The sequence below is a fragment of the Bos indicus genome, chromosome 1 (assembly GCF_029378745.1).
Source record: "Bos indicus isolate NIAB-ARS_2022 breed Sahiwal x Tharparkar chromosome 1, NIAB-ARS_B.indTharparkar_mat_pri_1.0, whole genome shotgun sequence".
NCBI lineage: Eukaryota > Metazoa > Chordata > Mammalia > Artiodactyla > Bovidae > Bos > Bos indicus.
In genome coordinates, this window is record NC_091760.1 from 152,539,877 (window position 1) to 152,826,793 (window position 286,917).

General features: G+C 47.7%; 5 protein-coding genes, 1 long non-coding RNA gene and 1 pseudogene across 26 annotated transcripts in view; 3 read left to right on the forward strand and 4 right to left on the reverse strand.

The window, feature by feature from the left end:
- Positions 1 to 876: 876 nt before the first annotated feature.
- On the reverse strand, positions 877 to 3,001 carry LOC139185201 (uncharacterized). The gene is made up of 2 exons (XR_011568744.1): positions 2,519 to 3,001; positions 877 to 2,420 (listed from the first exon to the last, which is right to left on the reverse strand). It is a non-coding gene; the product is annotated as an uncharacterized lncRNA (long non-coding RNA).
- A 91-nt stretch (positions 3,002 to 3,092) lies between these two features.
- On the forward strand, positions 3,093 to 54,914 carry CAPN7 (calpain 7). Of its 4 annotated transcripts, none has more exons than XR_011568740.1 (21): positions 3,093 to 3,348; positions 5,517 to 5,625; positions 14,435 to 14,592; positions 16,150 to 16,217; positions 19,473 to 19,673; positions 21,443 to 21,529; positions 26,013 to 26,139; positions 26,920 to 27,005; positions 28,240 to 28,333; positions 30,027 to 30,173; positions 31,485 to 31,591; positions 32,320 to 32,440; positions 44,048 to 44,192; positions 44,308 to 44,407; positions 45,026 to 45,161; positions 45,752 to 45,827; positions 48,940 to 49,085; positions 49,906 to 49,968; positions 50,508 to 50,638; positions 53,202 to 53,489; positions 53,563 to 53,655. XR_011568740.1 is itself a non-coding variant. In XM_019964330.2 (21 exons), the coding sequence occupies exons 1-21, from the start codon at positions 3,247 to 3,249 to the stop codon at positions 53,891 to 53,893; spliced, it is 2,442 nt and encodes an 813-aa protein (XP_019819889.2). In that variant the 5' UTR covers positions 3,100 to 3,246; the 3' UTR covers positions 53,894 to 54,914. The 4 variants fall into 4 exon arrangements, 3 of the variants coding, with proteins under 3 accessions (XP_070653115.1, XP_019819889.2, XP_019819903.2); XM_019964330.2 differs by lacking the exon at positions 53,202 to 53,489 and adding an exon at positions 53,749 to 54,914 and having other exon boundaries at positions 3,100 to 3,348; XM_019964344.2 differs by lacking the exons at positions 3,093 to 3,348; positions 53,202 to 53,489 and adding exons at positions 3,451 to 3,624; positions 53,749 to 54,914.
- Positions 54,915 to 55,701: 787 nt separating this feature from the next.
- On the reverse strand, positions 55,702 to 137,280 carry SH3BP5 (SH3 domain binding protein 5). The gene is made up of 9 exons (XM_019964358.2): positions 137,046 to 137,280; positions 135,296 to 135,358; positions 106,316 to 106,444; positions 70,146 to 70,310; positions 62,723 to 62,853; positions 61,237 to 61,279; positions 60,382 to 60,601; positions 57,511 to 57,771; positions 55,702 to 57,140 (listed from the first exon to the last, which is right to left on the reverse strand). The coding sequence occupies exons 1-9, from the start codon at positions 137,187 to 137,189 to the stop codon at positions 56,941 to 56,943; spliced, it is 1,356 nt and encodes a 451-aa protein (XP_019819917.1). The 5' UTR covers positions 137,190 to 137,280; the 3' UTR covers positions 55,702 to 56,940.
- Positions 137,281 to 183,804: 46,524 nt separating this feature from the next.
- LOC109561710 (ubiquitin-like protein 5 pseudogene) lies at positions 183,805 to 184,183 on the forward strand (annotated as a pseudogene).
- Positions 184,184 to 191,913: 7,730 nt separating this feature from the next.
- On the reverse strand, positions 191,914 to 223,116 carry METTL6 (methyltransferase 6, tRNA N3-cytidine). Of its 10 annotated transcripts, none has more exons than XM_019964403.2 (7): positions 222,502 to 223,116; positions 220,391 to 220,772; positions 219,533 to 219,667; positions 214,683 to 214,853; positions 208,161 to 208,302; positions 206,824 to 206,892; positions 205,385 to 205,695 (listed from the first exon to the last, which is right to left on the reverse strand). In XM_019964403.2, the coding sequence occupies exons 2-7, from the start codon at positions 220,613 to 220,615 to the stop codon at positions 205,514 to 205,516; spliced, it is 924 nt and encodes a 307-aa protein (XP_019819962.1). In that variant the 5' UTR covers positions 220,616 to 220,772; positions 222,502 to 223,116; the 3' UTR covers positions 205,385 to 205,513. The 10 variants fall into 10 exon arrangements, with proteins under 10 accessions (XP_019819987.1, XP_070653189.1, XP_019819962.1 ...); XM_019964383.2 differs by lacking the exon at positions 222,502 to 223,116 and adding an exon at positions 221,634 to 221,765; XM_019964392.2 differs by lacking the exon at positions 222,502 to 223,116 and adding an exon at positions 221,615 to 221,682.
- EAF1 (ELL associated factor 1) lies at positions 221,789 to 236,846 on the forward strand. The gene is made up of 6 exons (XM_070797040.1): positions 221,789 to 222,045; positions 224,001 to 224,095; positions 226,017 to 226,153; positions 229,046 to 229,233; positions 230,831 to 231,055; positions 233,529 to 236,846. Exons 1-6 carry the CDS (start codon positions 221,943 to 221,945, stop codon positions 233,573 to 233,575), a joined length of 795 nt encoding a protein of 264 aa, XP_070653141.1. The 5' UTR covers positions 221,789 to 221,942; the 3' UTR covers positions 233,576 to 236,846.
- Positions 236,847 to 252,766: 15,920 nt separating this feature from the next.
- The window catches only part of COLQ (collagen like tail subunit of asymmetric acetylcholinesterase), a 66,508-nt gene continuing 32,357 nt past the window's right edge, over positions 252,767 to 286,917 (reverse strand). For 4 of the 9 annotated variants that reach the window (XM_070797116.1, XM_070797111.1, XM_070797099.1 and 1 more), the window contains exons 3-17: positions 286,315 to 286,440; positions 281,786 to 281,830; positions 281,435 to 281,461; positions 279,629 to 279,700; positions 277,799 to 277,861; positions 277,223 to 277,291; positions 276,314 to 276,358; positions 275,390 to 275,425; positions 272,162 to 272,242; positions 267,560 to 267,665; positions 260,041 to 260,180; positions 258,936 to 259,055; positions 258,495 to 258,615; positions 256,661 to 256,763; positions 252,767 to 254,171 (exon numbers count right to left, since the gene is read on the reverse strand). In XM_070797116.1, coding sequence (XP_070653217.1) covers positions 254,102 to 254,171; positions 256,661 to 256,763; positions 258,495 to 258,615; positions 258,936 to 259,055; positions 260,041 to 260,180; positions 267,560 to 267,665; positions 272,162 to 272,242; positions 275,390 to 275,425; positions 276,314 to 276,358; positions 277,223 to 277,291; positions 277,799 to 277,861; positions 279,629 to 279,700; positions 281,435 to 281,461; positions 281,786 to 281,830; positions 286,315 to 286,440 — 1,224 coding nt within the window. In that variant the 3' untranslated portion in view covers positions 252,767 to 254,101. The remainder of the gene's footprint in view (positions 254,172 to 256,660; positions 256,764 to 258,494; positions 258,616 to 258,935; positions 259,056 to 260,040; positions 260,181 to 267,559; positions 267,666 to 272,161; positions 272,243 to 275,389; positions 275,426 to 276,313; positions 276,359 to 277,222; positions 277,292 to 277,798; positions 277,862 to 279,628; positions 279,701 to 281,434; positions 281,462 to 281,785; positions 281,831 to 286,314; positions 286,441 to 286,917) is intronic. The other 5 variants (XM_070797121.1, XM_070797104.1, XM_019964519.2 and 2 more) reach the window with 3 other exon arrangements.

A 286,917-nucleotide genomic window follows, 5' to 3' on the forward strand; every position in this document is an offset into this window, starting at 1 on the left:
AGCTTTATCTTACTCTCTCTGTCTTTGTCTCTTCAATGTGTCACTCCATGCCTGGCATCAAGCAGGTGTTCAATGTTCAGTGAATAAATCAACAAGGAATAAGGGAGTAAACGAGAGGGTACCAAGAGGGATCACAACTGCCTGAGAAAGCTAGAAAAGCCCCCTGCAAGGTGAGCTGGAGTTCCGTAAGCTGAGATGAGGGCAGGGGGGACTAGACACACTCCTCTATGAGCAGTTAAAACTGCATTCATCTGCTGTAACTTGGGCATCAGTTTCTACAAGACAGTGGCTGCAGATATCTTGGGAATTCACTCTGAGCTCCTGTTCTGAAGGACCCTCTATCCTGTGTTAGGGAATTTCTATATCGTTGTTCAAACTCAAGATGGGAAAGGGCACATTGAGTATATTCAGTAGGGGAGTTCATTCACTCAACATTTTGAAATACTTATTCAACACTTGCACCGGACAAAAGCTTGGACTTAATTCTGGGATAAAACTGGTGAAGACAGAAACCATCCCTGCTCAGTTATAAAACTGTTGTAGCCAATGATAGGAACCATCTTTGTGCCAAGCAGAGTCAAATTCTCCACCTGTGCTCTTTACAACAGTCCAATAAGATAGTTATTAACTTCAGTAAACATGAAGGGACAGCTAAAGCACACATTTAAAATGTACAGTGTGGTCGATTTTTAACAAATGGATATAACTTTTGACATCACCCACCAGTAAGACATAAAACATTCCCCTTATATCCAAAGTTTCCCTTATCCCTTCTCAATCACTGATGTGATTTTGTCACTGGAAGGGACCTCTTTGAGGGCCTGAGAGTGGGCCCTTGTCTAAGACTCAAATGAATTGTCCAAGGAGCTACAGTACTGACAAAGCAAAAGACTTTATTGAAAAGTGACGCTGGAGTGGAGAGCAACAGTGTAAGGGAGACTAGGAGAACTGCTCTGCCTTGTGGTTTGCAGTCTCAAGTTTTACGGTGGGTGGGGTTAGGTGAGTTGGGATTGTCTCTGGCCAGTCATCTTGCTCATGTCCTCATTCAGTCTGATGCAGGGCCCTTCCCGATGGCATGTGCATCGCTCAATCAAAATGATTTCCAGCATGAGAGAGTCTGGGAGGTTGGCAAGAGATTTAATGGACTGGTCTCTTCTCCCCTTCTTTGGAGGTGGAAATGGCAAACCACTCCGGTATTCTCGCCTGGAGAATCCATGGACAGAGGAGCCTGGCGGGCTACAGTCCAAGGGGTCACAAAGAGTCAGATGCAACTGAAGCGACTAACACACATTTCTCCCCTTCTTGGCCCCTCCTTGGTTTTCCCCAGGTTGGTTTTGGGCCCTTCTTTGGCTTTATGTTCTTTGAAGCATCCTGAGGTAGGAGACTTAAGGTGTTATCATGATGTCCAGTCAGGGCAGGCAGTGTTGGTCAACTGTTCCCTAACAACTTCTCACATTATTGGTAAGGTTTGTCTTTGCCGGTGTTCCTTGTAAACAAAGTAACACAGTCTGTTCTCTCACATCTTGCTTCTTTGACGTACGGTGAATTTTGAGTTTTGTTCACATCATGGTGTCTTTCGTTTTTGTTGTTGTTATGTATTTATTTGTTTTTTGGCCACGCTGCGTCTTCGTTGCTTGGCAAGAATTTCCTCTAGTTGCAGTGAGCAGGGACTTCTCTTCAGTTGCAGTGCTAGGGCTTCTCATTGCGGTGGCTCTCTTGCTGTGGAGTACAGGCTTTAGATACCAACTGGGTTTCAGTAGTTGTGGCACACCAGCTTAGTTTTTCCCCAGCATGTGGGGTCTTTCTCAACCAGTGTTACTGAAGGAGGAGAGGAACAGGCGGTGCTGACTCCATCTTGAAAAAGAAGGAAACTCCATCTTGCACTTTCAGTCAGCTTTGGACTATGTGCCTGGTAGCTATGGGCATAACATATACCTACGGCTGAACTGGCCTCCCGTACTGATAAACACCAGATTCCATACCAAGATTCCCCATCGCCAAAAAGAATGTAACAATCCCCTACCGTAGTCAATCACCTTTATAATCTTTATGGCACCCACTGGTGTAGGCTACAATGTATAACCAGCTGACCCTTCTGATTATGAATCATGGCTGTGACCTGATTGTATCTTCCTTTAACACTTTTCAGACTAGGTTTAAGGAATTTGGGGATGTGGGCTTGAGCCTAAGGTATATAAGGTTTTCACAAAAGTCAGTTGGGGTTCTTGGCTAAGAGGAGACTCTGCCTTGGGCCCCTCGGTGTAATAAACTGCACTCCACTATCTGCATTGTCCTTCTGGGTGAGTTTGTTTCCTGGAACGCGTGGCTACAATACATCCTGTGTCCCCTGCACTTGCTGGCAGATTCTTATCCACTCCGCCACATGGGAAGTTCCTTCATTAGTATTGCTGAAGTCAGAGCTTAAAGAGAGAAAGAAATTAATCAAATAATCACCTAATTGTGTCATGACGACAGCATTAAGTTAACCTAAGGATAAGAACACAAGAAAACGTATTACCTTGCTTGTCTACAATTCACTCAATACCATACACTTGGGGAGGTATACAGGATTAAGACTCACATGGTTAGAAACCTTATAAAAGTATCACATTAAGAACCCTTTGTCCTTACTTCACTTCCCTCATTTAAAAAAGTCAGCTCAGAAGAGGCCGGGAATGTGACGCTATGTCCTTACTTCATTTCCCTGATTTAAAAAAGTCAGCTCAGGTGACGGCGGGAAGCGCTGCTCATTGTCCCTGGATACTAAGTAGGGACCAGGCTCCCTGAGGCGCATGCGCGCCCGCTCCCAGTCTGGCCAGCAACAGCCCTCACTCGCACAACTCCGTCAAGAGGTCGGCGAAGCCCGCGGCCGTGCCGACGTGGCGCCGCTTGGGCCTGCCCAATCCCCGGAGCCCTGGTGGTCACGTGCACACGCGCGCCGCAACCGGGCCCCGCCCACCGCCCGCGCACTCCGCCGAGCCGGGGCCTCCCTCAGTCGCCTTGGCTCCCAGAACCCTTGCGCGGGCCCGGCTGCGCCTGCGCAGTGTGGCCGGTGGGCCGGTCGGGAGTGCGGCGGCCGCGGCGCGAGGGTGCCGGCGGGCTGGGAGCCTGGGGTGGGCTGTTGGCCGTCCTCCCTCAGTCGGCGGAAGTGAGCTCCGGCTCGCCTTCCTCGCGGCCCGGGACCTCTCGCGGCCCCTGGGCGCGCGGCGGTCGGCGACGCGAGAAGGGCTCCGGCGCGGGGCGACCATGGACTCGGCGGCTCTGGAGCGGGACGCGGTGCAGTTCGCGCGGCTAGCGGTGCAGCGCGACCAGGAGGGCCGCTACGCGGAGGCCGTGTTTTACTACAAGGTGGGCCGGGGGCGGGGCCGGGGACCGGGGGCGGGGCCGCTCTGGCCGGGGGCGGGGCTAAGGCGCCAGCCCGTCGGGGGCTCGGTCGCCGCGGCGGAGGTGATCCCCCGGCTCGACGCTCCTGAGGGCGGCGGTGGGGCAGGGCGCTCGGCTCCGCGGACGTGCGCTCACCGCCACAGACGGGCCGGAAGCACGCGGGAGAGCGCCGCGAGTCAGTGAAGAAGAAAGCATTGCGCGTCGTAGTGCTTGACTTCCGCACGTCGCCATCCCCCCAGTGTCAGTGTGTGTACACAACCTTTTTAAAAAAACAAACGGGTCCGATTGTCTATGCTGTTTTTAAACCTGTTCTTTTCTTTTGAACTTTTAAGAAAATTACGAATTTTTTAAAAGTTTAACGATATGACTGTTACCAGTAATAATATTAAGGGCTAGATGCATAGTATCCCATTATGCGGATATGCCCTCGTTTCTTTACAAAGTCTCCTGGCCATTTTAATGTGCGTTCTGTTTCTTCAGCATGATAATATCCTTGTAGCTAACGCTTTACACGTTTCTGTGATATTTCCTATGGATAAATTGCTGAGGCCAGAATTAGAGCCCGCCCCCTCCCCCCGGTCCACTGTCTGCTCACCAATTCTGAGGATTTGCAGACGCACACCTCTCCAGCTCCAGCCGTGGCCCATCCCCACTCCGGTGGAGGGAGCTGTATCCTCTAAAGACCGTCACCTTTTCTTTTAGGAAGAATGTCAGGCTTGAAAATAAAGTAGTCATTTTTCTTCCATAAACCTATATGCTATCAATGATGTGTAATTTTCTTTTCTCAGATTAATGTTTGATTGCCTTCATTTTACAACCTGTATTTAGAGACTTCGGTTGTGTTTCAGAGTCATTCTTTTTGAACTTTTTTTTCTTTACAATTTCATAATGGTGGTATTTCTTTAAAAGTAGGACTGTGTTTTATTAGTTTTGTGAAATAATGACAAATGTTCCTAAGTAAACGTAGTGCCATATGAAATAGCTTTTTCTAAAGTGAAAGGAAATCCTGTGCAGTGCCTTTTGTTTTGCTTAGAATTACATGCATGTTGTTATGAAGAGTTTCTTTTCCTTGAGAGAATCAGCAGAGTGGTGGTGTTTCTATTTATGTAAACTGTTTCAGATATTTAGTGTTTTCTGTCTTCATGCTGTTCTCTTTGGGATTCCTTGTTAATCACGTTGAAGTGTAAATGAAATGAGCAAAATAAAGTTGATACCAACAGTTAAAAAAACTGGCTACAGTATTTACATATACAATTATATTTTCCTCCCTTGAAATATCTGAACTGCAGGATCTGAGGAAAACGTATCTTTTCTACCCCCAACTTCCATTTGGATCAAAATTGTACTCTTCTTATTGATTTTGTAGGTTCAGAGAAATGATTCTTCCAGTAACTGGGTTCAAAAAGGGATGGCATCTTTGGATCCAGCTAATGAGGCCTAGGGTTCCTTGAAATGCATCCATTTAGATGGCTGCAGGGAAGGTGGTGGTGCTGGGGGGAGTCTCTCTGGTAGCTCTGGTCACCCTCCTGAAATGGTGATGGCGAGAACGGAGGCTTTTCCTCACTAGCACAGCCTGACTGGCTGAGGAGGTCATGGAATAACTGGAAAATGGATCCAGGTGTTCTTCATTAAAATAAGTTTCTTTCATTCAACTGAAACCTGCCTTAAAATGTGTCCCCCTTTGACAGTGGTTTCTTTGGAGAAAAAACTTTTCTTGCCATAGTGAGACAATTAACGTTTATAATCGTTTGTTGATATTTATGAGTATTGTCTGTTCTAATGCTCTCAGGACTCAGATCACCTTTTCACAGTAAGTAGTTTCGTCTGACCTACTGCACTGAGAAGAAGGAAAACAACGTAAATCACAGTTATTCTAAGAAAATGTTTAAAATCAACCCCTTCTATTTGACTTTGTAAAGTTTCAACAGTCTGAGAAAATTGAGAGCATTGAGAACTGAAAAAAGTTTAGTAAAGGACTATTATTCATTTATCTTATGAAAAAAATTTCTAGTATCTTAAAGACATTCTTGTTTTATCATTCATAGAAACCAACCATGAGTTAGAAAGTGGTATAGAAAATTCAAATTGTAATTCATCTGTTAGAGTCTTTTGAATTCTTTTTTTATTTTTAGGAAGCTGCACAAGCTTTAATTTATGCTGAGATGGCAGGATCAAGCCTAGAACATATTCAAGAAAAAATAAATGAGTATCTGGAAAGAGTGCAGGCCTTACATTCAGCAGGTAAAGACTACTAACCACGTCACTATTTTCTTTTCTTCTTTCCTATCCCATCTTACTTTTCCCTTATGTTTCTCTTTCCTTTTTGTTTTCATCTTTGATTCTTGATCTTCACTTGTTTGTCGCTTATTCCTCTTTTGGTAATCGCATCTTTGAACATCGTAATATGAAAATAAGTGATAGATCTGTGAAGAGGAACCTCAGAGGTCACATAATGTGATATCCTAATTTCCCAGAAATGGACATGAATTATCCACATTCAAACAGTGTGTCATTGGCAGAATCGGGATTAGAATCCTGTTAAAATCTGCCTTTAAATATCTGTCACATGCCCTCTCCTGCTATTAAAATTAAATGACTCTTTCTCTTCAGTGTCTAAAGACTTCAGCAGTGGGTTCACAGTCTTTACCGTATCAGTATCCTCAACCTGAAGACCTTAGCTAAACTCTCATTTTAGAGAGTTTGCCAACGGTATCTTGGGAAAGTGGCATGTAAGCAGAGACCTGGAACAACCTGTTTATTTTTGTAAGCCTCATGGCAAATGCTGTGACACAAGTTCCCAGGCTTAATGTTCATCGTTCCCTTAGAAGTAAGTGGGTTCTTGGCAAAATCTGTTGTTTACATGGTAGGAAAGAAAATGATCATCTGTTGATATTTTGTTTCAAGGATGTATTCATGTCACTGAGGACTCTTTTTCCACCCTGTTTTCCTTGTGGCTATCTAATAAAGCCGCAAACTTAGAGAGGTCTTATTCAGCATTCTGACAGACTTTGTGCTACTTTCTACCACTTATTCTGAACAGATAGTAGCAGTTACCAACCAGCTTATAGTTAAGATAAAGTAGATTTAATTGTTGGGTTTCTTGTTATGACAGTCTCCTTACAGACACAGTATTTCCTTGTAAGACAGTGCCCAGAAACTGCATGCGTTGACATGTTAACTGTTTGTGTGTCAAGCTCTCACTTGATACAAATTTATACTCATCCATATATTCAAAATACCATGGAATTCAGAGACACTTCATTTTCCTTGCTAAGTAAATGAAGTTTTTAAATTTATAAATGTGATGTTTATATGATACTCAGGCACAGAATGAGATAGCCCTAATCTCTTGACGAATGAAAACTTGTCAGTAAAACAGAAGTAAAGCTCAAAAAAGGATTTTTAGAGTGTAACATACCTTAAATGTTTTGCCAACTTTTGGACCCATTTTGTTCAGCAAGTGAAATGGGAATTAAATGATTTACTTAATTATCATTTCATGCAGAAGAGTTCTTTATCAAATAAAAATCTTGTTCAGAATCCCAGTTTTTAAAACAGATAGAGTCTGCTGACAGTCAAGAAACTTTGAGAGATGACATGACTTTGTGGGTGGGGAAGGTGACCCAGTTTGAAATTCACTACTGAAGTGTAAAAAACTCAAGACTTGGAATTAAAGATCTAAGTTGAGTCCCTGCCCTTCCACTTACAGCTGTGAAACCATAGACTAGATAGTCGTTCGAAACTAGAATCAATTTTGCCTCTCAGGAGACATTTTACATTGTCTGGAGAGATGTTTGTTGTCTATGTTAGGGGTCAGGGTGCAGTATGCTGCTAGCATCTGGTTGGCTGGAGGGCAGGCACAGTGCTACAGGGAAATTCTACAATGCATAGGACCATCCACAGCAAAGAATTATCCAGGTGAAAATATCAGTAGGGCCAAGGCTGAGAAACCTTGAGCTGAATATTTTAACATTCATTTAATAAATGGGATTAGTATAATACATGGTTTAGAGAGGTGTTACTGAGGATTATAGTTTTTTAAAAAGATCAAGCACAATTTTGAGACAAAATTTAAAGGTTTTTTAAACAGCATTTATTGAGATATAATTCACATACCATAAAATTCAGCTTTTTATAGTGTACAATTCAGTGGTTTTTAGTGTATTCCCAGAGTTGTGCAACCATCACCACTATCTAACTGCAGAACATTCTCATCACCCTAGAAGAAACCTCTTAGCCATTAGTAGTCACGCCCCATTCCTCCCATCCCCTGGTGTTGCTGCTCAGTTTGTCAGTTGTGTCTAGCTGTTTGCAACCCTATAGACTGCAGCATGCTAGGATTCCCTGTCTTTCACTATCTCCTAGGGTTTTCAAATTCATGTTTATTGAGTCAGTGATGCTACCTAACCATCTATCTCCCCCTAGGCCCTCAGTTCAGTTCAGTCGCTCAGTCGTGTCCGACTTTTTGCGACCCCATGAATTGCAGCACGCCAGGCCTCCCTGTCCATCACCAACTCCCGGAGGTCACTCAAACTCCTGTCCATCGAGTCAGTGATGCCATCCAGCCATCTCATCCTCTGTCGTCCCCTTCTCCTTCTGCCCCCAATCCCTCCCAGCATCAGAGTCTTTTCCAATGAGTCAACTCTTCACATGAGGTGGCCAAAGTACTGGAGTTTCAGCTTTAGCATCATTCCTTCCAAAGACCATGCAGGACTGATCTCCTTTAGAACGGACTGGTTGGATCTTGCAGTCCAAGGGACTCTCAAGAGTCTTCTCCAACACCACAGTTCAAAAGCATCAATTCTTTGTCACCCAGCTTTCTTCACAGTCCAACTCTCGCATCCATACATGACCACTGGAAAAACCATAGCCTTGACTAGACGGACCTTTGTTGACAAACTAATGTCTCTGCTTTTCAATATGCTATCTAGGTTGGTCATAACTTTCCTTCCAAGGAGTAAGCATCTTTTAATTTCATGGCTGCAGTCACCATCTGCAGTGATTTTGGAGCCCAAAAAATAAAGTCTGACACTGTTTCCACTGTTTCCCCATCTATCTGCCATGAAGTGATGGAACCAGATGCCATGATCTTAGTTTTCATGTTGAGCTTTAAGCCAACTAGTTCACTCTCCACTTTCACTTTCATCAAGAGGCTTTTTAGTTCCTCTTCACTTTCTGCCATAAGGGTGATGTCATCTGCATATCTGAGGTTATTGATATTTCTCCCAGCAATCTTGATTCCAGCTTGTGCTTCTTCCAGACCAGCGTTGCTCATGATGTACTCTACATAGATGTTAAATAAGCAGGGTGACAGTATACAGCCTTGACGTACTCCTTTTCCTATTTGGAACCAGTCTCTTGTTTCATGTCCAGTTCTAACTGTTACTTCCTGACTTGTATACAGGTTTCTCAAGAGGCAGATCAGGTGGTCTGGGATTCCCATCTCTTTCAGAATTTTCCACAGTTTATTGTGATCCACACAGTCAAAGGCTTTGGCATAGTCAATAAAGCAGAAATAGATGTTTTTCTGGAACTCTCTTGCTTTTTCCATGATCCAGCGGATGTTGGCAATTCTATCTCTGGTTCCTCTGCCTTTTCTAAAATCAGCTTGAACATCTGGAAGTTAACGGTTCACGTATTGCTGAAGCCTGGTGTGGAGAATTTCGAGCATTACTTTCCTAGCGTGTGAGATGAGTGCAATTGTGCGGTAGTCTGAGCATTGTTTGGCATTGCCTTTCTTTGGGATTGGAATGAAAACTGACCTTTTCCAGTCCTGTGGCCACTGCTGAGTTTTCCAAATTTGCTGGCATATTGAGATGAGCTCGATAAAGGACAGAAATGGTATGGACCTAACAGAAGCAGAAGATATTAAGAAGAGATGGCAAGAATACACAGAAGAACTGTACAAAAAAGATCTTCATGACCCAGATAATCACGATGGTGTGATCACTGACCTAGAGCCAGACATCCTGGAATGGGAAGTCAAGTGGGCCTTAGAAAGCATCACTATGAACAAAGCTAGTGGAGGTGATGGAATTCCAGTTGAGCTATTCCAAATCTTGAAAGATGATGCTGTGAAAGTGCTGCACTCAATATGCAAGCAAATTTGGAAAACTCAGCAGTGGCCACAGGACTGGAAAAGGTCAGTTTTCATTCCAATCCCAAAGAAAGACAATGCCAAAGAATGCTCAAACTGCCGCACAATTGCGCTCATCTCACACGCTAGTAAAGTAATGCTCAAAATTCTCCAAGCCAGGCTTCAGCAATATGTGAACCGTGAACTTCCTGATGTTCAAGCTGGTTTTAGAAAAGGCAGAGGAACCAGAGATCAAATTGCCAAGATCCACTAGATCATGGAAAAAGCAAGAGAGTTCCAGAAAAACATCTATTTCTGCTTTATTGACTATGCCAAAGCCTTTGACTGTGTGGATCACAATAAACTGTGGAAAATTCTGAAAGAGATGGGAATCCCAGACCACCTGATCTGCCTCTTGAGAAATTTGTGTCCAGGTCAGGAAGCAACAGTTAGAACTGGACATGGAACAAGAGACTGGTTCCAAATAGGAAAAGGAGTTCATCAAGGCTGTATATTGTCACCCTGTTTATTTAACTTATATGCAGAGTACATCATGAGAAACGCTGGACTGGAAGAAACACAAACTGGAATCAAGATTGCCGGGAGAAATATCAATAACTTCAGATATGCAGACACCACCCTTATGGCAGAAAGTGAAGAGGAACTAAAAAGCCTCTTGATGAAAGTGAAAGTGGAGAGTGAAAAAGTTGGCTTAAAGCTCAACATTCAGAAAACAAAGATCATGGCATCCGGTCCCACCACTTCATGGGAAAAAAATGGGGAAACAGTGGAAACAGTGTCAGACTTTGTTCTTCTGGGCTACAGAATCACTACAGATGGTGACTACAGCCATGAAATTAAAAGATGCTTACTCCTTGGTAGGAAAGTTATGACCAACCTAGATAGCATATTGAAAAGCAGAGACATTACTTTCCAACAAAGGTTCATCTAGTCAAGGCTATGGTTTTTCCTGTGGTAATGTATGGATGTGAGAGTTGGACTGTGAAGAAGGCTGTGTGCCAAAGAATTGATGCTTTTGAACCGTGGTGTTGGAGAAGACGCTTGAGAATCCCTTGGACTGCAAGGAGATTGAACCAGTCCATTCTGAAGGAGATCAGCCCTGGGATTTCTTTGGAAGGAATGATGCTAAAGCTGAAACTCCAGTACTTTGGCCACCTTATGCTAAGAGTTGACTCATTGGAAAAGACTCTGATGCTGGGAGGGATTGGGGGCGGGAGGAGAAGGGGACGACAGAGGATGAGATTTCTGGATGGCATCACTGACTCGATGAACGTGAGTCTCAGTGACCTCCGAGAGTTGGTGATGGACAGGGAGGCCTGGTGTGCTGCTGTTCATGGGGTCGCAAAGAGTCGGACACGACTGAGAGAATGATCTGATCTGAAATGAGTGCAGCACTTTCATAGCATCATCTTTCAGGATTTGAAATAGCTCAACTGGAATTCCATCACCTCCACTAGCTTTATTCATAGTGATGCTTTCTAAGGCCCACTTGACTTCACATTCCAGGATGTCTGGCTCTAGGTGAGTGATCACACCTTCATGATTATCTGGGTCGTGAAGATCTTTTTTGTACAGTTCTTCTGTGTATTCCTGCCACCTCTTCTTAATATCTTCTGCTTCTGTTAGGTCCATACCATTTCTGTCCTTTATCGAGCCCATCTTTGCATGAAATGTTCACTTGGTATCTCTGATTTTCTTGAAGAGACCTTCAGTCTTTCCCATTCTGTTGTTTTCCTCTATTTCTTTGCATTGATCTCTGAGGAAGGCTTTCTTATCTCTCCTTGCTATTCTTTGGAACTCTGCATTCAGATGCTTATATCTTTCCTTTTCTCCTTTGCTTTCCGCTTCTCTTCTTTTCACAGTTATTTATAAGGCCTCCTCAGACAGCCATTTTGCTTTTTTGCATTTCTTTTCCTTGGGGATGGTCTTGATCCCTGTCTCCTGTACAGTGTCACGAACCTCCGTCCATAGTTCTTCAGGCACTCTATCTATCAGATCTAGGCCCTTAAATCTATTTCTCACTTGCACTGTATAATCATAAGGGATTTGATTTAGGTCATACCTGAATGGTCTAGTGGTTTTCCCTACTTTCTTCAATTTAAGTCTGAATTTGGCAATAAGGAGTCCATGATCTGAGCCCCAGTCAGCTTCCAGTCTTGTTTTTGCTGTCTGTATAGAGCTTCTCCATCTTTGGCTGCAAAGAATATAATCAATCTGATTTCAGTGTTGACCATCTGGTGATGTCCATGTGTAGAGTCTTCTCTTGTGTTATCGGAAGAGGGTGTTTGCTATGACCAGTGCGTTCTCTTGGCAAAACTCTATTAGCCTTTGCCCTGTTCATTCTGTATTCCAAGGCCAAATTTGCCTGTTACTCCAGGTGTTTCTTGACTTCCTACTTTTGCATTCTAGTTCCCTATAATGAAAAGGACATCTTTTTTGGGTATTAGTCCTAAAAGGTCTTGTAGGTCTTCATCGAACCGTTCAACTTCAGATTCTTCAGTGTTACTGGTTGGGGCATGGACTTGGATTACTGTGATATTGAATGGTTTGCCTTGGAAACAAAGAGATCATTCTGTCGTTTTTGAGATTGCATCCAAGTACTGCATTTCGGACTGTTTTGTTGACTGTGATGGCTACTCCATTTCTTCTGAGGGATTCCTGCCCACAGTAGTAGATACAATGGTCATCTGAGTTAAATTCACCCATTCCAGTCCATTTTATTTCGCTGATTCCTAGAATGTCGATGTTCACTCTTGCCATCTCCTGTTTGACCACTTCCAATTTGCCTTGATTCGTGGACCTAACATTCCAGATTCCTATGCAATATTGCTCCTTACAGCATTGGACCTTGCTTCTATCAGCAGTCGCATCCACAACTGGGTATTCTTTTTGCTTTGGCTCCATCCCTTCATTCTTTCTGGAGTTATTTCTCCACTGATCTCCAGTAGCATATCGGGCACCTACTGACCTGGGGAGTTCCCCTTTCAATATCCTATCATTTGGCCTTTTCATACTATTCATGGGGTTCTCAAGGCAAGAATACTCAAGTGGTTTGCCATTCCCTTCTCCAGTGGACCACATTCTGCCCACTGTCCCTAAGCCCTAGCAGCTACTAATCCTGCTAATCTTTAATCCCAATAATGTATTTTCTGTTTCCATGGATTTGCCAATTCTAGATATTTGTTGTAAATAGAGTCATCCAGTTTGTGGCCTTTTGTATCTGGCTTCTTTTATTTAGCATAATATTTTTAGCATTTATCCTTGTGGTAGCATGTATCAGTGTCTAATTTCATTTTATGGTTGAATAATATTTCATTGTATTAGTAGACCACATTTTATTTATCTATTATTCATCAGTTGCTGGACGTTGGCTTGATTCCACCTTTTGTCTGTTGTGAGTAATGCTGTTTTTGTGTGGACATATGTTTTCAGTTCTCTTGAAACCCAGAAGTAGAATTGCTAGGTGATGTGGTAGCGTTGGGCATATCCGTGGCTCAGTGGTAAAGAATCCACCAGCACTGCCGGAGACCCAGGTTTGATCCCTGGGTCGGGAAGATGCCCTGGAAGAGGGCATGGCAGCCCATTCCAGTATTCTTGCCTGGAGAATCCCATGGACAGAGGAGCCTGGCGGGTTACATTCCATAAGGTCACAGAGAGTCGGACATGACTGAAGTGACTGAGCACACATGCACACACATGGTAGCTTTATGTCTAAGTTTGAGGAACTGCTAAACTGCTTTCCACAGTGGCTCTACCATTTTACAATTACACCGGCAATGTTCTCTTTCCTTCACAGCCTTGTCAACACTTGTTACTTTCTGTCTTATTTTAGCCATCTTTGTGGGGATAAAATGGCATCTTATTGTGGTTTTGATATTCATTTCCCTGATAGCAAATGGTGAGCATCTTTTCATGTGCCAGCTGGCCATCTGAATATCTGCTTTGGAGAAATGACTATACAGATTCTTTCCCCATGATATAAATCAGGGTTCTGCAGAGAAACAGAACCAGTAGGGTGTACATACAGAGATTTATTATGAGCAATTGTCTCATGCAGTTATGGAGGCTAAGATGTCCCACTCCCTCTGCGAGTTGGAGAGCCAGGAAAGCCAGTGGTGTGGTTCAGTCTAAGTCTAGAGGCCTGAGAAGCAGGGGGCCTGATGGTGTGAGTTGCAGTCCAGGAGCCAGGGAGGACCCGTGTGCCAGCTCCCGCAGTCCTGCAGTAGGCAGGTTCTCCCCCTCTGTCTTCTGCTTGGTTCAGGCCCACAGTGGGTTAGGTGATGCCCGCCCACATTGGGGAGGGCACTCTGCTTTTAGTACCAATTCAAAATGCTAATTTCATTCAGAAGCATCCTCAGAGGCTACCCAGAAATCTTGCTTAGCTAAACAACTGGGTAACCTCTGAGCCAATCGAATTGACACAGGTTGATGACATAATCACCACACCCATTTTAGATTGGATTTGTCTTTTTGTTGTTGAATTATAAGAGATCTTTATATATGCTAGATGAAAGTCTCTTATGGATATGTATCTTTATATTAAAAACAAACAGAAGCACTTACGTCAAACAGCAATAAAAATATGGCTTATTCTGGACCCTGATGAATAGGAAACAGCATGAATTTTATCATCAAGGCCTAATAGATTATATAATTATTGTCTGTACTAAAAAAAAAATTAACTTTAGAACACGATTGAGTTTATTTAGATTTAGTGTTTTCTAAGTTTCAGTCTTTTTTTGTGGGGGGAGAACGCTAATGTTCATTTTATTTTTTTAAATGATGAAAAGTGCTGGTAGGGACAGAGAGGAGTTCAGGGAAAATTTAAAGATTTCTTTTTACCTCGTTAAGTTTTTTACATGAAGGATTACAGAATTTTGGTAAAGAGTATATTAAAATGACATGTTGTTCCCTGGATGTATATATAAGTATGTGGCTTTTTTCTGATCCTAGTTCAGTCAAAGAGTGCGGATCCTTTGAAATCAAAACATCAGTTGGACTTAGAGCGTGCCCATTTCCTCGTGACACAAGCTTTTGACGAAGATGAAAAAGGGAATGTTGAAGATGCTATAGAACTGTATACAGAAGCTGTAGATCTCTGTCTGAAAACCGTATGTATAATAATACTTACAAGTTAAGTTTGGTGGAATTGTCCTAAGAAATTTCTCCCCTTACTAGTGAATTTTATGTAACAATTCGTTAAAAAAAAAAATCCTGTTATTATACATGTAACTTAAGTTATTCCTCATTAAAAGATAATGGGATGTGTATATATGTGGCTGAGTCCCATGACTTTCACATGAAACTGTCACAACATTGTTAATTGGCTATACCCCAATACAAAAATCAGTTTTAAAAAAAAGCTAATGAAGAGTAGAATTAATAATGGATTTTTAACACCTTGTTAAAAATTTGACAGTGTTAATTGAATCACTTGGCAATTGTTTTTTAAATTACAGGTAGCATTTTTGACCATCTTACACTCCTGTAACTAAAATTAACTTATTACAGGAAGAATTCATCACAATCTGTGAATTTAAAATAAAGTTCCTGTGAGAGGGATGAATTAGAAGTTTGGGATTAACATATACACACTACTGTATATGAGATAGATAAATGACAAAGACCTACTGTGTAGCACAGGGAACTAGACTCAATATCTTACAATAACAATGGAAAAGAATTTGATATAACTGAATCAGTCTATTCTACACCTGAAACTATTGTAAATCAACTATACTTCAGCTTTTTTTAAAAAGGGAAAAAAATTTGGTTCGTCATAATAAAAAAAAAACAAAGCTCTTCCCCCTTTTATTCAGTTTGATACACTAAGAAATCAGTTAGTGGCTCTGGAGAGCTGTATTAATTTACAGTGTGGAGTCTGCTGAGTGATTTTTACTGCTCCCTGAGGACAGGCATTCAGCTCTAAGAGTCATCCGGTGCGTAAGAGCGAGCAGTGCACTGATAGGAGGGTGTGGGGCGGTAGAGAGTGCGGTTGTCAGTATTGTTCCGAGGCCCGGCTCTTTGTCCCAGGTCTCTTATCCAGAAGAACCATCTAGCCTCACATCTGTAGGTACCTGAGACTGCTGGTAAGTGCTGGGGGTTTGGTTTTAGTTCTGAACAGTGCCGCGTTATAATTCGACATCTGCACGCGCAGCAAGGTGATAACCACCGCAGGTCTGGTTACCTTCCATCCCGTGCACTGGCCCCCTTCTCCCATTTTGCCCGTCCCCAGCCCCCTCCCCTTCCCCTCTGGAATCCACTAATGTGTTCTCTGTGTCTGCATTTGGTTTATTTTGTTTATCTGTTTTGCTTTTAGACTCCACGTATAAGTGGAGTTCTGAGGTCTTCTCCTGACCTGTTTCAATTGGTGCGGTAACCCTGCTCTGCGGGGGCTCCTGCTGCCCAGCCTTCTGCCACACTGAGATTTTTCAGTTGTGTCCCACTTACCACCGTCCACATTAAGTGGTCCTAGGGTTTACCTCAGTGATGAGTTTCAACACAATTTTAAGTGATACCTTTAAGGATAAAAATAAAGTGTCTTGGTTTATTCTCATAATTTTTAGAAGTATAATGTGCATTGTAAAATTTTTTTCTTGCTTAGAAATATCATGGATCAAGCAGATTAATAATTATGCTTCAGAATGTCTGTCTCTCTTTTTCTTAAGTCTTATGAAACTGCTGATAAAACTCTGCAAAATAAGCTGAAGCAGCTGGCTCGGCAGGCACTAGACAGGTGAGTTTGGCTCCTCAGCTTTGGTCCCCTCAACATATGGTGTAACTTCAGTGTGACGCGGAGCTCGCGGTAACAGACCTGACATCCAGAGCAAGTCTGCCTTCTTTCTCTGCATGAATTTGCTCCTCCCTAGTTTCCCTGCTGCTTTTTTCCCTATGTCATTTTGGCTCATTGGATGGTAAACTCCTTAGGGGAACAGAGAGCTAATTCATCGCTGTGTCCTCATCCCTGCTCTAAACTCAGAAAGTAACAAATCAGTCAAGAAATGTTTCTCTTAGTTTTTGCTGTGTCTAAAAACGGTTATGGTATTTAAAATGGAAGACTTCCCTTGTGTTGTATAATATGAAACTTCTGAAGAGAAAGCTTGAAGAGAGCCTTCCAGAGCCACTACTAGAAATGGTAACGTTGAGAATGAGCCAGTCATTCACATACCCCACATCATACATGCGTGAAGCTCCCTTAACTCTTTGCTGGAATGTCAGCTTCTCACTAAGGCCTATGCTCACCATTCTGTTTAAAATTGAAATCTCCTCTGGCTCTTCCATCCTGTTTGCTCTGTTGTAATATTCTTTCCCATAACTCTTTACTGTTTTCTAAGGCATATAAAATTGATCAGTTTATCATATTTGTTATCAGTGTGTGTGTCTTTTCTAAGCCCCGCCCTCCAAATATAAGCTCCATGAGGACAGAGAATTTTGTCTTTGTCCATTGCTGTAACCAAGCACCTAGCAGAGTGCCAGACATCCAGTATGTGCTCAGTAGATATTTATTGAGATGAGTATGTTTGCTCAAAGAGAATTGTACCTCTTATACAGACAAAGCATTATAGACAAAGGAAAAGAGTGGAATGGCATTTGCCGGGGTCCAGCCCCGGCTGATCCAGGGTATTCGAAGGGGAGATGGCTTAGGCGACTATTTACATATTCATCAAAGATATAAAGAGTAATAGAATGAGGATAGCTCAGTAGGAAAATTCAGTGGAGAAAAGAGGCTGACTAGCTTGGTTTATGCAGGAGACCAATAAAACTTCAAGACAAGAAGCTTGCACCACTTACGTAGGCCGCAGGCGTCCTTCCGTTCTCCCGAAGGAGAGGAGACACTGAGGCCTCCCAGGTCGGATCTTAGAAGCCCAGGCATAATTAGTAAGCATGGCGGGTTCCGCGCTCCAGATGGAAACTCAGCCAGAGTGAGAGAGCGACATGGAGAGACCAGTATTTCAAGAAACTGATCCCAATTCTTTATTTTCCAGAGTCTGTTTTTATACACTGAGATGTTACACAAAAGTCACGCGGGGACAGCAGTCCTGACTTTTATTAAAGTCAGGTGCTTCACACAAATGTATACAGAGGTCTTAGGGGTGTTACATCATCTTCTGGCCAGGGGGGCCTGCTGACAATTTATGATCCTCCTTGTGACAGTGGTCAGTCAACCAGGACACTTTTTTCTCCAAGGGTGATTATTCTTAAAACAGACGCCACCCAAATAAAGTTACATTCCTATAGGGTGAGGGTGTAGTGGGTTTTAGGAAAGAATTTACTTAGCCTAAGGTCTAACATGATTAATATCAAAGGTTAATACTTATTTCTTCTATGTATTCATTAATGTATGTAAGGGCAGGGGATGTGAAGACCTAGCAGTAAACATTGGCTCAACAAATGAAAAACCCTTTACCAATACAATTTCTAATTAGCCCATTATACTTATACTAATAGTTTTCTAACTTCTCTAAAGAACCTGTTTTTTAGAAGGTTTAAAGCATCTCATGCCTCTCACGGTTGGGAGGCTGTGAGCAATCACATGTGGCCGGACAAGCCTGTCAGGCAGGCTAGAGAACCTTCAGAGGAGTTTGTAGGTTAAAACACTCTTGTCACGCCCAGGAGTTTTTATTAACTGGAGCTCTAAGTTAACTCCTTCTCCGAAAGAGGTGGTGGGGGACAGCCCCCCGTAAAGTCAGAGGTGTAGGTGAGAGCACAAAGTAGTAAAGTATGCAGGCTCATGGGCTTATGGGGGTAGATGCTCGAGGATTTCCAGGGGGACTCCTGAGGCTCGATCCCGCCTTTGCGTATTGTCGAGCCTCCTTCCTCATGACCTTTGCCATGGGCGGAGTACCTCACTCTGGCCCCCAACAGCATTCATAGTTACAGCATGAATTAGTACAGTATCTCCTTCTGAGGCTCAGACTAGGGAGCTGTGCTTCCCCCAGCCCTTCTTTTGCTTTGAGATATAGGGGTCACCCCTCCTTTTCATTACTGTCATCTAGCATCATTTGTTTCTCCAAATTCATGAAGCTGTGGGCACTTGACATACCGTTAGCTTCTCCCTTTGATGTCTGTCACCAGTCAGAGTCAGGGATGGCCCCTGCTCCCTGTGTGGGTAATTCATCTCGTATTCTCTGGGTGCGCCCTCAGCACAGGGACACGGGTCAGTCACAAACGCTTCCTGTGAGGATTAGTTGAGAAGAATGGATACACTCTAGGGAGAAGATAGCATGACATTTTTATCTGTATACAGTTTCAGAGTGTTAACAAGACTGCGAAATCGCATATAAGGACCTCAGATTAAAAACTTCGGTCTTTTAGCTTATTAGTTCTTTGACAGGACAAAGTCCAAAAGCCCTTAAATGCCAAGTGAGGTCTTCCGTGATCCAGTCCCTGCCCCTGGCCTCGTTTCCTCGCTTGTGCACTGTTCACAGGGGCTCCCTATGTTCTTTTGAAATCACTGTAACTCCCTCCACTGTTTCACAGATCTGCGCATTTGCTCATGCTCTTCTCTCTACTTAGAACCTTCCTAGCTCCCCAGGTCAACTCAGAGTTCAACGCTGAGTGCAGCTCAAATGTCAGTTTGAAAAAACACTCCCTGAGTTGCCCTCTTCCTATCATTAAGTTAGTAACTTCTGCTGTGCATTCACCTGGGTGGAATGCTTCCAGCCTCACATCTCACTTCTGATGCAACTGTCTTTCCCTGCAAACCTAGGAGTACCTTGAGAGTAGGGATTGTTCTATACATTCTTATATACCCCTTACCTTTCATAGGCTCTGATAATGCTCTAAGTGCTAAATTAGTGTTGTCAATAAAATGTTTGCAAAAATATCTTACCTCTGGGAGTAGCTTAAGTAGTGAACTATTGACTAGAATGTAAGAATTTTAGATGGTAATTTTACCTTAGGGATGCTTGACTGTTCTCAAATACTGTGTTCAGAAGAGCTTAAATGTGAGGAGAAAAACTAGAATGGTATTTTTGTACCTCTATTATAGAGCAGAAGCATTGAGCGAGCCTTTAACGAAGCAGTCATGCAAAATCAAGGCAACAAATACAAAGCCAAAGCCACCTCCAACAAGAACACACTTTCCACTAGGAACTAATCCCTTCCTTGAAAGACCTCAGCCGTTTATAAGTCCTCAGTCATGTGACGCACAGGGACAGAGATACACAGCAGAAGAAATAGAAGTTCTCAGGTAAATCGGTTTATGATTTGTTGTAATGAACAATTTTGTTAACATCAGTGCAGATAACGTTATGCTTGTTAGGTTTGATGAGTCATACATCTTTGTTGTAATGTGTCACGCCATTATCATGTAATTATAAACTGTCACACAGTCACAACTTGAAATGTTTGAAATTTGTTCTTAATATATTTTGGTATTCGCATTTCCTCTAGATGTATTTTTTTTTTCTGAAAATCTTAACACTCTTCAAAGCGTTGAATAATTTTCAACATTAATTGAATGTTGTTGAATAATTTTCAACATTCAGTATTCAACCAAGTGTTGAATAATTTTAGGGGCAGAGTAGAACTGTGGCAGCCCTTTCATCACCTCTGCAGCCTTGTGACCAGAGCCCTAATTGCTACCTTGAAACAGCAGTCTAGGCCGGTCAGCAAAGGGCAGCCATAAGCTTTGAATACCGTTGTATATTTCTTAAAAGCGTTGCAAAAAAGAAAGCAAAAAGAGCCAGGATATGTGACAGAGACCTCATTGCAGAGCCAAAACTATATAGTGTCTGGCCCTTATACAGAAAAAGTTTGCCAACCCCTGGGCTGGGAAGCCAACTCAGTGTCTGGAAGCAGCTCCAGGGGATATTAAAAATGCAAAAGAACAAGATTGTGGAAACCTTTGATCGCATCTTGAGCCAGTGCGGCTGCTCCTCACCTGGGCTCTGAACGTCACCCAGCTTAGAGCTGCGTGTGTTGTCAAGTTGCTCTTTCTGTTAGTCTCCTGTGGTTGTGCTGGCACGGTTCCTTCCTCTGTAGCAGCCACCTGAGGGCATTTTTCTCTTTTCCTGCTGAAGTTTCAGTTCCTCTCCTAGAAAAAATGGTGCTATCTGCCTAGAAAAATTTGCTTTTGAAACTGCACAACACAAAGCGGGACAAAAAGAGACACAGGCTAATACCTGTCCAGCACCATGGCTACTCAGCGTCCACGTGCTCCCTTCTACACATTTGAAATGCCGCACTACTACAGAACAGCTCTGAGTTTGTACCTAACAGGACGCAGCTGTCCTCCATACAAGTGAAAAGCTCTCCCCATCTCAAGATGAGGATACACACAAATGTTATTCATGTGTTAACTAGCCCTCAAATTCAGTCATAGTCCCACTGTATATTCTTACCTGGAGGCTAAATTGTGAAGTTACTCTGCCACTCCTCCTAAATAAAATGCGGGGAAGGGACAGAAGGAAATAGCTAATATGTACAAATAAACATGTGACAGAAAATAGAGAATATACAAAGCTGCCACAAGCCACATTTCTTAAATTTGTCAAGAGGCCGTAACTGATATATGTGCCTCTTTCTTTGTCACTACCCATTCCTTAGTCTCATAACCAGAACATATAAAGAATTTATATCCAAGAATCCTTTGAATCCTCAAATAACCAAGTAACTAGGCAATTGCTTTCTTTCTTTAGGCTGAGGATACAACTCGCTTTGTGTCCTGGGGACAGTTTCATTGCCTCTGGTGTAAGCCTGTTTTGAAACAGTTGTTTTGTTGTAAAGGATGGTAGTCTCAAAAGAATAACTTTGGAATTAAATTGGATTAATTGTTTTTTGGTATTCCACTATTTCATGAAAATTTTGCTCAAATAAAGTTAACATTACATGAAATTATCAGTTTAATTTTATTACAATACCATACCTTGTCACTTAAATTTTAAGGAGTTTAAATAAAATTGGTGATTAAGGTTGACTTGACATTTACTTTAGATTTTTTTTCTTATTTTTTAATAGGACAACATCAAAAATAAATGGTATTGAATATGTTCCTTTCATGAGCATTGATCTGAGGGAACGTTTTGCTTATCCAATGCCTTTCTGGTAAGTAAGCACTATTGCACTTCTTGCTTTCAAAATTGTTTTAATTTTTCAGTACTTTTGCCATCTGCTTAAGTCCAATTAAATCCGTAGCCTTAACATTAAAATTTGTAATAAAAATTCTGATTGGAAAAGAGACCAGGCTGAGGGAAGGAGGTGGGACCACATGGCAAGAGTGCCTCTGCCTTTTCCTGGTGACAGGACGTGTGGGTCGTCTTTAGGCTGAGGTTATGCTCATAGTGTCTAACGTGGATCCCAGTACAAGAGAAGGAAGCAGTGAGTAAATATTCATCTAATTTGTGACAGAATTGCAAGTCAGCCAAGGCATTGAATGCAAGGTGGAGAGAAATGACAGGCTTGTTGTTCACAAGAAGATCCAGTTCAGAAACAGGGTTCATTATGAAGGTGTTAGCATAGCCTTCCAGGACAGTGGCAGCTTATGTCAGGAACCTTAAAATCATTGTTTCAGGACTCCCAGGTTCTAGTCATCCTAAGGAAATTAAAATTGGGCCAAAGATGTCTATCATAAGAGCGCGTATCAGAGTGTTTGTTACAGCAAAAAATTATTAAAACCAACTTGGTATCCAGTAATAGCAGAACAATGGCGTGTTCATATTATTCTGTTACATATTATGTTATCCGCAAAAAAATAACCCTTTGAAAAATATAGGGGAAATGTTTGTAATATAAAAATTTTAAAAGATGGAAAATTATAAATATATAATATCCAAATTTTTTTTTCATGTATTTATAGATATATAGAATGAAATGATGTAAAGTGATAGGTCAAAATGTTTACAGTGGTTATCTCTAAGCAGCAAAATTAAGTGATTTACTTTTTAAAACACTTTTATTTTTTGAAATTTCTGCCATTAGCTTATTTATTATCGGAAAGCATCAGGGAATTGAATGCTTATTGTGTGCAGAATACATAAAGACTATAAAAACAGAAGACCTGCTCTCACACTTCTAGTGTTTGTCTTTCTTGGATGGGCAGAAGGTAGACATCTCAAGGCCAGTAAGTTACCAGCATAAGGTTTCACTCAGGCACCTGCACCTATGTGATGCCAGTGGTTGATCTGGATCTAGGGAATGCTTGTATCCAAGACGCTTATAGCCCTAACATTAAGGGCACAGATTCCAGGCCCATGCTGTCCAGTGGCATATCCTCTGGGACACCATGCAAGCTTTGAAATCTGCTTCAGACTTTAATAATAGCATCTACCTTCTGGTGTTACTGTGATGATTAAATGAGTTAATAAAATGTAAAGCACTTACAGTGGTGCTTGTTCTGTAGAAAGCACTTTGTAATAAGAATAAACTGTTAGGAAATAACTATCTTGCTGAATACTAAATTATATAATTTAGCTGTACATTTCAAATACTTTAAAAATGTTTGACCAGTGATTTCACTTCAAGAAACCAATTTTAAAAAGTATTTACAGATCTAGTCAAAGATTTATATAAAAAATAGTTAGCAATATTATTCTACTTATGAAGATGTGAATCAGTTATTCTAGGATGCTCTTAAATGGTAATATCCAAGTAGACTACAAACTTGAAGCTCCAATCTTTGTGTAACAGATGAAGATAAATCATGTTTTTAGTGCTCATACGACAGAATGTCCCTAGAAAGAATTGTATACACTCATGAACAATCAAGTTTTCAAGAAATTAAGTAACACGGGAAAATGCTTACACTGTAATTAAAAATGTAACTGTCTTATAACTATCAAAACATTATAACTGTCTTACAACAGTTATTAAAATGTAACTTCCCTAATTACCTGGAAAATCCCATGGATGGAGAATCCTGGTAGGCTACAGTCCATGGGGTTGCAAAGAGTCAGACACAAGTGAGTGACTTCACTGGCAGAGCTGGGGTTTTACGTTGTGTGTGACCCCTTGCTCTCTGCTTGTCCTGCACATGGGATCCTGGGCTCCATGAGGACAGAGAGCATCTCCCTACACGGTGTCCCACGAGGCAGTGCTCAGTGAATGCTTACCAAGGTAGTTAAATTTTAAGAAAAATCAAGTAAAATTAAATGCTCTAACTGGCAAGATTTTTCCTTTCTTGTTTTCTGGATTATTTCACAGAATAATCAGAAGAAATAGTAACAGTAAACATTTTAAAATTCAAAGATAGCAGACTGATGGCAAAAAAGCTCCCCAGTGTATGAATCTTTGGTTAGAAAAATTCAGTTCAGTTCAGTTCAGTTCAGTCGCTCATTCATGTCCTACTCTTTGCAACCCTGTGAACCACAGCACGCCAGGCCTCCCTGTCCATCACCAACTCCCAGAGTCCACCCAAACCCATGTCCATTGAGTCGGTGATGCCATCCAACCATCTCATCTTCTGTCGACCACTTCTCCTCCTGCCCCTCAGTCTTTCCCAGCATCAGGGTCTTTTCCAATGAGTCAGCTCTTCACATCAGGTGGCCAAAGTATTGGGAGTTTCAGCTTCAACATCAGTCCCTCCAATAAACACCCAGGACTGATCTCCTTTAGGATGGACTGATTGGGTCTCTTTGCAGTCCAAGGGACTCTCAGGAGTCTTCTCCAACACCACACTTCAAAAACATCAATTCTTTGGCGCCCAGCTTTCTTTATAGGCCGGCTCTCACATCCACATATAACTACTGGAAAAACCGTAGCCTTGACTAGACGGACCTTTGTTGGCAATGTCTCTGCTTTTTAATATGCTGTCTAGGTTGGTCATAACTTTCCTTCCAAGGAGTAAGTGTCTTTTAATTTCATGGCTACAATCACCATCTGCAGTGATTTTGGAGCCCCCAAAAATAAAGTCTAACACTGTTTCCACAGTTTCCCCATCTATTTGCCATGAAGTGATGGGACCAGATGCCATGATCTTAGTTTTTTGAATGTTGAGCTTTATCTAATCTTTTTTAGAAAGATTGGATGACTAATTTTTTTTTTCTTTTCTGGCCATGTATTATAAATTATAAAGTATTTTAAATATTTCAAAGTTCTAAGAAAAATTTAGTAATTCAGTGGTGACTTTTGAGAGAACAAGTGTTAAGGAGTCTTGGATTTACTGAATTTGGTTCATATTGGTAGGTTAATAATATTGAGTAATTAGATTATAGATTTGAGTCAGCCTTATTTTTTCTCCTCAAACATTTGTGATGGCTGTTCTTAGATTCTTCTAAATTCGTTCAGCTCACTGCATGTTAGCAGTCAGGTCCTGATTCTACACAGGTACAAAGTGCTGCCTAGAATGCTAGTGGTTCTGTGCGACATATGAGGTGATCACCAAAAAAGTTTGAGAAGTGTTATATACCGTATTATGCTCTAAGAGATTTCCAGCAAATACTGGCTTATTAAAGGTTTAGAGGTGTCCTTCCAATGGAAAAAAAAGAAAAAATACTTCAGGAGTTTTCAGATCACACATCACCGCAAAACCCTCTTGTTCCTAATGTCTGTCAACATTGTGTTTTTAAAAACACGTATTTTTTTCAGGTTACGTATCATTCACCTTATATCATCCTATAAATCTTTCAAAATCAGATTTGTTGCCCTTGCTCTAGAAGCACTTTGAAGAATGGCAGACTTAAACTTTTGTGCCGTACATTAATTATAGAGAAATACTTCACGTGTATTCCCTACACATTTTGAGTAGAGAGTAATGGATAAGATGCTGGATTTGGCACCAAAGACCTGGAATCAGATACCCTTTCTTCTGTGTCTTAGCTCAGCAGTGCCACAGATTATTTGATCACTTAAAACTTTTTCTAAAAAGTTTGCTCTAATAGAATTGTTTTGAAGGTCAAATGAATAAAATATGTAAAATATTTTGTGTGATGCCTAGCACATGTTTGGTGTGTGGGTACATGCTCAGTCGTGTCTGACTCTTTGTGATCCCCATGGATTGTAGCCTGCCAGGCCCCTCTGTCCATGAAATGCTCCGGGCAGGAATACTGGAGTGGGTTGCCATTTCCTACTCCAGGAGATATTCTTTACCCAGGGATCAAACCCGCGTCTCTTGCATCTCCTGCGCTGGCAGGCAGATTCTTTACCACTGTTGCCACCTCTGCGTTAGTCAGTAACTAGGTATTCTCATTATTAGTCCTGCAGAGATGAGTTTGTCAAGAATCAACATAAAGATCTGTAGCTTCCTTGCTTCTTTTGAATGAATCAAATGGCTCCATTTTATTGAAACTGAATTTCTTGAATATAACCATGCTAAATTTAACTCTGAAATTACATTCTTAAAATAAATATAAAAGTGTTTAATTGCTCTTCTGTTGTCAGTTATCTGTGCCCTTTTTTTAAATTGAGGTGGTAATCAGGTTGGATTCAAGATCAAATGTAAAAGGCCAAATTTGACCAGAGAGTGTTTTTAGAATTCGCTATATAGCTGTGATCACTATACCAAAATAAATTCCCTGGGAAGTTTAATCTTGTTTTTAAGTCATTTTTTAAGGTTAATTTTATTATTATTATTAAATTTTTATCATCACCTCAGTGATAGATGTGGCAAGTTACCATTATCACCTAAACAAAAAGCTACATTTTCTAAGTGGGTACGACCGGAAGACCTCACCAACAACCCTACGATGATTTATACAGTGTCTAGTTTCAGCATAAAGCAGGTAAACATATATTTTGTATAACTTTACATGAAAAGCTAACATTTTAAAGTTATTTGAATATACATTTGCCTCTTTTTTTTAGATTTTTATTTATTCATATGCATTAGTATGATTGGAGAAATTATTCGTCTTGCATTTGACTTAGACATACTGAGATGTAATAACTCTTGAGCAGTTAAATAGATTTTTGTGCACTCTATTGATATATGCTTGCAGATGAGAATAATTGAGAATCGGAATTTTATATTTGATGAGAGAATAAATAGAGCAGATAGAAAGGTATTGGGCTTATTTAAAACACTTCAGTGGCAGAACAACTCTGTGACTTGATTGTAAACTTTATTAATGACATATTAGCCCTGCAGTCATAGATTTTTTCACATTAGTATGAAAATAATGCTCCTGAAATACCGTGATTCAAATTTTTTGATGTGTGTATTGATTTTAATTTGTCATATTGTAATTAACCAACTTTTAAAAAATGCTTGTAATTTTTTGTCATTAAAAAATGTAATTCAATTGAGTTTGCTTTTATTCATGTAAGAATACATCATGCATATTTAATTATTCTAAAGTAACTTAATTGAAATACTTGTTTTTCCCGGGATTTGTACAAACAAAGTATGTGTTAGTTGGCACTATGGCATTTCTATTTATTATTTTCCTATTCAAGCAGCAGTCAAGATATTGTATAAAAAGGCTCTAGATGGAATGCTTAAATACTGTGGTAATGTTGAAATTGCATGAGTAAATGAATGTAGTAATAATTTTTATTAACAGACAATAGTATCAGATTGTTCTTTTGTGGCATCACTGGCCATCAGTGCAGCTTATGAAAGACGATTTAATAAGAAGTTGATTACCAGGTAAGATTTTATATTTGTCCCTTTAGCCCTTTTCATGGAATCTTACTTGGAAATAGAAGCTTAGGCTTTGTCTGCACAGAAAAGGCATATCACTTAGAACTGTTACGGCCTTTGAGTGTCAAGCAGATGGTTTGTGAATGTGGAAGGATTTGCTAAGACAATCTAAGAACATATGCACATATAGTTAGAATAATATAAATGAAATAAATGAGATTGGTCAAATTAAAATCATATCGTATTTATAATTTGACTGTACTATATAGTAGCCACAAGTCTCATGTGGATATTACACACTTGAAATGAGCTAGTGAATATGGATAGGCTATAAGTGTAAAATGGATCAGATTTTGAAAACAACACACAAAAAAAATATCTATTGGAAAATGTCTCAAAGTTTTATATTATTTATTGAGATAATGTTTTTAATGGGTTAAATAAGACATTAATATAAAACAATATATATAATACAGCATTATATAGGTCTGTAATGTAGTATAACATAATATATGTAATATTTTTGTTGGCTAGAACAATGTACTGAAATGTTACCATGAAATCCTTTTTCTTTCAATTTTTGGAAGTTTTATTAGCTTAAAATTATTCATTATAAAAATTAAGCATTATAATTTTTTTGTACAGCTTTTCCTGAGTTTTTGTTAAGTCCTGAAAGAACAAAGGTAAATAGATACAGACCTTAGTTTCAAGTCATTTGCCATCTTGGATAAACAAAGCTTGTAAATAAATCCTATGCAGTTTGAGAAAGAAAATTGATACTGATAGTTTCTGCGAGTATCTTACTAGATACTTTTGTTGCTCTATCAGCGCTCTGCTAACTTTATGTCAGAGTTACAGTTTCCTTAGTTGTGGTTAACTGAAATGGTCTCTTTATGTTTTAGAGCCAATAGTAGATTATTTTAACTAGTTTAAAATATATCCACTTACTAGAAAATTTATTAGAGGATATAATTAAAAATGAGCATTTTTAAGAATATTATGAAATGTATGCCCTATTGTATGATCTCGTAAGACACTGTCTTCATTTATTTATATTAAATAAAAACTTTGAGATGAAATTCTTTTTCCATTACAGGTCTATTATAGACAAGTATTCTTACATTTATTTTTGTAAAATTACTAAGACAATAGCATATGTCTAAATAAAATTAATATTCTGCATAGTAGTTTATATTGAATATTAACGTTGGTATTTCACCATTTCTTTCCCTTACTAAAGCATAATTTATCCTCAGAATAAGGATGGTGAGCCAGAGTACAATCCTTGTGGAAAGTATATGGTAAAACTTCACCTCAATGGTGTGCCCAGAAAGGTGAATAACGTTTCTCTCCATATTAACCCCTTCTTTCTTCCCTACCTTTGAATCTTAAGTAAAGTCATTAAGAAATGTTATTTATGTAAACATTTAAAAAGTCAGTTTAGTTGATTTTGACTCTGTGATATTATACATATTACTACCAATAGCATCATCAATAATAATTAAAAATAAAAAATCATGGCAAGCATAAAGTCTTTTAAAAATGAGTTTGGGAAAATTTATAGAAAGCTCCAAGAAGTAGCATTGAGCTAATGTTTGCTTATCCTTAAAATGAATTTTAATCTGGTGGTCATTTATTACCTTTTTGATTAAAAAGATATCAGACACACTAAGTCCATTAGAACAATTTATGTGTGTAAATCGAGGTGTAAGACACCTTTAATATTGTTTTCCTTTGTGAAATATATACATAGTTTTAAATTGCAAATCTTTCTCTTAAGGATTCCGAACGATGTTGTAAGGGCCTTGCATTGTTAGGATTCTCTAGCTCCTGTCCGCTCATTAAGTCCAGGGATCAACATTAGTATCGCTTGGGAATTTGCTGGGCTTCCCAGGTGGTGCTGGTGGTAAAGAACTCGCCTGCCAATGTAGGAGACGTAAGAGACATGGGTTTGACTACCTGGGTCGGGAAGATTCATGGAGGAGGGCATGGCAACCCACTCCAGTATTTTTGCCTGAAGAGTCCCATGGACAGAGGACATTGCAAATAATTGGACACGACTGAAGTGACTTAGCATTCATGCACATAGGAATTTGTTAGAATTTCTGAACTTGGGCCTCATCCTGGACCTGCTGAATCAGAATACACATTTAAACAAGATTCCACACTGATTCTAGTGTGGGAAGCTTAGAAGTTAACTCTCTAGTTGAATAAGAATCAAACTTTGGGGTGCACAGAATCATTTGGAGTGCTTGTTAAGAAAGATTCCTGGCTCCACCCCCAAAGCATCTGATTCAGTAGGTCTGCAGAAGGGCCAGAATTTGCATATCTAACAGGTTTCTAGGTGATGGTAGTGATGTTGTCTGAGAACAACCTTTCAGAATGATTGCTCTAGTTAATTTCTTAAGGACTAAACAGAATTATTGAGAATGGTTTTCCTGAACTATAATTTGTAAATAATCTCTGGTTTAAAGAATCTTTCAAAATGCAGTTGCATAGTTTCTCTATTAATAAATCAAAATTCTTTTTATTCTCTTGTTTCCCAAATCACTCTATAATGTGAATTAGAGGCTGCATGTTTTTGGTGATTATTTCTCTGCTTCTATATTATTTAAATGTATTATTTAGCCGTAATGTTTTACTACTAAGTATAGCATGAATCTTTTTGCAGATTTAGGGTACTATTGTTATTTCCCTTAGTAGTGAGAGGTCCTTTTGTAAATCATTTTAGATATAAAGTACATTTCTAGAATCCCTAATAATTTTGTTGGTAGATCCATAACATTTTCCAACCAATTGGCTCCAGGTTAATACCTGAGAGGAAGATTAAGTTGTAAACCTTAAGAAAGGCATCACAAAACATTTTATAATTGATCAGTTTCCAGAAATATGAAACTACCATTAACTTAGTAATTGACATAGCATGCCTTTCATTTTATTCAGTATAAGAGGTGTGGAAGTTTTTTGATAGAAAAGATTTTAAGATATTTTGTACCACCCAAAGAAGTTAATGTTCTCTTTCTCCAGGTGATAATTGATGACCAGTTACCTGTTGATCACAAAGGAGAATTGCTCTGTTCCTATTCTAACAACAAAAGTGAATTATGGGTTTCTCTCATAGAAAAGGCATACATGAAAGTCATGGGAGGATATGATTTCCCAGGATCCAATTCAGTAAGTAATAAGATGATCCAGACACAGGCTTATGCTACCTAATACGATTATTCTAAGTTTGAAAGATTGTAGATGATGTATTTGGTTTAAATGAAAACATTATCAGCCCCTGAAAAATATTGACCAGCCAGTTGTTATGGGAGTGCATGTTTTCTTTTGTAAGATTATTTGCACGTTGTGTAGATTTAGTATTCAGGAAAGCCTGAAGTGTATGTGTCTACTGTTCTGGTGGGATACAGGGCCAAATAAATGTAGTGTACCTTTCCAAAGAACCTCTCAAATCAAAGGGATGATTCATGTTGTCATCCTTCTGTGGTTTTTTTTTTAATATATAAATTCAGGCTCAAGGACTTTGGGGTTAGTTTTTCCCAACCTTAACACAACTTTATCTGTAAAATCAAGGTATCTGCCAGTGTCCTTTAGTTGTCAACTACAGCCTTACACCAGAAATTCTTCAGACTAGCATGACTTTAAATTATAACACTGATGAGCCTGTGGCCTTAGAAAAGGTGTTTACCCTTTCTTAGCTTCTTTGCTTGTCTGTAACATGAGGATAATACCCACCTCTCAAGAACTATAAAGATTAAATGAAGTAATATATGCAAATCACCTATTACTCATTCCTGGTTAGTATCCTAGCCCAGTGCCTGGCCTCCTTCATCCTGCTGCTGTTTATAATGCTAATCAAAGAATATATAGGTCATAGTTAAAGGTAGAAGGATGTTAACAAATTTCTTCCCAGCCTCCATGTTCAGTTTCTCTGTCCTTCAAATATTTTTAGTTTAGCTTTCTCATCCATTGCCTGTTGATTTACCGAGTCAACTGTCATCATCATCATCAAAGCAGTTTTTCCTATTAAATGTTTTGAGTTTTCATCAGATATATCAGTAAATGTATTCTGGAAAAGCAGCAGAGAATGTGAGGAAAAGACAGGCTTGTGCTTAAATCCAGATGGGAATTTGAGTTAAGTAAGAGGTTTATTTTTCTGAAGCAGGAAAATGCAACCCACCCAATAATAAAAGATTTATTATCCCTGGAGAGGGAAATAGCAACCCACTCCAGTATTTTTGCCTGGAAAATCCCGTGGACCGAGGAGCCTGGCGGGCTACAGTCCGTAGGGTCGCAAAGAGTCGGACACGGCTGAGCATACGCATACAAGAGATTCATACGGATAGAAAACAACTTACTGCCTTCTGATTTATTCCTATCAGAATCATCATATCAGATCAGTGGGATTTAATAGCGTACCCTGGGGACTTATTTAGGAGCTTGAAAACCACAGTGACCGTCCTAACTGGGTTTATGTTGCAGAACATTGATCTTCATGCCCTGACTGGGTGGATACCAGAAAGGATCGCCATGCACTCAGACAGCCAGGCTTTCAGCAAGGATAACTCGTTCCGAATGCTTTACCAAAGGTGAACACTTCTCTCTCTCTCTCTTTTGTACTAAAAGAGGCCATTTAAGCGCTTCATGTCTTGTTGAGAATGGATACTGCAGAGGCTGTCATTCTCAGTTATTAGGGAAGTTGTGTTTTTAAAATATTCACTTGATGCACTCGCTCCAGCCAGCCCTCAGAGACGCTTGCAATTAATCCAGATAGTAGATAATCCAAAACATTTGGATAAAGGAATATTGGAAAGACTATTTTGTACTTCCTGAGTACTTACCAATTTGAGGGAAGGTGGGAAAAGAGGAGGGTGAGAACATAAAGATAGCTTACGCCTTAAATGGATCATCCATGTGAAGAGCTGGAAAACTGTCTGTACAGTAATACACATTCAGTCTTGAAACCAGAAAGCTCAGTGATTTGACGAAGAAAATTATACAGTTTTGGGAGAAATGCATTTGGTATTTTCCATCTTCACCTTTATTTGTAAATCATTTGAAAATTTAGCATTTATTTTTCTTCATTGATAGGTTTCTGAGAATTAGTTTGTCTAAAACTTGGAGGGAAAAGAAATAAATGTGATAGTTTTTTCTGATTTGCTGTAAAATAAAAATGTACTTCTCTGGTGGGTGTTGAAAATAGCCTGTTTTAGAAAAGATTTCCACTTGGTGGACATTTTGATGTAAAGGAAAGATGGTGTAATCTGAGGTACGGATGTGTTTACCTTTGGTTGTTGATCTGTTGGGTCCATTCCAGATTTCACAAAGGAGATGTCCTCATTACGGCGTCCACTGGAGTGATGACCGAGGCTGAAGGCGAGAAGTGGGGCCTGGTCCCCACACACGCGTACGCTGTGCTGGACATCAGAGAATTCAAGGTTCCGCCTCATGTTTCATTTCCCTTGCTTTTCTTGTTTGCTAGTAAGACATCGCAAGCATTCCAAATAACATATGAGCTTTTTAAATACTGATAAGTCAAGATTTAGACCAAGTTTGAAAACCGTTCTACCTGTTACATTAAACAACTTGACCTCTCCCATTGGAGGTGATGAATTAAAAGGTGGGAAATGTAAAGACCGTGGCAGTGGCAGTACAGATATTGACAATGCAACAGGAACGTTGTGTGCCTCTTTTTTTTTTTCCATAAAAGTAGTAGGGTTGAGGTGAACACACGTCCCTCGATGCTCTGGGCTGTCTGTTGGGTTTGGGGCTCAGTCACAGGGTCAGACTGTAGAGCCTTCAGTGAATACTTGTGCCCAGATGAAAAATAAGAGGATACCTATGAGTAAGAAGCATGCCAGCGGGTTTGCACGTGTTTTCTAGCAGCCCTTGCACCGGGAGGCCTTTTCCGGCCCTTCCTCTGTGCTCTGATATTGGCACAGTGACTTTTATTTTCTCTCGTGTTATTGCTTCGTTTTTTTCACTGAAAAACATGTCTGTACAATGGATTAGAAAATATAAAAATCATTAAGGAAAGAGCTCTCTTTCCCTTATGGTATAGAAACTAAGCTGTTTAGTTCCTGAAAAGTTTAACTAGCTGTATATTGCAGTTTTCCTGCTTAAACTTACAGAAAGAAGTAGTGATCAATCACCAAGAACAGGGTACTAACTGTGTATTTAAATTGATTTTCTTATGTGGCACATGGAACTACATGAATTATGAAGGCATATGAATTATGAAGGCAGTAGGGATGTGCTGCAACATCTAAAAATTTATAGTCTTAAAGCCACTATTGTGCCACTAACCATTCTGTATAGAATTTTCTCTCCCTTTAAAAGTGGCATAAAAATTGACTGCATAAAGCAAAAAAATAAAAAAATTTATGTGAGTTAAACTGAAATATCTGTGTTTGTTTAGGAATGTGTCTTGCCACACAAACCAAGTAAAACATTGAGAGTAACAGTTGCTATTATTTAATAATAATTTTACTGTTAGAATATCCTTTGAGATAGACGTTAATGAATGTATCTGGCAAGAGATTTAAATTTAGACAATGAAATAGTTTGAAAGGAAGCTTGAATGTGAGGAAAATTTCTGTAAAGATACACCATTTACTTCAAGAAATAAGTATTTGTTCTGATTGTTTAGGAGAAACTGGAAAAATAACATATTTAAGAAAAAAACAGGTACCTGTGGTTTGACTTGAAAACAAAGCATTAAAAAATTATTAAATTTCGGTGAAGTAAGCTTCTCAAATAATAGCCTTGTTAAGAATCAGCAGCATTATTCACACAGTATCAGTTTGATGTGTCAGTTATTGTGTAGTGATAAAGGTCGCTTGTGTTTTCTGTACTTTAGATCGCGGTGTGATGGCTCTGCAGCCCTGCGTGGGGGACAGCGTGGTGGTGTGATAGTTCCGTACCTCACGGAACAGTCGCCACAGTCACCGTCTGTCCCCATACGAAGCTGTCACAGTGTTATTGACTGTGTTCCCGGCGCTGAACCTGTCATCCCGTTGCCTGTTTGTTTTGCAGCTGCACTTTGTGCCTCTTTATCTGCCTCGCCTGTTTTGCTCACAGCCCCCCACCCCATCCCACGCAGGCGGCTGCCTGTCTTCTTCTGTATCTGTGGATCTGCTTCTGTACTGTTTGCTCATTTGTTCTGTTTTTTAGATTCCACGCATAAGTGAAATCATACGGTATTTTTCTTTCTCTCACAGTTTCACGTAGCATAATACCCCCAAGACCCATGACAAATAGCAAGATTTCATTCTTTTTTAATGGCTAACATTTCATTGTATATATGTATACCGGTTTGGTTTTGTTTTTTTTTTATCCATTCATCCGTCAGTGGACACTTAAGTTGCTTCCATATCTTGGCTCTTGTATATAATGTTGCAGTGAACGTTGGTGGGCATATGTTTTCCAGATTAGTGTTTTTGTTTTCTATGGACAAATGCCCAGAAGTGAAATTGCTTGATCATATGGCAGTTCTGTTTTTAATTTTTTTGGGGGGTCCCCATACTGTTTTCATAATGCCTACACCCAGTTCACATTCCCACCGAAAGTGCATTTCTTTGCATCCTTGCCAACGTTTGTTATTTGTTGTCTTTTTTACTGTAGCTGTTCTGACAGGTGTAAAGTGATGTCCCATTGTGGTTTTCATTTACATTTTCCTGATTAGTGATGTTGAGTATCTTTTCATATATGTGTTGGCCATCTGTATATCATCTTTGGAAAAAATGAATGTGCACGTCCTTTGCCCATTTGTTTAATTAGGTTCTATTTTTCTGTTGCTGAGCTGTATGAATTCTTTGTATGTTTTGGATATTATCCCCTCATCAGATAAATTATTTGCAAATATTTTCTCCCATTCAGTAGGTGGCCTTTTCATTTTGTTGATAATTTCCTTCACCTTGCAAAGTTTCGTAGTTTGATGTAACATTGTTTGTTTGTTTTTGCTTTTGTTTCCCTTGCCTGAGGACACAGATACAAAAATACTTCCAAGGACCATACTGCTTATGTCTTCCTCTAGGAGCTTAATGGTTTCAAGACTTACATTTAAGTCTTTAAATCCATTTTGAGATTATTTTTGTATATGGTGTAAGGTATGGTTCCCGTTCCTTTTTTTTAACATGTAACTGTCCAAGTTTCCTAACACTATTTATTGAAGAAACTTTTTTTCCCTCTGTGTGTTTCTTCTGGCTCCTTTGTCATAAATTAGTTATAAGTGTGGGTTTATTTCTGGGCTCTGTACGCTCCACTGATACATGTGCCTGTTTTTGGGCCAGTACCATATTGTTTTGATTACTGTAGCTTTGTAGTTCGGTGTGAAATCAGAGAATTGTGGGACTTCATAGCTTTGTTTTTCTTTCTCAAGGTTGTTTCGGCTATTTGGGGTCTTTTGTGTTTCTGTACAAGTTTTAGTTATTTGTTCTAGTTCTGGGGAAATCGTCATTGGTATTTCCTCAGGGACTGTAGTGCATCTGTGGATTGCCTTGGGTTATATGGCACTTTAACAGCATTAACTCTTCGCTCCGTGAGCATGGTACGGCTTTCCGTTTGTTTGTGTCATCTTTAATTCCTTGCCTCCGTGTCTTACAGCTTTCAGAGTGTAGGTCTTTCACTTCCTTGGTTAGTTTTGTTCCTCAGTGTTTTATTATTTCTGTGGCAATTGGAAATGAAGCTGTTTTCTTAATTTCCCTGATCGTTGTTAGTGTATAGAAGCATAACAGATTACTGTATGTTAATCTTGTGTCCTATAGCGCTACCAAATTCATTTAGTAGTTCTGATAGTTTTTTGGTGGCATCTTCAGGATTTTCTGTGTATAGTATCATGTCTCGTGCAAACAGTGATAGTTCTGTGTCTTACTTAACAATTTGGATTCCCTTTATTTATTTTGCTTGTCTAATTGCTGTGGCTAGGACTGAATAAAAGTGGCAGGAGTGGACATCTTGTCTTGTTCCTGATCTTAGAGGGGATGTTTTCTGTTTTTCACTGTTGAGAATGAAGTTTGCTATAGGCTTGTCATATACGGCCTTTATTATGTTAAGGTCCCTCTGTACCTACTTTGTTGAGAGTTTTTATTGTAAAGAGATGTTGAATTTTGTTAAAGCTTCTTCTGCCTCTATGGAAATGACCATATGATTTTTATTCTTCAATTTGTTAATAGGGTGTTACCCCTTGTTTGATTTGCAAATGTTGAATCGTCCTTGCATCCATGGGATAAATCCCACTTGATCATGGTGTGTGACCTTTTAATATATTGTTGAGTTGGGTTTGCTAATATTTTGTTGAGGATTTTTGCATCTGATGCTCATCAGTGACACTGCCTATGGTTTTCTTTCCGTGTGGTATTTTTAGTTTGGGTATCAAAACTGCTGGTCTTTGAGAATAAGTTTGGAAGCATTCCTTCATTTTCAGCTCTTTGGAATACTTTGAGAAAGATAGATGTTAATTCTTCTTTAAACATTCAATAGAATTCACCCATAAAACTCTCTGGTCCTGGACTTTGTTTGTGGAGAGTTTGTAAATTACTGGTTCAACTTCATCACTGGTCGTTGATTGGTTCGTGTCTTGTGTTTCTTCCTGATTCCATCTTGAGAGATTGTACGTTTCTAGGAATTTATCCATTTGTTCCAGGTTGTCCATTTTACGGGTGTATAATTGTTTGTAGTAACTTCTTATGATCATTTGTACTTCTGTGATGTCAGTCGTAACTTCTTTCTTATTTCTTATTTGACTTATTTGGGCTCTCTTTGTTGATTAGTTCAATTAAAATTTGTCAGTTTTGTTTATATTTTCAACAAACCAGGTCTTACTTTCACTTATCTTTTCTTTCTTTTTTTTTTTTTAGTTTCTATTTCATTTATTTCTGCTCTCATCTTTATGATTTCTTTCCTTCTACTAACTTTGGGTTTTGTTTGTTTTTTTCCTACTGCCTTTAGGTATAAAGTTAGGTGTTTGAGATTTTTCTTTATTTCTGAGGAAGTCTTGTATCACTGTAAACTTCCCTTTTAGAATTGCTTTTGCTGCATCTCATAGATTGTGATTGTTGTGTTTCCATTTTTATCTATCTCAAGATATTTTTAAATTTCCTCTTTGACTTCTTCAGTGACCTATTAGTTGTTTAGTTGCAGGTTGCTTAGCTTTTATGTGTTTGTGGTTTTTGCAGTTCTTTCTTGTGGTTGATTTCTAGTCTTAGATTCTTGTGGTCAGAAAAGATGTTTGATGTGGTTTCAGTCTTTTTAAATTTATTGAGACTTGTTTTGAGGCCTGGTGCGTGATTTGTCTTGGAGAATGTTCTATGTGCACTTGAAAAGGATGTGTATGCTGCTGGTTTTGGATGGGATGTTCTGTAGATATCTGTTAAGTCCATTGGGTCTAATGTGCAATATAAGTGGTTTTCTTAATGATGATTTTTCTGCCTAGGTGATTTATCCATTGATACAAGTGGCATGTTACTACCTCCTAGTAATATTGTGTTACTGTTCATTTTTCCCATTATGTCTGTTAATATTTGCTTTATGTATTTGGGTGCTCTTATGTTGAATGCATATGTATTTAAAATTGTATCTTTTTCTTGGATTGATCCATTGTCTCTTGTTACAGTCTTTGTTTTAAACTCTATTTTGTCTGATACAAAGTATTGCTATCCCAGCTTTCTTTTTGTTTCCATTTACATGGAATACCTTTTTCCATACCCTCACTTGGAATCTGTGTGTGCCTTTAGATCTGAACTGAGTCTCTGTAGGCAGCATTTATATGGGTCTTGTTTTCTTTATTTTTATTGTTTTATTTTCTTTATCCACTGTATGTCTTCTGATTTAGTCTGTTTACATTTAAAGTAATTATTGATAGGTATTTGTTCATCATTTAGGGTTATTTTTGTAGTTTTTTGGCTCCTTTCTTCTTTTGTTTTCTTTCATTGTGATTGATGACTGTCTTTAGTGTTATGTTTGGATTCCTTCCTTGTCTTTTCTGTGTGTATCTATTAGAGATTTTTGACTTGTGGTTACCATGAGGTTTGTGTGCTGTATGCTGTGCTCAAACACTCAGTTGTGTCTGACTCTTTGTGACCCCACGGACCGTAGCCTTCCAGGTTCCTCTGTCCGTGGGATTCTCCTGGCAAGAATACCATAGTGGGGTGCCATTTCCTCCTCCAGGGGATCTTCCTGACCCAGGGATTGAACCCACGTCTCTTATGTCTCCTGAATTGACCAGCAGATTCTTCACTACTAGCGCCCCCTGGGAAGCCCCAAGGTGTGCGTATTGCAATACATACATGTCATGTGTGTGTGCATATGCATATATTTACACATGATTGTTTTAAGTTCACATCCTTTTAAGTTCAGATGCATTCTAACAACTATGCATTTTTACTGACACTGTCCACATTTCATGTTTCTGGCATCACATGTTACATCTCTTTGTTATACGTATCCCTTCAGTTCAGTTTAGTCGCTCAGTTGTGTCTGACTCTTTGTGACCCCATGGACTGCAGCACGCCAGACTTCCCTGTCCATCACCAACTCCCGGAGCTTGCTCAAACTCACGTCAGCAATGCCATCCAACTATCTCAACCTCTGTCGTCCCCTTCTCCTCCTGGCTTCAGTGTCCCAGCATCAGGGTCTTTTTCAGTGAGTCAGTTCTTTGCATCAGGTGGCCAAAGTATTGGAGCTTCAGCTTTGGAATCAGTCCTTCCAATGAACACCCAGGACAGATCTCCTTTAGGATGGACTGGTTGGCTCTCCTTGCAGTCCAAGGGACTCTCAAGAGTCTTCTCCAACACCACAGTTCAAAAGCATCAATTCTTCGGCACTCAGCTTTCTTTATAGTCCAACTCTCACATCCATACATGACTACTGGAGAAACCACAGCTTTGACTAGATAGACCTTTCTTGGCATGTCTGTATCTCTTACCGTACTTTTAAGTTATAAATGTATCCCTTAACCATACATATTGTGCATATAGATGATTTTACTGCTTTTGTTTATTAACCTTTCTACTAGCTTTATAAGTAATTTATCTACTGGCTTTACTCTGTGTAGTGTGTGTGTGTGCGCGCGTGCGTGTGTGTGCGTGAGTCCCGACTCTTTGTGATCCCATGGATTGTAGCCCGCTGGGCTCCCGTGTCCATGGGATTCTCCAGGCAGGGTTGCTGAAGTGGGTTGCCATTTCCTTCTCCTGAGGGATCTTCCCAACCCAGGGATCGAACCCTGGTCTCCTGCATTGCAGGCCGGTTCTTTCCCATCTGAGCCACCAGGGAAGCCCCCTTTATTGTATACCTACATTTACCAATAAGATTTTTCCTTTTGTAATTTTCTGATTTCTGGTTGTGGCCTTTTCTTTTTCACTCAGCGACGTGCTTAGATATGTAAAGTGGGTTTAGTAGTGCTGAACTCTTAGCTTTTGTTTATCTGTGAAACTGTCTTACCTTTTCCTCAAATCTAAATGGTAACCTTACTTGGTAGAGTATTCTTGGCTGTAGGCTTTTTTCCCTTTCAGTACTTTTAATATATTGTGCCTTTCCCTTTTGACCTGCAAGGTTTATGCTATGAGTCAGCTGATGGTCATATGGGAATTTCCTTGCTCTTCTCTTGCTGATTTTAAGACTCTCTCTTTGCCAGTAAGTTTCCTATTTTAACTGCAGTGTGTCTTGGTGTAGACCTTTTTGGCATCATCTTGTTTGGGACTTTCTGAGCTTCCTGCACCTGGATGTCTGTTTTCTTGCCCAGACTGGGGAAGTTTTTAGCTATTTTTCTTCATTTAAGTTCTCTACCCCTTTCTCTGTTCTCCTTCTTAGACCCCTGTGATGTGACTGTTAGGTCAGTATGCTTGATGTTGTCCTAGAAGTCTCTTAAAGTATCCTCGTTTTTAAAAATGCTTTTCTTTCTCCAACCAGGGTGGTTCCACTTCTCTGTCTTCCATCTCAGTGATTCATTCCTCTGTACCATCTAATCTAGCATTGATTACTTCTAGTGCGTATTTTTTATTTTCACTATTGTATTCCTCAGCGGTTTGTTTCTTTTTTGTATTTTCTAACTATTTATTAAACATCTCACTGTGTTCATGCATTCTTCTCCTGAATTCATTGAACATCTTAATGATCATTACCTTGAACTCTTTATCAGGTAGATGGTTAGTTCTTCTTCTGGGGTTTCTTTGTTCCTTCACTGGGGACCTTTTCTTCTTTTGCCTCTTTCTGCCTCATTTTCTTTTTGTTTTTATGTGTTAACTATGTCACTTGTGTTTCTTGGTCTTGTAGAAGTGGAGACGTCCCTGTGGAGGAGACGTTCTGTGGGCCCAGTGGCATACCCCTCCACTCAGCCAAGCTCGGTGCCCGAGTGGTGCCCTCTACAGGTTGCGTGGGCCCCTCTGAGGGGCTGACTACCATGAGCCCAGTTGGATGCCAGGCCCTGCTTCACGCATAGGCTGCCAGCCACGGGTGGGCACAGTCAGGTCCCAGAGCAACTGTCTGAGCAGCCCAGGGGAGTCTAGAGCTGGTGCTGGTGTGCTGATGGGTCGGACTGTATCCCACGATTAAGGCGCTTTGGAGCGTGTGAAGATGGAGTGAAGTGTGGCCTGGTGATGGGTTTCTTTACCATGATGATGCTCACATTCATATCAAAATGCTATGAAAGTTACTGAGCAGAAACACAACCAGCCTGAGCAGGCTTCTCACACGATGGAATTGGCTCCGGTTTCCTTTTGAAAGGTTGCTGCTGCGAGCCCCGTGTCATGCCAGGATTTGTGATCTCCGGAGGAGAGGATTTCAATCTGAGTTCAGAGATGAAGCATGACCACTTGGAGCTTTCTGTATATTAAAGTATAATAGAGGTAGAGATAGCTTCTGACAGACATCAGAGGGGACAGAAAGAGTGCCCCCTTGCTAGCTTTTAGCAAGGTGTTTTATGTCTCTTAGCAAGCCATTAATCAGACAAGAGAGACTTCTCAAGGCTGAGGGAGTGTCACCAGGCCCCTCTCCCACAATATGCATTTTTGAGATAGAATGGCAGAGGTGTGTCATCCCCCGGCCATAAATCAATTGACAGGAATACTGGTTTATTGAGCCATCATCAGCCCAAGGTTTGAGAAAAGGAAAAAAGTTAGTCTCAGGCGGAACTATCTTGAAGAAAGGCAGTTTCCAAAGCAAACACATAGTTTCATGAATAGCTTAAGAACATTTCCACGAGGCAAACATTGGTTAGCTAGCTTGAGGCAGAACCAGGTGCCCTCCACACAGAATTAAAAGGCGCCTGTTAATTCTGTGTGGAGAAGGGAAAGGACGCCTGCCCCTTGCAGCTTGTTGCTCCTGCCGCCTGGGCCCCTGGCCGTCCTGCCTGTCGCCCTCTGCCTTTGGTTCTGTGGTCTCTTTGTAGTCAGGGTTGATGTCTCCCACAGGCTTCGTCATCTGTGTTAACATTTACGGGGGTTTCTTTATGATCTTTGGGTACAGATTTGAAGAATTTCCTGGGTTCATCATTTTTATGTTATTTGTGCTATCAGTTTTGAGATACCTTTTCTGTTTCAAAATATTTCCCTATTGATCCATTCAGGCTTTTTTCTCTAGAACTCTTTCATGCAGATTTGCCTCATCTTTGACTAAAGCTACTCCCAATCTTACATCATTTGTGACTTTCTTTACTTAGTGATATTTTCATATTAATACTTGAGTGAAAGTGTTGTCCTTTTGTTTGACTGCCTCAAACCTCTTGTGTATTTTACGACCTTCACTTTAGTCTCAGTTATCCTTGTTTGAGTAATTTTTTTGTCTCCTTGGGGTAATATTCCATAGTCCGTTTTGATGGTACATCTCCATTTTAAGCTGCTGTCTTTAAATTCAGACAGATCTTCCCAAGGGATCCCTGAGGCTTTTCCTTTGCTGCCACTACGCAGTACCTGGACATGGAATGTTTCATCATAAACCTGATTACTTTCTTAGTTCTCTAGCATTTATACCCCCATTCAGGTTCCTCTGAATTGCTGGTTTTCTATCCAAACAAAATTTGCAGCCGTGCCTTCGTGCCCTTGAATGTCAGTGATACCTGGGACCTTCCTCTGAAAAGCTTAGCAGCAATTCTTGTTTATACTTTTTACTACTCTATACTCCTCATGTTAAAGCTGATGAAGTCCTGAAATAAAGAGATGTTCTGCTCATGTGGAAATAGGTTTCATGAATCAGAAAGGAGTTTAGCGTTTGTTGGCTGATGTGTGGCAGGGGCAGGGTGAGGCGCAAATGATACAGAAGAGACTAAGAACAGAAATTGTGTTGATGAGCTTCTCAGGAATGTAGCCTTAAAGAAAACAGTCTGATTTATGTCCAAAAGTCTACCCCAGGCCATGATTTGCCACATTTAAAATAGCAAAGAAATGTGTGTGTTTTTTAAAATATCTTCCAAATTGTTTGGTTTGTGACATCATTAGAAAAAGAATACAAGTTTCTAAGTTGACTGCTTGAAATAAGACAGATCTTTTGGATTTACATGCTCTTTTGTTTTTCTGAGTCAATATGATCAACTCTGTAGACACACCCAGTATTTATTGAGCGTATATGGTGTTCTTTAAACTCAGTACAGACTTCTGACACAGGATAATAATGTTAACCATTTCAAGGATTTTATAGTCACATTGGGGAGACAAGACTCCTGCATTAGAAGTAGGAAATGATGTAAGATAGGATATTGTTTGTTGTAAACTAACGTAATACAGATTGTTAGCCCTGTGAACTTAAAAGGAGAGGTAGTAATTAAAATGGGAAGGGGCTTCCCTGGTGGCCTCAGTGGTAAAGAATCCGCCTGCCAGTGCGGGAGACGCAGGTTTGACCCCTGGTCTGGGGAGATTCTGCGTGCCACGGGCAACTGACTCCTTCCTGCACCACGACTGTTGGACTTGTGCTGTGGAGCCTGGAAACCGCAGCAGCTGAGCCCACACACTGCAACGCCCCCATGCTCCAGAGCTCATGCTCTGCACCAAGAGAAGCCCCCACCGCGAGAGGCCCGTGCACTGCGCCTGGAGAGCAGCCCCCCTTGTCAGAGCTGGAGAAGGCCTGTGTGAAGTATCGAAGACGCAGCACGGCCGAAGATAGACGAATGATTTTTTTTTAATGATAAGAAGTTACTAGAGGATTTGCCTGTGTTCCTGCATTTAGTCTTCACAGCAGCTCAGAGAGAGCAGTGACCAACTAGGGCCCGCAGAGCTGACAAATAGTAGAGCTGAAATTTGGTACTGTTTCATTCTGACTGCAGAGTTCGTGTTCTCTGACAGTCAGTGGAGGAAGATGCTAAAGAGCATCTGAAAGCAGAGCAGTCAGAGGGGACCAGAGAGCCCGCAGGGGCAGGGGCAGCGTGAGCAGAGGCGTTCTGCGCGGGGACTGAGTGCGGGTCAGAGGGGACCAGAGAGCCCGCAGGAGCAGGCACAGCGTGAGCAGAGGCGTTCTGCGCGGGGACTGAGTGCGGGTCAGAGGGGACCAGAGAGCCCGCAGGAGCAGGCGCAGTGTGAGCAGAGGCATTCTGTGCGGGGACTGAGTGTGGGTCACCCACGGGGCTGAGAGCAGGGCAGGGGAGAGCCAGGCATGGGGACAGGGCACTGGAAACCGGCGAGGCCACAGCACAGGAGGCCCTGAGAGGACAGGGGACACCCATGCTCTAGGGCAGCCTGGCCCAGAGGCACTTCCTGCCAGGATGAAACATTCTGTGCCCGTGCTGTGCACGAATCTAGCTCCTAGGACACTTGGTCCTTGAGCTCTTGAAATGTGACTACTGCGACTAAGGAGCTGATTTGTAAACTTAATTATATATGACCACATGTGAGTAGTGATTACGTATGGATAGCATAGCTCTAGAGATAGGTAGCCGTTTACAGCTTCTGATCGGATATGGGGCACAGGCAAGTGCTGATTAAAGAATAGTAATTTCGGATGTTATTTGTAGGGAAAAGAAATGATAAGTATTCAAACTGCATCCTCACTTGGAGAATGATATAACTAATAAAAATGTGGTAAAACTGTTTTGTAACTTTGTTATCTCCTGGCTTTTTTAATAGGGGCTGCGATTTATCCAACTGAAAAATCCTTGGAGTCATTTACGTTGGAAGGGAAGATATAGTGAAAATGATGTAAAAAACTGGACCCCAGAGTTGCAAAAGTATTTAAACTTTGATCCTCGAACAGCTCAGAAAATAGACAATGGTAAATAACTTTTTAATTTAATAATATGTGCTTAACATGCTTTAACAGTGTAAAATGTACTCAACTGACAAGTCATTAAGGTTTTTTTAGACTAACAAAGACATCTAATTTTTAGGAATATTTTGGATTTCGTGGGATGATCTCTGCCAGTATTATGATGTAATTTACTTGAGTTGGAATCCAGGTCTTTTTAAAGAATCAACATGCATTCACAGGTAACTTTTTTGCACATTTCAAAATATGCTTCATAGTAGTGTCCCTTTTTTCATTTAAAATGAAATTATTTGGAAAGACTAGTATTCTTTCTTTTTATCATGCCCATAGAGGGCTTCCCTAGTAGCTGAGCTAGCAAAGAATCTGCCTGCCATGCAGGAGACCCTGGTTCATTTCCTGAGTTGGGAAGATCCGCTGGAGAAAGGATTGGCTACCCACTCCAGTGTTCTTGGACTTCCCTGGTGGCTCAGCTGGTAAAGAATCTGCCCGCAGTGTGGGAGACCTGGGTTCGATCTCTGGGTCAGGAAGATCCCCTGGAGGAGGGCATGGCAGCCCACTCCAGTATTCTTGCCTGGAGAATCCCCATGGACAGAGGAGCCTGGTGGTCTACAGTCCATGGGGTCACAGAGAATGACTGAGCGACTGAGCACACAGCATGCAGAGAACTATCATGTAATAGTCACTCTCTTTGTATGCTTCTTGATTATGCCAAAAGAAAACAAGAAAACCTTAAAACCTAATTGTATTTGAAGCAAAACTTTTAAAAATAGCATTTCAGCTTAGCTCTGTGAGAAGCGTAATTCCGACCTCCTTGCTGATGTTGTGATGTTGTCTCCTAGTACTTGGGACGCCAAGCAAGGACCCGTGAAGGACGCCTACAGCCTGGCCAACAACCCCCAGTACAAGCTGGAGGTGCAGTGTCCACAGGGGGGCGCCGCGGTCTGGGTTTTGCTTAGTAGGCACATAACAGACAAGGTACTGGTACCCTCCTCACATCCCATACAGACTTTCTTTCAAATACAACTAGACCAACGTGAGCAAGACACGCAACTTCATCACCAGCCTGTTTCCTGTATATAGGTGGCTTGAAAATAGTGTTTTCTTAGATAAATGTTTTCCTCAAAGGAAATTGATCATTTATAATTACACACTTCAAATCTCTTTCAGAAATCATGTATGAAGAGAGTGAGGGAGTCTGTGCTTTCTAGTGAGAGTTTTAGTGTTGATTATATATGCTTTAGATCTTAAGAATATTAACATAAAAATATGCTAAGGGGGTTTTGGAAATGTTGATGCATTAGGCCTGGTTTTGTAAAGGGTAACCATAATTTTAATGGTTTTTAGAGTCTTTTTGTAGTATATTGCTTCATATAGCATGCTCATCTACTGAAATTACAGTTTAATTGACATACTTTATAACACCAAATAGAAATGCTCTTAAGCTTAGAAATAATCTCCTTCTCCTCCCCTCCCCACCTACACACACACACACACACACACACACACACACACAGGAACATAGTGAGTCAATTTACCTAACCATATTGAATTATTTGTGCTTTTAGGATGATTTTGCAAATAATCGAGAATTTATCACAATGGTTGTATACAAGACTGATGGGAAAAAAGTTTATTACCCAGGTATGTTTAGTAAACAGACATTCAAACAAACATTAAAATTCTATTTGTGTGGTTAATTTGAAAAATGACAAATTTTATGTAGGTAATATACATAAATTAATGATTATGCTGATAAGACTAATAGAAACCCCTTAAACAGATGTGTGGCTATTTATGCTACTTGTGTGTGTTATTTTTTTTAATTTAGAGACCTCAGGAATTTGCAATTTCTGCACTCTAGCACATTGCCGTCAGAGCTTTATTTCTAAAATTTAAATCCTATCTTTTTCTCTGATCAGAAAATCTGTGGTTTTCTGTGGACTCATGGATAAAAAGTCCAGGCTCTTGAGTGAGATGTCTGAGGCTTCTTACACTCTGGCCTTCTCCTTAAGGCACCCTCGGCGCAGGTCTGGCTGCTCCTGAACACATCACGCCTGTGTTGCCCTCCTCTGTCTCAGTTCTTCCGCCAAGAGTGTCTTCTCCCTGGCCTCTGTCCGCATATTCCTTTTCCTCTCTTCTTTGTAATGAATGTGGTTAAGATCCAGTTTATGCCATTTCCTCTGTGATGACCTTCCTGCCAGACACAGTGAATCTTGCCCTAAGGCACTGACTTACTGTGTTGAGACCATTTTGCTTTCACATCAAAAGAAAATTTTTTATCATTTACTGCGTGGTAGGGACTATTGGTTTATATTCTAGTCTGGGAGACAAAAAGAGAAAAAAAACTTAATAATGACACCTATGTAGAAAGAAATAACATAGGGTGTTCGTGACTGCTTGGTCACTTTGGTTGGGTGGCCGTGGAAGGCCTTGTTGAAAAGGAGGAAGAGAAAGTCTGAATGACGAACAGGAGTCAGTCATGCAAACACAGAGGTAACAGCATTGCAGGCAGAGGGAACAGCCAGTGCAAGGACCCTAACATGGGCCAAACATGATGTTTCCTGGGAAGAGGAGGAAGACCAGGAGGCCTGGGCAGTGTGGTGTCAGCAGTGGTCAGATGGATGCAGGCTTAGATCACGTAAGGTTCCATCAGCCCAGCCCAGGAAAGGGTCGGAATTTTGCTCCAAGCATGATGGAAATCTTTGGAGGGTTTTAGGAAAATGACATTATCTGATGTGTGTGTGTGTGTTGTTTTTAAGAAAATTCTTTGTAGAATATATTGGAGGGGACAAAAATTGGAAGCAGAGAACCCAATTAGGTGCTTTTATTTCTGTGAGGAGCGGTGGTGGTTTGAACTTGTGGTGGTAAAGTGGAGATGAGGAGGGGATAGGTTTGGGTTTGGTTAGGATTGTCAGGACTTGCTGAGTTAGTCGGGGATGGCAGGAGTCCAGGACAACACCTGTATTTTTGGCTTGAGAAGCAGAAAGGTGTAACGTTGACTGCGATGCGGGAGCCGGGCAGGGGGCAGATCTGCTGTGGAGTGAAGCAGAAGTTAACTTTGGGTCTTGTTAAATTTGAGATCCCTGTTAGCTCTCCCATTGCTGTAACCTGTTGAGATTAGATTAGAGACAAGTGGACTTAGCGCCCCGGCAGCATCTTTGACCTTGACAGGGACAGAGTGGACACAGGTGGGCTGGGATCCCAGGGGAAAGGATCGGGTGTGCCTGAGGTGAGGCTCTCTGAAGAAGGCTGTGAGGAGGACCAGGCACGGATGGCTAAGCTGGGGTCAGAAGTGGTTTTGTCAAAAAAAAAAAAAAAAAAAGAAGTGGTTTTGTCGAGTTTCGTTTTGCTTGATCTTAGGAAAAGGTGGCCTTCTTCCCCCGCTGCACCGAGGCTTTCCTGAGGTTCTCTGGGATGGGCACGGCACACAGTCGGTCCAGTGATAAACATCAAGTTAAACAAGCCAGATTTTCCATGTTGATCATTATACATCCAGACACAAAGGTTGTGAGTTATGATCCTAACATTAACGTGTTACACGGCTTTTGAATTTCAAAGAACTTGTTACTCTTTGTGCTTGGATTTTTTAAAAAACAATTTCCTTTCTCTCTTACACAGAGCGACTTTGCCACTCCAGGGCGCTTTCTGGTTTAGTTTTATTTTGATCACGACACTCGGAAGTAAACTGGACTGTTCCCCATCCAACAGAAGAGTAAACTGAGACATAGGTCAGACTACTGCAGGTCACAGGCGCGCCAGTCCTCCCCCACGCTAGGTCACACCACCTCTAAGCACAGGAGACTTACTACATTTGAGGTGCTAAAATCTCTTCCACAGGTTACATTATCAGTATTCGGTGTTTCTAAATAATATCAGCAATATAGCATTGATCTTAAATGACTTAATCGATATGCATGAAATGACTTTATTGTATCAGCCTTGATTCATGAGCCTGTCACAGAATATCTCAGGCAGCAAAATACTGGAAATAAACCAGATCTGCACATCGTCTGAACACTAGATGGGGAAGCACACACACAGGGTGTCCACGTCACGTGATGGCGTGTGCTGTTGCACATGCAGATTTGAAAGGAGTAAACCTGTGTAGACCAACATGGATCTCAGAAACCTGAGTGAGAAATGAGGTGCAGAGCAAGACACAGGCTGCTGCTTTTTTTTAGATGCATGGTCACGTGTGTGTGTGTGTGTGTGTGTGTGTCTGTGTGTGTCTGTGTGTGTAAAAGTCGGCAGAGATGCCCATCAAATCCATCAGAGTGGAATGGAATAAGACTTAATGGTGGTGATTAAAGGAACTTTGTTTTACAAAGAAGCTAGTATGACAAAAAAAAGATAATTGAATCCTGAGTGCTAGAGAATATAGATAACGTATTTATATATTTCTTTGTGTCTTTTTAAAAAATTTCCTCAAAAGGAAAAAAGAAGTTAATGTTGATTTTAAAATCCTCTGCCAGGAGAGAAAAATAAGTCACAGGGCAAATAGGGATTATCATATACCTCGTTGAATGTATTCCAAAAAGATTGCTTTCTGTGTATTAGAAATTATTTAATTTTCAAGTTTTAAGTAGATTAAAGTTTTAAATTGAAATTGTAATTCTTTAATACCATTGTATTTTAAAGACAGAATTAAGGGAATGTCCATCCATTTAATTATTTTTCCTACCATCAACCATAAAACTTAAAAAGTACAGAGAATAAAGTCCCATCTTCTGTAAACCTACTTGTTTATTTGCAGCTGACCCACCTCCATACATTGATGGGATTCGAATTAACAGCCCTCACTATTTGACTAAGATAAAGCTAACCACTCCGGGGACCCACACCTTTACGCTAGTGGTTTCCCAGTATGAAAAACAGAACACAATTCATTACACAGTCCGGGTAAGTAAACCAACACGACAGAATGACGATAGAAAGTGCATAACGTCTCTGCTTGTGAGGTTATCTACAAAAAGGTTTATTTATAAAGCGATGTTCGGCAAAGCTAGTACAATATTGTGGAGTTTAAAAATAAAATTAAAAAAAAAAAAAGATTGATCTCTATATACTGCTGAGTGTGTATTTATCTGTATAACAGTTGTGTTAAATTATGATGATGATTCATGCAGAAAATAATGTTTTTGAACAGTAACGAAATGTTTTTATTTTGAATAACATTTTGAATGAATATTTTAGGCTTTAGAGTAGTGGTTTAGTCCCGAGGCAAATGTGGTGTATCGGACCAGTAAACTCACAGAGCAATAAAAACTCCTTTAGTCTTCATAATACTTTTATTGACTTAAGAAAACCTGGAACTTACTGAAAAGAAACTGACTGCCTATAAACATATTGCTCTCATGTAACTGGGAGGTCATTGTAATTGTGTTCTTCATAAATTTGTTTGCCTTAACTTAGTAAAGAAGCTCAGAGGAATAGATTTTTAGTGATGAAAGGGACACTGGGGAGCTGCTTTCTTAAGATGCAGAAGCCAAGGCCTCGGGGGTCGTGGTGTGTCCCAGGCCGCAGTTGGTGGCAGCGGAGCCAGGATAAGCACCCTGGCCGCCCACCTGCAGCCCTTTAGTCCTGCCTTGGTACAGGAGGCCCACAGAATCGGGGCTGTCAACTACCCCAGCTGATTTCTTAGTCTTCCGGAACATTCTAAAGTGTGTTTTTGTAAGTATACATTGTATCACTATGATATATTTTTTTTTTTTCACTCTAGGTATACTCAGCATGCAGCTTTACTTTTTCAAAGATTCCTTCTCCATACACTGTATCAAAACAGGTAAAAGAGATTTTTTTCTTTGGGTCACAGTCTCAAAGTCCCTTTTAGAAGTCCCTTTTAGAAGTCCCTTTTTTTTTCTTTCACATTTAAGTTTCTTACAAAGTAAAAACATTCGAGGATTAAGTATAGTCTCCAGTCCAGGTTGGAACACACAAACCTCAGTGGGCACTGAGTGATTCTGGGGAAAAAGTTGAATTCAGAGAAAGAAGATGCATGCAGGCCTTGGTCAGCAGGGAAGGCGGTGTGCATGAACCTTTTACACAGAATTTGAGATTGATTCTACAGGGTGGGCTGGACGTGGGCAAGAGGATTTGAGGGAGAATTCTTGGCAAGGAGGACTCAAAGACGGTGGGTAGAAACAGGGCTGAGACTGCAAAGTGGCCGGGCTGACTTGGAGAATTACACTGAAGAGATAGATGATGCAGCCACAGTGGAGAGCTGCCTTTTTTTCTTTTCAAAGGCGCAGAGGAATTTTATTGTCTTTAAAGCAGAATTCTAGAATGTGAAGTTTTGGTAATACAAAGGCTTTGTTTTATTAGATTAATGGAAAGTGGAGTGGTCAGAGTGCCGGAGGATGTGGAAATTTCCAAGAGACTCACAAAAATAACCCCATTTACCAATTCCATATAGAAAAGACTGGGCCGCTACTGATCGAGCTAAGAGGACCAAGGTTTGTGATAAGTTAACTTTCTTAATGATACCGTGTTAAAAATGAGCTTAGTGGAACAGAATAGGGTTTTGAAACATATTCGTACGGACACTTCGTCTGTGATTAAAGACAGTATTGCATAAAAGTGAGGAAGAGGTGCTGGAATAATTAATATCTATGTACAAGAAAGGTGAGCAGGCCTCTGACTCACATCCAATCTGAAATTCAGTTCCAGATAGCTTACTGATAACAGGAGGTAATAGCCTCAGGATAAGGAAAGACGTCTCAAGACAACAAGCACATGAAAAGATTTGTAAATATCCTATGTTAGTAGGAAAAAAGTCTGTAGGTTTTAAAAAATAACAAAAATTAAAACTTTTTAACAGGCACGTCATAAAAGAAACAATCCAAACAGCCAATAGACTGTAAGAGCAAAATTTAGAACAGCCAGTGTTCCTCAGTGGCTTTTAAAAGACTATAAAATAGTCATGCAGTAGAGTCCTACATACCAGTGAAGATAAAGAACAGCTCCCCACAACACGCTGGGTGGGTCTCAGGACCGAGGCTGAGCTGAGCGACAGAAGCCACACAGCACAGTATATACTGTGCTTCCACTTGCGTGAAGGCAAGAACAGGTGAAGCTGAACTGTCATTGAAGGGTGCACACTTAGGTAGTCACACTGTAGGTAGGGCAGGAGAGGGACCAGTAGACAGAAGCTGTGATCAAAGGGCCACACAGGGGCTCTCCTCACGGCGCTGAGGGTTTTGTCGATTGCCGGGGGGAGTAACTGGGCTTCTGTTCACTTTTGTGAAGCACATATGTTTCATGTGCACTGTCTTACATTTCTTGTGTATTGTGTTATATTTCACAGTTTTAAAAGGTTTAAAAAAGAGAATACAAATAAAAATAGTACCAGCTTCTAAATAACACTAGGCTTAATTTTGCCTGCCTGTAATTACAAACTGTTGTGAAAGAAACTAATAATCCTATAGATCAGATCAGATCAGTCGCTCAGTCGTGTCCGACTCTTTGCAACCCCATGAATCGCAGCACACCAGGCCTCCCTGTCCATCACCAACTCCCGGAGTTCACTGAGACTCAGGTCCATCGAGTCAGTGATGCCATCCAGCCATCTCATCCTCTGTCGTCCCCTTCTCCTCTTGCCCCCAATCCCTCCCAGCATCAGAGTCTTTTCCAGTGAGTCAACTCTTCACATGAGGTGGCCAAAGTACTGGAGTTTCATCTTCAGCATCATTCCCTCCAAAGAAATCCCAGGGCTGATCTCCTTCAGAATGGACTGGTTGGATCTCCTTGCAGTCCAAGGGACTCTCAAGAGTCTTCTCCAACACCACAGTTCAAAAGCATCAATTCTTCGGTGCTCAGCCTTCTTCACAGTCCAACTCTCACATCCATACATGACCGCAGGAAAAACCATAGCCTTGACTAGACAGACTTCTGTTGGCAAAGTAATGTCTCTGCTTTTGAATACGCTGTCTAGGTTGGTCATAACTTTCCTTCCAAGGAGTAAGCGTCTTTTAATTTCATGGCTGCAGTCACCATCTGCAGTGATTTTGGAGCCCAGAAAAATAAAGTCTGATACTGTTTCCACTGTTTCCCCATCTATTTGCCATGAAGTGATGGGACCAGATGCCGTGATCTTCGTTTTCTGAATGTTGGTTTTAAGCCAACTTTTTCACTCTCTACTTTCACTTTCATCAAGAGGCTCTTTAGTTCCTCTTCACTTTCTGCCATAAGGGTAGGACTAAGCTATTTTTCTGCAGTTGTTTTCAAAAATGTCACCAGTTTGATAGGCAAAACAAGGTACATAATTGCCCTTTTGTATTTCATTTCGAAGCTTGAATATGGAAAAATGTTTATTGACTGTGTATTTTTTCTTCATATATTTAATTCATATCTTTTGCCCATTTTTCTGTTGCACTTGTCATGTTTTTTTTAATTGTAAGCATGAATAAGGGTATGTATGTAGAATATTAACTCCTTCACATATTTGCAGGCATTTTTCCCAGATTTTTTTTCTCACATAACAAAAAAATTTTTTTCATTATAATCAAATCTGTTTCTTTTGGTTTATTTTGCTGTGGCCAGGAAGTCTTGCCCTAATATCAAAGTTTCACTGTATTTTCTTCTAGTTGTTTTCTTTTTTTAAATACATATGGATTGTGTTTTATATTTGGTGTGAAATACAGTGTAACAATTTTTATTCTAAGTTTTTGTCATCACCACCTGCGTAAATAATCCTTTCCCTACTGATTTGGAACGTCACGTCTACCATAGGCTAATTCTTCTGTAAATTTAGATTTTATTTCAGGGTTCTCTCCTTTTCCTTTTTTTTTTTTTTTGCCTAATACACTATTTTAACATTATTCTCTGAGAGCCTGTGATAAAAATACAGTCTCTTCTAAAGTAAATTTTGTAAAATGTCCATCTTTATGGCTTCAACTTAAAAAGATAAATGATGTTTTCTGTAATTAAGAGTAAAAATAGTATGCGTGTGCCTCAGAGTGCTGTTTCCTCCTACTGAAGCTTTAGAAACATGTACTTAACAGTCTATCTGCACTTTAGGTCGGAGAAGGCAATTGCACCCCACTCCAGTACTCTTGCCTGGAAAATCCCATGGACGGAGGAGCCTGGAAGGCTGCAGTCCACGGGGTCACTGAGGGTCAGACACGACTGAGCGACTTCACTTTGACTTTTCACTTTCATGCGTTGGAGAAGGAAATGGCACCCCACTCCAGTGTTCTTGCCTGGAGAATCCCAGGGACGGGGGAGCCTGGTGGGCTGCAGTCCATGGGGTCACACAGAGTCGGACACAACTGAAGCGACTTAGCAGCAGCAGCAGCAGCACTTTAGGTATAGTTATTTGGGGTGTATGTGTGAGACAACTTGGTAACAGCAGTGATTTACTCTCTTTTTTTACTGCTAGGCAGTACAGTGTTGGATTTGAAGTTGTAACAGTTTCTGTGGTGGGAGACCCTGGTCCCCATGGGTTCCAGAGGAAATCTAGTGGTGACTACAGGTAACGCTTGTCTTTTGATTGCTGTCTAATTCACACTCTGCTTTCTGGGGCATCATCACTTAAAAACCTTGTTCTCATTTTCCCTGAACATAGGTGTGGGTTTTGCTACCTGGAACTAGAAAATATACCTGCTGGGATCTACAATATCATTCCCAGTACTTTCTTGCCTAAACAAGAAGGACCCTTTTTCTTGGACTTTAATAGTATTATCCCCATCAAGACAACACAACTGCAGTGACAGAAACCTCAGCGATCGCTGGATCTTACACTCACCAACATCAGCTCTTCAACTGAGGACACGGATCTCGAGGACACTAACGCAACAGTCAGAACAGAACGGAATCTCTCCAAACGTTCCTGTGGAGTCTGGTGCTGAAGGCAGGGTGTGTGCTGAGAACTGTGTGTCATCAGAATTACCCTCTGTCACTCAGAAGTACTGTTTACCTGGTTTTGTGTGTATGCGGAGTGGGGTTGCACTTAGGGGCCATGCTATATAAAAGCATGTAGATGATTGTAAAGGTTAGATGCAGTCAAGCACTGAGATGGACGCCCTTGCCTGAGACCACATGAGGGATGCAGACTCATGGAGCAGAACAGCGGGCTGGGATGCTGCTCTGGAGTAGTTACGCTGTGTGTGTCTTTTGGCAGCACATGTTGTAAGGTAAACCTGCTTGTGTTGTTAAATCTCCTGTGTGTCCTGGGCAACAAATGACCAAATGAATTGTGTTACCATGAGATTTTAGTTCTGTGTTATTTATGACTTGAAGTGTTTACTGTTGCCCAGAGGTCATGAAAGGATAAAGCATTTAAGAAACACAGTTAACTTTATAGTGTGGAGATGCTCATGCTTAAGAGTGAAGGTTGCTGAGGCTGGACACCTGTCTCCCATTGACTCATTGAAGAGGACTGAGATATAGTCATCAGTGCCGTTTGATCAGGTTGAGGAAAGCAGTAGTCTGAGACACTGAAGACGTTACAATTCAGTTTGTATAGCCTTTCTGTAAATTGCTCCATATAGTTCAGTGTTCTTACGGTAAGAGCACTCTAAAAAAACATGATTAAGAATTTAATACATGGTGATTGGGTCGCAAGATACTGTTATGTGTAAATTCCCCGTTGTTTACATAAAAATCCATTAGAGTAGAATGATGCTCAGTCAAGATTTTAAAGATCTAAAAATAGTGGAATTTTTCATCTCTATTAAAACTTTTGTATTTCTATTACCTTTAATCCAAATAAAATGTTTATACTTATGGCAACTGCATAGTTTAACCTAGAGAAATTATTAAAGAACTTCATGTGGTATGTTCCATCTATGTTCCATGACTTGCATGAAAATTCACATTTTTACCAAAAAAAAAAGTGTGTTTTTCATTCAGGCTAGTGGCAAATTGTTGTATTACTGAGATTTCATTTTGGTAAATACTTCAGTGCTTTCACTTTTAACGTATTTTAGGTGGATTAATTTTCTGTGACTTTAAAGAAAAATCTAAAGCATAACAGGCATATTTATTATAGGCATGATTTGAGCCTTGTGTGTTAAAGATCTTATCATAGATGCAAACTGAGACCTAATCCCTGCCTTCAAAAACCCAATGAAGGAGACCTATTTAAACAATACTGTATTGTAATGCTGAAGTCTGTAGAGAGCTCTGAACAGAGCCCACGATGACAAACGTTGGTTGGACCGGTATAGAAAGAGAATAGAATCAGCTGGGGAGCTTTTCAAAGCCTAGTGCCCAGGGCTGCCCGCATCACTCACCAGCCCCTGCGGCTGAGACCGGGAGACACCCAGGCCTCCAGCCTAAGCACCTGTATTTATTTTGCGGCCACCATGTCTCCATACTGCTCAGCTTCAGTAGCAGCAGAAGTGGAATTCCAATTCACACCTGCTAATCAGGGTGTGCACTGTTAGGACCCAGGACCTTAACTGAAAATAAGAACAGGTGACCAGTGCATGCATGCTCCTGCTCATGGCAAGAGGACCGCCTCGAACAGAAGATTTGGGCAGTATCAGGATTCCTTATCTGAAGTCACAAAAAGACATTTTCTTAAGCCATTTTTATTACACTCAAGGTATTAAGACAAGTACAAAATAACCTTGTAATCAGGATACTGTATTAGTCATTAAAAAGAGAAAACAAGACAGTGTGAAGAGATTTACAAATGACACATATATATAAGCTGACAGACTTGAATGGGGTTTTTTTTTTCCTTTTAGAAATGCTGTTTTCTTAACAAAAAAAGGACAATTAAAATACAATGCTCTAAATACGGGCCATGAAAACAAGAAAAGCGGTCCTACAACACTTAATACTATTAGCATAACAGACACCATTGCTTCTATCAACAGCCTCTGCCACCGTGTGCCCACTCCCTTTCCTAGCTGTAAGGAACAGTTTCCTCTTAAGAAATACTAGTGCAGCATAACCCTTAAATAACTGTTTATTTTTAAAAGTTACAGCCTACAGAGAAACCAACACCTTGTCGATCTAGAACAACACTGGCCACCATTCCTCATGCACGGGTCTTAGAATAAGTACCCCTGGCTGGTGGGGTGAGGTTTGCGCGACAGGACTCCTCCCCCCGCAGCCACAGGCCCTCATCCACGACAGGCCCCTGCCCCTGTCCCCCCTATCCCCACGCGGCATTCACCCTTCCCACCCCAAAAAGTGCAGCTCATGGCAGCCTTCGACAAAGAAAAGGATTTTAACGGGCGTCCCAGGAAACACACTTTTTTTTTAAATCCTCTGAAAACCAGAGATGATGAAAATGAATTCTGTTCTTGGATTTTTTTTTTTTTTTAAAGCCTTCACTGGATCAGAAAGCATTGTTGCGAATATTTGAGTTTCATTTGCGTGCACTTGTTTTCCTTTAGATACCACCCCCACCCCACCCCCGGGATCTAAAGGAGAGAACAAGGCCATTTTCCCAAACAAGTGGGCCCTTGAGTCTGCTGGGGACTCAGCTCCCCGGGCCCTCGGCTGGCTCAGGGTCTTTTCTGGGAACAGGTTACTGCTTGCACGACACCGTGACAGGGACCGTTCCAACAAAGGCCGTGGATGCGGTCACAGCCCGCCCACAACAACTGACTCTGCACCGGAAAACACAGCAGCCCAGGAGCACTCACCCCACAGACAGACCTCCAGCCCTGAGCCCACTGAAGCGTCACTCGTGCGATTTAGAGGAAAGGGCTGGGATTTGGCATATATTTTGTGATTATTGGCACAATGTCCTCCGTCCGGTTCATGTATAAACACTGGCCCGCGCCGGGGCCAGGGCGCGTCAGCCGATCTGCACCACGTGTGTGTCTGTGAGGCCCGCACGCCCGGGGCCCCGCAGGGACAGCCGCCGCACCCCGTCCTCCAGGGCCTGGCCCGCGGGCTTCGGGGGGCTCCTGCCGCCGTCGCCGCTGCTGCTGCCCAGCCTCCGGTGGCTGCCCGCCTTGTCAACCGTCTTATTCTCTGCTCCCTCTGCTCTGTCCCCTGTGGAAACAGAAAGACCCGGCAGTGAGTCCTGGCAGTCCCAGGGGTCACCCGGGCCCCCCACAGCCAGCCAGCTGCACCTCCAGATGCCCAGGGGCACAGAAGCGCCTCTGCCACAGCAGCGCCTCCTGCTTTCCCTCCCTGAGAAGCTGTAGACGCCCCTGACCCTCGGAGATGAGACCCGTCCTATGCTAACAGCCAGGAAACAGAAGCCTCTCCAGCGGGGGTGCCTGTCCAGAGGACTGTTGTGATGAGAGAGACCGAATCACGTTGGGAGCCACACCGCAATGCGTTCAGAGAGGCCCTGATTGCAGCATCCAGCCTGGGGTCCCCGCCTCCCCCCAGCCCAGGGGCAGGGGGCTGCACTCACCTCGTTCCACCTCGCACTCGGGGGACGAGGCCCCGCTGCACTCGCTGCGGGGGCCCAACCCCGGGAACAGCACCCCGAACTCCGACAGGGACACAGGGCTGGGCAGGTCCAGGCTGGCGGGCCGCACGGCCGCGGGGAACTGCTCGGGCATCTCCGATGGGCTTGTGGGCCCTGAGCTGAAGCTGGACAGGGACTGGGTTTCTGAGTCATCCTCAGACACAAAGGCGCTGCAGTTGTCATCTTCGAAGGCCTCGGAGGCCACTGGGAGGGGAGAGAGAGGAGCTGTCACTCGGGTCTGACCGAGGGCCACCTGGTCCCTGACACACCCTCTGGGTGTCCCCGCTGCAGAGACGGGGCCAGGAAGCTGCAGGACCCGGCCACAGGCCGTGGCCGCCTCAGCTCGTGAGACCAGACTCCAGAGCAGCCTGAAGGGAGGAGGCTGGACCTACCAATGGCCAGGGTCCTTAACATCACTCTGCAGCCCCTGTCCCAGAAGTCACTGTCACCAGACACTGCCTGAGGTGGAATGGAAGGTGAATTCAGCCTCAGGTTGGGTTTTTCTCTCCACCCCAGGCCCCAAAACGGACCCCCACGGGCACAGGAGGACGGCAGGCCTGCGTGACGCATCCTGATGGAGCCAGCCAGGCCTCGGAGCTGCCTCCTCCCACGGAAGAAGCCACGGGAGCTCTGACGGACAGTCCTGCACGGGGTCTCTGCTGGGACCTCGGTCACCTTCTGAGTAGCTTCCCATCTCCTGAGACGTGCTCAGAGTCCACTGAGATCACCGTCTGCCACAAAGGAACATAGCTCCCTTGCGGTCCTCTGTAGCCTGTGCCTCACTTGGTTTGTGGGCCGTTCTAACCGAGGCCAGAGACACAGCTTCCAAGTCACCTCAGCTCTGAACAACATCCCAGTCCCGTTTCCTCCTCCCCTGGCCTTAAAGACAGCCTGAAGTGCCCCCTGCTGCTGCTGCTGCATAGTCACTTCAGTCGTTCCAACTCTGTGCGACCCCATAGACAGCAGCCCACCAGGCTCTCCTGCCCCTGGGATTCTCCAGGCAAGAACACTGGAGTGGGCTGCCATTTCCTTCTCCAATGCATGAAAGTGAAAAGTGAAAGTGAAGTCACTCAGTCGTGTCCAACCCTCAGTGACCCCGTGGACTGCAGCCTTCCAGGCTGCTCCGTCCATGGGATTTTCCAGGCAAGAGTACTGGAGTGGGGTGCCATTGCCTTCTCCGGAAGCGCCCCATGGAAGTACTATTAATGCTAGGCACACAGAATGGGCTCAGATCTGAGTTCACATCCCATCTTTGCTGCTTGCTGGGTACCCTTGGTTAAGTTACTGAACGTCTCTGAGCTTCATGTCCCTCTCCACACAGGGTTTACAAGATGATGTACACTAGAGGACTCATCCCTGCTGTTCAAATTACAGTTTCCTTTGACCTGGGCCCTCACACTTGAATGTTTGTTGCCTGAATTAAGGTGCTGGGCTGGATGAAGCACAAGCTGGAATCAAGATTGCCGGGAGAAATATCAATAACCTCAGGCAGATGACACCACCCTTATGGCAGAAAGTGAAGAACTAAAGAACCTCTTGATGAAAATGAAAGAAGAGAGTGAAAAAGTTGGCTTAAAGCTCAGCATTCAGAAAACTAAGATCATGGCATTCAGTCCCATCACTTCATGGCAAATAGATGCGGAAACAGTGGCTGACTTTCATTTTGGGGGGCTCCAAAATCACTGCAGATGGTGACCGCAGCCATGAAATTAAAAGATGCTTACTCCTTGGGAGGAAAGTTATGACCAACCTAGACAGCATATTCAAAAGCAGAGACGTTACTTTGCCAACAAAGGTCCGTTTAGTCAAGGCTATGGTTTTTTCTGTAGTTATGTATGGATGTGAGAATTGGACTATAAAGAAAGCTGAGCACCGAAGAATTGACGCTTTTGAACTGTGGTGTTGGAGAAGACTCCTGAGAGTCCTTTGGACTGCAAGGAGATCGAACCAGTCCATCCTAAAGGAAATCAGTCCTGAGTGGTCATTGGAAGGACTGATGCTGAAGCTGAAACTCCAATACTTTGGCCACCTGATGCAAAGAACTGACTCATTTGAAAAGACCCTGATGCTGGGAAAGATTGAAGGTGGGAAGAGAAGAGGTCGACAGAAGATGAGATGGTTGGATGGCATCACCGACTCAATGGACATGAGTTTGAGCAAGTGTTGGTGATGGACAGGGAAGCCAGGTGTGCTGCAGTCCATGGGGTCCGGAAGAGTCGGACACGACTGAGCAACTGAACTGAACTGAGGAAGGATTATGGGGGAAAAGCCAACAGCCAGTATTCCTCAGAAAAAGCAAAGAAGGGCATACAGACAGGCAGGGCTGGGGCAGTAGGGTGGGTCTCCGAATTGACGTGGAAGGAACTACAGCAGCCCTTTGTATCCACTTCCCAGGGGTGGCCCTGGGAATAGGTCCCCGCGCCCAGACACTACGTGTGGCATGACCCCCAGGGGCCAGCACGCCTTCATTCAGTCCTGACCACCCCTCTCTGTGGCAGACAGCGAGCACCGTCACGTGCCCCACTTTACAGGGGAAGGAACGGGAAGTCAGGCCTTGGCCCACGCTGTCTTGATCATGGCAGGACGGCCAGGACTCGAATCAGAGCTGCCTCCCAAGTCCCTGTGCCCAAAGGCGCTCCTTCCCTGCAAGGCTTCTCAGAGCCTCGGATGCCCTAGTAAGTGCTTGGAATCTCGGGGGTGAAAGCACGTCACTTCCCAAACTTATCTAAGCGCAGCACGCTGACTCAGGATGCTAGCTGCGCCCCGGTGAACAGGGCATCCCGCCCGAGCAGGGGACACGGGCCCCAGACTCACCAGAAACGGTGTCAGCTTCGGGCTTGCGCCCCGACAGGCCCTCGGCGGGCACAGCTCCGCCCTCGGCGCCGACGCCGCGCCCGCGGGGCCCCATGGCGCCGGAGCGCCTCCTCTCGTGGATCTCGTCCGAGATAGTCTCCAGGTTCCGCAGCGCCGTCTTGTACTCGCCCTTGGCCAGGGCCAGCTTGGCCTGCAGCTCGTCCACCGTCTTCTTCAGCTGCTGCTCGGGAGAAGCGGGGGGTGGAGGCGTGAGCAAGGCCGCGCCCCCGCCGGCCGGCCAGGCTCCCGGGTGACCCTCAGGATGCAGCCGGGGACCTGGTCCCCCTTCCGCAAGTCTCTATGCACCAGCGCTCAGCCTCCAGTCCTGTGACAACCCCGGCTCTACGCTCAGAAACGACCTGGGGGGCGCCCCCCACCAGAGGCAGCGGTGGGGGTCCGGCCGTCTGAGCCCCGAGCCGTGGACCTCACACTGCGCTGTGTCGGAAGCCCCCAGCGGGCGTGTGGAAAGCCGGAGGGCTGGGCCGGCCCGCAGAGCCTCGGTTCTGTCGGTCTGGGGCGGCCCCGGGAATCCGCCCCGCCAGCAAGCTCCCCGGTGCCGTGCGGAGGAGGACCACAGACCGAGGACGCTCAGGCCAGAGACGATGCAGAGGTTCTGCAGGCGGCAGAGAGCACCGCGCAAGCAGCCGAAGCCTCGGTCAAGTACGTGTCCCCCGAGCTGGCAGCCGTAGGGCTGTCCAAAGGCCACTACAGAAGGGGTCAGGGGGGTGGGGTGGGGGGGGCTCGGGGGGGTGGGGGGGGGGCTCTGGGGACAGACATCGCCTACCCACCGGCTTCAAAGCCAAAGGCCCCACGTACCTCAAGCTGCAGGTAGTACTTCGCCTTGAGTTCAAAGTAAGGCCTGTGGGAAGCAGACAGAAGGAAACCCGTGAGAGCCTGGTCAGCAGTGACCCCCATACGCTCCACGGGAGTGTCCGGGGCAGCGACTGAGCCGCCCTCCAGCATTTACTCGGCTCTAACCGGGCGTGAGAGGAGCGGGGAAGAGATCCAGCTCCCGGGCCTGACCCATAACAGATGCTCACCCAGGGCAGAGGCATCAGAAGGCGGAACCGCAGAGAAGAAACTGCCCCAACGAACACCAGCTCCCCCAAGCTCACTCAGGGAAGGGGAGAGCCACCGAGCCGCACTGGGCACAGCGGGGGCTCCGCGGGGACGGGGTTGGGTGGGGTGGGGAGCGCTCGGTCGGCCTCCAGGACTCCGCGTGGGACTAGAGGGAGCGGATCGAACGCAGACCGCCCAGGCCACAGGCCAGGGAGAGCGCAGGAGAGGCCAGCACGCCCCAGGCTCTGGGCCAGCCAGGGGCGGGCACACCCGCTCCTTTCAGGGGCTTGGGGGTCGGCAGGTGAGGAGGCGAACACTTTATTCTTGAGCTCCTCACCCACCGCGAAGCTTGAGGGGTCTGTCTGGGGCTGAGCAATCGAGGCCATTCCAGGTCTCTGCTTGGAGGCCCAGCAATTGTGAGGGACGCAGGGAGTCTTCCCCAAGGTCATTGTCAGATGATAATACACAGGCGTGGTGATGAGAAGAGGTGGAGAAAAGCTCCACTGAAACCAGTCTTCACAACATTGTAAATCAACTAACGATAGTTCAAATAAATACATACACACATACATACACACACATTAAAAATTATTCCTTTGGGCCCATCTGTGTATGCATGTAATTTGTGTGAGACGAGTTGTGTTTTCAATGTGTTTTGTGGCCTGCCTTTATTACATATAAAAGTTACGAACATATTCATAAATTAATGAAGACAGAACCCATGTCATCATGATTTTAACTGCTACAAACTAGTCCGATGTGTGGAAGTGTCACAGCTTATTTAACCAAAGAGCCTACTGTTGGACAAGGTTAACTGTTCTAGTCTTTAATACTGTAAGAAACTTTGGAAATACACATCCTGTCGCTGAAAAAAAAGAAAGGAAACCAGCCTTGCGCTGTTTCATCAGCTCTGGGTCTATGAAGGATGTGTACTATCTACAAAGCTCACCCCCACTGCGGACAGGTAACCTGAGGGGAAGGGTCGTGTCCACACCGTCAGCCACAGAGCCAAGGGCACACAGCCCTGAGTTCCCCAAAACGCAAGTGCAGCCCAGGGCCCAGGTAACGCTCTGCCCTTGAGATTCCTTCCTGTGTGCTCCCAGGGGGTCAGCCTGGAGGAGCCCCACCCGGGGGTGCAGAGAACACAGAAGGAGCCGGGGCAGGCGCTGCTGGGGCCACGGGAAAGGCTGAGACGGTGCGGAAGGAGAGCAGCCCAGCCCAGGGGCCCGCCCGCCCGGCTCACTTGGACTTGTTGATGGCCCGCTTGAGCTTCTTCTCCAGCTGCCGCATGCGGCCCATGGCCGCGTTGTAGCGCGCCGCCGTCTCCTTGTGCACCAACTCGCTCCTCGTCTTGGTCTGCTCCGCCTCCATGACCTGCGGACCACAGCAGAGGGGGCGGGGTCAGCGCGGCCACACCCAGAACGGCCCCCTGCTGCAGGATCACGTACTCCATTTGTTTAAAAAAGATGAGGAATCTGGGATTAACATATACATGCTACTGTATGTAAAGGACATCAACCACAAGGACCTCTGTATAGCAAACGGAACTCTACCCAATATCTTGTAATAACCTATAATAGAAAAGAATCTGAATATATATATACACACAGAAACATACATATACATGTATACCTATACAACTGAATCACTGTGCTGTATACCGGAAACTGACACATAAATCAACTGTACTTGAATTTTTTTTAATAAAGAAAAATGTAAAAATTAAATGAGGAAATTAGTGGGGAGACTAAGATTAAACAAACTTGTAAAGAGAAGAGGATCACCGTTCCCGATTCATCTATTCTGGAAAAGTCATTTCAGATAAGATTAAACAGCCCAGTCGGCTGAGGCAACGAGCAGGAAAAGGACAGAACGACATGAAGCATCCTCTGAGCCAGCGGGTGTCCACTTCCGTGGAGTGGCCACCGTGGGCTCCTCCTGTCCCACCGCAGGTCAGGAGCCAATGGGCAGGCAGGCAACACGAGAGGGGCTCGGTCATCAGGGGCTCCGGAGCCCTCCAGAGCCAGGTGTGTGCATCAGGACAGCAGGAGAACGAGGACCTCAGCCATCTGGCCCCTTCCCAAACGTTCCAGCTTAGCTGGTGGACGCAGGAGAATCCAGGATCCGGAAGGATTAAGCAGAAACAGATTCTGAGGCTCACACACATTTCTGTGGCCAGAAAACTCGTCAGCTAGAATGCTGGGGGGAACATTTTCAAAATGAATTCAAAAACCAACCCTCTATGGGGGCTCAAAGGCACGTTCCCAGAAGCAGGGACAGTGTCGGTTCTCTCCCCACTAACCTAGAAGCGCATCAGAACAAGGCTGGTTGGGAGGGGAGAGGACGCGGGAGAGAAAAAGCAGTTTGGACCACGGAAACAGCTGCCAACTTCCTTCCCACCTTCTACTTACAACTCACCCAAGTACAGAGTGAACTAGAAAGTCAGTAGCAAGGCGGGGATAGAGGGCCAGCTTTTTATTTTACCCAAAGAGCAGCCAGGAGGAGGCCAGAGGGCCCTCAGATCGCTGGTCCACCATCTCAGACCCCCGCAGGACGGTTTCAGGAGGACACCACCGAGGAGGCAGCCAGCGGTCCGTCACCCGCCTCGGGAAACAGCCAGTCAGCCCAGGGTAGTTTCCTTATGCGCTTAAAATTAGGTGTTTTTTAAGAATCGGGAGAAAGTCTGACATGAGCAGAAAACATCGAGCATCCTGTCTGTTGCCCCTCTCCAGATTATCTATGCCTTTCGTCGTCTTGGAGCTATTTCATGACCCTACAAGTTGTGGGAAACTGATAGTAATACAAATGATTCTTATCCCTAGAAATCAAGAGGAAGTGTGTGGAGATGCATTTACTTGTTGCTTGCCCTGTAAATACTGACCAATTCTGTATCTGCCTGTTAATTCACCTTGGCACTCTTGAACTTAAGCATGAGTGTTGTTGTTGTTTTTTTCTGAATTCTCCTTTCAAAGAGCTGTAACATCAGATTAGTTCCATCCTTAATTAATGCATTAAATAAAATATTTTATAAGAGAATACTTCATACGTATCAGAGTTAAAGCTTTACCTTCTTTTAAAATATATATATATATATGTATGTTTTTAACAATGGTTTTAATGCTTGAGATACTTTTAAAAACAGAATTAGAACAAAGTCAGAGAGGGAAATAGGGAACCAAGATAAGCTTGCTAAAATGACCTCTCAATCAAGATCAAGGGGCTTGGGAAACCCTTCCGCTTGGCTTCTCACATCAAAGACGTCACAGAGACATCAGATGCACGCAGAACCTCACCAGCTTGGTCACTTAAGAGAAACTGCAGTAACTCTTCAGTGTAAAGCTGTAAGGATTTACTGCTGTAACCTTTATGAACACATGAGACCCAAGCACATCAGACAGGTGAAGACACGCTGTGGTGACTGGTTCTACTACAAGAGGATTCGGTGCAGGGCTCACCTTTAAGGACCTGTCTGAAAGCATAATGATCTTTTTTGGGATAGTTTTTTGATATGGACTCTTTTTAAGTCTTTACTGAATCTGTGTGATACTGCTTCTGTTTTACGCTTTGGTTTCTGGCCGCGAGGCATGTGGGATCTTAGGTCCCCAACCAGGGATGGATCCTGCACCCGCTGCCCTGGAAGGTGAAGTCTTAAACACTAGACTGCCAGGGAAATCCCTGAAAGCATTTTAAAGAGAGACCTACAAAAGCTGTGATTTGAGGCTACAGTAAAGAGCATCCCCTGCAAGAAGCAGGGTTCCCACCAACTGCACACACAGGCCCTTGTTTTTCTTTGGTCCTTAGTCTACAAAAAAGCTTTCTAAAGTGAAACCCTCGGAAGAACCCAAGCACATGGCAACGTCGCCAACGCAGACTGAGGCGGCAGCAAGCACACTGCCCCCTGCCTCACCCGACCCACCGCACCCACCACCCGGACCCCACGGGCACACTGCCCCCTGCCTCACCCCCACCAGCCCCAACTCCCGGACCCCACGTGCACACTGCCCCCTGCCTCTCCCCCACCCGCCCCAACTCCCGGACCCCACGGGCACAAGCTCCTGCCTCACTCCCACCAGCCACACCTACCACCTGCCCCAACTCCCAGACCCCACGTGCACACAAGCTCCTGCCTCACCCCCACCAGCCACACCCACCACCCGCCCCAACTCCCGGACCCCACGGGCACAAGCTCCTGCCTCACCCCCACCAGCCGTACCTACCACCCCGCCCCAACTCCCAGACCCCACGGGCACAAGCTTCTGCTGCCAAAGGCGAGCCCCTCACTGTGCTTCCTGCCTCCAGGGGGAAAGTCACCACGCGGTGCACCTTGGTTACGTCTCCTCGGCAACTCAGCAGCCCCTGAAGCCTGGAATCGGGTGTGAACTGTGTGCCCAGGGATGAGAAAATGGCGGGCGGATGCTGGGAAGGTGGAGACCACGAAAGGAAGCGGAATGCAGAGGTCCCTGCAGGCCTTGAGGTGCCCAGACACACATGCAACCCAGACCCGAGGAGCCAGTGCAGTGCCCAGACCTCCACGAAGACCAGGCTCCTGGGCCTGGACTGCAGGCCCCGCACCCAGCTCTGCACCATACTCTTCAGTTTACGGCCAATGAATTCAGCTCAGAGCCAAGTACACTGAGGAAGCACATCCTGTGTGCCCAGAGCACGCGGGAGACCAAGCCCTGGACCAAGCCTCACGGTGCAGACACGCAGCAGCAGCACGCCCCTCAGGCGGCTGAGGTCCAGGCTGTTGGGGCTACCTTGGGTCACGGTGGGGGGCAGGGAGGGGGCGGCAGCAGAGGCTGCGCGGGGCAGGGGGGCTCAGTGCAGGGGGGGTGTGGTGCAGGGCGCCGGGGGGAGGGGCTCGGTGCAGGGCGCCGTGGAGCGGGGCGGGGCTCGGTACAGGGCGCAGTGGAGCAGGGGGTGGGGCTCAGTGCAGGGTGCTAAGGGCTCACTGCAGGGTGTCGGGGGGCTCAGTGCTGGGGGCTCGATGCAGGGTGCTGGGGGACTCGCTGTGGGGTGCTGGGGGTTTGGTGCAGCGTGCTGGGGGGACTTGGTGTGGGGTGCTGGGGGGGCTCAGTGCAGGGTACTGGGGGGCTCGGTGCAAGGTGCTAGTGGAAAGGCATGAGTGAGGAAGCCTTTAGGAGGGCTTGGCACAGCCAAGCATCCACTCTCCACAGGAAGCGTGCAGCTGCCCACCTCCTTCCCAGAGCTGACAGGCTCCCGGAGAAACCGCTGTTTTCTGGCTTCCTATGTCCCCTGAGAGGACTGCGTTACTGGGCTGACCCCTGGGTGCACCAACCTCTGTGGATTCTGACGACGAAGAAGTCAGCCTCCCTGGGGTTCCCCCAAACCCACAGACACGCACTCCTGCCCCCTACAGGTTGGTTCCAGATGCCCAACAACCGACCACCCGCCACTGCCCAGCAGGAGGGTTTGGGGCCCAAGTGGCTGGAAGAGCCGCAGCCCCGGGCCCGGCGGCCAGCGGGCAGTGAGCGGGATCTGGGTGGTAAGCCACGCAGCTGCCCCCAGTGCTTGGGAACCCGAGGAGCAGAGGCCTCCTCCAGGGCCTCCAGCAGGACATGGAGAATGGGCGCCAAGCAGGCCCCCTCCTGGGAGGACAGGGCAGCCCAGGCCCCCTGCCCACAGAGACACAGACACTGCTCACACAGACACTGCCAGCCGGGACACCAGCACGCACCGAATGGCTGTGTCAGCCGGGCTGGGGGCCCTGCCGGCAGGACGACCCGAACCGGGCTCCTTGCCTCACTGTCCACCTCGCCCAACCCTCTCCCAGCCACACACCCTCAAGCTGAGCATCCCAGAGCAAAGAGCAGGGCCCCCCGCTCCCAGGAAGGCAGCATCGTGGTCCCCTCAGCCCCTTGGCCTGTTCAGGCCGCCTTCTGATTCTTCTGTGGGCCTGGGCGCGTGGGCCCAAGGAGGTGGCATCTCAGGGCCTTAGGGGACAGGTGGTACCCGCCCACCAGCACACGAAAGCGGGCCTGACGGCTCACGTGCCTCCCAGGGTGCAGGGCACACCCCAGGCGTCTCCTCCCAGCAGCTGCTGCTTCCTCACAGTTCACGCCCCCCCCCCCGCCCCCCTACTCCACAATAAGCCACGTGCTCCTCCTCCTCTCTGGCCTCTCTGCACAGACATCAGGAGGGCCGACGGCTCCCTCCTGGAGGGTGGAAAGCTATCACCCTCCTCTCAGGGATACTGCTCAGCCAAACCAGGTGGAGCTGGGGGAGCAGGCGGCATCAGCTGCCTAAGGCCCGAGTGGGAGCAGCAAGGACCGCACACCCCCAGGGAGGCCCCTCAAGTGCACTGCAGAGCTCAGCTGACCCCAGCACTGGGCACAAGACTGCTCCTTGGTCCCCACCTGGGGCCCTGCACGTGGTTGAGCAATACAGAACCCGGGACTCCCACGGCGACCACAGCAGGGGCTGTCACTCGAAGTCTGGAGGAACAGAAGGGACACCCAGAGAACCCTGGGGAAGGGGGTGCAGAGACCACAGGTCCTTCCACCGTGCCTGGGGTGGGGGCCACCCTACCCAAAGCAGGGCCGCTTTCTCGAGATGGCCTGGACCCTTCTGAGCTCCATATCCTTCTATGGACGCTTCTGTGGCACTTTGTTCAGCAGCAGAAGTCCTTTCTCCTGAAGAAGCAGGCTTCCTGGAGGACCCAGAAGTCAGCTGAGACCGGGGACATACTCTAGACCTTTTGCTTTGTCTACCAGCAGTCAAGAAGCCCAGGTGTGCCAGGGCCCTGGGAGGGCAGCTCACAGCAGAGCCACCCGAGGGCGTTTCTGCCCCACCCGCCACGGCCACAGAGCGTGCCCCTCCAGGCTGGGGTTCTCAGGGACCTGGGGACACGGCCCCAGAGAGCTCTGCTGCGTGCTTTGTCTCTTGCTGATGCCACTCTCCAGCCCTCCTTCTCCCTCCTCAGGTCAAGGAGCAGCCTCCGAGCCCCATAAAACCGGAGAGGAAGCGAGGGAAGAGGGCCAGGAGCCCCCCAGGGTGGAAATCCTGGCCCGTGACCCAGGAAGTCTGCTCATCTGCAGAGGTCACCCCCACAACCAAGAAATCGTCGGCAGCCTCAGTGAGGGGACACGTCAAATGACCCTCCCAGGGCCCTCAGGGGCCCCACGTGGTGTCAGGAGGCCTAGGGCCATCTTGGACAGCTCCCCAGTTGAACACTGCACAACCCCAAGGAGCGCCATTCACAAAGACAGGTGTGAAAGGTATTCTCGGCCATGGAGTGTGGAGGTCCTGGGGACACCTCTTGGGGACTTGCCATCACCATCTACTACGGCCCTGGGACTTAACAAGTAGAAGGAGAAAAAGCAGAAATATGTTCTGTTATTTTTGTAAAGGACACATTAAGTGATCTCTGCGATGATTCCTATCTAGCTGATATGGATCTTGGTTGGGGTGGAAGGGAGGGTGGGAAGAAAAGGCAGCCCTTCCATGAAATTCTTGGAAGGAGGTTTTTTCCTCCATCCTTTATACTCTGTCAGGCTACTTGTAAATTTCCAAGATTCCCGAACTCCCCTGTGGGAGTTCCCCAGTGGACCCAGGAAAGCTGTCCCGGCCTGCATTTGGCTGTCCAGGCCTGTGTCCACCAGGAGACAGGAGGCTCCAGGCCACACAAGCCCAGGCGGGGGTCTGGGCTTTAGGGGGCAGCAGCGGTGGAGTCAACGTGGATTCGACACCAAGTCCCAGCCCTCTGTGAGTCAGGCGTTCTATTTAGGGACGCTCAAGGCCACCTTTAATCATCATGTCCTGCAGGACCTGAGCCCACATGGCAGGTGACACTGGAAAAAGTTATGTTCTAGCCCTGCAGGCGGCCTCTCGGGGATCCAGACCAGGCCCGCGGCCCCACCCCTACGCCACCCCACATCCAAGGCCTCAGCAAACCAGCGGAGGAGGGGGAGAAACACTGAACATCCCGCAGGACCCTCTGGAGCCTGGGCGAGTCAGGAAGAGCGGACAAGTCCAGCGACACCCATCACTGCTGATAGCCCTGTGGTCAGAGATCAGGTCCCGGAACTGCTGAATGATGCCCCATGATGACCTCAAACCCAGCAGGCACAGCCAGTGAAGCCCACAGCCTGCAGAGCCCGCTTCCCACAGGCACCCTGGTTCCCCAGACCACACCCAGTCCGGGCATCCCCAGGGTTCAGGCCTTAGCCGCCACGGCCCGCCTCTCACTGAGAGCACACATGCCCCAAGACCAGTCCGGCAGGTCATCCAGATCGTCCACCCGGAGCTCCAAACCCCGCCAGACCCCAGGGACTCAGAAGGAGGAGACCCTGGAGAAGGACCGGGGGTCCCCTGGGGAAGCCCACACTGGTCAGGACTGTCAAGGATGATCTGAACCAGAGGGACTTCAACTGACAAGGACGGGGCACTAAGGCTGACACTGGGGGGCTGCCACCGGGGACGACGGCTTAGTTCCAGGCCTGCGGAAACCCCCAGGAGATGACCACTTGTGGGCGAACAACATGCCTGTTTGCTCTGCTCCGGGAAACCCCAGGGACGCAGGAACCCGAGGTGGGGGCAAGCCCAGCCCCCTCCCCGCCGCACGCCCACCCTGCCCGCCCACACGCAGGTGCAACGCAGGCCCACATGCGTGCGCGCGCACAGGTGCGCCCCGCGGAGACTCGTACCCTCTGGGTGGCGTGGTTCAGCATCTCCTGCCAGGCTGAGTCGAACTGCCTCTTGTCGTCCTCCAGCAGCCGCTGCTCGGCCAGGGAGATGGTCTCCTTGGCGGCGCGGAGCACCTCGGTGGCCCGCTGGAAGTCCTGCGTGGCTCGCTGAGCCTCCAGCTGCGCCTGCGCAGGAGAGACCTCGTGAGACCGCGGACCAGACCGGTTATAACTCCCCTCCCCGGAAGGTGGGCGTCCCGAGGGTCTGCACGGGTGCAGACCTTCTCTGCCTGTGCAGCCCGGGCAACAGGCCAGGCACATGCAGACGCCGGATGGGGCACGTGGAGGTCTTCACAGCCTGGGACCCAACGGACCCAGATGCACCGGCCAGCTCTGATCCGAGTTAGAGGCAGCAGAGTGGCCCACGTGCGGCAGGTGTGCCCGACCACGGGCCTTCACAGAGATGCTCTCATTTGCCCAGGGGGCCGAGGGCAGTGTCCCCAGCCCCGCCCCCACCCAGACCCGTGGTTTGGGCGGTTTGGTTCACAGCACAGGAGAATCCGAAAAGCCCCGGAGAAAACAGTCCAGCAGCATCATTCTGGGTGGGAACCGTGGCTCCAGGAGGCCCAGGCTGACTCCCGAGCTCATGCAGCTGTGACCAGACTCCGGCTGCTCGGAATCCTGGCCCTGTGGGGTGACGCTGCAGAACAGGCTCCCACTCACATCGCACACACCCACACTGGCGACGGGGTGCAGGGAAGACCCTGATGGTCACAGCACCTTCCCTGCTCTCAAGGACCCTCAAGCGGGCGAATCAATAGAAACAGCGGCCAAGTTCTGGGCCTTTTGAAAATGTAACACGTCGTTAATCCAAAATGAGTGTGAACATCCCACCCTTTAAAGTCCTAACACAGACGGAGAAAAGCGATCTCCTTAACTAATATCCGTGCTGTCTACATGATGAAATGACAGTATTTTGTACCTACTGGGTTAAAATATTAAAACTAATTCCACCTGCTATTTAAAAAAATTTTTTTTTACTGGGACTAGAAAATTGAACATTACTTAGTTGATTGACAGTCTATTGCTTTTCAACAGTAGAAACATTCCCCTGGGAGGGGAGCATGTGGTTTGCACCAGAAATTTGCAACAAATCTTTGTCCCCACTCAGGGCAGGCTCAGCCTGGACTCCCGGCCAGAGTGCAGGCGAGCTGCCGCCCTGTGCTGGCCTGCCGCAGCCTCCCACCTGCCCACCCCTGCTAACAGGACCCCTTGGTCAGTTGCACAAGCTGGGCGTCAACCCCAGGGCGGTCCCTGGGACCCAGGAGTGGGGAGGAAAAGAACCAGGCCTCCCCCATCCCGAGTCAGCTTCCTGTGACCGAGAGCAAGTCTTTGGAAACCACGGGCCGTTTCCCAAAGGTGGTCAAGAAGAGCAAACTCAGACCTGGAGTCTAGCAGCCCCCGGGTAAGGGACAGATGTGTGGCCGACCCCTTGGGGCCATCACTGCACGCTTCAGGTCACACCCGGCCTGGGGGCGCGGACCCAGGACGGCTTCTTAAAGGGGGACGATCCGGAACTGAGGCTGGGAGTCGGGATGATTTGAAAATTCTGGGTTGGTTGGGGCCTAGAGGAAGCAGAGAGTGGGAACAGATCGTCTCCAGGAGGCGTGACAAAGACCCTAATCAGGATTTTAAAGGGGAATCAAGGACGGAAGCCTGGGGGATCTTCCCTGGGGGTTCAGTGACTGAGAAGCCACCTTGCAAGGCAGGGAACACGGGTTCTGTCCTTGGTGGGGTAGCTTAAGATCCCACATGCCACAGGAGAGCTAAGCCCGTGTGCTGCAAATACCAAGCCCGGATGCCACAGGGAAGACCCAGCACGGCCAAAATTAAAAAAAAAAAAAAAAAGAACGGGGGCCTTGAGCGAATGTCAGGCTAAGGCTTTAACCAGGGGACCTGCCTTCTGTGACCCACTCCTGCCGTGCGACCCCAGGCCCTCCTGGTGTGCCTCTAGGGGCTGGGGGCCGCCCCCTGGACCTGACAGATCCCCAAGAAGACAGCACGGTCCACTGCCAGCAGCAGACTCGCCGCTCCAGGGCCTGGGCTCCAGGCCCTCAGTGCCCTTGGGCTTCCCTGGTGGCTCAAGCTGGTAAAGAATCCGCCTGCAGTGTGGGAGACCTGGGTTCAATCCCTGGGTTGGGAAGACCCCCAGGAGAAAGGAAAGGCTACCCACTCCAGTATTCTGGCCTGGAGAATTCCATGAACTGGATAGTCCATGGGGTCGCAGAGAGTCGGACACGACTGAGCGACTTTCACTTTCACTTTAGTATTTCAATTCAGCAACATTTAAGGATAAACTCTCTTCTCCCAGGTTGTCCTGCTTGAATTATGAAACTTTTCTTTCTTCAAACAAACCGAAAAAAAAAAAAAAAAGATGATGCTCTCAGGGGGACCTTCTGAAATGTGGTTGCTGTGACCTGGGTCCAGCCCATCATCACCCACTGCCGTGTTATCTGCAGCTTCAAAATAAGAGAACCAGACTTACAAGGAAGGAAAAGAGGAAGCCCACCTGAATGGCCCTGCAGAAGAACAGGAGCTCTGTCAAGTCCCTGGGGAGCTTCCTCAAGGTTCCTTCCCTCCTGTGGTACCAGAAATGGGGTTTCCTTATCATTTGGTGGATCCTGCTACTATGATGGTTTGGTCGACATTTAATCCACAGGAGCCAAATGTATCCCCTTATTCATTCATTCACTGAAATGAGCTGGGCCTGTGTTCTTTTTTTTTTTGGGCCTGTGTTCTGTACCCACTGTCTGTTCTCTGCATCTTTCTTGGAAATAGAGCCCTCATGTCTCCAGGTGAGGCGATGTCCCAGCTAAGACCCTCCTTCCCAGCTGTCACTATGGTTAGTGCCCCTGTTACTTTTAGCTAATGAGATATAAAAGGACATGGAGTGAGACTTCCAGGATTGTCTTTCCATCTGTGACATGGATACAATGACCAGTGCTTCAACAGCCATTTTGGATCATGAGGCAAGTCTCTTAAGGATGAAGAAACAGAAAATTAGGCCCTGCCCTGACTTTTCACACAACAGAGAACATAAAGTTTCATGTTTAAGCCAGTGTCATTTGAGGGTTTTCTGTTAACATTCCACCAAAGTGAAAGTGTTAGTCGCTCAGCAATGTCCAGCTCTTTATGACCCCATGGACTGTAGCCCACCAGACTGCTCTCTCCGTGGGATCCTCCAGCCAAGAATACTGGAGTGGGTTGCCATGTCCTTCTCCAGGGGATCTTCCCAACCCAGGGATCAAATTCTGGTCTCCTTCGTTGCAGACGGATTCTTTACCATCTGAGCCACCACATGAGGGTGATATTCAGCCAAATCTAAACCTACATGATAACGTATCTTTCCCTCCACACAGCTGGGCTATCCTGAAAACTTGATAGACATGACTACAGCAGCCTGCACAGACCAGTTTAATCTCTCTCAACGTCTTTCTAGCTGCACATAGCCCCTGTTACAACTTTAAGCCCAGGGAAACAAACTTTGGGAGCTTCCTAAAGAATCCCAAAGTGCATGACCTCTTTGTAAGGCATTTTGCAAACATTTTCTAAAACCACATACACAAAGAAGAGCCAGGAAGGCACATACATGGGGAGGGGAGCAGGCACCAGCCCCCCAACCCCGGCAGGACACAGGCCATCAGCTGTCGATGAGGCACTGCCTGGACTCTAAGTTCTGGGGGCGAGGGGAGACAGAGCCCAAAGCAAAATAATGAGTTCCAGCTCAGCAGGGAAAACAGACACGTTCATTACGAATTCCCAGGCAGACAGTGGCAAGTGACAGGTGTAAAGCACATGCGACCATTGTTAAGAGAGTGAAATCAAAGGTTTCTTAGGGCAGGGTCCTTGATGGAGAGGGTGTGAGGCACCAGATTCGGCCGTGGAAATACGCAGGGCATCGGAGAGCTCACGCCCACATCAAACTGAGGAGGCTGCACTCAGACTGCTTGCCTGCATCCTAATAGGACACGTGACCTCAAAAATCAGAAGCCAATTGAGAGTCCAAAAGTGAGTCAGAAAGAGAAAGATAAATACCGTATTCTAATACATATATACGGAATCTAGAAGAATGGTACTAAAGAACTTATTTACGGGGCAGCAATGGAGAAACAGACATAGAGAACAGACTTACGGACATGGGGAGAGGGGAGAAGAGGGTGAGATGTATGGAACGGGTAACATGGAAACTTACATTACTATATGTAAAATAGATAGCCAACGGGAATTTGCTGTATATCCCGGGAAACTCAAACAGGGGCTCTGTATCAACCTAGAGGGGTGGGTGGGGAGGGAGACGGGAGGGAGTTTCAAAAGGGAGGGGATATATGTCTACCTGTGGCTGATTCATGTTGAGGTTTGACAGAAAACAGCAAAATTCTGTAAAGCAATTATCCTTCAAAAAAATTAATTAAAAAAAAAAGTAAAAGGTTAAAAAAAAGCAGCCTATCTGGTTTTCACCATCGTATGAAAGACAACACCTAGAAATCTTTGGCACAACCAACTGAGCTTTACCTTCAAACTCCAACAAAGGACTCCGGCCCTGATGTTAACACATTAGCTGAATAAGGACTTCCTCGTCCACACAGGGGCCGGAGCCAGTTAGCAAACCGGACCAGAGCGAGGCCCTCCCAACGCAGCTCTGAGGAGGCGATACCAGCAGAGCCGTCAAGAGGCAATACAGGAAAAGGGCGACAGGTCTTCACCACCTGTGAACACGTAATGGCTTTCACAGACACCGCTCCATGCAGACAGCATTAAAAGGCGGCCCGTGAACAGATCTGGTAAGGGACCAGCCATGAAATAAAAAGACGCTTACTCCCTGGAAGGAAAGCTATGACCAACCTAGTTCAGTTCAGTTCAGTTCAGTTCACTCAGTCGTGTCCGACTCTTTACGACCCCATGAATCGCAGCACGCCAGGCCTCCCTGTCCATCACCAACTCCCGGAGTTCACTTCGACTCATGTCCATCAAGTCAGTGATACCATCCAGCCATCTCATCCTCTGTCGTCCCCTTTTCCTCCTGCCCCCAATCCCTCCCAGCATCAGAGTCTTTTCCAATGAGTCAACTCTTCTTTCCAAATTTGCTGGCATATTCAGTGCAGCACTTTCACAGCATCATCTTTCAGGATTTGGAATAGCTCAACTGGAATTCCATCACCTCCACTAGCTTTGTTCATAGTGATGCTTTCTAAGGCCCACTTGACTTCACATTCCAGGATGTCTGGCTCTAGGTCAGTGATCACACCATTGTGATTATCTTGGTCGTGAAGATCTTTTTTTTTTACAGTTCTTCTGTGTATTCTTGCCACCTCTTCTTAATATCTTCTGCTTCTGTTAGGTCCATACCATTTCTGTCCTTTATCGAGCCCATCTTTGCATGAAATGTTCCCTTGGTATTTCTAATTTTCTTGAAGAGATCTCTAGTCTTTCCCATTCTGTAGATGGTCAACACTGAAATCAGACTGATTATATTCTTTGCAGCCAAAGATGGAGAAGCTCTATACAGACAGCAAAAACAAGACTGTGAGCTGACTGTGGCTCTGATCATGAGCTCCTTATTGCCAAATTCAGACTTAAATTGAAGAAAGTAGGGAAAACCACTAGACCATTCAGGTATGACCTAAGTCAAATCCCTTATGATTACACAGTAGAAGTGAGAAATAGATTTAAGGGACTAGATCTGATAGATAGAGTGCCTGATGAACTATGGACTGAGGTTCATGACATTGTACAGGAGACAGGGATCAAGACCATCCCCATGGAAAAGAAATGCAAAAAAGCAAAATGGCTGTCTGGGGAGGCCTTACAAATAGCTGTGAAAAGAAGAGAAGGGAAAAGCAAAGGAGAAAAGGAAAGATATAAGCATCTGAATGCAGAGTTCCAAAGAAAAGCAAGAAGAGATAAGAAAGTTTTCCTCAGTGATCAGTGTCAAGAAATAGAGGAAAAAATGACCAACCTAGACAGCATATTCAAAAGCAGAGACATTACTTTGCCAACAAAGGTCCGTCTAGTCAAGGCTATGGTTTTTCCAGTAGTCATGTATGGATGTGAGAGTTGGACTATTAAGAAAGCTGAGTGCCAAAGAATTGGTGCTTTTGAACTGTGGTGTTAGAGAAGACTCTTGAGAGTCCCTTGGACTGCAAGGAGATCCAACCAGTCTATCCTAAAGGAAATCAGTCCTGAATATTCTTTGGAAGGACTGATGCTGAAGTGAAACTCCAACACTTTGGCCACCTAATGGGAAGAACTGACTCATTTGAAAAGACCCTGATGCTGGGAAAGATTGAGGGCAGGAGGAGAAGGGGACAACAGAGGATGAGATGGTTGGATGGCATCACCAAATAAATGGACATGAATTTGGGTAAACTCCAGGAATTGGTGATGGACAGGGAGGCCTGGCGTGCTGCAGTCCATGGGGTCGCAAAGAGTCGGACACAACTGAGCGACTGAACTGAATTGAACTGAAGGGGGCCTTCATTAGACACTGGCCCCACCAGCTTGGAAACTGTGGATTCCCGCAGTCTTGGAAACAAGGCCGGAGGAGCCCCTGCTGAGGCCACAGTCGCTGCCTGGACTCCGCCCCACACCAGCCAACAGCTGGGCACCAGATGTTCGTGCTGGGTGAAACAGAGGCGAAGCTGGTGCACAGGCCATCCAGCTTGACCCTTCATTAAAAAAAAAAAAAAAAACAGGGCCCAAGGAAGCACGACCACGTGTTAAATGTCTCCTTGGGAGCCGGCCAGGAGACCAGAGCCCCCCGACCCTGGGCGGGGCTGTTTCCGTTCTACCATGAGGTGTCTGCTCCCTGGGCAGTGTTACCAACAGCACGATCGTGGGCAATCGGACAGTCTATCCATGAATCACACACAGTCAGAGGGGCCGCCAGGACCAAGGACCACACGGGAGCCCCCACCCGGGATGCCCACCAGCCAGTCAGCTGCAGAAACTAGAAAATGACTAGGGGTCGGGTCACTTGGCCGCCCAACACCCGTGCTCCCACTCGGGGCGGCTCCAGATCACAGAGAGCGCCCGCAAGACGAGACTGGCCCAGTACCTGACTGCCAAAAAACGCTCAGTGTGGGTTCAGATAACTGTGAGGAAGATCACAGCAGCTACTGTTGGAGCATCCACTCTGAGTCAGACGGTATACAGTGAGATGTTCTGGGACAGGCCGCACTAGGGTCTCAGAATTACCCTGGGAGCGAGTCCAAGTGGCATCCTACCTTGTGAAGGAGACCAGCTCAGAAAGGTTAAAGAAACTGCCCAGGGCCCCACAGAGAGCAAGGGTGGGTCGAGACTCAAGCCCTGACCCAGGGCCTTCGTGCAAAACTTCTAAAGAAAAAAAAAAGCCACCTGCTGGGCTACACACTGCTGAGCAAGCACTGCTCCAGCGAGGCCCCTCTTGCTGCTTCTCCTAATCCCGGCGCCACACTGGACTGCTGAATAGACGGGGATGGGTAGGGGGGGGTCACAGGGAGAAAAGATGCTAGCCCCCAAAGACAGCGCATTTCCCTTCCACAAAGTGGGGGTGTGGAGGTGCAGGACCCCCGTGTAAGAGCTCAGCTCCTTCCCAGTCAGGAACCAGGGGAGCCGAAGGTGGGGTCTACAGAGGCTGAGGCTACACGCTCTTGAGCGGGACCTCTCCTGCACCCCAACACTGCTCCCTCCCCTCGGACCCCACTCCCAGGGGAACAGCGGGCCATCACCATTTCACACCCACTCCCCTCAAAGGCCTCCAGATGGCTTTCCCTATCCCCTTCTGAGAGCTGGTAGCACTTGAAACCCAAAGGGATGCTCCAGGTTTACTGAAGGAACGAGTGGGCTCCATCTGCATACACCTCCCAGCAGGCGAAGGCAACAGTCACGGATCCACAAAAGGCTTCTGAAGACTCTGGCGTGAAATGGACACAGGGTTCCCACAGCCTCCCAGAGAGGTCTGGAACGTCCCTGACCCGGGCGGGCAGCACTGGCCCTTTGCTGGCCGTGGGGCCCCCGGGAGACACTGCAGGGAGACCTGGCTTCTGCAGCCCGAGAGCTCCAGGTGGGACGGCTCCCGCTCCACGGGGCTCAGGACAAGGGCCAGGTGCCCACTGCACCAGGCACCTGGTTGGGGGAAGCCCCCGTCTTTGCTTTTTTTTGATTTTTTAAGATACAATTTTGTCCTTGCCTCTTTAAAAAAAAAAAAAAATTATTCATTTGGCTGCACCTGGCTTTAGTGGTGGCAAACAGGGTCAAGTTCCCGGACCAGGGACTGAACCCAGGCCCCTGCACTGGGAGCACGGCAGAGTCCTAAGCCACTGGAGCACCACACTGGGAGCACAGCAGAGTCCTAAGCCAGTGGAGCACCACACTGGGAGCACGGCAGAGTCCTAAGCCACTGGAGCACCACACTGGGAGCACGGCAGAGTCCTAAGCCACTGGAGCACCACACTGGGAGCACGGCAGAGTCCTAAGCCACTGGGGCACCAGGAACGTCCTTGGCCTTGCCTCCTCACGGGGACTGCTGCACGTGCTGCTGGGAGAATTCAGCCCCCAGCTAGAGGCTCGTGGAGAAAACCCCAGAGGCTTCTCTAAGCCACCCGAGGAAGAGGAGAGGCCCTCAGAGAGGGAGGGACATCCAGGGGGAAGATCAAAGTGGGCAGGAGGCAGGGCAGCTGCTCTTGGTTTCACTCAAGCCCCAGTCCGTTCTGAGTCATCCTAGGGATGGGCAGTCGCCAGAGCCTGAGACGTTTGGTTCCAGAAACTTCCCCCTTCCACGCCCTTCCAGACATATCTGAGGTTAACAGAAGAGTGGACAGAAACAGGCAGCGGCCGCTTTGACCCTGAGGATGCTCTGGACGCAAACACTGTCATCAGAAGCATCTTCTAGAGAGAATTCCATGCAGCCCTTTCAGTTGCTTGACATTTTCATATCCAGTGTTCCTAACTTTTTTCACGTGTATTTAGTCAAAATCATTTTCACTTGGATCAGTTCTTTTCAGTTTCACATCAACCTGAACCATCAAGCAGTTTCATCGACAAACTTTACTCATTACAGCCTATGCCATGGAGTTCTCCGTTATTTCTGTCAAACAATTTTCCTGGACCAATTTTTTTTACAGATCTAAGAACTGGTTGAACATATGGGACATCAATTTTTAATCAGTCCCAAATGTTAGCATGTACAGTTTGAGCCATAATCAGTTAACATTAAACTGTATAATATAAAACATATTAAACAATATTATTACAAATTAAAGATCTGTGGTGTGTATTTCTCACTACAGAAATATGAGAAAGCCTTGAGCAGTCTTAAGAGACATCATTCAGGGCCTGCAGCTGGTTAAGTGGAAGGCTGCAAAGCTTGTCAATAAATGGCAAAGAAGCCACAAGGGATGAGGAAAAAAATCAAGGTCAAATAGTTTTATGTCAGGAACCATTTAACAGGAGGCTTCCTGTGTGCTGTTTTGGATCTGTCAGGAATTCTCTGTTCCTTATTAATTCCTGAATATTCAGGAATTGAGAGGAGAGGCAAGCCTCTCCCACGACTGAGGAATCCAGGCATTTCCTTTGTTAGTTTTCTATACAGTGGTAAGTACCCTCTTCCTTTTTATGAACCACATGGTAAACATGGTTATTTACAACTCTCTCTTTCTTGTGGATGACCTCATGTTTTCTTGATAACTTGTAAGTTTTGATTTTATCTCTGCTGAAAACAGCTATCTTGTAAGACAGTATAAATACCTACACAATGCTAAATAAAACACCTTTGCTCCATCAGAGCTCTGGTCCCCGTGTCTTGCTTTCTCACTCTCTCTCCCTCTCTTTTTCAGGCTGATCCCCTGGAGCACAGAGGCCCTCTGAGTTCACTTTCCTGCCCAGGCTTCTAAGACCCTCTCGAGAAGGCACTCTGTGCCTTCACCCCATTGAGAGGGCACCTGAGGCCTCTGTGAACAGAGCAAGCCTCGTGCCAGGGGCTTTATTGGCTTTCTGTGTAAACCAAGGAATATCAGCCTTTCTCTCCTTTACTTTCTTATCATCGACTCCAGACCACCAGGTTCCAGTCCATTAAAGGACCTCAACAGTTTTATTCTATCCTGAGGTTAAAGATGAGCTGTTTAAAAACAAAAATTCAAAAGCTATTATCTGCTTCAAGGTAACACAGAAGTGAGAGCTAAGGGGTGGGTGGCGGGGAGGTAAAGGTGAAATAAGATTGGCCAATGGATTAGTTTTTACAGAAGCTGGAGGAACGATATATGTGGTCCCACTGCTGCTGCTAAGTCACTTCAGTCATGTCCGACTCTGTGTGACCCCACAGACAGCAGCCCACCAGGCTCCCCCGTCCCTGGGATTCTCCAGGCAAGAACACTGGAGTGGGCTGCCATTTCCTTCTCCAATGCATGATAGTGAAATGTGAAAGTGAAGTCGCTCAGTTTTGTCCGACCCTCAGCGACCCCATGGACTGCAGCCCACCAGGCTCCTCCATCCATGCGATTCTCCAGGCAAGAGTACTGGAGTGGGGTGCCATTGCCTTCTCCGGTGGTCCCACTACTCAATATATATGTGAAATTTCCTATAATAAAAAGTAAGTAAAACTATTCTCATTGGCAATTACCTACTTACTCTTCTCTAGAACTGCAGTGTCAGGAGCCACCGGTCACAGGTGGCTACTTACATTTAATTACAATGAAATAAATATTCAGTTTTCCCGGTTGCGTCAGCCACACTGAGGAGACCCAGACTGAGGAGTGCTCATGAGTCACACGTGGCTGGTGTCCCACACTGGTCAGCGCAGACTCGTAACATTTCCAGCATCACAGGAAGTTCCACTGCCCAGGCTGACCTAGACACGGGCCCACCAGGAATGAAGGCTGGCGGAAGGTGTCAGCTACCATGCACCAGCTCTGGCCTGTGTTCATCAAAACAGCATCTTTGCGCTCATCACCACTAATTATTAGAGAAATGCAGATCAAACCTGCAAGGAGGCAGCACCTCACAGGGGTCAGAATGGCCGTCGTTAAAACGTCCACATACGTGCTGGAGAGGGTGTGGAGGAAGGGGAGCCCTCATACACTGTTGGGAAGCATGTAGATTGGGGCAGCCACTAGGAGAAGAGTGTGCATGCTCAGTCACTCAGTCATGTCTGACTCTTTGTGACCCTATGGACATGGGAATTTTCAGTCAGGTATACTGGAATAGGTTGTCATTTCCTCCTCCAATTGGAGGTCCCTTAAAAAAACCTTAAAAATAGAGCTGACATAGGATCCAGCAATTCCATTCCTGGGAATATATCCAGAAATGAAAGTTGCTCAGTCATGTCTGACTCTTTGTGACCCCATAGACCATACAGTTCATGGAATTCTCCAGGCCAGAGTGGGTAGCCCTTCCCTTCTCCAGGGGATCTTCCCAACCCAGGGATCAAACCCAGACCTCCCGCATTGCAGGCAGATTCTTTACCGGCTGAGCCATCAGGGAAGCCCGGGCATCTATCCAGAGAAAACCCTAAGTCCCAAAGATACAGGCTCCCCTATGGTCACTCAGCACCATACACAACCTAATCGCTGTTCAGGAAGCAACCTAAGTGTCCGTGGACAGAGAAAAATAAAGAAGATGCGGTACATACGCACAGTGGAGTATTACTCGGCCATTAGAAAGAATGAAATAATGCCACTTGCAGCGACGTGGATGGACCCGTGATACACTTATCTGTGGAATCTAAAATATGATACAAATGAACCTACTTACAAAACAGAAAGACTCGAAGACTGAAGGGGAAGGGGTGGGGGGGGGAGTGGAGTGCAAATCTGGGATTAGCGGATGCAAACTATTAATATTACATGTATCAACAGCACAAGTGAACCAGGTGCTAACGTATAGCACAGGGAACTATATTCCAGACCCTGTAATAAACCATAATAGAAAAGAATACGAGAAAGGATGGATACATCATTTCGCTGCACAGCAGAAGTTAACAAGGGGCTTCCCAGGTGGCACAGTGGTAGAGAATCCAGCTGCCAACACAGGAGACCCAAGAGATGCAGGTTCGATCCTTGGGTCAGGAAGATCCCATGGAGAAGGAAATGACCACCCACTCCAGAATTCTTGTCTGGAAAATTCCATGGACAGAGGAACCTGGCAGGCTGCAGTCCGTGGGGTCACAAAGAGTCAGTCATGACTGAGCACGCACACACACAGAGAAATTAACACACACTGTAAACCAGCTATATAAAAATATTTAAAGCAGCATTTTCATCCTTGCTTTGTATTATAAACAATCACACAGTTAAAAACCTGAAATAAGGGAACCCTGGGATACACCGTGTTGAGACCCTGGGTGTGGGGAAGCCCCAGCCACCCAGTAGGGTGCTATGACCCAGTTTCTGGCAGGACGATGCCCGCCTCCCCTGGTCATCCACAGCTCCGGACTGACCAGGGCTGGGTCTGACTCCGTTTCAGCGGGGAGCTTCGGGGAAGTTCACCGAGGACGGAGCCCAGCGCCTTCTTTCTTGGGCCACGTGTGGGTCTGCTCCTGACCCCTGGGACCAGCACACACATCCACACCTGCCCCACTCAGGGGCCACTTGCCCTGGGCCACCAGTGGGCACCACCTGCCTCCCTACAGGAGGTCCCCAGTCCAGCCAAGAGGTGCCAGCAGGAGGGGGCGCGGGGCTCTTAGGCCAAGTCAGCAGGTCAAGCAAGTCAGCTGCAGCATCTGAGACCTTCACGCCCCACTCCTCCGTGTGATCACGGCAGATTCACACAGCCTGCCAGCCACACGGGCCCCCAGAGCAAAGCCTCGCTGCTGCTACACGGACCAACAGACGCAGAGCCTCTCCCACCCCCACCCCCGTCAGGAGGGTGCCCCCCCACATACCCCCCACCCCCGTCAGGAGGGTGCCCCCCCACATACCCCCTACCCAGGGCTTCCTCTGCCTCCCACGCTCCAAGCTGGTCAGGCTCCAAGCTGGCAAGAGTCGACCCAGGGCAGGCCCAGGGTAGGAGACAGTGCCTGAGGCCAAGGCCCCGTGGCCCACCAGCACAGCGTCACACCCAGACCCCCGGCCCAGGGCGCTCAAACCAGCAAGTCTTTGGGTTCAACAAGACAGAAACAACGGAGACCAAGCATTTTCATTTTACAGAAGAGAAATCCAGCACCTAAGAGTGCCGAAGAACTGATGCTTCAGAACTGTGGTGCTGGAGAAGACTCTCGAGAGTGCCCTGGACTGCAAGGAGATCCAACCAGTCCATCCTAAAGGAGACCAGTCCTGGGTGTTCACTGGAAGGACTGATGTTGAAGCTGAAACTCCAATATTGTGGCCACCTGATGCAAAGAGCTGACTCACTGGAAAAGACCCTGATGCTGGGAAAGATTGAGGTCAGGAGGAGAAGGGGATGACAGAGGATGAGATGGTTGGATGGCATCACTGACTCAATGGACATGAGTTTGAGTGAACTCCAGGAGCTGGTGATGGACAGGGAGGCCTGGCGTGCTGCGGTCCATGGGGTCGCAGAGTCAAATGCAACTGAACTGAACTGAAAACGTGAACTGGCCTGCTCAAAGGCACAAGTCACGTGCCGCCTCTAACTCCTGCAAACCTGTGCTAACTCAGGGAGCCTCTCTGCTGTGGAGGGGTTCCCAGGCTCGGCAGGGCTGTACCATCCTCCCACTGATTTCCATCTCTGCCTCCCCCATAACACCCGTCAGCCCCAGAACACAAGAAGCACAGCACCTCCAAGCCTCAAGGTCAGGGAAGCTTCCAGGGGAAACACAGCACAGACCCAGACACGACAGGGGGCCTGGTCACACTGAGGATGTTGGGGGGTTGCTGGTGAGTGTGGCCCCCCGCTCTGCAATGACAGCCCTTCGAGCTCATGAATACGCTGCTGGCTTCCCAGGGGGAGGAGAGTACATGGGAGCTGGGAGGATCCTGGATAAAGCACGGGGTGCCAGGGTGGGATCCACACTCCCTCAGCTCAGCCACAGCCAGTCACATCCCTGCCACTGCAGAGGCCCTGGCAAAGCGCCACCCCTGCCCGCACCCCCTACCCTCTCCTTCCTCCCTGGTGGGGGCCAACCGGCCCTCTGGGGGCACACAGTCCTCCTCCACCTGTGAGCAGAGATGCCAACCTTTCCAGGGCCCGCTCTCCAGAAGGTGGTCCCACCGGGACCACATGCACAAACAGGGCCCCTTGCGGCTCTCCAAGCCAAGGGACCCCAGCTCTTCATAGACCAGGGCGCCAACAAAAGAAACCTTCCTGCCCTGCACAGAAGTGGCGCTGACCGCCCGCACAGTGGTCAGTGAGGCAGCGTCCTGCACCCAAAGAGTGGGGAGCAGCAGGTGTCAACAGTGACCACGGACTCAGGCCTTCGATCTCGAACAGGTCACTGGACTTCTCAGACTGGAACACGAAAGCCGCTGCTAACTCCCAGGGAGCCTGGTTCCAAGAACTGAAGACACGTAATTACAGCAGGAATTTTTGAGGCCAGGGTCCAGAATGCAGTTTTCTGGCTTAACCATAGACAAATGGCCCATCAGCGGGTGAGCTTACCACTGAGCTATTGTGCTTTTGCTATCATCTCTACTGTCTACACTGGCAAATTTTCCATAATAAAAAGCTTATAAAATTGCTTATTGACGCACTTATTAACAGCCGTTGCTTCGTTATTTATCGATCACACAGTTCTCTCCTTACACTCAGAGTATGTCACTGGGTTGAGTAACAGCATCACATGAGGGAAAAGGGGGGCCCACACCATTTATCAAGTGAAAAATATAACCGCCATTTCCAGTCAAATGTTTTAAACCAATCATGAGAAAAGACATTGTTCAAACAGCCAGGGAAATCTGAAAAAGAACTGGGTATGAGATGGTACACAAAGAACTTTTATCCATTTTGTTAGATGTAAAAATGTGATACATTTAAGGTTTCTTATCTGTTAGAGATAAACACTTAACTATTTATGGGTAAAGTGATACAGTATCTGTGAAGAGCTTTAAAATAAAAACTGGGGAGTCTGAGGAACACCGTGATTTCAAGATATTAACCATTGCTGATGCTGGTGAGAGGTACCTGGGGTCACTGATAACTTTACTTTTGTGTACACTTCAAGCATTCCATAATAGAAAGGGGTAAAGTATTTTTTGAAGGCTTTGGTCCATCAGTTACCATTTTTGCTATTTACCTGCCAAGTAATTTTTTTCCAGTAATCATGTATCCAGGAGATCAGCCCTGGGATTTCTTTGGAAGGAATGATGCTAAAGCTGAAACTCCAGTACTTTGGCCACCTCATGCGAAGAGTTGACTCATTGGAAAAGACTCTGATGCTGGGAGGGATTGGGGGCAGGAGGAGAAGGGGAAGACAGAGGATGAGATGGCTGGATGGCATCACTGACTCAATGGACGTGAGTCTCAGTGAACTCCGGGAGTTGGTGTTGGACAGCGAGGCCTGGCGTGCTGCGATTCATGGGGTCGCAAAGAGTCGGACACGACTGAGTGACTGATCTGATCTGAGTCATGTATGGATATGAGAGTTGGACTATAAAGAAAGCTGAGCACTGAAGAATTGATGCTTTTGAACTGTGGTGCTGGAGAAGATCCTTGAGAGTCAGTCCCTTGGACTGCAAGGAGGTCCAACCAGTCCATCCTAAAGGAGATCAGTCCTGAAAATTCATTGGAAGGACTGATGCTGAAGCTGAAACTCCAATACTTTGGCCACCTGATGCAAAGAACCAACTCATTTGAAAAGACCCTGATGCTGGGAAAGATTGAAGGCAGGAGGAGAAGTGGACGACAGAGGATGAGATGGTTGGATGGCATCACCGACTCAATGGACATGAGTTTGAGTAAACTCTGGGAACTGGTGATGGATAGGGAGGCCTGGCGTGCTGCAGTCCATGGGGTCGCAAAGAGTCAGACATGACAGCGACTGAACTGAACCTGCCAAGTAATTATAAAACTCCAGAAAATGCTGCTCACTATTAATAAAAAACTTGGGAAACCAAATGTATTTTGTCAAGGGTGGTCCTCATGAAAGACAAAATTTAAATAAATAAAAATTAGAAAAATAAAACACCTGTAGGACTGCCAATGAGGGGAAGTAAAGGGCCAATTAAGAGATATACAACACTGAGGAGCTCCAGATCCCTCAACCCCACCCCTGCCCCTGTGTAATCTTGAAATACAATGTATTAAAACTGTGGAGAGTCCTACACTAGCCCTGGACATCCTGTGAGTGGCCAAACCACTGCAGCTGTGCAGAATTTCTCATCTCCAATCTTGATCTCCTCTGCTGTGATTGCAAACCTCAGCTCTCTGTCCCCGGCACAGGCGGGGGAAGGAAAACACCCACGCACAATGACAAAGCACATTATCAGCACAAAGTGCTTCCAAGCAGGGCAGTAATCAAGCCTGCCCCGCCCTGCACCTCACTCCTGTTGCCAGGAGGATAAAAGGAACCAGGGCAAGAGTGATTATCAAACCTCTGCTGAACCAGGATTCACTTACAGAATCCAGCCTACAGCCCTGTTGCTAAGTATTGCTATATCCATTTGACACCCAAAGAAACAGAGGCTAAGGAATTGATCCAAGGTCACACAGCTAGAAAGGAGACTGCAGCAACCTAAATGTTCATCAAGCGATGAACGGATAAAGAAAATGCACTGTAGATACGCAATGGAATATTAGACTTGCCTGGTGGCTCAGATGGTAAAGCGTCTGTCTACAGTGCGGGAGACCCGGGTTTGATCCCTGGGTTGGGAAGATCCCCTGGAGAAGGAAATGGCAATCCACTCCAGTACTGTTGCCTGGAAAATCTCATGGACAGAGAAGCCTGGTAGGCTACAGGAATGGAATGTTACTCAACCATAAAAAAGAATGAAATAATGTCATTCACAGCAATATGTATGGACCAAGAGACTATGATACTAAGTGAAGTAAGTCAGAGAGAGAAATAAGACATAATATCACTTACACGTGGAATCTAAAAAATTATACGAATGGACTTATTTACAAAGCAGAAAGACACACACAGACACAGAAGACAAATTTATGGTTACCAAAGGGGGTTACACCCTTTGGTAAATTTATGGTTACACCTCCAGCTCTGTACCAAGGACCAAATGGGCTCCAAAGACGTTTCCAGCATCTATACAATGAAAAGAAATGTCTCCTGCCTCCGAGATAAGAAATACTCAGAAGCTGTTAAGAGGAGTGTCTGTGGACGGCCCCTTCTCTGCCAGGCTGGGATCCACAGCTGGGGAGGGGGAGGAAGGGATAGATTAAGAGTTTGGGATTAACAGATAAAGACTACACATGTAACAAATAAACAAGGACCTACTGTAGAGCACAGGGAACTATATTCAATCCCTTCTAATAATAAGGGAAAAGAATCTCAAAAAGAATATATACATACACACACATACACACACACATATATGCATAACTGAACCTCTGTGCTATACACCTGAAAGGAACATGATATTGAAAATCAGCTACACAGGTCCCAGGACTGCAGGGTCCCAGAGAGGAAAAGCAACATAAGCCATGTACTGCTACACCTCTCCTGCAGGGGGCTCACAAGACCCTGATGAGAAACCACAGAAGCTGCCAGCGGCCCTCAGCTGGACAAACGGCCTGCACGGGTCCGTCCGCACACCCAGGTCTCTGGCCAAGACATTCTCTCCATTGAGCGTCCAAAGCTGGACGAGTCCTGGCCAACCGCTGCACCTCCAGCTCTGTAGCAAGGACCAAATGGGCTCCAGAGACGTTTGCAGCATCTACACGATGAAAAGAAACTGGTTCAAGAACATGCCTCCTGCTTCCGAGATAAGAAATACTCAAAAGCTGTTGAGGGGAGTATGTGTGGATGGGCCCTTCTCTGCCAGGCTGGGCTCCACAGAGGGGCTCATCACCTGGGCAGCTTCCTGACACTGGTCGGGACTGCCTCCAGCAGTCCGTGTCTCCCTCACACAGCTGCCTGGGTCCACTCCCAAGGGGCAGGGGACACACCCAGTCCAGACAAAGTGACTTCCCTTAACTCACTGGGCAACGAGGGACGGATGGTTGGGAAGCCTTCTCAAAGCTTTCTACCCTTGACCTAAAAGCCTGGAAGACACCCACAAAGGGGCCCTGAAGGAAGGTGAGGAGGAGAGGGAACAGCAGGATGCCTCAATCCCTGGACCAGCAACACACGCTGGGCGGCCAGACACCCGGGCAGCTCTGCAGGCTGAGGGCCCGCGGAGCTGGTGCTGCAGCGTTCAGTAAGCTCACAGGGAGCCGCGGGATCTCTCAGAGCATCGCCCAGCAATCCGGGAGCCTCAGTGATGGAGACACCATTACTGAACGCTTCATTCCCCAAGCCCAGCCAACCTACACTGCAGATGCCTAAGAAATGTCTGTTTATTACTCAGCCACAGAAAGGAACAAAATTGCGTCATTTGTAAGTGATATGGATGAACCTAGAGTCTGTCACCCAAGGGAAGGAAGTCAGAAAGAGAAAAATACTAGGTATGAACGCGTGTATATGGAATCTAGAAAAATGGTGCTAATAAACCTGCTTGCAGGGCAGGAAGAGAGACGCAGACAGAACACACTTACGGACACAGCAGGGGAAGGAGTTCAGTTCAGTCGCGCAATCGTGTCTGACTCTTTGCGACCCCATGGACTGCAGCACGCCAGGCCTCCCTGTCCATCACCAACTCCCGGAGTTCACCCAAACTCATGTCCATCAGTCAGTGATGCCATCCAACCATCTCATCCTTTGTCGCCCCCTTCTCCTCCCACCTTCAATCTTTCCCAGCATCAGGGTCTTTTCAAATGAGTCAGCTGTTCGCATCAGGTAGCCAAAATATTGGAGTTTCAGCTTCAACATCAGTCCTTCCAATGAACACCCCAGAACTGATTTCCTTTAGAATGGACTGGTTGGATCTCCCTGCAGTCCAAGGGACTCTCAAGAGTCTTCTCCAACACCACAGTTCAAAAGCATCAATTCTTCGGTGCTGTTTTCTTTATGATCCAACTCTCACATCCATACACAATTACTGGAAAAACCATAGCCTTGACTAGACGGACCTTTGTTGGCAAAGTAATGTCTCTGCTTTTTAATAAGCTGTCTAGGTTGGTCATAACTTTTGTTCCAAGGAGCAAGCATCTTTTTATTTCATGGCTGCAGTCACCATCGGCAGTGATTTTGGAGCCCCAAAAAATGAAGTCTGTCACCGTTTTCCCATCTATTTGCCATGAAGTGAAGGGGAAGGAGAGGGTGGGACAAACTGGGAGAGCAGCAGGTATACACGACCTAGACAGGTGGCCCGTGGGAGGCTGCTGTCTAGCACAGGCAGCTCAGCTCGGTGCTGGGTGATGACCTGGGGAGGGGGATGGGATGTGGATAACACAGCTGACTGTTGCACAGCAGAAACACAACACTGCAAAGCAGCCATCCCCCATACTGAAAAAAAGTAATGCCTGTTTAATTCAGGTACAAATGATGAGCCACAAATGACTTCCCGGTGGTCGGCCATCCTAACGCATCTTGTGATTTTCTTCTGTGGCTCCCACAATTAAATCAACGTCCCTCTGGGCACACGTATCCTCAGAAGTGTCCGTTCACATGATGTGAAAACTCACCTGAATAAGGACCTCACTGCACACACTAAATCACGAGGCAGGAACGCCATTCTCTCAAGATCTAAATAGTTCCCCTTCCACTGGGCCTCACCTCCTCCAAGCTGAATAATACATAATGCAGGTCCCAGTGGGTCTTCGGGAAATTCCTTCCTGGGTGACATTTTACCCCCTCTGAATTCACGGGACCAAATTTCTATACTTCTAATTACAGCATTTTGCCATGTTATAAGATAGTATAGGTGGAAAAAAAAAAAAAAAACTGGCAATTTCCCAAATATACTGCCAGCACATCTTGAATGATTTTATCCTTCACTTGGCCTTCTTGACCAGCCAGCCAACTCCGTGAAGCCAAGGATGCTTTCTGTACGTCCGTGAGTCCCTGCCACCGGGACAGTGACGTGCAAACAGGTTCCCAGCCCTTCGTCAGTCGGGGGCCTTGGCTGCCCCCTTCCCGCTTTCTCCAGGCCTCGGCCTGCCCCGGGTGGTATGGCACCAGAGCCTGCTGGGGACACTTAAGCACAGCCAAAGGAGCAACTGATTCACTCAAAGTCATCCCCTCCCCACCAAGCCCTCTTCCGCCTCTGGGTCGGTGTGACTTGGCTCAGTTTTAATTACCAGCTCAAGATGAACCCAAAAAGGACTCGAGGTCAGGGGGACACAGACGAAAATGAAAGTAAATAAGGAAGGAAGTGAAAGTAAAAACACACACACCCCTCCTACCTGGCTCAGTATGTGGGAGAGCCAGCTGCCCCTGGCCAGAGGAGGCCATCGCCAGACCTGGCTCAGTATGCGAGAAAGCCAGCTGCCCTGGCCAGAGGAGGCCATCACCAGAACAGGACCCAGGAGGACACACGCCCAGAGCCCACGCCGCTTCGAGCACCTAGAGAGCTCCGGGGCAGACAGGAGCAGCTTTGGGACAGGGCGCGGCAGGGCCCCCAGCTTAGGAAGGTCAGCTGGGCACCGTCTGGCTTTCCACCAGGAATTGCCAGGCGAGGCCAGTCTCAGGGACTCAGGGCCTCTCCCAGCCCTAGGGGAACAAATCACAGCCAGTGGAAAGGAGAGAGCAAAAGACACACAGCAGGAGAATCCAAGGTCTCGGCTGAGACCGCTGTACCTGAAGCCGCTGCGTAACTGCAGCAGCCCCAGGACCCCCTTCCCGCAGTACCCATCTACCCTCGACGGAACCCCAGGCACCGCAGAGACCTGCAAAGGGCAGGGAGGCAAGATGCAATCTGAGTCCTTAGGAGCTCATGTTCGGGGGCAGGCAGGTTTCTCAGCCCTGTCAGGTTAGGAACCGCCGACGCAGAGCTCAGGCTGCCTGGGTCAAACCCTGGCCAGGTGACTTGCTAGCCGAGGGACCCTGAGTATTTGAATGCCCTGTGCCTCGGTTGCCTCATCTGCAAAACGTGGACAACAGAAACCACCTCGTGGGGTTGCTCTGAGAGGCAAGTGAGTTAAAACACGTGAAGAAAAAAAAAAAACACCACCACCATCACCACCGTGTAAAATACAGAACAGGTGGACGTGAGCAGGACAGAAGTATCAGCTTTTTATACCAGCAAGTAGGTCTCATGCTGCAGTATTAGCTTATCGTGTGGGTTGTTATTAACCCACGGGACAGGGCTGACCCTCAAGGGGAGCTGATGATTACACCTTGAAATGCTGTTTATGATGTACACACCCACACGCATATGTGTGTTCTCAGAGAATGACATCCACAGCTTTCAGCAAATTCTCAAAGCAAAGTGAAGGACACCTCAGTGCACGAGGGAGCCTGCAGGAAGTCTCCAGAAGGTGCACTGACCGGTGCCTTCATTTTATCAGGCCATCAGGCAAAGGGTGAAAGCTTCCGGCAGAACTGTCTACAATGATGGAAGTGCCCTCTGTCTGCAACATCCCCAAATAGCCACCGTCAGCAACCTGTGTTGAGTGAGCCTCTGACGTGTGGCTGGTGAAACTGAAGGACTGACCTTTGAGTTACGTTTCATTTTATGATTTATACTTAAGAGGCTCCTGGCCACTGTTCTGAACCTCGCAGAGCTAGTCAGTCTGGCAGGAAAACATCCCAGACAAAGAGAACAGGGTGTGCACGGATGCAAAACCCCTTGATGGACCCCGAGGTTGTGAGCAAAGCAACTTGATGCAGCTGGCAGCTAAGATTTGTGGCCGGGGCAGGGGGTGGGCACACTCGGGCTCAGCATGCACAGGAGCAGACGTGGAGGGTGAGAGGGGCTAGGAAAAGCCTTGCATGCTCTGGTCAGATCTGGGCTTCTCACCAGGGACGGAAGAAGCGCTGTGTCAGGCAGCTTTCTCTGGAGAAACAGAACCAATGGGCCGTGTAGACACCACTGGTCCTTGACTCATGCCAGTTCAACTTATAATTACCCACTTCACCAAGGGGAAAACATGACACCCAGTCAGTAGATACTTACTCTGAAGGTGGGCCTTTCTCGGGGCAAGAGATGTGAAGCACGACCCTCTCTTTAATCTTACGCAGGGCAGACATGGCCCTGAGATCACAAGGGTGAACCACCCACACTCTGACAACCATCTGTGCCCAACACTCCATTTGGTTTTTCCGTTCCAGTACGGTGTTCCATAAATTCCGTGAGACAGTCAATCCTTTATGATAAACTAGGCCTTGAAGACTCTTGAGAGTCCCTTGGACTGCAATGAGAGCTAACCAGTCCATCCTAAAGGAAATCAGTCCTGAATATTCATTGGAAGGACTGATGCTGAAGCTGAAGCTCCAATACTTTGGCCACCTGATGCGAAGAGCTGACTCATTTGAAAAGACCCTGATGCTGGGAACGATTCAAGGCAGGAGGCAAAGGGGATGACAGAGGATGAGATGGTTGGATGGCATCACCGACTCAATGGACATGAGTCTGAGTAAACTCTGGGAGTTGGTGATGGATAGGGAGGCCTGGCGTGCTGCATGCAGTCCATGGGGTCGTAAAGAGTCAGACACGACTGAGCGACTGAACTGACTGCCTGACTAAGGCCTTGTGTTAGAGGGTCCTGCCACCTGCAGACTAATGCACATGCTCTGGGCATACGTGGGGGGCTGGGCTGAGCGGGGATGTGCGGGAGGCAGGGCATGTTAAGCGCACTTGCAACTGAGGATTTTTTCAACTGATGACGGACTTATGAGGATGTCAGCCCACTGTAAACTGAGGAAGATTTGTGCATAGAAAGAGATCTATTTTAAGGAACTGGCTCACATGATGATGGAGGTTAGAGGTTCAAAATCTGCAAGCTGGACCAACAGGCTGGGGACCCAGAAAAGGGCTGATATTGCAGGTCAAGTCCACAGGCCTCTGCTGCACAAATCCCCCTTGTTCATGGGGAGGGGGTCTTCTGCTCTAGTCTGGGCCTTCAGCTGATTGGCTGAGTCCGACCACACCATGGACGACAATCTGCTTACTGAAATTCCATGGGTTTAAGTGTGAATCTCATCCAGTAAATCCCCTCACAGAAAAATTCAGAATAATGTCTGACCATGTATCTGGGCACTGCAGTCCAGCCAAGTTGACACATACAAGTAACCGTCACATCCACTATAGTTTTTGAGCAAGATTATCAGCAGAACTGTCTCTGTCAAGAGTCAGTTGGGAGGTTAGAGGGACAATTGGAGAAGAGGGCACAGGGAGGCGGGAATATCAAATGAAAGGCAGTTTCAAGGATCCAGGCAAGACACGAGGGCTTCCACCAAAGAAGTGACGGTGACTAACGAGTCATTTTAATTTGTATGTACTCAAAGGAAGTATGAATGGGTTCTGTGACTTGACAAAACCACACACACACACACCCCTTTATGAGAAGTTAGCATTTCCTCCCAGGACTCCAGCATAAAACAACGGGAAGGAGGGTTTCCGCAGAGCAGAAAGGGACGGAAGTGATGGAGCAGAGAGATGCAGGGCGTGCGGCATTTCCCGCCTCAGAGCAGTCCTGCGGGCTCTGGGTCACCTTCACCCACTTCAACTCTTTCCAACCCAGAGCCTCTCTAGGAGATAAATAAACCACAGCACAGATGTGGCAGAGTTGGTTAGCTGCCTCCCAAGACCCACGCTTCCCTCCGCCCTTAGAAACACGCTGCTAGCTAAAACCCTCCAAGCCATGCCTTTTTGCAGTCCCCACGGCTGTGCCCAGGCTCAGTGGGAAAACACCTCTTGGCCTTCTCTGTTCAAAGGGAACCTCTGCCCAGCTGGCTTGAGCCTGAGATCAAGAGACTTAAGTTCAAAGAGTGAGCGGACCTGCAACGAAAGAGAAGCAGTGTGGTTCTCTGGGACTTTCAGGCAGACTCTTACGTTAGAAGGGGCATCCCTCCCTTCCCCTTCCTCTCCTTCCGTCTGAAACACAGAATGTGACGGCTGGAGCTATCTGGACCACGAAGGGACTTTTGAGGACAGGACTCATGTGCTAGGATTGAGCAATAAAGATGAGGCTGGATGTCAAATGACCCTGGACTCACAGCATCAGTTGAGATTGCCTCATTCAGGTCTTTTTTCAGGTGAAAAAAAAAAAGGATTCTTGTGTGTTTCGGCCACTGTTTTTACATCCTTGGTTACTTGCAGCAAAATGCGGTTTCCGTTTGATAGAGCATGAGACCATTATTTTGTGCATAAGGCAATATAAATTTCAGAATTGTAGGCTGTAGAGGTTAATCTATGTATTTTCTTACAGGCTTGGGGTGGAGATGGGGCCAGACTGAAGAGGAACCTACATAAACTTAATTTCCTTCCAACAACCACCGTCAAGAGCGCCCACTACACACGCCTGTAGCTGCCCTGCTTGAGAGCCCAGGCCAGTATGAAAACACCCCCCCGCCGTCTCTGTATCAAGAGAACTGGCTTCAGCTTGAGATCAAGAGACCTAAATTCAAAGAAATGAGAGAACCTTAGAAGATACACCATGATTTTTGGAAATAAGAAAGGCCTGGTGCCATCTCGGCAGTATGGTGCTTTGACAAGAGGCTGAGGAAGACACATGAGACTGGTAACACATCGACGAACACGTGGTATTTTTGCTGTTTACTTCCATTTAGACCGTTAATACATCTCTGAAGTGAGGCTTCCCAAGCCAGCCGATCACCACCTTGAAAGTGAAAGTGTTAGTCGCTCAGTCGTGTCTGACTCTTTGCGACCCCGTGGACTGTAGCCCGCCAGCTCCGCTGGCCATGGGATTCTCCAGGCGAAAAGTCTGGAGTGGGTTGCCATTCCCTTCTCCAGGGGATCTTCCCGACCCAAGGATCAAACCTGGGTCTCCTGCATTGCAGGCGGATTCTTTACCAGATGAGTCCCCCAGGAAGCCCCAGATCACTTCTTTAGTTGAAACAAAGAAGCACTCTTTCCTCTTTGAGAATGCACGCTCCCAAGGGCCTAAGAAAGTTCTAAATGGAAACATGAATAAACATGCTAATGAATAAAAGATTAAACTAACAAATAAAGGCACTCAAAAGACAGGGAAGGGGAGAGAGCCGGAGGGAGGCTGGCCACGGGCAGTGGCTGGAGAAGTCGGAGGAAGAACAGCTGGGAGCCCACCTTCTGCAAGGTCCCTCAAAGAGACCCAGCGGGTGTGGTCCCCCACGAACCCCCCTGAAAGGCAGCCATCAAGCCAGGGAGGGTCGGGAGGGGACAGAGGGGCTTCCCTGGAGGGTCCAGGGGCTAACACTCCACACACTCAGTGCCTGGGGGACGAGTCCGGTCCCCGGTCGGGGAACTAAGACTCTGCATGCCTCGCGGTACAACTGTAAAACAAGAATTCAATATGAAAAAGTAAATATTAATACATTTTAAAGAAATTTTTAAAGGACAGAAAAAAAAAATCTCAGACTCAGGCAGCTAATCTGAGAAACCCCATTTCCTCCTAGAAGCACCAAAGGCTGGGCATGTTTTAGTTATTTGGAATCCTAACACGTGAGCCTGCCGGGTGGCAAGGCTGTGAGCGCTGTGACTGCAGGGGCCCTGAGAACAGAGGCTGACTCTGAAACTACTACTCTCTCCATCTGGCCGATGACTCAGACCACAACTCCCCTCCTCGGCAGGGCTGCCAGATTTAGCAAATAAAAACACCGAACTTCCAGGTCCACTTGAATTTCAGGTAAACAATCTGTTTCAGTGAAATGTGTCCCAAGTATTGCATCGGACAGAAAGATGCTTAAAAAAACAAACAAGGATTAGGAACTCAAACTGAACCAGGTGTCCAGTGTCCTTTCTGCTGACCCTACCCATTTAGGGCTTAAACTTCACCAGGACCTTCCACCACACATAAAAGGAAACTCGCCTGTGGCCCAGACTCCTCACTATCTCTTTCTCGCTGTGATGGGGGTGGTTCCGTCACACACGTTTCAAGAAGCTCCCACTGTGTGATGAGCCCCGAGCTGGGACTCAGCCGTACCACCAGGCCCAAAGCAGAGCACCCCGAGCCATGGGGGTGTTTCTAAGCAGAAGGACCTGTACATCCAAAGACCGTAAACCTCGAAACCTTATCAGTCATCTACTTCTCAGTGTGAATAAGCTCACCAGAATCTTAGATGGGAAGTCTTCCTAGAAGGGAAGCGTGGACATGAGGTCTTACTGGGAGTGGGGGAAAGGGGAGAGGAAAGGAACACAGTAGGGCAGGCAGGGGGCGTCCCCAGGTGAGGAAAGGTAAGTCAAAATGCTCTAGAGGAACGCTACCATTGGCTGGGGACCAAATTCTGTTGCCTGGCAACATAAAAGGCCTACTCACGTTGACAAAACTGGGAGCAAGAATACTCTGCTATCCATCAACTGAGAAACCAGTCACCCTGCTGCTCCCTCCGAGGGAAGGCCCATGATTTACAGGAGGGGGCAGAGAAGACAGAAGAGAAAAAGAGAAACGTTCAAGGAGGCTTGTGGTTTCAGATTTGGCGCAGAATTCCACCCCCGCTGGTCTGCGGTGACAAACCACAGCTGTCAGCTTTGAGCAGCACTTACGGGAAGGGGGCAGGCCTCAGTGAAAGGCCACTAAAGAAAAAGGGACAGTCCCCGGGAAGTCCCCCCGACCCACCAGGCGTTGGGGGACAGCATTCTGGGATCACAGCTTGCCACTAGCCCCGATCCTGGCTTCCCGCCGCCCTGCCCGGCAGGAAAGAGTCAAATGCAGGTAGAGATGGTTCTCGAACCACAGGAGAGAAAACCTCAGATCAGCCCCCGCCCACACAGCCATCAGCCAGGGGAAGACATCCGTCCGTCCATCCGACCAAAGCAAGGGCAGGTCAGCAGGAAGGGCGGCAACTCCAAGGGGAGTGGAGGGGGTGGACCCTTCCCAAGGGAGCCTGGAGACCCACTGTCCATCAGGAGTCTTCACCCTGGGTCAGGGGGGCCGTCCCTCCTCCCCCCGCCCCCCAAACCCCATCCCGACAGGAGACTCGAGGCTTCCCAAACACAGCTGCTCCTTCCCCAGAATCAGCCACCAGGACTGCAAGGCAGGACCTGGTCCCGCGGGCCCGGGAAGGTCAACGGCACACCCCCTGCCTGCTGTAAATCCCCAGCCCCGTCACCCAGCTCTCAGCCCGGGCGCCCGGGGGACGCAGTTCCCAGGACCCGACCCACAGCCACCCCATGGGAATGTGGCCAAGGACGTCAGTGACCCAGACCTCCTCACCCAGGCCCCCAGGGAGCACTGCCCACCCCGGGCAGACACGGGCTCAGCAGAAACACAAGCAACGAGGAGCCAGGGAGGCAGGACGGAAGGACACTGGGGTCCCGGCAGGGAGGGAGTTTCAAAGGGCAACGGTTGGCAAAGGCCCCACAGTTACCCCAGGGTGGCAAGGCAGCCCTTCGAGTCGATCACTTCTCTTACCTGCTCCCCCTGGGATGTGCCAGGCTGTGCTCACGCCTGCCAACCATCCCTAAATGCTGTCGAAGCGTCAGCAGTGGCCTGCCGCCAGGAGGAGGGAGACTAGGGTTCAAATCTCAGCTCCTCTCCACGGGGCCTGTGGTCCGGACACTCTCCTTACCTCCCAGAGCCTCAGTCCCTGTCCCCCCGCTGCCTGGCAAACCTGTGTGGCTGCGATGGGTTCATGCCCATAAGGGACCCACCCCTGGAGGCCTGGGAGCCCCATAGATCCTAATGAAGGGGGGCTACGGGAGCCCCTGATTCACCCAACTTCTCTAAGCCTCAGTCTCCTCCTCTGCAAAATATGTTTTTTAAACATGCTACCTGGAGCTTGCACAGCTCTTGAGAAAGGGCCTGGGGTACAAAGAGCATTGCAACTCACCTTCCCCTCCTCCCGCCGTCCTAGACCTCTGACCACACACCGTCCTCCAGGTAAGTGTCCCCTCCATGCTGCTGACGCCCAGCCCCCACCATCCAGCCATCTCATCCTCTGTCGTCCCCTTCTCCTCCTGCCTTCAATCTTTCCCAGCATCAGGGTCTCTTCCAATGAGTCAGTTCTTCAAATCAGGTGGCCAAAGTATTAGGAGTTTCAGCTTCAGCATCAGTCCTTCCGATGGATATTCAGGACTGGTTTCCTTCAGGATGGACTGGTTGGCTCTCTTCACTGTCCAAGGGACTCTCAAGAGTCTTCTCCAACACCACAGTTCAAAAGCATCAATTCTTTGGCACTCAGCTTTCTTTATAGTCCAACTCTCACATCCATACATGACCACTGAGAAAACCATAGTCTTGACTAGATGGACCTTTGTTGACAAAGTAATGTCTCTGCTTTTTAATATGCTGTCTAGGTTGGAACTTTCCTTCCAAGGAGTAAGCATCTTTTAATTTCATGGCTACAGTCACCATCTGCAGTGATTTTGGGGCCCCAAAAAATAAAGTCAGCCACTGTTTCCACTGTTTCCCCATCTATTTGCCATGAAGTGATGGGACCAGTTGCCATGATCTTCGTTTTCTGAATGTTGGTTGAGCTTGAAGCCAGCTTTTTCACTCTCCTCTTTCACCTTCATCAAGAGGCTTTTGAGTTCTTGTTCACTTTCTACCATAAGGGTGGTGTCATCTGCATATCTGAGGTTATCGATATTTCTCCCAGCAATCTTGATTCCAGCTTGTGCTTCTTCCAGCCCAGTGTTTCTCATGATGTACTCTGCATATAAGTTAAATAAGCAGGGTGACAATATACAGCCTTGACGTGCTCCTTTTCCTATTTGAACCAGTCTGTTGTTCCATGTCCAGTTCTAACTGTTGCTTCCTGACCTGCATACAGGTTTCTCAAGAGGTAATTCTCCACCTAGGGAAGGTCTTCTGCAAACAAAGCCAATGTCCAGATTTCCCAATAAAGAAGACTACAGTGGGATTAACGTGGGAATTCAGGGTACTTGCCAGCTTCCTCTCATTGAAAACGTGATTTCCCTGCCGTTCAAGGTCCCCAGCGCTCACCCATCCCTTTGGGCTTGGAGGGCTTTCCATCAGGAACAGGTAAGGTAGCTGCCCTCTTCTTGTCCTCTGCCAGATTTTATCTTCACAAGCAACTGAGCTCTTACCTGCCCTGCCTGGCATCACCCTTCTATCTGCATCTTCCACATCCCCTGCCAACCAGCAGAGGACTGTTTTCTCTTCTACCCATAGGGCATTTTTGAGGGTGGCGGTGGTGTTTTTGTTTTGTTTTTTAATGTAGCAGATTCACCTTAGAAAGATATTATTTGATAGAAAAATACATCTGGGGCAATAACTTACATTCTTTTTCTTTCATCCAATGCTTTACATGAACTAACTTATAATCATCATGCTAAACTGCAAAAATGGCCGTAATCCTCTGCAGGTGCTTTGCAGATGGAGTTTATCTTTTCCCCACCTCTTGCATTTGGACTGGCCGTGTGACTTACTCTGACTAACAGTACATTAACAGATGTGATGCAAGCAGAAGCCTGAAAAGGGGTTGCCCTTTCTGCTCCTGGGGTCTCAAAGAGTCGGACCCGACTGAGCAACTTTCACTCACATTCACTCCCTTTCTGTTCCTAGAACCCCAGCACCATATGAAGAAGCCTACACTAGCCTGTGGGATGAGGTGCCTGTAGGCCAGCCACCCAATACCTCAGCTGACAACCAGCCAACTCTGTGACAGATAAAGCCATCCCAGGGGCCTCCCTGATGGTCCAGCAGTTCAGCATCTGACTTGCAATGCAAGGGACACTGGTTCAACCCCGGTCCAGGAAGATCCCACATGCTACAGAGCAAGTAAGCCTGTGTGCCGCAGCTACTGAGCCTGCGTTCTAGAGCCCAGGAGCCCTCGAGTCCGTCCTCCACAACAAGAGAAGCTGCAGCAGTGAGGAGCTCTTACACTGCAAAGAAGAGCAGCCACCACTGGCCACAACTAGAGAAAGCCCGCCTGCAGCAAACCCTAGCACAGCCGAAAAATAAATCTTTTACAGAGCAACCAACCCCCGGCCAACCCATCAGCTGACTGTATACTCATGAGATCAGCCAAAAGCTGAGATCAGAAAACTGCCCAGCAAAACTATCAGCTAAATAAACGTATAAAGCCACTGAGTTTGGTTGTTTCACAGCAAAAGCTAACAGATACACAACTCCATTTTTCTTTTTTCTTTTGACCACGCTGTACAGCATGCAGGGTCTTAGTTCCACGACCGGGAGCGAACCCAAGCCACCTCCATTGGCAGCTGGGAGTCTTAACCAGTGGACCACCAGCGAAGGCCCTACAGCTCCATTTTAGAGATGAAGACATTGAGGCATGAACAGTAAGCAGCCTGCCCAGGTCCCACAGCTCTTACGTGGTATGCTGGGATTCAAAGCCAGGCAGTCTGGCTCGGAGGCCAAGCTTTGCCAGCTGTCCTACAGTTAAGTCAGCTAAGCTTCAAACATTTCCCCTCCCACTACCTCCCCAAAGGAGGTTAAAGGACTGGATGTGGGCCCCGTAAGTATAAAACGGGCAACTGTCAGCACTGAATAACCCTCACTGTTTTGCATTTGTGCTGCACTTCAGAGTTGCAAAGTCTCCTGACATACTCGAACCATTTTAAAAATAATAAAGGTGGCCTGAAGACCTGCAATCACAGGACTGGATCTGACTCATGGTAGGAAAATGAGCTGAATGACTAAGTGTGGTCTACACACGCAGTGGAAATATTAATCAGCCTCAAAAAAGGGATGCAATTCCAACACAGCCTTCATGGATAAACCTTGAAGACATGGTGCTTAAGTGAAAAAAAGCCAGTCACAAAAGGACAAACTCTTTACAAGTCTACTTTCATGGGGTACTTGGAGGAGTCAAGATCACAGAGAAAGCAGAATGGTGGTTGTCAAAGGCTGGGGAAAGGGCGCAGTGGGGAGTTATTACTTACAAAGTACGGGGCTACAATTTGGGAAAATGATAAAGTTCTAAAGATGGACGGTGTTGAGGGCTGCCCAACAGTAAGAATGTACTTAATGTTACTGAATTGTACACTTGAAAAGTTAAAATGGTAAAACCTATGCTAAATGCAGTTTACTGTAATTTTTCAAGAAGGAAAAATATAACAAGGGTTGGGACTGGCAGGAACGATATGATAGGCTTGGGGCCACTGTTGGGCTATTTAGATCCCAAGGAGCAGAGGAAGCAAGAAACTGTCGTTCGGGCTGAGTCACAGGGCTCCACCCCCTCGTCAGAACGTCCCGGCCACACACAGAAGGCTAGACGGGCTGGCAGATATGTCAAAGCCACCTTAAAGACAAGCTCTGGCTCACAGACAAAAACCCTCAAATAAATCAAAGTCTGTTTCCTGCCTCCGCTCAACCCAGGGGAAAAAAAAAAGTGTCCTGCCTCGTCTTAGCAGAACCCAGATTAGGTTCTCAAGATCACAGGACTGGATCTGACTCATGGTAGGAAAATGACTTGACATCAGGAACAATAAAGTCAGTGCAAATTACTGATGAGCAGACACAATTTCTAACAGCCCAACAACCACAGATCTCTGTAAACTCTTTTTGGAAAACCAAGCTGTATAAGTCTTTCCCTTTATAAATCTCCGTTGTTCCCCTGAGACTATGGATGGATGGATACGAGCATTCCGGACATCATAAAACCATACCACAGTATTATCTCATTATTTTCAAGAAAAATTGTGTGTGTGTGTGCTAGTCACTCAGTCGTGTCTGACTCTGAGACCCCATGGTCACCAGGGTCCTCTGTCCATGGGATTCTCCAGGCAAGAAAAAGGACATATATAAATATTAACAGAATGTATAGGGACTTATTTTTTTCTGAACTTTCTAAAATTTTTTTTTAAATGAAGCCTAAGGTCACATGGGGGCTCCCCTGGTGGCTCAGTGGTAAAGAACCCACCTGCCAATGCAGGAGATGCAGGTTTGATCACTGGGTCAGGAAGATCCCCTGGAGTAAGAAATCGCAACCCACTCCAGTACTCTTGCCTGGGAAATCCCATGGACAGAGGAGCCTGGTGGGCTACAGTCCATGGGTTTACAAAAGAGTCGGACACAACTTCGTGACTAAACAACAATAACAAGGTCATAAACGGATTCCGTCATCAAATATTATCTTATCTAAGTCATAAGAGGGGCTTCGCTGGTGGCTCAGCTGGTAAAGAATCTGCCTGCAATGCAGGAGACCCCGGTTTGATTCTTGGGTCGGGAAGATCCACTGGAGAAGGGATAGGCTACCTACTCCAGTATTCTTGGGCTTCCCTGGTGGCTCAGATGGTATAGAATCTGCTTGTAATGTGTGAGACCTAGGTTCGATCCCTGGGTTGGGAAGACCCCCTGGAGAAGGGAACGGCTACCCACTCCAGTATTCTTGCCTGGAGAATTCCATGGACTGTATATAGTCCATGGGGTCGCAAAGAGTCGGACACGACTGAGCAACTTTCACTTCACTAAGGCCGAAGGACACCTCCTAACTCTCATGGTCTGTGACCATCACTGTTTCACTGTATTCAGATCACTGTTGCCACAGTGATGAGGATGCTGAGGCTCTGAAGGTGCCTTATAATACACTCTTGGAGGAGATGCTCTGAAGGCATCTCTGACACCATCGCTGCTACACACAGTCAGAGGGGCTTGTAAACATATACAGGAAGGGGCGGAGGTAAGAGCAGAGGGAGAGAACAGGGAGCCCCACTTCGCAGCAGCTGGAGGCAGGCCCGCCCCCTTTGCCACCAGGAAGGTCTGAGGACACAGACACACAGACAGACCCGGCCACTGGGCCAAGCCCAGCTGGCCCACCGTCCACAGAGATGAAACAAGGCACATCCGCGCCCAGCCCTGGCCTTCGAGGGCCCTGTCAGTTCCTCGGCTGGAGACCAACAAGGTCCCCGGAGGCTGAGGCGCAGGGGTCACTTTGAGCCTTCTCTGCCCTTCTTCCTGCCCACTTGTAAGGAGGAAGGAATTTGCGGGGGGTGGTTTGCAGGCATAAAGCCGGGCAGGATTCCCTCGACATTCATCTTGGGCTCTGCCAGCTGATAGAGAGAGCTTAGCCCCAGGGTCTGTACCGGATCATGAGGCCTGATGACTCCGTGGCTTGCCCACGGGACTCAGTCATTGCGTGACCAAGGCTTTCCCTGGCCAAGAGATGAGAGGGAAACGCAAAGCCACGATTCATGACTGGCCGGCAGGAGTGCCCGCCCAACCCAGCTCCCCACTATCTTCTTCCATCTAAGAGGACTGGGGTGCAGAGAAAAGGGAGTGGTGTGAAACCTATTCCAGGTGTGTTGAAGCCAACTGGGGACTCACCCACCAAATCCGATTTGAATCAACCCAACCCAGATGGAGCCGGATTTGCCAGTCTGCTCACCTAGCCACATGGCAGCAGAGAAGCTGTGAGAAATGCAATAATCAAAAGGGAAAGCTCGGCATGCCGAGGGAGGGCTGGGAGGAACATCTGATCAACCTCTCATTCACTTACTGGTTCATTTGCTCATTTCCTCAAGACTTGAACACCTTCTGTATGCCGCATTGCAGACATGGAAATGACCCAAGCAGGCCAAATTCTCTAAGTCTGGAAATTTCTCTAAGACCAAATTCTCTACGTCTGGTAGTGGGATTTCACTACCATAAATAAGTAGACGATAAGAGGTCACAGGGTGAGAACAGCTATGGAGAAAAGGCCTATCAAGGAACGGGGTTTGGGGTGATGGAGATGGTGGGCTGGCAGTTATCATTCCAATGTGAGCCCAGAAAGGCCTCGTTCATAGAAAAGAAAGTGAAGTCGCTCAGTCATGTCCGACTCTTAGCAACCCCGTGGACTGTAGCCTACCAGGCTCCTCCGTCCATGGATTCTCCAGGCAAGAGTACTGGAGTGGGTTGCCATTTCCTTCTCCAGGGGATCTTCCCAACCCAGAGATCGAACCTGGGTCTCCCGCATTGCTAGCAGATTCTTTACCCTCTGAGCCACCATAAAGTGTCATCTGAACAGAAACCTGAAGGAGATGGGATGGACCAGGCAAATCCTGCAGTTAAGACCACACACCAAGGGATCCACAAGTTCAAAGACTCTGAGACAGGATGAGGTCTGGAATCAGCTCAGCCAGAGGAGGTCACCACACGTCAGCCAGGGCTGCTGGCAACCCGAAGGGCCCACTCCAGAGGCCCCTGAACACAGAGGTCCCTTCAGCAGTTCCGCTCCAAAATCTCAGTGCTGGGGACACAGTGGGGAAACTCCCAGTGGGGATGCCACTGCCAAGGGTCCAAGGGGACACCTTCACAGGCCCCTGCAAAGTCCCCCAACAGCACAGGGACCTCTGTGGCCTCAAAAGGCCCAAGGATTCAAGTGACGGAGCCTTTTCAGAAGAGGGGATTTCGTGCCTTCCTCAGGACTGACCCAATGTTTACAGTATCAGAAACATCTCCTTCAATCTAAACAGAACCCTTCATACTATGAGGTCAAGACCACTACCATCCTGGGATATGGGGGGGTGAGACCCATCCCCCAATAGGGGGCACGCTGAAGGCTGTGACACAGGGCACCCTGGAGGGGGGATGCCTCAGGGTGGGGGGCTTCTGGGGACTGGTGAGCACCTTCTGGAGAAGAACTTCTTCTCCCTGGAAAGCTGCGGGCCTGGGTGGAGCACAGAGGGAGGAGAGCGGAGTGGCTGAGACACAGGCTTCTCGCAGGCCAAGGCACCCAGGCCCCATGACATCACACAGCCCAGGGCAGCAGGCCAGGGAAGGGCGGGTTTCAGGCCGCTCTGTCCAGGAGCCAAGGCAGCGTCTGCATCAGGTTCCAAGCAGAAAGCTCAGCTCAAGGTTCGGAGCTGCAAAACCCAAGCCTGCAGCGAGGATCTGGGCAGAACCACCAAACATCAAAGGGATCCCCGATGAGACATCTGAGGGGTACCCGGAGAAGGGCCAGGGAGAGGAATGCCCATGTCCTGGCCCCAGATCCTCCATAGCTCCAGTCTTATTGCATCCCTGGGGCTCCCCTTCCCAAGGGCTCCCCTTTGCCTGCTGCCTCCCCACCTCCCAACAACACACGGTGCACATGCAGAGGGGGCTCGCAGGGGAACCCACCCTCACCGAGGATCGGCTTACAGGCAGAGACTCGGGGAGGCAGCATCTTCCATCACCAAACACACAGCAGGGACAGGACCTCACTATGGACCAACTCCTGAGCCCTGGGGGTGAGCCAGCCAGCTCTGCTGTGTGTTGGGAACTCTCTTCCCTCCTGTTCCTGGAGCCTCAACCTGACCCCGGGAGGTCCTCACACCGCTGATGATCCACGGAAGATGCCCTCTGAAGCCAGCAGCCCCAGCGGCCTCCCCCCTTTCTGGTCTCAGGTCCTCTGTCGCCTGTCTGTGCTCTCGGGACAAAAAAACCAATGTTTCAAGAGAAGGAAATGGTCAGTTCCTCCCAAACCTGGAAGGAGAATTCGAGAGGAGTGTTCTTCCTGGGGCTGACAGGCAGTCACTAGGAAAGCAGAGAACAAGCCAGGTGGTCTAATCACAGCCTCCCGTCCACGTGAGCTGGCCTGGCCTCTTGGGAAGTGGACCAGGTACCAACTCCAGCAGCGAGGCATTGCCCAGTGACCCTGTTCAGTCGTGTCTGACTCTTTGCGATCCCATGGACTGTAGCCTACCAGGCTCCTCCATCCATGGGATTTTCCAGGCAAGAGTACTGCAGTGGGTTGCCATTTCCTTCTCCAGAGAATCTTCTCAACCCAGGGATAGAACCCAGGTCTCCCACATTGTAGGCAGACACTTTACCATCTGAGCCACCAGGGACGTAATAATATATTGTTGAAAGCTCAGTCACATCCGACTCTTTGATACTGGAGTGGGTAGCCTATCCCTTCTCCAGGGGATCTTCCTAAGCCAGGAATCGAACCAGGGTCTCCTGCATTGCAGGCAGATTCTTTACCAACTCAGCTATCGGGGAAACCACCGGTGGGGACATCCAAACGCCAGCACCCACATGGCCTTAACAGCACTGAGAGCGGGAATGAAGGCAGGCTGTGGGGTGCGAAAACAAGGCACCAACTCCAAACACGCCTCCTGATAAAGTCACGGCTCTCCTGCACCCCGACCTTCAGCAGGGGGGCCTGGAGATCAGAGGTGCCCATGGCGCCAGGCAGGGCAATGGGCAGACCAGGCGCTTACCTGCCTCGCCACCCTCCGAGCCTCCCAGTAGGGCTTCGAGTCCTCCACGGCCTTGCCGATCTTCTTCACCAGTTCATCCAGCTTCACCGTTGCTTCCACAAGGACAGAGCGGAACTTCTGACGGATATCCTGCAGACAGGAAATTGAGGACAGTTCAGGCTTAAGGAGCCTGTGGAAATCCACCTGACTTCCCCAGAAGCCTCCGGAAGGGCCTCCACTCGACCGGGAAGCCTGTGCATACAAGCCCGTGTCAACAACAACGGCCCCCGAGAGAATCTGGTGTGATACTGCAAGCGTCCCAGCACCTGTGCCAGCTGGCATGGCAGCCCCCGGCTGTACGTGGCTACTGAGCACTTGACCCTGGCTAGTGAGACAGACAGAAGGAGCTTTTCACTTGGTTCATTTTATTTAGATATGCTTAATCAATGAGGCCATGACTACAGCATCAGAGAGAGTAGGTTAGACCACAAAGCTCCGTCCAGGGGAAGATGCCTAACCTGGTCACCCCGGCAGCCTCAGTCCATGATGATGGCAGCACTCGTCACACGCCCACGATGTCCCCAGTCCTGTGACACGGACAACACTAAACAGTGTGTGCCAATTTCCGACAGGCCAGATCCTGTGCTCTGCCTTGGGCTTGGTCCCTGCCTTCAGGACGCCTCTAGTCCGGGGGGGTGAGACGGGGATAAACACAGCCCATCCCCAGAGAGTGTGTGAGGATGAGACCGGCACAGCTGGCGTGGGACCCAGGACCCAGAGCCTCAGCAGGCCAGGTAAGGGGGGTGGGAGACTCACCCTTAGAGGGGGACTCGTGGGGAGCTCCCAGGGGTACCATCCGCACGGAGGCCTGAAGCACGGATGGGAGGAGGGAGACACTGAGTCCAGAGCACCAGCAGAGCCATGCCCACAGCGGAGGGGAGGATTGGGCTGGCGTTTTCCAGAGACTGCAGGAAGCTGGACATCCAGAATGTGGGGAATGGCTAGAGATAAGGGCGGCCACGCCCTCCAGAGATGCCACGAGCCATGCGGGCCTGGACAGGCGTCGGGGAGAGGGGAATCGGGGGTAGGCGGCACCAGGCTTCACTGCACTGTCAAAGTCAGGAAACCAGGTCCACAGATGACCCAAGGAGGAGAAGAATCACAAAGACAGTCTGGTTCCAGCTCTAGGAAGACACTGGAAGGGTTGGTTGGGGCTTCAGAGACCCAGGCCCCTCCACCCCTCCTCCCCCAGGGAGCTGGCCTGGCACGGCCACAGCCTGGGGAGTCTGCGTGCATCAGAGGGGCGATGTGGGCCCTGGGGGAGGAGGAACAGCACATGCTCACCAGCCGCAGGGGGGCCCCAGGAGCAGCCGGCCACCCCACTGGTACACACGTGGTTGTCGCTGGCTGCAAAGGGGCTGCCTCACTATCTGAAAACTGCTTCTAAGCAGAAGATTATATGGACCTCACGGGTCACTGGGAGAGCTCACAGAGGGGTCAGGAAGGCCCTGATCACGCCTAACTCGCTCTCCCCCCATCATTTCGCGCTTGGGCTTTCTAGGTGGGTTTGAAACATACGAACATGGCCTTTGTCTTACACAGAGCATCTCAGCCCCTGGGCGCCCCCATCCTATACCCATGGTCCCTCCCTCCAGTCATGCGTCCTCATCATCAGAAGCTGCTCCGCCTTCCCTCTTCTCTGGCCAGGTCTGCAGTCACGTGCTTCAGCTACAGCTGCTGAGGACAGAACAAGCTAGACTTGTCCTCCAGAGGACACGCCGCGCACGCGCGTGCGGGCCGCCCGGGGACAAGCAAAGCCCTGCTGAGCTGCTGTCGGGCTTGACTTGCAGTCCGTGGGAGGCAACGTGTTGGCTGCAGCTCCAGTCTTTCAGCAGAGACAAGGAACTAAACCGGGTTAAACCTCTATCTACAAGCTCCGATTGAGTCAATTCTTTACGCATCGTTTTTACTACCTATAAAATGGTTCTTTTCCATCTCCTAAGAGCTAACACCTAGATCGGGCAACACAGGGCCCCCATTCCTACCTGGCAACCAGGGGCTAGAAGTAGAGGAGAAGACACCCCTTAGAGAAAGTCCTTTCCAGCCCCGTGCCCTGTGCCTGAGCCACGCCCAGCCTGATTCACCCACTGACCTCCCCTCCCAGCCCTCGGAGACTTCTGATTGCCCAGAGCTGCTACTGGCACCAGTGACTGTAACAGCTGGGTGCCTAACAGCTAGCTCCTGGTCACACAGTAGGTACTCAATAAATGCACACAATGTTTTTTTCCCCCCTGGCATAAAAAGAGACCCATGATTCTACAAGGGGGTGGCTCTGAGGGGCAGCTGACCCAAGGGAGGAAAACCTGCTTTGCAAACACACCCACACACACAACTGCATCTCCAGGCCACAGGCGGGAAAACCGGAGCCCAGATCGTCAGCATGTGACCGGGGGCGGGTCACACTATCTCTCTCCATCCTCTCTGGGAACTGAGAATTGGGCCCCAAACCAGGAGCCCACGGACCCACAGGCCTCGTGCCCTTGGCTGTGTGCTATATACTAAATGGAAATTTTACATAATTAATCCATTTCAGGAAAACTCATATAATTTTATTCTAATTTAGATTCCAAATTCCTCGTAAAGAAACAAAAAAAAAATTTTTTTAATCAAATGATCAGGCAACACTGGGCCCCCATTCCTACCTGGCAACCACTGGTTAAAAGTGGAGAAGACACCCCTTAGAGACGGTCCTTTCCAGTCCCCAGGCCCTGTGACTGAGCCACGCCCAGCCCGCTTCACCCACTGACCTCCCCTTCCCAGCCCTCAGAGACTTCAGATTTGCCCAGAGCTACTCCAGACACCAGCGACTATAATATAAGCCACCTACCTGCGTGAAAGGGCATGCAGGGAGCAGATGGCCAGTCTCCCATGGGGCAGACACAGATGCTTTTATCCATCCGTGTATGCAGTCACTAACAACCTTACCAGCTAAGGTGCTTCGGTTGCTCTTTGTTTTTAGTTGAAGGACAGTTGACTTTCAGGGCTGTGCTAGCTTCAGGTATACAGCACAGAGATCGAGTTGTACCCACCTATCTCTTCTTCCCAGATCCTTCTCCATTCTAGATTACTACAAGATATTGAGTACAGTTCCCCGTGAGTGCCATGGGTGTGATCCACATTGTCCAAAGAGGGAAACTGAGGCACAGCGTGACCAGGGAGCCTGCCCAAGCTCACAAAGCTGGGACGTGGTAGAGCTAAGACTTCACTTTAGACTTCCTCAAGTGATAAATAAATAAGCACCATGTAGTGTGATGGGTACTACAGACCTCGGTCTACATGCTGCAGCAGACACACACCCAGGACGGCCACACCCAGAGAGAGTCATCCCAGCCAGGACTTGCAGAGAGGGGGATTTCACCAGAGAGAGAAGAGGGCATCGCAGCTGAAGGACCAGCAGAGCCAAGGGCAGCAGATGGGAGGGCTGGCAGGAGGAAGGCCACGGGAGCGGCTCCCAGGCTCTGACCTCGAGCCCACGTGCATCGGGAGACAGGGTAGGTTTCTTGAGTAAGCCTCCGTTTACCCGCCAAGCGCCTGCTGTCAGTAACGCCTGAACACCACTCTGCCTCTTCCCTGGGGGTCCCATGGTTAAGAATCCGCACTTACATAGCAGGGAGGGCAGTGTATGATCCCTGGTCGGGTAACTAAGATCCCACAGGCTGTAAGACCAATAAATAAATAAATGGATACGGACAGAAAAGAGGTTTTCTTTTTAAAAAGAAAAGTAAACCTCGGGACTGTGAACAGAACTTTCCAGGCCGCAACAATGCACATGCTGAAGGCTGATTGCAACTTGGTCCTGCCGGGAGGAAGGGGGGCGGGGCAGAGGAGGAAGGAGACTGGAGCCTCCTCTTCCATAGCAGCATGGTGGGGTAAGAACTGAAACGAAATGTCCAGAAGCAGCCACACAAAGCCTGCTGTTTAGAGTGACGGAAATAAATACCTAAATCATCAGCTAAAATGCGTTACACGGATCAATTAAATTGCCTCTAAGAGAGAGAAAGATGGGGCTGGGGTGGGAGGATCGGATACTAGTTGGGAGGGGTTGTTTTGTCTTGTTTTTTGCCCTTTTTAAAATTTGTAGGAAATTACCACAGTGTTTTTGTAAGCAGAAGCATCCGCAGATCAAATCTGGGTTGGGGTCCCCACGTGAATCTGGCAGGCAGATTCAGGGACCACCAGCCTGGTCGAACGTGTGACCATCGAAGGCTGCTGAGTCCAAGAGATATCATTTGACATTAGCGTCTCCCTCCATCAAAGAGGCTGTGCTGCCAGGGATGATGACGCAGGGTTGGCTGGCAGCCAAACAACAACTATTCATCCAAGATGTGTTAAGCACTCAACACAAAGCCAGCCTTCTCCCTGATAAGAGAGCGGACCTAGTTCTTCCACCATTCCACAGAGGGGCACGGCTGTCCGAGTAACAATTCACCATAAAATCCTGAGGTGCGGGAGCCCACAAAACCAACATCTTCCCTGCCTACCCAGCGTAACAGCCCTGACTTTACCGGACCTCACCCTGGTCTCAGAACCGATCGCGTGCCTGGGCATCAGTACAGGATACTCCTACCTTCAGTCATCATTAAGGGAGGGCACAGGACCCATCAGAACCAGTAAGATTTCATTCTGGGACTTTTCTGAAACTGTTAAGAGGAAATTTTTTGTACTGAGATGGCTGAGAAGATGGACTAAAAGCTGGAGCAGACAGCAGCCCTCTGGGCACCATGAGGGGAGAGTCCCCAGAGGCAGGGAGGGAAGGAGTCCTAGTAGCAACGCTTTACAGTCTAACCCTAAACTCCACTTCCCCCGAGCCAAAATGGTTCACACACAGACGCACACAATCGTCACCCCTGCTTCATGTTTTAAGCTAGTTGGAACTGGATTTCTGTCCTTTGCAACTGAACTAAGTCTCTTAAAAAAAAATACTGAAAACTACTGTATGCCTTAAGGTAGTCATGCTGATATACTCAGGGAGGGGAAAGTCAATCACAGTCTATAAAGTGGCACAGTTCTGTAACTAAATACAGGTGATTGCTGGAGGGCTTCTGTAAAGCCATACGTACAAAGAGCTTCTGGGGAACTTAATTCAACCTATTCTGTACAAAGAATTTCTCTCTCTTTTTTTTTTTTTCCAATTCATCTTAAAGCCAGCTGGCCATAACTGAACTTGTACTTTTTGCCTTATTTCCTAGTTCGAGAAAGGACTCCACCATGGCTCTCTGTCATCTACAATTACAAGCAATGTGTCTCCCAAGATCAGAGTTGGGGCTGCTTCCTGGCGTGTCCAGGGAGGACAGCCAACTGTTTCCCTGTGCTTAGTGACCCACGGATAACCTCAGAAGACATCTCGGGAGAAGGAGCAGACCTTTCACTGGTCGAGAAAAATAAGCCACACGCCAGCCAGGGCTGTTTACCAGCGGATTCTTTTTTAGATCAGCATCCGAAGGAGTTCTAAGCCATCCCTTGGCTTGGATGAGACCTCAGAGCTTGCAGTCCGAAAACTGTGTCACATCCATTAGGTGACTCAGACTGAGGGCAGTTTATCCAAGCGGAGAACTGGAGGTGGCACAGGCTCCTGTGTGAACGTGTCGGTGTGTTGGAAACACGGCCCTGGACCAGACAAGAAACCCCGCCACACGAAGCCTGCACCAGGGTGCCCGGGGAGCGGTGGGCAGGCTGGTCACACTGGGGACAAGCCCTTTTTTCTGGCCAACCCAGCCACCTAAGCCTCAATGATCTTGCCTGGAAGATGAGAAGGGCAGCCTCTCCCCTTCACAAAGGCCTCCCCAGAACCTAGCGAGGTGAGGAAAGGACATCAGGTTTTAAAAATAACTGTCCTACAAACTAAAGTCACCGAACTTCAAAAGGTCCCGAGTCATGCCACTTATAAACACACTGCTCCCTGCTTGTGGAAAGATTTCACAGGCATGCTCTGAGCCTCACAAAGACCCTGCAGGGCAGCGTGGCCAGGCTCAGCAAGAAGATCCCCAGTCCCCAGATAAGAGACCTCGGCCCCAGGGAGAAGGGCTGGCCTGGCCCGGGGTCTCGCACGGGGAGTGTCAGTCTACAGAGCATCAACAGATCCCACCTGGCTTTCCCTCACCCATGGTTCTCAAAGTTTGGTCCAGGGAACACGGAGGTAGGGGTCGGGGGTTCCTGGAGACCTTTTCTGGGACTCTGCACGGTCAAAATCATTTTCATAATCAAATTCAATTTAATTTGCCTCTTCCACTTTCGTTCTCTTGTGACTGTTGAATGGAGTTTTCCAGAGACTACCTGATATGTGCCATCACGAGAACGAATGAAGGCAGGAGCAGAAAGGAGAATCCAGCTCTCCTATTAAGCCCGATAGGAAAGAGACTTGCAAAAGCCACAAAATGACGGCTTTCTTTTCACAATTTTTTTGGGGGGTTAAGTTATTTTGATAAGATATACATGTAATAGGGTTAAGTTATTAAGATATGCATGTAATAGGCTTATTACTGTCACTTTTAATGAATGAATACAGTTTTAAAAATAAAAATTCATTTAAAAATGAATACAGTTTTTAAAAATGGGTAATAGATGCTACCCATAAAAACAGAATCTCTCTGAAATGCTCAGTGATCACAGGAGCATGAAAGGAACCTGGGGCCCAAAAGCACCAGGTCAGCTGGTGGCCCCAAATCACACCCGCCCCACCCACGCCCTGGGCCGCCCCGCAGAGACCCCGCTGGAGGGGAACACGGGTGTGTGTTCAGTAACAGCAAAGCAGCTATTCGTTCTCGGGCCCTCCTTCACCCCTTCTGATTTTCCCAAGGAGAAAGCCTGCATTGGGAGCCACTCTGATTCTTCACATTTGCTCATCTCCCTTCTAAGAGAGGAGGAGTTGGTCAGGCTCAGAGCCTTCCCTGGAGAAGGGAATCTGCTAAGAATTTGATAAGCAAACTGATACAGTCACTGGAAACAAGAGAGCGCTGCTCTCAAAGTCAGCAAGCAGGGCTTATCCACGTGATTCTTCGCTAAAAACCTTGCTTTAAACAAAATTATTTCCCTCTGATGGCTTTTCACTTACAGTCATTAAGTCTCACTTTCAAACAAAGGACAAATGTGAATCCACGTGGGAAAAAAAAATACAGAACAAGAATAAAGCAGAAATTATGACAGAAGCAGAAGAACAAGAGATTTGGGATGTAAAGTCTCTGTAGCAGGAACATTCCAGAATTCCAAGGTGCAAGGCACCATCAGACACGCTCTGACTTCCCAACCAGTTCTAAGGTAACCGGCATGTTTTTAATGCTTCCCCCCCACCCATCCAATCTATTCTTTAAGAGCACTTGTGGCAGCTGCTAAAACACAAAGAACCCACTTTCCCGGGGCTTCGGTGAGAAGGATCAAGCACCCCCCAGGCTGTCTGCTGAGCTTTCTGCAACACCGGAGATGCTCTGAGTTTGCACAGGGCTTGGCAGAGGCCACCGGCCACACGTGGCTAAATGAAAACTTGATGTGTGCTTAGTGCGGCTGACTGGATACCGTATTAAACTGTCATTTTTAAAGTAGAACTCGAGTCTCCCCACAGGGCTGGTGACTGCCATCCTGGGCGGCACAGGTCCGGCTCCTGAACCCAGATTCCACTCTGTGCTCTGCCTGCAGGGATCCAGCCACGCTTCTGGGTCCCCCTGCTACCTGCCCTCCTTGCCTCTCCTGACCCAGGGAGTAGCCATCACTAGCCCTGGGGGATGGACGGGCAGCCGGGAGGATCTGATTTCAGCTCTGGCAATTTTGCAGCAGAGGCAGAAGTGGAAAGACTGTGCCTGGGGCAGAGCCAGGGTCTAGGGTGCCAAGGCAAGAGGCCCCCAGAGCTGGGAGGGGGGCAGAGAAGGGCTGCAAGGGCAGGAGCCCCCAGGGAGCCAGGGCCAGCCCCACAGGGACCACAGCACCCCCGCCCAGCACCGCACAGGCCCAATCACCCAACAGCAATTTTCACCCAACCAGGGAGCCTGGGAAGACAGGGGCAAAGGGATGGGAACATACATGGAAAAAAAAGAAAGAAAGAAAATGGGGAGATAGCACCAGGGCCTCCCAGTTGGGAAGCAGCAGAATCGCGGCTAGGGACTGGTGCCCAGCTCTATGCCTCTGCCCACCTTTCTGCCCCACCTTGAACTCCAACTTCTTGGGGCATCTCCCAAACCCAGCTTCTTTAGGGACTGTGCCCCGCACATAAGGAGGATCCTGCTGCCGTGCTTCTGACATACAATCCTCTCCCGAGGGCCAGAATGGAAGAAGCCAGAGGAGGGCAAGATGAGGACACAGAGGTGCCCACGGACAGGGAAGAGCAAGCAAATGAGAGGAGAGCAGGCGGAGGGTGCAGGAGACAACCTGGGATCCTGACCCTGACTCTGAAATCACCCAGCCAGATCCCTTACCAACCCAGCCAAGGCTGCTCTGTGGGGGAGGCCCGCAGCCCGGCGAGTCACCGCGCTGGGCCCACAGGTGCTGGGACGCTCGGAGCGCCTGCTCAAGGCTCTGCAACGCCTTCCCTTCCCGGGGGTCCCCCTCCCTTCCGCCTTTCAGAAACCCCATCTTTTACTTAAGCTGCTTGAGTGGTTTGGGGTACAATAGAGGGGATTCTAGCCCCAGCTCCAGGCCCAGGGCAGGCCCCAAGCAGCCGAGCAGCCAACAAGGCCAGCCCTGCTTCCTCTTTCCACACCAGCACACCAGCTGTCCGGGTTCTGCACCAGCAAGAACTTCCTCCCACCGAGAGAGGAGAAGAGGAAAGAAGCAGTGCTGGTCAGCATGGTTTCCTGTACAAGCTGGCCTCCTCCAAGGTGTTCAAGCATCTGAAAGCTTTTTTTAGGCCTAAGCAGAACCAAGTTCCTCCCAGGCACAAAGGCTGTGCTCTAGAACTCTGATTTAACTAGAGGAAGTTTCCAAACAAGCAGATGAGGACCTCTCCCGTTCCCAGAACACACAGCCGGCACAGCTACCTGCCCTGGGACACACTGCTGATGCTGCTAAGTCACTTCAGTCGTGTCCGACTCTGTGTGACCCCATAGATGGCAGCCCACCAGGCTCCCCTGTCCCTGGGATTCTCCAGGCAAAAACACTGGAGTGGGTTGCCATTTCCTTTTCCAATGCATGAAAGTGAAAAGTGAAAGTGAAGTCACTCAGTCGTGTCCGACTCTCAGCGACCCCATGGACTGCAGCCCACCAGGCTCCTCTGTCCATGGGATTTTCCAGGCAAGAGTACTGGAGTGGGGTGCCATTGCCTTCTCCCCAGGGACACGCAGCCTTGGCCAAAATCAAGATGCCACTGCCATTTGCAGGCTGAGTTAAGAGAGTTGGTGGGTCTGGGAACGCAGAAAAGGCTCTTTTTTAAATATTTTTAAAATAGTTCAGACTTGGGGAAAATGAGGGTAAGATGCAGACATGATGGCCTTTAGCCTGAGACATTTCAGTGTGTACTTCTTAAAAATGAGGACGTTCTCTTACATAACCAAAGTAAGATGATCACAATCAGAAACTTAAAACTGATACAATGCCACTAATCTGATCTGTGATTTTGTTCAAATTGTGCTGTCCCACCAACATCTTTTACAGTGAAAGTGTTAGTTGCTCAGCTGTGTCCAACTCTTTGCAACCCCAAGGACTCTAGCCCACCAGGCTCCTCTGTCCATGGAATTCCCCAGGCAAGAATACTGGAGTGGGTTGTTGCTATTCAGTTGCTCAGTCATGTCTGACTCTTTGTGACCCCATGGACTGCTGCATGACAGGCTTCCCTGTCCATCACCAACTCCCGGAGCTTGCTCAAACTCATCTCCATTGAGTCGGTGATGCCATTCAACTGTCTCATCCTCTGTCCTCCCCTTCTCCTCCTGCCTTCAATCTTTCCCAGCATCAGGGTCTTTTCTAAGGAGTCAGTTCTCATCAGGAGGCCAAAGTATTGGAGCTTCAGCATCAGTCATTCCAACGAACATTCAGGGATGATTTCCTTTAGGACTGACTGGTTTGATTTCCTTGCTGTCCAAGGGACTCTCAAGAGTCTTCTCCAACACCACAGTTCAAAACCATCAGTTCTTCGGTGCTCAGCCTTCTTTATGGTCCAACTCTCACATCAGAGAAGTAGATATTTTTCCGGAATTCTCTTGCTTTTTCTATGAGCCAATGGATGTTGGCAATTTGATCTCTGGCTCCTCGGCCTTTTCTAAGTCCAGCTTGAACATCTGGAAGTTCTCAGTTCACGTACTGTTGCAGCCTAGCTTGGAGAATTTTGAGCATTACTTTGCTAGAGTGTAAAATGAGTGCAATTGTGTGGTAGTTTGAACTTTCTTTGGCATTGCCTTTCTTTGGGATTGGAATGAAAACTGACCTTTTCCAGTCCTGTGACCACTGCTGAGTTTTCCCAATTTGCTGGCATACTGAGTGCAGCACTTTCACAGCATCATCTTTTAGGATTTGAAATAGCTCAGTTGAAATTCCATCACCTCCACTAGCTTTGTTCATAGTGATGCTTCCTAAGGCCCACTTGACCTCACGTTCCAGGATGTCTGGCTCTAGGTGAGTGGTCACACCATTGTGATTGAATGGGTCATTAAGATCTTTTTTGTACAGTTCGTCTGTGTATTCTGCCACCTCTTCTAATATCTTCTGCTTCTGTTAGGTCTGTACTGTTTCTGTACTTTATCAAGCCCATCTTTGCATAAAATGTCCCCTTGGTATCTCTAATTTTCTTGAAGAGATCTCTATTCTTTCCCACTCTACCCACTGGAGTGGGTAGCCATTCCCTTCTCCAGGGGAATCTTCCCGACCCAGAGATCGAACCTGGGTCTCCTACGTTGCAGGAAGACTCTTCATCATCTGAGCCAACATCTTTTACAGCAAAGGAAGAAAAGGTATTTTTTCCTGGTCCAGGATCCAGTCCAGCGCTCACACAGGATCTAGTTGTCAAACTCTCTCTAGTTTCTCGAATCTGGAAGTGTTCTTCAGTTTTTCATGGCCTTGATAGTTTTCAATAATATGAACCAGTTATTTTATAGAATCTCACTTTGGGAAAGACTCACTTTCAAATCATCATTTTTTTGTCAACGTTACATAGGCAGGAGCCACCAGAATGGAATCTAACCAATAAAAATATGTATGCTTAGGACTTTGCTGGCAATGCAGTGGATAAGAATCTGCCCACCAATAAATGGGACACGGGTTCAATCCCTGGCCGGGGAAGAGCCCAAAGCCACCAGGCAACTAAGCCCAAGGGCCACAACCACTGAGACCACCAGCTGCGGCTGCGGAAGCCGGTGGCCCTGGAGCCCGCGCTCCCCAACCAGAGAAGCCGCCGCCGAGAAGCCTGCACACCGCAGAGGAGGGGCGTCGCCGCGCCCGGCAACTGGAGCAAGCCCGCACGCAGCAAGGGGGCCCAGCCCAGCCAGAACTAAATCGTCCACTTTTAAACTGTTAAACATATTTTAAAAATTGTAAACTGTTAAAATATACATATATATATACTTAAATAGCATAAGGTCCAAAGCACCACAAAGGAGAAAACCCTTTAATCTTCAGGGACAAGGGTCAGTGGTTTGAGGCCCTAGAAGAGGGACAGAAGTTACATAACCACACACACACTCTCTCTCTTTCACATACACACACACTCTCACATACATACACACACACTCTCTCTCTCACAAATACACACACACATACACACACTCACACACACACATACACTCTCTCTCTCACATACACACACACTCTAACATACACACTCTCACACACTCACACTTACACATACACACACTGACACACACACACACACTCTCTCTTTCACATACACACACACTCTCACATACATACACACACACTCTCTCTCACAAATACACACACACATACACACTCACACACACATATACACTCTCTCATATACACACACACTCTCACAAACATACACACTCTCACACACTCACACTTACACACACTGACACACACATACACACTCTCTCACATACATACATACACACTCACACATTTACACACACACTGACACACACACAAATATACAGACACACACACAAATACACACACTGACACTCTCTCACAAACATACATACACACACTCTCTCTCTCTCACATACACACTCACACACTTACACACACACAAAGCAGAGAAGGCTGACAGGACTTGCTGCCGTTTCATTCAGGGCCAAACACGTGTTTTTAAACCCACAGGATTCTTTATGTGAGAGGAGGCAGAATTGCTGAAATGGTGGCATTTTACAAGAGTTCAACCACAAGTGAACTATTTTCCATGTCTACGCTGAGAGGCCTAACATATTTCCTCAACCTGAAGACCCACTTTTTCCCCCACGCTTGCAAATACCAGATCTCAGATGGATCGTAAAGTTAATGCACACGTTTATCAGGAGTGACGCGTCAGCCAGGCATCAAGTGGTCCTGCGTCACAAGGTCTGTTTCAGAATGAACACGAGTGTGGGCACCAGGGCGGTGCGGCGAGTTCAGAGCCGGCCTCGGGCGCTCCGGGGACCAGGCAGCACAGCCTCCCTGGAAAGCACGCAGCCCCCGCCCAGCACTGCAGGCAAGACGCTGCCCACTCCTCCTGGAGGACCTTTCTCCTGACACAGCTCACAGAAGGAAGAGAGGGCGGAGGACGCAAAGGATCCAAAGTTAAAATCCACCGCCGCTGCTGTGAGAGACGTGGGAAGGACCCACAAGAGAGGGCTGAAAACGTCAGAAGAGGCTGCTTCTAGCAGAACTGGAAGCGGGAAGGAGCGAGGCAAAGGACTTTCATTTTCTCAAGGGCTCTTCTTCGACTGTGCACAAGTATGGCTTCAGCACAGATTCACCAGCGTTTTTTATTTCCCCGTGATCAAGACTGAGGACGACTCAGCCCATTCAGCATGTTGCTAGATTCAAACCAAAGTCTCTGTCCTGCCAGTAAACTGGTACAGCCACTGTGGAAAAGAGCATGAAAGTTCCTCAGTCAACTAAAAACAGCTGCCACCTGATCCAGCAGTCCTGCTCCTGGGCATGTATCTGGAGGAAACGAAAGCCATCGTTCAAAAAGATGCACGTACTCCTGTGATCACAGCAACACTATGACCTGGAAACAACATGAAAGCCCTTCAAAGGGGAATGGATAAAAAAGACGCGTGAGCATGCGTTAATGTGGGGGGTTTCCCAGGCGGCTCAGTGGCAAAGAATCTGCCTGTTTGATCCCTAGTTTGGGAAGATCCCCTGGAGAAGGAAATGGCAATGGAAGGAAATGGATTTCTCTTGTCTGGGAAATCCCACGGACAGAGGAGCCTGTCGGGCTATAGTGCCTGAGGTCACAAAAGAGATTGATACAACTTGGTGACTAAACAACAATATATATGTGTGTATGTATGTGTATGCGTGTGTACGTATGTGTGTGTATGTGTGTGTATGCGTGTGTATGTGTGTATGCGTGTGTATGTGTGTATGCATGTGTGTGTGCGTGTGTATGTGTGTGTATGCGTGTGTATGTATGTGTATGTGTGTGTATATGTGTGTGCTTGTCTATATTAATACACACAGTGGAATACTACTCAGCCATAAAAAAGAATGAAATAATGCCATCTGCAGCAACATGGGTGAACCTAGAGATGATCATACTAAGCGAGGTAAGCCAGACAAAGACAGGTACCGTGTGATGTCATTTCCAAGTGTGATCTAAAATACAACACAGGGGCTTCCCTGGTGGTCCAGCGGGTAGGACTGCTCTCCCACTGCAGGGGGAGGGGTTCGATCCCTGGCTGGGGAACTAAGATTCCACATGCCGCACAGTGTGGCCCCAAAAATAAAAGAATAAAAAGGACTTCCCCGGTGGTCCAGTGGCTAAGATTCCACGCTCCCAACGCAGGGGGCCAGGGTTGGATCCCCGGTTAGGGACCTAGATCCCACATGCAGTAAAGATCCCACATGGCACAATGAAGACACGGCCCAGCCGAGTAAAATAAACACACAAAATACGACAGGAAGGAGCTTACCTACACAGAGAAACAGACTCAAAGGCACGGAGAACAGAGGCATGGGTGCCGAGGGGCAGGTGGGGCAGAGACGGGATGGAGTTTGGGATTAGCAGGTGCAAACTCATATAATGGATAAACAACATCATTAAATAACATCATTATATAAGATGTTCATCATCTTATATAATGGATGAACAACCAGGTCCTGCTGCGCAGGGAACCGTATTCAATATCCTGCGATAAACTATAATGGAAAAGAATATGAAAAAGAATGCATATATACGTATAACTGAACCACTTTGCCATGTGGCAGAAATTAACACCACACTGTCAATCAACTATATTTCAATAAAACAAATCATGTTTTAAAGTCTCAGTCATTCACTATCAGGGATGGCAAAGCTTTTGCCCGTCATCTAACTCAGAGGCTGCCACTGCACAGAGCGGGTAACTGAAGCCTCCCCCTTGCCAAGGATGTATATCTGGCGAGTGTCAGGGCAGAGACTGAACACCTGGTCCCCAAGTCCTAGATCAGTGTTCCTCCACCTCACCAGCCTCGGTGGGGACCTCAGAGGATGCACCTTCCAAAACCCACAAACACACATCTTAAAACTACTTCAGCGCCTGGACTCCAGCCTCAGACTCCTGGATCGAAATCCTGGGTCCTCATCCCACTGGCCGGGTGGCCCAGGAAAACTGGCTTGGTCTCTCAGCTCCTCTGTGTCCCAGCACCATCCTCAAGAGCTGCTGTGAGAACTAACCTATATAAAACCACTTAGGACAATGCTTGGAATGCAATCAGCTTTCGATAAACAGTAGTGATTTTTATGGAGGTGTTGTCATTCAATAAACAGCAACGGTTAGACAGGAAAGGACCACAGTTGGTTGAACACTTTACATGGTAGGTACAGGGCCAGGCACTTTATGATCATCACCTTATTTAATCCTTAACAGCTCTGCAAGATAGGTATTGCCCTTCCTCCTTCCAAGAGAAGGAAATGAAAAACCTGGAAAAGCTAAAAACCTTGCCAAGACTGCATAGCTTACAAAGAGGCAGGGGGAGGATTCAAATCTAGATTTCCTGAAGGGCCACATCCACGCTTTTCTTGTATCAGCTCTAAAACAAGTTTTCCTATGCTTTTTCCATCCCAAGTTTCATAGCATTCAAGTACGATTTGCTTAAACAAGTTCCAACCTGGAGGGGGGGGCGGGGAGGCGGCGGCGGTTGTTGGATCCAATTTCTAGCAAACGCCTACACCACCAGGATCCTATGTCTGCAGCGGGAACGCTAGCAAAATCCAGGGCAGGGGAAGAACGCAGCATGTCCAAAGCTGCCCAAGGGGTTTAAGAACCTTCCCCCTGGATTTATAAAGTGTCTGTCTAGCTATTGTACTCCGGGGCCCTGGGAGCCACTCATTTTTTATAATAGGCGTCGAAGCCGCGGCATAATATTCTCTCAGACAGAATTTTAAAGAAGTGGGGCAAAGCAGCAAAGAATCCCTTATGGCAGAAGCCATAGCGCTGCCCGAAATGGCTTGCTGTTGCTTTAACTGCCGCTGGCTGGTTTAAGGGTCACTGAGAGGAATAATCAAAGTCCTTCCTCTGCTGGCTGGTTAACCATTAAAGCAACTCAGCAAGGCCCCGTGAACCGCGGCTGTTCCTGAAGCCGATGGACTTCTGCCGGCTTCGGTCTCAGTGCTACCACCCAGAGCGTGGACGTTCTGAAGGGGCTCAAATGCCTTGGCACTGACCCCGTCCAGAGATGGAGTGTAGGCCCGTCCTCCTGAATCTGCTGGGCTCCTGGCTGCCTGGAGCAACAGATCACCGCGAAAGTGCCGCTGTGGGACCCGGAAGGCTCTGGTGTTTCCACCTGGTCATCCTGAGACACCCACTGCGGGTAGCCAGACACCGCGAGGAAGTCGGAGCGCCTGGGACCGCCAGGCTGGGGCAGTCGGATGGAAACACGGACCAGCTGAGCCTGCAGCCAAGACCCAGAATCTACGGCCAGACACCATGGCGGGGGAGGCGGGGGGTGGGGGGGGGCGCGCTCCTCAGACAACCAGTCCAGCCAGGCCTTCGGATGAGCGCACCCAACTGACATCCTGGCTACAAGTGCATGAGACTCCTCCAGCGAGGACCACCCCACAGAGCTCACTCCAAATTCCCGATCCACAAATCATGGGCAAGAGAAAGCATTTGATTTGGGGTAAAGAAGTTTGGGGGTAATTTGTTAGGTACAAACAGGAGCTAGGACCATGAGGAAGGATATTTCTTCTTCAAAAAAAGCTAAAAACCAGAGAGAAAATGTCAGATCTGCCGGTTTCAAATTTATCAGAATGAAGTTGAAGCCTTTTGTGTGCTAGCAACAAAAGGGTCAGGTGGGCAAAGACACCCGAACTCCGTTCATCACGTTGCGCGTGACTCTGACCCCACACGATAGGCGTTTACATTAAGCGGATTTGGCTGCGGTGAGAAGACTCAGCAGCAGACGTTCCTGTGATTGTCTTCCTGACGGCGATTCCTACCTGTCAGAGCTAACGCTAATGTCTCTTGGATAATCCAGCAAAACACAGCATAGGAAAAAAGTCAGGCCAGAAGAGATCAAAATTGTTTTCTGTCTTCCTTTAAGGAAATGAAAGAGGCTGATTCTCTGAGCTCTCTAAGAGCACCTTTGCAAATCTGCAAATGACCATGAGACTCTTGGTTAAGATGTGTTGCATAAAAGGGATACAGCCTCTGCTTTAGAAGCATCTATGTGGTGATAGGCAGATTAAGTAACTTTCAGAGATGGAGGGCTGGGTGAAGGTATCTGGGATGCCTGCCAAATGATGAGGTTCAAGAGATGTTTAATTCATCCAGCCAACACACACACACAAATACACTGCTATGTGAAAAGTCTCTACAATAAATGCTCAGAAGGAAAAACAATAGTTCAATATTAAAAGGCTGCAGCCCACAGGGACCACAGCTCTCCGCCAACAGGGGGATCTGAAGATTCTCTCAACTGTGGGGACAACGGTTCCGCCAACCCTCGGAGCCTGTCTTCTTTTGAGGTGATGACACCCTAGACATCTTGCAGCCAGAGGGAAGGTACCCGGATAACGCTGGGGACACAGTCGGGTCCCGGTACTGCAACAGCAGGCGCCCAGGTTCCCACGATGGTGCCAGGAAAGTTTACATACTATCTGTAGAATTGTTTAAAAGGAAGACAGCTGATTTGTTTTCAGGCAGCAGACTCCATCTCAACATCGACAGCTATTTCTATATTCTAGCCAACAGCCTGCACTAATATCATTTTCCCTAAGTGACATTATAGTGACTGACACTGTCCAAGGGCTGTATGTACCCGCAAGTCTTTATCCATGTAGAAAGGATGCTGCTACTCAAATCCATATACTAAGTTTGACTATGTAAACATTCTTAATATCTGGAATGTTTCCCACTGTTCTATCTTGGGGATTGTTTTGTATTGTTACAAATGAGGGTGTCTTGGCTGCAAACAGCCCTACAAGGCCTTTAAGGCTCTTTTCAACCCTCCATGTATTACCACGTGAGAGTTTAACAATACAATAATTCACCAAGCAAACCCACCAACATCAGGATTTATCCACAGTTAGGGCAGGCACTACCAATCTAGAAATTTTTTCCTACCAGCCCTCATCGTTCCTGAAATTCCTTCCATGAAAATTCATTTCTTTGATTCATAAAGATTTCTTTTTATAATAGTGCTACATTCTCCACCCTCATGCCCTGCCTATGAAAATGGTCATCGCAAATAATGCAGAAAACATTGAGAAATGAAAAAAATAAAACCCCCAGCATTCTTAGCAGCAACCGTTAATAACATGTGAGGCTACGTGCTTCTGAAACTGTGATACTGCATACCCCAACCCCACCATCAAGCAACATGAATCAACATTTTTGCAGAATACAATAAACCAGAAAAGTGAAAAGCCACTGGGATGCCACAGCAATGTCAAACGGCTAAAAAGAAAAACTTCTAAAACTTTACTCTCGATTTCTGTGGGTAGTTCACCTTAAGTGGTAACAAGCAGAGCAGAGTCTGGGGACCATGCTATGATGCTCTCCGTTCTAGACCTTTTTTTACTCTTATATGTACATGTTCTTTTACTGTATGTATATATGCTTTTACATAAACTCTAGCATAGTTTTATACAAGCATTTTTCCCACTAGCTTTTTTCCCACCGAATAGATGATGGCCACGTGTCCATATCCACACATCATCCTATTCCAGTGTGAAACACTCTTAAAACTTGAGCATCTCCAAGCAGGGCAGAGTCCTACACCTCCATGAGCTCAGACCTTTGGGACTGAGGAGCTTGGGGGAGGAAGAGGTCACAGGCCGTGCTTTACCAACGCCGCCTCTGTGCCCGGGATCAAGGCTGCCCAGGCACGGCCCAGGGGCTGATGCAGTTTCAGAGCAGGCGCGAGGGAAAAGGGCCCTGCCTGTTCTGCAGGACAGTGTGTGTGGCAGGAGCCACGGTGAATCCACAGAGCGTCTGGCTCTAACCACGACTCCAGCCATTCATTCCCCAATTCATTGTGAGCAGGCACTGCGGGAGATACTGGGGTACAAAGATGGGGAGACCAAGCCCTTCCTTCCAGGGGCTGAGTCCAGGGCACAGGGAGCCAGACCAGCACAGAAATGACTAGAAGACAGCCCGAGAGAGACGCAAGAGACTGGTAGTGCTGCTTAGACAGACTCCTGGTGCCAAGCCTCCAGAGATCCTGAGTCAGCAGGTCTGGGTGGGGCCCAGGACCGGGCAATTCTAACTTGGTTCTGCGGTGCAAGGACCACGCCTTGATGGCATTTCTCGAGGGCAGGGGTTCCCCCCCAGGCAACTCCATCCCCTTTCCCCAGGACACTTCCAAGGCCAGAGATGTGCCTGGTGTCACAACTGGGCGGGGGGCACAGGAAGTGGTCTCATTCAGTGGGTGGATGCTGCTAAACCTCCTACAATGGACAAGACAGCCTCCCACGACAAAGAATGTCAACAGTGTCACTAACACGGCTGGGCAATCCCCTGAAAGCAAGATACTCAAGGCCTTGGTTTTATCAGCAGAGGGAGGATCGGCTCGATCACACAAAGTCCTGCGGAGGATTCAGGCATGCAAAGTGCTTAGAACAGGGTCTGGCACACGGGAGGCACTGTTTTTGCCATTATTACTATTATTAGCTCTCGTTACTACTGAAGAGCAGCTAGGAGACAAGGACAATCTAGGATGGACACAAGTCCTTCCTGCAAGGACCCCGCCACGCTACAGCCCTCACATGCCCTCTCCCAGTAACAGAGGCAACGATATTTACTGACGGCTTACTACGCAACATCAGTGGGATGAGGAAACTGAGGTTCAGAGACATTGAGTAACTTGCCCCAGGCCACACAGCCATCAAGGGGCAGTCCATCAACATTCATCCGCTCGAACATCAGCTGAGCAGCCACTATGCACCAGGCAAACCTCAGGAGGAGACACAGCCTAACACAGCACAGCTCAGGCGAAGAAACAGGTGATCTCCCAAGCCCAAGGTCTGCAGCTCCAGACCCCTCAGAGTCCACCCTGCTGTAATCCTGGCCCTACGAGCCCTCTCTCTGGCCTCTTGCCCAGAGCCTGTCTCTGACAAAGGGACCTCATAGCAAGGGCCCTGGGAGGAGGGTGGAGCATCCCGCTGGAACCTTCCCTGCATCCATCCTGAAGACCCAGTGGGTCCCCACACCCCAGGCCAGCCCCGCATGCGGGAAGCCGCGCCCTCCCCAGGGCTGGGCAGCGAGCAAAGCCCTCCTGCCCCCAGTGTCTCCTCCAGCCCCCAGGCCCCCCAGAACCCCCAGGCCACTCAAGACTCCAACTCACGGACCAGGTGACTCAGGCTCCAAAGCGGCAAGTGCCCCCAAAAGTCAGCGGAGCTCAGGTTCCAGCCACGTCACCTGAAGCCAAGATGTCCCTCCACACATCCCTTTCCCGTGACTTTGGGGTTTCTTTTCCCCCCCTGACTATAGAAGAGTACAAATTCAAAGCAAATAATTCAGAAAACACAGAAAAAATATAAAGAGAATACATCTCACTCATCTCTCCAGCAGATATAATAGCTGGCATGTAAGTCTTCCCAGATATGTTTATGCACGTAAATGTAGCTTTTAGAATAGCCTCATGATTCTAAATCACGAGCCCGTGCTCCTGGAACCTGCTTTTTCCCATTCAGATGCATTTCTCGGTTAGTAACAAGCTGGTCAACACGTGAAGCCCGGATTCTCTCAACCAGCCCCTGGGCTCGGTATTCATCTGTTTCAGCAACCCCCTACTGACAGTCAGGCGGAGTCACAATTTTCCAACATTTTTAAACAAGGCTGCGGTGAACCCCGCTGGACCTGGATCTGTGCCCAGTCACCCCCTTAGGACAAATTCTTCCAAGTGCAATTGCTGGGTCAAAAGTCACGGACATTCCAGCAGCAACAAGGGGACTGTCACCCAAGCAGGCAGCCCTGAGTCCTACTGGTCTGATGGCCAAACTTCGGGTCAGAGCTGGGTGCCCCAGAGGCCCAGAAAAGACGTCACACCCAGCCGGTGACCGAAAGGTCTTCCCCCACTGGCTCCCCTCCCCGCCACGCTGTCCAGGCTGCGGGGCGTCTGCATGGCCACTCTCCGCCCTCCCCTGCCAGCGGCTGGCCCTCCCAAAAACCTGAGTCCCTAGGCCTTGATGCCAAAGCCCCCATTACATCAGAGCGCCCCCAGCTCCCAAGACCCTGCCCAGGTCCCCAACTCTGTGGCCAAGGCCCCCGGCACAGGGAGGACCCAGCACAAGCCAGAGCCAGAGCCACAGGAGGGCCTCGGGACGGGCTACACGACGCCTCCAGGGCACTGCGCCCTGCAACCGGATCCCTCCAGGGGGGATCAGGGGGGATCCGGATCACACAGAGTCAGCCTCACTGTGCAACATACAGACACACACACACCACACACACAGCATACACACACACAGTCATACAACACTCACACACACCACACACACAAACACCACACACACACCACACACACACACAAACACCACACACACACATCACACACACCACACACACCAAACACACACACCACACACATACACCACACACACCAAACACACACACCACACACATACACACACACAGTCATACAACACTCACACACACATACCACATACAGTCATGCAACACACATACACCACACACACACCACACACACAGACGCACACACCAAACACACACACCACACACAGACACACACAGTCATGTAACACACACACACACCACAGACACACAGTCATGCAACACACACACACCACACACACACTAATCAAACACACTCACACAACACACACACACATAGGAGAAAGTGCGGGGTACAAAGAGATTCCAGCCTCACTCATGCAACACACACACACACACCCCCACACACCCACAACACACACATACACCCATGCAACACACACCACACACCAACAGTCATGCAACACACACACACACACCTTACTGAAAGTACAAAAAGATTCCAGCCTCACTCATGCAATACACACACACACACACCACACACACATCTTAAAGGAGAAAGTGCTAAGATGTGACAACACTGTCCTCTGAGAAAATAATTTCTCTTCCCCTGACTCGTGCTAGTAATTCATTAGGAAGAGTCCAGGATGCGCCCAATTCACCGGTTCTTCTCCTCCCCAACCCCAAGTTTCCAAGCTCGGGACAGTTTTTTAAAGAGAAGCTGTTTGCTAGTTTTTGGCAAAGGAGAAGTTGATGCTGGGTGCAGGCCTTCTGTGAGTCTGAGGAACACAGATGTCCAGAATTCGGATGATTTTTCAAACCGCCTCCACCCAGGCACAGAGGGAAAGTGCACGGCCATTTACAATGAAGCGCCTCTGCCCCCGCTGGGAAGGGCAGGCTGAAAAGTCAGTGTGAGACGGCTTTCTGAGCCAGAAACATGTGCGTGGGCAACTGGGCCTGGAGGGCCCTTCCTGCTCCTCATCAGTGACCATTTCACCCCGAGACGAGCCCACCTTCAGAGCAGCAGGGGGTAAGGAAACACTACACACGGCGGTAAAAAAACTAAGGAACTGGGCGTGGAATGTTACAGATCCTGATGACAGTGACTTAGAAATTCTCTGCGCTGCCTCTCGTTTCAAACCTTTGAGAACAGATGCGGGTACACGGCGTCCAAGTGCATCAGCACGTCTCCCTGCCCACTGCACCCCGGGGCAAGGCTGCCACAGGCAGAAGGACTGCTTATCTTTCTCCAACCGGCTCGCCCCACCCCCAGGGCACCGGTGCTCAGCCCAGGAGGCCCCCCTCCTTAGCACCGACTGTTCCCTCTGGAGGGTCCTTGCCCGCCCCAGGCCCGCCCCCTTCAGACAGGCTTTCAGGAAAGCACACAGTGGGTGCTCAAGAAACACTCCATGAGTTAATGATTAAAGCTGATTAACCAATGCGCCTGTGGGAAAATACATGTGTTTTCTTAACTTGAAACATCAGGCTCATATTCAAGAGCCTCTCTGATAAAAGTCTGGGCTTCCCTGGTGGCTCAGAGGGTAAACCATCTGCCTGCAATGCAGGAGACCTGGGTTCAATCCTTGGGTCGGGAAAATCCCCTGGAGAAAGGATAGGCTACCCACTCCAATATTCTTGGGCTTCCCTGGTGGCTCAGCTGGTAAAGAATCTGCCCACAATGCGGGAGACCTGGGTTTGATCCCTGGGTTGGGAAGATCCCCTGGAGAAAGAAATGGCAACCCACTCCAGTATTCTTGCTTGGAAAATCCTATGGATGGAGGAGCCTGGAGGGCTGCAGTCCATAGGGTTGCAAAGAGTTGGACACACCTGAGCGACTTCACTTTACTTCAATGTTTCTGCAGTTTCAAACTCCTCTTCTGTGAAACGTGCTCTTTAAACAGGGAAGTGTGTCCTTAGCAGTGGTCATGTATGGGTGTGAGAGGTGGACCATAAAGAAAGCTGGGTGAAGTGAGTGAGTGAAGTTGCTCAGTCATGTCCGACTCTTTGGACCCCGTGGACCATAGCCCAGCAGGCTCCTCCATCCATGGGATTCTCCAGGCAAGAATACTGGAGTGGGTTGCCATTTCCTTCTCCAGGGGATCTTCCCCACCCAGGGATCGAACTCATATCTCCTGCATTGCAGGCAGATGCTTTAACCTCTGAGCCACCAGGGAAGCAGAATTGATGCTTTTGAGCTGTGGTGTTGGAGAAGACTCTTGAGAGTCCCTTGGACTGCAAGGAGATCCAACCAGTCCATCCTAAAGGAGATCAGTCCTGGGTGTTCATTGGAAGGACTGATGTTGAAGCTGAAACTCCAGTACTTCGGCCACCTGATGCAAAGAACGAACTCATCTGAAAAGACCCTGATGCCAGGAAAGATTGAGGGCAGGAGGAGAAGGGGACGACAGAGGATGAGATGGCTGGATGGCATCACCGACTCAATGGACAAGAGTAAACTTTGGGTAAACTCCGGGAGTTAGTGATGGACAGGGAGGCCTGGCGTGCTGCAGTTCATGGGGTCGCAGAGAGTCAGACACGACTGAGCGACTGAACTAAACTTTCTACTTATAGTTAATACAAAACACTGGCTATATTCCCCCTATTATACAAACATCCTTGAGGCTGCCTTACCTCCAATACTCTGTCCTGATAACCACTAGCTTGTTCTCTACACCCATGAGTCTGCTTCACTTGTCATATTCCCCAGTTGGTTGTATTTTTCAGACTCCACATACAAGCAGAATCACACAGTATTTGTCTCTGTCTGACTTCTTTCACCTTCGCATAATGCCCTCCAAGTCCATCTGGGTTGCTGCAAATTTCATTTTTCACGGCTGAGTAACATTCCATTATGGATATACGTACCAAAAATTTTTTGGCTGCACCACGTGCAGGATCTTAGTTCCCCAACCAAGGATCAAATGCAGTGCAAACCTGGATTCTTAACTACTGGGCCACCAGGGAAGTCCTGTACCACATCTTTACCCATTCACCCATCAGTGAACACACAGGGTTGCTTCCATATCGTGGATGTTGTAAACGGTGCATGAGCACTGGGGTCACCCATTCACCTGAATCACTCCAAGTCACAAGGGGTGCTGGGCCCTGCAGACCATAATCACAAAGCAAAGGAAAGGAGAGGCGGACAGCAGAAGCCCCGCCCCAGAGGCTCTCAAATATCACAGTCAGTTGTCATCATCTGTGAATCTGTCTACTCACTAATTCCAGAAAATACGGTGCTGCTCTACAGCCACGCGCGGGCCTGCACAGAGCGCAAGGTGCTCCAGGCGCCCGCGGGGCTGTTCTCGGGGAGGAGGGACAGACCCCCCCTGCCCCGCCCCAGCTCTTGTGCTGCAAACAGGCATCCTTGACACAGTCCATTTAGTGCCACACTTTCTGCATTTTTGTGCTTTACGTTGCTGATTTTGCTGCTTAAAATGGACCCCAAGCCTAGTGCTAAAGGGCTGGCTAGTGTCCTAAGCCCAGGAAAGCTGTGATGAGCCTAACGGAGAAAACACGAGTTGAATAACCTTTGAGCAGGCTGAGTCATGGAGCTGATGGCCAAGCTCAACATGAATGAACCAAAAATACACATTATAGAAGGTGTCTTTCGGAGAAGGCGATGGCACCCCACTCCAGTACTCTTGCCTGGAAAATCCCATGGACAGAGGAGCCTCGTGGGCTGCAGTCCATGGGGTCGCTAAGAGTCGGACACGACTGAGCAACTTCACTTTGACTTTTCACTTTCATTCAGTGGAGAAGGAAATGGCAACCCACTCCAGTATTCTTGCCTAGAGAATCCCAGGGACGTGGGAGCCTGGTGGGCTGCCTTCTATGGGATCACACAGGGTTGGACACGACTGAAGAGACTTAGCAGTAGCAAGGTGTCTTTAGGGACTTCTGTGCTGGTCAAGTAGTTAAGACTTTGCCTTTCCTGGATTGCAGGGGTGCAGGTTCCATCCCCGGTTGGGGAACAAAGATTCCACAGGCCAGAAACTCAAAACAGAGAACAGAAACACTATTTTAACAAATTCAATAATGACTTTAAAAATGGTCCACATTAAAAAAAATCTTAAAAAAAAAAAATCTTTACAATAAAATCACATGCATATTAAAAAGCAGAGACAAAAAGGTCTTACTTTGCCAAAAGGTTTTACTTTGCCAAAACAGGTCCGTCTAGTCAAGGCTGAGTTTTTCCAGTAGTCATGTATGGATGTGAGCGTTGGAGTACAAAGAAAGCTGAGCGCAGAAGAATTGATGCTTTGGAACTGTGGTGTTGGAGAAGACTCTTGAGGGTCCCTTGGACTGCAAGGAGATCCAACCAGTCCATCCTAAAGGAGATCAGTCCTGAATATTCATTGGAAAGACTGATGCTGAAGCTAAAACTTCAACACGTTGGCCACCTGATGTGAAGAACTGACTCATTGGAAAAGACCCTGATGCTGGGAAAGACTGAAGGCAGGAAGAGACGGGGAAACAGAGGATGAGATGGTTGGATGGCATCACCGACTCAATGGGCATGAGTTTGAGCAAACTCCGGGAGTTGGTGATGGACAGGGAGGCCTGGTGTGCTGCATGCAGTCCATGGGGTCACAAAGAGTCGGACACAACTGAGCGACTGAACTGAATGTGTCTTTAAACAGAAACACAAAGTTACATACTGATCAGTGGACGTGGGGGACCAGTGGCTCACGGGAGCCTAATGAGGTTGAACTTACTGAAAGCCTTTGGTCACAACATTTCCCTTGGGAGCCACGGCTTCCCGAAAGCTTAGTGGAAACTTCTGAGAACAAGGAGGACCATCCGTGTGCTCAGATGGCTGCTCCCTGGCCCACGCCCATCGGTGCCCGCCCTCCCCTGGCACCCCCACTGCTCCCTCCATCTGCCGCTCCGCACACAGGCTCCCTTGTTCCACTCAGTGTTTTCCGGAGGTTCCTCTGTCAGGTCGCTCCTCTACTGGACTCGCAATCTGTAATCACTAGCCGCCCCTCCACACCCCAGCCTCAACTGAGACATCAACTCCCTGAGGCAGGGCCTCTGTCTTGAACCCCTATCTGCTTGGATCAGCAGAGGCTGCAAGCCCGACAACAAGGTGGGTGCCCAGTGCCCGCCCGAAGGGACATAGCCCGCCAGACAACGGCCATCAGCTTCCCGGTGGGCTCTGCGAGTGTGAGCAGTGCTCAGAGAGCCTGCACAGAGGCCAAAACCCAACAAATTAGACCCGGGCTGCCCTCCTAAACCTGGTTGGTCTGAAGTGAGACATGCTCTAGTATAAAAGATGCACAAGACTTCCAAGACCGGGTACAAAAATATGCAAAACATCTCACTCTTGATTTTCCTGTTTTGATTCCACACTGAAATTATTCTATCTCAAAAATTCTGGGTTAAAGGAAATTGGATGGAAATTAGCTTCAGCTGTTTCTTGTTCCTTTTCAACATGGCTGCTAAGGAAGTTTTCATGACGTCCAGAGTTTGCCCTATACTTGCCTGAGTCCACCCTGGTTTTTGGAGAAGGAAATGCAACCCACCCCAGGATCCTTTGCCTGGAAAATTCCATGGACAGAGGAGCCTGGCAGGCTGCAGTTCATAGGGTCGCAGAGAGTCCGACACGACCGAGCGACTAAGCACACACACCCTGGTTATAATAAGGCCACGGAAAGGGCAGCCGGTGACACAGGTCAGCCTGACCCCCTCTCCCGGCGGCTGCCAAGTGCCCTCCTGAGCCAGGCAGGAAACACCTGTCAGAGTTTCCCGAGACACACAAAGACCTGAGTGTGTCCAGAAAGGGGCTTCGGAAATCGGGGCTGAAGAGAGTTGAGATGAAACAACTGTGCCTCAGAAGGGGAACGCAACCCGGACAGGGGCCGGAATGGAGTAGCCCTATAAATATGTGCTGGATGCTAAATCGTGCGTGCGTGCTAAATCGCTTCAGTTGTGTCTGACTCTTTGTGACCCCATGGACGGAAGCCCGCCAGACTCCTCTGTGCATGGGATTCTCCAGGCAAGAATACCAGAGTGGGTTGCCATGCCCTCCTCCAGGGGATCTTCCCAATCCAAGGACTGAACGCACATCTCTTACATCTCCTGCATTGGCAGGCGGGTTCTTTACCACTAGGACCACCTGAGAGGCCCTGAATAAATCAGTATTTTGCCAAAAAAAAAAAAAAAAAAAAAAAAAAACCAAAATATTTCTAACTTGTCTGCTGGTATTTGGGATCGCAGAGCATGAGTAATGGAAGGGGATCTGAAAAATGACTAGGCTCTGCCGTGTGGCTGACCTGTGAGGACACTGACCTCTGTGTCCTCCCCTGGAGAACCAGTGGTCCCTGCCTCCCACCCTACCTGCCAGGCCCAGGCCACCTGGCAGAACTGTCTACAATGATGGGAGTTTTCTCCGATCTGTCCAATACCAGGCCTACTGCACCCCTGAAAGGTGGCTACTATGACTGAGGAAGTGAACTTTTTATTTAATTGTTATTAATTTAAATTCAAATAGCCACACATGGCTAGAGGTGGCCATCATGAACAGCACAGCTCCGGGCTGCTGTGACAAGGTGGAAGGTGGTAAAGCCTGTAAAACCCTCGGGGGACTCGCCTGGTGGCCCAGGGGCTGAGACTCAGCGCTCCCAATGCAGGGGGCCCAGGTTCGACCCCTGGTCAGACCCCACACACCTCCACTAAGAGCTCGCACGTCACAACTACAGATCCTGCATGCTGTAACCAAGACTCACAGCAGCCAGAGAGAGAGAGAGACATTAAAAATTTTTTAAAAAACTAAAAAAAAAAAAAAATTAAAAAAAAATTTTTGGAAACGTCAAACCCTGATAGGAATGAAATGGGTCATGCTGCTAAATGAATTCCAAACGTGAGATTCTAAGAGATTTCAACTGCCCAGCAAACAGTCCTGATTCATTATACGTGCAAAAAATTTCCACACACAGAAGGTACTTCACTTGGGGGAGAAGACGGCTCACAGATGAATCAGAACACAGGAAAAGTCCTTCAGAAGCAGCTCGGCAAACTAGCTTTGCCTCTCGGGCCACCTCTGGCCTCGACATGCAGGGACAAAGCAGGGTTACCAGGCTGGTGGATCACATTCCTGAGACCTCCCACCCCCTCACCCGGAGGGACCAGCGGCGCCCGCCCCTTCTGCTGACCTACAGACGCAGGTCCTCCCACAGCTCCCAGACACAAGCGGGGGTTGTCAAACCTGCTGGGAAGTGGTGGGAAAACCACTGCTGAAAAGGCATGGGGGCTAAGTGGGAGCCACGAAGCGTCAATCTGTTCACTCAGGTGGGAAGATGCCCATGAACTTCAAATCGAGGTCTCAGCTCTCCAGATTTTTCCAGGCAGGAAAGCACTTCCGAGACTAAACAGCTTTTCTGTATCATTAAGATCATTAATATTCTATACCCAAGCAGACAATAAAGAAAAAAAGCAGGAGAGTGGAAGGGCGGGGACAGGGAGGCGGCGAATGGTTGGGGCCCAAAAGTCAAAAAAGATCTAAGTACTTTTAAGGAAACACATGATTATTTCCAAGTAGCAATGTAAGGAGTCGCTGTAAAATATTTAAGAGATTTTGTGAGCTCATTTGTTCTTATCCATTAAAGGGCACAGCTAATTTCCCCCCTCAATCCTTCTAACTTTTCAACAGACACGTTAACTTCAGGGCTTAAGAGTGTCTAAAGCCCTTGGTTTGGGCCCCTCCGAGTTTGCAGGATGAAAACCACGTGAAATTGGATCCACATGTGTTCCACCCACAAGCTGGCCTCAGTGGTGTAATTTATTCTGTCAGGCAGCTTGCTATTGCTCAACTTCAAGGAGGGAACGCCAGCAACCACTCTGCAGCTATTAAAACAGAATGAACCAGCCTGGGGTCAGCAGGACAGAAGCCACCTTCACTTCAGGACCCAGCTTTCTGTACCTCAAGTTCAGTCTCCCGTCTGTTGATATCATCCGTGGATTGATTGAGCTTCTCCAGTTCTCCCTGATGAAGAAAAGGGACAGAAAAAAAGACTTCAGGGATGCATGTCTTTGGTTTCCACTGTGACTCAGCTCCAAAATCTGCAAAATTACTCTGGCCAGTTTGTAGGAAGAGGAACCAGTCCATATTAATTGTCAAGGAAAACAGTTGGGCCTTGGCTGGAAGAACAAATGAATGTCAGCATTTCTGAAACCTTTTTCTTGATAGTGGCCTTTTTGAAAATGACTTAAGGTCCCAGGAATTTGTCTTTTCTTAGAAGGTCAATTATTTATTGCAGGTTTGTGCCTTCAGGTAAACCCACCTGTTACAAATGGTTTAGAGGCTAAATCAAAATAATGCTTTCTGCTTTAGAGCAGGAATTCTGCAGAAAAGATAATAAAAGAAAACAAAGCCAAGCCTAAAGTATAAACTCAATGAAATGATGCGAACCAAGGGTGGAATTCTGGCATTAACTCAACCCAAAGTTGAGCATTTTTCTGTAGAGAGCATTTTCTTTTCAAACCGCCAATTATTCAAACTACCTAGCTGTTTACAAAACAACTAAAACTAGCTTTAATCCTGATCCTTTAAATATTTACAAGCTAACATTTTGTAAAAAGCGCCCAGCATGAAGTTAACTCATTTTACTCTGCAAACAAAGGATCCTGTTAACAGAATTCCCCAAGAAAACAAAATTTAGTAGCCCAAACTGATTTTAATAGAATTCCTAATATGGAGCTTTTTCCACCTAATTTTTATCTTGCTCACCTGCCACGACAATTCAGTTAAACATAACAGCTGAGTTAAATGAGCTTTTTAACAGATCTGCACACTGAAAAACCAATTAGGTCTCCAGAAATCGCAGTTCGTGCTGAAAAGCAGGGTTTTGTTACAAGTGACTTATGGAAGAGCAGAAAAATGGGTCTTGGCAAAGGGGTGTGCTGTGATTTTTTGCTTAGAGGGTGAAGAGGTTAAGCTGTCACTTTGAGATCTCGGCTAGGAAACCGCTTTTTAATCATCTCCCGGAGAAATGGAGGCGCAGGAAGCAGGCCAACCCTCTCGCCTTCTCGCGCGTCAGCTTTGCGCACCAGTTGGCCCTGATTTCTGTTCACACTCGACCTCACAAGGAGGAAAAGCTGGGTTTTAAACCATTTGAGGCCAGCCGGAGGGCTGCGCCGGGGTGACAGTAAACCCTTCGGTTTGCTAACAATGAATCGGGGGTGGGGGGGGGGGGGATGGCTCCGCACGGTCCCCTCTGCCAGGTGAGGGCTCCCACCCCCGGGCACGGCGGCCGCCCCAGGTGTAGGGGGGTGGCCGGCGCCCAGCGCCCCGGGGGCGCGCGCTACGCCGCCGGCCGGGCTCCCGGAGTCCGGAGGTTGCGCAGAGCCCGCGGCGCGCCGAGCCGGATCGGGTACCCCGAACCGGGCCAGGCGCCCCCGCCCCCTTTCCTCTTTGTTGCACGTCCGCCCCAAGCGCAGGGCACGCTGCGGGCGACCCCCGCGTCGCACCGGGAGTCCCGGCGATGGAGTCGGGCCGCGTCCGCGCGGGCACCGCAGCCTCCCCAGGAACCGGGCGAAACCCGGCGCTCGGAGCTTCTCTCCCCCGCAGCCCCGGGCCTCCCCGGGCCGCCCCACTGCGCGCAGGCACCCGGAGCTCCGAGGCGGGCTGAGCGCGGAGGCCGGGGCCCCCGCGCGCCCCCCGCGCCTCCTACCTGGATCCGGGGGTCCACCTCCTCCTCGTCCGCCAGCCCGGGCTCCATCCCGGCTTCCTCCTCCTCCTCCTCCTCCGAGTCCCGGGCGGGCGGCGGGCGCTCCGCCGGCCCCTCCGGGCGGTTCCGCCTCGGCGCCGCGTCCATGCCGGGGGCGGCGAGGGACGCGCGGGGCTGGCGGCCGCAGGTCGCGCCGGAGCCTCCTGGTCACCGCCGGGCGGGGGAGCTGGGCGCCGCTCGCGGCCGCGGGTCCCCGGGCTCCGGAGGAAGTGGGCGCGGTCGCCCCCTCTCCGCCGCGGCCGTCAGCGCCGCCCGCTCCGCCCCCGGCCCGCCCCGCGCAGCCCCGGCTCGGCCCGGCAGCCCGGGGAACCGCGCTCCGTCACAAAACCTCCCCACCAGCAAGCCCGTAGGTGGTGAAATGGGGGAGCCCTCACCCCAGTTTTAACTTAGCAGCCGGAAGAGATCGCCAGCTCCCCAAGGTCGGCCGCCGGGTGTCCGGGTGCTTTTCCGCCTCCCGCCTCTGCCAAGGCGAAGTGACTCCGTGGAGGGAAATTGTTAATCGCTCAGTGGTGTCCGACTCTTTGCGACCCCATGGGTTTAGCCCCCAGGCCCCTCTGTCCATGGAGATTCTCCAGGCAAGAACACTGGAGTGGGTTGCCTTGCCCTCCTCCAGGGGATCTTCCTGACCCAGTGATGGAACCCGGGTGTCCTGCATTGCAGGCGGATTCTTTACTGTCTGAGCCACCAGGGAAGCACGGTAGAAGGAAAGTTTGGGGTGTTTCCACCATCTGAAGTCCCCTTTAGAAGCTTGTCCTCCGTGACCTTGGACCAGTTGCAAGACTCAAACCCCTGTGAACATGCCAAGCACTTCTGTTCCCTTGGGTGAAGCTATCCTCCTGAAGGTTTCCCCAGAAAAGGGAAGGGAAACGTGCGCTCACATAGACACAAAACCACCCAGAGGGGAGCCGGCTCCAGCTCCATGGGTGGATCCCTTGTCCAAAGGCTGTGCCCCGACTGAGCAGAGCTCCACACCCAAGAAGCTCTGCTTTCAGAGTTATGGGATGGCCCCACCTGAACAGCTGGGAAGCATGGAAAATCCACTGATCAGGGTTGTGGGCGGTTGCACGCGTGCGTGCAGCCTTCTCCAGGAGGTGTGAGTGTTAACCTCTGTTAATGGACACACTGCATCCAAGGGGTCACTGACAGGAGGTTTCCTGTGGGCGCCAGAACTTGCCCGGCAAACTCAAAACAAGCTAAAGAATAAAGGTCATGTCTGTGCTTTTATGAAATGTCAGGGCCACTGTGATGTCAGGGGAGCAGAAGGTCAGATGACCTTAGCAAAGCAGGCAAGGACATTGCCACTGGCCATTGCTAATGTCTCTATCACTACAAAAATGGAGAGTGTACGCTCTTTCTACGCAAAGGCTTGTGGCCCATGGGCTCTGTTGAGTTTGGAGGGCAGACTTACTCGAGAAAGGAGCTTCTTTCTGAGAGCTTGTCATTAAAGCCAGCCTTGGGAAACCTGTTTAGGGTTGGTATTATCAGAAGCTAAGTTGGGGGTTTACCCCTTGGGCAAGGTTCTGCCCTACACACTCTGGCACCGTGGTCCTCCCCATCAAAGGAGTCTCACTGTCTCCTGGAGGTAACACAGGTGTATGTCGTGGGTTTGTTTCTGGACAGGCCACACCTGTTCATTGTTCTTTAAATCAAGAGAGAGTCAGCAATTCTTCGTGAGATGTTCTCAAATGCCTTGCTAACGACATAGTTGCTTTTCATTTCCCAGTGATGGATGAAGGCAGGGTCAAGATGGCCATTAAGAGTCACTGTGGGACACAAGAGCCACCAGTGTCTCCTCGTTGGCTTGGAACTGAGCCTGTACCTGAACAGACTGACCCCAGCTGTGAACAAACTGAGATGGAGGTTAAAAACAAGAAAAGTGAGGTCAGCCCTGATTCTGAACGCTTCCTAGGGGTGAAACCTCATCATCACCATTGGAACAGCAGCCTCCAGAATACAATTCTGTTTGAGTTTAGATTTAAGAGCAATAGGTGGTTCAATGCCTCTATGGGACACAGGGAAACGGCTTCTGAACATCAGTGTAGACTTTTGTTGCTTTATTTTTAGAAGACCTGGGCCAGCTATAGCAAGGATCCCAATAAGTGTTCTGAAGTTTAAAAAAAGGAAAATAAAGCACAGCACTATTATGTATGTCTATGGACACATACATATGCAAATCCATGCATAGAAAGAGAGCTGCAAGGCAGACTCTGTACCCAGCCAAGAGTGGCTAGCCCTGGGAAGGAGGGTAGGGAAGGGCCCAAGACTGGCTAGGGTCGGGGGTTGGAGACGTCAGAGGGAACTCTCCATTTCTCGATAATACTTTCATTTTGATCATGAGGATATATTCATGATTATCTGTGTGATTCTAAGATAAATTTAAGATAACGCATATTGTATTCGTTTTCTGTCGCTGTGTAACAAAGTACCACAGATTAGTGGCTTAGAACAGGGCTTGTTTGTTAACTCAGTTTTATGACGGGGAAGCAGGGCATCCCTTGCAGGTTCAGTGGGAAAGAATCCACCTGACAAAGCAGGAGACACAGGTTCGATCCCTGGGTCAGGAAGATCCCCTAGAGGAGGAAATGGCAACCTGACTCCAGTATTCTTGCCTGGAGAACCCCGTGGACAGCGTTGCCTAGTGGCTTACGGTCCATGGAGTCACAAAAAGTTGGACACGACTTAGCGACCGGACAACAACTGTAGGCCCGACGTTCAGGCACAGCGTGACTAGCTTCTCTGCTCAGGGTCTCCCAGACCGAACCAGGGTGTCAGCCAGGCTCCAGACCATTCTGACGCTCTAAGGAAAAAGCCCCTCCAAGCTCATTCAGGCTGTTGGCTGGATTCGGCTCCCTGCGGTTGTAGGACTGAGACACCCATTTCCTTATTGTCAGCCAAGGGCCATCCCCGGCTGCTGGAGGCCGCCCACGGTCCTTGCGATGTGACCCCAGCATCTTCAAAGCCAGCAGCAGAGGACCTCCCTAGTGCTCAGGCCATCTCCCATTTCAGTCTCCCTTTCCGGGAGAGCCCAGTCCCTTCTAAGGATTCGTGTGGGTAGGTCAGGTCCACACAGGATAAAGTCAGCTGTGCCATCCTCACAGCATAATCATGGAGGTGGCTGTCCCATCATAGTCACAAGCTCTCAGCGTTTTACAGGAATATGTACAAGAATGGAGCAAAGATACATTGCTGCCGACCTCACGTATTAAGGAGGCAAGCCTTATAAGGGGCTTGGAACCCAAATAAATGCTTAATGTTCATTTAGGCTGCCATATTTGATCTGGGTGAATGACTCTAAAGGATGGGCTGGAGGTCCCTGGACGTCTCTGAGAAATTTCAGGATACACATGCCATCAAAACTTGCAGAGAAATACAAAGACAAGACTTGCCTTCCTCACTCTCATTCTGAGTATTCACTGGGGTTTCCTAAAAGTTACATGACACATGGTGTCGCAATAGATGGAATGCAGAAGATGTGAGAATCCAGCTATCGTCTATTAAGCCACACATTAAAGAGATGTGCAAAAATGGAAAACAATGCCCTTGTCACTATTTTGTTTTCCTTTGCAAACTTTTATTTGTCATTTTCAAATCTAGAGTTATCTTAAAATTATCGTAAAATTATTATATTTGCATTAACATGTAATAAGTGTGTTGTTATTTTTAGATGAATGCATGAAAGTTTTTTAAGTGCTTTTCATTTCGACACAGCAGCAACCACCTGTAGACGTAACCACATAAACAACAGCTCTTTGAGGTCTTCAATCACTTTAAAAAAATATAAGGAAGTACTGGCAATAAAAATTTGAGAAACATTGTGTGAGAGGAAACGTACCTTCTGGTTGGAGCTATGCTTTTTTATTTCTATTTAAGTGTCCCACTGCCTCCTTCACTCAAAAGACTTGTCACCACCCCCAAGACCTAGAATTTGGCCATTGGTGGAGTATTTGGGGCACAGTACATTTCTGCCCATTTCAAGAGCCTTTAAATACAATTTAACAATTGAAATGATGTAATCAGTAGATAAGGTGCTGCTCATAAGGGCTTAGCTCCTGGAATCTACATTGTTTCAGTTCCTCTGAAGAATCCATTGCCCAATTATAGTATCGCCCCCTTTGGAGAAAACAGACTTTTAGTGCTGCGTGTGTGACGTTGGTTTCCAAGGACACAGCTGTGCCTTGCCGGACTTGGAGGGGTCGGAGTGGTGGGGAGGACGCCTGCACCGCACTGTTGCAGGAAGGAAGACCCCAGAGTGGGCTCTGGTCTGACACTGGGACATGAATTGTCCGAGGAGACACGTGTTCTGACAAAGCAGGAGACTCTGTTGGGAAGGGGCACCTGGGTGGAGAGCAGGCGGAGAAGGGCCCCAGGGGGCTGCCCTGCCTCGCAGCTCACAGTCTGGGGTCTCACGGCGATGTGCTTAGTGTCCAGGCTGTCTCTGGCCAGCCCTGACTCAGGGTCCTTCCTGAGGCAAGACGGATGGAGTGAAGCTGGAGTTCAGCCCAGAGGGACTCCAGGATCCTGGGAGGCTGGCAGGACATATGCACTGCCATCGCCTCTCTCTTTTTGACCTTTCCCAAGAAGTGGCAGCCCACTCCAGTGCTCTTGCCTGGAAAATTCCGTGGATGGAGGAGCCTCATAGGCTACAGTCCACAGGGTCGCTAAGAGTCAGACATGACTGAGCAACTTCACTTTCTTTTCTTTCTTTAAATTCTTTCGTTGGTGATTGCTTGTTAGTTGCGTGTTCCTTACCGGGATCTCCTGTTTAAGCTGACTCAGGCACGTGGCTGCTACCAGGCCTGCCGGGGTGAGTGGTTTCAGTCAGTGGTTCCCCTAACAGTACCAGAGCTGTGATTTGGGGCAGCTCGATCATATCACGCATGGTATGGGCAAATGTGTGGATGGCTGACAACGGAACAGAACCCCAGGGACTCCTTCCCTTGGAGAGGTACTGCCCGCTGTCCTCTGAAGAAAACTGCACAGCCTAAAAGTCGCAGGTCACGTTTTCTTCAGGGAGCTCACTGAGGACTGTGGGCGGAGAGGCAGCCTCTCGGATAGCTCTGAAGAAACTGCTGCAAAGCGGTAAGGATGCAGCCAGGACATTAAAAAGTTTGTGCTGGGGGTAGGGGTGGGGTGGCCGATGTGGTCAAACATCAAAAGATGACTGCTAAGCGCAAAAGGGGAGCTCTCAAGGTAAGACTTTAGTGATTAGATGCGAGAGTCTGGGTTCATTGAAATTATTCCTTAGATAAGCGTCTTCACTACCTGGGGCCAGCAGCCCAGGTTTTTCCACCTGAATCCCCTCGGGGCTGCCTGGGGGGCGGCTGCATGGCTGATGGCTGCAACATTCTTTGTCCACTGGAACAGCAGGCCACATTCTTTGGCCTGAGTTCAGTTTACTTTCACTATCTCCTTGCAGTTTGGTTAAACTGGGGGGAAGTAGGCTGTGTGTTTGTTCCCTGTCCTCCACTTCCTCAAGCTGAAAGCCATCCTGGGTGACGATCGCAGCCCCCAGGTCGTCCCATTTGCCCCAAGGACAGTGGGCTGACCTTTAGAAAGAAGAGGGGAAAGGGTAGCTGGCTGGATGAGCCTGGGTTTACAGATTCCTCCAGACGGGTCCTTACTTGTCAGAATCTGATTTTTTTCATGGCATTAATATCAACCTCTCCTTTTATATAACCCCACCTCCTCACTGGGGTCGCATGTTTACCCTCCCAGCCTCTTCCTCCCTGAATGATAAAGGAAGCAGGTGTCCAGCAGAAAGAGACTGTCTCCCCATCTCATCTCCCACTGGAGTGAGTGCGTGGGGATGTTTCTATTTCTGTAGGTGTGGAGAGGAACTCCAGCTTATGTAATAAACACTCAAGGAAAATCTTGCCGTGTTCAAGGGGCCTCACTCTCCTGTCTTCGGGGGAAGGGAGGGTCTCCAACTGTGTTTAAGTGTTGTCAGCCTGTTTTGGGAAAAGAGAAAGTGACCTTTTCCCCAAAACTCTTGAACAATCTGGGAGCGGAGGCCTGAGAGGAAGCAATGTGGTCTGCTGACCTCAGGGAGCTTGGGTGGACTTCAGGGCAGAAAGAGCGATGGTGTTGGCTGTCCATGCCACTGAAGGAGCAGCCTTCCCCTCCTGCCTGCTGCATGTCCCACTGTGGGAACACAGAGGTCACCCATCTCCTGCCTGCAAAGGCCAGGGTGGTTTTATGGAGAAGACGACGCTTGGCCTTGAATGACAAAAAGAATTTTCACAAACAAGAGAGGAAGTGAAGTGAAAGTCGCTCAGTTGTGTCCAACTCTGTGCGACCCCGTGGACTCTGTATAGTCCATGGGGTTCTCCAGACCAGAATACTGGAGTGGGTAGCCTTGCCCTCCTCCAGGGCATCTTCCCAACCCAGGGATTGAACCCAGGTCTCCCGCATTGCGGGCGGATTCTTTACCAGCTGAGCCACCAGGGAAGCCCAACAAGAGAGGAGGATTTGTCAAAGAAAGGGCTTTCCAGATAGGGAATAACGTGGGGAAATTATGGAGGGGCTGGACCAGTCAGGAACAGCAGGGAGAGAGACCGTGTAGACCTGGGACCCAGGGGAGATGTAGGGGTGGCTGGAGCAAGAAATAAGCCTAAAGCAGAGTCTGGGGCAAGTCATCAAAAGCCGTGGGTTCCAGGCTCAACCTCTGGACTCTAGACCATGGACAACGAGAGGCCGTTCGTTCATTTGTGGATTTATTCATCCAACAAATATTTCCTGAGAAATTAATAGGCCAGAGGTCAGGGTATCACTATGAACAAAAGATGCAACCTCCCCGCTGTCATGAGGATATAACAGACAAGGATACAACAGGTAGGTCAGGGTGACCAGGACCAAGGGTCCAAGCAGAGGATGGATGGGGGAAGAGAAATGGGGGTGCTATTGTGGCTCTAAGGCTCTCTCAGGAGGGCATTTGAAGCCCAGACTCCAAAGAAGTGAGAGTACAAATCCTGCATCCCCTTGGAGAAAGCACTCCAGCACCTGAGGATGTGCAAGGGTCCCAGGAACTTGAGGAGAGAAAGCAAGATAGTTTGGCGTGGGATGAGAATGCCGCCCTTTTCTCAGTGAAACGGTGAGCAAGGTCATCCGCTGTGAATAAGGAGGCCATGGGAGGCGCAGGCCCAGCGCAGGCCCAGCCCTGGAGGCGGGGGAGAGATGCGGGAGTGGCTGTCGGTGGAGCAGGGAGGTGGGTGCAGGGGGAGTGTGTTCTAGAAGCCAGGCTGCACAGGCCCCTCCTGTGGCTGGAGACTCTGGAGACCAGTCAGCAAGGATGAGTGGTTTTGCCCAGCCAGCTTCAGCCTCTGGGTGCAGGAGGAAGTTTGTAAGAACGAGGGATTTCACCGGGGTTAGGATCACGCTGGGTTCCCACAGGGGTGGAGGGGAGGGGGGAGGGGTTGCAGGCAATGGCAGGTGTAAGGATTTGATCGTGGCTCGTGGGATCTATGGAGAAGGGAATGGCAACCCACTCCAGTAATCTTGCCTGGAGAATTCCATGCACAGAGGAGCCCGGCGGGCTACAGTCTGTAGGGTCGCAAAGAGTCAGGCATGGGATCTAAGCTGGATCAAATGGGAAGGGCTTGCATTAAGGTGGGGTGAAGGAGCGGCTGCTGAAATAGTTCAAGGGAGCATGGAAACTGATTCGAGACTGTGCAGAATCCGATGACTTATAAGAGCTAGAGGAGGGAGGCGGGTGGGCAGGGGAGGAGTCAAATGTGGTTCCAGGGACCTCCCTGGCAGTCCAGAGGTTAAGACTCTGTGCTTCCTCTGCCGGGGGCGCAGGTGCCATCCCTGGCCGAGAACTAAGATCTTGCACGTCTCGCAGTGTGGCCAAAAGGGGAAAAAAAGGTGATTTCTAGTTTGAGTGACTGGATGACACCATTAATTAGGACCTGTCCTATGGGATTTTGGGCTGAGAAGGTAAGAAATTATGGTTTTTTTATTAGAACATACTGATTTTTAAAGGGAAGACCCGGGCAGTTTGACTATCTGTTGTATTTGGAAATAGGGATCCGAGTTACCCAAGCGTTGAACCAAACTCCCTGGAAGGCTTCGATACCCTTCCCTGCCACAGCAGGTGGGCATAGCTCACCTGGTCCTCGAGGAGCACGCTGGTCTGACCCCTGACCTGGGGGCCTCCGGGAAACAGAGGGGCAGTGACGTTGGTTTTGGTGGGGCTCTTGGAGAGTTACAGTAACAAGAATCATATCCGAACGGGGTTCAGATCCCAGCTGGACCCTTTGTGAGCTGACTTTGGACAAGCTGTCTGTTCTCTCTGAACCTGAGTGTCCTCGCCTGTGTGCTAACGGCACCGCTCAGAGACGTGGACGTTAAATAAAACATTTACAGAATTACTGGCACACGACAAAGCTTCACTTCATGGTGCGTTCTGTGTTTTCTCTTTCTCCACCCCATGGCTTAAACCTGAGGGAACCAGGTATGTTATGGAAGGGATCTTTTAAAAGTGTTTAAAAGTGAAATTTGCTGAAAGTGGTCAGCAATACGAATTCAATACATTTTTGAGCACCTCTGACGTGTATGCCGAAGAGTTGATGCTTTTGAACTGTGGTGTTGGAGAAGACTCTTGAGAAAACCCTGGACTTAAGGAGATCCAACCAGCCCATCCTAAAGGAAATCAGTCCTGAGTGTTCATTGGAAGGACTGATGTTGCAGCTGAAACTCCAGTACTTTGGCCACCTGATGCGAAAAGCTGACTCATTGGAAAAGACCCTGATGCTGGGAAAGATTGAAGGCGGGAGGAGAAGGGGACGACAGAGGATGAGATGGCTGAATGGCATCACCACCTCGATGGACATGAGTTTGGGTAAACTCCAGGGGTTGTCAATGGATAGGGAGGCTTGGCATGCTGCAGTCCATGGGGTCACAAAGAGTCAGACATGACTGAATGACTGAACTGACATGTATGCACGATTCCAGGTCCCCGTGTGAGCACCCCAAACATGCAAATGATAAAGTCATAGGGTCTTTCTACTTGGCAAGACACCCACCACTAGACTTGGGCCCCAAGGAAGCAGCCGCAGATTTCCTTACTGTGAAATTAAGGCTCTTTCTGCCAAATGTTACGTCATTTAAATGAAGATTCCCTGCAACACAGATCTTTTTAAAAATTATATGTGTCTGCTTGTTAGCCCCTTTAAAATGGAACGTGCTCTTCCAGACTAAACAACAGGTTGTATCCGCACTCATCCTGGTGGCAGCGGCAGGAGAAGCTGACATCAGCATCTTCTCCTGGTCCACGTGCCATCCTGCATCCTTACCTGTCAGAGGTGGCAAGCTGGGAGCTCCAGGCTGGATCAGACCACCAGCATGTGTGGTCAACTGGCACAGAGCTCTGTAGATTGGAGTTTAAATCCAGCAATTTAAAGCAGGCAATACAACAAGGAAATTTGCATTCTCTGTTTCGCAAGAGTCTAGAGATGTGAGGAGTGGCCGGCCGCTTGGAAAGTATATGTTAGCTTCAGAGCCCGGCAGGCCAGCCCCCTCATTCTCACAGGCCACACCCCAGCCTAAGGTGGTGCTGAAAGGTGAGGAAGAGACGCAGGTGCCCTCTGCCTTCCCCCCACCCTCCCTTCTCTTCCTACCAACTTCAAAGGACCGTGGCACAGGGCAAGAGGGAAGAGAGCTTCAAAGCAGACCTCAAATCCTTCAGCAATGCTTTCCACCCCCTAGATGACTGGTTCTTAGAACTCAAGGAGCCGCAGAAACCTGTTCTTTGAAGAGGATCAGGGTCTCCAGATCACAAAGCATCTGTTTAACTCTGTGACTCAGTGACATCAGTATTTTGCCAAACTGTCTTGCACTGTGGCTGCTCCCCTCCAATGAGAACCTTTATTTGTGTCCTAAATGGAATTAAGCTCAAGTCTCTTGACCCAGATAAATTGAAGGCTAGAGTACTTAGAGGACCCAGGAAAGAAACTTCCATTGTTTATCTCTGGTAGTAAAGGGTCTGCAGATATTTTAAATGGTGCTAGAATCATGGAGACAGGAAAAAAGTGTTCCATTCAAAAGACAAAGGTTCCCCTATGTGCACTGGAGATGCAGACACAGAACAGACTTATGGACAGGGTTGGGGAGAGGAAGGAGAGGGCGAGATGAATGGACAGAGCAGCATGGAAGCATACACACTATCGTATATGAGACGCACAGACGACAGAAATTGGCTGTATGACTCAGGGGACTCAACCTGGGGCTCTGTAAGAACTTAGAGGGGTAGGAAAGGGTGGGAGGCAGGAGAGAGGTTCAAGAGGGAGGGGACATATGTACACCTATGGCTAATTCGTGTTGGCGTATGGCAGAAATCAAACCAATATTGTAAAGTAATTGTCCTTCAATTAAAAATAAATAAATCAAAAAAGAAAAAAGAAAGAAAGTGGTTCCATACACTGCAAATCAGTGAGCATAACAGACTGCAGACACACTTCTAGGGTGGATTTTAAGGGGAAAGGGCGTTTCTGTGTCACAGAAGAAAAATGATTGATCACCGTGGCCTGGCTTGAGTTAGCCAAGAACAAATCACGTCAGCCTTGCCCTCCCTTCCTTATTCCACTGGTTTATTAGGTCAGCCAAGGAAGGAAACACGCAAGACAGGAGAGCTTCATTGTTCCAAGACAATTGGTATAGGAAAGGGCCACTTAAATTAACCCACTTATAAAGGAAAGCAAAATTCTACATTAAATAATGAAAAGGGGGGTTTTATTGGGGCTTTACTCGGCAAAATAAGCTTAAAATTATGAAAATAAGTTTTTTTTTCTTTTCTTTGAAACATTGTTGACAATTATTACTGAGCATGGGTCATGCGACAGCCTCCGGCAATGAAGACACATCAGTGAACAAATTAGACAAAAATCCCTGCCTTCACTGTGGCTGAGAGTCTAAGGGAAGACAAGGGGGAAAGAATTAAATACAAAAGTAAACAAAATACTTCCAGTAAGTGATAATGATGAGCTGTTATGATGAACAACAACAACAGAAATGGGATAATCAAGAGGCGTGATGGTGGGGGCAGCCTCAGGCAGGAACTGGAGAAGGCTCCCTGTGAATGTGGTGTGTGAGCTGAAATGTGAGGAAGAGAAGTGAGGCAGTCACACTCTGCAGGAAAGAGTGGTCAAGACGGATCCTCAGGAAAGAGTGGTCAAGACGGCACAGACCCTCAGAAGGGCTGGGACCACCCTCAGTATAGCCAGGGGGTGAACAGGGAGGATGCGGTGTCGAAATGAACACGGTGACACATCAGATGACGTGGGGCTTGGAGAGCCATGGGCAAGAGCGTGGATTTTATTATCCATGTGATATGAGAAGCCATTGGATGGACTGAAGCTGAGGAAGAGCAAGATCCATTATATGTTCAAAAGATGACCGTAGCTGCTCTGTGGAAATGGGCTGGCCATGAAGGCAATAGTGGGGGCAGGAACATGAATTAGGAAGCTGTCACAAGTGCTCAGGCAAGGGATGTGCCCCTAGGCTCAGTGGCAGCGGGGAGATGGAGTGAGTTGACTGAGCGTATTTTGAAGACAAATCCAACAACACTTACTCTTTCGTTAGATGTGGGAATGGGCAGAGGGGCAGAGGCACTAAGAAAGACTGTCGAGATTTTGACTTGAAAAGTGGCTGAAGGTGGTGTCATTTGCTGAGTGGGGCAGAGAAGACTTGAGGAAAAGATTTGCAATTCAGAGGTGTGTTTTTGTAGCCTAAATGTCCATAAACAGATGAATGGATAAAGAAGAGGTGGTACATTTATACAGTGGAATATTACTCGGTCTCAAAAAAGATGAAATAATGCTATTCACAGCAACGTGGATGGACCTAGAGATTAGCATCCATAGTGAAGTCAGACAGAGAACGGTAATATGATATCACGTATATGTGGAATCTAAACTACGACACAAATGAACTCATCTACAAAACAGAAATAGGCTCACAGACACAGGGAACAGACCTGTGTTTCCCAAGGATGGGGAGGGACGGATGGAGCGGGAGTTTGGGATTAGCAGATGCAAACTGTTACATGTAGAGTGAATGAGCAAGGCCCTCCTGTGCAGCACATCAAGCAAAATTCAGTTCCCATAAAGGAAAAGGATACGGAAAAGAATGTACGCGTGTATAACTGAATCCCTTTGCTGTACTTTAGAAACGGACACAATGTTGTAACCATACTTCAACAGAGTACATTTTTTAACTGAAGCGTGCTTTTGGACGTCTAAGTTCGGGAGGCCATTGAATACACAAGTGGAGGTGTCAAGTAGACAGGAGGATACGCATCTGAAGGCCAAGTCCACATTTATGAGTTCGAGAGTCAACAGCATCTGGGTAATATTTAAAGCCAGGGGACTGGGTGGGATCACTTAGGATGTGGAAAACATGGACGGGGAGAGGGCCAGGACAAAGCTGGGGGCTCCCCAACGCTTGGAGGCAGGGCCTTGGAGAAGAGTTTTGCCACCGGCTCATTAGAATAGCCTGGGGGGCTGCATTCCATTGGGTCTCAAAGAGTTGGACACGACTGAGCGCCTTCACTTTCACTTTTCACTTTCATGCACTGGAGAAGGAAATGGCAACCCACTCCAGTGTTCTTCCCTGGAGACTCCCAGGGATGGGGGAGCCTGGTGGGCTGCAGTCCATGGGGTCGTGAAGAGTCAGACATGACTGATCGACTTCACTTTCACGTTTCACTTTCACACATTGGAAAAGGAAATGGCAACCCGCTCCAGTGTTCTTGCCTGGAGAATCCCAGGGACGGGGGAGCCTGGTGGGCTGCCGTCTATGGGGTCGCACAGAGTCGGACACGACTGAAGCGACTTAGCAGCAGCAGCATTAGAATAGCAACACCCACCACCACGAAAATGATCAACTATTGAAGAATTTTTTTCTGATGTATTTTTTCTGATAAACCTTTAATATCATACAATATGAAATTCTTCAAATAAGATTTGACATTTATAGCACAGTCATAATCTGTATCACTTTGGACTTCCCTGGTGGTCCAGTGATTAAGAATCTGCCTGCCGATGGAGAGGACACAGTTTTAACCCCTGGGCCGGGAAGATCTCAGCCTCTAGGTGTGGGCAACCACGTCAGTGCACCTCAACTACTGAGCCTGAACTCTGGAGCCTGCGAGCTGCAACGGCTGAAGCCGGGCACCCGGAGCCCATTCTCCAAAGCGAAGAGAAACCCCTTCTTGCCACAACACACAGCCACGAAGGCACAGTGCAGCCAAAAGTAAATAAACTTTAAAAAATAAACAGTATAACGTCAGCAAAAGTATTTGAGGAGTTTGTTGATTTTTCCCTGGGTGCCTCTTACCCTTTTGACAGTAGTATCTTCTCACTCAAAGCGTCTTTATGGGCCCCATCCTCCTGATCTAACACTGCCATTTCCTCATTTGTCAATGACTTTGCCAATGATGAGGGCAGTTTACCAAAATGGCTTTCCTGATCTTGAAATCTTGTTTCTTTTGCAAGACGGACGTTCCACATTGCCGTCCAGGCTGATGTTATTTCCCTTGTATGTGCACTGTGTTCTTGTAGCCTGACTGCTCTAGAGAGGGTACTGGATAAAGATTGCAACCCAGCAGACGGGCACAGGGGCTTGGTTTTTCAGGAAGGGATGTGCGTGGGTGAGGTCAGTTTCCAGTGATTAATCCTGTGGCACGATGCCATTGTCTATAGCACACTCTACCAGCTCTTCACCAAATCCATTCTCCCTGTCTTTAAGCTCTTACTTGAACAGCATCTTCCTGCTGCCTGCTTGGCTGGACCTGGCGTTGCCAAGTGAGCGGCAGTGATAGCCGTTTTCAGGCCTGACCCACACGAACTTCCCGCGTGTGCTTGTCTATGCGCTGTGCTCCTCTGGGCTGAATGCCTATGACAGCGAAGCCCTGGAGAACGGTACCCGGGTCCCAAGGGCTGCCCAGATGAGAGTCCCAGCCTGAGTGCCCTTCGTGGCTACCTAAGCTACAGATGGAATTCCATTGCCTTCAGCTATTGAATGTTTGGGTCTGTTTATTACCGTGACTTCATTTATCCCAGATAACACACTGCTCCACTTCCCTTCGGGATGGGATACAACATACCCAGTAATGAGGAGCCCTTTACAGGTTTCAGTGAGACACTTAGGAGGTGTCATATGACTTCCTACACATCTGCTGAGAAGGGCATTTGCTAGCCCAGGACACAGAAGTCGTGACTGACTTAACCAAGCCCAACAGCTAATGAATCACTGTCCAGCCACACACGCTGTTTTGGGCTGGACTCTCAGCTCTGCCCCTTCCAACGTTTGCAGTGACTCAGCTGAGTATAGAGAAGACGTGCTTCTCAAACACGCAGGGTCCACAATGCCGGAGGAGCTTCATGCAGATCCTGGAATTGGATTTCCATCGTACTGGCGTGCTATAGAGAAAGTTTGACAAAGACTCTGACCGAATGGGCAATGGTGGGCATTCGCTACAGCCTTCAAGGAAAGTGGGCTATAGAGAACAGCTGGGGCTAAATACAGGTCCTGAACTTAGTCTAACATACTCTAGAACAAGATGGAGAAACACGGCTTAAGATAGAACATTCAAAAAATAATTTGGATGTTTAGGCTGCATTACAGAAGATATTATGTCTAGAATGAAGACCCCAGAGGGAGTCTCCTTCCTGGAGTTTGCAGTCAAGGGCCAGCCTGGACATGACGTTTGTTCAGGGTGAAATGACCAGGGTATAGATTTTTGTTTTAGAAAAACAATTTTCTGTTGGTTAGCTTGTTTTTTCTTTTTTTGGCCATGTGACATGTGGTATCTTAGTTCCCTAACCAGGGCTTGAACCCACACCCCCTGCATTAGAAGCAAGGTGTCTTAACCACGAGGCTTCCCAGGTGGCTCGGTGGTAAAGAATCTGCCTGCAATGTAGAAGCCACAGGAGACATGGGTGTGATTCCTGAGTCGGAAACATCCCCTGGAGGAGGGCATGGCGACCAACTCCAGTGTTCTTGCCTGGAGAATCCCATGGACAGAGGGGCCTGGTGGGCTACAGTCCATAGGGTGGCAGAGAATCGGACTTGACTGAGCTCACACTTAACCATGGACCAGGGAAGTTCCTGCTGGGTAAGTTTAATCTAATTGTCAGTTGAGCTGTCATAATAGGAAGTGAGCTCCCTGTCTTTGGAATGTTTAAATAACTTAGCCAGATGAAATTATTGATGTTCAGTCATTTTTTACCTATAAAGACAGCAAATTCATATGGCTTAACCTAACCCTTGGTGGAGATGGTGGAGGGTGAGTCAAACAACTGAACAAGTGACAGAAATGCTACTCAGATTGGCTTAAGAAAGGAAGAGAGGGGTGACCATGGAATAGCAGGGTTCACGTAACTGAAAAATCCAAGGTACCTAAGGAGACAAAAGAAACAGAAAATTATGACACTGATGAAAGAAATCAAAGATGACATAAACAGATGGAGAGACATTCCGTGTTCCTGGATAGGAAGAATCAATATTGTGAAAATGCCTATACTACCAAATACAATCTACAGATTCAATGCAATCCCTATCAAATTACCAATGGCATTTTTCACAGAACTAGAACAAAAAAATTTCACAATTCATGTGGAAACACAAAAGACCCCGAATAGCCAAAGCAGTCTTGAGAAAGAAGAATGGAGCTTGAGGAATCAACGTTCCTGACTTCAGACTATCCTACAAAACTACAGTCATCAAGACAGTATGGAACTGGCACAAAAACAGAAATATAGACCAATGGAACAAGATAGAAAACCCAGAGATAAACCCGTGCACCCATGGGTACCTTAGTTTTGACAAAGGAGGCAAGAATATACAATGAGGCAAAGACAGCCCCTTCAATAAGTGGTGCTGGGAAACTGGACAGCTACGTGTGAAAGAATGAAATTAGAACACTGCCTAATGCCATACACAAAGATAAACTCAGAATGGATTAAAGACCTATATGTAAGACCAGAAACTATAAAACTCTTAGAGGAAAACATAGGCAGGGCACTCTATGACATAAATCACAGCAAGATCTTCTCTGACCTGCCTCCTAGAGTAATGCAAATAAAAACAAAAATAAACAAGTGGGACCTAGTTAAACTTAAAAGCTTTTACACAGCGAAGAAGACTACAAACAAGGTGAAAAGACAACCCTCAGAACAGGAGAAAATAAAAACAAAGGAAGCAACTGACAAAAAATTAATTTCCAAAATATACAAGCAGCTCATGCAACTAAACACCAGAAAAGCAAAGAACCCAATCAAGAAGTGGGAAGGGGGCCCGAAGAGACATTTCTGCAAAGACACACAGGCAGCTAACAGGCAGGTGGGAAGATGCTCCACATCGCTCATTATTAGAGAAATGCAAATCAAAACTACAACGAGATACCATCTCACACCAGTCAGAATGTGCATCATCGAAAAGTCTGCAAACAATAAACGCTGGAGAGGGTGTGGAGGAAAGGGGACGCTCCTTTCAAAGGGAAGACTGCTGGAGGGAACGTGAACTGGTCTCGCCGCTGTGGGAGACGGCGTGGAGATTCCTCAAAACGCTGAGGATGAAACCACCAAAGGACCCAGCAATCCCACTCCTAGGCATAAGCCCTGAGGAAGCCAGAACTGAAAAGGTGAAAAAGACACACGTGCCCCAGTGTTCCTTGCAGCACTGTTTACAACAGCTACAACATGGAAGCAACCTCGATGTGCGTCGACAGGTGACAGGCTGAAGAAGCTGTGGCACATATATACGATGGAATATTACTCAGCCATAGAAAGCAACGCTTTTGAGTCAGTTCTAATGAGGTGGATGAACCTAGAGCCTGTTATACAGAATGAAGTAAGTCAGAAAGAGAAAGATAAATATCCTATACTGAGGCATACATATATGGAATCCAGAAAAATGGCACTGATGGATTTATTTTCTGGGCAGCAGTGGAGAAGCAGACATAGAGAACAGACCTATGGACGCAGCGGGAGGAGAGGAGAGGGTGAGATGTCTGGAGAGAGTAACAGGGACGCTTCCGTTACCATATGTAAATAGACAGCCAACAGGAATTCGCTGTATGACTCAGGGAACTCAAATGGGGGCTCTGTGACCATCTAGAAGGTGGGGTGGGAGGGAGATGGGAGGGAGGCTCAAAAGGGAGGGGACATGGGTGTACCTGTGGCTGATGCTTATTGATGAAAGCCACAAAACTCTGTAAAGCAATTATCCCCCAGTTAAAAAAATTAAAAAAAAATAAAAGTTTGGGGGGAAAAGTAAGCTAGAAAAAGAAAAAAAAAGTTTTTCTTTATAAGAAAATAACATAGAATAAAAAAAAAAATCCAAGGAAATTCTAGCATCAAGTACGGCTCAGCCTAGGCGTCTCCCTCACCGTGTCCACCTCCTGTCTGTGCCCGCCCCTTGTCGACCTTGTTTCCAAACACGCCAGCCCCTGGTGTGGACAGCTGGGCCCCAGCAGCTCCAGGCTTGGGCCAAACCAGCCTGACGACTCTCAGCCACAATTCCTGCACCGACTCTCATTGAACTGACCTGGGCCATCCCTGAATCCATCACTGAAGCTGAGGGGTGGGGATGGGAAGAGAAATGAGCAGCTGGCCTGGCCTTCACTGCAAGTTGATCCTGGAGTCCAGACAGGGTGGGATGAGAAGAGTGGGACTTGCCACACAGCCTGAGCCAAGGAAGGGCAGCTTCACAGGACAAACATTGACAAAGCGTGAGGAGCTATAGGTCGAGCTGAGTGATGGAAAGGACCAGCCCCATGAAGGTCCAGGGGAGGTGTGTTCCGGGTAAAGAGACCAGCTGGAGCTGGTTGGAGGGATGAGCCGGTGGATGTGAAGGACAGAAAGAAGGCCAGTGTATCCATGATCTCTGGCTAAGACAGAGCATCAGAATTTAATGGCTGAAGGGGATAACCATTTCCTCCTCACTGTCTGTGAAATGTCCAGTCCCAGCAGGCAGCTCCGAGTGGTCCCAGCTGACCGTAGTCCTGTGGAGGCTGGGATCTCCTGGGGGGCTCACTCACACAGCTGGGGGCCCCCCGGGATGACAGCCCAGAGCAACGTTCTCCTGCACGTGGCCTCCCCATGTGACTTTTGTTTTTTCACAGCTTGGTGGCTGGACTCCAAGAGAGGAGGCAGAAGTTGCCAAATGTCTTAAATCTTCAGTTCGAGAAGTAAGTCCTGGAACATCCCTCCCACCACATTCCACTGACCCAAGTCATCGTGGGGCCAGTATATCCAGGGGGTGTGACATTGGAGTCCAGAGACCAAAGGAGCCCAAGGAACTGGTGGCAGGCGTCTCGGGAGGCTTCCTACCCCAGCCAGCCTGTCTGGTCACAGCGAGGCGCAGAGCGTGCGGCGGGGTTGGAAAGGCGGAGAGAGGCTAGACAGGGGTCAGCAAACTGTGACCCACAAGCCAGATCCAACCCATAGCCTGTTCTGTAGATGAGGTTTTCTTGGAACGAGCCACATTTATATTCCTGCGGCTGCGATCGTGATCCAACAGCAGAGCTGAGAGCCCGTAACACAGACCATGTGGTTCATAAAGCCCCAGGCAGGTACTACCCGCCCCTGCCCCTTTACAGGAAAGTTTACTGACTGACCCCTGGGTAAGTCAGGAGGTGCCTTATACATCATGATGAGAGATTTGGGTTTTCTTCTAAGTCATGGGAAGCCACTGGGGGATTTTAAACCAGCGATTCAGATGACCTGGCCTCCATTTTTAAAAGGCCTGTTCTGGGAATGGATCGCAGGAGGATACACGTGAACGTGGAGAGCCAGTTGCAGGCTATGGGGTCATCCAGACGAGAGAGGACAGAGTGAAAAATCAAGAGGAGGTGGATCTGGCACAAGTGTGGGGAAGAGGAGGCCCACAGGACTGGCTGAGCCGTTGGCTTCAGAGATGAGGGGAAAGAGGACTCAAACACGACTTCCAAGTTTGGGCTTAAACAGCTGGGCCAGTGGTCCCATTAACGACAAAGAGAAAAGGCCCCAGGAGGAACAGGTTGGATGAAAAAGAGCTGTTAAGAGTTCTGTTTTGCACATACTAAGTTTGCAATGTTTGTGATACATCTAAGAGGCAAAGTCTTGTAGCAGTTAAACGCTTGAGCCTGCAGCTCGGAGTCTAAGTTTAAGAATAACTGGAAAATAGATACTGTTAAAAGCCAGAAGCTGGAGAGAAATATGTCCTGGGAGATGGTAAGGAGAGACCCCTAGGCTGGGCAAGACCAGAGGTCTTGAGGCAGGGAAATCAATGGAGCGATTAAGACAGAGTATCTGGGAAGGCAGGTGGGAGCTGGGAGGTGACGGGAAGGGGAGGTCCACTGGCCTAAATGCCCCTGGTTGGTGGAGAGACAGGTAGACAGAGACAGGACCACCAAATCTGGTGATGGGAGGTCTGTCTGAAACCGGGACCAGAGCAGTTTCAGTAAGTAGGTCGTGGGCACCGGCTGGACAGGATTCACGGAAACGTGGATGTGGGCTGGTGGAGACAGCAAATACACAGAAGCCGCTCTTGACAAGTTTTGCTGACTAATGACTCAAAACCACACATGTCGGCTGTAGGCTCACAGCCAGTGCCTTTCACTGCTGCGGAGCTTTGACTCCACAAAGCACCTACTGTGGGCCGGCTTATTGCTTGTCTGTGACCCTTATGAGGCATTCTTTTCCTGATGGTTTGTTGGGAAGTTGGACAGGAGACATCAGAAACCCACGCATGGAGATTTAAGAAAAAGGAAAGCTTGCGACCACAAAGAGATGAGCGTAGATTTTCAAATGGGTTTCTCCCCGCCGTCAGAAGGCTGCAAACCCAGAAGGCCAGCACTTTCATTTCTGCTGGGTGGACACACAGCTCTTCCGTCTTTACTTTTCCAAGGAAGCTCCATGCAAACTTCTGAAACGTGCTGCCAAATATAAACGTGCCACCCAAAGGATAAGCAGATTTCTAGAACTGGGACGCAAATGTATCTTGCAGAAGGAGACAAAAGATCCTTTTTGTTTCGATTCTTTTTTTTTCTGGGAAACATTTAGTTTCTTATGAGGAACATCCAGGACAAAACACTCAGACACTCACACACACAGAACCTATTGTTATTTTTAAAACTACTTAATCACAGACTGTAGAGGAGATCATTTTGTATCTAATTAATTCTGTTCCCCAGGTCTTCCAAGAGATGATGTGGCCCCAAAGTCTGAGCTATGAACCATTTGCCATCCTATTTTATAGAGGTGCAGACCAACGCTTTAGGCTGCCTGTCTTCCTGTGTCACAGAAAATGTGCATTTACAGTCATACACATTCCACGCTTCCATCTTCCTCCATGACCTGATTTAGAATCCCAGGTCTGCTCTTTAGAAAGTCGTGTAACCTAAGTGGGCACACAACCTCCATGAGTCATGGTGACCTCATTTGTCAACTGGTGATAACAGATCTACCTTGCTGTATTAAATCAGATTAATTAGATCAGATCAGATCAGATCAGATCAGTCGTGTCCGACTCTTTGAGACCCCATGAATCGCAGCATGCCAGGCCTCCCTGTCCAACACCAACTCCTGGAGTTCACTCAGACTCACGTCCATCGAGTCAGTGATGCCATCCAGCCATCTCATCCTCTGTCGTCCCCTTCTCCTCCTGCCCCGAATCCCTCCTACCATCAGAGTCTTTTCCAATGAGTCAACTCTTCGCATGAGGTGGCCAAAGTACTGGAGTTTCAGTTTTAGCATCATTCCTTCCAAAGAAATCCCAGGGCTGATCTCCTTTATGATGGACTGGTTGGATCTCCTTGCAGTCCAAGGGACTCTCAAGAGTCTTCTCCAACACCACAGTTCAAAAGCATCCATTCTTCAGCGCTCAGCCTTCTTCACAGTCCAACTCTCACATCCATACATGACCACAGGAAAAACCACAGCCTTGACTAGACAGACCTTTGTTGGCAAAGTAATGTCTCTGCTTTTGAATATGCTATCTAGGTTGGTCATAACTTTCCTTCCAAGGAGTAAGCGTCTTTTAATTTCATGGCTGCAATCACCATCTGCAGTGATTTTGGAGCCCAGAAAAATAAAGTCTCACACTGTTTCCACTGTTTCCCCATCTATTTCCCATGAAGTGATGGGACCGGATGCCATGATCTTCGTTTTCTGAATGTTGAGCTTTAAGCCAACTTTTTCACTCTCCACTTTCACTTTCATCAAGAGGCTTTTTAGTTCTTCTTCTCTTTCTGCCATAAGGGTGGTGTCATCTGCATATCTGAGGTTATTGATATTTCTCCCAGCAATCTTGATTCCAGCTTGTGTTTCTTCCAGTCCAGCATTTCTCATGATGTACTCTGCATAGAAGTTAAATAAACAGGGTGACAATATACAGCCTTGACGTACTCCTTTTCCTATTTGGAACAAGTCTGTTGTTCCATGTCCAGTTCTAACTGTTGCTTCCTGACCTGCATACACATTTCTCAAGAGGCAGGTCAGGTGGTCTGGTATTCCCATCTCTTTCAGAATTTCCCACAGTTTATTGTGATGCACACAATCAAAGGCTTTGGCATAGTCAATAAAGCAGAAATAGATGTTTTTCTGGAACTCTCTTGCTTTTTCCATGATCCAGCAGATGTTGGCAATTTGATCTCTGGTTCCTCTGCTTTTTCTAAAACCAGCTTGAACATCAGGAAGTTCACGGTTCACATACTGCTGAAGCCTGGCTTGGAGAATTTTGAGCATTACTTTACTAGCGTGTGAGATGAGTGCAATTGTGTGGTAGTTTGAGCATTCTTTGGCATTGCCTTTCTTTGGGATTGGAATGAAAACTGACCTTTTCCAGTCCTGTGGCCACTGCTGAGTTTTCCAAATTTGCTGGCATATTGAGTGTAGCACTTTCACAGCATCATCTTTCAGGATTTGGAATAGCTCAACTGGAATTCCATCACCTCCACTAGCTTTGTTTGTAGTGATGCTTTGTAAGGCCCACTTAACTTCACATTCCAGGATGTCTGGCTCTAGGTCAGGCTAATATAAATAAAAGTGTTGGTCATTCAGTCGTGTCCGACTCTTTGCAACCTCATGGACTGTAGCCTGCCAGGTTCCTCTGTCCTTGGGTTTCCCAGGCCAGAATACTGGAGTGGGTTGCAGTTCCCTTCTTCAGGGGATCTTCCCAACCCAACGATCAAATCCGGGTCTCCTACATCGCAGGCAGCTTCTTCACCATCTGAGCCACCAGGGAAACAGTCTGTTTGCATTCTGAACACAATGAATAGCAGCTATCATGAAGGATTAGTATCTGTGAGGACACCCAACCCTTACTGAGAAGGCCAAGCTGTGCCATGACTAGTAAGGACCCCAGATCTCCTGCGTTATCCTAGCCTATGGTCATTTGTCTGCATGAGAATGGCCTTGTGCTTTGGGAAGCCTGTGATTAGTGAAGCGAAGTGAAGTGAAGTCGCTCAGTCGTGTCCGACTCCTAGCGACCCCATGGACTATAGCCCACCAGGCTCCTCCGTCCATGGGATTTTCCAGGCAAGAGTACTGGAGTGGGTTGCCATTTCCTCCTCCAGGGGATCTTCCCCACCCAGGGATTGAACCCAGGTCTCCCGCAGTGTAGGCAGACGCTTTACCATCTCAGCCACCAGGGAAGTCCTGTGATTAGCAGTGTAGTTTTAAGCCAGCATCTTGCTCTCGGAGGTCACCTGTTGCCATAAGTGTCTCCCGTAAGTGGCCCCCAAGGGCTCCTTGCCAAGTGCCCCGAGCTCTCCTCTTCCCAGACCCGAAGTTCCAGGCAGCCCCCGGCCTTGCTTCCGTTGCCCGGATGAACAGGACCTTCTCCCTCGTTTTCTCTAGGTCTGAAGACGTCACCATGGGGACTGCTGGGTGGTGGAAATAAGGGAAGCCCTAGTTCGGGCCAGTTTGCAGCTTGGCTTTAAGGGTTCCCAAAGCCACAGCTTGCTCAGGAAGGAAGGTTGTGTCCCCAAACCACGTGGAACTCTGGGTCAGCCTCTTAAAGATGGATGAAGGCTGACAACCGGGCTAGGGAGGACCCTCGCTTGGGCCTGACTGTGGCTGTGAAATGCATCTGTCCTGAGAACAGACAGGAGTTGGAAGGCCAGGCCCTCCGGGGGAAAGGCGCTTGCCTTGGCCCTGACCTGACCGCATGTGAGCCAGTCACCTTCCCGCTTTCCAGACTCTTGACACAAAGGAGCAGCTGCAGAAGTTACACCAGGTCCTGGGACACTTCCATCTAAACAGCCAGGCTTTGTTATTTGAGCGGGTGAGGATCCAGGGCTTTTCCGCTGCCGATCACCTCCCCTCCACCCGTCTGGGGTCTCAGGAGGAGGGGCACACTCTGCACACGCAGGGAACCTAAGCCCCCGCCTCAGGGTGTTTTGCAGCCTTGGTGGTCCACTTCACCCTTACAGCGGCAGGCAGCCTGAGGTACAGGCGGCTGTGAACACTCCCAGGGCAACCCTCAACCCCGGGGGAACGGAAAGTCCGGGACAAAAGGCCTCGGTCTCTGGTTCTTCAGGGGAGCAATTCTGGGAGACATTCTACAGCATCCCTTGGAGGATCCCCAGCAAGAACGGGCCCCCACGGCTCACAAGGAGAGCCAGTGATGCACACAGCCTCTGCTGGCCTTTCCTCCCGCTCCTCTCCCATCCCCTCACTCCTGGCCCCAGGTCCCTGCCCCAGAAGGCTCCTTGCACCCAAGATCCAGGTCTGGTTCCGAGGCTTTGTTTCAGGGAGAACCTAAACTAAAACATGCATCAGTGAGCAATGGGAGTTTGTTTTCCTTGAACAGTCAGAAACAAAGTTGCTCCTTGGCTGAAGGAGACCACAGAGGGAGCCCGCCCTTTGGCAAGCGGAGAATCCCAGAGGCTGCACCAGCGTGGGCTCAGCTGGGCCTGCCGCTAACACAGGGAGGCCTTCGGGCTGACTGTCGACATAGGCTAGGGTCTGTGGACGGCAAGGGGAAAGAGTCTGGCCCATCCTGGGCTGGGGGGACACATTTTTCCACCCTGGTTCTAGTGCAGAAGGTGCGAAGGGAAAGGCTGTGGGCTGAGATAGAAACGAGTGTTCAAGCGGACCGTGGAGGCCTGGGAGGCCTGAATGGAGATCCCAGGGTCGGAAAGCAAGTGGGCAGGGTGGACGCGTGAAGTGGAGGTGGTCTGGTTACCTGCAGGGACCAGGGCTGCAGGCCAGGATGAGAGGGTCTATCCCCCCATCTGCTGAGGGCCCGGCCTTGAAACAAAAAGCCAGTCAGCCCTCGCGGCTCTGACACAAGACTGTCCCTGGCCTCCAGGCTGTTTGTACGGCAGGAAGTGAGGAGAAGGGGACAGGGATAAAAAAACAGTCCAGCAGGGCCCAAGAGAGACACCTGCAGCCCAAGGGCACAGTTTCCAACCCCAGATAGGAAGAGCAGAACAAAAGGTGACTATTAGCAAAGGGGATTTCCGAGAACCGTCAACAACAACCCAGAAAACAAATAATCACCTGCCTTCCTTCCGGCTGACTCTATGAGGTCGCTTTATTCTTCAGCTCTTGGAGTCGACAGAGAAAACATAGTTCTAGTGTTACTGGGAAAAGAAATATTTTTTCAGGTACTCCAGCAGCAGATTAATTTTTATTTTTACAAGAAAGCTGGGTAGTCAGCTACAAGTACAATTGTTAAAGTAGGGACAGTGAATGTTGTAGAATTACTCAGATTCTCCTGCAATGAAACAGCAGATCAGAACCCATCAATGAATGTAGGATGTAAGAATTTTGACAGTACTTTAAATGATTGAATTTTCCAATACTGTACAACCTCTATCCCACACCCAGTCAAACCAAACCGAAAAAGTCCACCTGAGACCTTCTCAACCGGTTGGTCTTTGAGATGCTGTCATTTCTAGACAAATAGTTTGAGTTCCATAATGACAATAATCAGATTTATTACTGTAGATCATCACAGTTGTTCTCTTGCGAGGACAGAATGCAGTTTGCTGGTGAAGGATTAACCTTTAATCTTAACTAAAATCCTTGCTTCATAATTTCTAGTCTCAAAATGCCTCCACTTAATGTTAATTTTAAATGCAGCAGTGTGTGCTGACGGTAGGGATTTAAACTGCCACGACTTGAATAGGAAACTCACTGCGTACGTTAAACAATTCTTCAGGACTATGTGAAAAGAAGAGAAGTGAAAAGTAAAGGAGAAAAGGAAAGATATAAGCATCTGAATGCAGAGTTCCAAAGAATAGCAAGAAGAGATAAGAAAGCCTTCCTCAGCAATCACTGCAAAGAAATAGAGGAAAACAACAGAATGGGAAAGACTAGAGATCTCTTCAAGAAAATTAGAGATACCAAGGGAACATTTCATGCAAAGATGGGCTCGATAAAGGACAGAAATGGTATGGACCTAACAGAAGCAGAAGATATTAAGAAGAGGTGGCAAGAATACACAGAAGAACTGTACAAAAAAGATCTTCACGACCCAGATAATCACGATGGTGTGATCGCTGACCTAGAGCCAGACATCCTGGAATGTGAAGTCAAGTGAGCCCTGGAAAGCATCACTACGAACAAAGCTAGTGGAGGTGATGGAATTCCAGTTGAGCTATTCCAAATCCTGAAAGATGATGCTGTGAAAGTGCTACACTCAATATGCCAGCAAATTTGGAAAACTCAGCAGTGGCCACAGGACTGGAAAAGGTCAGTTTTCATTCCAATCCCAAAGAAAGGCAATGCCAAAGAATGCTCAAACTACCGCACAATTGCACTCATCTCACACGCTAGGAAAGTAATGCTCAAAATTCTCCAAGCCAGGCTTCAGCAATATGTGAACCATGAACTTCCTGATGTTCAAGCTGGTTTTAGAAAAGGCAGAGGAACCAGAGATCAAATTGCCAACATCTGCTGGATCATGGAAAAAGCAAGAGAGTTCCAGAAAAACATCTATTTCTGCTTTATTGACTATGCCAAAGCCTTTGACTGTGTGCATCACAATAAACTGTGGGAAATTCTGAAAGAGATGGGAATACCAGACCACCTGACCTGCCTCTTGAGAAATGTGTATGCAGGTCAGGAAGCAACAGTTAGAACTGGACATGGAACAACAGACTTGTTCCAAATAGGAAAAGGAGTACGTCAAGGCTGTATATTGTCACCCTGCTTATTTAACTTATACGCAGAGTACATCATGAGAAACACTGGGCTGGAAGAAGCACAAGCTGGAATCAAGATTGCTGGGAGAAATATCAATAACCTCAGATATGCAGATGACACCACCCTTATGGCAGAAAGTGAAGAGGAACTAAAAAAGTGGAAGTGAAAATGGAGAGTGAAAAAGCTGGCTTAAAGCTCAACATTCAGAAAACGAAAATCATGGCATCTGGTCCCATTACTTCATGGGAAATAGATGGGGAAACAGTGGAAACAGTGTCAGACTTTATTTTTCTGGGCTCCAAAATCACTGCAGATGGTGACTTCAGCCATGAAATTAAAAGACGCTTACTCCTTGGAAGGAAAGTTATGACCAACCTAGATAGCATATTCAAAAGCAGAGACATTACTTTGCCAACAAAGGTCCGTCTAGTCAAGGCTATGGTTTTTCCTGTGGTCATGTATGGATGTTGGACTGTGAAGAAGACTGAGCACCAAAGAATTGATGGTTTTGAACTGTGGTGTTGGAGAAGACTCTTGAGAGTCCCTTGGACTGCAAGGAGATCCAACCAGTCCATTCTAAAGGAGATCAGCCCTGGGATTTCTTTGGAGGGAATGATGCTGAAGCTGAAACTCCAGTACTTTGGCCACCTCACGTGAAGAATTGACTCATTGGAAAAGACTCTGATGCTGGGAGGGATTGGGGGCAGGAAGAGAAGGGGACGACAGAGGATGAGATGGCTGGACAGTATCACTGACTCAATAGACATGAGTCTGAGTGAACTCCGGGAGTTGGTGATGGACAGGGAGGCCTGGCATGCTGCGATTCATGGGGTCGCAAAGAGTCGGACACGACTGAGTGACTGAACTGAACTGATGTGAAAAATTAACTTTTTTAGACTCTACTTTTTAATATAATTTTATTTATTAATGTTTGGCCACTCTGGGTCTTCCTTGCTGCTCGGGGTCTTCTCTATTTATGGCGAGCAGGGGCTCCTCTTGAGTTGCATTGTGCAGGCTTCTCACTGCGGTGGGGCCTCTCATTGAGGAGCACAGGCCTACGGCATGCAGGCTCCATTAGCTGGGGCTCGTGGGCCCAGGAGTCGCGGCTCCTGGGCTCCAGAGCACAGGCTCAGAAGTTGTGGCAAAGGGCTTAGTTGCTCCGCAGTAAGTGGGATCTTCCCAGACCAGGGGTTGAACCTGTGTCTCCTGCATTGGCAGGTGGATTCTTTATCACTGAGCCACCAGGGAAGCCCTGAAAAATTAAATTTTAAAAAAGTGAGGATCACACAGAGATGAGTGTGGTTTTACACAATCCAATATATACCTTTCTTTGTTTGTTTAGTTGGCAGTGGGCGTCTGCATGAAAACCATTCTCTCTTCGAACAATTTGAAGTCTCTAGAGTATCGACAAGATGCCTCTAGGCCTGTGCTGTCCAAGGCCGTAGCCACCTGTGGCCTTCCAACACTTGAGAATGAAGCTGGTCAAATTTGAAACATGCCATTAGACTGGTAACAGACTTTGAAGGCTTCCTATGAAAGAAAGAAAGTAAAATATCGCAATAGTTTTTATACTGATGATACACTGAAACGATCATACTTTGGACATACTGGGTTAAAGGAAACATATTGTTAAAGTTAATGCAATCTGTTTCTGCTTCCATTTTTAATGTGTCTGCTAGAAAATGCAGAAGCCCAAATGCACGGCTCCCCCTTCGGTGCTATTGCTGACCTGCTTGTCCTGAAGCGAAGTTCCTGTGCAAAACAGGTGCTGTTTTCCCCTCGAGGGTGTGTTGGGGGCCAAGGTTTATTTTCAGGGGCTGCTGGATGTCCCTTGCGAGTGAGGGTGCTATAGCTCTTTCATCAGGGAGCTCGTCTACCCCACAGCAGCTAGAGGTTGTTTCTACAGTTCCCAGGGCTTTTCTCCCTCCCCCCCACCCCCCTCACCCTGCACCCAACCCTTTTTCCTTTTCTTTCTCCCTCAAAAAGCATGATTGTGTAACTGACTTATCATACATTTTCACAACTATGCAGCCACCACCACACTCCAGTTTCAGGACAGTCCCGGCACCCTGAGGCTTTTCCTCACGCTGTTTTGTACTCAATCCCTGTTCCCAGCAGCCTCTAGGAAACCACTGATTTGCTTTCCAAAGCCATAGTATCTCCTCTTTGCAGAAATTTCATGTAAATGGGATCAAACAATGGGTGGTCTTTTGTGTCTGGCTCCTTTCTCTTAGTGTATTGCTTTCCAGGTTTATCCATGTTTGCAGGGCTGCTGTGGCCAGCTCCAGCGTTTTAGCCTAGAGGAGAGAGAAAGGGGTGGAAGGAAATTTGGGGGCATTCCTCAATGAATTTGTACGAGCTTAGAAAAGTTGCTGAGGGAAATAAAACCACGTCAAGAATTTCATGTCACGCTGGGATGTGATAAGTTACTGATGGTCTGTCTTTCCTCCTGTTTTAAAAATAAAATGGACTGCACTGGAAAACAATATTCATTTTTCCATTTTACCTTCCTGTTCTTGCCCCTAAAGTGACACAATTCGTACATAATTGTAGTCATAGGATAGATAAAATTGTGATATCCTACAGTTCTTCTCCCTTACTGAGTGCTTTTTAAAATAATGATGATAAATTTGCTCTCCAGTATCCATGCTCTCTCACCTGGAAACTGAGCAGATGTAACTGCTTTTTATGGAATTTAACAGCGTGACAGTCACTCATTTGTTCAAAGAAGTATGAGTTTTACGACGCCACTTATATTGGAATCTAGCCATATGAATAGAACATCCCACGGTCCTAAGACTTTACACTGCAAGTCATGCTGTTTGTCTGATTAACAGACAAGAACAGAGAAGAAGAAACACTCCAGGGACTCAGTTTTCCTTGCTAATAAGCAGGTACCAAAATAAAGAATATATTCTGACACAGCCACCCCGCTCCTCTCCCCCTCCCCTGACCCACCCACCCCCTGGCTTAAAATCACTGACAAGTGTTAACCATAATAATGGCTCTGAAGTGTGTGGGTGGCTGGGATTGTTGATAAACACACTCATAAAGGCCAAATCACACATAAGTTGCTGAAGCAATATTGGGGTGAAAATCACAGGCTATGGCAAGAAGGGGAGGGCAGGGAGCCGCTGAAAGATGCAGGGTGGAGTTAAACCTCTTTCAGTAACATTTTAAAATCAAATAAAGGAGAGGCTCATCTGTTTACTGTCTCTTTTGCCCGTGATGGCACATCTCCCCCACCATCCCCACTGAAGCAACGCCGGGCGGGGGCTGGTGGCGTTCAAAGGCAGCTCTCTCTCCCACACACGGGCCTTTCCCCAGGCACCCGTGTGGCCTGTCTGTGGGCGGCTTCCGCCACCACAGCTCTCTGGGCTCACACGTGAGACCCCCAGCCAGCCCTCAGAGACAAGGGAGAGTTGCTGGTGGATGAGCCCACCACCCCCTCACCCTGGCAGGACAGCTGGCCATGTTCTGCATGACCTCTCAGAGGCCCCCGGCCCCCCCACCCCGCTGCCCTCGGAGGCAGCCTGCTGGTTAACCTTTGTAGCTGTGCCCCCTCCCCTCCACCGCATCCTGCTTCCCCTACTGTGAGGCCTGGAATCACTTCCCAAATGCAACCTGCCACAAATCCTTGGGTTCTGCTTTTGGGGACATCAACTAAGATGGCTACCACATTTTTAGATGAATGTAGACTTTGAAGGGATTCTGTGACTACTTCTTTTTCAGCTGAATTTTTCAGTGTAAGGTATAGTTCGGGCCGAGGCAGAAAAAGGAAAGACGACCTCAACAGAAGTAGGTTCAGAAGTATTCAGGCAAGAAGGGGCGACAGTCAGCCTAACAACCAGGCTGAGCACGGAGAGGGATCAGGGAGGCTCCATATTTATTGGGAGGTTTGTGGAAGTGATAAGGGAAACGTTAATCAGGCGGGATGTTTTGGGTATTCTTTAGTTGAGATGGCATTTGTAGTTGGGCAGGAGGTGATAAGTCTTCTGGGCAGGTGTAGGGGGTGGAAGGTTTCTGGACAGGGGGTGATAAGTCCCAGACAGATGCAACCGGCCTGGAGCATCAGGGCAGGACCTAAAGTTCTGTTTTTTTTTTTTTTTAATTTGGGGCCCAGACAGGTTAGAACGAAGGCCCGTGAACTCTATGTCCAGACCCACGAAGTCCGCACCCAGGACGAGCTCCTGCAGCAGAGGGAGGCTCTGCTCAAACTCATCGGCGCCTATGTCCATGGCCACGCAGCAGCTCGGCGGAGGGCGCCCAGTGAGTGCGGCCACGCGTCGCCTCGCAGTTCTAAAGTTCTGTTTTGTTTTCTCTGAAGTTAGATGATTCAGCAAGGGCCTTTGAAACTGTTGTTTTCTCTTCTAGGCCCCAGAAGACTCCTTCATTCAGGTCATTCTTAGGAAGACCTGAAGAATGGAAACCAAAGCAATGAGAGTCATAACAAACAGCAGCTCTATTCTGGAGTGGTGTCACCTGAGGTTACCATGTTCCTACATCCAAATTCACTCTGCTCACCACACGACAGGCCAAGAAACCCGAGAGACAAGGTGTTGAGACAAGGAATATGACTTTATGCGGAAAGCTGGCAGACTGAGAAGATGGCAGACTAATGTCTCAAAATAACCTCTTGTCAGGGTCTGGATGCCAGATTCTTTTATAGAACTGAGGGGGAGGAGGTGAGGGGGTAAAGTAAAAGGCCATCAATCTTGCAGCTATCCCCTGGACTGGCCTCAGGATGAGATACGTTAATTTCTTCCTTCCTGTAGTCATCCAGCATATTAAAAAGCAGACACATTACTTTGCCAACAAAGGTCCATCTAGTCAAAGCTATGGTTTTTCCAGCAGTCATGTATGGATGTGAGAGTTGGACTATAAAGAAAACTGAGCACCGAAGAATTGATGCTTTTGAACTGTGGTGTTGGAAAAGACTCTTGAGGGTACCCTGGACTGCAAGGAGATCCAATCAGTCAATACTAAAGGAAATCAACCCTGAATATTCATTGGAAGGACTGATGCTGAAGCTGAAATTCCAATACTTTGACCACTTGATGCAAAGAGCTGACTCATTTGAAGAGACCCTGATGTTGGGAAAGATTGAAGGCAGGCAGAGAAGGTGAGGACAGAGGATGGGATGGTTGGATGGCATCACTGACTCAATGGCCATGAGTTTAAGCAAGCTCCGAGAGCTGGTGATGGACAGGGAAGCCTTGGCATGCTTCGGTCCATGGGGTCGCAACGAGTCGGACATGCCTGAGCAACTGAACTGAACTGAACTGAACTGTAGCCATCCACAGGTGGAGGGAGTCATGGTGTCTCCCTGAACAAACAACTTTGGCTTAACCTTCAGGCACAGGGGCAGAGGTCCCTGCGGCAGGCCATCATGTAAGATTATAATAACAAAAGCAATGAAAAGCAAAGGTTAAAGTCAAAGAAACACATCCAGCCTGGAGTAAAAATGGGCTCTTCCCTGTAATAATGTCTCCCTGATTCTACAGTAAACACTCTGTGTTCTGGGACCAGGGGGCTGGACACTGCCCAAAGCTTCACATGCATTAACTGATTTCTTTCTTAAAACAGCCCCCTGAAGTGAGGATTACTACTGTACTCATTTACCAAGGAGAAAATTGGGAGGTGAAAGTTTATTTGGCCACAGTCACAAGGTTCAAAAAAGCAGCAGCCGGATTCCAGCCCAGGCAGCCTGGTTTCAGATCCTCAGAGCATAGCCTTTGACACAGGCCTGAGCCTGGGAGAGACATTTGATAAGCGCTCACTTGACTGAGGAATTACTGCATGTGGAGAAAGGAAAGAAGATGGTCTATGTAATATCTTCAAATGTTTGATCATGAACCCTTTGGCAGTCTGTGAAGTCTATAGAGTCTTTCCCAAAACAATACACACACACACACTCACACATATAAATATTTGGCCATGTATGTATGTGTGTATATATATGTGTGTGTGTGTGTGTGTGTGTGTATATATATATATATTTGGCCGTGTTGTGAGACATGTGGGATTCTAGTTCCCCAACCAGGGGTCAAACCTGCTTCCCCTGCGGTGGAAGAGTGAAGTCTTAACCACTGGGCCACCAAGAGAGTCCCCAAATCAATATTTTCAAGGGCATAAAAGAAAACACAAAAGATTACAGAGGAAACCAATTGTATTAAAATGCATCTATTGAAATACTACCAACAATTGTGACAGAGCAATATATACATCCATCCTATAGGGGTGATTACATACTGCAATGGGCTCCATAAATGTCTCAAATCTGCATGTGATGGGAATGGACTGAGCTGCCCAAGGGGCTTGATGCCTTTAGGAAAGGCTTCAGAATGGCTTGCCCAGAATCTGAATTACAAGACCTCTTCCCTCCGAGTCACCCTCCAACCTTCATGAGCTTCCTAAAATACAGGTTTGGTTGTATTTCTCACCCATCTTAAACCTTTCAATGCTGGCCTTCCACTGTCTCCAGAATAAAGTCTAGGATGCCCAGGATGACGTTCAAGGTTTGCGTCACCTGAGCCCAGTGATTTACCTTACCAACCTCTGGCCAGTGTCTCCTGTGTTCCTTACACTCCAGCTGCAGTAAGTTCCCTGCTTCCTGGGCCTAGACTGAGGGAGAGCCCCATGGCAGAATCCTTTCCCTTCAGATGAAACTTCTCTTCAAAGTCTTCACCCATGGCCCCCCTCCCAGGTAAAATTAATCACTCCTCTGACTGCACATAACTCTTTCCACAGGCCTCTACCATAGCCTAAGTAACAGATGATGTTACAGTTACTGTGGGCATATGTTCGGGATTGCTACATGAATAATACCTTCTTAATCTCGGACAGGACCCAGCAGAACCTCCGGCCCAGGATGAGAGTTCAGTTATCGTTGGTTAAAACCGATCTAAGGGTGGGATGTGAGCAGCTGATTTGTTACAAATTTAAGATAACCATGTGGACCGTCTCAGTATTTCCCAGCAAACAATTATGGATCGTTAAAATCACTGCAGATGGTGATTGCAGCCATGAAATTAAAAGACACTTACTCCTCGGAAGGAAAGTTATGACCAACCTAGACAGCATATTAAAAAGCAGAGACATTACTTTGCCAACAGAAGTCCGTCTAGTCAAAGCTATGGTTTTTCCAGTGGTCATGTATGGATGTGAGAGTTGGACTGTGAAGAAAGCTGAGAGCCAAAGAATTGATGCTTTTGAACTGTGGTGTTGGAGAAGACTTTTGAGAGTCCCTTGGATTGCAAGGAGATCCAACCAGTCCATCCTAAGGGAGATCAGTCCTACCCAGGACTTCATTGGAAGGACTGATGCTGAAGCTGAAACCCCAATACTTTGGCCACCTCATGCGAAGAGGTGACTCATTGGAAAAAAACCCTGATGCTTGGAGGGATTAGGGGCAGGAGGAGAAGGGGACGACAGAGGATGAGATGGCCGGATGGCATCACCGACTCAATGGATGTGAGTCTGAGTGAACCCCGGGAGTTGGTGATGGACAGGGAGGCCTGGCCGGAGAAGGCAATGGCACCCCACTCCAGTACTCTTGCCTGGCAAATCCCATGGAAAGAGGAGCCTGGTAGGCTGCAGTCCATGGGGTCGCTAGGAGTCAGACGCGACTTCACTTTCACTTTTCACTTTCATGCATTGGAGAAGGAAATGGCACCCCACTCCAGTGTTCTTGCCTGGAGAATCCCAGGGACGGGGGAGCATGGTGGGCTGCTGTCTATGGGGTCGCACAGAGTCGGACACGACTGAAGTGACTTAGCAGCAGCAGCAGGGAGGCCTGGCGTGCTGCGATTCATGGGGTTGCAAAGAGTCAGACACGACTGAGTAACTGAACTGAACTGAACTGAACTGAGACATCTAGGAACGAAGCTTCAAGTGATCCACCTAAATCATGAGACTTCCTTGAAAACGGGTTATCTTCAAATTCCATGTCTGGCTATCTCTTGCATAATATATTAACATTTGTTATCAAAATAATGTCACTGGTTTTGTTCAAATGTTTAAGTAAAATGGACATTTTCTTGAAAAAATCTGTCCTCTTACTCCTGTGTCTTCTGCTGCTGCTCATAATCCTGTGGGTGCAGGTACCCAGGCTGAGACGCAGGGATCTAGGGCTCCTCCTCTAGACCCAGAGACGAGGGCACCATTTGGCTGACTTTTACCTGAAGTCCCAGGAGAGCCCTCCGCCCCCCCACCTCCAGGCAGCTGGCTGCTAAACATGCCGCATCTGGCAGGACTCTGCCTCCCAGCAAGTTCAGATAATTATCCCCAAACCTGTCCATTTTCTCATCCTCCTCCAAGGTCTTCCGGGGGTGACTCACTCTGTGACATGAAGCAGCTGGCTGGGTTTTTCCACGATGTCCCTTTGTGTTTGCTGCTCTTGTTTTCATGATTCTTTGGTGGCTCTTGAGGCTTTATGACCCCTGACACCTGACTTCCTCCTTGTCCTCATGCTTTTCTTTGACTGAGGTGGGCCTGAGCACGTGCCCAAGTCCTTCCTTTAATCTCAGTTTGATCTGCTTTCTTATGTTTTAACTACAGTGGAGTGGAAAGAGCGTGGGTTTTTGAGCCGAGCAAAGCTGGTTGCCGCCCTGGCTCTGCTGTTAACTGGCTGTGTATCAGTGTGCAAACGATGTCACCGCTCCTGGCCACAATACACTCATCAGGGCACATGGGAACGATCACATCCATTCTCCAGAATGTTGTGAGGAATAAAGGTTAGGTCTGTAGATGTACGTACCTTATTCAGTATCTGGCACAGAGTAAATGAGAAACGTGATTCTCATTTCTTTCCTTCTACTGGAGAGAGAGTCTAGCTCTGTGGTCTGAAACTCTGGTTGGTGTTGGTGAAGAGCCCAGTGAAGAGCCAGAGGCAGTGACATCTGCAGGTGGCCACGCCCTGGGGGTAGGGGGTAGGGTACCCTGCCTTAGTATCTCCAGCTCCTACCCAGGGGGCTTATAGCTATGATTCAACAAATATCTGTAGACTGAATAAATGGGTAAAGAGACAAGAGACTACTTTCTTCCAGAATGATAAAGGACTGGAGATGAATAAGTTATGTCAAAGCAATCAGATATTAATGATGTGTACCATGTGACAAACACATTTCCAAAAACCTGTCTGCTCCCTGCATCTCTGACCCTGCCTGCCAGCAGCTCAGCAGCAACCACGCTGGGGGAGCGGGCGGAGGTGGCCGAGGCCTGGGAGGGTCAGGCAGCGTAAGCCCAGAGCGGGTGGGCCGAGTGGAGCATGAGGATGCAGGGGTCAGCGGTCAGGGCAAGCGGGGTCAGCGAGAACAGCCCGGAGAGGCGTTGCGCTGTGATTACTATTGTTTCGGCATAAATACATGTTGTTGTGTTTTAGCTCTGACAGGTAATTGCTGTGTTTCTGGGCCACGGTGACAGGCTCTGACCGCGGAGGTGTCTGTGACGAGTGAGCTCAGATGACTGAGCTCGGCGTGGCATTACCGCGGTCTGAAAGGCTGGTGACCCTGTCCCCCCAGCCTGGGTCCTGCCTCGTGACCGCCCCAGCCCCTCCCTCTCCACACCTCAGCCACGGGGCTCTCTCCCCCTACCGAATGTGGTCTTGTTGACCTCCCACCTCTGACCGCCCACAGTCCTGTCCCGGTGAGAGTCCAAAGCCCGCCCTCGGCACTCAGCACCCAGCCCCTGCCCGCCCGCAAGACTGGCACGCACAGACAAGCCAAGCCCACGCCCTCCTCGCGGCCTCTGTGGCTCCCGGTCCCTTCCTCCCAGGGCTGACCCTTCCTGCACACTCGGATGGTTCGTTTCCCACGGCGTCTGTCCCCGACTCTGAGCGAGCAAGCTCCCTCCCTCCCTCCCTGAGCCTCCGCACTCTTATTTTCTCCATATCCCTATGATCACCTTATCTGTTTGTTTCTGGTCTGCTTTCGTTCATTTTCCCTTCCCTTGATGACATGCAGGTCTCAAGGATTTACATCTGTTTGCTTCATTGCTCTGTCTCCGGCCAAAGGGCCCCTCCGAGGTGCTCAGTCACCATTTGGTTTGGTGAATAATAGATAAAACCTGTCCCACGGAGAACAGACAAGCTCGTGCGGCAGAATCTCTGCCAACCCCTTGCCACCGTCCCTGCAGGGTGGAGATAGCCATGTGTGACTCTGCACAGCGCAGGGCTCCCAGGAGCTCTTTAGGGGCCCCTGACACCACAGGGTAACCCAGGAAGCTGCTGACGACCGCCCTGCCATGGAGCCCTCCTACCAGGCCAGGAGAGTGACCGCTTGGAAACTGTCACCACAGCTGACGTGAACACCGAGGTGGAGTCCCGCACTAGGCAGCCGCCTAGGTCAAGAGTGATGGTGTTGTTCCGGAAGAGTTCACTAACAACGAAAATGGACTCTGGGTATCTCAATAAAATGGGAGCTTCCTGGAACGATGTCAGAGGCTTGCAGTTCCAGAAAGAGAAATGGAACTGGCACAATTAAGCCAGGGAAGCAAGGAAGTGCAAGGCAGAGCAGATGAACCTCGGAGGACATGAAGGCCGGCCACGGACGCCACCGGGGCAGGAAACCCACCCCGCTTCCCAAGGATGTTAGGCGGGCCCCTGCCCTCTCTCGTCCGCTCCCTTCAGGGTTGGGAAAGGGCAACCTTATCTGAAAGGGTGTCTGTGGATTAACAAAGCAGCACGCATGCCCTGCCAGGTCTGCCTGCTGAGAAACAGGCGATGCTCACACCCACCTCTGAAGGACCTGGTCAAACCTGGGCTTTGTCATGACCACAGGGGCACAGTGGTCCCAGCGAGTCCAGGACAGGCTTGTTCTGGCAGCCAAGCAGGTGTCAGAGAGCCCCACGCCTTCCAGGAGCAGCGGGTCAGGACCTGAGTGAAGCCTGCAGGACGAGAGTCAGCACGGAGGGATGAGGCATGTGCTTGCGTGGAGGTGGCGCCTCCCCCAGGCAGCCCCCCGTGAACACACCTGGGATGGGATGCTCTCTGACATCACGAGTCTCTCCTCTCCGAAGTGCTGACGAACGGGCTCATGGGGGGATGTCCTAATTTTGAATCAACCTCTACGGGTGTGAGGCATCGAGCAGATTGTGAGAGCTAGTTGTTTCATTTTCAGAAATTTTCAAGCCAGTTAAGATCGTGCTGCTAGCTTAAAATTAGCACCATTCTTTGCTAGAAGCAAAATTAGCTTAAAATGAACTGTGCTTAAAATTAGTCCAGGTTGGAGTATTTACACCACAAGAATTGACAAAGGCTGCAAATCAGGCCTTTTAAAAATCTTTCCCAGAGCTGGGTTATTAAACCAGCAAATTATTGCTTATATTCCTGAAATAACTCTGCCTGGTCTTACTTTATTTTTATCATAACTGGATTTTATTTTTAATCATAAATGAGATTTGTCCGTAGTTTTATTCTGTTTTTTGCTTTGGGGATACATTCTTTGTCAGCTTTATTTCTTAAAGTTTTCCATATTTTTCTAAGGCCAGTTTTTATCTCTGATTTTCAATCATCTAGGGAATATTTTTAAATGCAGGGGCCCAGGGCATGCACCTGATTAATTAAATCAGAATATCTGGGGGTGGGACTCAAATGTCAGTATTTTTTAAAAAAAACTCTTCACATAATTCCATTATTCAGCCAAAGTTGAGAACCACTCCCTCAGCCCAAGTTTCTTGATCACTAATATACATGCATCACCTTTCTAATGGATTTAACTCCTGTTAAAACACAGAATTTAATTTAGCAGCGAGGATGGGGGCCAATAAACTCCCAGTGATGCTGATGCTGCTGGCCCATGGATCACACTTTGAGTAGCAAGGACTTGAATAACATTGTAATTATCTATATCTTCAATTATTTATTTATTTATTTATTTTTGGCTGTGTACAGCCAAAAATAAATAAAAATTTTAAAGGCTCTAGAGAGTGAGTTCAGTATTTGCAGCATACAGGCTATTGCCCCGTGGCATGTGCAATCTTTCCAGACCAGGGATTGCACCTGTGTCCCCTGCATAAGCAGGTAGATTCTTAAGCACTGGACCGATAGGGAAACTCAGTCGTGTCTGACTCTTTGTGACCCATTGGACTGTAGCCCACCAGGCTCCTCCCTCCGTGGGATTTTTCAGGCATGAATACTGGGGTGGTTGCCATTTCTTTCTCCAGGGTATCTTCCTGACCCAGGACGGAACCTGGGTTTCCTGTATTGCAGGCAGATTCTTTACCATCTGAGCCATCAGGGAAGCCCCTCTGTATTTTAAAGATTAAGTGAAACTCAGTTACACAGCCATTTCATTCTGATGGGGCCTTTTCCACATCAAATCTTGTTACTTTTCCATTCTATAAATGTTTTATTTAAAATTTGTTCCTACATCAATTTTGGTATTTAACATTTTGTGAGGAGTCTTTTTTCTAGGTTTTCAAATTGACTACCATAGAGTGACATTTAACGGTCTCTTTCATTATTTTAAACTTTCCTGTATCTGAAATTACAGCAATTCAAAAATCAATAGTTTAAAAAATATTACTCCAATCAACCAAACATCTGTGACTGACTAATCCTTGAGCTCCAGTAGTTTTTTTCTTTTTTTTAATATTTACTTCTTTGGCTGCACGGGGGTCTCAGCTGCAGCACTTGACCGCTTAGCTGAGGCGTGTGGCATATAGTTGCATGACCAGGGATTGAACCTGCATCGCGAGCACAGAGCCGCAGCCACTGGGCCACCAGAGAAGTCACCATTTTTCTGGTTTTGAGTTGAGCTTTTGACTCCAGAAGAGTCTGTTGAGATATACTACCAAAGATGTAATCTCAGAAACAGTTTCAGAGCTGCGTTCTGCTTCAGCTCAGTTCAGTTCAGTTGCTCAGTTGTGTCCAACTCTGTGACCCCATGGACTGCATGCAGCACACTAGGCTTCCCTGTCCATCACCAACTCCCGGAGTTTACTCAAACTCATGTCCATTGAGTCGCTGATGCCATCCAACCATCTCATCCTCTGTCGTCCCCTTGTCTTGCCTTCAATTTTTCCCAGCACCAGGGTCTTTTCAAATGAGTCAGTTCTTCCCATCAGGTGGCCAAAGTATTGGAGTTTCAGCTTCAGCATCAGTCCTTCCAATGAATATTCAGGACTGATTTCCTTTAGGATTGACTGGTTGGATCTCCTTGCAGTCCAAGGGACTCTCAAGAGTCTTCTCCAACTCCACAGTTCAAAACCATCAATTCTTCCAGTGCTCAGCTTTCTTTATGGTCCAACTCTCACATTCATATATGACTACTGGAAAAACCATAGCCTTGACCAGATGGACCTTTGTTGGCAAAGTAATGTCTCTGCTTTTTAATATGCTGTCTAGGTTGGTCATAACTTTCCTTCCAAGGAGCAAGCCTTTTAATATCAAGGTTTCAGTCCGCATCTGCAGTGATTTTGGAGCCCAAGAAAATAAAGTCTGTCACTGTTTCCCCATCTATTTGCCATGAAGTGATGGGACTGGATGCCATGATCTTAGTTTTTTGAATATTGAGCCTTAAGCCAACCTTTTCACTTTCCTCTTTCACTTTCATCAAGAGGCTCTTTAGTTCCTCTTTGCTTTCTGCCATAAGGTTGGTGGCATCTGCATATCTGAGGTTATTGATATTTCTCCCAGAAAACTTGATTCGAGCTTATGCTTATCCAGCCCAGCATTTCACATGATGTACTCTGCATATAAGTTAAGTAAGCATGGTGACAATATAGAGCCTTGATGTACTCCTTTCCCAATTTGGAACCAGTCTATTGTTCCATGTCCAGTTCTAACTGTTGCTTCCTGACCTGCATACACATTTCTCAAGAGGCAGGTCAGGTGGTCTGGTATTCCCATCTCTTGAAGAATTTTCTACAGTTTCTTGTGGTCCACACAGTCAAAGGCTTTGGCATGGTCAATAAAGCAGAAGTAGATATTTTTCCGGAACTCTCTTGCTTTTTCAATGATCCAACAGATGTTGGCAATTTGATCTCTGGTTCCTCTGCCTTTTCTAAATACACCTTGAATGTCTGGAAGTTCATAGTTCACGTACTGTTGAAGCCTGTCTTGGAGAATTTTGAGCATTACTTTGCTAGCGTGTGAGATGAGTGCAGTTGTGCGGTAGTTTGAGCATTCTTTGGCATTGCCTTTCTTTGGGATTGGAATGAAAACTGACCTTTTCCAGTCCTGTGGCCACTGCTGAGTTTTCTCAATTTGCTGGCATATTGAGTGCAGCACTTTCACAGCATCACCTTTTAGGATTAGGAATAGCTCAGCTGGAATTCCATCACCTCCAGTAGCTGTGTTCGTAGTGATGCTTCCTAAGGCCCACTTGACTTTGCACTCCAGAATGTCTGGCTCTAGGTGAGTGATCACACCATCCTGGCTATCTGGGTCATTAAGATCTTTTTTGTACAGTTCTTTGGTGTGTTCTTGCCACCTCTTCTTAATATCTTCTGCTTCTATTAGGTCTGTACCGAATTATGCTTACTACTATGTAATTAAATCACTTTATATGGGGAAACTGAGGCACAGAGGGGCATATGACTTACACTTCCTACTGAAGTTCAGTTACGGATAGAAGATACATCACCTCCAGTCCTTAGTGTAACTTCCACAGTTCAATAACTTATTAATATTGCCAAATGTGAATAATATATAGGGAACCTAAGGCCTTTTATATTCAGACCCCTTTTGTGATGTTCCATGATCCCACAGAGGAAGCGCTGTTATTAAGAAAACCAATTATGGAAACTTGTGTACCATTTGTGAAAAAGTATAATGGTACTTCCCTGGTGGCTCAGAAGTAAAGAATCCTCCTGCCAATGCAGAGACATGGGTTCAATCCCTGGGTCGGGAAGAGCCCACTCCAGTTTTCTTGCCTGGGAAATTCCATGGACAGAGGAGCCTGGTGGGTTACAGTCTATGGGGCGTTAAAAGTGTCAGACACGACTTAGCTAGGAAAGACCAACAACAGTGGGCCTTCAGTGCATTAGCTGGGGTCAGGATGGGGCGGGGGAGACAGTTTAGTCCATGACGGGAGCCAGATGGATATCTGCAGTTCTGAGAGCAAACAGAGACTTGGCTCAGGAATATGCTGAGTCACCCCCTCCCCCATCATTTTATCCCACTGCTAAATTTATTTTGTCCTTCAGTTCAGTTATGCCTCAAACATTAATCAGGTCTCAGCTGTGCCCAGAACTGTGCAGCTACTGGACACAGGGTGCTGCCATCATGGAGAGGTCACAGCGCTGCTGGGCCAGCACCCCCATGGCCAGGTCCTGGCTGGAGGCTCTGGTGACAGAGACCTGCTTCCTGGAGAAGGTGACTCTGACTCACCCTGAAATATGCGATAGAATCATTCCATCAAGGAGGAGGGGGCTCATTTAAACAGTAAGCCTCCAAAGCATCCCTATTTGCCTAGACCCACCTGGGAGGGGAGCTTAGGGTTTGCCTTAAAAGTTTCTGCTCAATGTGGGCCACGGATCAGGAGCATCGGATCACCTGGGAGCTTCTTAGCTAGAAGGGGATCCCAGAGCCCATCTCAGACTCACCGAATCAAACTCCGTAGCTTAACAAGATCTCTAGGGGATTCGTGTGAGCATTAAAATCCAGAAAACACTGATCAAATACAGTGCTGCTGTTCACAACTGGAGAAACCAAGACCCAGAGAGAGGAAGTGATCCTTTCACGATGACACAGCAATTAGAACCAAAAAAGCCCGAGATCTAAGCCCCCAATGCCCAACTTGCAAATATCTTTCTTCCATAGATTAGCATATCTGAGATGTTCATATCACACAAGGAGGCTGATATTTTTACACAACTAGCCCTGGAGGCCTCACCAAGGGCTCTCACCTATCAGGTGAGCACTCGGGACCCTGACAATTTTCCTCTGTTGACAGTGCTCTGGCCACTGTTTGGGGTGGTTTGACTACTTTCAGGCAGCCTTCCACCACGTTTGTATGTTCCTGGGCGTTCACTGGTCTCCCTGCTCTTGTTGACACAGTCGCTGCTGCCGCAGAGAAGGGATTAAATGCATCCTGGAGCCTGCGGTCCCAGGACAGCCTCTGGCTGAGGTGTGCTCCCATCTTCCATGTGTTTCTCTCATTTCCTTGGTTCATTCCTTCACATGGCGGACACTGCTAATTGTCTGGGTCCTGGAATCTCAATCCTTGAATTTGGTTGAAGGTGTTTTGAGACTCGTGGTACCTCTATACACCTCACAGAAGCAAAGGCAAATACTTCTTGAAGAAAGGACTCTTCAATTTACGCCTAAAATAATTCAATGAGGCAAACGAACAAGGCAGTTTTATTGATACCTTTGGGAACTGGAAACTCCATCATGTAATGTAGTCTTCCCAGAACTAAGTGGAACTTCCAACAACAACAAAACGCAGTTACCAAAACACGTACCTATCAATACATACATACATACTAACTTCAACGGAAGCTTCACAGCAAGAGTCATACAACCGAAGAAGGAAATAGAGAATTCAAACCTGGAAGACACGTTTGAAGAAATGACCCAGAATGTCATTCCAAGAGGCAACAAGATGGAAAATACAGAAGAGAAGAGACATAGACAAAATATCTTTAAAGCCTGAGCGCACGTTTCACCGGAGGCCTGAAAGGACTGAGACAGGTGAAGGTCTGACGGGGTGGCCTTTACGGCACTGCCGGATCCAAGGTGTGCTGAAAAACAAGGACAGTCTCCGCGCCCGCGCTGACAGGCAGGTGCCTTCTCCTTGGAATCTGAGAGGCAGATCAGAGGGCTGAGGCCCCCTCCAGCCTCATCCTCGGCTACAGCGTTTCCCCTCTGGGTGTCTTTTTATTTCTCTTTCATCTATTTCCAGTAGGTCCTTATCCTATGTGTGAAATTTTTTTTTTAAATCCAGTGTTTATTTTGGATTTTACACACAGACATAGTTCCTAGGCAAAAAAAATAATATATATATAGTTCAGTGAATATGAAGTGCCTTCCTTTTTTCTGGCATTGCTGATGCTAGAGACATCTAGGACAGAAACCAAATTCTTTGTGGAGGCTGAGCGGCAGGCCCGCCCCCGGCAATCGTGTGGTTTGTACACCCCATGAAAACACCTGCTAAGATGATGGAGGGGCTAGAGAGCAGCCACAGCTCTGCTCGCCAAGCTGTGCACCCTGGCAAGATGCTTTATCAGTCAGAGGGCGCCTTCCACACAGAAACGCTACACCACGCTACACTCCGGCTGCATCTGCCCTAAGCAGGACTTCTATTTATTTTGCACAAAAGTGCTCATTCCTTAATGGGGTTCCACCAAACCATCCACTGGAGAAGTGTCTAAATGAAAGAAAAATTCCTTCTCAGTTACCTCAAAGGCCTGCCAAAGCTAGGTAGCCCTGTGTGTGTGTGTGTGTAAGGGCATGGCTTGTAGGCTAACTCATTGCCCAGTTTCACGTGGTCTGAGGGCCCTGTGTTGCAGGACTGTGATGCTGAAACCAGGCCGGCCCTGGCAAACTGGCAGGGCCGGCCACCCCACTCTGGGGAATTTCCTCTAGCTGGGCACCTTCGGACTGTCACTTCATGGTGGAGTGAAGTTCCTGGCACTTCCCTGTCTCATCCCCACTCTGGGGAATTTCCTCTAGCTGGGCACCTTCGGACTGTCACTTCATGGTGGAGTGAAGTTCCTGGCACTTCCCCTGTCTCATCCCCTGTGGGCACCTCCGGACTGTCACTTCATGGTGGAGTGAAGTTCCTGGCACTTCCCCTGTCTCATCCCCTCTGGTTTCCTTGCCTCGGGGTGAGCCTGGGTTTAAAGGGCACAGACATCACAGAGGGAAGAAGCCCGATCCTGCAAAGTGTGCCTCTGCTGGGGACGTTCTGGCGTCAGCGCCTCAGACCTCCTGATTGACTTAGAAGCTCGCTCCTTTTCTCCCCATCCCTCTGTCCCAAAGGTGCATTTCCTCTTTGCACAACTCTTCTTTCTTCCTACCTCTGTCCTGCACGCCCTCAGAGCACTACTTCTCTGCTCTTTCGATGGCTGAATAAAAAAGGCTCCCTTCCTAACCTGACCCCCAGGCACACCTCTGAGTTCCTGGTTGCTTTATTTAGTTGCCTTCCTCCCCTCCTGGACTAAAAAAGGTTTATTTGTTGCAAAATATTTAGAGTACAGACAAGTAGTAACATTTTATGGGACTGAATTTCTTACCAGTAATTTTTCTATGAATATTTTTACACAGTTCAGAACAGACTGCATAGTTTTATATTTGGATTTTCTTTTTTTAACTTAACAACATGAACACTCTATTTAAATCCTAAAAACATTTTCCTATGACAGTCATATCAGCAAGATAGCAGGCCAGGAAGTTATAGACCCTGCTTCCCCCACAGAGACACCTAATTAACCACAATGTTTATAGACCAGAACCCCTCCATGAGAACTCAAGAGCCCAACTGAGAAGCTGTAACACCCATACCCTGTAAAACCAAGAAGGGATCCCAGCAAAAGGGGATGCTACAGTTATGCTGTTGTTCAGTTGCTCAGTTGTTTCTGACTCTTTGCAACCCCATGGATGGCAGCACACCAGGCTTCCCTGTCCTTCACTATCTCCCTGAGCTTGCTCAAACTCATGTCCATTGAGTTGGGGAGGCCAGCCAACCATCTCATCCTCTATCATCCCCTTCTCCTCCTGCCTTCAATCTTTCCCAGCATCAGGATCTTTGGCAATGAATCAGCTCTTCACATCAGGTGGCCAAAGTATTGGAGTCTCAGCTTCAGCATCAGTCCTTTCAATGAATATTCAGGGTTGATTTCCTTTAGGATTGACTGGTTGGATCTCCTTGCAGTCCAAGGGACTCTCAAGAGTCTTCCCCAACACCACAGTTCAAAAGCATCAATTCTTCAGCCCTCAGTCTTCTTTATGGTCCAACTCTCAAATCCATACATGACTACTAGAAAAACTATAGCTTTGATATGCACCTTTGTCAGCAAAGTAATGTCTCTGCTTTTTAATATGCTGTCTAGGTTTGTCATAGTTTTTCTTCCAAGGAGCAAGCTGTAGACCATCCTTCTCTCACAGAGACACCTAATTAACCACAATATATAGATCAGAACACCTCCATGAGAACTGTAGCACCCAACTGAGAAGCTGAAACACCCAATCCACTGTAAAACCAAGAAGGGATCCCAGCAAAAGGGGATGCTACAATTACATTGTTGTTAGTCACTCGGTCATGTCCAACTCTTTGCGACCCCATGGACTGCAGCACACCAGGCTTCCCTGTCGTTCACTATCTCCTGAAGCTTGCTCAAACTTGTGTCCGTTGTAATTCCTATAACTCAGCAGCAACAAAATCAAACTACTCAATTAAAAATGAGAAAAAGACTGGAAGAGTCATTTTTCCAAAAGTGATGTATAAATAGTCAAGTATTGGAAAAATATTCAACTTCACTAATCATCAGAGAAGTATAAATCAAATCACAATGAGATATCACATCACACTCATTAGGATGGCTACTATCGAAAATACACAAAAGACAAGTGTCGCCAAGGAGGTGGAGAAATTGGAATCCTTGTTCCAAATGATGGGATTGTAAAACGGTTTGACTACTGAGTTCCAGATCAACATGGCAGAGTAGGAAGATCATGGACTCACCTCCTCCCGTGGACACAGCAAAACTACAGCTATACATAGAACAAGTATCTCTGAGACTGACCCAAAGGCGAACTGAACAGATTTCCTATGACTAAGGTCATAAAGAAAAGGCCACACAGAGACGGAAAGTGGGGCAGAGATGCAATCCTGTACCTGGCGGAACTTTCTCTGGGGATACAAGTGCTGGAAAACACCATTTTTTTTTTTTTGTAGTATTGGAAAACACTATCACCCAGCTGGCCTGGTGCTGGCAGGCACTGTATCTATCACTCTCCATCAACCTAGCTAAAACCATGCACCCCACTTCAGTGATCCCCCAAGAACCTGTCCCATCCCACCCCACCTGGCAGGTGGCCCTGGCTGAAATCAAGCCCCTCCAAAGTGGCTTCTGCTGTGGGGACCAGCCCCGCACACCAGCACCCCCATAATCAGTTGTGGCCCACGACAATAGGAGGACACACGCAGGTGTCCACTCAGGGATCACCTCTGGAGCACCCGGCTCCAGTGACAGGGGGAGGAGTGTGCCACTGAGCTCCTCAGGGCTTTCCACATAAAGCCACTCTTTCACGGCCAGGAGGTACAGCTGACAGCTAGCTGATCCATGGAAACAAACACAGAAAGTCAGGCAAAATGAGACGAAAAATACCTGCCAAACAACTTACCAGATAAAGGAGCTCAAAGTAATAAGCATGCTCACCAAACTGGGAGAGGAAAGGATGAACTCAGTGAGAACGTCAGCAAAGAGGCAAAACTATTAAAAAGTAGTCAGAAATGAAGACTAACAACTGAAATGAGAAACACACCAGAGGAATCAATTGCAGTTTAGAGGATACAGAAGAATGAGTCATCAGTCTGGAAGACAGAATAGTGGGAATCATCCAATTGGAAAAGAAAAAAGACTTTTAAAAAATGATAGTTTAGAGTCGTGTGAGGAGGTTGTGGCGTCTGCTGCTTCCAGGCGATTTGAGCCAGGATGATCGAGGTTGTTTGCAACGACCGTCTGGGAAAGAAGGTGCGCGTTAAGTGCAATACGGATGACACCATCGGGGACCTTAAGAAGCTGATCGCAGCCCAAACTGGCACCCATTGGAACAAGATCGTATTGAAGAAGTGGTACACGATTTTTAAGGACCATGTGTCTCTGGGGGACTATGAAATCCACGATGGGATGAACCTGGAGCTTTATTACCAATAGAGCAGAATTCCTTCTTCCTGCCCTTCCCTCTCCTCCCACCCTCACTCCCCACACTAATATGGATGCTTGTTTTTGGAAACTCATGTTAATAAAAACTTAGAGGCTGAATTAAAAAAAAAAAAATGATAGTTTAAGGGATCTCTGGGAAAACATCAAGCATACTAATGTTCACATTATAGGGATCCCAGAAGGAGAAGAGAGAGACAGAAAGGGACAAAAGACCTATTTGAAGAAATAATGGCTGAAGATGTCTTTAAACTGGGGAAGGAAACACATCCAAGTCCAGGAATCTCAGAATCCCAAATGAAAAGAACCAAAAGGCCCACATAAAAACATATTATAATTGAAAAGTCAAAAGTTAAAGATAAAGAGAGAATCTTAAAAGCAGTAAGAGAAAAACAACTAGTTACATACAAGGGAGCACCCAAAAGACTATCAGCTAATTTTTCAGTAGAGACTTTATAGGTCAGAAAGGACTGGAATGATAAATTCGAAGTGTTGAAAGGAAAAACCTACAATCAAGAGTACTCTACCTACCAAAGTTATGATTCAGATTTAAAAGAGAGATTTAGAGTTCCACCTGACCTGCCTCTTGAGGAAGCAACAGTTAGAACTGGACATGGAACAACAGACTGGTTCCAAATAGGAAAAGGGGTACGTCAAGGCTGTATATTGTCACTCTGCTTATTTAACTTATATGCAGAGTACATTATGAGAAACGCTGGGCTGGAGGAAGCACAGGCTGGAATCAAGATTGTCGGGAGAAATATCAATAACCTCAGATATGCAGATGACACCACCCTTGTGGCAGAAAGTGAAGAAGAACTAAAGAGCCTCTTGAGGAAGGTGAAAGAGGAGAGAGAAAAAGTTGGCTTAAAGCTCAACATTCAGAAAACGAAGATCATGGCATCTGGTCCCATCACTTCATGGCAAATAGATGGGGAAACAGTGGAAACAGTGGCTGACTTTATTTTTCTGGGCTCCAAAATCACTGCAGATGGTGACCGCAGCCATGAAATTAAAAGACGCTTACTCCTTGGAAGGAAAGTTGTGACCAACCTAGATAGCATATTAAAAAGCATACACATTACTTTGCCAACAAAGGTCCATCTAGTCAAGGCTATGGTTTTTCCAGTGGTCATGTATGGATGTAAGAGTTGGACTATAAAGAAAGCCCAGTGCCAAAGAATTGATGCTTTTGAACTGTGGTGTTGGAGAAGACTCTTGAGAGTCCCTTGGACAGCAAGGAGATCCAACCAGCCCATCCTAAGGGAAATCAGTCCTGAATATTCATTGGAAGGACAGATGCTGAAGCTGAAACTCCAATACTTTGGCCACCTGATGCGAAGAGCTGACTCATTTGAAAAGACCCTGATGCTGGGAAAGATTGAGGGCAGGAGGAGAAGGGGATGACAGAGGATTAGATGGCTGGATGGCATCACTGACTCAATGGACATGGGTTTGGGTGAACTCCGGGAGTTGGTGATGGACAGGGAGGCCTGGCGTGCTGTGGTTCATGGGGTTGCAAAGAGTCGGACAGGACTGAGCGACTGAACTGAACCGAACTGAGATGAGCAAAAGCTAAAGGAGTTCATCACAACTAAACTGGTCTTATAAAAAAATGTCAAAGGGACATCTTTAAACAGAAAAGAAAGGTCAAAACTAGAAACAAAGTTATAAAAGAAAAAAACTCATCACAAAGGAGGGCATAACAAAGTGATAAAAGGATCACTCCAACAGGAGGCTATAACACTGGGAAATACCTATGCACCCAGCACAGGAGCAGCTGAGTACAAATATTAACAGGCATAAAGGGAGGAATAGACAGCAGCACAATAACAGTAGAGAATCTTAACACTCTACTTATATCAAAGGACAGACCACCCAGATGGAGTATCAATAAGGAAACATTGGCCTTCAATGGCATATTGTATCAGATGAATTGGACAAATATCTATAGAACATTCCACCAGAAAACAATAAAACACATGTTCTTTTCAAGTACACAGGGAATATTCTCCAGGACAGGTCACATGATAGGCTACAAAACAAGTTCTGATGAATTTAAGATTGAAATCACGTCAAGAATCTTTTGTGACCACAATGTTGCTGCTGCTGCTAAGTCGCTTCAGTCGTGTCCGACTCTGTGCGACCCCATAGATGACTCTCCCATCGTCATCAGGCTCCCCCGTCCCTGGGATTCTCCAGGCAAGAACACTGGAGTGGGTTGCCATTTCCTTCTCCAATGCATGAAGGTGAAAAGTGAAAGTGAAGTCGCTCAGTCGTGCCCGACTCTTAGCGACTCCATGGACTGCAGCCTACCAGGCTCCTCCGTCCATGGGATTTTCCAGGCAAGAGTACTGGAGTGGGGTGCCATTGCCTTCTCCAATGTTATGAGGCTAGAAATCAACTACAAGGAAAAAAACTGTAACACCGCCACCCCCCCCCACCCCGTACATGTAGGCTAAACAACATACTTCTGAACAACCAATGGGTCAACAAAAATCAAAAGGAAATAAAAAAAATGCCTTGAGACTCATAAAAATGGAAACACAATGTTCCAAAATTTATGGGGCACAGAAAAAGCAGTTCCAAGAGGGAGGTGGGTTTATAGTGATACAGATCACCAACAGGAAACAAGCAAATTTTCAAATAAACGATCTAACCTTACACCTAAAAGAAGTAGAAAAAAAAGAATAAACAAAGCCTGAAGTTAACAAACAGAAGGAAATAATAAAGATCAGAATGGAAATAAATGAAATAGAGACTAAAAAGAAAATAAAAGATCACCAGATAAACAAAATTGATAAACCCTTTATCTAGACTTTTCAAGGAAAAAGAGAAAGTGCTCTAATAAATAAAATCCACAATGAAAAGGGAATTATAACTGACACCAAGAAATATGAAGGATTATTAGACAGTTAATACAAACAATTATACCCCAATGAGTTGGAAAATCTAGAAGAAATGGATAAATTCTTAGAAACATGCACTCTTCCAAGACTGAATCAGGAAGAATGAGAAAATCTGAACAGAGTGACCTCCAGTAATGAAACTGAATCAGTAAGTAAAAAATTCCAAAAAAACAAAGGCCAAAGGACAAGATGGCTTTACACGTGAATTCTACCAAACTTGTAAAGAAGAATTAACACCTATTCTTTTCAAACTACAGTTGACCCTTGAACAATGCAGGTTCAACTGCATGGGTCCACTTATACGAAGGTATTTTTCAGTAGTACATACTACAGTACTATATGGACTGTGGTTGATTGAATCCACAAACGTGAAGAGCCTGGATATGGAGGGCTGATTCTAAGTTATATGTGAATTAATCTGCACATTTTCCAAGGGTCAACTGTATTTAAAAAAAAACTGAAGATGAAGGAATGCTTCCAAATTCATTCTATGAGGGCAACATCACCCTGATACCAAAGGTAAATACTACCAAAAAAATTACAATCCAAAATTCCTGATGAACATATAGGCAAAAATCCTCAATAAAATATTAATCAATCAAGTTCAACAGTACAGTAAAATAATTATACACTATCAATAAGTAGGATTTATTCCAAAGATGCAAGAATGGTTCAATAGTCACAAATCAATCATTGTGATAACCATATTAACAAAAAAGGATAAAACCCACACTGTAGGTGGATTCTTTACCGTCTGAGCCACCAGAGAAGCCCATAAAACCCACATGATCGTCTCACTAGAGGCAGAGAAAGCATTTGACAAAATTCAACACCCATTTACGATAAAAATTCTCAACAAAGTGGGTATAGAGAGACCATACCTCAGCATAAAAAAGGCCATATATACAAATCTATAGCCAATATCATACTCAACAGTGAAAAGCTAAGATCTTTTTTTCTAAGATCATGAACAAGACAAGAATACCAATTCTTTCCACTTTTATTCAACATAGCATTGGAAGACTTAACAAAGGCAATCAGACCACCAAAAAAAAAAAGAGAGAGAGAAGAGGCATCCAAATTGGAAAAGAAAAAATACAACTGCCATTATACAGATGACATGATACTATATACGGAAAATCCCAAAGACTCCACACACAAAAAAACTATTAGAACTAATAAATGAATGCAGTAAAGCTGTGAGACATAAAACCAATATACAGTAATCTGTTGCATTTCTATATACTCATAATGAACTGTCAGAAAGAGAAATTAAAAAATCAGTCCCATTTACAATTGCATCAAAAAATAAAACACTAGGCCTTCCTAATGGTCCAGTAGTTAAGAATCTGCCTGCCAATGCAGGGGACATGGCTTTGATCCCTCCTCCAGGAAGATCCCACATGCCAAGGAGCAACTCAGGCTGTGTGCCACAACTCCTGAGCCTGTGCTCAGGAGCTCAGCACCTAGAGCTCACAGCAGGAGAAGCCACAGCAATTAATTACTCAGCACCTAGAGCTCACAGCAGGAGAAGCCACTGCAATTACTCAGCACCTAGAGCTCACAGCAGGAGAAGCCCCAGCAATTACTCAACACCTAGAGTTCACAGCAGGAGAAGCCACAGCAATTACTCAGCACCTAGAGTTCACAGCAGGAGAAGCCACTGCAATTACTCAGCACCTAGAGCTCACAGCAGGAGAAGCCCCAGCAATTACTCAGCACCTAGAGCTCACAGCAGGAGAAGCCACAGCAATTACTCTACACCTACAGCTCACAGCCAGAGAACCCGCTGCAGTGAGGAGCCCACACACCGCAACTCGGGGGTAGCCCTCGCTCACTGCAACTAGAGAAAGCCCACACACAGCAACAAAGCCCTAGTGCAGTATAAATAAATAAATCTTTTTTAAAAAGAATAAAATACCTAGGAATGAATTTAAAAGTAAGGTAAAGGGCCAATACTTGGAAAACTATAGGACATTGATGAAGGAAATTGAAGACGACACAAATAAGTGGAAAGATACACTGTATTCATGGACTGGAAGAGTTAGTACTGTTAAAACGTCCAAACTACCTAAACCAATCTACAGACTCAATGCAACCCCTATAAATACACCAATGGCCTTTTTCACAGAAGTGGGACAAATCATCTTAAAATATGCACGGAGCTGTGAAAGACCCCAAATAGTCAAAGCAATCATAAGGAAGAACAACACTGAGCGTATCATACTCCCTGATTTCAAACTATACCACAAAGCTCTAATAATCAAAGTTACAGCACTGGCACAGAAACACATAGATCTATGGAACAGAGCAGACAGCTCAGAACTAAACCCACATGGACGTGATCAGTTAATTTACAACACAGGAAGGAGGGGAAGAAATGGTCTCTTCAATAAATGGTGCTGAAAAATTAGACAGCTACATGCAAAAAATTTTTAAAAAAGGAAAATAAAAAAGAAACTGTACTACTATCGTACACCATATACAAAAATAAACTCAAAATGGATTAAAGACTTAAATGTAAGACTTGAAGCCATAGGACATATAGCCTGTATGTCCTTGACACTGGTTTTAGCAATATTATTTTGGATTTGTCTCCTCAGGCAAGGGAAACAAAAACAAAGATAAACAAATGGGACTACATCAAACTAAGAAGCTTTTGCACAACAAAGGAAACCATCAACAAATTAAAAAGGCAACCAACTGAATGGGAGAAGATATTTGTAAACAATGTGTCCAATAAAGCTTTAATGGCTAAACCATAAACAGAACTCACACAACTCAACTTTGAGAAAAACAATACTTAACAAATGGGCAGAGAACCTGAATAGACATTTTTCCAAAGAAGATATACAGATAGTCAATAGACATATGAATAGACATCACTAATCATCAAGGAAATGCAAGTCAAAACCACAAGGAGATACCACCTCACACCTGTCAGAAAGTTAGTATCTATTATATTGTTATCAAAAAGACAACAAAGTATTGGCAAGATTGCAGAGAAAACAGAACCTCTAGGCACTGTGGGTGGGAACATAAATTAGTGCAGCCACTATGGAAAATCGTATGGAGATTCCTCAAAAAATTAAAATTAGAACTATCATATGATCCAGCAATTCTACTTCTGGGTACTTATTTGAAAAAAAATGAAAACACTAATTCAAAGAGATATATGCACTTCTGCATTCACTGCAGCACTATTTACAACAGCCAAGACACGGAAACCACCTGTGTCCATCCATACACGAACAAACAGAGGGCGATGCATGCAGTTGGCCCTTGAGAACCATGAGGATGAACTGCGTGGGTCCACTTACACAATTTTTCAATAAATAACTATTACGGTACAGTATACAGTTGGTGGAGTCTGTAGACTTACCTGTAGGTTGAACTGTGGATATAGAGGGCCAAATCAAAGTTATATACAGATTTTTAAAATTTACTTTTGGCTGTGCTGGGTCTTTGCTGCAGGAGCACATCTCTCGTTCCATGAGCGTGGGCTCCTCTCTAGCTGCGGGGTGCGGGACTCTCATTCTGGAGGCTTCTCTTCTCGTGGGCACAGGCTCTAGGCACGCAGGCTTTGGTGGTTGCGGCCGCAGGCTCCAGAGCACAGGACGGTTGTGGAGCACGGGCTTAGTTGCTCCTCGGCATGTGGCATCTTCCCGGTCGTTGCAGGAACTAAACCCGTGTTCCCTGCATTTCAAGGTGGATTCTTAACCACTGGACCACCATGGATTTACAACCACACAGAGGGTTGGTGCCTATAACTCCTGGGGTTATTCAAGGGTTAACTGTATACACAAGGGTATATTACCATTAAAAAAAAAAAAAGGAAAACTTGCCATTTGTGACAATATGGATTCACTTAGTATTATTATAAGTGAAGTAAGTCATACAGAGAAAGACAAACACTGTATGGTTTCACTTATATGTGTAATCTAAAAACAAAAGAAATAAACATGTACAACAAAACGGAAACTCTTAGATACGAGAACAAACTGCTGGCGGCCAGAGGAGAGCAGGCGGGGAGCTGGGCAAAAGAAGTGAAGGGGATTAAGAGGTACAGACTGCTACTTGTAAGATAAATGACCTAGGGGGCTGTAATGTATGTAACAGCATAGGGGGCATAGTCCATTGTAGTAACTTTTTATGGTGGCGGATGGTTACTAGGGGGCTTCCCAGGAGGTGCTAGCAGTGGGGAAAAAAACCTGTCTGCCAATGCAAGAGATGTTAGTGATGCAGGTTTGACCCCTGGGTTGGGAAGATTCTTGGAGGAGGGCATGGCAACCCAGTCCAGTACTCTTGCCTGGAGCATCCCATGGACAGAGGAGCCTGGCGGGCTACAGTCCACAGGTCTCACAGAGTCGGACACAACTGAAGCGATGGCACGCATGCATAGTGACTAGATTTATCATGGTGATCAGTTTGTATTGCATATAAATGTCAAATCACTGTGCTGCCCACCTGAAACTAACAAGATGCTGTACGTCAACTATACTTCAGTAAAAAGGGGAGACAGTACAACTGCTGTGGAAAATAGCACTGAGGTTCCTCAGAAACTTAAAAATAGAACTACCGTATGATCCAGCCATTCTACTTCTGAATTTATAGCCAAAGAATTAAAAGCAGGGTCTCACAGAAACATTTGTACACCATGTTCACAACAGCATTACTCACAACAACCAAAGGCAGAGCAACCCAAATACCTGTTGAGTGATGAACAAAGTACGGTCTATACATAAGACGGAATTCTAATTTTATTTCCTTCCTTAAGTGGGAAGGAAGTTCTGTCGCATGCTACAACATGGATGAAGCTTGAGGGCATTACGCTAAGTGAGATAAGGCAGGCACAAAGAGATAAAACTTGTATGGTTCCACTCATCTGAGGTATCTAAAGTATTCAAATTCATAGAAACAGAGAGCAGGATACAAGGCTGGGGAAAGGGCAATGATATTTAATGGGTAGAGAGTTTCGGTTTTGCAAGATGAAGCTCTATTTCACAACAATGTGAGTATGGGTAACACTATTGAACTGTACACTTAAAAATGGTTAACATAGTACATTTGGGGTTTTTTTCTTTACCAGTTAAAAAATAGCTGGTAAACTGGGGTGATGCCCCTTAACTGGCTTAACCATTCTTCTACTAGTCATTCAGATCAGAAGTCAGCAAACTGTTTCTTAAAGGACCAGATAGTAGATATTTTAGGCTTTGTTGGCGATAGACTCTGCTGTTACCGCAGGAAAGAAGACGCAAACAATATGTCCTTGGGGGCGGCTGTGCTTCGGCACAACGGCATCTGCAAAAGCAAGAGGAAGTATATATATTATATAAATAATATATATAGACTTTTTCCACAAAGACATTCATTAGCAGCATTTTTATAATATTAGAGATTATAAATTTTAGAAACAGTCTACACCCAGGCTGCAGTCTATGAAGTCACAAAGAGTCGGACATGACTTAGTGACTGAACCAGAATAACAATAGATAAATGAACAAAGTGTGGTATATACATAAAATGGAATTTTATTTTATTTCCTTAAGTAGGAAGGAAGTTCTGTCACATGCTACAACATGGATGAAGCTTGAGGACATTATACTAAGTGAAATAAGCCTACATATAATAGCCTGTATATTATATATACCATATATACAGTAATACTATGTATATATAGTAACTTTTATTAGGAAAGTATATGTATTATATGTATATTCTATACTTTCTCTTCTCAGGAAGAATTCTACAAATGAAGTTAATGGAATAAGATTACAGCTATTTCTAAGGTCCTTGATGCACTCTCTTGGATACGGCTTGAAGCCGCTTTCTGATCCTGATTCAGCAACACCTTTGGACTCTGCCGAGGCAGTACCTTGAATGGAGCTCTCCTAAGTTCTAAGGCTGCGCCACGAGGTTCAGCTCCCCCGCCTTGTCTCTGCCCCTCCAGGTCTGCCAGGCCCTTCACCCTCGGCCAGCATGCCATCTGCCTCCTGCTCAACCCGTCCACCGACCCATGTGCTACCTTTTCCTTCCCAGCCCACGAGTCAGTCAGTCCTCACGTGCAGAATACACACAGGCACTTCCTCCAGCTCCTCCTGGAAACCCGTCTAAATGACGGCAAAAGGACCCTGTACCGCACAAGACCACACAGAGACGACAAAACGTGGCGGGGCTTGAACACTGAAGGATGAGTAGCCGCTGACTCGTAGATGACACGCTGAATCTGAGGCCCAGGGTGAGGAAAGGCAAGGAGCAACTCGGCCTGCGCTGAGGACTCCCACAGGCTCTGTGGCCTGTACTTGGTGGCACCAGCTGTTTCCAGAACTGTGGGTGCAGACGGGACTGAAAACAGAAGGACTGGGTGATAGTCACTAGAGAGTGTCTCTAACCCCAACCCTTCCCCATGTTCACACAGCCAGACCACTGCACGGCCCCAAGCCCCCAACAAGACTAAACGGCTGAAAACACAAGTCTCTGGATAAAGGCACAGCAGCAGCTGTGGGGACGGGGCACCGGCCTGAAGACAGCACGATGCTAGAGATTCTCACAGGGGACTGAGGGCTGAGATCCGCCCCACTCCTCACTGGCTTGGCTCCCAGACCACGGGTAGCTAGGACGGTATCTTCTAGGCACATACTGGAAGATACTTTCTGGAGAGACCTAAAGATACAAAAACGTGGGTTACATAAGGCAACAGGTGGCTTGCCATACAGAGAAGCCCACATCGTCAACTCCCCCTGATGCTCAAAGTTCTCAGCAGGTTTTTAGCTCCCTGTTTTAAAATACGAATGGAAAACCAAGGATCACCACAAATCTGAGGAAAGCCTCTAAAGGTAGAGACCAAAACAGGAAAGGAAAAAAAAAAGTAAATGGAGGGTGATGACTGGGCCTCTGAACATCCAGATAGGTTAGATATTATTTCTGAGTGTGTCTGTGAGGGTGTTTCTGGATGAGGCCAACGTTTGAATCAGTAGGCTGAGTCGAGCAGATTGCCCTCCCCGTGTGGGCAGGCCTCACCCAATCTGCTGAGGGCCTGCGCAGAATGAAAGCCTGAGTAAGAAAGAATTCTTTGCCTGTCTGTATCTGGGTCATTGGTCTTCTCCCGCTTTCAGACTCAGACTTGAACTTAAACATCAACAGTCTTGCTTCTCAGGCTGTCAGACGCAGACTGAAATTATCCTGTCTGCTCCCCGAGGCCCCCAGCTTGAAAACTGTAGATCCTGGACTTCCCAGCCTCCATAACTGTGTAAGCCAACTCCTTACAGTAAACCAACCTCTCTCTCTCAACTCCTTATAGTAAACCAACCTCTCTCTCTCATTTATTTTTAAATTGCCCATCTCTTTGCTTTGTCGTGAATTCCTCTATTCCCCTCCTGTTTTTCCGTCTTCAATGGCAGACACTTATTTGTTTTGCTAACAGTTTATATTATCCTTAATAAACCCCCCAAATCCATCCATTTGTCTGTCTGTTAAATGTCTTCACTTGTTTGAGAAGACAAAGAACATCTGTGTGGATAAAATCAAATAACAAAATTATAATAAAACACTGATCAAATAAATATTATATATTTATATAATTATAAATATATATATTATTATACATACAATATATATTATATATATTGGTTTGCTTTCTCCAGAGAATCCAGACTAATACAGAGCCTATACAGGGAGATGAAAAACCTCACCTCTAAGGAGAAAAATTAGAATCAAAACTTATTTTTTCCCAATGAAAAATTAAATATTGAAGAATATGATTTTGTCAAATAGGGTTGAGAAAACAATAACCACAGAAAACTAACCAGTCTGATCACATGGACCACAGCCTTGTCTAACTCAATGAAACTATGAGTCATGCTGTGTGGGGCCACCTAAGATAGACGGGTCTTGGTGGAGAGGTCTGACAGAATGTGGTTCACTGGAGAAGGGAATGGCAAACCACTTCAGTATTCTTGCCTTGAGAATTCCATGAACAATATAAAAAGTATTGCATTTTGGAGAGACACAAATTGTTGCAATATCTAACATTTTTGACCAACACTGATTTTTACTCCTTTGGGAGACAATACTGCCCCTGTGCAGAGTGTATGACTTAGATCAGAGAGGACATTACTTCTGTGAAATAAGACTCAGTTGCTATTTTTAAAATGGACATTGAAAGAATAAAAAAGGGTTCTTGGAAATTAAAATTATAAAAGCAGGAATTTAAAAACTCAATGAAAGGATTGTCAGCAAGATCTCCCAGAAAGCAAAATGCTGAGAAAGAGGACGGCAGAGGAGGAGAGGACAGGTTGCAAAATGATGGCATCAGTTCAGGAAGCTCGACGTTTTCCTAATGAAAGTTCCAGAAAGAGAGAAAACACAGGTGGGGTACATGTGTGTTTGTTTTAGAAGTGAGGAATAATTAAATGAATAATTCAAGTAAATTTCCCCAAGGGACTGAAGAATATGCATTTCCAAACTCAAAGCAGCCAGGGAGAGCTGAGACCAGCAAATGAAAACTCCCTCTCCAAGACTCCAGAGCACTGGGAGCAAAAGACTGTCCTGAGAGAGACATCCAATCTCTTACTCCTGGGAGGTGTCTTCTAGCTCCTGGTCAATAAGAATCTCAAAGGCTGAAAAGGTTTTTCTAGCAGATTTGTCACAAGGATTTAAGCTCATTTAACCCAAGAGGTTTTTGAATGGAGTTCTGAGGACTAGATCACTTTTTCCCTTACTGTAGAAGCAATATATGCTCATTACAGAAAACAGGGACATTTCAGAAGAGTATAAAGAAGAAAAAGCATCAGCTATAATTGAAAAAAAAAAAATCTGAACATTTCTTTACCAGCATGGAATTTTCTTTCTCAAGCTCTATTCCTTTCATAGGAAGAAGGAGCCTCAATTTATTTATGATTATTTCTAATTAGAGTTGACTATATATTTTTGGTTTCCAAACATTCATTTTTAATCAAAGGAAAACTGCTTCACAATGTTGTGTTGGCCTCTGCCACACAGCAGCGTGAGTCAGCCATAGGTGTACATGTGTCCCCTCCCTCTTGAACCCCCTCCCCCTCCCACCCCTTCCCACCCCTCTAGGTTGTTACAGAGCCCCGGTTTGAGTTCCCTGAGTCACACAGCAAGTCCCCATTGGCTATCTGTTTTACAGGTGGTGTGTGTGCGCGTCCACGTCACTCTCTCCATTCATCCCTCCCACCCTCCCCCCTGACCCATGTCCATAAGTTCTGTCTTGCCTCTCCATTGTTGCCCTGTAAATAGGTTCATCAGGTCCATCTTCCTAGATTCCATACACATGCGTTTTTATAGGATATTAGTTTTTTTCTTTCTGACTTACTTCACTCTGTATAATAGGCTCTAGGTTCATCCACCTCATTAGAACTGACTCAAATGTGTTCCTTTTTATGGCTGAGTAATATTCCATTTGGAGAAGGCAATGGCACCTCACTCCAGTACTCTTGCCTGGAAAATCCCATGGACGGAGGAGCCTGGTAGGCTGTAGTCCATAGGGTTGCTAAGAGTCAGACACGACTGAGTGACTCCATTTTTACTTTTCACTTTCATGCATTGGAGAAGGAAATGGCAACCCACTCCACTGTTCTTGCCTGGAGAATCCCAGAGACAGGGGAGCCTGGTGGGCTGCCCTCTATGGGGTCACACAGAGTCGGACACGACTGAAGCGACTTAGCAGCAGCAGCAGCAGTAATATTCCATTGTGTATACACTACAGCTTCTTTATCCAGTCATCTGTCGGTGGACATCTAGGTTGCTTCCATGTCCTAGCTATTGTAAATAGTGCTGCAATGAACATTGGGGTACACACACCTTTTTTGGTTTTGGTTTCCTCAGGGTATATACCAAGTAGTGGGATTGCTGGGTCGTATGGTAGTTCTGCTGCTGTTGCTGCTAAGTCGCTTCAGTCGTGTCTGACTCTATGCGACCCCATAGATGGCAGCCCACCAGGCTCCCCTGCCCCTGGGATTCTCCAGGCAAGAACACTGGAGCGGGGTGCCATTTCCTTCTCCAATGCAGGAAAGTGAAAAGAGAAAGGGAAGTTCTACTCTCAGTCTTTTCAGGAATCTCCATACCATCTTCCATAGTGGCTATATCAACTTATATTCCAACCAACAGTCCAAGAGGGTTCCCTTTTCTCCACACCCTCTTCAGCATTTATTATTTGTGCTTCTTTTTGGCCATTCTGACCAGTGTGAGGTGATATCTCTTTGTAGTTTTGATTTGCATTTCTCTAAAAAGCGTCTTGATGAAAGTGAAAGTGGAGAGTGAAAAATTTGGCTTAAAGCTCAACATTCAGAAAATGAAGAACATGGCATCTGGTCCCATCACTTCATGGGAAATAGATGGGGCAACAGTGGAAACAGTGTCAGACTTTATCTTTTTGGGCTCCAAAATCACTGCAGATGGTGACTGCAGCCATGAAATTAAAGGACGCTTACTTCTGGGAAGAAAAGTTATGACCAACTTAGATGGCATATCGAAAAGCGGAGACATTACTTTGCCAACAAAGGTCCGTCTAGTCAAGGCTATGGTTTTTCCAGTGGTCATGTATGGATGTGAGAGTTGGACTGTAAGCTGAGTGCCAAAGAATTGATGCTTTTGAGCTGTGGTGTTGGAGAAGACTCTTGAGAGTCCCTTGGACTGCAAGGAGATCCAACCAGTCCATCATAAAGGAGATCAGCCCTGGGTGTTTTTTGGAAGGAATGATGCTAAAGCTGAAACTCCAATACTTTGGCCACCTCATGTGAAGAGTTGACTCGTTGGAAAAGACTGTGATGCTGGGAGGGATTAGGGGCAGGAGGAAAAGGGGACAACAGAGGATGAGATGGCTGGATGGCATCACTGACTCGATGGACGTGAGTCTGAGTGAACTCCAGGAGATGGTGATGGACAGGGAGGCCTGGCGTGCTGCGATTCATGGGGTTGCCAAGAGTCGGACACGACTGAGTGACTGAACTGTACTGAACTGAAATGAGCCATGGTGAGCATCTTCTCATGTGTTTATTAGCCATTTGTATGTCTTCTTTGGAGAAAAGTCTGTTTAGGTCTTTTTGCCCACTTTCTGTTGGACTGTTTTTCTGGTATTCAGTTTTATGAGCTGTTTGCATATTTTAGAAATTAATCCTTCGTCGGTTGTTTCATTCATTATTCATTTTCTCCCACTCTGAGGGTTGTCTTTTCACCTTGTTTGTAGTTTCCTAGGCTGCGCAAAAGCTAATTAGGTCCCACTTGTTTATTTTTCTTTTTATTTCCATTACTTTGGGAGGTGAGTCACAGAGAATCTTGCTGTGATTCAATAGTTGACTGTATTTTTAACAGTTATAATTCCTCTGGGAATTGTCTAGTTTTGATGGTCTTGATATTTTTCTCGATGTGCTTGGTAAGATATCCCAGAGGAGCTGTGTGCCACGTTCTTATCTCTACAGCCATACCAGACTGCAGCAGACGATGCTTCTGCTGTGAACGTGTAGAAATGCTCTAAGTGATGCCAGTTGCTGCACTCGGGTTTCCGGTAGTCTTTCTTCCTGTTCCTCTTTCCTCTGGTGTTGTAGGGGTTTGGGTTCCTCTCTGTTGCTCTGGCTTAGTGAAGACATGACCGGGGCTGCCCCTCAGCACATGACCGCACTCTCCTCCCTTCCAACCCTGTGCTTCAGCCACAGGGACCCCACGGGGCTCTCTGTCCAGCTAGCACCTACTGAACACCATCCAATGAAATGTCACACGCAGGAGGGGGGCAGACAGCAAAAATGAAGGGAAAGAAAAAAAACACAGCTGATTTTATTTTTGCTTTCGGTAGTGGAGCCTATTTAAGTTTCTGTTAAATATTTGTTCCTCAACAGCAAACTTGGTCCTGGAGCGTTTTTCTCTCTTGGTGGACATAATTTATTTCATGATTTCCCCTCCCTTAATGGACGATTGTGAAATACGGAGCCGAAGGCTGTCAAAGTTTAACTGAATGACGCGGGAGGCAAACGAGGGCCCACACCGCGGTTCCCTCTCCTGCTTTAAACCCAATCACGAAAGCAAGTCCACAGAACCAGCTGCGAATGAGGAAGAGGCCCTGCAGACCACTTCAGAGTCCATTGCCTAAAAACGTTGTCATAAGCAGGCAACGGAGAATGAACGCTGGATAGAAGCACCCTTGCTTTCTCATCCCCACAGTGAGGCAAAAATTGATCTTATGAGCTAAAGTTGACCTAGAAAACGTATTTGTAAGATTTGCCCTTCCTCTTCAAAGACAACAAAAATGGACACACTTCAAATGCAATTAGGATCTGGGCGAGGAAGGCCAGTGGGACTATCTGGCTTCTATCGCCACCTGGTGGTGGTTCACTCAAATCCCAGGCCCTTTCAAAGAGTGTGGATTAAGTCATTTTCTTAGGCGATAAAAACTAACAGAAATAACGAGAACTTACCTGTAACTCTACAGTAAACAAAGCACTCATTTAGTCCTGGTAGCAGTCCCATGCTGCAAGTAGCAGGATCTCAGTCCTAGAAACATGAAGGCCAAGGCTTGAAGAAGCAGGCTACTTGAATGGGGCATCCTGGACTTAAACCCAGATGTTCATATTCTAAATAGAGTTAATACAATTAGAATTGTTGCATGCAGTAGACATAAAAACTCAAAAGAAATTAATAGTACCATATAGTATTGCCTATGGTATGTTGTTGTTCAGTCGCTCAGTTGTATCCAACCCTGCAACCTCTGCAGCACGCCAGGCTTCCCTGTCCTTCACCATCTCCTGAAGTTTCCTCAGTTCAGTTCAGTTCAGTCACTCAGTCCTGTCTGACTCTTTGTGACCCCATGAACCGCAGCACACCAGGCCTCCCTGTTCACCACCAACTCCTGGAGTTTGCCCAAACTCATGTCCATTGGTCGGTGATGCCAATGGCAATGCCAATCTCATCCACTGTCATCCACTTCTCCTCCTGCCCTCAATCTTGCCCAGCATCAGGGTTTTTTCAAATGAGTCAGTTCTTTGCATCAGGTGGCCAACGTATTGGAGTTGCAGCTTCAGCATCAGTCCTTCCAATGAACACTCAGCACTGATTTCCCTTAGGATGGACTGGTTAGATCTCCTTGCAGTCCAAGGGACTCTCAAGAGTCTTCTCCAACACCACAGTTCAAAAGCATCAATTCTTCGGCGCTCAGCTTTCTTTATAGTCCACTCTCACATCCATACATGACCACTGGAAAAACCATAGCCTTGACTAGACGGACCTTTGTTGACAAAGTAATGTCTCTGCTTTTTAATATGCTATCTGCTGCTGCTGCTGCAGTCGCTTCAGTCATGTCCGACTCTGTGTGACCCCATAGACGGCAGCCCACCAGGCTTCCCCGTCCCTAGGATTCTCCAGGCAAGAACACTGGAGTGGGTTGCCATTTCCTTCTCCAATGCATGAAAGTGAAAAGTGAAAGTGAAGTTGCTCAGGTGTGTCTGACTCTAGCGACCCCATGGACTGCAGCCTACGAGACTCCTCCGTCCATGGGATTTTCTAGGCAAAAGTACTAGAGTGGGGTGCCATTGCCTTCTCTGAATATGCTATCTAGGTTGGTCATAACTTTCCTTCCAAGGAGTAAGTGTCTTTTAATTTCATGGCTGCAGTCACCATCTGCAGTGATTTTGGAGCCCCTCAAAAATAAAGTCAGCCACTGTTTCCACATCTATTTGCCACGAAGTGATGGGACTGGATGCCATGATCTTAGTTTTCTGAATACTGAGCTTCAAGCCAACTTTTTCACTCTCTTATTTCACTTTCATCAAGAGGCTCTTTAGTTCTTCTTCACTTTCTGCCATAAGGGTGGTGTCACCTGCATATCTGAGGTTATTGATATTTCTCCCAGCAATCTTGATTCCAGCTTGTGCTTTATCCAGCCCAGCATTTCTCATGATGTACTCTGCATATAAGTTAAATAAGCAGAGTGACAATATACAGCCTTGACGTACTCCTTTTCCTATTTGGAACCAGTCTGTTGTTCCACGTCCAGTTTTGCTGACTCACGTCCACCGAGTCAGTGATGCCATCCAGCCGTCCCGTCATCTGTCGTCCCCTTCTCCTTCTGCCTTCAATCTTTCCCAGCATCAGGGCCTTTTCTAATGAGTTGACTCTTCGCATCAGGTGGCCAAAGTATTGGAGCTTAAGCTTCAGCATCAGTCCTTCCAATGAATATTCAGGACTGATCTCCTTTAGGGTGGACTGGTTTGATCTCCCTGTTGTCCAAGGGACTCTCACTGTCTTCTCCAGCATCACAATTTGAAAGCATCACTCATTCGGCTCTCAGCCTTTATGGTCCAACTCTCACATCCATACATGACTACTGGAAAAGCCATAGCTTTGACTAGGCGGACCTTTGTCAGAAATGTGATGTCTCTGCTTTTTAATATGTATCTAGGTTGATCATAGCTTTTCTTTCAAGAAGCAAGCAACTTTTAATTTCGTGGCTGCAGTCACCATCTGCAGTGATTTTGGAGTCCAAGAAAATAAGGTGTGTCACTATTTCCATTGTTTCCCCATCTATTTGCCATGAAGTGATGGGACCAGATGCCATCATCATAGTTTTTGGAATGTTGAGTTTTAAGCCAGGTTTTTCACTCTCCTCTTTCACTTTCAAGAGGCTCTTTAGTTCCTTTTCGCTTCCTGCCAGAAGGGTAGTATCATCTGAATATCTGAGGTTATTGATATTTCTCCCGGCAATCTTGATTCCAGCTTGTGCTTCATCCAGTCTGGCATTTTCCATAATGTACTCCGCATAGAAGTTAAATAAGCAGGGTGACAATATACAGCCTTGACGGACTCCTTTCCCAATTTGGAACCAGTCTGTTGTTCCCTATCCGGTTCTAATGTTGTTTCTTGACCTGCATACAGGTTTCTCAGGAGGCAGGTCAGGGGGTCTGGCATTCCCATGTCTGAGAATTTTCTGCAGTTTGTTGTGATCCACACAGTCAAAGGCTTTAGCATAGTCAATGAAGCAGAAGTCGATGCTTTTCTGGAATTCTCTTCCTTTCTCTATGATCCAACTGATGTTGGCAATTTGTTCTCTGGTTTCTCTGCCTTTTCTAAATCCAGCCTGTCTGGGAGTTCTGTACTGTTGAAGCCTAGCTTGGAGAATTTTGAGCATTACTATGCTAGCATGTGAAATAAGTGCAATTGTGCGGTAGTGTGAACATTCTCTACCATTGACTTTCTTTGGGATAGGAATGAAAACTGACCTTTTCCAGTCCTGTGGCCACTGCTGAGTTTTCCAAATTTGCTGGCATATGAGTGCAGCACTTTCACAGCATCATCTTTTAGGATTTGAAATAGCTGGAATTCTGTCAACTCCACTAGCTTTGTTCGTAGTGATGCTTCCTAAGGCCCACTTGACTTCACACTCCAGGATGCCTGGCTCTAGGTGAGTGATCACAGAATCATGGTTATCTGGGTCATGAAGATTTTTTTTGTATAGTTCTTCCTGTGTTCTTCTACCTCTTCTTAATATCTTCTGTTTCCTTTAGGTCCATACCATTTCTGTCCTTTATTGTTTCCATCTTTGCATGAAATGTTCCCTTGATATCTCTAATTTTTTTTGAAGAGATCTCTAGTCTCATCCATTCTATTGTTTTCCTCTATTTCTTTGCATTGATCACTTAGGAAGCCTTTCTTATCTCTCCTTGCTATTCTTTGGAACTCTGCATTCAGATGGGTACGTTTCCTTTTCTCCTTTGCCTTTTGCTTCTCTTTTCATCTATTTGTAAGACCTTCTCAGATAACTATTTTGCCTTCCTGCATTTATCTGGGGGATGGTTTTGATCACTGTCTCATTTACAGTGTCACACACCTCTGTCCATAGTTCTTTAGGCACTCTATCAGATCTAATCCCTTGAATCTATTTGTCTCTTCCACTGGATAATCACAAGGGATTTGATTTAGGTCATACCTGAATGGTCTGGTGGTTTTCCCTACTTTCTTCAATTTAAGTCTGAATTTGGCAATAAAGAGTTCATGATCTGAGCCACAGTCAGCTCCCAGTCTTGTTTTGCTGACTGTATATACACTGTATGTGGTATACAGTGTATGTATGTACAAAGTATAATGGGCTGCCCAGGTAGGACTAGTGGTAAAGAACCCACCGGGCAACACAGGAGACATCAAAGACGTGGGTGTGATCCTTGGTTTGGGAAGACCCCTGGAGGAGATGGCAACCCTCTCAAGTATTCTTGCCTGGAGAATCCCATGGACATGAGAGGCTGGTGAGCCATGGTCCATAGGATTGCAAGGAGTCACACACACTGAAGCAACTTAGCACACACATGTAGTATAATAAATATCCTATACTATACATAGCATACACCTTACTCTAGAGGGAGATAGTACTTGTGCTATTTTCTATAGCACTATAAACTAGTATTCACTACCTTTCTGGGACTATTTCCTGCCTGTGAAGACAAGACAATATTGGTTGACTCTTGGCAGTCTATGATTTAGCAAATGCTGTTACAGAGTTTCGCTACTAAACCAACTGTGGCCTTTTTTCCTGGGTCCTCCGGGCACCCAACCTGCAGAAGACCCTGCTTCTCTGTCTGTCTGGGGTGCAGTAATGGAGGGGTCCCAGGGAGAAGGGACATAGGAACTGAGGCAAGAGAACTGAGGCCAGCTTTTATCCTCTCTTACCCCAGTCTACCGGCCCAAACCATGACACTCATTCCCAGTTAACGGCTCCTCATTCAGTTAACTGTATCTTACAACCCATGTATAGTAAGGTGGGGTCACTGAGGTTACCTGGCTCAGTGTCAGAGATGCATGTGTCCTCAGGCCAGCTTTAAATATCCCCAGTGCACAATGTGCAGCCTTTCCCTTACGGGGCAGGAGTCTGGGGCCATCAGTGCTCCTGAGGATGGAGACAGCTTCAAGCTGTGCTTGGAGGAAACCGTGTACCTTGCTCACAGGCCGACCACCGGCAGAGGGGCCTGTTCTTAGAGCCAGGTCCTTGTCAGCCTGCTCAGTGTGCTTCAGGTCCACTCCTGGCTCCAGGGCGCGTGGTGGGCTGGGTCAGCAACCTCCAGCAGGTCTCAAGACAGTTACCCAGGACTTACAAGGAAGGAATCCAAGGCTCTGACAGAGTAAGGCCACAATGACTTCCGATGACAAAAGCCCACCCTTACCCGACCACCACTGCTCTCCAGTTCCTACTTCAAATATGCTGCCTTTATCCAGCTCAGCCATTAAAAGCCAACTGACACTGGTTGGAAGCAGTGGAGGAAAAGGGTTAAAGGGGCTCTGAGGAGGGGGCATTGAGCGGCATGCCAGGGCTGAAGCAGGGTGTGGGACAAAGAGGGAAGAGCCTGGACTGGGGAGGGGGAGCCTGGGGCTGGTGGAGGCACTCCACTAACCAGCTGCTCTGGGGCTGGGGCTGCCCCTTGCTTAACGAGGCCTGTGAGCGCTCTCCCCTTGGTTTCTTCACAGGTTGATTTCAAAGGACAACTCTGTACTAAGCCCTCCTCAGTTTTGCTCTCAGCTGGGCTAGCCACCTTCCAGCCTTCAAAAGAAGGGGAGAGAACACACAGAGCCACACACCAGGTACAGTCAGCAGTCCCTCTTGCTTCCTGCCCGTCAAGACCCCTCCAGTCAGGGAGAGACGGCAGACGGCCGACCCCCGGCGAGCACGCTGTCTGAGCCCACCGTGTGTCCCTCTCCTCTCCAGGAGCTCACTGCACAGAATACTTATGACTGTGTCCAGCCCCTCCCCAAGGGGGACACCCCGTCTCAGAGGTGACTGGGGTTTTAGGGCCTTGGCTGGCTGTGTGGGCAGCCCAGACAATACACTAGAGACATGTTCTCATCAAGAGCTTTCTGCAAAAATGGAAACATAAAGGTTTCCAGGATCAACTCCTGTTGGCAGGCCAAAAGAACTCTGATTATACAAAGTAAAAGTTGTCACACAGGAAACAGGTTATGGAGGGTCCCACAGGCCACCTCAGCACTGGGCATGGCGGTCCTGACCTCCTAGCAGCCCCCGCCCCATGTCCCAGAGGGGTGTGGGGACAGGTGATGTGTGAAGGGTCTCAAGAATGAGGCAGAGGGGCATGGGGTGTTCTTGAGACGCAGCAGAAATGGAATTTGTAGACATTGGTCTTGAGGTGGCACACAAATGAACCAAAGCAGAGGAAAATGGGAAAATATGAGACAGTGGAAAAAGAGAGCACTTCTTCAAGCTAAAAATACATTTGGAGGTGTTACGTTGGTCTATCTGGCCTCCTTTTCTACGGGATTGTCTGACACACTGCTTGGTGGCACACTCAGACTTGCAGGAACGATGAATGACATGGATCTCCTCAAGTGCTCAGGGCCCTTATGCATTTCTACGTGGAATCTTACTACATTACACCATAAAACTTTCCTTTTCAGGCACTGCTATTATATTTGTATTTTTATTTGTATACACATTCTTTTAAAAAAGTTAAAATACAAAAATACACAAAATAAAGAGTGACTTTAAATTTTGCTCGTCAAGGACAGGCATAGAGGTCAACCCAGTGAAAGGTCAGGATTCATGGCCCAGGTCAGGGGTAACAGGAATTGGGTTCTTCTGAGACTTTCGGAACTTGCTCTGAAGGAAAACCCTCGGCACACACAGTCCTTCTTTTTTATTCACCGTCTCACGAAACACATACTCATTCACCTCTTCTTCGTAACCTGTGTCCAGAAAGAGCCGTGCCAGGAATTCTGGAAGACAAGCAGATCAGCAGTGCTCGCAGTCTGGATGCCACTGTACCCTGAGCAAGAGTCAGTGCAGCGGGGGGCTGAGAGCACCTCAATGCGAGGGGTAAGAAGGCTCTGCTCTGGGGACTGACACACTCCTACTTCTCCGTCAACAGAAACTCCCAATCATCACCAAGACATTCACCAACCTGTCACTGTCACACGCTCCTCGACCCATCGGGACTCCCTACCAGCAGCACAGGCCCAGACCCTGCACTCACAGTGTACGTGCACATATACAACGTGTGTGTTCATGCAGTGGGTGTGTGTGCTCAGTGTGTGCGTGCTCAGTGTGTGTGAGCTCACTGTGTGTGTGTTCACTCGTACAGTGCGTTCATACAACGTATGTCCATACAGTGTGTGTGCTCACTCATACAGCGTGTGTGTGCTCATACAGCGTGTATGTGCATTCATAGTGTGTGCACTCACTCATACAGTGTGGTCAGTGTGTGTGTTCATAGAGCATGTATGTGCTCATTCACAGTGTGTGCACGCTCACTCATATAGTGTGTTCATACAGCATGTGTGTTCACTAATACAGTGTGTTCAGTGTGTTCACTTATACAGTGTGTGTGCTGTGTGTTCATAGTGTGTGTGCTCACTGTGTGTACTCAGTGTGGGTTCAGTGTGTGCTCATAGTGTGTGTGTTCATATAGTCTGTGTGTGCTCACTCAGTGTGTATTCAGTATGTGTGCTCACTCATAGTGTGTTCAGTGTGTGCTCACTCACAATGTGTGTTCACTCAGTGTGCACTCACTCACAGTGTGTTCATAGTGTGTGCTCAGTGTGTGCACTCATACAGTATGTGTGTTCATAGTGTATGTGTGCTCACTCAGTGTTCATACAGTGTATATGCGCTCATTTACAGTGTATGTGTTCAGTGTGTGTATGCTCACTCTGTGCTCACACAGTGTGTGTGCTCACTCATACAGTGTGTGCACTCACAGTGTGTGTTTGTTCATACAGTGTATGTGCTCACTGTGTGCGCTCACTCACAGTGTGTGCGCTCCCTCAGTGTGTGTGCATGCACTCATACAGTGTGTGTGTGTGTGTGTGTGTGTGTACTCAATCTGTTTACATCAAGCTCCTCACCTATCCTGACATGACGAAGGGCAGTCAGGTAACAGGGTGCAGAGAAAAAAAACATCTGATGGTGACAGCCTAAGGAAAAGTTAACCCGAGTAACACATCACTACATGTTAAGTGAAACAGAAGAATGGCTATGTGACTCTTATAAAAGGCATTACTCCAAAGAATGTACTTTGAAGCACTTTGTAGATATTACTACATCTTCTCAATTATTTATAATTGATTTAATCAGACTTCATGAATCCAAAACATTAAAACAAATTTTTAATTTTCACTGTATATTTTCATGCTTTTGTAGTCTTAATGGTAATCACTAATTTTTAGCTTTATTTTTGAGTTTAAGAGAATATTTCAAGAAGTAACAAATGTAAAAATTAGAGCTTAAGAAGGTAATTATATTATGGTTCATATTACAGGCATACCTCAGAGATACTGTGGGTTCAGTTCACCGCAATAAAGCCGAAAAAAGCAATAAAGTGAGCCTCACAAATTTTCTGGTTCTCCAGTGTATATAAGTTATGTTTACACTATGCTGTGGTCTTTTAACTGTGCAATAGCATTGTGTCTAAAAACACAATGTACATACCTTAATTAAAAAATACTTTATTGTTAACCATCATTTGAGTCTTCAGTGAGTCTTAGCATAACATTAAAGGTCACTGATCACAAATCACCATAGCAAATATAATACTAATGAAAAAGTCTGAAATACTCCAAGACATGAAGTGAGCAAATGCTACTGGAAAAATGGTGCCAATAGACTTGCTCAACACAGGGCTGCCACAAACCTCCCATCTGTGAAAAACAGAGTATTTGCAAAGCACAATAAAACAAGGTGCGCCTGTATAAAATAGGCTCAAAACTAATGTTCAAAATACTAAAATCATATTCAACATTTGGATTGTTTTCTTATAAAAAATGACCTTTTAAGGACCCCTCTATTAGCAAGCTTGTGTACTTAAGAAGTCTCACTTTTATAGAAAAAAAGGTCTCTTACCTTTGTGAAACTCAAGTAATCTCAAGGCACTACCCTGTCCTATTCGCTTGCTTTCTGAGGGAACGAAGTGAAGATTCTGGTTTGCCCTCCCAGCCTTCCCAACACAGCTCCTGGCCTCATCCACATGGCGCAGCAGAGCGTTTCCACTGACCCGGTTCACTAACTGGACACCCTCACTAGACAGCCTGTGAGCTCACAGCTGACGCGGTAAGTGGTGTGTGTGAATGGTTTTGGCTCAGGGTCGTGCGCCTGTGTATGGAGTCCAGTCACCCCCACCCACGCAGTACCACAAGAACAGTGCAATCAAGGAAACAGACATCGTGACAGATTCCAGCAATCTTACCATCCGTGAAAAAATATGATCTGGTTCCATCTTGTCTAACATAAAAGTTTTCTGCAAGTTTGCTCCCGGCTTTAAACCTAAGCATGGCATGATCATACAGCCCATAGTCGCGAAACAAGACACTTTTGCCTGGTTTTAATACCTACAAAACAAAATAGGCTGCACATAACTCGGGGACCCAGTCAGACAGAACTTACTATAAAATAAAATCTGATTATTTTACAGATGAGAATAACTTATATTTGTGACAGTGATAAAAAGGGACAAACTGAAATGCCTGCACTACGAAGGAAAAGGCCCTGCCAAGCAAAGGTTTGTAAGGCCTGGCTGAGTCCCAGGCGCTGGGGGGGTTACCTCCTGAGCTCTGAGGAGAGCACCCTCGGAGGTCCAGTGTCACAAATAAAACGCTGAAGACATCAGAGGGAAAAAAGTACCCTCACTAAAGTATTAGCACATTCTCCCATCATTGTATTAGCCATCTCCTAATCCATGACCCTGTAGTCAAACTGTTTCTTTAAATATCTATGTAATCAATACGTTCTGGCTTTTTACTGATGTTCTGGCCTTCCTCAGCCTGTGTGTCAGTTCTGGGCTCCTGCATGCAGTTCTGTATGGCTTGCTCACTATGCTAACACCACGCTAAGCCCTCTACAGCTGACCAGACATTTTCTCACTAGGTCTTCATACAATTCTAGAGGAAAAGTGTGATTATCCCGAGACCAAGAAACTGGTAGCAGAAAAATCATACAGCAGCTTATGTGCCCACAATCATACAGCAGCTGCTAACAGCAGAGTCCGAGCTCATACTTGGGTCAGAGGCATCACGAGAGGATAGGGGATATCTGTTAGTCCCGGGCAGCGACGGGAAGCGGGAGTGTCAGTCCAATTCCGTCCTCACTCCTGACAACACCAGAGAGACTGGGAGGGAGGGGTAACACTACCCATTCTCCCCTGCTGCTGCACTTCTTGCTTTCAGGCAGAGGGCCCACAGGCCAGTGTGGTGTGTAGAGAAGGGGCATGTGCCAGGCACCGGTGGGAGCCCCTTACCACAGCCTTTAGAAACAGCTGTCACAGAGCAGACGTTTCAAAAACTGGAAGGTAAAAATCTGCAGAGCACAGTGTAACTGCTCCTCTCCTACAAAGCAAACAGCCATATGCTTTTCAGAATGAAAAGAACAAGGTACTCGCTTTGACACTTGCTTTTTAAGTGGGTATTCTTTCAAACTGTGTAACATTACCAAGTGAGAGTGGTCTTCAAAAGGGGGCATTGATTTTACTAAGTATATTCTTACTGTTTGCATCAGCAAGATAATCTTTAAAACATGACATATACTACCTACTACAGTAGATATCTGAGGTAATTTGATATTTCCTCTTCCTGAATAGAATATGAAAGACTGTCCATACTACTTCCAAGTGTGCTGCAGATTTTCTCACAGCGAATTCTTATCAACACTTGCCGGGAGCCACCACAGGAAGTCCCACCCATGACAAAGGTCATGCGGAGAGGACCTGACAGGCAAAGGTGGATCAGGACTCGAGGGATTCCCTGGATCTGCTCGAGCATCTACCCCAAAACCGGAATCTCTCTGTCTTACTATTTTGTGCCTTTCACCAACTCTTCTGACATTAACAGGGGGCTATCCCCGACCACCTTTTTCTGGAAAAAGTCAACTTAGGGCTCTAATCCTGGGCATGATAGGAGTGTTTCAATTCAAACCCCTCTGATGGCTTTCTAGCTTGCCTGACAGGTTTATCCAGACTCTTGCAGCTACGCATGTGATTGTTCACAGCCTCCCAACCATGAGAGACACGGGAAGCCTGCCTAAAACATTCTAAAAATATAGAGCCTTTCAAAGAGTTAAAAACTATTAGAGTGGTGCTGGTGTAGGATTTCATTGTTGAGCCAATGCTTGCTGCCGAGTGCCCATACCCCTTATCCATTGTGCACGGGGGAGTGCACTGGTTAACACAGTTGGAATGTAAGGAAAACAAGCAGCAGCCTTAGAATTAACCACATCAGACCTTTGAGCTAATTGGTTCTTTCTTTCTTGTAACTCACTTCACCTTTAGCATTTTCTGAGGCTGACATAGATTAGAAATATAGAGAAAAAACACTTCAAGGGAAAATAAGTTTTCTGGTTGAGCAGGCTTTATCAAAAAACGGTCATAAAATGTCCACAGGCCTCCAAGGCCAGAAGATAATGTATACAACATTGTTTATGGAAAAGGTATGCAGAAAAAATCCTGGTTTCGATAAAGACAAAACAGATGTAATGTTTGGGTCGACGCTGCATGACTCTGCATCTTTCATTTCCCTCTATGTACAAGTCAAGGTATAAAAGTTCCTTTTGAAAATAAAGTTATGGGCCTCGCTCACCAAAGCTTGGTCTCCCTGTGTCAATCTTTCTTTCATTTTCTTTCTTTCTCTCTCTGTTCTTCTTTCAGGATGACTCCTTGGGGCACAGGGGCTCTCTGAATTCACTTTTTTTGCCTAGGCTTCTAAGACCCGATCGGGAAGGCACCCTGCATCTTTACCGGGGAGGGGGCGTCCTGCGTCCTCACCCCACCGAGAGGGTGCCTGCGACCTCTGTGAACAGAGCAAATTCCATGCCAGGAGCTTTATTGGCTTTCTGTGTAAACCAAGGAAGATCAAGCCTCTTTCTCTCCCCTTTTACTTTCCTTATCGCCAACGCCATCATTCTGAGGGTACCCCTGGATCCTGCTGGGGCTAGACCCCGGCAAACATTAGCATGCATTAAAAATACTGTCAATAAAGAGCCTCGTGTTGCGATTCATGGGGTCACTAAGAGTCGGACACAACTGAGCGACTGAACTGATTGACTGACTGGATAAAGACATTCTTACTTTGGTCAGAAATGTGACTAAGAAGAAAACAATCTGAAAACTTTAATTTGTATGAGACTCACTTATTTTCAGAAGGAAGGGAAGGCCGCATGGGACTGTCGCTCAGGAATCTGGGAACTCCTGATCTATGGGCCAGCTCTTCCGTTAACTGGCTGAATGACCCTAAACAAGTTGTTTCATCCTCTGAATGTGCTTTCTCGTCCGTAAGACAGAAATTACGGCACGAACACCTCCTCTGAGGCAGGACTGTGCTTCTGCTGGGTTTTCTTGTCCTCCGGGCAGCTCCAGAAAGATGGCGGGTGAGATCAGTCAGACCCTCTCTTGGTGAGTGAGGCTCAGAGCACAAGTGATTTGCCTGGGCTTTCAAGGCAAGTTAGTGGCACAGGGAAGACCAAAATCCTGTCTTCCAATAACAAACTTAGTTGATTTTTACTTTACCATTTCATTCCAAAAATGAGGGAACCCAACTTTAAGGTTCCCATTCAGTTTAAAATTAAGTGATTTTAAAATTTCTCCAGTGTTACCATCCTACAGTAATTAGCTCTACCATGAACAGCATGTTTCTGTGGTTGTTTAAACTGGAGAGCTGCCCAAAGGGTGTCTGACTGTCAGAGGGTGAGAGACTGCTTCTTCCGCTAACTTCCTGATGAAGCACATGATATCCAATTAATGAACCAGTCACCGTGTATGGTGGCCTCACACTGCTGCTGTGAACTCATTCCAGGTCAGCTGAAAAAGGAATTCTATTGGGGGCTAAAACAGGAAGAGGCTGAAATGGAACTTATTAGCATATGAAAGGTTACAACAGAGGCCAGGTATGGACTGAGCCAGCTCAAGTCAGTGTTTTGTTTTAGTTTTAACATAACATTTCATTATTACTAAAATACACACAATATGCTATATCTTTTCATTTAAATCAAGAAGAGGGATATCCTCATTAATACTCAGCTCCGTTGGACTTTATTATAATCTAATAGTGTCTCATTAAGGTTTTATTTTCCATTTCCTGGGTTATCATACGTTAACTTACTATCTGTACATTCCTCTTCTATAAAAAGACTGTTTTTCCATTGTCATTCTTACCGTTACCCAAGAATTCTTTATACATTCTGAAATACTAATCTTTGTCAGTTGAATAGGTTTGTGTTTTTTTTTTTTGCCACAGTGAGTGGCATGTGGGATCTTAGTTCTCCAAAGAGAGGACCAGGGATCAAACCCAGGCCCCTCTGCAGTGGAAGTGAGGAGTCTTAATCACTGGACTACCAGGGAAGGCCCTCAGCTGAGTAGATTTTAAGATACTTTTCCCACCTGGTCTCTCTGATTTCTTTGTATCATCTTAATTGTCTGAAGAAAACAAACTCCTAATTTTATTATATCATCTTCATGCATAGAATGCTTTTTAGTCTTTGAGAAAATTTTCCCCACTCTGAAGTCAAAGTTTTTTTCCTATAGTTTCTTCTGAAAGGCTTACACTTTTGTCTTTTCCAGTTAAGTCTTTAAATCCACCTTTAAATCCATACATGACTTTTGTATAAGGATGTGAAGCAGAAAACAATTTTGGATTTTTCCTACATGGACCACCAATGGTCCCAGAATCACTTCCTGAGCAGTCCTTTCCCCAGGGATCTTCCAATGTCACCTCTATCAACTATCAAATTTCCATACATACATGGATCTACTTCTAAGCTATCATATTCCATTTGTCAATTTTTCTGTTCCTCTGCAAATACCATCTGTCTTAATAACTGTAGCTGTAATAAGCCTTTATATCTGGTAAGGTATAAATCGCCCCATCTCCTTCTTCAGGAATGTTTTGACTTTTTATTCCTTCATGTAAATTTAGAATCAACTTGTCAATTTTCCCTCAAAAATAAAAAGTCTACCAAAAATCTCGAACTTAAAAAAGGGTAAAATATAACATGAAGTGGACCAGGATGACACAGTGCACGTTACTTCTTTAAATAAAGTATACAATTCTGTGGCATTGAGTACATTCATCTTATTATCTGTGTAATTCTTTAATATTAATATTCTTTAATATTTTCTCATTAGACAATTATACTACCTGAAAACAACGTTTTATTTCTTTCTCATTCTTTTTCTGCTGTTTTCCAGCTGACTGGGACCTCCAGCACGATGAACAGTACTGACAGTGGGCAGTGTCATCCCCACGAGGTCCCAGACACTGCTTACTCCTGTCTCCCGCTCCTTCCTAGTCCCTGGAACCTTCATCAGTGAAATCACTGGTATCCTGAATGCTCCCTTCACATTCCAGTGCTAACAACCTGACTGCCCCCTGAGGACACGGTTCTCCCTGCCACCTCTCAAGCAGGCGTGTTTTCTCCCGTGGCCCTAGTGCCACCAAGCGTGGGGATGGGGCAGGGTCCTCCTTGCCCCCCCACTGCTCCTTTCTGTGCATCCCCCCTTCTGCCCTCAAGTTTCAGCTCTGAACCTCCTGTCATCAGATCATACCATCACCCACTACCCCGTATTATTGTTGTTGTTCAGTCACTAAGTCATGTCCGACTTTTTGTAACACTATGGACTGTAGCCTGCCAGAGTCCTCTGCCCATGGGATTTCCCAGGTGAGAATATTGGAGTGGGTTGCCACTTCCTGCTCCAGGAGACGTTCCCAACCCAGATGTGGGATCGAACCCATGTCTCCTGCATTGGCAGATGGATTCTTCACCACTGAGCCACAAGGGCATCTATTAGTTCCAGGGTCATTTCCCTCAATTTCATGATGAATGTATCTTCTGGTTTATGCTCTTATCCATACACTACTCCATTTTTAACTCCAATGAATTTCAACATACACAGGAATTACCCTTCCAAACATGCTGGATTCAATGATTTGAGCTCCTCCCTTTCAAAGACTTTGTCCTTCACCTTTTAATCACTCACTCCCACAGTAATGTTCTGAAGTCTTGCCCATACTGTGAAGGCAATACTTTCAATGTCATGCAAGTCACCCTCTGACCACTCCCACCACTTTCCAGCTGTCTAACTCCCCAGCTTTCTCAATCCTTTACTTTCACCTGAACCATCAAAGGGAAGGATGATAAGGTGGCCTGTCTCGAGTCCCATGACTGAGAAGTTCGACTTCACTCCCCGAGTGCTGCAGCAGCCTGCTGGTAGCTGCGGCAGCTTGAGTTCTAACAGCAACGATGGGAGAGACAACAATGACCGTGGCTGACTTTTAAGAGCACTCACCACTACTAGGCACTGCACTGGGCACTAAGAACACACTTCATGTAATCCACCCCAAATCCCAAGATCTAGGAACCATTATCTCAACACTCCACAGGTAATGAAACGGAAGCTCAGAGAGGTAAAGGAAGCGGCCTACATCGGGAAGTAAGGTTTAACTCGAGGCACACTGTGTGCTCCTGTGTGGGGGCCCCTGCTCCCTCTCACTTTACCACAGGGCTCCACAGATCCCAGCAGCTGCTCCAAGGCAAGCTATGGCCACTAAGCCAAACAGAATTTAAGGTGGATGTTTCACACAGGAGAACTTCTCTTCATACATCGACTACACAGCCCACCTTGTAAGAACAGGGAGACTGTGAATTAAGACGGCATGTGAGCCTCAGAGGGAAGCTAAGTGAAAAGTCAGGATGTCGAACCCTCAAATGCAGGCTCGCAATCACTAACCTTGTAAATGTTTTGTAAGACAAGGTGCATCTTATCAGGGTGAACTGCAGAGAGCACAAATATCAACGTGACAACATCCACAGACTCTGGGGGCACGTGCTCCAGAAGGTCATCTTTGGTCAGATCACACTGGAACACCTTGCATCTTTCTGTGTCATAAAGAGGATTTTGCTAGAGAGGAGAAAAACACAAAATACCTTCAATGCAACATCCATGCTGATACACACAGAAAAGCACACCACCCATGGAGATGCTATTTCCACATGTACACTGCTGCACAGAACTCAACAACCACTGCTACTGAATAGCAGGTCATTTTCACATTAAAGCATGTAATATTCAATACTGCCACAAGGGGCAAGATCTCATTTTAACAAATAATTTTGTTCCTTTTTTTTCTTTAAAATTTTTTCATTTTATATTGGAGTATAGTTGATTAATAATGCTGCCTGAGTTTCAGGTGTAGAGTGACTCAGTTATACGTATACATGCATCTTCTATTTCAAATTCTTTTCCCATTTATGTTATTAGAGTATTGCGCTGAGTCCCCTGTGCTATACAGTAGGTCCTTATTGATGATCTCTTTTAAACACAACAAATTATTTTTAACTGCGTATGCAGTCTATCACATATTCCAAACTGAGTTTTTAGAAGCATGTGACTCCAGAGGGATGATAAATCAAACCCTGCCTCTGCTCCCTTAACACTCCTCTGACTCACCCACTATAACCCTGAATCCTATGAGAGGTCCTTCCGGCTCCCTTTACTGAGATGCTCCCACCCTTCTTCTGGGTATGGTGCGTGCTTGATGCAGCAAGCTAAGAAAACTTTTTTTTTTAAACTACAAGTGTGTTCCTGGTACATTATGGTAATAGGTTTCAACACATATATAACAGCATTATGAAGAAAAATAATAAACTTTTCTTTAATGTAAGTAAGGACCTTAATAAGCAGATACATAAAGGTATAGGACAGGTCAGTTCTACTTATCTCTCTTATAGATAGATTGGAGTTTATTACAATCTCAACCGAATCTTCAGATTTCTAGAAATTTGAGAAAGTGAATTTTTTCATCTGGAAGTGAAAACCTTTAGGAACAGCCAAGACAATTTTTAGATGAAAAACAATGGAGGAGGAGGAGGCATACTATAGGACATCAAAACACATTACAAAATGTAGTACTAAACAGTGTGGTTTGAGAATGGGGACCAACAGATCAGTGAGACAAAAGAGTGTCCCTGAACAGACCCATGTATTTAGAGGGATCATTAGTGTATAAAACAGAAGACAGGTGACAAAAATGACATTAAATTTTTTAAAAAGATAGAGAACAAAGATTATGATTATCAGGAATGGAAAATGAATTTCTCACTCAATTCACTGTTTGAACAGTTAGCTCTATCCACTTGTGCTAAAGGGCAGCAGAAATAAAAGAATTCCAGCTCCAGTGCAGAGGTGGGGAGACGGAGAGTCTATCCTTACAGGGCCATGAGCGGGACAGACAGCAACTTCCTGTGAACCCATGAGAGAGCAGACGTCAAAGAACCACCAGCCACCCCCAGATGTGGAGAGGGAGAGGCGCCTTCAGGGAGATGCAGGACCCAAGCATTTGCTTACCTGAGGCCTCTAGAAAACTAGAAATGTGACAAACAGCATGAAGCTCCCAGGGCTGAAGCCACCGGGATGTCCACACCCTAGCAGGTGTTTCCACCAGGGACATCACTTAGGCTCTCACAGAAAGAACGGGGCTCTTTCTGGGGCTGGACCTTCTCAGCTCCTTTAAGCGAGCAAAGGTTTAACACGCAGGGGAAAAGTCACCTGGGCCTTGGGTCCTTGGGGCACTAGTGGAACATCACTGCCCCTGGGGAGGGCACTGCTCTGCCCAAACTTTGTCTTCATCTGCAGAGAGAATGGCCTCATGACCCCGGAGGATGACAGAGGAGGGGAAGGGATGAGAAAGAAAAGCTCTATTCCTGGAGAGGCAGAAACACTTGTGGGAAAGCTGCAAGAGAGAGACTCTTCATGGGGAGCAGCACAACAGGAAGACCCAAAGCCAACAGGAACAACAAAGTCACCAGAGGAGTTTGAAGTCTCACGGGCCCACAGCAACAACAAACCTCACAGGTAACTATACCAACAACAGACTTTAACACAGAGCACAACTCCAGTCTAGATTATTACAAACCCTTATTAGCTGTCCACTGCCCTGTATAACATACCTAGCTTTCAACAAAAAAAGAACAAGGCACACCATGAGGCAAGAAAAAACATGGTCTGAAGAGACAATCATGAAAACCAGACTCAAATATGACACAGACGCTGGAACTACAGGCTTGGATATTAAAAAACAAAAAAATTATGATTAACGTATTACAGGCTTTAATGAAAAAGGTGGACAATATTCAAGATCAGATAGGTAATTTCAGAGATATAGAAACTACAAATCAATGGGAAATGCTAAAAATCAAAAACATAGTAACAGAAATGAAAAATGCTTCTGACAGGCTCATCAACAGGAATGCTTACTGCCTAAAAGGAATCAGTGAACTTGATGATAAGACAACAGAAAGTACACAAACTGGAAATGCAAAGGGCAAAAAAGTTAAAAACAAACAAACAAAAAAGCCAGCATCCAAGAGCTGGGAAACAATAGCAAATGGTATAACATAGAGATAACCGGAATCCTCGGAGAAAACAAGAGCTCAAGAAATACTCTAAAAATAATCGTCAAACTTTTCCAGATTAATTAAAAATCCTCATAACCAAAACTATAAAAAGCATATCTATGTGATTATAGAACTCCAAAAACATAAAACCTTAGTACTTCAAAAGGAAATGATTATTCATTTGATGTGATCACTTAAATTCTATAATAAAACAATACCATAAAACAATGCCTAATAAACTCGAAGAAATATTTGCAACAGATATAACAGAATATATCCGCAAAATAAGAAACAAACTGACAGAAAAATGGGGAAAGGTATGAACAGACAATTCATACTACGGTGTAAGCCCAATGTGGGTGACGGTTTTGTTTGTTTTGTTTACTACTTCATCCCAATGCTTAGAACAGTGATTGGCCTACATTAGGCTTCGAATAAACATATATAGAGTAAAGGAATAAAAACAAGCAGAAGAAAAACTAATGCTTATTTACATATCACAAAGTCTTCAACTTTATTTGTTATAAAGAATAAACAATTTAAAACATGGAGATAGTACTTTTGGCCTATAAGATTGGGAGATACAGAAAAGACTGATGGTGGGACTTCCCAGGTGGTCCAGGAGGTAAGATTCTGTGCTTTCGATGCATGGGGGTGTGGGTTTGATCCCTGATTGAGGAACTAAGATCCCACACGCTGTACAGTGCAGCCAAAAAAAGGACTGATGTTAAATGTTGATGGCATAGAGGGAAAAAAATCTTTATATTATTGGTGAAATTATAAATTGGTATAATTTTCTGGATGGACAGCTGGCCCTATCTATTTAAATTTTAATGTGTATGCTCTCTCCAAGGAATTCTATTTCTTCTATTAGTCACCACAGAGACATGTACACATGTGTTATGGGGCATGCGTATAATTCTGATTACATCAATCCTACTTGTGAGAGCAAAAATTAGAAGCAATTTGAACAATCATCAACAAAGCAATTATTACTATATATGGCACATCCATTCTGTGAAATACTGCAAGAGGTAAATGAAATGAAGTAGACCTACATGTACTGGGATGAAAATACTAGGCAAGACATAATGTACAGCGAAGAAGGTAGGTTATAGTACAATGTGATATCACTATTTAAAAAGTCTAAGGTGCTAAAATTGTGAAAGGTTGATGGAAAAATAGATATCTGCATGTTGCCAAAGTATCCCTCACATATCTGTTAATGACAAAAAGAAAACACCTGTCCAACAGGGGAATTAGGAAGTCACTTTAAACCCAGTGACCAAAACTAGCATCACTTACAGTGAGATTAGATCACTGCCTCCTGACAGGATGCAATATAAAAGCTACATCACCTACTAAAGTATTTTTGCTCAAATATTTTAAGTTAGATTTAAATCTAACTTGTGGTTTACAGAAAATACAAGGCATAAAGCAACAAGTTAAACAATGATAGAAAGAAACAATCAGCCAATTTGGAATGTGGGACCTCATTACATAAAATTGCTTGCTCTCCCAAAACTCAATGTCATTGGGGAAAAAGTCAAGGGGAAGGGCAGGAATGTTTTAGGCTAAGAAGATTTAGGTACATAATAAAGTGTAAGCTGCAATCCTTAACTAAATACAACTATAAATGACACTATAAAAGTTTATAAAGCAAAAGTAGCAAAATGCTGCTGCTGCTGCTGCTAAGTCGCTTCAGTTGTGTCCGACTCTGTGCGACCCCATAGACGGCAGCCCAACAGGCTCCCCGGTCCCTGGGATTCTCCAGGCAAGAACACTGGAGTGGGTTGCCATTTCCTTCTCCAATGCATGAAAATGAAAAGTCAAAGTGAAGTTGCTCAGTCATGTCCGACTCTTAGCGACCTCATGGACTGAAGCCTACCAGGCTCCTCCGTCCATGGGATTTTCCAGGCAAGAGTACTGGAGTGGGGTGCCATTGCCTTCTATGCTGCCAATCATTAAACGTGGACACAAGTTTATGGATGTTGTCTGGTAATACTTTTCTAAATAATGCTATGTTTCTGTATGTATACATGCAAATACACAGGAAAACTACATTTACAGTGATCATAGCCGGTCCTTCAGGAAGAAGACCGGAATTGGGAAAACGGGTGTAGAAGTCAGGTCCGACAAGTCTAGGAAAACAGAAACATAACAACACACGGATGGTGCACCAACCTTGACATATTCAACAGCTCTCGGAGAAAAATCACAGGCATAGGCAAAGATATCTGGATCTTCTTCTAACAGTGGGAATAAACAGTTCCCAACCCCACAGCCAGCTTCAAGAATAGTCAATTTTTGATCTTCAAACTGAGGAAAGAGAACCCAAAGTTACAGTACACAACACCCACCTAATGAAGAAACAAACTAAAAGGTCCAGAACAGGAAACAAGGCCTCTGCCCCCTCGGAGTAGACGATTCACCAGTGAGCTGATAACCCGAAGCCACTGATGCCTCGTCTGTGTCCAACACTGGGTAACCTGGTGTGGAGAAAACAGCAGCATAAGGGCCAACACAACAGGCTCTCAGGTTAGACTGCCTGCGCTCAAATCTGAACGCTTCCCCTCACCCTGCGTTCCGTCACTGAACAAGTCACTTAAACAGCTTTGTCTCTCAATTTCATCAGCAAGTGGGAATACTACTAACGCTAAACTTCAACATGTTACTTAAAGGTTTAAATCACAGAACACTACTGTTAAGTTCATGTAAAGGGGTGTGGTGAAGTATTCATCACCATTATCATTATGAACCCGTCACTGAAATCATTCACTAAGAACTCAATTATTTACAACTTTCAGATTAGCTTTAAAGAAACAGAAAATGCCCACTAAAGTCCTCTCTCCTCTGTATTTTACAACTCAGCAACTGCTCAAACTATTTGAGACAGTGTATCTAAGCTACAAAAATTCATGAAGCCTTCGACAGGATTCATATATTTTCTACCTTACACTCGCCCTGGGAATGCAATAAAACACCCCTCTTCTACAGATTTTAAATGAAGAATCACTCCAACAAGGTGAAGTATTAGTTTACCTCTCTACATGATCTGAGCTCCTCAAACTCTCTGGTAGTCCAGTGTCTATCTTTGAAGAAATTAGTGCTGTTTCTTTTGTAAAAAAGGTCCCAGTTCTTCTGAGCCTCTTTTTCCAGTTTCTGCTGTTTAAAATCAGACACTAAAGCTTGGTCTCTCTTCAGTTTCTCCTCTTCTTCAGAGCTGAGAATCCTTGTCTGCAGCCCTCTCCTTTGCAAAGCAGCCATCTCCGACGTGGATGGTCATATATTGAACATTTAACACTACTGGAGATTCTCCATTCCTCAACAACCTGAGGAATTCAAGCGGATACCACTCACACAGGCAGGGTCCTCTCAGATGTGGTCCCTCAGGCTGGGTTCAAGCCCGAAGCAGCATCGGATACTTCGCAGGAAAGGAAAAAAAAAAAATAAATAACATTCCGGTTGGGGGTTCTAGAACAGGTTTTTTTTTTTTTTTAAGATGCTCAGTTAGTGGTTCTAGAATAGTTCTTTCACTTAACATTTCAATTCGGCAAACATTTACTAGATGCTGAGCCTACACAAAGCCCTACTCCACTACAGGAAGAAGAGGTCACAAAGAACAAGACACAGACCCCAGCCTTCAGGGGGCTGACATCCAGCGGCCGGGCTCTCACGCACAGAAAGGCTTAATTACAACCTGAACAGTCAGTAAGCCGCTTTAGGCAGGAAAAAAAAGTCACTCTCAACAACTGACTGAGAAACCTTACGGTTCCTCAGGGTTCGGTGTCCGCGAAACGGGGGTGTCTTTAAAAACAACCACGACGGCTGTCCGAGCCGGAGGCGGTCGGTCACCGTCGCCAAAGACGCGAGACACGGCGTTTTTCGGGGAAAACGGAGCTACTACGCCCGGGTGGCCCGAGTCTGTCTCATGAACCCGAGGGGGCGCCCCTTTCGGGAACTGAGGCCCTCGCGCCGCCCTGGGCGCGCGAAAGCGACGAAGAAGAGGCTCAGGGACGCGGAGAGTGGGGCCGCCAGGACCCTGCGGATGAGCCGAGCCGCCCAGCCGCGACGGGCGGCGGCGACCCGCGTGAGCCTAGTCCACCGCACGCTGGGCGCCCCAGTCAGCAGTTCTTAGGTTCCCCTGAAGGGTGGGGCCGGGCGCGCCGAGCCCCCAGCCAGGCGCAGCCTCAGAAGCAGAATTTGGGAGCCACCGCGGGAAAAAAAAAAAAAACACCCAAAACCCTTCGACTGGTCAACACCCACCCCCGCCCCGCGGAGAGACCTCGAATCCGGATTCTCCCCGCGGAGAGGACTTTCGGCCATGGCACCGCCCCCGCTACTTCCGCTGGGGGCCCGGAAGTCCCTCCTCGGCGCCGGAAGTTCCGCCGTCAGGTCTCCTCAGAGTCGTCCCCCGCCCAGACGCGTTGGCCCGAGCTCGTTTCCGGCCTGCGCGGGTGGGTGCCGGCTCGGCTCCCCGCGCGCCCCCGAGCGCTCTCCCGGGAGCGCGGCTCCCCCGGACGCCGGCGCCGGCGGCTCGGGCCGGGGCCGCGCCAGGAGGGCTCCCGGGCGGGCGCGAGGCCCTTGTGGGGCCATGAACGGGACGGCCAACCCGCTGCTGGACCGCGAGGAGCACTGCCTGCGGCTCGGGGAGAGCTTCGAGAAGCGGCCGCGGGCCTCCTTCCACACCATCCGCTGTGAGTCCGCCCCTCGGCCGCCCTCGGCCCTGCAGAAGGCCAGGGGGCCTTGCCGGCGTTCCCTCCCTCGGGGGACCTCGGGTTTTTCCTTTGGTTTTTTCCCAGCTGCCTCTTCTCACACCAGACCTTTCCCTCAACTCCCAGGTTTTCTCCGCCTTGCGCTACCAAATGCTTCTTCCGAAGGTCATTGGACCCTCTTGCGCCCTGAACCTCCACGTCCCCTTGTTACTACCGAAAGGCTGCGACCCCACATCAGTTTCCAGCTTCTTTGTATTCCAGCCTCTCCTCACCCCCACCGCCCCACACACAACCCGATCCCCGCGCTTCAGGAGCTCTTCTCGTTTCCTCGGGGTTGGCATCCTCCACCTTTCCCTCTTATTACCGAAGGGCTGCGACCCCGCATCAGTTTCCAGCTTCTTTGTATTCCAGCCTGCCCCGCTCCCCCTCGATACACACCCCGATCCCCACTGGGGATCTCCACGCTTCAGGAGCTCTTCTCGTTTTCCTTGGGGTTGGCCTCCACTCCCTCCTGTTCCATTCCTTTCCTGTCTTCTTTCCTTTTTTTTCCTTGCCCGCTTTGGTTCTGGCCTCCCCGGCGCCCGGCTGCAGCCCCAGAATCCGCAGCTCTGCACCTCATCCGTCTTCTTTTCCTCCATATATCTGTGCCAGCTTCTCTCGTGCTTTGATGTCTTTTTGAGGTCACCAGCCTACCCCTGACTTTTCCTCCAGATCCAGTCCCTTGTGGGTGGAAAGTAAAATTAGGATTGGAGAGCCAGGAATAAGTTAGAGCTCGATCTATGTTTGGAAGCAAAAGCCAGCAGGCATAAGGAATGTGCAAATAGTCATTATGTTGGACCTCTTTTTTCCTCCATGATTACAGACTCTGTTGAGGGAGGGCCTTTCCACTGTGTATCCTGGGTGAAGAATTGGCCGCCAGAGCATCCCACTATGATTCACAGACTCCTGGTTTCGCGTCCTGGTAGCCCCAGTACTGGTTAAGACTTGTTTTTGTCCGAGGAGTTCTTAGATGTGACTCAACACCTTGAAACAGGGCGTAGTAGATAATGAACTTCTGTTTTCCTGTGGTCACTTGCCAGGCCATTACTCTGCTTCCTGCTGACAGCAGATCAGCCCTCTGAGGGGCTGGGTTTTGGGAATGTGATAAGAGCAGCATCATTTCCTGAGCAGTTTACTAAGTTGGTGTTGTAGCAGAATGAAGGACAACGTGCAGTTTAAATAAGACACTTTACTGAAGTACCTGGCCTGCAGTTTGAGGCAGGTTTGTGTTAAAAGGGGGTAAGGTGGCTGTTCACACTGTGCCTTAACTGCAGTTCAGAAACATGGGCAGGATTAACCTTTGGAAATACAGTTCAACCTTCTGCTCCAGATAGCTATAGGAATATTCTTATTAAAGCTATGAAACTGGAGTGTGGCAAATCCTCACTTTGACAGTTCTTATCAAAATGCTGTGACCTTTCATGTTTCATACTGTGTTTTATAATCACAGGGTTTTAAAAACATACTCTGTCGCTTTTCATCCTTAAAATAACCCTAATAAAACACCTCATTGTGGGGTAATAAGGCATGAATTTTCATCTGTCACTTACGGGAAGGGAGTATCTTTGCTTAATGAAAAGTTATATAAATTCTAGCCTTTTTCCTTCAAAATTATCCAGTGGGGATAAGAGGGAAAGTATATGGAGGTACAGATGAAACAATATTGTCCCAGAACTGGTAATGAAGCTGGGTGATGGTACACAGGACTCATTGTATTATTCTCTTTGCTGTTGTACATGAGAAGTTTTCCACAGTGAGATAACATTTTAAGAAATTCTAAGTGGTTTGTATTTTCTTTTATCTGAATTACAACAAATTTCCATTCTTACATGCGAATGCCGTGCAAGCACTTAATACAAGTAACCTGGTGGATAAATGCTTTTTTTCTTTCCCTTTAGACGACTTTAAGCCGGCGTCTATAGATACTTCCTGTGAAGGAGAGCTTCAGGTCGGCAAAGGAGATGAAGTCACAATTACGCTGCCACATATCCCTGTAGGTGTTATTACATCGTTGTTTTTTAATGTGGAATCACAGTGAATCCTCATATTCTGTTATTGCAATTTGATTTCCTCCTTTTTAAAAACTTCTAGATTTCTGAAGTGCCAACATAAGGAGAAAAGGAACTATGGGGGTCAGATGGGATGGAATTCATGCTTCCCAGGCTCCTGAGTAAAAAAAATTCTTTGTCGTTTTTCCCAAACTCCCTTTCCCCATTTGTTCCTAAGAAGGCAAGGTGGGACCTGGCTCCTCCTTTAGACATATGTAGCCTCCCCCAGCAGCTGCAGAGAAAGAGGCCCAAGTGCCCTATGAGTATAAAACAGCAGTAGCTTAGGGGCGTGGAGAGGCAGGGGCAGCATCAGCGTGGTTTGTGAATCTGGCAGGGGGTGATGTTAAGGCTGGCAGTTTCAGGCAGGGCCTAGGTTCAGAGCTACAGATTAAAAGCTGAGTGGAGAACCCTCGCAGAGAGACACTGCTAAAGTCTTACCAAGGCACCACTCTGATCGCAAGGATCAGACAGAATAGTCTTAATGAACACGTGCATGTCCCAGGCCTGTCCTGGAACATGATTAGTTCTTGGTAACCAGTGAGAGAATGAAAAGGCTCTAGACAGAGAGCCTGGGAAGCTTTGTGCTGCCAAAAAACTGTCTGCCATTCAAACTGCTGTCTCGTTAGTTGTTGCCTTTGGCAGGTTGCATCATCTCCCTTTGGACCTTACTTTCCCAAATGTAAAATAAAGAGGTTAGATAAATGATCCCTAACGTCCCTTCCAGCTCTTAATTTTTACTGTATGAACCAGGAGTCAAGGAGCCAACCAATTTCTGATTCCATCCAGGGGATTAAACGATACACTTGGCAAATGTTAACATCCACCCACTGTGGTGCTGGCTCATTACTAGGTACTGAGAATATATTCTTGAAGAAAACAAGCGTGTTTCTTGTCCTTAGGGAGTTTAAATAACTGTAGGAAAACATTGCACTTACTTTAGAAAATCTAGGGAGACTTGCCTGAGGAAGTGACCTTTGAGCAGATTTGAAGGTTGAATAACTGAAAGGGAGGGAGGGGTTAGGATGTTGCAGACAGAATCCTTGTTAAATCCCTGCAGGACAGAACTTGTGGTTCTCAGAGAGGACTGTGCCTTCTTCTCTGGAACCAGCAGAGCCCGGGGTGAAAGGAGCCGGTGCAGTGGAGGGGCCAGGTGGCTGGTTTACAGGTTTTCTTCTTGGGCCTTAAGCACTGGGCAGTCATGGAAGGCCTTAGGCAGGTTAGTGGCTTGAGGTACTTGAACCAGCCAGAACAGTGAGCCTGGAGAAGGTGTGTGGTTACTTAGCATGAAGGGGAAGCCCGGACTCTCCTATTACAAGGAAATGCAGAGATCACTCACTAGCTTTACTGCTCATAGTGAGAGCTCTACTCAGTGTCAGACAGGAATGCGTCACTTCTGTTTCTCAGTTCACACTTTACTGTTATTTGTAACATTTCCCAAATCTCTGGAAAATGTACAGTAACTTAAAAATTCAATATTTATTTCTTGATTACTTAGAGATAGTTGCACAGTTATAGATTCTTGCTATATTATTTCCTCTTTAACTCCTGGCTTCCCAAGCAAAAATAAAATGCAAATCAGCTTATTCTGTTTCTTTAAAAAAAAAAAAATTTATTTATTTGACTGCGCTGAGTCTTAGTTGCAGCATGTGGGATCTAGTTCCCTGACCAGGAACCAAACCCAGGCCCCCTGCCTTGCAAGCACAGAGTCTTAGCCACTGGACCACCAAGGAAATCCCCTTTCTATTCCTGTTTGCGTAGTTCTGATAAAAGATTTGATGAGATAAAGCCAGCTCTAAATTCAGTCTTGATATTCATAACTGGGGTATTTGGTTTGATTGTCTGAATTGTTCTTTTGTGGTCGAAAAGGGATCCACACCACCGATGACTGTGTTCAAGGGGAACAAGCGGCCTTACCAGAAGGACTGTGTGCTGATCATCAATCACGACACTGGAGAGTATGTGCTGGAAAAGCTCAGCAGCAGCATCCAGGTCAAGAAGACGCGGTATGTGAACAAGCAGATAAAGGTTGCTATGCCGTTTCTGTAGACTTACTTGTCTATTCAGTTATTTTATAAGAGTGTGCCCGTCTGGGAACTTAGCATCCTGTTGGCAGGCTCAGCAGCTCCCACCTGTGTCTTCTCAGACAAGTCAATAAAATATCTTTTCCTCAAAGGCAATGAAAATAAATAATGTTTTTAAGACCTGAAACGTAGAAGTCACTGGGGAGAAAGGTGTGCTTTATGATTAAGTCAATCTTATTAATCTCATGGGAAATAGATGGGGAAACAGTGGAAACAGTGTCAGACTTTATTTTTTGGGCTCCAAAATCACTGCAGATGGTGACTGCAGCCATGAAATTAAAAGATGCTTACTCCTTGGAAGAAAAGTTATGACCAACCTAGATAGCATATTCAAAAGCAGAGACATTAGTTTGCCAACAAAGGTCCATCTAGTCAAGGCTATGGTTTTTCCTATGGTCATGTATGGATGTGAGAGTTGGACTGTGAAGAAGGCTGAGCGCCAAAGAATTGATGCTTTTGAGCTGTGGTGTTGGAGAAGACTCTTGAGAGTCCCTTGGACTGCAAGGAGATCCAACCAGTCCATTCTGAAGGAGATCAGCCCTGGGATTTCTTTGGAAGGAATGATGCTAAAGCTGAAACTCCAGTACTTTGGCCACCTCACGTAAAGAGTTGACTCATTGGAAAAGACTCTGATGCTGGGAGGGATTGGGGGCAGGAGGAGAAGGGGATGACAGGATGAGATGGCTGGATGGCATCACGGACTCGATGGACGTGCGTTTGAGTGAACCCCAGGAGTTGGTGATGGATAGGGAGGCCTGACGTGCTGCGATTCATGGGGTCGCAAAGAGTCGGACACGACTGAGCAACTGAACTGACTGACGTGGCTGTTGATACAGTACCACCAAAGGGATAAGATTTAAGTTTATAGACTTAAAATTATGAAAGAATAATTGAGTAATATATATTCTTTTTTAGAGTGACAACATTAAATTTTTACAGGATACATTTGAGATTATTATAATATCAAAGCTTTATCTAATTTCTTTTGAATAGTGAGCTCTCTTTTAATTTTTAATTTGACAGGCATTACATGTGTCAAATGAGGCCAATTAGATTTTCTTTTAAAGTCAAATTTTATTCTATAAGTAGAAGTAACCCAGTGGTTCTATTATTGTGATACAGTAATTATTGTAATAGAGTAAATTTTAAAGAGAGTGTTACAGTCCGATGTTTTTCTGTGTATGCTTCCTCAAGCTGTTTTTCTTTACTCATTCCACAAAAAGAAAAGGTACCCAGCATTTATTGAGGTCTTACCATAGGCCCAGCACTGTGCTCCATGTTTTACGTGCATTGTTCAACCTTTACAAGTAACTTTTGGAAGGGTGGTGTTATCCTTCCGCGCACAGATGAAGAGACAGGGTCAGTGCGCTGGTGACTGCCTCAGGGCCGAGGGGAGTTCTGCCGGGTGGACGTCATGGAGCCCTCTCCTGCTGCTCAGTGTGTGTCGGTAGATTACTTTCTCCAGCCAGGGGCTGCGGTTAGCCTTCCAGAAGCTGTTGGTTGTTGGGGTTTCTGTTACTACTCAGTGTCATCTGGGCACCAGCAGTGTTTTATCACTTAAAGAAAGAAAGAAAGTGAAGTTGCTCAGTCGTGTCCGACTCTTTGCGACCCCGTAGACTATAGCCTACCAGGCTCCTCTGTCCATGGGATTTTCCAGGCAAGAGTACTGGAGTGGGGTGCCATTTCCTTCTCCAGAGGATCTTCCCGACCCAGGGATTGAACCCAGGTCTCCTGCATTGTAGCCAGATGCTTTACCATCTGAGCCACCAGGGAAGCCATTGATCACTAATTTGTTTTGAATAGTGAGCTCTCTTTTAATTTTTAATTTGACAGGCATTACATGTGTCATATGAGGAAAATTAGATTTTATTTTAAAGTCAAATTTTATTCTATAAGTAGAAGTAACCCAGTGGTTCTATTATTTATCACTTAAGTGTTTGTTAAAAGTATGAGATTTCAGGACCTATTAAGTCACAGTCTGCATTTTAATAGAGATTCCCCAAAGTTTGAAAAATGCTGAGCTAGTCCATTTACAAAAGAAATTGTTAATGGATGGTACTTTCTTGGTCTGGGGTGGAATGCTTTGCGTGCTGCCAGCAAGAGTTGGCCTGTAACAAAATGAGCAAGTGGTAAGTAGATAATGGGGAAAAAACTGCAAACAGGCCAGTATTTCCAGAGCTGCTGCTGCTGTCACCTCAGTCGTGTCCGACTCTGTGCGACCCCATAGAGGGCAGCGCACCAGGCTGCCCGGTCCCTGGGATTCTCCAGGCAAGAACACTGGAGTGGGTTGCCATTTCTTTCTCCAGTGCATGAAAGTGAAAAGTGAAAGTGAAGTTGCTCAGTCGTGTCCGACTCTTAGCGGCCCCATGGACTGCAGCCTACCAGGCTCCTCTGTCCATGTGATTTTCCAGGCAAGAGTACTGGAGTGGGGTGCCATTGCCTTCTCCAGAACTAGTTTTCTTTAATAACTCATTTGCCTGTGGTTATAACTTTATAGTGTGCAGAAGTTGAGTAGTTACATTTTCTGTAATTCAGACGGGTTCTCACAATCACAGTATATCCTACCTCAGTGCCCTAGCTGCTGCTCGGTAAAAAACGTGAGCCCCTTGAGGGCAGCGAGTGTTGTGTCCATTCCTCCTTGGTGCACAGTGCAGAGCTGGGACACAGCAGCATGAGTCGTCTGTGTGCTAAAACCATAGGCACAGTCTTCTGAAGCCTGTGGTTCTGCAGATGGTTCCGGGTACTTGGTAACTGGGGCAGATCTGAGAACCGCTGTTTTTGCCCCTCCAATTCACAGACCATTTCTCATTTCAGAGCTGAGGGGAGCAGTAAAATCCAAGCCCGAATGGAGCAGCAGCCCCCTCGACCCCCACAGCCATCCCAGCCGCCGCCACCTCCACCTATGTCGTTCAGAGCGCCAACGAAGCCTCCGGCTGGACCTAAAACCTCTCCCTTAAAAGATAACCCCTCACCTGAACCTCAGCTGGATGACATCAAAAGAGGTAGAGAGCGGTTTCTGGAGCCCCAGTAGCAACTTGGAGGAGGGCATTGAAGTTTCTGTGGAGGTCGCAGGGCTGGCAGCACGGGCATTCTCTGCCACTGTAGCAGTTTATGCAGGGGTCACCATTCCAGAGGCGATGGGTGTGCAGGGGTTACCACTCACCTCGTCTGATAAGGGGGAGTTCAGCAACTTGGGCTGTGCCTGTCTCTGCAGCGGTCTGCTTAGAGGCCCGGGGTTTAAACAAGCCTGACTACCATCTGAAGGTCCGTATGGCACACCTTAGGGTTTTGGAAGAAGAGAATTCCCAGGTGCTGGGGATGAAAACCAAGCGTGTCAATGTAAACACAGTGTCTAGGTTAAATTCCTCAGCCAGTGCTTTGTACTGACAAAGTGTGAAGTAGGAAAGCTCCATAAAGACCAGTGGCCTCGAAGGACTTAGCTGTCTGGTCAGGCTCTCTCTAGTGCAAGCCTGAGACAGAGCTCACCATGGTTTTCTCCCCCACAGTGGATGGTTTTAGTTGTCCAGACTCTTAGGAAGTTATGAAGGTAAGTGTTGTATTTCATGTTTTTAAAGTTTTATGAAATAAAATTAAACCCATAACAGCAGTAAACAGGAAAAGATAAAAAGTTGCCCTTTTCCACCTTGTGGAAATACTGTCTCTTTGCAAATGAGATCACTCTGTGTGTGGGGCACAGTTGTTAAGCCTCTGGGTTTTGTTTTTCCTCCTGGACATTGGAATGCTGACTGTGCAGGTTTTCACTTTAGCTGAATAGGAATTGGGCCATGAGTGGTTGGTTGTTGCCAGTTACGCTTAAAGGAACCATAGTCATTTAAGGTCTTGTGGTGTGTTTGGACAGGGGAATCTGGCGCCTTCCCCGATGTATTCTGTGGTGGATCCTTAATACGTTCACAGACACTGAAGTAGTCGGGTAAAACGTGTTATTTCCCTGCTTTACGTTTAATACAAACGCAGCACCTAAAGGCATGGCTGTTCATCAGATGTGTAAAGAGGACAGGGGAGGAAGAGAAAGACATTCTTTAGCAGCCTTGGCCCCTCCTGTGAGCCTTGTGGGACGTGCAAGGAAAGGACCCCAGAGGCTGTCTGCTCTGGCCCTTTCTTTTTCCAGAGCGTCCTGGAAAATTCATTGCCTTCCACCTGGGTCTCCCAGCTGGTTAGAGGTGGATCCAAAGTAAGTGCTCAGACCTTCTAGTTCCTGGTCAGATATTTCTCCGCCCCTGAGCAAAATACGGCTCTTCTCCTATTTGGTGTTTAATCCTGTCATTCACAATCTTTTTTTTTTTTTTCCCTTTTTTTTTTTTAAACAGATAAGGCCAAACAGATTTAACTTCATTTCTTAAAAGAATCGTTATCTTGAACCAGTGTCCATTTTGGGTACTTTAGGTGAATTAAATGTTTCCATTGTCTCTCCGGAGACATGTTAGGTGTTTTTGTTTGTGGGTTTTGGTCATTTTGTTTGTTTTTAAGGGCTCGAGAGGTAGGAGCTTGTCTTCAGGTATCCGTGGTTGCTCTGGGTTTTGCCTGGGCCCTGTGTGCGGAAAGCTCGACACACTGACCCCGCCCTGTCATCTATTCCAGAACTGAGGGCCGAAGTGGACATCATTGAGCAGATGAGCAGCAGCAGCGGGAGCAGCTCCTCGGACTCGGAGAGCTCGTCAGGGAGCGACGACGACAGCTCCAGCAGTGGCGGCGAGGACAGCGGCCCTGCGTCGCCCCCGCAGCCCTGTGGCGGCCGGCCAGCCGTGGCCAACGGGACCGGAGCTGCGCGGCCGCCGGGAAGCACGCAGCTCATGAGCACCCTCAGTAAGTGGGCCTTCCTGCCTACAGCCCGGGCGGAGCTGGGAGGGCCGGCCGGAGCAGTGGCTTCTGTCGTCTTACGCCAGAGTCTATAAACCTGAAGATATTTACGGCATAAGAAAGGGTCCTGCAAAGACAGTTTGAAGCAGAAAGGAGCAAATAAAGTCCCCAAGCAGTAAAAACAGGAAGCACAAAATTAAAAATCTGTTCCTTCTCTTTGCTTTTCTGTATTGGCACAAATTAAGTTTTGTGGATTTTGGGAAGTGCTGATGTGTGAGTTTGGAACCAGCCAACCTTGGGCAGGAGGGAAGAAAGGGACACTGTAGTGTCTGTGGCCTTCTTCACAACTGGTGGTGGTAAGGCAGAGGGGAACGAGAACAGCCGTCTTCGTCTTGGAGGCGGGGAGATGCAGGTCTGTGCCCTGTCCTCTTGCCAGAGTCCCTGGAGCTGGGTGTCCTCCTGGGCTGACTTCGGGAGGTGTCATAACCCTGCTCCTGTAGGGCAGGCAGAGTCGCTCTCAGCTCCACACTGTAGACGTCTAACAGACCCCTTGTGTGGGGCCGGCCTTGTAGGCCTCTGCCCGCTGGGGCGAGAGCACTCCCCGCCCACCCCAGCGCGCACACTCGCGTGTGTGCCGGTCCCTGCTCCCCTACCTGAGTGGGTTCAGCACTGTTGGGATGCCAGTGAAGGCTGTCTTCTGCCATCTCACGATGCAGGCTGAGCTTCTGGATTTCAGGTATACTTGGCACTCTTCCCCATTGGTTCAGGAACTAAGATTTACACTGGACCTCTGGTATTCATACTGGAGAATGACTGCAGCGCCTGTGACTGTGTAACTCAGCTCTTGTTTTACCCAGTCAGTGCCAAGCTTCCTTTCCTCCCAGAAAGTAAGAGCCAAAAATAGCTCAGTGCATGTTTAAGTGCCTTAAACTCCTTTTTAGTTCTTTATGGCTCTTTATTAGCTCTCCCGGCTCGTAGCTTTTCCAATGGCAAGACCTTAGTCTTTGCATACCACATACCCAATAAAGTACTGAGGTCACTTAAACTAGGATCGTCAACCAGAACCAACTTACAGACCCTAAAGTTAAAGTAAGTAGCACAGATCTCCTAAACCCTAATGTAAAAACATACAGAGTGAAGATAGTATTGTTTTCCTAAATGGTAGCATGCATTATATCTTTTCTCCCAAAAAACAAATGGATCAGCTTGAACCTGTGTCAAACTGTTAAGAAATCTCAGAACTGAATCTTCAGCTCCGTTATGCTGAGCTGTTCACATGCATGTCACCTTCTTCATAAGCGATGGTGCTCAGCTCTTCTGATTGGGATTACTTGCTGGTGCTGTGCCCTCCTTCCCACATCTGGGACAGCAGAGGTCACCTTTATTGCTCTCAGACCTCTTTCTGTCATAAAAATTATTGAGGACCCCAAGGAGCTTTTACGTTTATAGCTTGTGTCAGTGTTTACCACGTTAGAAATTAAACCTGGGACATGCTTAAAATACTCAGTAATTCATCTGAAAAAATGACAATCAGCCATATGATAATAAAAGCAGCACTTTTATGAAAAATTTTCTAAATAAAAAAATATTTAGTGTGAAGAGTAACATTGCTTTAAAATTTTGCCAATCGCTTTTACAAAGTAGGGAGTTTACATCTGCTTCTGCATTCAGCCTTGCCATCAGTTGTGTAGGTTGAAGTCTGTGAAGAAAATCTGGCGTCACAAAGGTTTATAGTTAGAAAAGGGAGGAGCTCGGGTCAAAGTGTTCCGAAAGGGCCTCGAGGACCCTGGGGTCCTGAGAACACACTGAGAGGACATCAGTGGTCAGTGATCCGGAGATCAGTGATCCAGAAATGTAGTTCACTTTTGTTCTATTCCAGGTGGTATCAGCTGAGGTCCTGTGAGTCCTCTTATTCTTTTAGATGGAAAAGCTTTACATTCTTCACTCCTAAACCTAGATGTTGCATGCTGAACAAAATTGAAGGTTTTACAGAACTCAGTAGTTCAGACCTGAGGTGTAAAATAACGTGACTGTTCCGGCCAGAGGGGCTGGGTGTGTGTTTATGCTGCATTAGCATATTATTGGCATAAACAGAATTTAGCTGCCTGACCAGGAAACCCAACTGGGTATTATTATTTTTGCTCTTATAAAGAAACTTTATATGAACAATTCCACTAGATAGTCAATTTATGACTAGTTTTTGCTGTTTATTGAGACATGTAAAAACCGTGTAGCCAGTCCCTCCCTGCTCTGCCTCATTACGCAGTATTGCTGTCCTTTGCAGATGCAAAAAGAGCAATTCTTTTAAAACGTTGACGGCACCAGTTTTGTGGCCGAGCCAAATCAGTTTTCTTCCATAATTAAACTGAGCCAGCCTGGTGTTACTGGAGCGTGAGAGCCCAGACAGGCAACCAAAGAACCACGGGGGAGCTGTTTCTAAACTGTGTCCTTTTGGTCTGACTTTGTTTTCTCTTTATAGGAAATGACTTGCAGTTGAGCGAGTCTGGCAGTGACAGTGATGACTAGAGCCGGATCTTTTGAAATCAACTTTTTGGTGCACAGATCTGCCTCGAGAACAGGCTGCTTTAGCGTGCAGTCCACGCTGAGAGGAAAATGCGGGGATCGTGACTCTAGGAGGAATTGGAGGCTCTGAAGCACTCAGACGTGCATGTCTTTAACTTATGGTGATGGGTGATTTTCTCACGTAATTTTTGAACAATCTCAATGTTTCAAAGTTTTAAGTAGATCTATAGCAGAACTAACAGAATTGTATCTCTATTTGGTTAACACTGTTAATGGAAACTAGACAAATGTGCCCTGGTCTAGGTTCCTCAAAGGCCACTTCTTCTCCTGGCCAGTGCTTCAGTGTCAAACCTCAGCAGCCACCAGCATGACCAAATGGTTTGCCCCAGTGAAAGGAGGGGTGGGGGTGGCGGCAGCCTCAAACCCCAGCACGGACGCATGTTCCAGCCACTTCCAGCTATGGACCCGAGGTGGTGAGGAGGTTCTGCCTGACCCGGCCTGGCAGGCCTGTGTAGAAACGGACTTCAGGAAGGGGTACGAGAGCGTCCGTGGGGGGGCCTGGATTCGTGGCTCAGCCCCACGCCTGCAGATGAGGAAGGGACGTGCGTGGCTGGCGTGGGGCCAGCGTCTTGCCCCAGACCAGGCCTTCCCACTTCTGCCCCTGAATCTTACTGGAACCAGAGAGCCTTGTCCATGGGCCTGTGTAAGAGCTGTGTTGTGCATCGGAGCTTTTCCTGGATTCCAAAAGATAGAAGTGTGGGTTCCTACTCTCCAGTTTAGATCCATGCAGTCCCTGAATACATCAGTCCCACGTGAGGGTCGGTGGGAAGGAAAGGAAGCCAGCAGCCATGGTGCTGATGCCTGTGACTTGCTTAAACTGGGGCTTTAAGCTCCGCATGGATCCATAACGAGAGGGCTTCTTTCGAAGGCTGCCAGTGGGGACGAGTGGGAGGGCTGAGGTGAGGAGGCCTCTGGGCAGATGGGCCGGCAGCTGCTCTCCAGACTGCGGTCTGGCTGGGAGGCATGCAGTGTACAATGAGCAGGTGTTGGCAGGGCTCCCCCGTTCTTGCTTTTGCACCGCTGTTTGTGCCTGAGTCCCAAGCTGGCTCATTTTTTATACACAACCAGAAGGAAGTCACGGGATTGCCTTCTGTGGTGTGCCGTTTCCAGATGAATCTGTTATTGGGGGGAAGCGTCTGTACACCATGGATGTGTGATAAGTCGTCCTACAATCAGTGCGTTAGTATGGAGTCGTCCACTTCTGTCACCTGAATGATTATGTCCTGAGAAATATCTGTCGGCTTCGATTCAGCCGTATTGAGAACGTGAAGACTGACCTTTCTCCCGCCGGTGACCTCTCCCTCCTTGGCTAGTGGAGGGAAGCAGTCTGGACCCAGGAAGAAGCTAGGTGATTGGTGGCAGGGGCTTTGAGTTGAGCCTCACGAAGTCATCTGTGTCCCCCACTCGGTGGTCCCAGTAAGCTGGAGTCGGGGCCAGGCAGCCTGCTCACGCCACTCCACCAGCTGCGCTCAGGGTCACTCCAGCACCTGTGCTGGGTCCTCTGCCCATCACGCGGCTTCATGGAGTTCATGGCAGGTAGGAACTTACTTAGAATGAATTGATTGTTTTTAACTTCTTGGTAATGACAGCTCAGGGAAGCTGAAGGTCGTGGTTATGTATGTTAGTTACTCACTCATGTCCAACTCTTTGCGACCCCATGGACCGTAACCCTCCAGGCTCCTCTGTCCATAGGATTCTCCAGCAAGAATACTAGAGTGGGTTGCCATTGCCTTCTCCAGGGGATCTTCCTGAGTGAGGGATCGAGCTGGGTCTCCTGCACTTCAGGTGGATGCCTTCCCGTCTGAGCTGCCAGGGAAGCCTGAAGGTGATGGTTGGGAGACGTGAATTGTTTCTGGACGTGGGAATTGTTTCACCGCTCTTCACTTGCTCAGGCTGGGGCGGGCACCAGGAACTTGGACTAAAGATAGATCTATTTAAGCCTCTCTCCCTCCTTTCCTCTCCTCAGAGGCTTGATGCGCATGGCCAGCCCGGGGTCTGGGCCTGTGTGAGGTCTGTGGGTGCCTCGGCAGTGCCTGCCGGTGGCCTGCCTTGGGGGGTGGGCTCTGCACGCAGCCCCCGCCCCATCCCCGCATGCTGGCCCTGCAGGCCTGTCACAGCTGCTGGCCCAGCCCTGGTTCTGTTCTCCGCACAAGTCTGTGCTGGTTGCCTCTGCATGCCCTCCAGCTTTGCCCGGCAGAGTAAGGAATCCTTTCTTTTTGGAAATGAAGCCTCCAGCCTCACAGACTCCCCCTCACGAGTGCCCTCCTGCCAGCCAAGCTGGACCTGTTCTTCCTGCCTCTGTGCCTTGTCAGCCACCTGCCCCGGCCCCGCTCACGGGGCTCTGTGGGTGCCACCAGCCCACACGGACCTTCCCCTTGCTCAGGCGCTGGTCGGCGTGGGCCCTGAGCAGGCCCTGTGGTTCTCCTCTTGCCTGGAGCTCGCAGGAGCAGACTGGAGAGGCTTGCGGCCTGGTGTGAAGAGGGCACAGAACCGCGGGGACGCTCCCGGCCTCCAGGGACAGCTGGAGACTGTCCGACCGAAGCGTTAAAATGGCCTTTCCCTTGTTCTGTGTACCATCTGCCACTGGGTGCAGTGAAGCATCTGAGGAGCCGTGGCAAGCAAGCTGCCGTACGGGCGTGGTTCAGGGAAACGTAACAGACTAGAGAATGTGTCGTGACGCCACTTATTAACTCTTTTATTTCTGTAGCAGAATCATTTTTTAAAAGTGTGGTTTTAATGTGTATGTGTTTCAGTGGTGGGAAAACTTGAAAATTCCAAGATCCTTATTACTTCCCTATTTGAGAGGCTGGTTAAGTAGGGTGTGTGTGGAGGGGTGTGTGCATGTGAAGTATTTATTACACTATTCTGAAAGAGTAATTGTCTCTCATGTGGATATGCATTAGGTGCAGCCACAGCGTATGTTTCCATTTGGTGAGGAAGGTAGGATCCATAAAACTCAGGCCTTAACCAGTAGGTTGGACGAGAAGACCAATTGAAATGTCATGAAATGTCTTTGTTGCTCCTGTTATTTCTGTCTTGAATTCATTGTCTTGTTCTTTAATGATTATTAAAATCTTGTGCCTGAAAGTTTTATTTTGCTTAATTATGAAGTAGACATGCATGTTTATATTTATGCAAAATATTTGCTGTAAAGTTTTTTTCTTTTGGTTTACTCTTTTTAAAAAAAATAAGTAAAAAATGAAGGTCAGCAATATACATTTCTCGAGTTTTCTTTTTTTTTTTTTTTTTACTACATCTAGGAGTCAGTGAAAAATGTAGGGTTCTTTTAAGAATCCTTTGTGCTTAAGGCTAATTATCTAAATTGATTCCCTTTTTAATTTGGTGTTTCTGATCGTTAGCATTTACACTTCTGTTTTAAGAGGCCTGAAAATCAGAACCAAAGGATGACTGTAGCAACGCTCGTGGAGTCTGAGGCTGTACTGGGTCTGAGAACCCTGGGGGCATTAAACTGACTCCCTGGACGTGTCTCCTAGTCGTTTTAGTTCACCTGGACCGCCATACTACAACAGAGGGCCAATGTACACCCCCGACCCCCGGTCGACACAGTCTGGAAGCGACCCCGCTGCTGCCTCACGCTCCACACCTGGGGTGCAGCAGCACCCACTCCTGTCTGGTGCTCTTGGTGCCCCTCCCAGGCTGGAAGTGACCACGTTCCTTTTGAATTCGCTGGTGTCTTTGACCTGTTGGGTGCTCAGTAGATTTGGGCTGAACACTCAGAGAACAAGGCTAGGAATCCTCTGCCACGTACCCTGCAAGTGTCTCCCATGCCTTCAGCTAGACACGAGAGACAGCCCGGACTCTGGGGAGCGGCGGTGCATGTCCGTCCCCTAAGGGAGTCTGATCCTCAGTGAACTGTTGCTGTTACAGCAGTAGGTAACAGACCATCCCAAAGCTGGATGCTTAAGATAGTAAATATTCATTTTGCAATTTAGACCGGATCTGGCTGGGCAGTTCTGGTCTTGACCCCTTCCTGTGCCTGGGGTCTGACAGATCTGTCTGGGGTGACAGCCCACACAGCACGGGTCGCTCAAGTCAACTCCATGTCCTGTCCTCCAGTGGCCGGGCCTGGGCACATGGCCATGGCAGGGGCAGGGGTGCTGGACGCCATGACTGCTGACACCTCATTGGCCAAAGGAGGTCACTGGGCCAAGTTCAGGATCGAGGGCGGGGTGGGCAGAGACACTAAAGCCACCCACGGGAGGAAGGGCAAACTTCACTGGACCTCGGGAGCTGTGGCAATTATTGGGCGATTACTGCAGTCATTCACCACCACCCCAGTGGACGGCGTGTCTCCAGCTGTGCTAGGAACCTTGGGCCACAGGATCGCTAAGGCTGCTCCGGGCTCTGGCTTTTCTCCTGGCCAGATGGGTGGATGGAAGGCCAGAGGAGCTAAGACAGATCTGAACTGATCCCTGCAGAGGGCGCCAAGCCCAGGCCATGGGCTCTCATAGGGCCCCATCTGTTCACTGCGTGTGGTTTGCTAACCTACCCTTTCCAACCCAGTGTGCCACTCTGGTTACCTATTGCTAAGTAACAAATTGACCCAAAACTTCCGTGGCTTAAAAAGATCACTGTTTCATACGATGGAATCTTTTAGAACTAGAACAGAGCTGGGCTGGGCAATTCTGCTTCCTGTGGCTTCAACTGATGTCAATTGGCAGATGGACAGGCCTGCCTTCTCTCCTGTGTCTGTCCCATGGTGGGGTTGGCTGGAAGCAGGCTCGTTTGGGGCCACACCTGGCCTCTCTAGCAAGGCCGGCTCAGGGAGTGTGTCGTCCTAACGTTGGCTGCTTCCTGTAGGACACGTGTTCTGAGAAGCTGTGTGGCCTTTTATGACCTGGCCCCGAAGTCACACCACCACATTCTATCAGAGCTGTCAAAGGCTCACCGAGATTCAAGAGGAAGGGACACAGACCTGTCCCCCTTCAATGAATGAAAGAGCCACCCACTCAGGGTCCCCAGCTGGCTCCCCTGCGTTTGTGGCCTTGTCTGCTTTGGGCTCCAAAATCACTGCAGATGGTGACTGCAGCCATGAAATGAAAAGATGCTTATTCCTTGGAAGGAAAGTTATGACCAACCTAGACAGCATATTATGGAGAAGGAAATGGCAACCCACTCCAGTACTCTTGCCTGGAGAATTCTGTGGACAAAGGAGCCTGGTGGGCTGCTGTCCATGGGGTTGCACAGAGTCGGACACGACTGAAGCAATTTAGCATGCATGCATGCATTGGAGAAGGAAATGGCAACCCACTCTTGCCTGGAGAATCCCAGGGACAAAGGAGCCTGTGGGCTGCCGTCTATGGGGTTGTGCAGAGTCAGACATGACTGAAGCAACTTGGCAGCAGACAGCATATTAAAAAGAAGAGACATTACCAACAAAGGTCCGTCTCATCAAGGCTATGGATTTTCCAGTAGTCATGTAGGGGTGTGAGAGTTGGACTAGAAAGCTGAGTGCCGAAGAATTGATGCTTTTGAACCGTGGTGTTGGAGAAGACTCTTGAGAGTCCCTTGGACTGCAAGGAGATCCAACCAGTCCATCCTAAAGGAGATCAGTCCTGAATATTCATTGGAAAGACTGATGCTGAAGCTGAAACTCCAATACTTTGACCACCTGATGCAAAGAGCTGACTCATCTGAAAAGACCCTGATGCTGGCAAAGATAGAGGTCTGGAGAAGAATGGGATGACAGCAGGTGAGATGATTAGATGGCATCACCGACTCAATGGGCATGAGTTTGAGTAAACTCTAGGAGTTGGTGATGGACAGGGAGGCCTGGTGTGCTGCAGTCCGTGGGGTCACAAAGAGTCAGACACAACTGAGCAACTGAACTGAACTGAACTTCTGTGGTGGTTCTTAGGTGAGACATCTACCCAGAGCAGGCTCCTAGGTCCCCCGTCCAGCAGCATCAGCATCCCTGTGACCTTGTTAGAGACCCGAATTCTCACACCCCAGACCTGCTGGGTCAGAATGACCAGCCCTTCAGCTCATTCTGATGAACCCTAAATCTTGAGAACCACTGCCCCAGGACATAACTCCCTTGATGAGCCTCAGTGATGACCGGTGACCACAATGACTGCCGGAACTTCCCATCTAGGTGTTGGATGAAGGTGACTAGGGGTGGGGCACCCGCGGAATGTGGTATGTACTGTTTATAGGTTGGAACATCGAAAACAAAATTCATCATTGCCCTTGAATTGTCTGGGGGCAGAATTTAACTGTAATGTGGGCTCTTTTCCCTTTCTGTGAAGGGACTGGGGCAGGTGGGGAAAAGAGGCAGGGGAGTTGGCTGGTTTGATAAGGTTGTTTCTTAGAGGCTTGTCTAAAAGTCAGCTGCCTGGAGCTGAAAGGAGTTCAGGTGGGCCCTCAGAGAGAAAGCCCCTTTGATAGAGGCAGTGTGCATCCTTTCCCTCTGTTCCTCGGGGGGTTGGTGTTGGATGAAGTGATGGGTGTGTATGTGTGCTTAATTGTTCAGTCTTGTCTGACTCTTTGCAACCCCGTGGACTGTAGCCCGCCAGGCTCCTCTGTCCATGGGATCCTCCAGGCAAGAATACTGGAGTGGGTTGCCATGCCCTCCTCCTCCAGGGGATCTTCGCAACCCAGGGATCGAACCCAGGTCTTGCACACTGCAGGCATATTCTTTGCTGTCTGAGCCACCAGGGAGGCCCAACTCATCACTCCTTCACTCCTGCTGCTCCCCTCCCCCCAGCCAGGATGGTTACAAATGGAGATGCACGTGGGGGACCAGCCCACACCCTGGAGCCTCTGCGTCTGTGGTGGTAACTGGGCTGCTCCAGGGTAACAGTCTCCTTGGTGAGTCGCCAGGGTCCTCGAGCTGTGCACTCATTTATCACACAAAAGGGAGATCTGAGTTTCCTTGAAACTTTAATACTGTCTGGGGTAGATAACCCAAGTAAAGCAGTCACTGGGGTTGGCTCGTTAATTGTAAGGGAATGTGGAGAGTTAAGCAGTTTGCCCCATGTGTGCCCTGCACACTGCTCTCAGGGTAATGGATGACAGGCGTGTCTGCCCCAAGATGTGCAGGAATTTCATCCTGCCATCTTCCTAAGCCCTGGCTCTTCTGTCCTCGTTACCAAGTTTCCTGCAGAGACTGCTTACCAATTTGTTACTCAAACAACTTTGCCTGGGGTCAGACCCCATCCCCACACTTCCTTAGTGATGATGGGAGCACCTGGGCTGGCCTAGGGAATCCCAGCCAGGGGTGGATCCTTGGGGATCAGTTTAACAGAGCTTGGGCTCCCCGTTACTGGTGAAAGAGTAAAAAGCCAGTTCAGACTGGGAGAGTGCAAGTCAGCCCCCGTGCCCCGTTCACAGACTGCAGGCCCAACAATTGATAACTATAGAGTTAGCAGGAAGCAATCTGTCCCCCAGTCACTGTGGCTCTGAAGGGTCATCATCACGCCTTCTTTTCAGTGACATCCCCAGCCTCGCCTTGTCACTTCTGCCACCCGCACAGAAATCACTGCGAAATTTTGAGACTAAAATCATGGGCTGTCAAAACTTTGCAGTCTGTAAGTCTGTCGTAAGTCAGGAAGCTTATTATACAGTGACGTAAGGCAGAAAGAGAAAGACCAATACTGTCTATTAATGCATATATATGGAATTTAGAAAGATGGTACTGATGATCCTACATGCAAGGCAGCAAAGGAGACACAGATGTAAAGAACAGACTTTTGGACTCTGTGGGAGAAGGCGAGGGTGGGATGATTCGAGAGAATAGTATTGAAACACGTACATTACCGTATGTGAGATAGATGACCGGGGCAAGTTTGATGCATGAAGCAGGGCACCCAACGCCGGTGCTCTGGAACAACCCAGAGGGATGGGGTGGGAAGGGAGGTGGGAGGGGGGTTCAGGATGGAGGGACACATGTATACCTGTGGCCGATTCATGCTGACGTACGGCAAAAACCATCACCATGTTGTAAAGGAATTATTCTCCAATTATACTAAATTAATTTTAAAATAAAATGAAAAAAAAAGGAATGTTCCATTCTCACCTGGAAGACCTGAGCCGTGTGCACCCCTTCAACAGAGAAGCAGTTTCAGTTTCTACCCTAGATGCAGAACTTCTGGGGAACAACATCCCGAGTTTTTCATACCTTTATAGTTTTCCACCAATCTCTGAAATTCAGCACAATGCTGAATAAGGTACGATTATTCCCGGTACGTGGGCTTCCCAGGTAACTCAGTGGTAAAGAATCTGCCTAAAATTCAGTAGATGCAGGTTCAATACCTGAGTCAGGATGATTGCCTGGAGGGGGGACTGGCCCGCACCAGTGTTTTTGCTGGGAAATCCAACAGACAGAGGAGCCTGGTGGGCTACCGTCCCATGGGGTCACAGAGAGTTGAACACAAGTTAGCAACTAAACAACAATTCCCAGATGAGAATTGAGACTCAGATGAGAAAGCAGAGACTCAGAGACATTAGGCAAATTAAGTAGGATAGTTAAGAGTGAATTGGTGACAGAGCCAGGATTCAAATCCAGATTTGTGCCTCTAAGTCCTCTGGTTTTTTTCACAAGCTACACCACATCTTTCGTGACCGGCGTCACCCTCAGAGAGCCAGCCTCTCCAAGTAGACCCATCAGAACCAACCCGGAGGGAGACGGTCCTAAGATGGCGGAGGAGTAAGACAGGGAGACCACTTTCTCCCCCACAAATTCATCAAAAGAACATTTAAACTCTGAGTAAATTCCACAAAACAACTTCTGAATGCCGGCAGAGGACATCAGGCACCCAGAAAAGCAGCCCATTGTCTTCAAAAGGCAGTAGGAAAAAATATAAAAGACAAAAAAAGAGACAAAAGAGGTAGGGATGGAGCTCCATCCCGGGAAGGGAGTCTTAAAAAGAGAGAAGTTTCCAAACACCGGGAAACACTCTCACTGCCGAGTCTGTGGCAAGCCTTGGAAGCACAGAGGGCAACATAACAGGGAGGAAAAATAAATAAATAATTAAAACCCACAGATTACGAGCCCAACAGTAACTCCCCTAGTGGAGAAGCAGTGCAGACGCCTGCACCCGCCACTAGCAAGCGGGGGTTGGGCAGGGAGGCGCGGGCTGCATTGCTTAGAGAAAGGATCTGGCCTGAATGCCCCAAGGGCAATCTGAGGGAACTAACTTGGGCTAGCAAACCCGACTGTGGGATAGCTACCACACAAAAAGCCAGCCCTAACCTAAGACACTGCCTTGCCCGCGTGCAGAACAAAGGACTGAACAGAGATAGCTGGCAGCAGACCATCCCCCTCTGGTGACAGGCAGCCAGAGCCAGAAGGGGGCAATCGCAGCCCCAGAGAGACATTATCTACAAAACTGTAAAAAGGCTTCTTTGCTAACTAAGACTTCCTGGGGTTCTGGACAGTCAACATTCGCCTGAGAAGGTGCGCAGGTTGTACACCCAGAAAACCGAGCGTCAGGGACGGGGGAGGCGATAAGTCGCGGTGACCGCACTCACCAAACACCCCATCACCTGAGCTGCTCGGACCTGGGAAGGGCACAAAACGCTGGCCCAACTGAGTCTGCGCCTCTGAGGACTACCTGAGTGCCTGAACCTGAGCGGCTTAGACCTGGGAGGTACGTACAGCCCAGGGCCGGCCTCGGACAGTTCCAGGCAGATGGGAGGGCACATGTTCCGTGAGGGGGGGCAGGCCCAGTGTGGTTGAGGCACTGCGAGCACACGCCAGTGTTATTTGTTTGCCGCGTCCCTCCCTCCCCACAGCGGGACTGAACAAGTGAGCCTAAAAAAGTGTCCACCACCGCCCCCTTGTGTCAGGGCAGAAATCAGACACTGAAGAGACCAGCAAACAGAAGAAGCTAAAACAGAGGGAACCTTCTTGGAAGTGACAGGTGCAATAGATTAAAACCCTGTAGTCAGTACCAACTACATAGGGAGGGGTCTATAGATCTTGAGAAATATAAGCCGGACCAAGGAACGATCCGAAAATGAACTGACCCCACACTGCCCACAACACCACCAGAGAAAGTCCTAGATATATTTTTTACCATTTTTATGATCATTCTTTTTTTTTTTTTTCATTAAAAAAAAATTTTTAAGTCCTCTATTACTCCTTTAATTTCCACTTTTATAACCTACTATTACTTTGCAAAAAAAAAAAAAGACCCTATTTTTAAAAAGCAAACTTTATATATTTTTTTTATATAATTTTTGTGACTTTTTTATTCTTCTCTTTTTTCTTCTTTTCTTTAATAGTGTATTTTTGAAATTCCAAACTCTACTCTAGAATTTTAATCTTTGCGTTTTGGTATTTGTTATCAATTTTGTACCTTTAAGAACCCAATCTTCAGTACCCATTTTTACTTGGGAGCGAGATTACTGGCTTGACTGCTCTCTCCCCCTTTGGACTCTCCTTTTTTTCCACCAGGTCACCTGTGTCTCCTCCCTACCCCCTCTCTTCTCTACCCAAATCTGTGAATTTCTGTGTGTTCCAGACGGTGGAGAACACTTAGGGAACTGATTACTGGCTGGATCTGTCTCTCTCCTTTTGGTTCCCCCCTTTTGTCCTCTTGGCCACCTCTGTCTCCTTCCTCCCTCTTCTCTTCTCTGTATAACTCCATGAACATCTCTGAGCAGTCCAGTTGTGGAGCACACATAAGGAAGTGATTACTGGCTAGCCTGTTCTCTCCTCTATTGATTTCACCTCATCTCATTCAGGTCACCTCTAACTCCCTCCTCCCTCTTCTCTTCTCCATGTAACTCTGTGAACCTCTCTGGGTGTCACTCACTGTGGAGAAACTTTTCATCTTTAACCTAGATGATTTACCAATGGTGCTGTATAGAAGGAGAAGTCTTGAGACTACTGTAAAAATAAGACTGAAAAGCAGAAGCAGGAGGCTTAACTCCAAACCCTGAGAACACGAGAGAACTCCTGACTCCAGGGAACATTAATTGACAGGAGCTCATCAAACGCCTCCATACCTACACTGAAACCAAGCACCACACAAGGGCCAACAAGTTCCAGAGCAAGACATACCAAGCAAATTCTCCAGAAACAAAGGAACACAGGCCTGAGCTCCAATATACAGGCTGCCCAAAGTTGCCCAAAGAAATCCAGCTCCACCTACCAGAACACCGACACAAGCTTCCCTAACCAAGAAACCTTGACAAGCCACCTGTACAACCCCACCCACAGCGAGGAAACTCCACAGTAAAGAGAACTCCACAGACTGCCAGAATACAGAAAGGACACCCCAAACACATCAATATAAACAAGATGAAGAGACAGAGGAATACCCAGCAGGTAAAGGAACAGGATAAATGCCCACCAAACCAAACAAAAGAGGGAGAGATAGGGAATCTACCTGATAAAGAATTCCGAATAATGATAGTGAAAATGATCCAAAATCTTGAAATCAAAATGGAATCACAGATAAATAGTCTGGAGACAAGGATCGAGAAGATGCAAGAAAGGTTTAACAAGGACCTAGAAGAAATAAAAAAGAGTCAATATATAATGAATAATGCACTAAATGAGATCAAAAACACTCTGGAGGCAACAAATAGTAGATTAACAGAGGCAGAAGATAGGATTAGTGAATTAGAAGATAGAATGGTAGAAATAAATGAATCAGAGAGGAAAAAAGAAAAACGAATTAAAAGAAATGAGGACAATCTCAGAGACCTCCAGGACAGTGTTAAATGCCCCAACATTCGAATCATAGGAGTCCCAGAAGAAAGAAGACAAAAAGAAAGACCATGAGAAAATACTTGAGGAGATAATCATTGAAAACGTCCCTAAAATGGGGAAGGAAATAATCACTCAAGTCCAAGAAACCCAGAGAGTCCCAAACAGGATAAACCCAAGGCGAAACACCCCAAGACACATATTAATCAAATTAACAAAGGTCAAACACAAAGAACAAATATTAAAAGCATCAAGGGAAAAACAACAAATAACACACAAGGGGATTCCCATGAGGATAACAGATGATCTTTCAATAGAAACTCTTTAAGCTAGGAGGGAATGGCAAGACATACTTAAAATGATGAAAGAAAATAACCTACAGCCCAGATTACTGTACCCAGCAAGGATCTCATTCAAATATGAAGGAGAAATCAAAAGCTTTACAGACAAGCAAAAGCTGAGAGAATTCAGCACCACCAAACCAGCTCTCCAACAAATGCTAAAGGATATTCTTTAGACAGGAAACACAAAAAGGGTGTATAAACTCCAACGCAAAACAATAAAGCAAATGGCAATGGGATCATACTTATCAATAATTACCTTAAACGTAAATGGGTTGAATGCCCCAACCAAAAGACAAAGACTGGCTGAATGGATACAAAAACAAGACCCCTATATATGTTGTCTACAAGAGACCCACCTCAAAACAGGGGACACATACAGACTGAAAGTGAAGGGCTGAAAAAAGATTTTCCATGCAAATAGAGACCAAAAGAAAGCAGGAGTAGCAATACTCATATCAGATAAAATAGACTTTAAAACGAAGGCTGTGAAAAGAGACAAAGAAGGACACTACATAATGATCAAAGGATCAATCCAAGAAGAAGATATAACAATTATAAATATATATGCACCCAACATAGGAGCACCACAATATGTAAGACAAATGCTAACAAGTATGAAAGGGGAAATTAACAATAACACAATAATAGTGGGAGGCTTTAATACCCCACTCACACCTATGGATAGATCAACTAAACAGAAAATTAACAAGAAAACACAAACTTTAAACGATACAATAGACCAGTTAGACCTAATTGATATCTATAGGACATTTCACCCCAAAACAATGAATTTCACCTTTTTCTCAAGTGCACATGGAACCTTCTCCAGGATAGCTCACATCCTGGGCCATAAATCTAGCCTTGGTAAATTCAAAAAAATTGAAATCATTCCAAGCATCTTTTCTGACCACAATGCAGTAAGATTAGATCTCAATTACAGGAGAAAAACTATTAAAAATTCCAGTATATGGAGGCTGAACAACATGCTGCTGAATAACCAACAAATCACAGAAGAAATAAAAAAAGAAATCAAAATATGCATAGAAACGAAAATGAAAACACAACAACCCAAAACCTGTTGGACACTGTAAAAGCAGTGCTAAGGGGAAAGTTCATAGCAATACAGGCATACCTCAAGAAACAAGAAAAAAGTCAAATAAATAACCTAACTCTACACCTAAAGCAACTAGAAAAGGAAGAAATGAAGAACCCCAGAGTTAGTAGAAGGAAAGAAACCTTAAAAATTAGGGCAGAAATAAATGCAAAAGAAACAAAAGAGACCATAGCAAAAATCAACAAAGCCAAAAGCTGGTTCTTTGAAAGGGTAAATAAAATTGACAAACCATTAGCTATACTCATCAAGAAACAAAGGGAGAAAAATCAAATCAATAAAATTAGAAATGAAAATGGAGAGATCACAACAGACAACACAGAAATACAAAGGATCATAAGAGACTACTATCAGCAATTATATGCCAATAAAATGGACAACGTGGAAGAAATGGACAAATTCTTAGAAAAGTACAACTTTCCAAAACTGAACCAGGAAGAAATAGAAAATCTTAACAGATCCATCACAAGCACGGAAATTGAAACTATAATCAGAAATCTTCCAGCAAACAAAAGCCCAGGTCCAGACAGCTTCACAGCTGAATTCTACCAAAAATTTAGAGAAGAGCTAACACCTATTCTACTCAAACTCTTCCAGAAAACTGCAGAGGAAGGTAAACTTCCAAACTCATTCTATGAGGCCACCATCACCCTAATACCAAAACCTGACAAAGATGCCACAAAAAAAGAAAACTACAGGCCAATATCACTGATGAACACAGATGCAAAAATCCTTTAAAAAATTCTAGCAATCAGAATCCAACAACACATTAAAAAGATCATACACCATGACCAAGTGGGCTTTATCCCAGGGGTGCAAGAATTCTTCAATATCTGCAAATCAATCAATGTAATACACCACATTAACAAATTGAAAAATAAAAGCCATATGATTATCTCAATAGGTGCAGAGAAAGCCTTTGACAAAATTCAACATCCATTTATGATAAAAACTCTCCAGAAAGCAGGAATAGAAGGAACATACCTCAACATAATAAAAGCTATATATGACAAACCCATAGCAAACATTATCCTCAATGGTGAAAAAATTGAAAGCATTTCCCCTAAAGTCAGGAACAAGACAAGGGGGCCCACTTTCACCATTACTATTCAACATAGTTTTGGAAGTTTTGGCCACAGCAATCAGAGCAGAAAAAGAAATAAAAGGAATCCAAATTGGAAAAGAAGAAGTAAAACTCTCACTGTTTGCAGATGACATGATCCTCTACAAAGAAAACCCTAAAGACTCCACCAGAAAATTACTAGAGCTAATCAATGAATATAATAAAGTTGCAGGATATAAAATCAACACACAGAAATCCCTTGCATTCCTATACACTAATAATGAGAAAATAGAAAGAGAAATTAAGGAAACAATTCCATTCACCATTGCAATGAAAAGAATAAAATACTTAGGAATATATCTACCTAAAGAAACTAAAGACCTATATATAGAAAACTATAAAACACTGGTGAAAGAAATCAAAGAGAACACTAATAGATGGAGAAATATACCATGTTCATGGATAGGAAGAATCAATGTAGTGAAAATGAGTATACTACCCAAAGCAATCTATAGATTCAATGCAATCCCTATCAAGCTACCAACGGTATTTTTCACAGAGCTAGAACAAATAATTTCACAATTTGTATGGAAATACAAAAAACCTTGAATAGCCAAAGCAATCTTGAGAAAGAAGAATGGAACTGGAGGAATAAACCTGCCTGATTTCAGGCTCTACTACAAAGCCACAGTCTTCAAGACAGTATGGTACTGGCACAAAGACAGAAATATAGATCAATGGAACAAAATAGAAAGCCCAGAGATAAATCCATGCACCTATGGACACCTTATCTTTGACAAAGGAGGCAAGAATATACAATGGAGAAAAGACAATCTCTTTAAAAAGTGGTGCTGGGAAAACTGGTCAACCACTTGTAAAAGAATGAAACTAGAACACTTTCTAACACCATACACAAAAATAAACTCAAAATGGATTAAAGATCTAAATGTAAGACCAGAAACTATAAAACTCCTAGAGGAGAACATGGGCAAAACACTACGACATACATCACAGCAGGATCCTCTATGACCCACCTCCCAGAATATTGGAAATAAAAGCAAAAATAAACAAATGGGACCTAATTAAACTTAAAAGCTTCTGCACCACAAAGGAAACTATAAGCAAGGTGAAAAGACAGCCTTCAGAATGGGAGAAAATAATAGCAAATGAAGCAACTGACAAACAACTAATCTCAAAAATATACAAACAACTCCTGCAGCTCAATTCCAGAAAAATAAACAACCCAATCAAAAAATGGGCCAAAGAACTAAATAGACATTTCTCCAAAGAAGACATACAGATGGCTAACAAACACATGAAAAGATGCTCAGCATCACTCATTATCAGAGAAATGCAAATCAAAACCACAATGAGGTATCATTTCACACCAGTCAGAATGGCTGCGATCCAAAAGTCTACAAGCAATAAATGCTGGAGAGGGTGTGGAGAAAAGGGAACCCTCTTACACTGTTGGTGGGAATGCAAACTAGTACAGCCACTATGGAGAACAGTGTGGAGATTCCTTAAAAAACTGGAAATAGAACTGCCTTATGACCCAGCAATCCCACTGCTGGGCATACACACTGAGGAAACCAGAATTGAAAGAGACACGTGTACCCCAATGTTCATCACAGCACTGTTTATAATAGCCAGGATATGGAAGCAACCTAGAAGTCCATCAGCAGATGAATGGATAAGAAAGCTGTGGTACATATACACAATGGAGTATTACGGAGCCATTAAAAAGAATACATTTGAATCAGTTCTAATGAGGTGGATGAAACCGGAGCCTATTATACAGAGTGAAGTAAGCCAGAAAGAAAAACACTAATACAGTATACTAACGCATATATATGGAATTTAGAAACATGGTAATGATAACCCTGTATGCAAGACAGCAAAAGAGACACTGATGTATAGAACAGTCTTTTGGACTCTGTGGGAGAGGGAGAGGGTGGGATGATTTGGGAGAATGGCATTGAAACTTGTATAATATCATATATGAAACGAATCGCCAGTCCAGGTTCGAAGCATGATACTGGATGCTTGGGGCTGGTGCACTGGGATGACCCAGAGGGATGGTATGGGGAGGGATGTGGGAGAGGGATTCAGAATGGGAAACACGTGTATACCTGTGGCGGATTCATGTTGATGTATGGCAAAACCAATACAATATTGTAAAGTTATTAGTTCAGTTCAGTTCAGTTCAGTTGCTCAGTTGTGACTGACTCTTTGTGACCCCATGAATTGCCGGGCCTCCCTGTCCATCACCAACTCCTGGAGTTCACTCAAACGCACATCCATCGAGTCGGTGATGCCATCCAGCCATCTCATCCTCTGTCATCGCCTTCTTCTCCTACCCCCAATCCCTCCCAGCATCAGAGTCTTTTCCAATGAGTCAACTCTTCGCATGAGGTGGCCAAAGTACTGGAGTTTCAGCTTTAGCATTATTCCTTCCAAAGAACACAGGGCTGATCTCCTTTAGAATGGACTGGTTGAATCTCCTTGCAGTCCAAGGGACTCTCAAGAGTCTTCTCCAACACCACAGTTCAAAAGCATCAATTCTTCGGCACTCAGCTTTCTTCACAGTCCAACTCTCACATCCATACATGACCATTGGAAAACCATGGCCTTGACTAGACGGACCTTTGTTGGCAAAGTAATGTCTCTGCTTTTTAATATGCTGTCTAGGTTGGTCATAACTTTCCTTCTAAGGAGTAAGCGTCTTTTAATTTCATGGCTGCAATCACCATCTGCAGTGATTTTGGAGCCCCCCAAAATAAAGTCTGACACTGTTTCCACTGTTTCCCTATCTATTTCCCATGAAGTGATGGGACCGGATGCCATGATTTTCGTTTTCTGAATGTTGAGCTTTAAGTAATTAACCTCCAATTAAAATAAATAAATGTATATTAAAAAAAAAAAAGAACCAACCTGGAGCCTTCTGGAGGGGAGTGCCACCAAGGGTTCACCCCAAGTGGCTCAGCACCCATTCCTGCCGAAAGGAAAAGCAAAACCGGAGAGACAGGTCCTGTAATAGACCTGTGCACTCAGCCCCCAGTGGCTCCATTCCTGCTCCTGACACCCAGTCCAGCAGCCACCCCCTCCCCCCACAGCCTGTGTGCTTCTGGAGAATTCCCAGGGTGTGGGCTAAGGGTAATCTTAAAACTTGTGCCATCCTGCATTCAGGAACCCAACTATGATCTGATCAGCAGGCAGCTTTTTTTCTGATAATAGGAACTGGTTCAAGAATGGGTGTGTCAATAAGACTCAGGTCAACAAGACTCAAGACAAGATTTTCTGGGGACTCCTGGGGAAAAAAAAATCAAAATCTTTGAGAGCCACTGGAATAGATGTTCTGTTATCCTGTGGACATTGCAAGGTGCAGATGTCAGCCTGAAGCTGGAGCAGTCAGCTTGTGGCCACCCTAAGGCTCAAATGAACAGGAGAGGTGCAAAGAGCTGAGAGGATAGATCAAGCAAAGAGATGGAGCAGGAGCCTTGATTGAACCTTGCCTGACCTCCAATCCACTCCTAGAACTTGCATCGGTGATCCGAGCCAATAAATTCTACCCTACAGTTTAAATCAAAGTTGGATTTTCTGCTACTTGCCAGCAAAAGCATCTGGACTGACACAGCCTCCTTTGTTGATTGTATTCTGAGGGCCCTGCCATTCTCAGCCACTCCACCTGACAGCTGAGGAAATCTATCACCTAAGGACTGGCCCAGCACAGCCCGAGGGCAGCATCCACCAGCAGAAATCAGCAGTTGGAGGTGGAGGGAAAGTCAGCCTCTGTCTCGTGTCTCGCGGGGGAGGAAACTGAGGCTGTGGGAAGTGATGGACCAGGCGTGAATCAGGCACGGGGGTCTCGCAGCTCAGCACCCTCCCGGCCCCTCTGGCCTAGCTCAGCTCATTGCATGACCAGCAGACGACCCCGGGAGGTGTTCCTGTGATGGCCGGGGGTCCCCACCCTTGGGGAAGCTAACACCGTGGAGCTGGCATTCATGGGGGCCCAGGGCCCACCTTCCCCGAGCTCTCATCTTCCCATTTCAGAACGCTGAAGGGGTAGAACGACTCTACGGATGGTCTTAACACCTGTGACCTTGAGTCCTCTCCTGAGCTTTTCAGAACTCTCCCTAGAAATATCAGAGCTGGAGGCAGGCTCCCCTCTCATACTGTGGGGTCCCGGGACTGGAGCGTAGATGGGGACTCCCACACAACAGGAGTTGAATGGGGATCAGACTGACAAACTTATGCATTAAGTAGGTTCTGCTTACCCGACAATACAACTTCATAAAGACCTAGAACTTTTAGATTCCTCACAGTCTCCCATGGCCCCACAAGGAGAGCAGTCCCCAGCCCCGCCCCAGCCCGCCTCACACCAGGATGCGTGCCCACGTGGAGACCTCGCCTGTGTGTCCAAGCTCCATCGATGACCCCTGCAGACAGCCTGAACCCGGCCACCACGCCCCTCATGCTGACAGGTGTGTGAGAGCCACACTCAGGAGGACAGGCGTGCAGAGAGGGCCACGCGGCCCTGCAAACAAGCTCAGGACCACTCAGGTGGGAGCAGGGTGTCCTGGTACCTGCAGCCTTGTGGGGAGGCTCACAGCCAGAGGAAAGTCAGAACAGTGCCCCCCAAGGACTGGGACCCAGGACGTGGCCCCTCCTGGCCAGCTCCGAGGGCAGTATTGGACCTGCTTTCTTTCCTACAGGGGATGGTAGAACAAGGTTGTGGCAGGGCTGGCTGAGCAAACTGGGCTCGTTTGGGCTTGGTGCCCTGGGACATGAGTTTCCTCCTGGGGGAGCAGGACTCCTTCCCATTCTAGAACCCTCTGTGGAGTCTGGGAAACAGACTTGATTTCAGAGCCCTCATCCCATCCAGGAGTCCTAGGAGGACAGCAGCCCAAACCCCCAGGGAAGAGACAGACACAGCTGGGAAGTACAGGGCCTTTTATTTCTTGATTTCCCATCCGGAGATGCCGGGATGAAGGCGGTGGCTTCACATGGGACAGATGTGGGCCGTGGAATATCAATCAGCCCAGGACTTGCAATAGAGGCGGAAGGACCCAGACTGCCCAACGCGTCCACCTCTGGGGACACCACCCCGGGGCCCACCCCGCCCACGACAGGCCAGCAGCACAACTGCCAAGAGCCTAGGACGCTGGCACGCTGAACAGTCTGTACACACGGGCGGGAGGGGTCGTCCATCTGGGAGCAAATAGGTCCATGAGGTTTGCAGTGGGGAAGACGTGTCTCCCAACAACAGCTAAGCCCCACTCAGAGGATACGACGGTGGAAGGCAGCTCAGGGACGCGCGGGACTAGCGATCCTGTAGAAACGGGGCTCAGGCACGCGCACACGAGGACAAAGCCACGCGCCACGCAGACCAGGAGGGAGGTCCCAGGGCTCCCAGAGCGGCGCCCAGGACAGACGCCGGCGCGGCCCACAGCTCGCAATCGGTGGCGCGGCCCGGACGGGAAAGCCCGACAGCACAGCTGCTGGCGCACGTCCTGACGGAGAGATGGACACTGGCACGTTCACAGGACGGAGGCTGCTCGCGCAGAGCCAGGGGAGGTCAGGACGGCGCCCGGGCTGGAAGCTCTGACAGCGGCCCCTTCGGGAAACTTAGAGGAAAATGCCGATGCTCTGCGCTTGTCCGCGCGGCTGCAGAGCGCGGGGTGGGCCGCCGCCCCAGTACTTATTCACATTTGGGTCGCTTGCCTGGGGAACCGCCTCCGCTTGAGGCCGTGGCCAGCTCGGGGGGCGGGGATCTCTCGGCGGGCCAAGATCTGGGCCCACCTCCAGAGAACCCCTCTCCCTACCCGGTGGTTCCCAGGCCCGGGGAGCCCCCCGCCAGCGGCCGGGGAGATGCCCGCGTTTCCAGAGATCAGAGGGGCGGAGAGGCTGCCCCCCCGGACGCCCCCCGCGGATGGGAGCAAACAGTCTGTGTGTGCCTAACAGTGCGGAGCCGAGTCTGCGACGTGGGGAAGGCAAAGCGCCCTGCCGACATGTATATTCGTCCCCGCCGCAAGGTCGCGCTGGGTGCGGGGTGGAGGCCCGGGGCTTGCGGGTGAAGACAGGGCGCAGGGGTCCTCGGTTCCTCCCGTCGGCCTGCGTTACAAGCTTGTCTTAGCAGCGAGAGTTTGTCCTTGTTTCTGTGGCACGGAGGCGGTGGACACTGGACCAGATCGGGGCGAGGTCAGTCAGTCTGCCGAGGGCGGAAAAGCTGCTGGCGGCGCTGCGGGCCGCCGCCTCCTCCCGGGGGTCCTCAGGTGAAGTAGCGGCAGGGCGTGGAGTCGATGAAGCAGTACGGGGTGCATCGCAGGTCTCCGTACGACCTGGGGGAGGACACGGGGCAGTGGGCAGGAGCCCGGGATGCAGCCACGTCCTGGGACTCTGCTGCAACCTCGGCACACGGCTGCTCCCCCTGCCAGCTGCCTAAGGGCCTGGGGCAGCCGGGTCCAGGCCTCCGGGGCTTTCTCCCTTGAGCACAGCAGAGAGGTCTGGGGGCACGGGCTTGGTGGGTAGCCTTGCCCTGGACGCAGCCTCTCGGAGACAACCGCCACCTCCTCCTCCAGCGCCACCCTTAGACCGCTCTGTACTATTTCTCAGCTGTCTATTTTGGCAGCCACTGGCCAGAGATCTTGAAACAAAGTGGGCCTGAAGAACTGGATTCTTAACTTTATCTAAACAGCTTACCTGTGTAGCTATTTAAAGACTACAGCTACCAAGTTGCAGAGCATGGCCTACACCTACACAAGGCCCAGTGCTAATTCTGAGATTCTGTCTTACCTCACGCCTATTTTCGCAAGCATGCCCCGAGGCTTCTTGGGATTAAGAGAGTAACAGCAGGGAGCCAGGGTAAGTCCTGGGCTCCATGCCACTCTGCACCCCAGGTCTGATTACCCACGCCCAGTGGTCTCCATAGGCCATCAGCCAGCTCAGACCCTTCGCCAACTCTCTGGCGGGGCCTGGCAGGAGCCTCCCTACTTCAGAGAAGGGTGGTGCACGCAGACACACACAGAGGCGGCGGGGTCTTGGCCCAGCCTGCGGTGCTTGAAATAGGGGTGACAACAAGTCTGAGCTCTTCCCCCCAGTTGGATTTGTTGCTGTGCATTTGGGGGTGGGCATCAGGAGACCCTCCTCCTTGGAGGATAGGGGCGGGCCTGGGGCCTGTTCCCCAGCCCTCCCCAGGGCTTGGGTCCAATCCCACAGAGGAGGGCAGCTGGAGGGAATAAGGGCTGGAGAGGCAGATCCCTGAGGGCCCAGCTGTCCACTCTGGGGCCACGCGAGAGGCAGGCCGGGGCCTGGGGGAGCAGCGGCCTCCCCAGCTTTCCTAGAAGCCCCGCAGTCCTGGTCCGGTGAGGTTTGGGGCAAGGGGGCGCCATTCTGCTTGAACAGAGTTCAAGAGACCCCCACCTCGCAGGGCAGAGGCCTCCCCTGGGCGCGAGAGATGTCTTCGTGGAGGCCAGGACACCGGCGTGCTTGTCCTAAGCCACACGGCCGCCCACTGAGGGGGCCTCAGAAACAACTGCCGGGGTGCCGGCAGGAATGCTGCATTTCTGGGGTTCTCTTGGAGGAGCCGAGGTCAGCAAAGTGAGGTACTAATGCTGGCGGGGCCTCCACGGCAGCCGCTGGCCCACCGGGCAGTTCCGGAGAGTTCAGGGTACAGATGCCTGCCCTCCGCCCTGGGCCTTGCTCCAAGGGCGTGCCTGCTTCTCTGGAGACCAGGCCGGTCCCGGGAGAAGTGGGGGAAAGAGCTGCTGAGCCCGAGCCATGGGGGTCTCAGAGGTGGTGGCCCCCCGACTCCAGGACCCACGTGGGGCTGGGTCACACGGCTGTGCTGACACAGCGCCCCGACGTGAGCCGGGGATGCATGACCTGAACTGGGGCTGCGTATGTTGTGAGCCAGGGCTGCGTGACGTGACCCGGGGCTGTGTGTGTCCTGAGTCAGGGCAGCGTGATGTGAGCTGGGGCTGCATGACGTAATCTGGGGCTGCGTGTGTTGTGAGTTGGGGTGGCATGACGTGAGCCGGGGTGGCTGTGACATGAGTTGGGGCTGCATAACGTGAGTTGGGGTTAGCATATTAAAAAGCAGAGACATTACTTTGCCAACAAAGGTCCATCTAGTCAAGGCTATGGTTTTTCCAGTGGTCATGTATGGATATGAGAGTTGGACTGTGAAGAAAGCTGAGCATGGAAGAATTGATGCTTTTGAACTGTGGTGTTGGAGAAGACTCTTGAGAGTCCCTTGGATTGCAAGGAGCTCCAACCAGTCCATCCTAAAGGAGACCAGTCCTGGGTGTTCATTTGAAGGACTGATGCTGAGGCTGAAACTCCAATACTTTGGCCACCTCATGCGAAGAGTTGACTCATTGGAAAAAGACCCTGATGCTGGGAGGGACTGGGGGCAGGAGAAGGGGACGACAGAGGATGAGATGGTTGGATGGCATCACCGACTCTCTATGCATATGAGTTTGGGTGAACTCCGGGAGTTGGTGATGGACAGGGAGGCCTGGTGTGCTGCGATTCATGTGGTTGCAAAGAGTCGGACACGACTGAGCAGCTGAACTGAACTGAACGTGAGCAGGAGCTGCGTAACGTGAGCCAGCGCTGCGTGACGTGAGTTGGGGCTGTGTGACGTGAGCCGGGCCCCGGGGCTGCGTGTGACGTGAGCCGGGGCGGCGTGACGTGAGCTGGGGCTGCGTGTGTTGTGCGTCACCATTCCGCACTGTCCACAAAGCCGGGGCACACAGATGCTCAGGAAGGTATTTGTGAAGGAAAGAAGGGAGCCCGGGAGCGGTCAAGCCCACGAGGCGGTCCCTACCCGGGGAGATAGGTCTCGCAGGTCAGGTGGCCGAAGTCAGCGCCGTCGCAGTCCTCCACGCCCCGGTGCCGGTGGCCGTCTCCGCAGTAGGCCCGGCGGCAGCCTGGGGGGGACACAAGGGGGACACAGCCCTGAGGGGCCGGGGAGGGGACGGCCCGGCAGGACCACATGGCCGCAAGGGCCTTCCTCTCTCGCGCGGCCTTCCACAAGGGTCCAGACCCCAGCCCTACGGAAGGGGGGCGCTGGCCCTGGTCCAGGCCGCTGCGCGTCAGCCGATAGCCCACCCCAGCCTCCGTGTCCTTGTCCCAGCCTGGGGCCTGGACGCTGTCCCGCGTCGCGGGACCACTGCCGGTTCCCACACGGCAAGGGTCGGGAGACCGCGGGCCGGGGCTCAGTGATGGCCTCGGGGGCGGGGGTGGGGGTGGGGGTGGAGGGAGCCTCCAGGCGACCCTGCGTCCCCCGGAAGCCAGACCGCGTCTTCCACCAGCTCTGTTCTCGCCCGAGGGGAGGCGCCGGGAGTATGAACCCTCGTCTTTACAGGGGTGTCTGAGCCAATAGGGGCTTGAGACCCTTAGGCGGTCCTTCCTGCTGTGTCACCTCCACGAGGGGCCGGGGGCCTGCGGGCAGAGCCGGCCTCCTAGGAATCGCGGCCCCGAACCGTCAGGGGAAGAGCAGCTTCCAGGAGAAGCAGCTGCTTTACCCGCCTGCCCTACGTGCCCCGCTCCTCCCGCCGAGCTCCTGGCTGGCGAGGGACCCGCGCTGGGCACCTACGCGTTCCCGGCCCTGGACCGGAGCCCGGCTCCTCACCGCAGGGAGAAGCCGTGCAGGGAAGGGGAGTCAGGCCCCTACGGCACCCAGACTGTCCCTGTGACGTCGGCTCACAGGATCTCAAGACTTCAGCCATCCATGCCTGTCGCACCTAGTTTTCAGGGAAGCCCTCGGTCACCCCACTCACCACGTAGCCGCCCCTCTGAGATGGGGTGACTCCGTGGAGACGGGGTGACTCGGTGGCTTTCAGAGCCGCCTCCGAACTCTACCTTGACTCTGAAGCTCATGCTTTCCACCTCACCTCCTGCTTTCGTCCCTTGAGTTTTAAAAGAAGAGGGACCAGGGACGCTCCGGTGCTAGGCCGCCTGCCTGTCCTGGTCACGTCCGTGAGCCTGAGGGCCACTCGCAGCCCAGTTCCCTAGCGGTCGGCTCCGAGGACTCCGTCTGCTGAGAGGGAGCCCAATTCAGAGTCTCGGCTTCTCCCATCTGCCTCTCAGACCTCCTGCACCACCTTTGTCTCTCGATGAGAATGTGGATTTTGCCAAGAAGTAGGATTCAGGAAAAAGGGGAGGGCCCCGGGGCTTCTCTGGGGTCCAAACCCTTGACAGCAGCTCCATCACCATCCTCGGATGGTTGGGAGGGTTCACGTCTGGCCTGAGTGAGGACGGTCATCCCTTCTACCTGCCCAGTGCTGGCTCTGCTGCTGCTAAGTCACTTCAGTCATGTTCTATTCTGTGTGACCCCATAGACAGCAGCCCACGAGGCTCCTCTGTCCCTGGGATTCTCCAGGCAAGAATACTGGAGTGGGTTGCCACTTCCTTCTCCAATGCATGAAAGTGAAAAGTTAAAATGAAGTCGCTCAGTCGTGTCTGACTCTTAGCGACCCCATGGACTGTAGCCTACCAGGCTCCTCCGTCCATGGGATTTTTCAGGCAAGAGTTCTGGAGTGGGTTGCCGTTGCTGGCTCTAGAACCATCCAAAACCAGCGTGGCTGGTGTCCAGGGCCTGGCCTGATGGCAGCCCCGCGGTGGTGTGTGATGGTTCCCCTGAGCCGGGCCCCACTCACGGATGCAGTCGTCGCCTGCGTCTGCGTTCCCGTCGTCACACTCCTCCCCTGGCTGCAGGACCCCGTCCCCGCAGGAGCCGCGGTGGTCTCCAGGGTAGTCCCGGGGGTGGACAGGTGTCAGCTGGCCAGAGAAACACAGCGAAGTTACCAGGGATGGTGTGCCAGGCATCCCGGGGCGCCGGGGACAGAGGCTCTGGGTGGGCACAGGGCGGTGGGGGCTCCTGTCCCAGGGCCAGAGCTCTGTGCTCGGCGGAGAGGCTGGGCCGCGGGGAGCCCCGTCTGGAGACTGGACTCAGAGCAGAGGCTACAGGCAGGGGCCCTGGGCCCAGGGAGCTCTCAGAGGCCGGGTGAGAGGGGCGCTCAAGCCTCCACAGAAAGCTCTGCGCCCAGCCTCCCCTTCCTTTGGAGATGCGTCCCTCTGTGGAGCGCCACCTTGGGTACCTGGACGGGGAGCCAGCCAAAGCTGTCCTTGAAGTACAGGGACCTCTGGTCTCTGCGGAAGGCGATCGCGTTCTGGGTGTTCAGCCTCTCCAGTTCCTCCTGGTTGTTGACCACAAAGATCTGCCGGAGAACACACTGGTGAGGGTCCCAGAAAACACTTCCCCGGGGAGCAGGGCTTAAAGAGCCAGAGGAGGAAAAACAAGCCTTGTGGGGGGCCGGTGGTCAGTGGGAAGAGGGTTGGCATTTGCACTCTTGCATCCCTCCTGAAGTGAGGGCTAACGATTCCCACATCCTCCTAACCCGGTTCAGAATGTTTGAGTTAGGGATAAAAATATCCACCAGGTTTAAGATTTTTAAATCTTCAAAGTGTTACAAAGACTTCAATAAAAAGGTGATGTCATCTAATCAAGTATTTCAACATCTGGAAATGATTCTTAAAATTCTTAGACTCAAAGACATTTATGACAATGCTATTATATGAGGGAAAAGCTTGGAGCACTTGATCGGTTTCTGAAAATAGGGCTCTGGTTAAATAAATCATAGCACAGCCACGTGATGCATGGATTATTATGTATCCATTCGAACAATGAATTTATGTGCACGGTTTACTTCAAAGTAATCCAAAGGAGGGTGGGCTGTCATACATCAAGTGTAAAGAAGAAAGGAGATGAGCTGGGACTTGATCATTGTTGAACTTGGGTAAAGAGGACGTGGGGGTTCCTTAAACTATCTGTTTCTGCTTTTGTATTTACTTGCAATGTTCCATAATGTTTTTCTTTAAAAAAGACAGTCTAGTGGTTAGGACTCAGTGCTTTCACCGTCAGAGCCCAGGTTCAATCCCTGGTCAGGGAACTAAAATCCCGCAAGCCGGATGGCATGGCCCCCAAAAAAAAAAAACGATGCAGAAAATGCTCCACAGTGGACCCACAATGTTATCTTGGTTTTCTTCTTTGGATTTTCCCCTTATTTTCCAGTTTCCTATAACAAGTTTGTGCCCAGGGTAACAGGGAAATAAATTTTACTAAAAGGTTTTTACAAACCCCAGGGGGTCATCAATCATGTCATGAGTGGGGACCACCCCAGATTCCTCCCAGAAGAGCCTTACCACAGGAACTCGTGGGGAGCTGGGCCCGTACACAGACTCCCCATAGGAAGGGTTATTCACATTCATGGGGGGTCCACAAAGACATCTTCCTGGGGGCCCAGGAAATCCTCTTTCCCCCTTGGGTCCCATTACAAGTTGTCCTAGAAAGCAACAAACTGCTGTTACCAGAGCAAAGGAAAAGAAAAGCAAACAGCCCAGGGAGGCATCAGCAAGTTTCACGACAGAAAGAAGCCTGAAGTCCACAGTGTTTCAGAGAGGCCTAGAGGAGAGGTCTAGAGAGGTGCTTCTGGTCCAAGCTGTGGGTCCCCTAAACACGCTGAGCGTGGCAGCACCTTTGCCAACCCTCCTCCTCCCCTCCCTCTCTCTACAGTTTGGAGACTAGACACTCTACTCTCCAGACCCCCTTGCCCCTGGAGGTGACCATGTGCCACAGTGATGGCCAATGCAAGGTCTGTGGTGGGAGAAGGGTGAGCTTCTGGGAAAGTCTATCCTAATACGGGAGAAGCAGGGCTGGATGGGGACATAGCTTCCTCCTTCTTGCCTGGAAGACAGACAAGATGGCCGGTGCTGTAGCAGCTGTGCTGCAACCCTGAAGTAAAATAAGCCAGCATACAGGGATGGCAAGGGCCTTATGGGACCTGGGGCCCTGAGAGTGACACCTAGAGACTGAACCAAAGCCAGCCACTGTCTGCCCCTGGACTTCTTTGCTGTAGGAGGAAAACAATTCTCCTTTATGTTTGTGTGCTAAGTTTCTTCAGTCGTGTCCAACTCTTTGCGACCCTTTGGACTGTAGCCCACCAGGCTCCTCTGTCCATGAGATTCTCCAGGTAAGATTACTGAAGTGGGTTGCCATGTCCTCCTCCAGGGGACTTTCCCCACGCACAGATGGAAGCTGCGTCTCTTATGTCTCCTGCTTTGACCTGCGGGTTCTTTACCACGAGCACCACCTAAGAACTTCTTACTGATGAGCATGTTACTGGCTGATGACTTTCATTTTTTTTCTAATTCATTTTATTCTGTTATTATATATAGGAACTTTACAAAGGAAACTCTGAATGTGGGTTTCTTTGATTTCTTCTAGAAGAAAATGGGATGTTTGAAAATGCTCAGCCTATTTTTTTCTTCTCTGATTCTGAGAAGAGTGTCTGAAAAAGATATGATGCAGGGAAATTCATTCCCTGCAAGGTAGGAGACCTGCTAGGGTTGGTAATTCTCACCTTGACTTGTAAAGGCCCTGAACGCCCAGACCACACTCCAGACCAATTCCATCAGGACTGCTGAGAAGGGAACTCAGGCAGCTGCGCTTTTCAAAGCTCTTGCAGTGATTCCGTGAGCCCCGAGGCTTCGTGCCGCCGGGCTTGGGAAATGGTCTTCACACAAACCCCCTCCAGACTGTCCTCCTCTCAAGCCTCCATCCCCGCTCCATCCACCCCTCACCAGACACCTCCTCGCTCTCTCCTGATCCGGGTTCAGGAAGCCTTCCTGAGCTGTCCTGCTCACACTGAGGACAGTTCTGTGGTTCCCCATGCCCTATCTTATGTGTCTCTGTGATTCTGTTCCCCATGAGATCGCCAGGCCAGCAGTGTGTGTCTCCTGGAGGAGGGGACACTCACCTCCACAAGGGCAGGTGGATGCCTGTTTTCACTCACCAGGGCGTGGCACCCAGCAGGGGACACAGTGCATGTTTGATGTTTCGGATGAACGAACCCAGACGAACTAGCTCTTTCGAAAAGACTAGAGGTCCCGCTCTAGTTGGCAGAAAAATGCTAGAGCCAGGGCCATCCAACAGGAAAAGATGGACACTGAAAACAGAAATAAGTAGATACCCCTCCTTCTGGGAAATTAAGCAGGGGCTTGGAGACGAGCCAGCTGTTGGTTTCAGGCTGGACAGCTGTGCCCAGGGCAGTCAGCAACTGGGGCACAGTCTGCAGATCCCATGAGGGTGCGGAGAACATGACCCCAGGGGAGAGGTCTGGGTCAGAACCCCACAGAGGCAGCTGCAGCGGCAGGAGGAGACCCCCGCGGGGCCGCCCATACCCTGAGGCTTCCTGAGCCGGCGGACGGGTCGGAATGCTGTCAGCCTTCAGAGAAAGGAGGCTTGCCAGCATCTTACACCAAGTTATGGTCATTCGTCCTGACAAGAAATCAGACACAGTCTGGTAGGAATGCCAGTCTCATGTTCAGAGAGAGACTCCACCAGCTCAGGAACGTCCTGGGGCGTTTGCACCTGGGGCAATTGAGATGGGAGTGCCCTGTAACCAAGGATGGGAGAGCGTTATGGGGGCCACCTTCCAGCCGCCTGTGCGATCCCAACTTTTCCTCCAGAACTGTGGAGTCTGTCCCATTAATCCAGGGTGAGATTTGAATTCATGTCCACTTAACCCTAGGCTGTTCAAAAGACATACATCCAAGAATTACTGATGCGTGCAGGAAGCTGGCAATTCCCAGGTACCACGTTGATTCACTTATGCCCTGTCTGGGGGCAGGAAGGACTCCGCCAAATCCGTAATTTGTTTATTGCAAATTACATCTTCAAGGCCTTTTGCTGCTGTTCCCTCCTCCGGCCCCCAGCCCCTCTTTCTTGGTTACCTTGGGTCGTGACAAGCTCCTGCCTCCTCCCGCTCCCCAGCACTGTCCTGCCCCCCCAGCACTGGGCACCAGCAACAGAGGTGGCCTCGAGACAGGTCAACAGGATGTGGCGGAGAGCCTGCTTCCTGCCCCCTCCCCCTGCTGCTTCCTCCCAGCTGTCTCAGGGCATCCGTTACATCTGCCCGATTCCTGCCAGGCTGCCCCGAAGGGCACAGCCGCCTGAACTCCCCAGCCTCAGCCTCTCGGAGCTTGTTCAGCGAGCACCCTCTCCATCTCCTGGCAGCCAGAGGACCAGCTCTGCCTCTCTGCCTAAGGGGCCTCCCATCCCCACCGGCTGCTGCTGTGGTGGGAGCAAGTCCAGAGGGGAATCTGGGAGAAGGCAGAGGAGTCCCGGGCCATCCCATCACCTCCACCCTACTCTGTCCCTGCAGAGGCTGCATGGCTGCTCAGGAAGGTCTCGGGACCAGGAGTCACAGGCGGACTTCAGACCAGGAGTAGCCACCAGTTCGCCCAGTGACCTTGGGGGATCTCTGAGGCATGAAGTTCTCATCTACAGAGGGAGGGTGGGATCAGACCAGGGGAGGTTAACCCGGGGTCCATAGAGCCCAAGAATATCCCAAGATGGATTTGGGACAAGGTGTCTGGAGCTCGTAGGTAGACACATGTTTTTTTCCCCGAGAGTGGAACTTTACCAGGCTCTCAAAGGTAGTCTCAGAAATCAGTTTGGAGGCCTGTCCCAACTCCTGATGATGATCCAACTGGTCCCGAGCACAGGGAAGGTCTCTTCTAAACCCCTCCCTCTCCTGATGTCCCCACCCCCCACCCCCACCCCAAAAGACACGTTTCCAAAGAGCAGGATTCTTGCCCCATTTTCTTCAGTCCTCTCACTCTGGGAGGTTCCACAGAGGGGACGTGACCCAAAGGAAGGCACAGGGAAGGGAATCAAACAGCCCGCCTGCATCCTGCTTGGCTGCTGTGCAATGATCCAGGGGGCCAGCCTGACAGCTAAAGGAGCCCAGGTGTGTGAGCACCGACAGGCGGGTGCAAATGGAGGTGCAAAGCTGACTCAGCCAGGACCCTGCCTCAAGGACCTGCCACCAGGAGGACGAGGAGACACACCTGCAGGAAGCAGTCACCAGCGAGGGGCCGGTGCAGTCGCAGCGGGGACTGCGGTCCGAGGGAAGGAGATGGCCCATCAGGGACCAGGGAGGGCGCAGAAGAGAGAGCTTGGAAGGAGGGGGAGGAGGTGGGGGGGTGGACCCGGGGGCTGACAGGAACGCTGTTTCAGGCCAGGTGCGCCCAGAGGGACTGTAGGAATATGCCCCCACTCAAGCAGGAGCGGGGTCCTCTGGAGGATGGTGTAGAGGAGTGGGCAGGGAACAGGGTGATGGCATAGCAGGCTGAAAGAGAAGATGCTGGAGAGCCAAGGAGAGAATACAGGGCTACACTGGCCCTGTGACAGGGAGGGGCTGCAGTCCACCAGAGGCTGACAAGACAATCCGGCCGGCTGCCAAGGGAGCGGCTGAGGGTCTCCAAGCCCTGCCCTTCCCACCCCACCCCAGGCTTGACGGGGGAGCCGGGATTCAAGTCGGATACACAGTGAGACCACTGAGGTCTTTGTTTACGGGGGATGCCACCCAACCACAGGCCTCCTGGCTATTCCTCAGTTTTGTGAGCCCTTAAATACACCAGGACGAAGAGGTGGCAAGAATACACAGAAGAACTATACAAAAAAGATCTTCATGACCCAGATAACCAAAATGGTCTGATCGCTCACCTAGAGCCAGACATCCTGGAACGTGAGGTCAAGTGGGCCTTAGGAAGCATCACTACAAACAAAGCTAGTGGAGGTGATGGAATTTCAACTGAGCTATTTCAAATCCTAAAAGATGATGCTGTGAAAGTGCTGCACTCAGTATGCCAGCAAATTGGGAAAACTCAGCAGTGGCCACAGGACTGGAAAAGGTCAGTTTTCATTCCAATCCCAAAGGCAATGCCAAAGAATGTTCAAACTACCACACAATTGCACTCATCTCACACGCTAGTAAAGTAATGCTCAAAATTCTCCAAGCCGGGCTTCAACAGTACGTGAATCATGAACTTCCAGATGTTCAAGCTGGTTTTAGAAAAGGCAGAGCAACCAGAGATCAAATTGCCATGGAATCATGGAAAAAGCAAGAGACTTCCAGAAAAGTATCTACTTCTGCTTCATTGACTATGCCAAAGCTTTTGACTGTGTGGACCATAACAAACTGTGGAAAATTCTTAAAGAGATGGGAATACCAGACCACCTGACCTGCCTCTTGAGAAACCTGTATGCAGGTCAGGAAGCAACAGAACTGGACATGGGACAACAGACTGGTTCCAAATAGGAAAAGGAGTATGTCAAGGCTGTGTATTGTCACCCTGCTTATTTAACTTCTATGCAGAGTACATCATGAGAAACGCTGGGCTGGAAGAAGCACAAGCTGGAATCAAGATTGCCAGGAGAAATATCAATAACCAATTGATATTGATATATAAATATCAATAATCAATATCTGCAGATATGCAGATGACAGCAACCTTATGGCAGAAAGTGAAGAAGAACTAAAGAGCCTCTTGATGAAAGTGAAAGAGGAGAGTGAAAAGGTTGGCTTAAAGCTCAACATTCAGAAAACTAAGATCATGGCATCTGATCCCATTACTTCATGGCAAATAGATAGGGAAACAGTGTCAGACTTTATTTTTCTGGGCTCCAAAATCACTGCAGATGGTGACTGCAGCCATGAAATTAAAGACACTTGCTCCTTGGAAGGAAAGTTATGACCAACCTAGATAGCATATTAAAAAGCAGAGACATTACTTTGCCAACAGAGGTCCATCTAGTCAAAACTATGGTTTTTCCAGTGGTCATGTATGGATGTGAGAGTTGTACTATAAAGAAAGCTGAGTGCCAAAGAATTGATGCTTTTGAACTGTGGTGTTGGAGAAGACTCTTGAGAGTCCCTTGACTGCAAGGAGATCCAACCAGTCCATCCTAAAGGAAATCAACCCTAAATATTCATTGGAAGGACTGATGCTAAAGCTCAAACTCCAATAATTTGGCCACCTGATGCAAAGAACTGACTCACTGGAAAAGACCCTGATGCTGGGAAAGATTGAAGGTGGGAGAAGGGGACGACAGAGGATGAGATGGTTGGATGGCATCACTGACTCAATGGACATGAGTCTGAGTGAACTCCTGGAGTTGGTGATGGACAGGGAAGCCTGGCGTGCTGTGGTTCATGGGGTCGCAAAGAGTTGGACATGACTGAGTGACTGAACTGAACTGAACTGAACTGAAATACTCCAAGGGCCGAAAGCATCCCTTCCAAAGGCAAAACCCGGGCTTCAGACAGTGCTGTCAGTCTCTGGGGTTGGCAGCCCAGGGTCGTGGGCTCGAGGGAAGTGTCCTGCCTCAGAACCGAGGAGGGAGAGGACTGACGGGAAGAACTTTCATCCGGATCATCCAGTCATCTCAGGGAGACAGTCTGGGCAGGGACACGGGCCGAGCTACTGCTCGGCCAGATCTCCTAACAGACAGAAATGGGTTCGGCAGGATGCCGTAGTGACTGATGCTTGTCCTTCTGTTATTTTTTCCTTCCCAATTTCAAGGGGGCAGCAAGACTGTGCTTTCTTGCCCTTGCTGAGAAACAGGTCATATTAAAAGACGTTTGCCTTCTGTTCTCACAAGAGGGCAGCGCTGTATGAGGACCAAGAGGAGGGAGGGGCTGGAGGTCAGAAGAGGAGAGATCACCCCAGACGTGGGAGGACAGGGACCCCAAAGCCTGGAGATAAGGAGACTCCTAATCTCAGGAGGAATGGCTGTGGGGTGCTCCTGGGAAAGCTGAGCTTTGAAGACCAGGATTCCCAGGTTTGGGGATGATCTGACACTGACGCCTGGTATGAAGATAGTGGTCACCCCTCTGACCACGTGGCCTCAGGCAACTGGTTTCAGGGGTGAATGGGGCCGGTCAAGGGCCGGAGGGACCTCCCATGATATCCTTTCACCCTAACCCCCAGGATCTCTGCCCCACTGTTCTGTGACAGTTGAAGAAGTGGAGGGAACCCCATTAACGTGCAAGATTGAATTTTCCCAGCATCCTAGCTGGTTGCCGTCTCAGGGCCAGTCTTCATTTGGTTTCAAGAATCTAACAGAATGACATTTCTTGACCATCCCACGGTGTGGTTGTAAATATTTTCCCATAAACACAGTGGGGAAAAGCGCACTTTGGAATTTTTAAATACCTTCATTTTCTTAAGAAAAGAATTAGAATAAAAATGTTGGTTCCTTTTGGATAACTGAAAAAAATGGATCTTGCACAGTCAGCAAACAGTATTCCTCTACATAAACACAGCACCTAGAGATGCTATGTTAATACAGAGGATGTGCTGTGTTCAAACCAAGTAAAAGGCTTAGCTCCTCAAATCAAAGTAAAACAAGGTAGCCGTGTCCCTGTGGCCTCTTCAAGGGGGACTTTCATGTCTTTGTATTAATTTCTCTCCATATTCAGTGCAAATCTGTAAGGACTCTGTCATAATGCCGTGTAAGGTAGAAACATTTGCAGTGTCATCTTTACTCCGAGTTGCTTGGAGCCATGAAATGTTTTTCTATAAAGAGGTGTTCGCTGTTGGAGTGCTAGCTGGTTATTTTTCACTTCGCGTATAAATGACATCACCAATGTGATTTTTTTTCTTTTTCTCTCCTCTATTTGTTCTCCAAAATGCTAAACCAAAACCATAGTAGTGTTTATCACCCTTGAGTAAAACTCGAATTAGCCAAATGGTGGATAAATTAGAAGTGTATCGAATTGCTGCAGGCATTTCAAGTCTGGCCTCTGCTGGACTCCCTCTGGGAGGCTGGCTGGAGGGCGACACTGTGGACCAGGTGAAGCGGTGACGTTCTTACCTGCGGAGGGGGGACCTGGGGGGCCTGGGAGACCCGGACGGCCAGGTGGACCAGAAGGCCCGGGTTTGCCCGGGGGGCCTGTCACGCCGCTATCTCCTTTCTGCCCCTGATGGAGAAAAAGGCAGAGCCTGTTATAACAGCAGGACATGGCAGACTTTCTTCACCAGTCAGCTCTCCATTGGCAACCAGCTTGTACTTTGGAGCAAGTGCTGGAGGAGGAATGCACTTCCGGAGGTCACCAAGCTCATAAAAAGCTCAGGGCAAGCAACATTTGAGACAGTGCTGGATGCAAGTTTATAGGTACCCAATTTTTTTTATATTGAGGTATAGTTGATTCACAATATTGTGTTGGTTTCCGTGGTACATCATAGTGATTCAATGGGTTTTTTTAAAAAAGATTATATTCCATTATAGGCCATCATAGAATATTGCGTAGAGTTCCCTGTGCCACACTGTACATCCTTGTTGCTTATCTAGTTTACGTATAATAGTGTGGATGCGTTAATCTGCCCCTCTCCCATCCATCTCCCCCTGGTAACCTTAAATTTGCTTTCCACAGGCATCTCACATGGCATGTGACTGCAAATGGAAATGATCCGACCCCCTCTCTGGCAGCTGCTCCTTTCGCCACTCATCAGGCCATTTGTTCTAGCATGAAAGCTCTTCCCACCGTGTGGGAAGCACACACAAGGGTGTGCTTTCAGGATAAAGACACAGCCCCTTCCTCAGCCTCCAGAGCCACGCATGGCTGGACTTGCCAGGCTCATCCCAGCCTTTTGACGTTGTCGCTCTTCAAGAGCACACGCCTTTTATTTTGCTTCTCAAGACTCTTCTCTCTGCCCCAAACCGCTCTCCCCTCCCTTCTGCCTAGATAACTCCCTCCCATCCTTCCACTCCCAGCAAAAACACCACCCAGACAAAGCCTTCCCTGACCTCTCCTGGCCCAGTCAGTTCTCCCCAGCACAGGCCCTTTGCCTTCACAGCTTCACCCCTGATCAGAGCTACAGTTGGTCTGTGGTCGTTTTATCCATGTCCCTCCAGGAGACAGAAGCTCCCCGCAGGCTGGAATCTGTCTTGCTCAGATCAAGCAGGGGGAGGAGGAGAAGCTGAATACACAGAGTGGACGTGGTTTGTCGGCTCTAGGTCAGGAAATCTGGCTTGCCGTCTGGCCCACGAGACCCTGGGTAACTCAGGGCATCGCTCTGAGCCCGAGTTTTCTCGTCTGTGAAAGGCGGCCAGGCAATATACACCTGCATAGGCTTGTCACAAGGCCAGCAAAGATCTCAGAGGTGAAAACGTGGTTTGCACAGAACCAAGGGCTCCATGCGCCAAGCTGATTATCACAGCAGCTGGCTTGGTTTCGTCTTTGCCCCACAGTCACAAAAGTCCTGACTCATAAAGAGACGTGTACCTGTATCTTTCCACGTGGGATGCTCTCTTTGCTATCTGCCCTTGGAGGGTTAAGAGCACACATCTCCCCCGGGGCTGCCCTTAGGAAAGACCCCAGAAACCAAGACTGGCACACCTGCAGAGCTTCCCCCAAGCCATTGGCTGACTGTCCCTGCCTGGGCCCCGACCATGACGCTGGCTGCAGCCGGACAGCTTTGGACGGGCCGCCTTCACACGGTGTGCCGGGGCTGCCTCGCCCACCTGCTGAAATGTAAATCTTCCCAAGTCTGGGGGCAGGCCGGCTGAGCACGCCTTTCAACCACCATGTGACATGTGACCTGCCATCTTGCCCACATGGCCCTGGGGCTCTCTCGGCAGTGTGCAAGGAGTTCTCAAATCCTTCGTGTGGGATGGCGAGGCCAGAGTTTGTCTCCAACTCCATACTAAGGGAGGGAGTCTTAAGCCTTGCCTGAGCCTTAGCAATCTGCAAGGCCACTAAGACGGGTTCCCCTCGCAGATGACACAGGAAGTCACACCGTCTTAATATAGCCGCAGCGAAGGCTCATTTATCTAATAGCCACATCGGCTGGCTCCGAGCACAGGAAGTGACACAGCTCGAAGAAGCTGGAAACGCTCCTCGTCCTGGCCTCAGTGGTAACAGAATGTTCTGCTTATCGGTCATCTGCTTGCATCAGCCTCGCCTCTGTGAGCAGGACACACTGAGCAGTGCTTTCCAGGAAAACGCTCCTCGTTCTGTTGTTGCACAAAGTCTGGGGATTCCCATCCAGGAGGCCGCTGTGTCCCTGGGACGGAAGACGTGTATGATACGCTCGTGTGGTTTTCCTGGGCCTGCCCAAGGTCAGCTTGGAAGCAGGAGGCTGAGGGGAAGGTGCCGCATGGGCAGACTGGTCTCAGGTCTCCAACTTCTGTCCCTGCTGGGGAGCTGGCTTGGCTAGGGGGTCCCGGGTGGTCATGCCGCTGCCCTGGCCCCTGGTTTCCGGGTGACTACATGCAAGGGAGTTGGGTTGGTGGGCTCTTCAGTCCTTCTGGATCTGAATTTCGTACTCCTGGAGCCGCTTCTGGATTTCTGATTCAGGGATCTGGGTTGTTTAACTTCCAGAGACTCAGCACCACAGCTCAACAAACACCCTGTGTATAAGACTCTATTAGGCAAATGATTCATGACAAAAAGAAACCATCACATCCATCCCCCAAGGCTGACCAGGCAGGCTGGGGTCGAAGCAGCACTCAGGTATCTATAAAGTCTTGAAGGAAGATGAGTCCATATTCCTAACTGAGCTCCCAGACGTGGTTCTGGTGTCGTCTTAAGATGGCTCCAACACAATCATTCTCAACAGGGTCAAGAAATAGACTTCTTGGCTTCCGCCCTGACCAGGACCAGACAGACACTGTCCAAGGAAAGACGCAGATGACGGAAGCCAAGCGGCTTCTCGGATCCCAAGCATAGCACGTTCTGGATGGAACACGGCCATAGGGGAGAAAATGCTTTATTTTTAAAAAGGATTTTTCCCTTGTCTTTCTTTTTCTGAGCCTAGTTTTTAGGAAACTGTTATCTGTGGACTCGTGGCAAAGCCACAGCCGTGCTACCCATGGTAAAGCTTTAGAAATTGAACTGGAGCCTTGTGACTTCAGGAGTCACCATGGCTGGGCTTCCCTGGTGGCTCAGTGGTACTCGGGGGGCACAAGTTTGATGTCTGGTCCAGGAAGATCCCCTATGCCGCCAGACAAGCAAGCCCATGTGCCACAGCTTCTGAGCTCATGCACCGAAACCAATGAAGCCTGCGCGTCTAAAGCTCTGCAACAGGAGAAACTGCTGCCACGAGAAGCCCGCACACACCTTAACAGACAGTGTCCCTGGCTCCCCACAGCTGGAGAGAGCCTGCACACAGCAACAAAGACCCAGCACAACCAAAACAAGGAAAAGTCATCGTGGAAGCTGATTCATCAGGTCGGAGTCTATGTCATTCCTAGGTCCCTTTGAAAAGACCAGATCTGGCTTCTTAGCGTTACTGTGGCTCTGAGTTCTGGCGCACGTGAGACTCATGTGGAGCTTTAGAAGCAACAATCCACCCTGAAGCCTCAGCTGTGTATCAGAGCCTTTGGGAGGCAAGGGCTTGGAGGGGAGGAGGAGAGACACACGTGGAGCACCACCTCTGCACCCGGGGGAGGGCATCCGCATTGAATCAGCCCCCAGGCGGTTCCGACGTAAGCTAGAGTCTGAGAACCGTGGATCTAGCCTAAGGAAAGAATGGGGATGTGCCCACACGTGTTCACTCCTCAGCATTATCTATAATCCGGTTACGCTTCTCTTGTCCGAGCAGTCTTCTGGTCCCTCATTTACTAAAATCTGATGCAGAGATTTTAAAAGAAATGTTTTAAAATACTTAATGAATGAAGTAACAAGTGAAAATGCATATGTTGTGATTTTTAACTAAAAGTTAGGGTAAATAGAAATGTATATTGGTCATAAAAGGAACAAATGGCTAGAGATTCCGCAGGAAGGAAGACTACCAGCGTGGTAACAGAGTTATGCTGGGACGTTAGGTGCTTAGATGATCTCCTTCCTAGTTTTCTGAACTTTCCATTCTCTACGATGCTCATATATTACATGTATAGTGGGAAAGGAGGCAAAAAGCCAACAGAGTGGAACTGAAAGAGTAAGGGACACATGTCTCATTCAAAGGGGTGAGGTTCTCTGAGGCCCTGGGGACGGCTCACCATCACATGGTTTTGACCCAAGAGCCTGCGGACCAGGGGAAGGAAGACTTTCCCTAAGCCCTGAATGGTGCCGATAAAGAGGGTCATTTACAAATGGGGGTCCTGAGGGAGGGGAAAACGCCCTGCTGTTGAGACCTAGAAGAGCCTTGAACAGCCCGGAAATATCTGGGCTGGTCCAGAAGTCCATCTGTGTCTGGGACACTGAGGCAAAAAGCAGATTTTTGTGGGGTCAGTGGTCTTGGTGGAGACAGACCTGTTCTTGTGAACTGAAGACCCACTCTTAGCTTCAGCATTGGACACAGCTAATTTTGAGCATTCTACCCATCCCCCTCAAACTCAGCTCACCTAGGAAGCCCAGGTGCTCTGCCCCCCAGCCCAGAGGATGCTGGAGACCAGACTGTGTGCCCAGAAGGTCCCTGACCCATTCTGCCCCCCACCCCCAACCCCAGATCCGATTAGCCCTGGGATCCATACCTGCTTGCCTCGTTTCCCTGGTCTGCCTGTGGGCCCCCGGTGGCCGGCGAGCCCAGGCTCGCCCTTCGGCCCCATTTCTCCCTGGAAAGAAGAAAGAGAAGCAAGAGTGGGGTGGGGCTCGAGGCTCTGGCAGAGCTCCAGGTCTATCTGCCCCCTGCATGGGCCATCTCCTCCGTCACTCTATTCTAGGCAGGCTGCTTCAGGAGGTTGGGGGAGCTATAGGGTCGTGTGAGAGGGAAAGAGGTTCTTCACGCAAGAGGAGGGGAAGGAGCAGGTTACCCCGGGTGGGGTTATCATCTGAGAGACGCGGAGGCTGGGCAGCACACGGTTTGGTTCCCAAGTCCCCAGCCTGAGCGGCCAGGGTGGGAGGTACCTGCATTTGAGTCCCCTGTGTCTGTGCCTGGGACACCGTCGGGGGAAATGCTCTCTTTCTTAGTTGAAATTTTATGTTGTGTTTTTAGCATAAATTCAAATCTCTGGGGTTTTTTAATAATCGGACACAGTTTTGACAGCTGTCATCTTTGGGAAGCTTCTGCCGTGTTAGCTGCATCCCTCTGCTGTGTGTGCTTAGTCGCTCAGTTGTGTCCGACTCTTTGTGACCACATGGCCTATGGCCCACCAGGCTCCTCTCTACATGAGATTCTCCAGGCAGGAATACTGGAATGAGTAGCCCCTAACCCTAACCTTCACTCCCACTCCAATACTTTGGCCACCTGATGCTAAGAACTGACTCATTGAAAAAGACCCTGATGCTGGGAAAGACTGAAGGTGAGAGGAGAAGGGGATGACAGAGGATGAGATGGTTGGATGGCATCACCAACTCAATGGACACGGGTTTGGGTAAACTCTGGTAGTTGGTGATGGACAGGGAAGCCTGGTGTGCTGCAGTCCATGTGGTCACAGAGTCGGACACGACTGAGAGACTGAACTGAACTGAGCCACTGCCTTTTCCAACATACATTCCTATTCTTCAGCAAAAAACTGGTTGCCATTCCATCTTACTTCCATTTGATTCAGGGAGAAACACTTTGTGGGACAGATGTTCCAGACATGTGTTCAAATTCTTAATACAATTATTATAAATGGCATGGAAAGCAACATAAGCCATGCGTGTGTGCTAAGTCACGTCAGTCATGCCCAACTCTGTGTGACCCCATGGACTGTAGCCCGCCTGGCTCCTCTGTCCATGGTTCTCCAGGCAAGAATAGTGGAGTGGGTAGCTGTTCCTTTCTCCTGAATGTAAGCCATATTCCCAACTAAAAAGCAAATGCACCAACTGCAGAATTCGAGAGTTTAAGGTCAGCCTTTTGTAAAACTGGTCTCTGCATCTCAGGCCATCCCCTCCTTCCCTGTGTTCTTCCAGGATTCCAGGCCCACCTGTGGCTTCTTTGGCTCATGAACCCACAGGGCAGCCTTCTTACCCCCAGGAACCCCTGCACACCCCAGAAGGCATCACACAAACTAAGTTTCACACCAGCAGCCATGAAAATTTCTGCTAGGCAGCAGCCAGTGCCTGTGAAGAGCTTCCCTAACCACTTAGACAACAATAAACACCCAGACAACTTCTCCCAGGGACGCCAGAGGAGGTACAACACAATGGAAAATTCCAGGGAACACCAATTCACAGTGAGGATCAAGCATAGAGCTCTGAAATTACCTGCCGGTTCAGCCAGTGTAATGAATTTGTCAAGCTACCAACATCCTGCCTCACCGAGAACTGTCCTTAAACCTACGGTTTCTTTCCCATCTGTCATGCTCTTCAGCCTGCTTGGATAGGATGGATTCTCTGCGACTATGGAGATGTTTGCACAATTTTCCTTGGCTGTTTAGAGGAGGCTGAGAGATGCCTTGCTTGTCTGGGAGAAAACAGTAGCATAAACAGCATAATTTTTTGGAAAAGATCGTCTGAGGGAAGTGTGGTCCTTCTCCTCACCAGTTGGAAGCAGCCAGTAATATCTTGATCTAATTTCTCTCTGAAGACCTAATTATGGTCATCACATTACCTCTGTCTTAAACAGGCTGCACGGGAGGGAGGGAGAACTCTCTATGGAAAGTCTAGCAAATGGAACAGAGCAGAGAAGCTGTCATATTTAATTTTACAGGAGTGTATTGCTCTCTGATACACAGAATGAAAACCTAGACTAAGTATTTTAAAATAAAATTGTTTTTCTCTGTAACACTCCCTTTCATTTGCTTATATAATTAATCTCTTTTCAACCCAACACTCCATGTAGGTAGCAGAAACAGAGCTTTTGACAGCTTTGGGCAGTGATAAATGATAATAATTTCAGATGACTGAAATTATTTAAATATAATCTACCAATGGGAGAAAGATATAACTTGTTCTTTCAAGCATGGAAAATAAAATTTTAAGGTGAACTTGGAAACAATTTAGAATTCTAAGAAAGCATCCCACTTGCCTGTTGGAAGAATATCATGCCCTGAGGCTTAGACAAAAATAAGTGTCCAATGTTAATGCCTTAACAACACGAGGACCCACCATTGCAATGGTGGTTGTCCTAAGTGGTCATTTAAGCACCCTTTCTCTATTGTCTGACATCCCCTCACCTTCACCCCTGAGCTCTTTTCCCCAGACCCTAACCTTAAATATAAGTTAAAAAAATCTGTCAGTCAGTTGCCATTTTCACAGTTTTTAGTATATCTGACACCACTCTGTTATTCAGTGAATACTTTTTAAGTCAACCAAATAAACTCCTTTTTATTAAGCCTCGTCCTAGCAAGATATCCATGAAATCCTACTAAGTACTTAAATAAATATTACATTTAACTGTCAAATAAAAAACATTTTCGCTGTCTCCTGCTAAAACAATTCTGCGTTCCTCTGGCAGTGCCTGTACCCTTCTGAAGGAGTGCGGAGCTGGGTGCCTCAGAAGTGGCCTTGAACCCTCATCAGGGCCGCTGGCCGCTGCAGCTTCGGTCTGAGTCCCGGGGCCCAAAGCTTTCTGCTTTTGAATTGTCTGATAGCCCCCTGACAGACAGGAGACACAGAGAAGCCATCTCTCTTCTCAGGTGGGGTGTCCCTTCCTCCTCTGAGCCGGAAGGAGGTCTCACCAATACATTTGGCAACTTGCGCCCCTTTCAAACATGAACCTTCCACAAAGAAACCCACTTATCGGGCCTGATGGATGAAAGGCAGACCTCTTTTTGTTGTGCTTAGAGGATCTAACTTGTAACTGAAGGCTATTTTTACTGCTTCTGAGTACTTACTTTCTGCCCCAACATTCCAGGAAATCCTGGGAAACCCTGTGAAGAGAAAAACAAACATAATGACTGCTTCTGAAATAATGCTTGAAAAGGCTGAGGAAGAACTTGGTCAGCCATTTTCAAGATAAGGCCCCAGCAGTCAGCCAGCCAACCAGTTAGTCATCCAGCTAGTCAGTCATCCAGTCAATCAGTCATTCAGCCAGCCAGCCAGCCAGTCAACCATTCAATCAATCAGACAGGAATTCATTCATTCAGCCAGTCAGCTAGCCAGTCATCCAGTCTGCCATTCCTTCAGTCTTTCAGCCAGTCTGCCATTCATTCACTCAGCCAGTCAGCCAGTCAAGTCAGTCAGCCAGTCAATCATTCAGTCAGTCAGCAGCCAGGCAGTCAGCCAGCAGCCAGGCAGGCAGTCAGTCATTCAGTCAGCTGCCAGTCAGCCATCCAGTCAGTCAACAGCCAGGCAGTCAGCCAGTCAGTCAATCATTCAGTCAGTAAGCAGCCAGGCAGTCAGTCATTCAGTCATTCAGCCAGGCAGTCAGCCGCCAGTCAGCTAGCCAGTCAGTCATTCAGTCAGTCAGCAGCCAGTTAGTGAGCCAGCCAGTCAGTCATTCAGTCAGTCAGCAGCCAGTCAGTCAGCCAGCCAGTCAGCCATCCAGTCAGTCAATAGCCAGGCAGTCAGCCAGTCAGTCAATCATTCAGTCAGTAAGCAACCAGGCAGTCAGTCATTCAGTCATTCAGCCAGGCAGTCAGCCGCCAGTCAGCTAGCCAGTCAATCATTCAGTCAGTAAGCAGCCAGTTAGTGAGCCAGCCAGCCAGTCACTCAGTCAGTCAGCAGCCAGCCAGTCAGTCAGTCAGCCCACAAGATGGGGATTGATAGGGGAATGCCCCTTCTGTGGTAGTTTGTCATCTCTATGAAATGCCCATTACCTTTTCTCCTTTGGGACCCAAGTCACCCCTTTCACCTCTGGATCCCTAAGGGGAAACCATAGGAGAGAGTCAATGAGTTGACTCCTAGGAGAAAAACTGGAGCATTTCTAACTGAAAACGCCATAGGTCAGCACCCTCACTTTCCTTAGAAGACTCGGTATGCCCAGGGAAGGCTTTCTTTATGAGATACCTCCTATTTGGATCCCCCAAACCGCTTACAGGAGAAGGCAATGGCACCTCACTCCAGGACTCTTGCCTGGAAAATCCCATGGACGGAGGAGCCCAGTAGGCTGCAGTCCATGGGGTCGCTAAGAGTCGGACACGAATGAGTGACTTCACTTTCACTTTTCACTTTCATGCATTGGAGACGGAAATGGCAACCCACTCCAGTGTTCTTGCCTGGAGAATCCCAGGGATGGGGGAGCCTGGTGGGCTGTCGTCTATGGGGTTGCACAGAGTTGGACACGACTGAAGCGACTTAGCAGCAGCAGCAGCAGCAAACCGCTTACATCAATAAAGGACACTCCACAGAAAATTCTGGGACCTAGACTTTCTCCTATGTTCTAGGAAATTTGTCCTCAGGGTGTGGCTGGATTTTTTACTCCATTTCTGACAGACAACGAGGCTGTGTGGTAGAAGCGTGGCCTAAGTCACACATCTACCATCTTCGCCCAGCCCCCCCCTGCCAGGTGTGTTCACGCAGCAGCTGGCACAACCTCCAGCCCTTACCTGCTTCACGTGAGGGGCTTCCACTTCCACTGGGAGAGCCTCCCTAACCCGCCTGTCCTGGCTCGGAGGCCCTCACTTCTGTCTCGCAGCCCACTGACAAAGGACAGGTAACATCGAGAGGTGGCAGCTGCAGCCACTGACTAAAGAGACCCCTGGGCCCATGCTCTGCGCATCACTGACCCCAGACTCGGCTCCGGGGAGCCGTGAGAGACAAGCACGAACCTTTTCCCCTCTGGATCCAGGGTAGCCCTAAAAGAAAGCAAAAGGCACATTGACAGTCAGCCCTGTAGGACCTCCGGGTCTGGTGTAAGAGTGGAAGGAACCCCTGGATGGAGTGGTGGGATATGTCTCCACACTGGGCTGAACGTTCTAGGGAGTGGGTCAGGGGATGGTTGCAGCAGTGAGTATAAAGATGTCCCTGAGAGTTGTGTTTACACCAGGCCTAAAAAGAGCATTGCTTTCCTTAACCCCCACCCCCAAAGGCCCATACAAAAGGCTTCCATCTGCTTTGTTGCCCAGAGGCTTGACCCTCATTGTCCAAGAGAACAGCAGGAACGGCCTCCCTCTGCCCCGTGTCCCAGGGCATACCTCCCCGAGGGCTAGTAAAGATAAGCACAGCCTGACACCGGCCTCTCCAACATCTGTGATAATCCCCAGCCCATGACAGCAGTCACCCAGTCCCCACTTTACAGACACCAGCTGCTCCAGAGCCTTAATCAGGAGACCTGGAACCATCTATCTGACCAACACACTGACCTTGGAGCCCATTGGTCCTCTTGACCCTGGCAAGCCCATCAGACCCAGGTCACCTTTTTCACCCTGTGGGAATCACAAGAAGGGGGGAAAAAAGACCTCCAGTGACATTTCCTAGAGAAGCTGAACCAGGAGAGGCATGGGCAAGATCAGGATGGAGCTGGGGACATCGAGGTTGGCCTGAGAACCTGAGGACCCCAAATGCTCCCTTGTTTACTCCCAGGGATCCAAGACTACAGACTCCAGGCTTCATTCTGGTATTTGTCATGAAATGTAGAGAGAAATTGTCCAAGGTAGAGCAGCTCTCCAAACCAAATGCTCACTCACGTGTTATAAATGAACTGACATTTGATCTTCTTCCAGAGAGGGTTGGGAAAGGGTGGGGAAGAGAGCATGCAGGCACTTGGGTACTCAAAGGACAAGGTTAATGTGCTCCAAAAAGCTACATCTGCCCTGCTGTTTGCATAGGGAGGGCCTTGCACATGTTTCCACATACTCTTACCCTAGGTTTGCGGCCAAGCAGAGTGACCATTAACCTCTGAGTGGAAGCTGGGGACTAGGACTCATGGATGGGATCTGTTACCCTTCAGAATGGTTTACAGTTGGGACTTTTAGTACCTGCCTTGCTAAAAAACTTTAATGACCACTAAACAATAGAAATATAAGGTGAACCACATACTTAATTTAAAATTTTTTAGAAGTCACCTTAAAAGAAACAGATGAGATTAACTTTAAATTTAAACTTTAAATTTACTCTAATTAATCTAATTATTAATCACTATTTAAGAATCCAATTATTTTAAACATGTCATCTATGTAAAAACTATCCATGAGAGTTTTACATTTGATTTTTCACAATAAATATTTGAAATCTGTTGTGTATTTAACATTTAAATCACAGCTCAATTCAGGTGCTAAATTTTCACCTAAAATACTTGATCTGTATTAGATTTCATAAAATTTATAGTTAAAAAAGCATATTTCAACTCAAGTTGCTCAAAAATACTTAAAGGTTTTCAAATAACTGAATTGAGTAAAGATTCTTAAAATCAAACTTAAATTAATTAAAATTTCAGTTCCTCAGTTGCACTTGGCACATTTCAAGGGCTCAATAGTCACATGTGCCTGGTGGCTGCCATATTGGATGGTTCAGCATCATATACAGTGGATTTTTAAGAAAATATCCTCGGAACTTTTCCTAAGACGATTGGGAACAATTTTCTAGTCTCATAATAAATGCAGCCAATGCGTCAGAGCAGATAGTGACATTCCCCTACCCACCCCTGACTTCTGCAGCTCAGTTCTAAGTCATGGCCTCTGCCTGCAATAGTCTACAACCAAAGTGTGTAAAAAGACATGCGTGTGGGTATGTCAGCTTCTCCTCACCTGTTTGAGGAAGGGGATTTCCCCAGCATTTAGCAATCTGCCTGGGAATGCAGGGTTTCCATGGTTCCAGCCCCCAACTACCTTGCCCTCATCCTCCACCCCCTGCCCAATTAGTATGACGGGCCAACTGCCTTCCAGACACGAGCTCCTTTGGGGTCATCTCCGGGAGCCAAAGAATTATGAACTAACTCTCAGGACAGAGCAGGACAGGGCTTGGGAAGGAGGCAGCAGGCCCTTGCTTCTCCTCCCACAGGAGCAGCTGTGGGACTGACCGCCGTCTCGTGGTCCAGGCAAGGGAGGAAGTGTTTGGGGCCCCCTGGGCGGTCCTTGGGCTCTCTCCTTTCTTCCTGTCTTGAGGAGGTTGAGTTTTGCCAACTGTGCCAGGAGACAAGGAAGCCGCCACCTCCTCCCCTCGAGTTCTGATGCCCTGAGAGCCACCACACTTACCCTGGGGCCTTCAGGGCCGGGCCAGCCGACAGGCCCAGGCATGCCAGGAACTCCTGGGGGGCCGGGTCTGCCCTTCAAAGACAGAGAACAAAAGTTAGGACTATTGGGCTTGTTCCCCTCCCTCTGAAAACAGGTTTGTCTCTGTGGCCCGGTAGGGAGTATGGGCCCAAGCATGGCCCCAGGATGCTCATCCCCACCTCCAAAGACTCATGGCCTGGAAAGCTGGGCCTCTCAGATGGGAGTTAAAGCCCTTGGTATCACATGACATCAACACATGAGATTGTTCCATTTAAGAAATGGAAGGTGGTGGGAAGGGGCTCTAAACGTCTCGGTCCTTTGACCATTATCACCCACCCACACGTCCCCTGCATTCCAATATATTCTCTCCAAGGAGGCAACATAGAAGGGGAGGATGAGGTTTAGGGGAGCAGCAACAGAGGCTGGGCCTTTTCCCTTGAAGTCTTTCCCCTGCTCAGCATGCCCACCTCCCAGAGGATGCCTTCCTTGCCATAACAACTCACTCCTTCACATGTGGGTTTGCTGGGGGCTGCCCACCAATTGATGTACCACCCCTTCCTGAAGCCAACAGCCCAGCCCCCTTACATCAAGATGAAGCAGGACAAATTCTCTGTTGCCATTCCACTCCAGAGCTCCTCTGTGGCTCAGGCTGAAGCTGGATGTCACCTGGTACCACCCTCCTGCCCCCGTTGGGTTTCCTCCCCTGCCTGAGCTGGGTCTCCCCTCCCCTAAGCTCCTCTGGAGAGAGCTGCTTTAATCATTAATTCACCTGCACATGGCATGGACCACCTCTATCTCTGTGTCTAGCAAACCCAACAGAGGCCAAGGAGCTGTGGAAGAGTGAGCCCTGCAAGACAGTGTGGGGCAAGGAGGTGGGGTCTGCATTGACCTCTGCACCCACTGGCTAATTTCGGTTAGCCTAGCTGGGGATATGGAAGGCTCATCCCTGACCTGGAGATCACGGTGCTGGCGGGCACACTTGCTCCCGCTCCTGCCTACTTCACCCACGGCAGACATCACTAAGCAATCACAGGCCTTGTTCTGAGCACAGAGAGGAGGCCAGAATCCTCCCAGCCCGGTGCTTCAGGCAACCACTAGGCCATGGCTGGAGTGGTCATCTGTGTCCTAAAGGGCTAGGACTTGGTCATACAAAGGTCTGTTTGAAGCTCTTATTGATAGTAAAAGTATTTGAATAAAATAACTGGGGAAATAGTAATTTATATTTAGAACCATGGGCATCTTTTCTTGGTCTTGAACCTTCTTCTGAATCCCCAAGACCGACAATTTCAGTGCCTGCACCCACTGACCGCAGTGGGTAATGGTTGGTCGACTCCTTCCTGATGCCAATGAGAGTCTTTATAACGTGTGTTTGGTTTATTCAGAGTCCCTGCGACCTTAGGTAACTCCCGTTTATTTCAGCTGGGCCCTGAGGCAAAGCCATTCGTTCTTGTCTGACACTTAATTCCAGTTTAATCAAATCGACAGTGAGAGTCATTTGGTGCCGCTGGCTGGGGTTTTGGAGGGTTTCTCTGATGGACGGCAGGATGAGGCTGGGAGGAGACCTGGCCAGGCTTGGCAGCTTCTGAAGTCCGAATGCCACCAGGAGCAGGCTGCAGACCCTGACTGAGAAGCGGGCAGAGGGAGGCGGTTGCTTCCGTCCTCATCAGGATAACTCCTGGGGATCGGGGCTGCGGGGGTGTGCAGCCGGTCCCCACCCCCGAGGGCACACACTCTCACATGCCCAGCACAGCTGCACGTGTAATTCTGACAGGGTAACGTGGACTGTACCTTCCTTCCTGGTCGACCAAGCTCCCCCTGTGGATGGAGAAGACAGGTAAGCAGAGACTGCTTTGGAGGAAAAGTTCTGGAACCTGAGGGCTTGGCAAGGTCTGATGAGCCGGCATGCCCACGCGGCGAGGTGCCCTGGAGGCTCACAGCATCCCCGCCACGTCACCGGGCCCCACTGAAACCAACGGGTGGGGTCCCACGCCCGCAGTCACCATGGAGCCCATCGTCACCCTCTAAGGCAGGATTAGTGCATGCTTCGAAATCTCAACCAGAAGATCCTCAGTGGCGTCCCCAGAAACCAGGCCGGCATTACCCAGGGGAGGTGGGGGTGAAGACAGAGGTGCTTCATACCTTCTCTCCCTTTGGTCCAGTCTTGCCAGGAAGCCCGGGGGGGCCCTACACGATCAAGATAAGAAAAGAACAAAGCCCGCATCAGCCAGAGGCAGGATGGGTGTGGGGGGCCCTGGGTGCCCTGGCCCCTCAGTAGGCGGTTCTCGCCGCAGACTCAGGGGTCCCCGCACGGCAGGAAGGATCCTGCGCCCCGTCCAGGCCAGGCCCATCCCTCTCCCTGGGACCCCTCTACTTGCTTTCTCTGGGCTGTTTTCAGCATCACTGTTACTACGGTGCTCACATACCTGCTTTCTGTGACTTTCCTTTTCTCTCTGGAATTCTCGGATGGCCCAAACATCCTGAGTGCTTGGCGAAGGCAACTCAAGAGACTTAAAAAGGGCTATTTGCTGAACACAAGATGCTTCGCCACCTCTCACCTCTTTTCCGCTGCTCTTACCAAGTTTCCCTGCGGCCCTGACCAGACAAAAGTCAGGCTTTGCCTGCAGGAGTAGCTAACATAGAAATTCCCATGGTGGATCTCTGGGTACCAGGAAGAGCAAAAGCCTTCTGTTTTAAGATGCTAAGAGTGTGGGCAGGTGAAGAGTGCATTTTTGTCCCACTGCCCGCCCAGGGAGAGGGGCTGAGTCCAGCTCGGGGAGCCCTGTGCCTTTCGCACTGAAGCTTGGCACACACACGGCAGGATGCAGCTGCCCTCGGTACACGTGCCTACGAAACCCTCAGTTGGCCAGCTATCTGCCAAGCTCCCCAGGACAGCAGAGTGGAAATCCACCAAAACCCCCAGGCCACTTCTTCATCCCCAAGATCTGAAGGAGAGCACGCCTTATGTGAAGCGTGTCTGAAATAGGATTTCTGTGAAGCTTGTTCAAACGACCCCCTCCAGCCAAGGGATTCTGATCCTCTCTGCACATCAGAAACCCCTGGGGGACCTTTTAAAATTCTCCAGGGACACAGGCATCCCACGGGATTCTAATGGGCAGAAAAGTTGGGGAACCACTGCTTTTGGTTTATTCTCCTTCTGTTTGCGGGGGGGAGGGAGAGTTTCAGTTCCATTCTTTCTTCTTTTCCAAGCCTCAGTAATTTTTCTGTTTTCTTCAAATGGGCTAGAACTATTTATCAGGCCATGATGCTGTCCCTAGCTCAGGGCTTCCCAAACTTTGACATGAGGGTGATTCCCTCTGGGCAGTCTGTTAAGATGCAGGTTCTGATGAGACGGGGTGGGGTGGGGGGAGGGGAGGCTGAGATTCTGTGCTTCCAGCAAGTTCCCAGGTGCTAGCAGTTGTGGGTCTGAGGCTCCCCCTCTGTGTGGGTACAGGGTTGCCCTGTGTTTCTGGAGCACAGAGGTGGCTGTGGATCCCCGGAGCCAGCCACACAGCCTCCCAGGGACCCACATAGGCTTCCACCAGGTCAGAGGCTCCTGTGGGGCTGGAGACCATGGCCTCAGGGCAGCTGGGACCCCCTTCCTGTCCCGTGGATTCTCTGCAGGTGCAGACTGCGGGAACTGAGAAGATGGAAATCCCCCTGGGAGCTGAGCCTTGGGCACCCACTTTGCATCTCTGCAGGCTTCCCAGAGCCTCTGTGGCAGTTCTGGCCAACTGTGGGTCCCAAGTCCTGCTTCCTTCAGTGCATTTAATAAACATTTACGGGGAAGCTCTACTTCCCAGCCAAGGGATTCCAAGCCTTTCTGCACATTACAAGCTCTTGGGGACCTTTTAAAATTCCCCAGAAACACGGGCCAGGACTACACCCCGGGTACTGGTGTGGGTGGGTGCCGGGAACCAGCGTGAGGAACTCCGCCCATGGCAAAGGTCATGAGGAAGGAGGCTCAGCATACGCAAAGGCGGGATTGAGCCTCAGGAGTCTCCCTGGAAATTCTCGAGCATCTACCCCCAAAACCAGAGTCTGCCTACTTTACTGCTTTGTGCTCTCACCTATACCTCTGACTTTACGGGGGGCTGTCCCCCACCACCTCTCTCTCTCTGAAAAAGAGTTAACTTACAGCTCCAGTTAATAAAGTTCCTGGGTGTGACAAGAGTGTTTTAGTTCACAAACTCCTTTGGAAGTTCTCTAGCCTGCCTGAACAGGTTCTTCCGGCCACACGTGATTGTTCACAGCCTCCCAACCATGAGAGGCACGAGATGTTCTAAACTTTCTAAATACAGATTCCTTTGAGCAGTTAGAAGATTATTAGTATAGTATAATGGATTTATTAGAAATTATATTGGTGAAGGGTTTTCATTTGTTGGGCCAATGTTTGCTGCTAAGTTTCCATATCCCTTACCTACTGTGTCCCTGGCAGTGTATTGATTAATATAATTGGTGTATAGGAATGTAAGTAGTAGCTTTAATGTTTGTAACCTTGGACCCTTGAGTTAATTCTTTTCTTGTTATAGCCCACCACACCTTTGCCCTATAGGAATGCAACTTTATCTAATGCTTTCAGAGGGTGGTGCCTGACTTTAGAATAATCACCTTTAGAGAAAAATAAGTTTTCTGAAGAAAGGATCATAAAATGTTAACAGGCCTCCGGGCCAGAAGATGATGTAAATCACCTAAACTTTTGCATATGATAAGTTTGCAGGAAGAAAGCCTGGCTTACTGCTGACTCTACCCCTTCCCCCATTATCCTCTATGCATAACTTAAGGTATAAAAACTACTTTGGAAAATAAAGTGCGGGCCTTGTTCACCGAAGCTTGGTCTCCCCACGTCGTTCTTTCTCTCACCTTCTGGCCGAATTCCCATCTGAAGTGTGGAGGCTTGTCAAGCCTACTAATTTTGCCTGGGCTTCTAAGATCTGACCAGGGAGGCCTTAGTGTCTCCTCTCCTTTGGGAGAACGGGAGGATGCCTGTGGCCTATGCAGGTGGCGCAAATTCCTTGTCTTGGAATTTTATTGGTTTTCCACGTAAACCAAGTTATTCAGCCTCTTTTCTTTACTGAATTTCTTCGCTGAGCTATCCCTATTTAACCACTCTTTATATCTTTAATTCTATCGTATCCTGATCGCCGAAGCCGTCTCCCCTTCGAATTCCCTGAATCCACGGGGGCAGGACCCCGGCAGGTAGGCACAAGGCAAGGTGGACAATGCCCCTGTTCGCAAGAGCTGGTCTGCAAGGAGCCAGAGGGGAAATACTTCGGCTTTGCCTCTGATACAGCAATTCTGTCACAACTCCTCAACTCTGCCCTTCAGTGGAAGGAGTCGCCAGAGAACGATAAACTTTAATTACAAAACATGCCGGACTGCACTCCTGGCCATAGCTTGCCAACCTCAGGCACAGAGCTTGTATTTTATGGAGGCGGGGAGACCCAAGAGTCCAGGAACAAGAATAAAACTGTGACGACATGAGAAAACTAAGCAGAGAAGGAAACCTGGCCCCTGGGTGGAGAGCGATGGGGCAGCTACTGCGACGGAGGGTGGTGGGGCATGTCTGGGGGGGGGGTGGGCGCCTGGGTTCTGAGGGACAGAGGAGCGGGCCATGGGGCAGTCAGAGGGAAGGGCATTGCAAACAGCCAGAGCCACAGGCAAGGTCCGAAGGCTGCCACAGACTTTGGGTGGATGAGGACCCAGGACACACATGGCGGCTGCACTGAGCGGGCCGGGGCGTCGTGGGAGACAATTTGCAGGAGATACGGGTCCCCACACGGGGCTTTGCTCCCAGGGTGAGGAGTGTGTCTTGGTCTTCCTGTGACAGAAAGCCACAGGAGAGGTGACAGAATTCCTCTCTCCTGTCCCCATGCAAGCCCAGACCCCACGTCCTCCTCGACAGACCCACTCCGCCAGGCCGGCCAGAGGGCTCAGGAGTCTGTGAGACAGTCTCTAGAGGGGACCCTTTGTCTGTCTAGAAAACCCTTCCATCAGCATTTGACCTGCTCCTCACTCTGACCTGAGCTCTGATGGGGAGGGGCGGGCTGGCTGGGGCCCGTGTCTAGGGCTAAAGTGAGTTCAGAGCACCATGTTCCCTGTTGCCCCAGTTTTCTGCCCTGCATGCAGGCCCCTCTGGGTGGGGTTAACAGTTGCGCTTCTCCTGAGCATTTTTCTGATGACAACTATAACAATAACCACCGCCATCTAGGCAGTAGCTCGCCTGGTCACCTCCCACATCTGGTACTGCAGGGGAAGTTATATCCCCATTGTGCAGATGGGCACACTGAGGCTGGGAAGCAGAATTGGCCAGAGAAGAACCATGTGGTTCCTCCAGGACAGGAAAACAACCCCAGGGCACCTGAAGAGGGGAAACTCTTCCCTGGGGGTGGCGGACAGGGGAGGGTCCCTGCCCTGTGATAGGACCTCAGGGGAAGGGCCCAGGGTGCACTGACCTGGGGGCCCGGACCTCAGGGGAAGGGCCCAGGGTGCACTGACCTGGGGGCCCGGACCTCAGGGGAAGGGTCTGGGGTGCACTGACCTGGGGACCCGGACCTCAGGGGAAGGGCCTGGGGTGCACTGACCTGGGGACCCGGACCTCAGGGGAAGGGCCCGGGGTGCACTGACCTGGGGACCCGGACCTCAGGGGAAGGGCCTGGGGGGGAACTGACCTGGGGGCCCGGAGGCCCGGATGAGCTGAGCGACCCCTGCGCACACGGGGACTGCGCCGTCTCCAGCTCCAGGACAAGATTCTTCATGTCTGGGGAGAGAAGCTTCAAGGCAAGGTGACACAGGTTCTACGTGTGACCAGGGCACAGAAGAAGGGTCAGCCCCAGACACAGGCCTGTTCCACAGCCCAGCCCCGAGGCCGGCCGTACCCTGACTCCCCAGTGGGCATCTCACAACGGCGACCTCTCACTCCCAGTCTCCTTCCTCTCATCTGCTCTGAGACAAGCCTGGCTTCAATGGATTACAGAGAAAAAGGAACCACTCTGGACGGAGTTAGGAACTCACTCGGGGGCCTTTACCCAGCATCCAGGACAGCACCATCCAATAGAAGTAAAATGAGTCACTAATGTGACACTAATGTGTCGTCTTAAATGTCCTGGTAACCACATAAAAAGGGTAAAAGGGAATAAGTGAAATTAATTTTGATGAGGGTTTTATCTTACCCAGTATATCCCCAATATTATTTCAATGTAAAAAAAATACTGAGATATTTTGCGTCATTATAAAGGCATTCAGTGTGTGTTTTATACTCTGCACATCTCAGT

Coding starts and splice junctions, on each gene's coding strand:
- SH3BP5 (XM_019964358.2), bottom strand. CDS start 137,189: ATGGACGCGGCGCCGAGGCGGAACCGCCCGGAGGGGCCGGCGGAGCGC. Junction 60,602..61,236: donor AGTACTACCTGCAGCTTGAG/GTACGTGGGGCC, acceptor TCTCCCGAGCAG/CAGCTGAAGAAGACGGTGGA. Junction 57,772..60,381: donor CGAAGCTGACACCGTTTCTG/GTGAGTCTGGGG, acceptor CTCCCCTCCCAG/TGGCCTCCGAGGCCTTCGAA.
- CAPN7 (XM_019964330.2), top strand. CDS start 3,247: ATGGACTCGGCGGCTCTGGAGCGGGACGCGGTGCAGTTCGCGCGGCTA. Junction 32,441..44,047: donor TGGACATCAGAGAATTCAAG/GTTCCGCCTCAT, acceptor CTTTTTTAATAG/GGGCTGCGATTTATCCAACT. Junction 45,162..45,751: donor GTAGGCACATAACAGACAAG/GTACTGGTACCC, acceptor TTGTGCTTTTAG/GATGATTTTGCAAATAATCG.
- METTL6 (XM_019964403.2), bottom strand. CDS start 220,615: ATGGCTGCTTTGCAAAGGAGAGGGCTGCAGACAAGGATTCTCAGCTCT. Junction 208,303..214,682: donor TCTTACAAAACATTTACAAG/GTTAGTGATTGC, acceptor TTTGTTTTGTAG/GTATTAAAACCAGGCAAAAG. Junction 206,893..208,160: donor ATCATATTTTTTCACGGATG/GTAAGATTGCTG, acceptor ACTTTTCCTTAG/GCTGTCACCATCAGATGTTT.
- EAF1 (XM_070797040.1), top strand. CDS start 221,943: ATGAACGGGACGGCCAACCCGCTGCTGGACCGCGAGGAGCACTGCCTG. Junction 222,046..224,000: donor CTCCTTCCACACCATCCGCT/GTGAGTCCGCCC, acceptor CTTTCCCTTTAG/ACGACTTTAAGCCGGCGTCT. Junction 231,056..233,528: donor GCAGCTCATGAGCACCCTCA/GTAAGTGGGCCT, acceptor TTCTCTTTATAG/GAAATGACTTGCAGTTGAGC.